Source organism: Dipodomys merriami, unplaced genomic scaffold (assembly GCF_024711535.1).
Source record: "Dipodomys merriami isolate MVZ:Mamm:240054 unplaced genomic scaffold, mDipMer1.0.p SCAF_3, whole genome shotgun sequence".
Classification (NCBI taxonomy): domain Eukaryota; kingdom Metazoa; phylum Chordata; class Mammalia; order Rodentia; family Heteromyidae; genus Dipodomys; species Dipodomys merriami.
Genome location: NW_027204492.1, coordinates 96,337,484 through 96,625,841, shown reverse-complemented (window position 1 = coordinate 96,625,841; position 288,358 = coordinate 96,337,484). Strand labels below are relative to the sequence as shown.

Below are 288,358 nucleotides of genomic sequence, written 5' to 3'. Positions count from 1 at the left end.
TGAAATGGAGCTGTGGTTCAAAGTGGCGTAGCACTAACCTGTAGCAAAATAGCTCAGATACAGTGCCGAGGCCCTGAATTCAAGTTCCAACACTAACGTGTGTGTGTGTATACACACATATATGATAAAATCTTTTGTTACATTAAACCATTCAGATTTCAAGTACCCTTTTGTATCAGCTAGATGAAACTTTATCTTAAGTATATACACAAACACACAAAGAGTTGTAATTTATGTTAATCTGATTAATATGATTTATGAATCTGCATTTCTTCATATATTTTTTTCTCTGCATTAAATAGTCGATATATCCATTCTTGTTTTTATAATAGGCAGTAAATCATACCAATAAAAGGTGCTGGGGAGGAAGAAAAACCTTGTTAACCAACAAACACAAAACAAAGCTGCAGCAAAAACACAGCAAGAAGAAAATGACCTACCTTAGTAGGGAAGAGAACTGACTGAATATGAATGGAGGAAAACTGAGGAAACACTTGAACTAAAGAATCTCTTAAGTATTCTGCTAATTCACATTTATTCTATAGAGATAATATGGATGACAGACATAGGGAGATTATTTCAGATAAAAACAATTTTTTAATTACTGTGAAACTTGATTCTTAGATTTACTTTTAAACCATTCAGAGAAAAAGAAATTAAATTTTAACTGAGAAATGTGGTCCTGCTGGGCCTTATATAGTGGCTCAGTCTATAAGTATGAAGCAAAGGATTAGTCTCGATGATGGGAAAGGAGTTCATTGAATATAAATTTAGAGTAAACAATACGCTTGAGTTTGATGGCATTAAACATCTTTTGAACTTCATTTTAATAAACTTACACTAGTAAAAGTAGCAGTGCCAAACTTTAAAAACATCTATTCAAAAATATATATTAAGATGACAATAAAATATTTGAGGAAATAGGAAAAAACAGTTAAAACAGTTATCTCAAAGGCAAAAACAGTTATTTTAGTTATTTCAAGGGCAAATATATTGAACATCTGAGAAAACGCAACAGAAAACTAGATATATTTTTGCTTTCAGTAAGTTGATCTTTAAGTCAACTGGATTGAATAAGGACATGTGTTATGATTTCATTTTATCAAGCACTTTCCCATTAGATTCCAGTACCTGTTGATATGATGTACTCCTAGGGAAGACTCTGATCATATACTTCCTAACTCCTTTCTTTTTTACTGAAAATTTTACTTTTTGGAGTTTTCAATTCCCTATTATCTGTTTTTACATCACAGAAAACACAGAATTTCCTCATCTTAAACTAATCTTGTTTATTTAAACATGGTAGCATCCTAAGTAATAATCTTCAAAATTTTGAACCACAAGGTTTTATTAACTATTAATTGGTAATTTATTATTCACAATTGGGTTTTTAGACTTCTGTATAGAAATGCAGTAGATTTATATGTAGTCATAATTTATATTTCATACTATATAATTTATATTTCATACTATGTCTTTCAATTTAGACATTAAAATGTATGAACAAAGTAATAATGCAAAAGGATAAAGTAATGAAGAAGACTCATAAAATATTTATGAAATGTGTATAATATAGGCACTAATTTGTATGTAAATGTTACATCTAATTTCACAAAGATGTGTTTTAATAATAATCAGTTGTGAAAATGCTATTTAGAATGGCTCAATTATGTGCCCATGTCTATAAAACAGAAGTCACATGTTGCACTTTTAATAATCATCTCTATTAATTTCATCTTGAACATTCACCTGATGTGTTCTTGATCAAAATTTATCTAGCATTTACTTAAAATGCAAATAGAGGGAAGGGGGTGACATTATGAGGGAAGGGGCGATATTGTCCAAAAAGAAATGAACCCATGATCTGACTTATGCAACTGAAAATAAAAATGAAAAAAGAAAATAATAATAATCATTTTTACACTTTGATTCTTACATTTGAGGTGATGCTAAAAGCTTGATCAAATGTCTTACACTTATAAATTTTGGAGACATTCTAATAGACAAAGAATGGACAAAAGTGCATTTTCTCTGTTTATATATAGGAAGAAGAGGCAATTTCATTTAACTCCCTTTCTGAAATGAGAAAAAGAAATTTTTACTCCATGGAAACTGAGATGGAAAAAAAATCCTGTGTTCGATTCTAGCATTTTGAAGTACTAATATGCCTTTCTAAAATACCCAGACAAGTCCTTTAGAAAAGGTAATATAGCATGAAAATGTGATTTGATTTATAGTCTTGTTATTATATTTATAAGTTAAATATTTATAAAATGCTATTGTATACCCAAGGTTCTTTGTTTATTGACCATATTTTAAAGTATTTTTTGACCACTTCAACAAACCACTTTTTAGGCTTTTTGTTAAGATCTTGAATGGTTTTCCTTCAGAACTAACAAAGGGTTAAAATGCATGAATCATGTACCCAGCCCTCACAGGGTTCTCACTGAATTATCACCTTCAGCCCCTTTGAGCTAGTTGTGCCCTAACTGGTCATGATTAGCTCAGTTGCTATTCCACCTGCATTCTTCAGACAACTGACCTACACGACATTAAATATGTAGTCATACAAAATGAAAAGTACGTGACAGAAACAGAGAACAAAAATATTGCTTGGAAGGGAATCATAAATCATTTTAGCCTTCTTGGTGATAATTTCTTAGAAGATGTGGGATAATCAAAATGAGGCAGATATATAATATTCTTAAGTAGAAAATATGTTGTATTTAAATCATTATAATTTGTAGTGTGATCTTTGTCAATACATTCTCTCATGATGATATAAAGGCAAAATATGGCCTTATAGACAGTTTTGGATAAATTATAAAGTAATTGTAATTTCATAGGACAGAGTTTCTACATTATAGCATTAAAATAATTAAATTTATAATACAAATTACATAAAAATAATTTATAGCAAAAATAGAAAACTATAAAGATGAAATATTCTGAGACATGAAATTACTTAAAGTATTAAAAGAGGATAAAATAAAGCAATTTCAGAAGAAACTAAGTGAGAATAAAGATATAGATGATAAATAGATGTTAGATAGGTAGGTAGGTAGGTAGATAGATAGATAGATAGATAGATAGATAGATAGATAGATAGATAGATAGATAGATAGATAGATAGATAGATAGATAGATAGATAGATAGATAGATAGATAGATAGAATATTCTGCTAGGTGCCCTGTGGCTCAGGCTTGTAATCACTGCTACTGAAGTGATTTGAGTCTGATAATTGTAATTCAAAGTCAGCTAGGGAAAAAAGTCTGAGATATTCTATCTCCAAATAACCAGGGGAAAAAAAGCTGAACAGCGGGTATAAGTCAAGTAATTGAGCTCCAGCCACAGCAGAAAAATCAAGCAAGAGCAAGAGGACTTGAATTCAAATCCCAGTATCTGCACAGAAAAAGGAAATTTAAAAGCAAAGAAAAAAAGAGGAAAGGAAAGGAAATAAAATATAAAAAGCAAATACCTAGGAATGAGAGAAGTCTTCTTCACTTGCTTTTCTAGACTATCTTAATCCTTGGTAGTCATATAAATAACTTAAAATATCCAAGTCATGAAAGAAATCAACAAGCAGTTATATAGATCTTTACCTTTTACATTCTGAGGGAGTGAAAAATGTTACGAGAAAAGAACAGGCAAAACAGCATAAGGAGTATATTCTAAAAAGCGATTTAAAAATGTTCATGCTCTGATTAAAGTGGATATTCTAAGATCCTAATACAAAGAGTGATCCAAATTTGAAATATTTTTCTTCTTGTTTCACAGGAGTAGTCTGCTACTAAGTTATTGGCATGAATCATAACATGGCAATTATCCAAGTTTCAGAAAAAAACCATTGTGCAAATAAATGTGATATGCCATTATAGTTGAGCTATCCCTTTCATACTGCCTTGCTGCTGTAGCATTTTACATTTTACAAAAACATGCAAAATAAAATACTTCACAAATGCAACATAAAATGTTGAAATTAATTAATTCACTACTTATGCTTCTGCATAAGGATATGCAAAATGAGAATGACCAATACCATAAAACAGCTGAATCAGCTAATTACATAATTAAAAATGAGAAAGAAAAAAATCTATCTTGATAGAAAACCTAATCCAAAGAACAGACAAAAATTCTCAGCAATAATTTGAGCTGCTTAACTACTTACTTAGAAGGAACATTCAAGAAAATGATAGCTAAAGTTTGAAATGTTTAAAGTGAAAACAAGAAGTTAAAAATAATGTGGAGTGAAGAAAACAACATGACTAAAATGTATCATTGAAGAGTCAATAAATTATTAAAAAATCTTGAGATGTGTGCACTATGTCATTGAAAGTGGTAGGAAAAGTGAACCCCACTACACTGAGGGTAGAATTATAAACTAGTACAGTAAGAAGACACTATGGAACATCCTTGAAAGACTAAATGTAGAACTAATCTGCAATCCAGAGATGCCACTCTTAGGCAATTATCCAATGATTAGAAGTCAAGATATGGTAAAGACACTTGCACACCATGTTCACTTCAGCAATGACTATGCCCTACAATGGATAGATCTAGAAAAATATAGATAATGTATATATAATATATACAAGATCAAGAAAATTATATGTGAAATATATGATACAATTCTACTCATCCATCAGAAAGAATAAAATTGTGTCATTTGGAGGGAAATTGATATACATGGAAATTTATTTTAAGGGAAGTAAGTCAGGCTGAGACAGACAAAGGGTACATTTTTATATATAGATGTTAGATCTAAATTATAATATTAGAAAACATACACAAGGACATAGGCATATATGCATAATCATATTGTCTAAAGAATTGGATATCCAACGAAGAATTGAAGTGGTGTAACCTTTTGAACAGAAAGCATCCAGTTTCAATTATCTCACTATATTAAAAATGATACTATTTTCAATCCCACACTCTGTCTATGGGGAGTTAATATGGAACTTGTAATTTCCATCAAATTTAATGTTGGCCACTTTATCTTAGTAAATGGTGATGAAGCTGTTTTTATAATAATCAGAAGTCTTATCTATCTTAAAAAATATTAGTAGTAATGTAGTTATTTATTATACATTATAATGATTCAAGCATAGTTCAACTAGAATCCTCCTTATAATCTAGTTCTCCTTATATTCTGCACCCATACATATATAGTATATATATATATATGTACATATATATGTACATATATATATATGAAAAAGAATAAGTCAAGAAGTTGATCTCTTTTTACGTCCTTCATTTTCTATGGCTTATGGTTATTGCCTCGTTCATCAAGGCATATTACTCTGCCTTGGGTCCACTGGAGACAGTTGGCCTTTATATTCACATTCACTTTGTCTCTTCAGCATATCTTTGAATTTAGTACTGAGATTCACACTAATCACACTATCCATCTATTGAATGACATTCACAATCCTGACATAAAACAGTATAAACATAATGTAATTGTGTTATATTACACTACTTCTATTATCCATGTGCATTCCAATCTTATACCACCAGTGACAAATATTTAATGCTGAAATTTAAAGGAACAATTTGTCAGCTTTGAAAGAAATTCAAACTTATTTGTAAATAATTGTTACTTTCTGGTTCAATGAAATAGAAAATTAGACATATTTGCAAGAACTAAATGAATATAAATTTGAAAGTTCAACATAAAATTAGTTTTAAGAACACATGAAATTACTATAAGACCATCACAGTGTCCCAAATGTTTATTGGATATTTTTATTTAACAGACAATTATAAATAAAGGTACATAAAATAATAAATTTGCCAAATATACTTAATACATTGCTCCATAAAGAAAGCAGTATTTTCTATTCATTAAATTGCAAGTATTTCATCAAAATAGTGAAATACAATAAGGTAACTGTTAAGAATTTATTGTGTAGAACAGGAATTCTTTGAATGGAAGGCTCCCAATGGTAGATTTTGCTAAGAGTACAGTCAAATTAAAGTATTCACTCTTATTAGATATTCTACTTAGCATTACAAAATGCTCACTTTTCTGCTTTCAGTATGACCAGATGATTATAGGATGATAAAATTTCCATTAGTAATCCAGTGTTACAATTGAAGCAAAGGGTGCAAAGAAATTACATAAAAGACATATTATCACATAAATTATCTACTGAAGAAGAAATCAAGATGTGAAAAGTATTAATCAGTGAGAATGTTAACTATAATATTAAAGGTAAAAGGGTTTTAAACATAGACAATGTCATGGATTGTGGGAAAAAGAAGGGTAAGTATATAAAAACAGACAGTAGAAAGCCTCATAAATTCCCTCTTATTCACATGAGCAGGTGTCCTTCAAATGAACAATCTTTTTTATCTTCACCACAGTTAGAACAAATAATCAAATAACTGTTAGAAATTTTCAAACACAGAAAACTAAAACTCCCAAATATTCCTCTGTAACCACATGCAGTTAAGAAAGGACATTTTTCCAAACTGACTCAATGCTTTGAACCTTGTTCCCTGGGGAATTTCACACAATGTCCAGGGCTAAGACAATTCATCCAGGTTAAATTTTCTGATATAGACATTTGGGGAAAGGAACATATTCACTCCTTTTTCCAGGTTTTACAGGACCTACTTTATATATAAATGTTTTATATAAAATATATATGTATTTATTTCACACACACACACATATATATGTATATATATATATATATATATATATATATATTTGTATTTATCGTGTTGAGATAGGTAAAATATACCAGAGAACAGAAGGCTTTGGAGTTGGGAAAGGTTGAAGAGGAAAATCTGAAAGCATAGGGGCATGAGGCTGGAAACCAGTAGTTGGTCCACCAAACCAGAAACTCAACTAAAACAATTACACCAGTAAGTTTAAGGCCAGTTAAGAGAAGGATGTAGCAACAGTAGGTTTGTTTAGATACAGACTTCTTAGAACATATTTGTGACCAAGAACTCCTGAGTTTTCTATCATGTTTTGAAATTTGGGACATAAGCCCAAACTTATGATTACCAGTGACTACCAGCTAAAATATGAAGAACATTTATATTTGACAGGGTAAGTATTGGATGTAGTGAGACATAATGTTGCCACAACTTTAGTGAAAGCTGTTCTCAAACATTTATGTGTACAAGGATCCAATGATAAATTTGCAAAAGAGGAAATTACCAGAAGTTCTGATTTTGTCCATCCTAGAAAAAGTGTGAGATTGCATTTCATCAAGCACCTTCCCAAGTCTCTATGCCTGAGCTCTGTTGGAATAAATTGGATTAAATTTTCACATCAGTACCAATTAACAAAGGTAGACATTTAAATGACAAAAGCAATTTTATTTCCATAAAGATACACCATAGTTTTAATTATTAAAAGTGGGTTTCAATAAACATACTGAGGTCATATGTTACATTTTTATTTGTATATTTTAAATAAGTAAATATCAGATTGTTTTGATGAAGTTTCTATGTAATTATATTGTAGAAAGAGCAAAGAGTTTAGCTGATGTTGCCCACAGACTTCACTTTGGGATTTTTAAACTTCATGTCATTGGAACATTATTTAGTTTTAGGGTCAACTGAAATGTTTATTCAGAAACAAGCTTAATGTCTTTCAATAATGTTTGAAATGTCTGCTGAATGAAAATCTAAACTAACTAATCATTTAATTTTGGAATGCAGTAGACAATTCATGGTGTCTCATAGGGGCATCTTGCCAACACAACTGGGCTCTCTAATTAGCACATAGTTAAGCTTATTTTAATGGCCTGCATATTGAAAAGGATGTTATCATATATAAATGCAGCAGTTTGGGCTATGAATAAATTTTACCTAATACATACTGACCAGCCTATGGCAAAATAAAGGATTCAATGAGAAATAAATCTCTACTCATAGATGAGAAACTAGACTACAATATGTGATTATTTTTAAAATAAATAATGAGTCAGTTTTGTTAAAATATGTCATGTTAAAAACATGAATGATGGTTCTGTCTGATGGACACTGTGATGATGGATGATGATTACTCATGTAATGATATTCATATATGTATTTAATACTTAACCTATTTTTTATAATTGATTCACTTTCACAGTACATTAACAAATTTATTTTTAGTTTTTAAATTCTTTAGTAGGTCAAAATTTTGCTGTGTATTGGTTATCTTAAATAACTTATTTTTGTTGTTAATTGAAATAGTAATGAAGTTCTATATGTGGCAGATATGGTAAACCATCAGAATATCATTAATTTTTAAGAGGTAATTTATTGGTGGCATGGAGGCAAATCCTCATCACTATAAATATGGAACTATATTTGGCATTTTTGCATTTACTGATAAAAGTGAGCTTGATTGAGCTTAGGGTATAGGTCTCCTAAGGTTTCTGGAAAAACAGGACAAATGTTGCTGTGTAGAATTAATTAGCACTTAATTAGCATTTTCATATTGTGGGGGAAAGCAATACTTGTTTTTATAAAATTACTTTCTTGAAGATGATCATATTTTGTTTCAGATACACTTGAGAGAAGGTTACTTGACAAACAAAATAAATATGAACCAGCTATAGATCAGACAAGGGCATAATTTCCAGAGTATATTCAAAGCTCAAAAAATTAAATCATCAAAAATTAAGCCCTCTGAAAATGGCAATACTTTCCAAGGCTATCTACAAATTCAATGCGATACCTATCAAAATTCCAACCTCATTCTTCAAGGAAATAGAAGAGGCAATCCAAAAATTCATATGGAACAATAAAAGACCCTGAATAGCAAAAACGTTCCTCAACAGAAAGAATAGTGCTGGAGGAATATCAATACCAAATATCAAACTCTACTATGAAGCCATAGTAATCAAAACAGCTTGATACTGGCACAAGAACAGACCTCAGGACCAATGGAATAGAATTGACAACCCAGAAATGAATCTACAGACCTATAGCCATCTAATCTTCGATAAGGAAGCTAAAAAATAGAATGGAAGAAAGGCAGCCTCTTCAGTAAATGGTGCTGGCAAAATTGGTTAAGTGCTTGTAGAAAACTTAAGCTAGATCCTTATATATCACCCTGTACCAGAATCAACTCCAAATGGATCAAAGACCACAAAGTCAAATAGCATTACAGGATGGAATAGGAGAAACCTTAGGTCTCCTTGGTGCAGGCCAAAATTTTCTTAATAGAGACCCAGAAATACAACAAATCAAAGAAAGGTTGGACAAATGGGATTGCATGAAATTACAGAGCTTCTGCATGGCAAAGGACATAGCTAGCAAGATCAGTAGAAAACCCATGGATTGGGAGAAGATCTGCACTAGCCCAACAATGGACAAGGGTCTCATATCTAAAACATATCTGAAACTCAAAGAATTAAATCCCCCAACAACAAATCTTCAAAGAAACAACTGCCCAATAAACAAGTGGGCTAGAGACTTGAAAAGAAACTTCTCTGAAGAGGAAAGAAGGATGGCCAATAGACACATGAAGAAATGCTCAACCTCCCTAGCCATAAAAGAAATGCAAATTAAAACAACATTGAGATACCACCTCACCCCAGTTAGAATGGCAAAAATCAAGATCTCTAATAACAACAGATGCTGGAGGGGATGTGGACAGAAGGGAACTTTACTGCATTGTTGGTGGGAGTGTAAACTTGTTCAACCACTTTGGAAAGCAGAATGGAGTTTCCTCAAAAGACTCCACATAGAGTTCCCCTATGACCCAGCAATCACACTTTTGGGCATTTACCCAAATGTTTATAAACAAGACCACACTAAAGCTACCAGCACTACTATGTTTTATTGCAGCATTATTTACTATAGGTAAGACATGGAACCAACCCAGATGCCCCTCAGTAGATGAATGGATCAAGAAAATGTGGTGTATATACACAATGGAATTCTATGCCTCCATCAGAAAGAATGACATTGTCCCATTTGTTAAGAAATGGAAAGGCTTGGAAAAAATTATAGTAAATGAAGTAAGCCAGGCCCAAAGAAACATAGGTCCCATGGTTTCCCTTATTTGCAATATCTAGTATATGTCTGAGTCAAGCAGAAAAGGTCAGATAAGGTGATGTTAGGGAAATGAGCCCTAAGATATGTATTCAAATTTTTATCTTTCATGTGATTGTTTCTAACACATTTATAAGATTATTTCTTTGTTGCTTTGTATGTCCCTCCCCCACAGTATAACCCCTGCTTTCACTGTATTTCATGTTGGTATAATTTGTGGAGGGGAAGGGGAAAAACAAATCGTTTAAATAGGGATACAGGTGGACCCATTGCAACAATGAGATGTACAAGTCGATATGTTGAAAACGAACTTTACAACTTTGGTGGGGGGGGCGGGGAAGATTGGTTGAGGGGGTGGAGGGGAGGATGGGAAGGGATGGGAAGGGGAAACAAAGGAGGAGGCTACAATGCTTGATAAGAAATGTACTCATTATCTTGCCCATGTAATTGTAACCCTTCTGTACAGTATTTTCATAATAAATAAATAAATAACCCCCCAAATTAAACCCTCAAGGAAACAACAACCCAATTAATAAATAGTTTAATGACTTAAAGAAAGCCTTCTCAGAAGAAGTAAAAACTGGCCAATAGATACATGAAGAAATGCTCCACACCTCTGGTCATAAAGAAAATGCAGCCAGGCACCTTACTGGTGGCTCAGACCTGTAATCCTATTTACTCAGGAGGCTGAGATCTGAGGATTGAAGTTCAAAGCCAGCTCAGACAGGAAGGTCCTTGAAATGCTTTTCTCCAATTAATCACCAGAAAACTGGGAGTGGCACTGTGGCTCAAGTGGTAGAGCCCTTGCCTTGAGCTGAAGAGCTCAGGGATGGCACTCAGTCCCAGAGTTCAAGCACCATGACCGACAAAAATTAAAAAGAAAATGCAAACAAAAACAACACTGAGATTTTACCTTACCCCAGTTTGAATGGCCATCATCATGAAAACAAAAAACAGATGCTAGCAAAAATGTGGCCAAAATAGAACTCTAATATACTATTGGCAGGAATGTAAGCTTATTCAACCATTCTAGAAAGCAGTATGGAGGGTCCTTAAAGACTGAACATAGAACTAGTCTATCACCCAGCAATTTCACTCCTAGGCATTTATCCAATGGAACACAAACAAGATCACAGTAAAGCCATTAGCACCACCATTTTCATCACAGTACTATTCACCATAGCCAAAATACAGAATCAGGCCATTTGCCACTCAGTGGATGAACAGATCAAGAAAATGTGATATATAACCACAACGGAATTTTACTCATCCATTTGAAAAATGATATTGTGCTATTTGTAAGGAAATGGAAAGACTTGTAAAATATTATATTAAGTGAAGTAAGCCAGACCCAGAGAAACAAAGATTACATGGTTTCCCTCACTTGTGGTAGCTAGAATGTGCCTATAAATCTATAAGAAAACACACTGGGTGGTATAAATGTGGTTACAAAGGAAGTATAATAGACTCTATGGAGAAATCAAATAGTATAATCTTGTGGAAAGACTAAGTCAAAACCCAACAAAATCAGTAGCAGGAAATTAGTACTTCTAAGAGGTAGAATGCAGCCAAGGGGAGAGCAGAAGATGACTGAAACAAAAAGGGAAGGATAATATAGTCAATAATTTATTGTACATACTACTAAAATGAGAAAAGTAAGGAGGGGGAGTGAGAATGTAGGTGTGACATTGACCAAGATATATTCTATTAATAAATTTCCTTGTTATAATGAGCCTCCTTTGCACAACTACTTAAAGATAATTGAAAAATAATTTAAAATAAATATGATCACAATATTCTACAGAGCATATAACACAGAAATTATACTAGTTACATTAAAATATCTATATGTGCAATTCATTTATCATTCTTTAATATTAACATATGTTAAACCAGAAAAAGACTTGTTGGTAATATTCTATATGTTTTAATAAAATATTTCTTAAAATATATTTGGTGCTTTGTTTAGAAAGCAATGGTAATATGTAGTGATCCTAATAGGAATATTTGGAGGCAGGAGCTTCACTACAAAAATGATCAGTGAATAAAAAGTCACATTGACATTATAGATGTCAATGATGATCTGGAATTTAAATGTCAAATTTTGGGCATTAGTGCTTTACAGTGATTACACTGAACATAAAACAGGATGGACATTCCTGATAACAGGAAGGATGCTTTGATGTAAAAATGTTGATGAAAACAAGTATAATAGGCATGCATTATTCATTTCAGGCCCTAAGCTGGACACTTAACATACATTATTTTATTTCTACAAATCCTCTCAACAAAGAGAGTCAATATTATTTTTGTCAGCCTTTGGTTGTGATACAGAGTTCTGACAAGTAGATTTCAGGGCTAATAACTTCTGAGTGAGGTCTTCAAACTGAGAAGCACAGGAAAGCACAGCAGCACCACATGATAAAAAAGAAGCCAGTGTCATTTGTATAACAATGAGAAAGTGACAATGTCAATTTGTTTATATATTATAAATAAAAATTTCCAGCACATTTTCATTTAAGTAAAATAATCAAGAACTATTATCACTCTTCACTTCATGCAGGCAGTTCTTTGATATACAGGAAATCAAATCCTCTACATTATTTCAAGGAATTGCTTAAGAATATGTCTTTTAGAATCACAAATTAGGGTACAATTGCTCCAATTTTTCCAAATTAATCATTCTTATGTTGACACTTACACTTTTACTATGATGAATCTCTCTTTACAAATAAACAAAATATTTATTTTCAAATGTATTACTTTTTGCTGATTAATTTTTTTTGAGGTAGTCCTGAAGCTTGAACACAGTACTTGGGCAATGTCCGTGAGCTTCTTTTGCTCAAGACTAGCATTATGCCACTTAAGCCAGAGCTCCATTTCCAGGTTGTTGTTGTTAATGTTGTTGTTGTTTTGTAGGTTATTGGAGATAAGTCTCATGGAGTTTCCTTCCCTGCTGGCTTTGAACCAGGATCCTTAGATCTCAGCCTCCTGAATAGCTAGGATTACAGGTGTGAGCCACTGGCACTGAGCTAATATGTTATAGGATTGGGGTAGTTTATTCAACCAAAGCATTTGGCTAACTTTGGCCTGGGATTTAATGACAAGAATCTATTGACTTCTGGCATAAATCAGTACCCAATAAATGTTATAAACTCCTAGATAGGAAGATAGGTCAATTACCATCATTTTAATAACATAGTTTATGAGGCATATGTTTTAAACAATAGAGGTTCTCAATTTTCTATTATACTAAGATCACTAGGATTAACAAACAGTGCCTTTAGAACTTCTGAGACAGACTATTTTGTTGCTGCTGTTATTTTTCTTTCATAAATAATGTCACAAATAAAAATATGTTAATTCAACTACACTTCAGATCATATCAGAAACATGATTTCTGAATGAAGTTCAAGAGTATATAAACTAACAACTCAATTGTTAAAAATTGTTTTGTTTGCTTTATTTGTACCTATACAATTTATTAAATCTAATGCCAGGCTGTTGTTGAATGCCTATGCTCAAGCAATCCTCTTTGTTATCTTTACATAAGTATGTGTATGGAGATATTAGTATTTTCTTTCAATGAAATATTTGAGACAAAAAAGTAACCCAAGAACCATATGAACATCCTTTTTCTCATCATTGTTCACCTGACAAGTATGAATATTTTCTATTGTGACATGCACAAATATGACAATTAATTTTGTTAACTGGAAATAAAGTACAAGAGATATTGAAGTATGTATTTGCTTGAAATTAGTCAAATATGAGTAAAATTTCCTGATAATAATATAACTCACACCACTCACTTGTATTTTAATTTAGTAGTCCGTCATAATTGCGGTTTCATGATCTACAGTTTTAGTTATCTACTGCACTATAATACATTGGAATAAGTGTTTCATTTTTTTTTTTGAGACAGAGTCTTGCAATAGTGTTCGGGCTGATCATGAACTCCTGGGCTCAAGCAATTCTCCTAAGTCTCCTGAAGAGCAGGAACCATAGGTATATATATATATATATATATAATATATATATATATATATATATATGTTCAACATACCATTCCATTATATTTTTATTCCATTATAGTGTTAGTTGTTATTGTTAATCTTATTGGGCCTTTCTAAATAATATAAACAATATAAATTTATTTTTATAATTTTATAAATAAATTATATAAATTAAACTATGATGGCTTCATATAGGAGAAAAACAGTGCATATAGGGTTGAGTTCTATATTTCAGACATTGACTGCATATCTTGGAATATACACTCTGAAGATATGAGGGGATTACCATATCATTATGATGCTGACTGAGACTTGACCCTATTTTCTAAGGATTTTTACATGTTAAACTGAACAATATGAAATTACCAAATACCAAAATGGCAATTTAATTCATAGCACATGATACACAGTCTTCTTAATGTTAATGCAGATAGACAGAGGAACATCTAATGTTGTCCCACCCTACACACCATATTCTCTTCTAGGCTCAACCATAAAATACTCTCTTAATTCTATCTTACAGAATATATTGCTAGACTATAGGGAAAGGCACTGCCTATTATAAAATGGTAAATTATACAGAAATAGTTAAATACAAGAAAATAACATAAATCAATAAAAAGCTTGAATTACACAATAGAGCATGCGGTACTGGGGTTTGAATTGTTCTCCTAGACAAGCACTCTAATATTTGAACCATGCCTTCAAGACCATTTGCTCTGGTTATTTTTTTTAAAAAATACATTCTTTATTGTTAAAATACTCTACAGAGGGGTTACAGTTACATGAGCAAAGTAATGAGTACATTTCCTATCAAGCATTGTTACCTCCTCCTTTGTTTTTCCCCTACCCTCCCTTCCCTCCAACTCCACAACTACACTTCCCTTTCCCCCCTTCCCCGTCTAAATTGTAAAGTTTGTTTTTCAACATAGTGTCTTGTATATAAATGGTTTTTTCTTTCTTGCTATTGTTCTGGTTATTTTTGAGATAGGTAATTCCATTTTGTTCAAGGGGGGCTTGGACTGTGATATTCCTGTTTTACATTTTCTGCCATAGTTGAGATGACAGACATAAACTATGACAACTGAATCTTTCTGTTGAGATGCGGTTTCATAATATCTTTTACTTAAGTTGGCCTGGAAACTTGATCCTCCCTATCTCAGCCTCTTGCTTAGCTCGGATAACAGGCATGAGCCACTAGTATCTTGCCATATGATGGTTGTTCTGTTGTTGTTGGTTTTTTTTTCCCTGTTGGTCATGGGGCTTGAACTCTGAGCCTGGGTGCTGTCCCTCAGCTCTTCAGCTCAAGGCTAGTGCTCTACCACTTGAGCTACAGTGCCACTTCCTTTTCTGGTGGTTTATTGGAGATAAGAGTCTCATGGACTTTCCTGCCTGGGCTGGCTTTGAACTGTGATCCTCAGATATCAGCCCCCTGATTAGCTAGGATTATAAGTATGAGCCAGCAGCAACCTGGCTCATATAATGGTTTTAAGGATCAATTTTACAGATAAATGATATGCTGACTATATATGAAATATTATGCAAAATATGTAGACTCCCTGTTTATCTTTTCATTACCAGAGAAATAATTACATGCTATCCTCAAATTTCTTCACCTTTTCCATCATCATTATTGAAGGTAAAAGCTTTTATCCTTGTTTTTGTAAGTTTAAAAGTAGAATTTTGAAGTTTCAATTTCTGTGGTAAACAGCTTTTCATTAGAATATTCTCTGATTTTCAATGAGTACTATGATTATGTGTTAAAAAGTGCCATGTGGCAAAAGATTGCAATGTTGTGGTATATAATTCTGATCTTAACAAAAGTTCTGATCCAATGTTTATTACTGGAAAATATATCATATCTGAAAATAAGTTCTATTGAAACAATTTTATATCCTTGTCTTGGGGTTCATTTCTTTGTTGTGTTGTTTTTAATGTACTTATAATGTACTGTGTGATTTTTTTGTTTCTTTTGTATGTTCCTCCCCCATGGTATAACCCCTGTCTTCACTGTATTTGATGCTGGTGCCCTGCCTCTTGTATATACATTTTTCTAATTTGGGGAGGGAAAGGGAAAAGATAAAACAATGAACTAAGGATACAGGTTGACCCACTGTAACAGTGAGATGTACAAGACACTATGTTGAAAACAAACTTCACAGTTTGGGGGAGGGAGGGAGAAATTGGGGAGGTGGGGATGGATGGGATGGTAGGAGAAAAACAAAAGAGGGAGTAACTATGCTTGATAGGAAGTGTACTCATTAACTTAACTCACGTAACTGTAACCTCTTTGTACAGTATCTTTACAATAAAAATATGTATTATAAAAAAGAAAACAACTTTAATTCAAAGGGAAAGAGACGGAGTAGAAGAAAAGAACAAAATATGTATGTCTATGTTTATGCATATACACATAAGTATACATATACATACAGCTATGAATGCATGCATATATATGATAGAAAGAAAAAAAACAGGGAAAGATACAAGAGAAACACAGATAGCTACACAATTTTATAAACTGTCAAATATTAAGTATGTGGAAGGCTATGTGGATTATTTTAAAAATAAATAGTACTCAGTTAAGCTCCAAAGAGTATAACTTTTATATATGGTAGATTACTCTGGTAATGTAATGCAATCAGCCTTATAATGACTAATAAAACTAAGCTAAAAATTATTTGTAAACCATGTTTCCTAAGGATGTCATTTACATCTTTGCATCTTAATACTAATTCTCAAGAATTCACAGCAGAGGCAATAGACATTAAAGGTATTATGTGCATCCATATCTGTAGCCTGCTGGTAACCAAATGCTAGAACTCCCACTGTGATGACATGAACCCATATAAACACAGCAAGCTCATTTTCATTAAGCCATTCCTTGGAATTACATAATGAACTTGTTTCAGAAGATAGCTACAAGCTAGCTAAAACACAGACTTGGTACTTTTTATGGGTTATGTTCATTCTATCTCTCAGAAAATTTCAAGATAGTTTAATATATCATTATAAAAGAAAGCAAGAAGTAGCTATGTGGTAAAATACCTAGAATTCACCAATTCTAACTAAACTTGTTTTTTTGAAAACAAAAACAGACAGTAACACAAAGGTCAGAGCTGACTTCACAAGTTATCAATGTAACCTCAACAAAATTCTCTTGATAGAATCTTTGTTTTAAATATATCTCTTCAACCCGCTATTCAAATCCCAAATATCTCATCATGAAATTTTGTCTTATTTGGTTAGACAAGATAAATAAATTCTATTTTTGTTAACTATAAATTATTATCGGAGAGGCTAACTACTGACAATTTAGCCAGAAAACAATTGGTAGAGGTCAGCTGGACTGAAGTACATCTACACAGGAACCTGGGAAGTCAGGAGCTGATCTATCATTACTTTCACAGGGAATAAGTTTGTATAAAGTGAAGATTATCTATGAACTCCTGGAAATATAAGAGTAGTTATGAAGGAAAAAAGAAATCCAGAAAACAGGATTGGTGCTATTCTAAGTATGGAAGGAGAAATTCTTATTCATTATTTCAAAGCAACATTATCTGTTTCAGGATATACTCATTGGGTGTAATTCTAATGTCAAGAAACCTTAGTTGTGCTCTTTTGTTATCATAATTAGCCAATGAAATCTATCCATTATATATCAATAAGACATTTGATTATAAAAATTCCTGACTGGGTCCCAGAATGGATGAAAGTACATCCCTGGTTCTGGGCTGTAAATTCCAAATGAGCTGTAGATTTATAAGAATTTGAGGTGAACAGTTTGGGGTTAGAAGTGCTTGCAAAAACTTGAAAACCATGCTTTCCAGACTGAGTATACCAGTATTTCACAAGATTGTGCAAGGTGAGGAACTACCTTCCTTCTATTCATTCAGAATGGAAGGAGGGCAGATATCACTTCAAGTAGAAATACGAACTAATTTTCACATTTTAATCAATAAATTAAACTTCTTCCGATTAATACTTCTTTCTATAGATTTTCTAGTAGTAACAGGAAAGCAGTCTCTCAGGAGCCTGGAAAATGTCAGATTCCATTATCTACCGACACTTATGTGCTTACTAAAACTGCTGTTAGAGAATTTTCTCAGGTACATGAGACATGCTTTTAAAATAATGGAGCTAACATTTTTCTGCTGGGCTTGGCAAATGGAAAAATAAAACCTCTAAAGCAAACTAAATATGAAACTATCAATTTAAGAAGAGGATAGTGGGGTGAAGGGAACGTTCCCTAAAGAGAAGGTATCAATTTGCTTACATTATTGTTCCTAAGCTATTGCCCAAATTAGTGATTGAACCTCTAGGTGTTTTCCTTCTGAATCTGGTTAATTCTTTGCTGATATCTTCTATGTGATACATGTTCTTACTGCTTTCAAAACCAGTACAAAGATGCACATGTAAAATACTTTAAAAATGAATAGATCTGGTTTTCTATGACCATCTACAATCTTCACCAACATGTATATGAAAAAACTAAGTTGATTTCTCATTATTTTTAGTTGTTTTATAATTGTGCAATTACTATTTAAGTGGCAATTCCTCATGATACTAATGAAATAATCACAAGGTTTATTATGCATCAAAAGTTTTTATGACTTTACTCCAGACTGACAAAATATTACTACAGTATAAGAAAATACTTAATATAGTTGTGTTTTACATAAGATTCATACATTTAAATTTTTCATCAGAATTTCAGTATTTTTATGATATAGATGTAATAATACTGCTTTGTATGATAAATACTTCTCAATGAGGAAGATATAAACTATAATTTATCATTTCAACTCTGACTCATATTCTAAATTATCTGAATATGTAAAGTCTTTTTAAAACTTTCTTTAAATTCAGAAAATATGAATGGTACCATAGCTTAAAAATGTACTATGTGATGTTTTTGCTTCTTTTGTATGGTCTTCCACCACGGTATAGCCCCTGGTTTTTACTGTATTTGATGCCAGTGCCCTGCCTTTTCTAATTTGGGGAGGGGAAGGGGAATAACAAAATGCTGAAATAAAGATAAAGGTTGACCCATTTTAACAATGACATGTACAAGACACTATGTTGAAAGAGAGAGAACTTTACAACTTGGGGGGGGGAATGGAGTTGGTAGATGGGGAGGGATGGGATGGTAGGAGAAAAACAAAGGAGGAGGTAACATTTCCATAGGAAATGTACTCATTACCTTACTCATGTAACTGTAACCCCTTTATTCAGTATTTCTACAATAAAAACATAAAAATAAAAAATTATCAATTTCTAATAAACAAATTATATTTAATTATTTTTTTAATTTAATTAATTTTTTGTGAATATACTGTACAGAGGGGTTACAATTACATGGGCAAGATAATGAGTACATTTCTTTTCAAGCATTGCAGCCTCCTCCTTTGTTTACCCTTCACATCCTTTCCCAGCCTCCCACCACCACCAAAGTTGCAAAGTTCGTTTTCTACATGACAACTTGTACTTCTCATTGTTGCAACGGTCCACCTGTATCCTTAAACGACTTGTTTTTCCCCATCTCCTCCACAAATTATACTGACATCAAATATAGTGAAAGCAGGGGTTATACTGTGGGGGAGGGACATACAAAGCAACAAAGAAATAATCTTATAAATGCGTTAGAAACAATGCATGAAAGATAAAAACATTTACATACATATCTAAGGGTTCATTTTCCTAACATCACATTATCTGACCTTTTCTGCTTGACTCACATATACTAGATATTGCAAATAAGGGAAACCATGGGACCTATGTTTCTTTGGGCTTGTCTTACTTCACTTAATATAATTTTTTCCAAGCCTTTTCATTTCCTAGCAAATGGGGCAATGTCATTCTTTCTGATGGAGGCATAGAATTCCATTGTGTATATATACCACATTTTCTTGATCCATTCATCTACTGAGGGGCATCTGGGTTGGTTCCATATCTTAGCTATGGTAAATAATGCTGCAATAAACATAGTTGTGCTGGTAGCTTTAGTGTGGTCTTGTTTGAAAACATTTGGGTAAATGCCCAACAGTGGGATTGCTGGGTCATAGGGGAACTCTATGTGGAGTCTTTTGAGGAACCTCCATTCTGCTTTCCAAAGTGGTTGAACAAGTTTACACTCCCACCAACAATGCAGTAAAGTTCCCTTCTGTCCACATCCCCTCCAGCATCTGTTGTTATTAGAGATCTTGATTTTTGCCATTCTAACTGGGGTGAGGTGGTATCTCAATGTTGTTTTGATTTGCATTTCTTTTATGGCTAGGGAGGTTGAGTTAAGTATTTTTAAGACCAATAATTCTGCTATAGTATATCTTTCCCTTGACTAACCACTGATTGATATGGTCTTGAGTTTACAATTGAATCACGTACTAATCAGTTTGGGGCTGAGAAAGTGGCTTAGTGGTAGAGTGTTTTCCTAGCATGCATGAAGCCCCAGGATCCATTCCTCATTACCGTATAAACAGAAAAAGCCAGAAGTGGTGCTGTGGCTCAAGTGGTAGAGCACAAGCCTTGAGCACAGAGAGGCTCAGGAATAGAGCCCAGGCCCTGAGTTCAAGCCCCAGGAATGGTCAAAAATAGAATTTGTGTACTAAGCAATTTATAAAGGAAAATTTTCAATGGAAACAGTTCTTTAAATTACACTGAAGCTTTTGTTCAACTATATTAACAATAACAAGTAGGCATAAGCAATGTTTCTGATGTGATTATGGCAACAGTCACTTTGGATACACAATCATGTTTCATCTAGAGACAAGGTAATAATGAGATAATAATTTCCAATGTTAATGGGTCCTACAATGTAAAAGAAAGCTATGGATAAATGGTTTAGGAGCCCGCCGCTGGGGGCTCACACCTCTATAATCTTAGCTACTCTTGAGGCTGAGATGTGAGGATCAAAGTTAAAAGCCAACTGGGGCAAGAAAGTCTGTAAGACTTCTTATCTCCAATTAACCACCAGAAAACCAGAAGTGGCACTGTGGCTTAAGTGGTAGAGTGCTCAATTTGAGCTGAAGAGCTGAGAGACAGTGCCCAGACACAGAGTTCAAACCCCACAACGGACCAAAAAACAATGGTTTAGGATCTTGAGGCTATAACCGACTAACCATTTAGGTACTAGATCTTAAGTGAATCTAACTTCCAAAAGAAATGTTTAAGGCAGCATGGGTACTAGATATGAGCACTGAGGACAGTGGCATTTCCAATCAACAAGGAAGTCTTTAAAGATTTTTTTCCACTGGTGAGACTATACCATTGTGTTGCTATGATTTTAGTGCAACTTAGTCTCTCAGATATTGCTATACTATTTTTCCAGCACATTTTAACTTTGTCAATCATTTAGAATATAATACATGCTTAATCTTTATGAAAACACCAAAGTTTTCATGCATATATAATTTTATGACACACAGAATATCATGAGTTAATGATAGTGTTATGCATTTTTATAAATAGATTATATAACAGCAATAAAATCAGAGTTAGCAAAGTTGTCTTCCATTGTGTTACAGGCTAACACTATCAAAAACACTCTACATGTATAACAAATTTAACACTTCAACAAATGACTGGTGATGATACAGACCTTCTTACTGTTAAGTTACAAGGATACAAATAGTGAAGGAGAAATTATAGACTAATATATTAATAATAGACTAGCCCATACTGGGTTAGTATTGAAGACATCATTATTAATGCACATTTAGTCAAGCATGAATGCCCATGCCTTCAGTCCCACCACTCAGAAAGTTGAGGCAGGAGGGTCATGAGTTTGAGTCCACGCAGAAGTAATAGCAAATTAAGGCCAGCCTGGATTGCATAGAAAGATCCTGCCTCAAAACAAAATAAAGTGAATTGAAACAAAACAAAACATAAGTAATGTGTGGTTAGTTTAGTAAAGATACAGATGAATGAATGCAGAAATATCTGTCAGTATATGATGATACAAGATTAGTATATGCATGTTTATTTCCTTGGTCTGACAGCCAAGAAAGTCTGAAAGTACATTGCAGAAGCAATGGGTACACGAATCATCCACATTCAAATAATCCCATTTTCTAATAAAAGAAACCATAGCTCCTTAGAGAGATGGATGACTGGGCAACAAATGTGAAAGAAGAACATGGATCATTTTCTAGTGACAGAAAGTATTCAAAAATAACTGCAAAAGAAGCGTACATAGGAACCAGTAAAAAGAGACAATTTAAGCAGTGAATTTATTAAAGTAGCATATTACCAAAACTTAGCAGATAAATATCATAGTCTACAGTGGTGTAAATAATGGAATAAATTAAAAATAAGCAAAGGAGAAGAGACAAATCTTCCTTGATGAGCAATTGGTGCTCTGCCACTTGAGCTACAGCCCTACTTCTGACTTTTTGGTAGTTAATTGAAGACAAGAGTCTTATAGATTGGTTTCAAACCGTAATCCTCAGATATCAGCCTCCAGAGTAGCTAGGATTACAGACATGAGCCAAGAGTACCTGGTACAGAACAATTCTTAATAATACATAGAGAGGACAGTCTGAATATAAAGATCCTAATGGATGTACACTTTTGCCTATGCACTGAGCACAGACAGTTGGCAATGAGCATGTGTCTGAGTTTCTCATGCATATGATGGATTTTTGTGTGTCTTTAAACCTTTTAACAAGCTGATGAAGGAAATACAGTTCCAACAAGAATAATAACATAAAAAAACAAAAAAAAAGAAAAATGACATAATTGAAATAATCGTAACTATGTGTGTAACAACATGAAAAACACTGGACAAATTTATGCAATGAAAAATCTCAGCAAGGGGCTGGGAAGATGGCTCAGTGGTAGAGCACTTGCCTTGCATGTCTGAGGCCCTGGGTTCAATTCCCCAGCACCATATAAGCAAAAAGAAAAAAAGCCGGAAGTGGCACTGTGGCTCAAGTGGTAGAATGCTAGCCTTGAGCTGAAGAGCTGAGGGACAGTGCCCAGGCCCAGAGTTCAGGCCCCACGACTGGACCCAAAAAAAAAAAATCTCAGCAAATAGAAAATTATTTTAAAATTAGATAATGTTCATTTCCAAGGAGAAACTGATGTGTTGGTGAGTCATGATCATCAGTGGATAATCACTCCATTTTTAATATGTTGCTTTTCATCTTGGAAAGCATTTTTGAAGATGCTTGAAATGTTCGTGCTTTTAAGAAGAAACACTTTTTTAATTTTTTTATTTTTATTGTGAAAATACTGTACAGAGGGGTTACAATTACATGGGCGAGGTAATGAGTACATTTCTCATCAAGCATTGTAGCCTCTTCCTTTGTTTCCCCTTCCCGTCCCTTCCCACCCTCCCCCCGCCCCCCAAGAAGAAACACTTGTATTGAGTAAAGCACTATGATGGAAGTGATGATTTATTGTCACTTCTTAGTAAAGCTGAAGACAATCTTCCAAATGAGTTGGCAAATATATTGGTAAAATAGTGTTAGCCATAGATTCTGTCCTTCAACTTCATTACATCCACAGAGACTATCAAGCCTGGTAATATTCTTTTGAATATAAAATATCATATTATTCTGGCTGACATTGGGTCATAATAGAAGGTAAATGATGAAAGAACTGTTCAATATGCTGTGGCTAGGGACACACCTTATGACATTTTACCTAAGATTCTGTAAGCAATGTAAGATGGGATGGAAAAATACCACCTAGGTATATTTCTGCATACACTTACTTTTCTAGGTGTATGGAAGTGTAAATGCTAGACGGAGGGACAGTTCTATGCAGATTTCTGCTCTTTTTTTTGTTGTTGTTGGGGGGTCTGGTCATGGGGCCTGAACTCTAGGCCTGGGCGCTGTCCCTCAGCTCTTCAGCTCAAGGCTTTTGCTCGAGCCACAGCACCCCTTCTGGCTTTTTTCTTTTTTGCTATGTGGTGCTGAGGAATCAAACCCAGGGCCTCATACATGCAAGGCAAGCGCTCTACCACTGAGCCACCTTCCCAGCCCCTCTGCTCATTTCTTAAATTGTACATGCAGTCAAAGATTCCAGGGTCATCTAGGAAGCATATATAAAACCCATTACCAGCTGGGCACTGGTGGATTACTTCTGTAATCCTCACTACTCAGAAGGCTGAGATCTAAGGATCGTGGTTTGTGGCTTGAAGCCATCCCAGGAAGAAAAGTCCATGAGACTCTTAGCTCCAATAAATCACTCAGGAAAAGCAGAAGTGGCACTATGATTCAAGTGGTAGAGTGCTAGCCTTGAGGACAAAGAGGCTCAGGGACAGTGTCCAGGCCCTGAGTTCAAGCCCCAGGATGGGCAACATAAAAATTCATTACAATGTGTGCGTGGGGGAACACAAAAGGAAAAAGAAATCATGTAGTACATTGAGAACAACAATAACAAAAATAAAACCTTCTTGTGTCCAGGTTTTGGGATTTATTTCACTTAGCATCATCTTATATGGCCATATATAGCTATTGAGCTATTCTGCTCATCTGATAGGATTATCCTAGATGTATACTAATTTTATAACAAATAAAGGAAAACAAGGGACCTATGTTTCTTTGGGTCTGGCTTACTTCACTTAATGTGATTTTTTTCTTTTGTCATTGTATTTGATTTTGGAACCCCAGGTATTGTATATACTTTTATCTGAACTAGAGAAGGGAAGGGGAACAAGAAAATGGTGAGACACAGGACAAAGTGGGAACTTACACAACAGCGAAACTCATAAGACAATATGTTGGAAATGATCTGTACAACTTGGTGGGGAGGTGGAGGGAAGAGGGAGAAAAATGAAGGAGGGAGTAGCAAGTTAGACAAGAAATGTAATCATTACCTTACTTACATAATACTAACCCCTCTGTACATCACCTTGACAATAAAATTAAAACAAAGCTGGGCACCAGTGGCTCACACATATAATCCTATCTACTCAGGAGGCTGAGATCTGAGGATCGAAGTTCAAAGCCAGCCCAGGCAGGAAAGTCTGTGAGACTCTTTATCTCCAATAAACTACTAGAAAACCAGAAGTGGTGCTATGGCTCAAGTGGTAGCGTGCTTGCCTTGAGCTGAAAAGCTCAGCAACTGCTCAGGCCCAGAGTTCAAGCCCCATTACCAACAAAAGAAAAGAAAAGAAAAGAAAAAATTCCATTACACTTTATATTTTTTTTTTATGATAGCAGTCCTCCTAATTAAAGTCCTTATGACAATGTGCAAAGAAGTACTAAAACTCCATCCCCTCATTCTCACAATATTTTACATTTACCATTTACTGTTTTTATATAGAGATAGATAGATAGATAGATAGATAGATAGATAGATAGATAGATAGATAGATAGATAGATAGATAGATAGATAGATAGATAGAGATAGAGATATATATGTAGAGATAGTGGACAACTATTTCTTCTACTTAAAACTTTTTGAAGAGTATGAGGCTGTCCAATTACTCACAGATGAGATGACCAACAGTAGTTAATAATTTGCAAATTGAAGGCTATGGAAGAAAAATAAAAACTGTGCTGAGAGAACATAAGTAGGCCTAACCATAAAGAATAACAAGTAAGTCATTGTAAGGCTCTTTTTTCCCCCCAGTCCTGGGGCTTGATCTCAGGGCATGGTTACTGTCCCTGAGCCTCTTTGTGTTCAAGACTAGCACTCTACCTCTTGAGCCACAGTGCCACTTCAGACTTTTCCTAAGTAGTTTATTGGAGATAAGAGTCTCAAGGACTTTTCTGCCAGGTCCAGCTTCAAACCATAATCCTCAGATCTTAGCCTCTGGAGTACTTAGGATTACAGGTGTAAGGTAGGATTACCTGGCATAAGGTTCTTTTGTATGGAAAGAGAATAGTCTAACAATGATCTTCAATTTATTCACCAGACATAAACAATTAAAGGCCTGAGGCATATGTTTTAAATAAAAAAAAACAAAGCCAGTATAGGCTTTTCCAAAAGAAATTTCAAAACAATTCCTTCCCGCTGTTCCCTTACTTCAGCTTTTACTTTAAAAAGATAGTTGTGAATGTTCTCACTCTCAGACATTCATTACAAGAAAAATTCTCTATTTTTATATAGCAGGGGATCTCAGCTTGAGAATTTTCTAAGCTACGTGCACCATGGGTGTCAAGCTGGCCTAACACTGAGGCTATTTTCATGAAAACTAAGAAGCTTCAGGAACAAACTATTCACAGAGGAGTGAGAATCTAGCCACACAAATTAGACTCAGGAATGGCTCTAATTTGGAAGAGGTCAGTGATATGGCTAGAACTCAGTGTGGGACTATTACCCAGCCCCAGGCTTCTGGGTCCTATGGAAGCCCAATGAAGAAACACTAAAGAAGAAGTAAAAGTAAAACCAAACCAAACCAAACACCTCAGTATATTTGGTGAAAACCCTGAGTATTAAGCAACTTTTCTTATGACTGGTAAAACAATCAGCCAAAGTGAGAAGAAAACTTATTGTTCTCTATTTGGGGTAAATACTGCAGGAGGAAAAAATAGACAAAAAGAAGGATGTTGAGTCACCAATACAAGCTAGAAGAAAACGAGAGTTGCTACTGGATAACCCAAAGAAAAAGAGTGATACTCAATTAGCTACAAGGATTCTAAGTCAATTAGAAGTTCTCATTCCTCAACTACAAGAGGATGGGAGAAAGTAGGCAGGTTACCTACCTTTGTTTTGATTTATAATCTTATGCTTTTGTGACCTGGGGTGAGGAGCGGGAGTGAAGGAAGAAGGCAAGAATATATTTATAATACTTGTAAAATCATTGTTACAGTGTAAGAGTGAAACACTGAAAAGGGTTGAAGGGTATATCAGATTTAGGAGAACCCATATAGGAAGAACAGAAAGCAAGATACAGTTTTCAAAAGCAGAATAGTATTGTTGAAGTTTGTCAAGTAGAGATTAATTTCATTCTATTAGTTTTAATTCTACTTCCAAGATAATCACTTAGAATACCTATGATTCATCTAAAATACACAGATAACATGAATATATTTCTGGTTTCCATACTTTAAAAAATCTCAAAGGAAAATTATTGGTATTGTTTGTAACCTAATGAAGATGGAATACTAAACATGTTAAAGGAGTTGCAAATATATTATAAATAATGTTTAGGATATTCATTGATAACTGTTAAACTAAGATTAGTGAGGGGAGGAGTATAGAGATCACTCTATTGTGATTTTACAATTTGTCTTTTTTTGTTATCACCACTTCTTCTGCCATCTTATTCTACAGTGACCTATTTTTCTTTTTTTATGTTCCAATAAAACTTTATTGTATAACTTAACAGTCAAATTTCCTATGATTTTCATGGATCCTAAAACATTGTTGTGTTTTCATTTTTTTCTCAAAGAGTAAAAAAGTAAACCCGACTCTTAGCTTGTAGTTGTACAGAAAGAGATGGTAGTTGAATTTGGTCCATGGGTCAGTGAATTTGTTGACTTCCATTCTATAATATTACCTTTTCTCCCATTCCAAATTTAATAATGTACTTCTCATCTTGTTCATCTTTTAGTGCTTGCTTTTCAATTTTATTAATCTTAAGTAATTTTTTAGATTCAACTTTTTTTACATTATAGTTTGAATACAGGGCCTTGCACTCACTAGGCAAATTCAGTATTGTTGAACCATGCCTCCAACCATAAGAAGAATTTTTTTGGTTGGGATATTTCTTTTATAGTTTGACCATTTCTTTTTTTTTATACTTCACTACCAGATCATTTTTCTGAAAGTATACCAGAGATCTTTTAATTCTCTTGTGCTAGAAATTGTAATGGCTTCCTGATGCCTACTAATAAATTATGAGAAACAAATGTCACAATAATTCCAAATTTTATTTATTTTCCAATCCATAGTTTTCATTACCATCAAAGCAAATGTGAATTGTTTCTATCTATTCCACTTTTAGGACAACTAAAACATTTATGCTAACTTGTTTCTCGACCTTTCATTTCATCCAAATTCTATCATTTTCAATAGATTATCTCAATAAACTGAACACTGTTGAACACTCTTGCTACTATTTTGTAAAATAGTGTGCATTAGCAATGCATATATCTGTGGTATTCTATATAATGAAACCAAACGCAAAGTGAGCTTTATTAAGTACATACAAAGATTAATCACTTTTCTGGACTTTGGGTGCTGATTGACAGACCTGACAGTTCATTTTCATTCTTCTCTTCTTTTGGTTTTGGGACTCCAAATTTGATTTCTCACAATCAAAACAAACACAGTAGCTACTCTCATCTGAAGATATAATGAGATACTATATGCCTGATAAATAGTGAGTGGTCAAAATGCACTATCATTAATCTGTAATGAGATAACTGAAAAGCACTGCTTTTGAAAACCATATCCAGCAACAGGTAGAAAGATATATTTACAGCTTTTCCATCAGGATGCTAGCAAGCCAAGCAAGTGTGAGGCCTTTGAGCTTGAGCCCCAGTACTGGCAAAACAACAACAACAAAAATAAAACCCTTATAATATAAATACACTGTATCAGGGCATGTTTGATGACAAAATCTGCTAGGGTACAAAGAATGAAGATGATTGTATGGGTATAGATTGATGACAGTCATCTTTAAACAATGAAAAATTCTCATTGTCACAAGTGGCCCAAGTTTATTTTTGGAAATTGGAAAAAAAATTAGATAGTAATTGCTCTAATTCAAGCCAAAGCTATTAAGAACTTAGATTGAAAATAGGAGATGATATTAAGAGTAGAAATAAGGGCTGGTGGCCCATGCCTGTAATCCTACTCAGGTGTCTGAGATATGCAGAATCATATTTCAAGCTAGATTAGGCAGAAAAGTTTATTAATCTTCATCTCCAAAATGACCAGAACTGGATCAAGTGGTAGAATGTCAGACTAGCAAATGTACCATGAAAAATAAAAGTAAAATAGAATAGATATAAGTGATGAAAACAAGAAAGTTAATGAAGAAAGGACATGATTAGATATTCTAAAATTATTTCATTAATATATCTAAAAGATTAGCACAAAGCTAAAGGAACTATTTCTTCCCTTGATTATAATTTCAACATATTTCCAAGAATATGGTGACATTCAAGTACTGGAGTATATTCTAGAAAACATAGGACAGCTTTTACCTAAGTCACATAACAGTTGCAAAAGAAGATATCATTGTGGAGCTATCACTGTTTCCAAGTGTGTGCAATTTTCCTTTGAGTCTTGAAACAGCCCTTCAATACAGTCACTAATATTACTCCCCATCACTAATATTACTCCCCATCATAAAGAAAAAGACTAAAAGATGTGTCTGGTAATTTTCCTAATGCCAGGTAAGCAGAATGCATTCTGGATTAGAACTATCCCAAAGGCCAGGCACTAAACAGCAGTTATTACACTTCCCAAGTCATATCAGATGATTGGTTCAAATGGAAAAGCAAAGGTTTCTAGGTTTTATCTCAGTTTCATTGGTATGTAACTTTAAATGCTTTGTCTGCATGCAAACTTTTCAAGAAATGACAACAAATTCAACCAGAAATATTTATTGAAAGCTTGTAGAATACCAGAGACTATGCTAGGTGCTTTATCTGTATTATTATTTTCTTTAATTCTTATTACTATCCTCTGCATAGGCATCATCAAACATCACCATCCTCAACACAGCTATCATCACTATCAACAACTCCACTATCAAATCATCATGATTATTTTTTAAATAAGTTTTTTATTGTGAAAATACTGTAAAGAGGGGTTACAATCACATGAGCAAGGAAATGAGTACATTTCTTATCAAGCATTGTTGCCTCCTCCTTTATTTTTCCCCTACCATCCCTTCCCTCCCATCTCCACAACTACATTCCCCATCCCCTCCCCGCCTAAATTGTAAAGTTCGTTTTTCGACACAATGTCTTGTACATATCATTGTTGCAATGGGTCAACCTGTATCCGTATTGAAACAATTTGTTTTTTCCCTTCTGCTCCCAAATTATACCAACATCAAATACAGTGAAAACAGAGGTTATACCATGGGGGAGGGACATACAAAGCAACAAAAAAAAATTAGTGGTACCTTATAAATACGTTAGAAACAATAGCAAGAAAGAAAAAAACGCTTGTGGTATATATATACACAATGAAATTCTATGCCTCCATCAGAAAGAATGACATTGCCCCATTTGTTAGGAAATGGAAAGACTTGGAAAAAATTATATTAAGTGAAGTAAGCCAGGAGCAAAGAAACATAGGTCCCATGGTTTCCCTTATTTGCAATAACTAGTATATGTCTGAGACAGGCAGAAAAGGTCAGATAAGATGATGTTAAGCAAAATGAACACCAAATCATCATCATTATTTGTCACACTTTTTTCTTACCCTGGACACTGTCCCTCAGCTTTTCAGCTCACAGCTAGCACTCTACCATTTGAGCCACAGCACCAATTCTGGCTTTTCTGCTTTTGTGGTGCTGAGGTATCGAACCCAGGGACTCATGCATGCAATGCAAGCACTGAGCCACCTTCCCAGTCCTCTGAGCCACCTTCCCAGTCCTCTGTTATTCTGTTTTAACTTTTTTGGTGCCAGTCCTGGGGCTTGAACTCAGGGCCTGGGCACTATCACTGAGCTCTTTTTGCTCAGAGCTAGTACTCTACTATTTGAGCAACGGATCCACTTCAGATTTTTTTGGTGATTAATTGGAGACAAGAATCTCATGGACTTTTCTGCTCAGGCTAGCTTCAAACTGTGATCCTCAGATCTTAGCCTCCTGAGTAGCTAGGATTATAGTCATGAGCCACCAGTGCCCAGCTATTCTTCAAGTCTTTTAACATAGCCTACTGCCATTAGGACCCAGCTATGCTGGTCTGGGTATCAATGCATTCATTTATTATTGAGTTGTAGTGGCGTAAGCCCCCTGGGGAGGCTACTCGGGAGAATAAAGCCAACAGAAAGTCTTTGTTAGCTGGCCGGCAACTACACTGGAAGTTCAGGACTCCCCATGTGCAGCATCAAGTTTATTTTCAGGACTGCTCTTAAGTAAAAGTTTATGTCCTTGTTTGCTCAGAGATCCTAATGGCTCTTTCCTGCAGGTGCAAGTCAAGTGTGAAGTTACAGAAGCTAAAGCAATGCTGTAAGCAGGCATCGAGAGAGGGCAACATGACCTATTGTTATGATTGTCTCTATGACCATTACCTTAGAGATCATAAATGCAAGAGTGGGCAATGTATACATATATCTTTAAATGTCGTAACATAAAGAACTACTCTTTGGGGAGGCAGTGTTTAAGATGGAATCACAAAAATAAAATGGAGCTACAGAAGCTAAGGGTAAACTTAAGACAGTGAGGTTTTGACAAACCCTATTACAGAGTAGTATTCCATGGTATGTGTGCATCACAACTTTTACAACTTGCTCATTGACAGACATTTGGACTATTATGGACAGTAGAAATGTTATATACACACATATTTGTGATCCAGTGTGTGTGTGTGTGTGTGTGTGTGTGTGTGTGTGTGTGTGTGTGTGTGTGTGTGTGTATGTGTGTGTGTGTAAAGACAAATTCTCTAATGTGTCATCATTTGTCATATAGTTCCAATTTGTGTTACAGAGTGACTGTACTATTTTATATTCTCACCAGCAGTATCAAGCCAATTTCTCCACATTCTTGATAGAAGTTGATGTTACCATTATTATTTATATTCATTCTTGTAGGAGCTTAGTCCAAACTGAAACTGTTTTATTTTTGTTTCCCTAATGGCCAAAGAGATTGAATAACTTGTCATATGCTATCAGCCATCTGTAAATATACTTGAGAAAAATGTATACTTGTGTCCTATTTTCCAATTCAATTTTTATTACTAGTTTCTGAATTTTTGTTACTAGTTTATTTGGGGTATATGGCTAGTTTTAAATTTATTTTGGCTTGAAATATTTCTCCCAGAATTCTGCTATTTTTAGTAGAGTGCTTTAAGTATGAATTAGACATGTGAGTTGATAATATTGTTCAAGTGTTCTATATATTTGGTGATTAACTCTCTATTAATTATCAATTCATCAAATGTATGGAAGTCTCCAACTCAAATGGAATTAAAGTTTTTTTAGCTTTCTTCTTTTGTAATACATTTAAGATTGTCATGTTTCCCAAGTGAATATACCTTTATGCCATTAAATAATGTCTTACATCCCATTTTGTAACAGACAATTTTCATAGAAATGGCAAGTACTTGATATATCTATTTTTTGTACTACTGGGGCTTGAACTCATGGTCTTATAATTTCTAGGAAGCATTCTATCATTTGTGCCATACTTTCAGCCTTTTCTTGCTTTAGCATTGATGTATTTATTTTCATATATTCCATATATGTATATTCAGATATGCATATATACAGATAGGTAAATGCCTAAAGGTGTGCATATTGAATGGATCAATTCCATAATATATAACATAATATATAATAGTCCATATATCCTATATGCACACCTACATGTACTATATCTACCATAGATACTCTATATACCTATGTATACTATATGTGACTTTCTACTGTTTACCTATGGGATACTTGCTTTTATAATATAATATAATTTGATGAATTTGCCTATTCTTTTTGGAAAAGTCTACTGGAGATGACTTCTCTTCATTTCACCAGAGAATGTCTTTATTTTACCTTATTTGCTGAATATATTTTCGTGGCAGAGAGAATTCTACATTTTTCCCTGTGTTTGAAAAAGTGTACGTGTGCTATTTTTTCTGCATTCCATGGTTTCTGGTAAAAAATGTTGTCATCCAACATACTCTTTTTATATGTAACATCCCATTTGTGTGTAGCAGGTTTGGAGTCTTTTCTTTGCCTTTGGTTCTTAGAAATTTGACTATGATATGTTTAAGATTGGACTTTTTTGAAATTTTTTAATTACCTTACAGGCTTTCACTTTTTCCCTAGATTTGTGAAAGTTTCTGTCATTATTTCATCACATATTTGTTAGGTCTATATTATTTGTACTCTCTTTCTTGGACTCCAACAGCCTAAATATTTTGCTGTTGACAAGCAGATCTCTAAGGCTCTGCTATTTCATTTAATTTTAGACTACTATTTACATTATTTTTAAATCTCTCTTCAAGATATTTCACTTGCTTTCTCAGTTCTGTTATTGAATCAATTCTGTATACTTTTATTTAGTTGTTACATTAATGTTTCAACATTAAGTAGTTGTAAAAAGAGGTTGCCATTCCATATGCCAGGTAATGATTACAATGCTGCTGCTGCTGCTGCTGCTGCTTTTATTTTGTAGTAGAGTGGGGCTTGAACTCAAGACTAGGCACTTGAGCCTTTGTGCCCAAGGCTAGCACTCGACGACTTGAGACACAGCTTCACTTCTGGCTTTTTTGTAGTTTATTGGAGATAAGAGTGTCAGCAGTGATACCCACTAGACAGTATGTTGGGGAATGGGGTTTGGGAGAGAAAAACTGGGAGAAAAATGAGAGAAGTAACATTGTTCAAAAAGAAATGTACTCTTACCAAACAAATTGTTTAAATAGGGATACAGGTGTACCGATTGCACCAATGAGATATACAAGATTTTATGTCGAAAATGAACTATACATCTTTAGCACAGGGGTGGGGTGGGGTGGTGGTGGTGGGGAGATGGGAAGGGATGGGAAGAAGAAACAAATGAGGAGGTAACAATGCTTGATAAGAAAAGCACTCATTATCTTGCCCATGTAATTGTAACCCCTCTGTATGGTATTTTCACAATAAAAAAAGAAATGTACTCTTACCTGACTTATGTAACTGTAACCCATATGTACATTACCTTTACAATGAAAATAAATACAGATAAAATAATGGGTGAAGGGAAGAGTGTCATGAACTTACCTGAACTAGCTGGCTTTGAACTTCAGTCCTCAGATCACAGCCTCCTGAGTAGCTAGGATTACAGGTGTGAGCCACAGGAGGCTGGAAATACAATGTTTCTTGATCAAAATGTCACCCTTTAGATGATTCTTCCCTGTTTTACCCTTCCCATCCCTAACCTGGTTATGTAGTTCAATTTTTACATCACATACATTAAATGTAATGACTGCACTAAAAAATTCCATTTTATAGTTATGTATTGATGGCTCATGACCATAATTCTGCTATGCAGGAGGCTGAAATCTAAGGATCAATGTTTGAATCTAGCCTGGGAAGACAAATCTAGAGACTTTTAGTTAACCAATGAAAGGCCTGAACTGGAGGCATGACTCCAGTGGTAGAGCACTAGCAGTGAACAAAAATATCCTGAGAAAGAACATAAGGCTCTGAGTTCAATTCCCAAACCTGGCATATAGACAAAATAATCTATTTTGTTCTTTATATCTTTCTTTAGGATTTTTTTTTGCTGAGGTGTCTTATTATTTTCTTTTGTTTTAAGAGAATCGAATTATTTTCTCATTATTTTTCCAAATATATTTTATTGTAATTGTAGAGGTGATGTACAGAGGGCTTACAGTTGTGTTAAGTCAGGTAATGAGTACATTTTTTTGAATCATGTCACTCCTTCCTCGTTCTCTTCTTCATTATTTTTACAGCAACTGTTTTAAAGTCTCTGTCAGGTCAGTCCAATGTCTGAATCAGTTTCACATTGATGTTAGTTGATTTTTTAAATCATTCATGTTGATTTTTTTTAACATTTTAGCATGCTGCAATTTGTCTACTGTTTCCATGCATTTTATGTATTGTAATTTTTTTTAGTATTAGAGTTTTGATTCACGTCTTACACTTGATAAGAAAGTGTTCTCCCAGACCTTTTGTTTTAGGATCTCATGCTTTTCTCCAAGCCAGCCGTGGAAAGCAATCTCCTATCTATGCCTCCCATTTAGCTCTGATTTTACCTGTGAGCTAACATGCCTAAGCTATGAGTTATGTTTTGAAACCCTTATTCTTATGTAAATATTTTAACAAACACTGAATAGTAAACTAGATGTACCTTACTTTTAGGGGCTGAGGTTCAAATTAGAGTTTAGAGTATCAAAATTAATAGTGTTGTTTTTGTCTACTTCTTTTATTTATGCTACCTGGATAGCTATCTGATTCTTGGGAAAATGCATAATATTATTTAATTCTTAATCTTTCTGATATTTTGATTTTTCGTCAGTTTCACATGGAACTTAGTCATGGGTTTTGGTGAAACATTTTATATTTGGTTTAAAGAACCCCTTCTCCACTTCCAACTTCTCCACAATTCTCCTCTACTCCTCTGAGTGTGGACAGGCAGGGGAATAAGTGGGAAGGAATGGGAGTCTATGTTCTTTACTCGGTCTTTACTGACTCCATTATTAAGCCTCTCTTGACAGCTCAACAGCAACAAAATTAGTATGTGCCATTGACATGTAACTGTTTGGTATGTATGAAATTCAAGGTTTCCCTCTCTGCTGAGTGGGAAATGGGGGAAAGGGAAAGCCATATTATTCCTAGTGAATGGGGTATGAAAATCTAATGGGGAATAAAAATCTGCTTCAGCATCTAATAACAGTGTGTGGGTACAAGGGAGGGACAGGGCTGTGATTTATTTTATCACAGTGTTCTGCAGAAGAATGTTAATTGTAAAAACACTTCTTGATTTGCTATTTGTTCCCTTTTTTGATCCTTAAGCTATAGAAAACAGCCTTTCATTATAGCTTTTTGTTTGTATTTGTTGATTCTTCTAGGTTGAAAGTTCTTCCCACATACTGTCTGAGACAAAGACAGAAACTAAAACTCAGGGAACCCACTGTGATACCGTTTCTAAAGTCCCAAGGTATCTAGTGAATTTGGCTCATTCTTTCTAAAGTTTTGAAAAGTCTTTCTACGTTTGTTTTATGTATTATACATAGGGATTTTAGCTCTACTTATTGTGAGAAGCATAGAAAAATGTGTCTACTTTAGCTTTTCCAGGACTAACATCAAAACATGCTATGAAAGTACAAATTTTGTCTGTTTTATATCTCATACTGCACACAGGAAAAGCTTTCAACAGTGACTATGCTGGGATGGTGTGTATTCTTCTATTTTACCAATATCCTACCATTGTATTCATATTACATATATGAAAAGAAATTATAGTTATAGTTCAATTACTAAATATGCTTCCAAAATATATTTTATTATTTGCAATCTATCTAAATGTTCTTTAACTAGACTTAATTTTACTTATTTTCCTTCATAATTGAAAGATCACAGCTGACCACTCTTTGAAAAGGCTTATTTATTTTTTTCAGTCATGGGGCATGAACTCAGGGTCTGGATGCTGTCCCTAAGTTTCTTTTGCTCAAGGCTACTGCTCACTTTGAGCTAGAATGTGACTTCTGGTTTTCTGGTGGTTTTAATTGGAGATAAAAATCTCAAAGACATTTTGCTTTGGCTGGCTTTGAACCGCGATCCTCAGATCTCAGCCTCTTGTGTAACTAGGATTACAGATGTGAGCCACTAGTGTCCGGTGAAAAAACAGAATTTGGGGGGAGCAGCTCTGGAATTTGAATTCAGACCCTTGCACTAGCTACAACTCCATCTCCAAAAGGTAGAGTATTCTACCTTTTACCTGTTACCAGATCAAGGTCTGACCAGAGATTCAGTACCAATAGGAGATATATACTAAAAGATACATGGCAGGAATTTGGCTTACATGGTTGTGGAATTTGTGTAGATAGATCTGAAATTTCTAGAGCTGTCCATCAGAAGGAGCAGGCTGGAACTCCTCAGGCAAACATTCCTCTGTACACAGATAGTGTCGATTATTTTATGGGGAACCCTCAATTGCTTTTAATTAATACCTTCTGTCTGGTTGCATCAAATGCACCCCAGTTATGTTATTTAAATTAACTTTATGGAACTTAACTCACATCTAAAAACTACCTTGTAGCAACATGTACATAAGTGTTTGACTAGTGGAAGACTTTAGCTTAAGTTGAACTATCTCAGATCTAAATACACTGGTTAACCTAATATGAGATTTTAAATATCTCAAATATCAAGTATAAAAATTATATCAGCACATAAATAATGATCAAGTTTAGTAGAAAATAAAAACGTTATTTAAAGATAGTAATGATACAAGGTAGGACAGAAATTGAGAGCAACAGCTGGTGTGATTTTGAAGTAAGTTAAAACTGGAAACATTCTATTGTCAAAAAATCAGTAGCTTAACTGTCTTTTCATCAAAATAATTAGTACAGTATACACTATGTAGACAATGAACCATGTAACTTATGTGCAGGGACAGGAGGAAGAAACTAGGGGAACATTGTCCAAAAAAGAAATGAACTTATTACCTTACTTATGAAATTGTAACCTCTCTGTATGACACCTTAATAATAAGGTGGAAGAAATAATTGTATTGTCAAAGCTCATAGAATTCATAAAGTTTACAGACCATGATAATGACAATTTGCCTTGTGAAGGTTAAAATGTGTTTGTGACTTTAACTAAGTATCACTATTCCACAATACTGTGAAATATGTGAAATTTATTTATTTTATTTTATTTTGTTTTTGGTCTGGTCATGGGGCCTGAACTCTGGGCCTGGGTGCTGTCCCTCAGCTCTTCTGCTCAAGGCTAGCACTCTACCACTTAAGCCACAGCACCACTTCCGGTTTTTTTTTTTTTGCTTATGTGGTGCTGAGGAATTGAACCCAGGGCCTCATGCATGCAAGGCAAGCGCTCTACCACCTTCCCAGCCCAATATGTGAAATTTATGTAATCACCTAATCTCAATTAAAAAAAAAAAGTGAGAGAAGGGATGGGTTCGGAGCAATGGATGACAATGTTGTTAGCCGTCTTGTATTCATATACTGTTTTGTAGAATGGGAACTTCTTTATACAACTACTTAAAGATAATAATAATAAAAATGTTAAAATAATAAAATTATATTTAAAGAAGATAAATGTTTGATATAAGGAATTAGTGTACCTAGGTTACTTGATTAATAAAAATAATTGTTGGATGTCCATGGCTCACACTAGTAAGTTTAGCTACTCAGGAGGCTGAGAGGATTGCAATTCAAAGCCAACCTGGGCAGAAAAGTCTGTGAGACTCTTATCTTCATTAAACTACCAAAAAACCAGAAGTGGAGCTGTGGCTCAAATAGAACGTTAGCTTTGAGCATAAAAATTCAGGGACAGAATCCAGGCCCTGAGTTCAAGCCCCAGGATGGCCACAAAAAAATAAGAAGAAAAACAAATAAAAAAGAAAAAACATTATAAAACAGTAAAATGAAACACATTCAACAAATAGCTTATAATAACGAGTGACAATTTTGAGGAAGAATAAAAGATACAAAATTATATAGACATTATAAACTGAATACTAATGTTAATAATAAAATTTACTACTTCCAAACTTAATATTCTCTACAATGTTTAAGACATTACAATAAACAGAATATTTCTAACCCTTAAGCAACTCTGTTAGGAAAATATGATTATGCTCTCCTTATTGCAAAAATGCAAACAGAAAAACCAAGAATATGAATAGTCCATTAAGATAAAATCTAAAGTCTGTGCATTATAAAAGTCATCACTATAATTAAGCTTAACTCATGTACAAAGGAATTTTGGAGAATTAGAGTATAATATTTTAGTCAGTGAAATGCTTCTTAAACACTGAAACTATTGATAAAATGTATAGAAATCTTGAACCCTGACCATCTAAAAATTTAAATATCTTTAAGGTGCAAAACCATTTAAAAGATACTTAAAAACAAACCACACTAGAAGAAATGCCTGCAGTAGCAATCCTTTCTGTTATAAATTATTGGGCTGGTGATCCATTAACTCATTAATATTCATTTCCAAATGTACAATTTTAGGCTACTCTATGAAAATTAATGTGGGCTCTTTAAATAGTTTTCTTTTACCAGTTGATCCTGAATCTTTCCTCACCAGAAGGCAGTGGAAATATATTGTAAGAGGATAGGAGTTTTACTTCCTGCTTACAGTTGCTAACTCAGTAGGTTCCTTTAGCATCATGATAAGCTTTCTATGACATTAGACTCCTGCAGCACTTGCAGTTCCTCTAGTGCCTAGCTCTCAAACTATGCAGTAGGCAACAGCAAACAGAAGTAATTAGCTTATCCTGGCACCACTCTTCCTCAAGTCATTTTAAAACAAGATGACTGTAATGAAACTCCTCTCCATGATCAACATTTTTCCTTGCTTCATAGGGACAATTTTCAAAATGTTCTGCCATTGTGTCCCCAGAATAAATTTTCTGTCATTCAGTGAGGCAGGCATAGCTGTGGACTGGATCTTAGCACTAAGGGTGGGTTTATGAAAAGGAATGTCTTCTTAGGGTGCCTTATCTTAAAAGTGGCATACTCCTGTATCTGCTATTTCTATATCCTCTAGAGTCTTTTTTTTTTTTGCCCGGTCGTGGGGCCTGAACTCTGGGCCTGGGCGCTGTCCATCAGCTCTTCAGCTCAAGGCTAGCGCTCTACCACTTTGAGCCACAGCACCACTTCCGGCTTTTTTCTTTTTTGCTTATGTGGTGCTGAGGAATCGAACCCAGGGCCTCAGGCATGCAAGGCAAGCACTCTACCACTGAGCCACCTTCCCAGCCCATCCTCTAGAGTCTAAAATATCTTCTTAGTCAGTTCCTCATAATGTCAATGACATAGGCATATTAGAGTTAGTAATTATTTACATTAAACTTTCCCTATTCAAATTACAGTATGGTGATGTATAATTGTAAATTCAAATTATAAATGATAAAACTTATAAAGAGTTTCTCCCAGTGTGGATTGTCTTTAAGCATTGTTTACATTATTTTGCACCACAAGAAGCTTAAATTGTAAACTATCCCGTTTGCTTTGCTTTTCTCAGTTCAGTCCATACTGATATATTCTTGTTAGCAGTTGTGGTCCCAGAAGATTGACTATCAAATATAGGATTTTAGTTCAGTCATGCTTTGAGGGTTGAGCACAATGCTGAGGTCTTTTCCAATGGGAAAAATCAGTGCTAGCAAAACAGGGAATAGGTGGCCTTGAAATTATTCCAGCTATCACTTGTGGTTGATTGTAACAAAGTACCAACTGAAATGTGAGCCTTTAAAGCCCACTTGATTATTATGACAGTAATGATGACTGAAAAGACCTCCAAGGGGGCTAGATTCTTTTGTGTTTACTTGAGTGCTTATAAAAGAAAATGACAAGCTGAAATTTGTTAAATCTCAGTTCAAGTTACAGTCCAATAATCAAGGTGCCCTCATGACAGAACTAAAGTGAGTTCTCGTTTCTTGTAGTCATAAGGAACACAAAATTTAAGTATGTAGGTTGCAAAATTACAATGTCAGATTCAAAAGCTCACCAAGATACTCAGTGGTGTGTGTGTGTGTGTGTGTGTGTGTGTGTGTGTGTGTGTGTGTGTGTGTGTGTGTGTGTGTGAAGTAAAACATTATTCAGGTATATATACAGGTTTAATGATGTTTGCAGTGAAATGGATGGAACTAGTAATCAACCTGATAAGCAAAATAAGCCAGATTGAGAATGACAAATATTATAAGCTATCTCTCTCATATGTACAAACTAGGCATTAAAAATGCATGTCAGGAATGGTTGTATTCTTGTTTGTTTCATTTCTGGCCAGGCTGGAATCCTAGCTACTCAGAAGGCTAGATATAATTGTGGTTCAAAGCCAGCTTAAGCAGGATAGTCCATGAGACTCTTATTTCCAATTGACCATCACAAAGGTCAGAAGTCAAAAGTGGAGGTGTAGGTCAAGTGGTAGAGTGTCAGCCTTGAGAAAAAAAGCTCAGGCGCTGTGCTCAGGCCCTGGGGATTGCCTCAGAACCAGCACCCAAGAAAGGTGTTTTATTTGTGGTTTTTGTTTTTGTTTTAAAGTACAGGTATCAGTAGGAGGGGGAAAAAGGAATGATGTAGGGTTGGTGAATACAGTGAAAGCACTCTATATACATGTATGAAGATACAACAAGAATTCTCATTGAAAATGTGGTTAAGGGCCTAGGAGGGAAAATGAGGGGTCCTAGAGTGAGTGAATTTGATTGAGATACATTGTATGCATATATAGAAATATCAGAATGAAACCTCATTGTCCAATTAAATTTATGCTAATAAAAATGGAAAAATGTTTTACATAATAGAAGACTCTAGAAAAACTTAAATATTCTTCAGATAGATTATGTAAATAGAATGTAGAATATTTATACAACAAAATAGTCTAAAATAATAAAGAACTACTCTTTTTAAAACCACGGATGAATTTCACGAATATGATATTGGAGAGAAGACAAAGAATCTTTACTATATGTTATCATTTACATGAAGTTTGAGTTCAGCAGAGTAGTTTGTTCTTAATGAATCAGTGAGAATGTAGTATAAACTAAGAAAAAACATGAGCGAGACTTATGGCATGTTGGAATTATTCAGGGCTCATTTTCCTTCTGACCTCCTTGTAGAAATATGCAGAAATCTTATCTTACCTAATTCTCAATGCAGGCACTGAGTGGTGACTTCAATATCCCTGTTTTATGCACTTTCAGGATCTGTTTTCATACTTCTAGTCACGGGATGTATATTTTACTCAATTCTCCCTTTCTCCAGCCAAGGTTCTACAAAAATAAAATATTGGTTGTTTAATGCAAAGTTAAAAAGAAACCATGTTTGTAACCTGCACTACTGTAATTTGTAATTACAGTAATTGTAATTTCCTATTGTAATTTCCATGGCCTATCTGTGGATGAAGCTTTGGCCAAGTCTTTTCTATGTCTTTTGAAAGGTGTGGAAGAAAGGAACCATTTTATGTGTTTAAAAATAACAATATGAGTAAGTGGCATTGTGGCTCAAGCGGTAGAGTGCTTGCCTTGAGCTGAAGAGCACAGGGACAGTGACCAAGCCCAGAGTTCAAGCCCCATGACCGACCAAAAAAAAAATAAATAAAAATAACAATATGATTTTGAATGCATCATCTATTCAATGTGAATAAAAACTCATACTTTTTACTATATTTAGAAGGAATTTTCCATAATACTATTGTTAGAAATGCTGAGCTGTGAAAAATCATGTCTAATGAGTTCAGTATGTATTTACACATACCATTAATTGCTGTTGCTGTAGCTTTTAGTGGATGTTTTATAAGCCCCTTAAGAATGAGCTTTATTTGTGATAATTACAGCCTGACAAAAAAGGAAATTTCATCAGTATAATAATACCCAAAACAATATATTTTTCTTGATTCCATCCCAAACTACAAGTATAACTAAATGATAACACTGAAGTCTTTATCTCTGAGTAAAATAATCTTTTGATCTAGAAACCCAAGATTTATTACTTATACCCACCTATGTTGTAGAGCTACTTCAAAATTGAAATGTTCAAACTCAGAAATTGCCTTCCAAACAATTCTTCATTTTATCTAACTAGTGGGTATTTAAAATGATTAATGAATAGGGCTGGGAAGTTGACTCAGTGGTAGAGTGCTTGCCTTGCATGCATGAGGCCCTGGGTTGGATTCCTCAGCACCACATGAGAAGAAAAAATCCAGAAGTGGAGCTGTGGCTCAAGTGGTAAGACGCTGGCCTTGAGCTAAAGAGCTCAAATGTTTAATGAATAAATGTGGAGGTAAAATAAAACAATCCAAATGTTTATATGAAAAAGGTAAATTAAAATATTTCCTTTTTTATTAATATTGGTTCACAATTTTAGCAAGATTTCCATATAACAAAGAAAATGAATCAGTACAGTATTTAATTTGGTGCATATTAATTGTCTTACTGTGAAATTGCAGTAATGAAAGTCAATTTAAAGAACACTGTCAAAAAATTTTTAAAAGAACCTAAAAGGTAAGAAAACCATGCATCTAATTTACAAGAAAATCTTTTAAACATAAACAGTTGATACAACCTAGTGACAAGCATGCAAAAATTATATTGGATGCTTCCTTAAATATTATTATTAATATTAAATAAAAATTCATTGCTTCATTCAATAAGTATTTACAGACTATTCATAAGGTATTTATTTACTTGACCAGTATCAGGGATTGAACTCATTGTAAATTTGGCTCTGCTTGTTTGCTCATAGTTGCCAGTCTTCCATTTGAGCCACACCACCAGTCTCCTATTTTGTTGGTTACATGTAAAGATGAAATGGCATATTTCTTCCCAGGCTGACCCTGTGATCTTCCCAGTCTCAGACTTTTGAGTAGCTAGGATTATAGCTGTGAGCACAGGCTCTCGGTATGTATCATCATTAAATTATTTATTATAGAAAAGTGAATAAAATAGCAACAGTAGATAGTTAAATAGTAAAAGCAAATAATTGCAATATAATATAATAAATCATATTTAGAAGCTGAAATAAAATGATGGTCTGTTGTATAAAAGGAGGGAAGGTAGCTCATAATATGACTTAAAAATTGAGTAGGGCTTTTGTATTCCATAGAATACAAAATGAGCACAAAACTCAAGAACATTGATGTTGTCAAAGATTAATTTACTGTATTTGTAACAGATAGCTACAAATGTTAGGCTCTTTCAGGTTGCAAGCTATGTGCTCAGTTTCCTTTGTGTATAAGGATGTATGTCAACCCTGGCAATCAATGTCACAGCCAGATCGCCCTCACATGACCCAGCAATCCCACTTTTGAGCATTTACCCAAATGTTTACAAACAGGACCACACTAAAGCTACCAGCACAACTATGTTTATTGCAGCATTATTTACCATAGCTAAGATATGGAACCAACCCAGATGCCCTCAGTAGATGAATGGATCAAGAAAATGTGGTATATATACACAATGGAATTCTATGCCTCCATCAGAAAGAATGACACTGCCCCATTTGTTAGGAAATGGAAAAACTTGGAAAAAATTATATTAAGTGAAGTAAGCCAGGCCCAAAGAAACATAGGTCCCATGGTTTCCCTTATTTGCAATATCTAGTATATGTATGAGTCAAGCGGAAAAGGTCAGATAATGTGATGTTAGGAAAATGAACCCTTAGATATGTATTTTAATGCTTTTTATTTCATGCATTTGTTTTTAACGCATTTATAAGATTATCTCTTTGTTGCTTTGTATGTCCCTCCCCCACAGTATAACCCCTGCTTTTACTATATTTGATGTCAGTATAACTTGTGGAGGAGATGGGGAAAAACAAGTCATTTAAGGATACAGGTGGACCTGTTGCAACAATGAGAAGTACAAGTTGTCATGTCAAAAACGAGCTTTACAACGTTGGTGCGGGGAGGGGGGAGGGAGGAAGGGAGAGGGGGGATGATTGGGTGGTGGGGAGGTAGGGGCGAGGTAGGGAAGGGATGTGAAGGGTAAACAAAGGAGGAGGCTGCAATGCTTGATAAGAAATGTATGCATTATCCTGCCCATGTAATTGTAACCCCTCTGTACAGTATGTTCACAAAAAAAATAAAATTTTAAAAAAAAGGATGTATGTCAAAGATAAAGGCAGGAATAATAGCCACATAGACTCACAAGTCAGTTGTCAATCAGAACACAACATGGACTTAATGACTGAGTTGCTGGCTTCTTCTGTAAATAATGTCAATACCGTAAATCCTGTATATACCATAAATCTTGTATATACTGAATATCGAATTTGTTCTCCCACTCTCCAACTTGATGTTCATACAGCTCATGTTTTTTTTTTTTATTCACTTACTACTCCGAATTTAGTGAGACAGTATCTGAAAAACAAAGGTAAAATGCTAAAAAGGATGCTGGGTGCTGGTGGCTTATATCTGTAATTCTAGTTACTCAGGAGGCTGAGATCTGAGGATCACAGTTCAAAGCAGTTTGAACTGCAGTCTGGGCAGTTTGTGAAATTTTTATCTCCAGTTAGCCATCAAAAAAAGCCAGAAGTGGTAAAACAGGCTCTGGTGGCAAATCTCTTTTAAATTGTCACAGTGTAGACTGTCTCTGCAGGATTCTATGTATTCTTCACAATGTTTGGCTGAACTACACTTCTATACATGAAGTAAATATCATTAGCATCCCCACCAAAAGAAAATTCCAAGTCTTGACATGGATATATGTCACATGTTACTCATATTGTCTTTTTTATGAGTTCTCGTTATGTGTGTTACATGTGTGTGTTTTAATTCTGTGTAAATTTATCATCTTTATAAATTCACATCTCCACTAGCAAAATCATAGTACACCAATAAAAGAATTCCTTAGCTTTTCCTTTTATAAACGATATTCAGATATCTTTTGCCACTCCCAATACCCAACCATTCATATTTCCTTCATTTTCAAAATGTTGTCATTTTCAACATGCTATATAAAAATCATGCATTTTGTTATCATTTACAAATATATTTTTTATTCACTACAGTTCTCTACAAATTCACTCTGGGTTTTTGCATGTAAATAATTCATTCTCATTACTAATATTTTATTCATGGATACATCACAAATTGCTGTTGAATTGTACCAGGCTGTTTCCACTTTTTGGCTATTACAATGAAAACTTAATTATGAAAGGGTTGATATAGATTAAGGTGCAGTCTACTCATAAACTGAAATGCTGAATTGTAACCCCTTCATACAACTACTTAAAGTTAATAAAAATGTAATGAAATAAAACTTAATTAGTAAGAGCCAAAGTTATATGCAAATAAATCTGTATTACTTTAGGATGAATCTCTATAACTGCAATTGGTGGGCTGTATAGTAATGGCATGTTTAGTCTAATAAAATTTTGAAGCTGTTTTCCAGAGTGTTTGCAAAATTTTACATTCTCATTACAAATTTGGGAATGTTCTTGCTGCTCTACATCTTCATCTGTACTTGATGTGGTCACTTTTTTTAACTTTAGAAGATGACAATTTTCTATTTTCTCATCAACTAGCTCACTATAGACATACTCCCTATCTCACTACTTAACAATATAATTATGACTTAATTTAATGTGGATTTATATTCTGATTTGGTAAAAGTCTGTCTCTGGAAATTATTTTCAATAATAAGCCACACTAGAGCTTATTGCTATTTCTCTTCTTATGTATAGCTTTCCATTTTCCAAGTCATTATATTCTTTGCTTCTATGTACTTACTACTAATCTATTCCCATAACTCCATTTCTAATTTCAGAATGCTCAAGTTGTCTAAATTACTTATCAACTCATTCAGATAAATAAAACATTCCATTGATTGATTCAGTCTTCCTGAAGTGATACTTCCTTGTTTTTACTACCTAATTACTAAGTTTCTATCTATCTATCTATCTATCTATCTATCTATCTATCTATCTATCTATCTATCTATCTATCTCATCTATCACGGATTTTATCTCCTCCTAAAGCTGGGGTTTTAGCTTTCGATTTTTGCCTAATGCTGATTTTTACTTCAGAGGCCAGCACTGATCTGTGAAAAGCCTAGCAGTAGCTTTCATGCTCTATTGTCCAGCATTTGGAGTCTTGCTAACTTCTCTGCTACCCAAAGTGAAAAGTTTAGCTTTCTGCATAATGTGATTCCAGGGGATTAGATTCTAGCCACAGAAACTGTCTTGGGGCAGTAGTTGTAGGTCTCTACCTTATATTGAGATTCACTATGGTAGGCCTCATATTGGGTCTCAATTTTAAGTACGTATCTCTTTCTTCCAAGTAGAAAGCATTTCTGTCATGCTGCTTGGAATTAAGGAAGAATGATATGGGCAACTTTTCCTACCAGAGTTTTCAAATGTTCCTTTTGCTCTTATACTAAAACTAGTCACCTGGTTTCCTTAGCTGTGGACATGTGTGAGAACCTGCTCTAATTGATGGGAAGATGATCACTGGAGGACCTTATCCAACTCACTCTGTTTTCTATTTGTTTTTAATTACTATTATGAAAAATGTTTTGTCATTATGTGTTATTTGCACAAGTTTAAAGTTACTATATTATCATACATGGTTGAAAAATTTAACTGAAAACAGCTGAGCCTTTAAAAAGACTGTTTATATGATGATTTCTTGACAATAGAAATTAGGGGAATTTAAGAGTAAATATACATTTCACTTAAAATGGGCATTTTTAGTTGATAAGAGTACCTAAAAATAAAGAAGGTTCTATATGAGACTGAGGGTAAGGGACTGAACTCTAGGTTTAGTGAACTTGGAGATCAAGGTGACAGTCTTCCCCAATCTTCCCTAGTTGATGAGAATATCAAGAGAACAGAGAAAAAATATTTTCCAGCTGACTTTTACTGCTGTATCTTTTAGTTGTACATATAAGTCCATACTTGAGCCAGTCATCTTCTTGAGAGAAGCCCAAGGAAAGTTTGAGACTTCTTTAGTTTTGCAATTCTTTTAGGGATTGATTAAGGTGCTGTGCAGGGACTGTGACTTGTACTCAGTTGAACCATGAACCTTTGTTGTTCACTCAAAGTTGTAAAATTTCCTTGCTCTGGGGTAGAAGGATATAGACGAGTTTTACTATATGACAGGGTTGATTCACATCTACTTATTAAACTAAGACAGAATTTTGAAACATGATACAGAAAATTCTACCACTTTCTAAGAATTGGCACATAATTATTACCATCTCAATCACTATTCTCAACTACTGACAATACTTCTAAGAAATCTACTCACTTGCTTTTATTTTTAGGGCTACTTACTAATCTCTCCTTTCTTGTTAAAAGTAAAGTAACTATTTATCAATTTTTAAGGGAAGGGTTTTTACAAAAGTATACAGGTCTTGAAGAATAATTCTTTGGCAGATGAAGAGGCCATAGGTCTCAGAGTAAATATCTCCTGCAATAGGAAGGAGGAAATAAAAGCACTTGTTATGTTTTAAAACTTTGAGAACATATTAGAATAAGGATAAGGGGACAGAAGAGGTTAGGCAATGTAAATTTGAACCTATTGAAAAAGTTCTCAGCTAGAAATGTAGACTTAAGATCACTAAATCTCAAATGACACCTTCATTTGTGAAATGAAGATTATATCCAAAATACCTGAGAACTGTCTGTACTCAGTGTTTGATCCTGGACCTTTAACAGTAGAATTAACTGGCCATTTGTTATAAATACACATTAGGCCCTACTCCAAATATACTCCCCCAGAGAGACTGCTTTTAGTGTGTGTGTGTGTGTGTGTGTGTGTGTGTGTGTGTGTGTGTGTGTGTGTGTGTGTGTGTGTGTATTTGAAAAGAAGTAGAAGCTGGACATTGTGGTAAATACTTGTATCCCAGCTACTCAGGAGATGGAGACGAGGGAAGGCATTTTCCAGGTGAGCCTAGGAAAAGTTATTGAATCAAAGTTAGACATTATCTCAGAAACAAAAATACAAACAAAAAGGCTGGGGGGGGGGGTGTCTGGCTAGCATGTGGAGGCCTTTAGCTCAGTCTCTAGGATGGAAAAAACAAACATACAACATCATCAACAAACCCAGCCTCATAATGTACCTACTATGTGGCCACTATTTTTACTTATCATTTGTTTTGTTCTTTCAGTGCTGAAACTTTCACTTTCACTTGGCTTTTACTGATAAAGGTTGACACTCTACCACATGAGCTATAAATCCACTTCCAGCTTTTTACTTGTTATTTGGACCTAAGAGTGTCATGGACTCCTATGCCAGCACAGGCTGGCGTTGAACAATGAACTTCAAATCGCAGAAGTAGTTAGGATTACAGATGTGAGCCCCCAGCATCCAGATACTTTTTAAAATTTAATAATGTATAATCAATATCTTTCTACATAAATGTACATAAAGAATTGTATTAGTAACCTTATCTCTCCATATATATTTTTCTGTAGATTCAGTCTTTTGGTATTGTATGCAACATTGACTGAGAAGACTGTTTCACCCGAAATTCTGTTTTTGACACATCTTGCTGCCTTAATGTACCGTTCGCTTAAATTTCACTGATCTTTAAAGTTACTCTGAAAAGAGTTACAGAAAAAAATGTCCCCTACTCCAAATACAGACTTAAAACACTGCAAGGCACATGAGCTGCTCTGAGTTCTGGCCTGGCATAATGGATTTTCGCTACTTTAGTGACACCTGAGACTTTTGAATTATTTCGTCAGCCCAGCACTTTCTGTCCCAGCTGTCTCCATGTGCGACTTTTGAAGCGTCAGTAGAGGCGGGGCTAGTATGCTGGTGCAGCGTCCTAATAGTCTCCTGGAGACAGTTGTTGACGTAAGTGGGAGTTGGTGAAGTTGGCAACTATTTCTGGTTAGTCCAAAATCAGACATGGACATGGAAAGGTACTCCCTAGTCCCCAGAGATCTAGATGGATCGAAGAAGGAAGTTCAGGTGCGGGTTTCCCCCATGGAACTGAAATTCCACGATGCAGTAGCTGGAAGAATTTACCGCTCACCAATTACACTACACAATCTTGGCCGCTGGAACCAGAAAATCCGCTTTCAGGAGCCTAGCAAGCCACAGGTGAGATACTAAGGTCTACTGGAAAGAGAGCCTCTGGAAGGCCTCCTCACCAGAGCACCTCTTTTTTTTTTTTCCCAAAGGTGGTAAAACTTGGGCTTCTGAGGAGATGGGGAAAGGACTGGACTTCCCAGAGTTCAGGGACTTGAGTTGTGTGAGCGCGCGCACGTGCGCGCGCTTGTTCAGGAAGACAGGGTGGGAGAGGGTCTAGAATCATTCTATTTCTTCATCCTGGGTTTGAACTTTAGTTTGACGCTATCTACTTTTAATCTGTGCATTTTAATCTTATGATTCTGTAATTGCCCTATAATACTGTGAGAACAGAATAATTCCAATTAGTTTTTTTAAGTAATTAAAAAAATAAAATTCAAATTAAAAAGGTTGTGTTTTTGTTTTTTGCTTTTCATATAGGAATAAGGCCTATGTTTTGACACAAATTACAGTCATAAATACAGTTGCTCACATTACTTCCTTATAAAAAGTTAAAATGTATAATTTGATTCTTTTTTTCCCATCTAAAGTTCAAACTGATACTAACTAACCTGGAAAAGGAGCTTGCTTCAGGCCTACACTATACGGTGATGATAGAATACCATCCAATTAAAAATGAAGAGATTTCTGACCAGTTATTAATCACAGTGGGAAACAAAGTAATAGCGATTCCTCTCATTGGGTATGTATCTTTGTATTTCATGCTGATATTTTGAAGACTCTTCAAGTATAAATAAGGGTCAAAAGAATATTCTATATTTTCTCTGATTTTTATCTAGAATTTCCTAATGAAGTTAAATGAAAAACTTTTTTAAAATTATGGTATTTGTAATAATTGCAAGCCTCTTCTGTATTTTTTTGCAAACAAATGATGATTATTGGATTTTTTTAGGCTTACAGATACATTTAACTTAATTTTAAAGTATTATAAATTTACTTCATTGAATTTAAATATAAAAGACTTTTTTCAGGGCATCATGCCTGCTTGTTTGGTACTCTTCCACTTGAACCTAAACCATAGCTTTTTGCTGATTGTTTTGTAGATGGGGTCTCATAGGTTTTTATCCTCAGGCTTGCCTGGAAACGTGATCCTCCGGATCTCAACCTCCTGAGTAGCTAAGATTATAGGCATGAGCCACCAGTACCAAGTTGAATTTTTTTTCTTTTAAAATTATTCTACTTGAGATTTGAAAGTGTAAATGTGAATGTAAAACAAGATTGAATGTCTTGGAGATTAATTTGATACAAACTATTAATTTGACCTAGATGGTTGAGAATTTAGTAGTTTCTTTTTATACACCAGAAGTATGTTTTAGATTCTTGAATTATTTGCTTTTAATTTGAGTGGCTTCTGTTCATATATGTACATGCACAATCTTCCTTTTCCTCAGAAAAATATGTTTTATTAGATATTTTGTATCTACTAACTGCAGCATTAATTTTGAAATATTTTCTACTCGAATGGATATTCCCAAAGGAAATTCCAAATTTTTAATGATATGCCTCTCTTTTCTCCTCCCTTAGGTTGATACCCTGTTGTCAGCTTGAAATTGAGCCAGTAGTTGATTTCGGCACATTAGTTGCTGACAGTACAGTATATTGTAAAGAGGTTCATATTGTTAACCATGGGAAAGCTCCTGGTAAATATTTTTTTCATAGAAATTAATTTATACTTTTAGAAGAGTTACTATTTAATACCTCGCATATTTAATAGGTTTCTGATTCATAAAAATGTTTACCATTTGAAGTAGCTCAAAAGCAAAGTTTCTTAGTTTGACTGTAAAACACAGAGAATGTAATAACTCAACAAAAATGAATTTGCCATTGTATAGTCCTTATTAACAAAGCCTGAGTCTCAGAAGAGAAGTGATCTCTCTGAGCTCAGGAGTTAGGGTGATGTCACAGTAGTAGCATTGTTCCCAGAGCCAATCAGAAGCAGAATTAAGGCACAATAACTTACTAGCTGTGTGAAGTAGGGAAAATATCTTTAAAGATATTAAACTTCAGATTGCTTATTTATGAGCTGGGACTAACAAAATTGTATGATGTTTAATTAGATACACATTTGAAATTGTGCTATATCACCTACCTCATCTTTAGCACTTAACAATTTTACCTTGATTCTCTGTCATATTTAATTTTGAATTTATATCATTGTTCCTAGAAGACTTTTACTAATGTTTTCCTGAGAGAATAATATTTCAAGTTTGTCCAGAATATTATTTCTGTAGATTCTTACTACAGCTTAGAAATTTCCATGAATGTATGTGTGTATATTCATGCACAATATATACTTCTCATTGAAGCTATCCAGTAAACAAAAATCCACTCATTCTTCCAGTCCTTTGATTACTTGGTTAGCATCTCAGATTGAATACTGGCAGTTCTCTCAATCTAATATGAGGACTAGATATAGAAAGAAGAGACTCTGACTTTCCCACTAACTGAAATTGTTCTTTGGGACTACTTGATTGACATTTCTTCCTGGAAAGGAAGAAAACTGAAAACTGTTCCTCAATGGAGGTTGCTCAGTTAACTTTTAATGCTTTGGGTTTTAAGTGAGTATATGTCCAATACCTGTAAATTTATCAAATACTTATTATAAATAATCAAGTCTAAACTGATGACAAGTGACTGAGCTGTAATGATTTAGCTATTATGATTATATTTTAGAGTAACAATAGGTACTTGAGAGTTTTTTATATTATTTTATCTTCCAAAATTTCCCTTAACTATTATTCAGTCATTATCCTTCAGAGTTTTAAGAAAAATGCTTTATCCTTTTTACTAAAATTTAATCAGATTGTTCAGTCAGTTCTACTACACATGAAGGCCCCCTGAGTAAAAAATAAATATGGCTTTAATTTTAATTAAATAATATAAATTTATTTAATGAAATGAAAGAAATCTAATTAAGTTGCAGTCTGAGGTCCATACGTTTTTGAAGAAATAATCCACATTGACTTTTAGAATTGTGTGCACATTTTGTGTTTGTTATATATACATATTAATATGGGTAAGAATATTATAAGTGAGTACTGTGAAATGTTTTACTATTACTTTAAAAACTAAAATAAATGCTTATCAAGTAAATTGATTTTTTATGACTTTAACTTTAAGCTCATCCTTGGATTTGAATCACCTTATTTTTCCATCAATTGATAATATGTATTACATAAGCTTTGTTAATTGCTTGTAAATTAAAGTTCTCATGAAGAACACACAACCAAAGATGATTTTTTTTTTTTTTTTTTTTTTTTTTTTTGCCGATCCTGGAGCTTGAACGCAGGGCCTGGGTGCTGTCCCTGAGCTATTTCGCTCAAGGCTAGTGCCCTACCATTTGCAGCCACAGCATTACTTCTAGTTTTCTTGTGGTTAATTGGAGATGATTCTCACAGCCTATCCTGTCTGGGCTTGTTTTGAACCATAATCCTCAGATTTCAGAGTCCAGTACCCAGCAATTTAAATTTTTAAGCTGTCTCAACTTTTTGTAGAGAATGGAGAACAACCCAGATTCAAAAGCCACACAAATTTGTATAAATGACTCTTCAGCTCAGTCATTGCTTTAGGTACCCTTAGATCACATGTGGTCCCCAATATCTTCTTTTAAAATATGTTTTATATTGTAAAAATAGTGTACAGAGGGGTTACAGTTACATGAGTAAGGTAATGAGAACATTTCCTATCCAGCATTGTTACCTCTTCCTTTGTTTTCCCCCTACATTCCCTCCCCACCTCCCGAACTCCTCCTGCCCCCCCACCAAAGTAATAAAGTATGTTTTCAACATAGTGACTTGTACATCTCATTGTTACAATGGGTCAACCTGTATCCCTATTTAAGCATTTTGTTATTTCCCGTCCCCTCCCCAAATTAGAAAAATGTATATACAAGATGCAGGACACTGACATCAAATACAGTGAAAACAAGGATTATACCGTGGGGGAGGAACATACCAAAGAAATAAAAAAAAAAACTTAGTACATTATAAATACATTAAAAACAATAACAAGTAATAACAAACCACTTGTGTCCCTATCTTGGGGTTCATTTCACTTAACATCATCATATATGGTCATATGTACATAGCTTTTGACAGTGAAAAGATGATTTGTTTTGCACAGCTTATTAGGGACTTTTGACATAGTACTACTATACTTTTTTTGGCTAAAATAAAACCAGTGCGTAAAATGCTCTGTCTGTTTTTACCTCTCTCCTAAATAGAAGAGCAGTTAATAGCTCAGGTCTTAATGGGACGCTGACTAAAGTCAACTTTGTACTATATAAATTTGTACTAACTATAGTACAAATTTGGTTCTACCATTTATGAATTGGAAGCCACTGACAAAAAATTTAAATTTACTCTTTTAAAACATTTATGGCCTCATTTGTATATTACAGATAGCTGGGCATTTACCCTGCCATTATGGTGACGATTAATAATTTAATATATTCCTATCTATATACTGTGTTCAATATATATTGAATATTGGTGTTACAATTCCTTCCTACCACCTTTCCACTCTTCAATTCTCTTTTGTTGTGTACTCCTATTTCTATATAATACCAAGCTCATTACCTGTCATCCAAAACATTTTCTCCTTTACACTCAATGCTACTACTTTATTTTTGGTCATGTTAGAAAATTTTGAAAAAAGTCTCAATACCCTTTTTTTCTACTACAACTTTACTGGTTCTGCAAAATCAGTAGCCTTACTTTTCTCTGTCCCATTGCCACTTTCTTACAATAGACTATCATATCTTTTGGTAAGTAAACCAAGCTAAATTATTTTTCTGAAGTTACATCTTACTTCCTTTGAATTTATTTTCTTCTACTTTAATGAGCACTGTATCTGTAAAGAAACAAAAATCTGAGCCGGGCACTGGTAGTTCATGCATATAATTCTAGCTTCTCGGAATGCTGACCGCTGAAGAGCGTGGTTCAAAGCCAGCCCAAGCAGGAAAGTCCATGAGACTCTATCTCCAATTAACCACCAGAAAGCTAGAAGTGATGCTGTGGCTTTAGCCCTGAGCAAAAAAGCTCAGGGACAGTGCCAAGGCCCTGAGTTCAAGCCCCATGACTGACAAAACCAAAATTGAGCTAAAATATCAAAATTAGCTCTTGGTTTTGTTTTTTTTTACCAATTTAAAAAAGTCATGAAAGTAGTTCGTTGTTTAAAAATTGTATAAAGATATATTAATTTTGTATAAAATAATAATGTTAACATATCTATTATTTTAAAGTATTTATAAAGATTGAGAATGTTCTTTGGGTTTTATTGCGAATAACTTTTGAACATTCACTCACATTCTTTTGTCAGATGATGATGGTGATATGATAATAATGTGATATTAATAAAAAAGAAGACTGTCTAGGGAGGGATCAGCAGGACTAGGATCAAGAAAGGAAAGAATACTGAGGGCAAAGAGGATCAAAGGATACTAGATAAACACACACAGCACAGTGAAATCCATCAAACCCTGTTTGAAGAGGAGAGGAGAGGAGGAAGAGTATTATGGAGTGGGTGAACTTGTTCAAAGAATACTGTACACTTATGAAATTATCATAATGAAATCCCTTCTTTTCATTAATGTATGCTAACTGAAAATTAAAGTAGACCAAAAATTATGCCTAGCTAATTATGCTATAGGAACTACTTCTCCAACTGAGCCTTAACTGATTCTTTTATTTGTTCTCCTAGAGAATTAAAACATTAACACTTTATTTAAAATGGATATATTTTATATGACAGTAAAAAGGAATCTTAAATATTATGTCATTAGCATTCCCATAAAAATAGTTAGCAAAATTGCTATTTTGAATTTTGGTCAGTTCATCCTTGAATAGCCAAATATCTTTTTTTATGTTTTTAGTAACTCCATTGTGCTCATATTTAGTTATCATATATTAAATTAATAATTTCAGACAATATTTTCAAAAGTGATTTAAAAGTTGTGAATTGGAGATTCTCAGTGTTTATTTACGCAGCACAATCATTTGTGTTAATATTTTATGATGACAAATAACACTGGTTCATTGTCCCAATTTGTTGCAGGTATTTTGGACAATACTTAGCACTAGGCAAGATGTAGAGTTCTGGGACCACAAAGATGAAATAGAGTGTCTGATCTCAGGGCTGGCATGTTTTAATGTAGACCCCAAACATTACATTAAATTGTAAGCTACCTTTGTTCTCAGAATGAGAAATCATTGTAACTTTTCATATGCCATTTATATTTCAGAAACATATTCTCTTTTCCATTACATTCTGTGAATGGAATAATCTTTAGGAAGTACTAGTGGCTATAAGTGTGAATATTATATTTAGAAACACTCTGAGCTCTATCAATTATTAGCTGCAGTAAATATTGCTATATAACAAGTTGTTTCAATATTCAGTATCTTTTCAAAACTTTTATAATGGTATCTGGGTTTGAACTCTGGGATCTCTCACTTGCTAAGCAGGTGCTCTACCAGTTAAATCTCACTCACAAATATTTTTTGTTTTACTTATTTTTGAAATAGGATTTCATGCTTTTTTATGAAGTCAGGCACAGACTGAGATTCTCTTACCTTTACTTCATAGGTATTAGAATTGGTATCATAACACCTGCTATCCCATTCCATATATAATTTTTTTTGTTTCTTTGTATAAAGATTGTCTTGAACTTCCTTCCTTCCTTCCTTCCTTCCTTCCTTCCTTCCTCCCTCCCTCCTTCTCCCTCCCTCCCTCCCTTTCTCTCTTTTTCTTTCTCTCTCTTTCTTCTCTCCTTTTCTATCTCTCCCTTCCTTCCTTCCTTCCTTCTGTTCTTTCTTTCTTTCTTTCTTTTTCTTTCTTTCTTTCCTTCTTTCCTTCTTTCTTTTCTTTCTTCTGGTCATGGGTTTAAATTCATTGCCTAGGTACTGTCCTTGAGCTTTTTTGCTCATGGCTAGTACCCCACCACAGCTCCACTTATGGCTTTTTTGATAGATAATTGGAGATAAGAGTTTCATAGACTTTCCTGCCCAGGCTGGTTTCAAACTGCCATCCTCAGATCTCAGCCTCCTGAGTAGCTTGGCATAAGCCACTGGTGCCCAGGCTGCTTTGTTTCTTACTTCAAGTGTATGGGTTAGTTTGGTTGATCTGCTGCACTTTTTTATACTCTGGGGCATAGGCCAATGAAGTAGCAGTTACTAAAGGAAAACATTCATCACTTTACTGTCAAGTACATTTGAATTTGAACTTGAATACTATCAATTCTGCTCAGATTTTATTGGTTAAACCCAAAATCAGGAGTTAGGAAACACCCATAGTTTACAAAAGCTTAAAGATGTGAATGCAGCTGAGTGTAAAACAGCATCTACTACATCAGCTGTTTGACTTTGCAAAGGTAAGTCAGTGTTTCTATCATGTTTTTTTATTAAGTAAAGATAAAGAGATAAAGATTAAAAATATAAAGTATGAAATGTTCTTACCATAAATGTTGACATAGTAAGTGGATATTATATTTTAGCTACTGACTAGAGACGAGTCTCTAGATTTACAATTAATTATGCTTTATCAGCAATAGACCATCTTTTATGTTGTGTGTGTGTGTGTGTGTGTGTGTGTGTGTGTGTGTGTGTGTGTGTGTGTGTGTGTGTGTGTGTCCCTTACTTGGACTATTAATGAAACATTATAAGGATCCAGATGTATACTATAACTCTTATTTTCCTTAGGTTTGTTTCGTACAGATTACCAGGGCCATTTGCCTATACTCATTGCTCCAACAACTGGTACTGTGAAACCTAAATCATTTGTAGTTATCAAAGTGGATTTCTGTGCAAACCAGCCCAGAATTGTGAATGAAGTAGCGAGGTAATATTGCTATCGTTCTAACTCTAGTAAGGATCTTAAACTTTTTTGTTTCATAATTAATATATGCCTTGGATTTATATTATTTTTCTTTTATTCAGCAATAACTTAGTTACTACAATTTGGCCCGTAATATGGTCTCAGAAATTCAAAAACAAAAAAACAAAAAAACCTAGAATGTGGCATTTGGGTACACATATTGGAGTGAAGGAGTAGAAGAAGAAAGGGCTCAGATAATAGGTGATAGTTGAACCAAACACTTATTAGTGAAGTAGAATAGTCAGCAAACAACAGTAGTATTATTGTGTGTGTGTGTGTGTGTGTGTGTGTGTGTGTGTGTATCTGTGTGTGTAGAAGGAATTGGTTTAGTGGAATCATTTCAGGAAGAAAAAAGTTACTTGCCTTAAAATCCTAGAGGTGTATATAGTGAGGGATCTGAGAGTAGTCAGAAATATAGAAGTAGGGGCTGGGAAGGTGGCTCAGTGGTACGGTACTTGCTTTGCATGCATGAAGCCCTGGGTTCGATTCCTCAGCACCACATAAGCAAAAAGAAAAAAGCCAGAAGTGGCGCTGTGGCTCAAAGTGGTAGAGAGCTAGCCTTGAGGTGAAGAGCTGAGGGGCAGCGCCCAGGCCCAGAGTTCAGGCTCCACAACCGGACCTCCCCCGAAAAAAAGAAATATAGAAGTAGAGGATATTTCAAGATGAGACCAGAAAAACAGAAACACACAGGATCTATGAAAGGGCCTTATAAACCAGAATTATTTTTTTATGAGTTATGTCTGTTCATTGGAAGTGCAATAAATACAGTGGGTCACCACTAGTGTTTTAAAGGGTGAAACAAAAGATATCAGAATAAATCTCATATAGTAAGGTAAATTCTGTTTTGTAAAATGTCTTTCAGTGCTTTTGGAGTATACAGATGTGTTGGTTACTACATTGCAATGTAAAATATATTTCTTATTAAAGGCCATAGCATAAATGTATGAGAAACAGTTATAAGCTCTTATAGGAGTTTATATTTTATTATGAAAACTGTAAAGTCACTGAGACTTTTGGAATGGGATGTTTCAATTAGTTGACATTTTAGAAAAGCCATGGTAACAGCAGTGTACAAAACAGAATGGGGGCTGTGTAGGTGGCTCAGTGGTAGAGTGCTTGCTTCGCATGCATGAGACTCTGGGTTCGATTCCTCAGCAACACATAAGCAGAAAAAGTCGGAAGTGGAGCCATGGCTCAAGTGGTAAAGAGCTAGCCTTGAGCTGAAGAGCTGATGGACAGTGCCCAGACCCAGAGTTCAGGCCCCATCACCAACAAAAGCAAGCAAACAAACAAAAAAACAGAATAGGTCGTACAAATATGGCATAGGCATAGCCTTACTAGAGATCCTAGAAATATAGCAAGAGGAAACAATAAAGGTCTAAACTAAGGTAAAAACCTGGAGGTCATTCCATTGAGTTCTTTCTGCAGTCAAATTGTGAGTTTGTTTCAAACCTTATTTTTATTAGGCAATGAATTAAGTTGCACATATGATGTTCTACTGTGAAGACTCAGACAGACTACAGGACCTGATAATCTCTATAATGTATTTGAAAGGAACTGCTCTTATGCTATTAAATTTTAATTATAATGTCATTTTACATAATTTTATCAAAATGTTTAGAAGGAAATAAATGGTACAATTATTATTAAATATTTATGCATGTGCATATTTTATTTTCTTGTAGAGTGCGTTTACAAGGTCGTCCTGATGTACTTTTAAATATCAAAGTTCATGTGGTTGAACAGATAATTGAATTATTTAACATGAATAATAACAAAAAGTTGGAATGTATAAGATTCGGTTCTGTTTTTTTTGGAACATCAAAAATTGAACATGCAATTCTACATAATAATAGCCCTCAAACCATAAATTGGGTGGCAATAATGGAAGATGATTCTGTTGGGGAAGAATTAGTAAGTAAATCATACAATGGGTATATCAGGTTTTATAATTTAAACAGCTCCTTAATATATTAATAACCAGGAGGCGATTTATTTTACATATGTTCCAAACTGGACAGATTCATCTGACAGGTGAGTATTTTCTACAGTAACCTCATAAATTTAATAAATTATTTATAGCAATATCTATCTTAAGTAAATCAAATAAGTGTTTTTATAGAGCAGTAACTAGGGATTATTGTTATTTTTAATATTTTAAATTCTTTATCATGTGCTTTACATCAATTATGTTTTGCTTTAAAATTAGATATTCTCTATTTTCTGAATATTAAAATTTCTGTAATTATTAAACTTCTATAATATTTTTGTTTTACTTTAATATGTTTTTATTTCTAATTATTTTATTACAGGGTTCAAATGTTCCAGAGAGAACAGATATTGCCTTAAATAATCTTGCTTATTTAAACAAAATAAAGGACATAGATGTTACTAATTTTATCTCATGCATGCCGAATTCGGGGACTTTATTACCATATGAAAAGATTGTGATTACATTTTGTTTCAGTCCAAAGTAAGTAAACAAAAATTACTTACATGGAAATGTTAATTATTAATGGAAATTACATTAATGCTATTATGTTCTGTTAAAATTTTTATGGCAATGGAATAGAACTCAGGACTTTGCACATGCTAAGAAAGTGTTCAATCTCTGTACTATATCCTCAGCCCTTTAACAACATAGTGTGTGTGTGTGTGTGTGTGTGTGTGTGTGTGTGTGTGTGTGTGTGTGTGTTTGTGTGTGATTCTCCAAAACTGAAGATTGAGACAGGTCCTCATCCATGCGAGGCTATACTACTAGAATTCATTTATATTTTGTTTCTGAGATGATGACTCTAGTTTTGTTCTGGTTGCTTCAAACTTGTAATCCTTCTTAGGCATGTGCTTCATGTCCAACCTTCCTTTAACCACACTTCAAACAGACTGTATACTTTTCACAGTAAAACTTACCAGAAAATTCCAATCTGATTTCATGTTAAGGTTTTATATATTCTAGTATGCTTAATATAATTGCTAGTATTTTTGATGATCATTTAACATACTTCATGTTATGGGAGAAATCATTGGAGACCCTGTATGGTAGAAATGCAAATTTATTTATTTATTTATTTGCTGGCGATATGTATTTACTCCACTAGGGAAGACATATTTGTAACAGAACTTTTCAATTCATCCCAGGAGTAAGATTGACTATTATAGAAAATTTATCAGAGCCCTTAGACATTAATAAATTCTTCCTGGAAAGAAAATCTTTTTTAGAGAAAGTAGCATGTAATCCAGGTCTTGATGACTTAGTATCATCTTTGAAATATTGACAAACTCATTTTTCTGACTTTTATATTCAGACTGAGCTTTATGTTCTTTAATTTGCTTACATAGACTTCAGGATTATGTTAGTAATTTATTTTGAGAGGTGATATCTCCTTTAAAATAATTTCTCATGATTTTTACAGGTTAGTAGCTGATCGTATAAAGGATATTGGGCCTTCCCATAGGCAAGACTATGCTCTCTATGTAAGGTTTGATTCAGTAGGTAGTAAAGATGGCTTTTTGAGAGATGATGACTATAAAACTATCCAAAGTAAGTATAAAAATATAAAAATCATCAAGTATATATCAGTTAACGCTAAAATTTGAACATAAATATTTGTAAAGAAAATATAGGATTTTTAAATTATGAAAATATAATAAAATATGTAATCATTACATTGAACAAGAATACACATATTGTCGAGTGTTCTTAATATGTCATCAGGGGTATGTTAAGAATGAAGTCAACCTTTTAAACATTTTCATTATAATCTGAACAGGTGAAATTTAGATAACCTTACAATTTAAAAATGATATTAGGTAAATGCAATGATCTAGAACTTAGAAAAATTTTAAAAACTGATTTTAGTTGCTATGTCTGTGTGTGTTCTTAGTGCTTGGTGTAAGAGCATATCCATTTTTACCAGATATTTTACCAGATCATCACTTCATTTTGACTCATATATATAGTGGTAAGGTACTGATAAGGCACATGATTTATAGGGCACATCTCATTATACATTATACTTTTGAATTCTTAGGTATTATTGGACTGGTTGTGATCAGTAAAAAAAAAATGGAATAGGACTTGGATCCTCTAAACAAAACAGTCAAGACAAGGAAATAGACAATTCAGACATAAAAAAATGACCCATGCCAGAGAAGTTTAGGTCCATCCCAAACACTTAACGAAAATTGAAAGTAAAATAGTTGCAGATAAATACAAGTGATAGTGAAAAAGATTAAACTGTGTTCCTAAGGCAGAACTTTATTGCTGTTACTATTTATGTCACAGTTTGTGATATTGAGCTATGTTTGTTGATCATATAACATTTATATGAAGCTTGCAAGTTAATCTACCTTTGAATGGCTAGAGGTAAAGATGCTAGATTTGTCTTACTGTAATTTAGAGCCTAGAATTGGCCAGTAAAACCATCAGTGAAGAAATACACTCTTTCTAGATAAATTGCTCTTTGCAAAAATGTCCTTTCACTAATTAGAGTCTACAATCCACAGTTACTATCGTATTTCTAGCATCTTCAAACTTGATATTTATATTCTTGCCCAGTTCATTTTCCATTGTCCATTATAATCATTCTTTTCCACATACTCATCTCTCTTAGTAGCTGATGGGGAAAAAAACCTAATCTCATTAAATTCAACTTTCAGACTGTTCTTGATTAACTGGTTGGAACACGAATGTGATGGAGAAAAGCAAAACTAAACAAAACCCAGAAAACTATGCTTTAAATCTGTAAATGTTACCTATGGGCTCTTTAAGAAGTTTACTATTCCCAGTATATTTTACCATTTGTTCAGACTTTCTCAATCAAAATGAATGTTATATCCCTTTTTATCTTTCTTCAACTCTCCAATCCTTTCTGCATCATCACTCTAATAAACACATTAAGGATATCTACTAGTTACCTCAAACTTAACATGTATAAATGGAATTTTGTTTTTTTCCTATAATTTACTCCTCCTTTGTTCTTTACTATCTGGGGAAGTGGCAATTCTATCATTTAGTTGCTCTGTGAAAAACCCTAGTCTCATCCTTTATAATCTGTATCCAATCTATAAACAAATCTGATTTACCCAAGAGTATATCTACAATATGACCATTTTCATCATTCTTCTATTATATTTCCCTGACTATATTTGATTCTTTAGGGGTTTTTGAACATGACAAGATATTAGATACTTAGGAGCATTTATACTTAGTGTGAATGTTCACATGATTTCTTTTCCAGATTCTCTTTATAATTTGCTCAAATGTCTCTTGGGACAAAAGAGATATTTTTTGAACATTTCTACCAATATACCTAAGACCTTGTATTCTATCCATTCCACCCCAATTTACCTTTTCTATCACCACTTAGCTTCTCAGAAATGCTATAGAGTTGTTAATTTTGGTCAGCATTGCTTCATTATAATATAAAGTCCATGAAAACAAATTCTGCTTTGTTACTTAATACCCAAGAAGAGTTTTTGGCGCAGAGAAGATAATTTTGTTGAAGAAAATATTGAGTAAGTTACCCATTTCTCATTATTATTGCCTTTCAAATGAACTATGTGGATGGACTAAGTAACTATATGTATTCGAAGTGCCCCACTCATTTTATGTTAAATGTTTGTTCTTGTTTTGCCAGGTGATAGGCATCAAAAAGTGGAATTAGCATTGACAGGCTCAGGACTTCCTGTAGTATTACAGTTTGATCCAGGAAATGTCCTTCATTTTCCACCTTGTAATATGGGAGAACATTCTGATCTTATGTGTGTTGTTCAAAATCAGTCTAAATCACTTCCTGTGATGTACCGTTTTCAAAATACTGCACATTTTACAATTGACCCTGCAAGGGGAAAGATTGATGAAGGGTGTATCCAGGTAAGACATGTTTTTTTTGTTGTTAAATTTTATTTTCTTGTAAAGATGCTGTACATAGAGGTTACAGTTACATCAGTAAGGTAATGAGTACATTTCTTGTCAGGCATTGTTACCCACTCCTTTGTTTTTCTCCCACTATCCCTTCCCTCCCCTAGCTCCCCCTCCCCCACCAAAGTTGTAAGGTTGTCTTGTTGTAAGACAGTTTTTCTTTACTTTAATTCACATATATTTTAAGATCTGCTAAAAGAAAAACCCAAAGCAAATGATATGGAGAGTTAAAAGCCACACGTTTCGGCTAGCCAGAGTCAGTCATGCATGTAATCCCAGATATTTAGGAGGTAGAGATTAAGAGGATTATGATTTGAGGCCAGCCCATGTGAAAAGCTAGGAAGCTCGTGTGTGTGTGTGTGTGTGTGTGTGTGTGTGTGTGTGTGTGTGTGTGTGTGTCTACATGTGTGCACATGTGTGCGAGGTGGAGTGGGGTTGGGGTCCTAGAGCTTGAACCCATGGCTTGAGCACTGTCCTTGAGCTTTTGTACTCAAAGCTAGTGCTCTACTATTTCAACTACAGCTTCACCTCCAGTTTTCTGTGGTTGGAGAAAAGAGTCTCATGGCCTTTCCTGCTTAGGCTGGTTTCAAACTGTGATCCTCAGATCTCAGCCTCTTGAGTAGCTAGGATTACAGGTGTAATTAGCCATTTCCTGGATTAGTTCAAAAGATCTTTGTTTCACTAAATATCAATAATATGGACATGATGGAATGCACCATTGATGCTAGCTGTGCAGCATATCAAAGGTAGGAATACTTGAAAGTATTGAAGACTTGAAAGTAAGGCCAAAATTCATGAGAACTGTGGTGCAAATGGATGAAGGCCTGCTTAGCCAAGTACAAGTCCCTGAGTTCAAACGCAGTATCACCTAAAGAAAAGAGAGAAAAGAAACCACATTTGCTCTACAAGGACTTTTGTTTCCTAGAATTATCTCTGAGTACTTTATAATTATAGTAATAGAGAATCAGGAATTATTTTCTAAATGCCTATGATGTGCCAGGAAAAGCATTTATCATTCTTAAGACCTATAAAACATAGTCATTGCTCCTAGAATATTTTAATGTAATACAGAGTTGTAAGGCATATGGTTTAAGATGTGGATTATATTAAAAGAGAACAGTAATAGAGTGACATGCATAGAAACTTAGAGAACAGAATGTATTTGCTTCCAGACAAGTAGAAAGGTCATCACAGGAGAATAACATGGGCAGTACCTTGAAGATTGAGTAAAATTGGAAATTGGAAACTAGTGATAACTATTCTGCACTAATATTGCTGATAATACCAAGGCATTCATGTTGGTACCAGGCTAGCTTCTGGATGTCATGTGCTATCTTATTTATAACTGCTGCTCAGACAACTCTTTCCTAGATGCCTTAAATCAGGGCTTTGACGGCTATGATCTGAAAGCAGAAATTGCCCCTATGTCTGTTTTGTTGGTAAATAGTGTTAGTGAAACATACCTATTCATATTTGTTTTCCAATTGTCTAAAACTGATTTTATGCTATCAAGGAAGAGTTAAGTATTGGTGAGGAAATGACATGGCACATTATTTTTTTTCCTTTGAATGGTAAGCATTGAACCCTAGGACCTTGAACATACTAGGAAAGTGCTCTACCTTTGAGCAAAATACTTAGATTGGTTATTTACAGAAAAAGTTTGCCAAATTCTGTTCTAAACATGAAAGTTTTCAATATTATATTACTTGTTTGTTATTTTATCACCTTTCCTCTACTGCATAGTAATGTGCCTCACGAAATTACTGATGGAAGATTTAATTGTAATCACAGACTATTGTACAGTGTTTATATTACAAGTAGCTTCTATTTATATCTCATACTGTTTCATTAGTATGACCCCTAATTTAGATACAATAAATGTTAGCTATAGTATATAAAATGTTTTCTATTTTTGTGCCAGTACTGGGGCTTGTACTCAGGGCCCAGGTGCAGTCCCTGAGCTTTGTGCTCAAGGCTAGTGCTCTACCACTTGAGACACAGCTCCACTCTGGCGTTTTAATAGTTTTTATTGGAGATAAGAGTCTGGGGCTGGGAAGGTGGCTCAGTGGGAGAGTGCTTGCCTTGCGTACATGAGGCCCTGGGTTTGATTCCGAGAAGAGCTGATGGACAGCGCCCAGGCCCAGAGTTCAGGCCCCCACGACCCATTAAAAAAAATAAAACAAATAAAAAAACATATCTTGAAAAAAAAAATAGCCGGGCACTGGTGGCTCACGCCTGGAATCCTAGCTACTCAGGAGGCTGAGATCTGAAGATCATGGTTCAAAGCCAGCCCGGGCAGGAGAGACCGTGAGACTCCTAGCTCCAATAAACCACCAGAAAACCGGAAGTGGCGCTGTAGCTCAAGTGGCAGAGCGCTCGCCTTGAGCTGAAGAGCTGAGGGACAGCGCCCAGGCCCAGAGTTCAAGCCCCACGACCGACAAAAAAAAAAAAAAGAGTCTCATGGACTTTCTTGCCTGGGCTGGTTTCAAACTGTGATCCTCAGATCCCAGCCCCTGAGTAGCTAGGATTTACAGGCCTGAGCCATCAGTGCCTGGATGCAGTTATTTTTATAGACCGATCTTGCAACCTTTAACCTTGTAAAGAGTTTCAAAGTCAGTCCAGTGAGAGAATAAAGTGTTCTCAGTTCTTTCTTTTGCATCCATACTGTCCTGATTATATGTATAACAATTTAGATTCCCAGGAATAAGCCAGAACTTTGCAAATGCCATATGAATATCTTAGTCTTAATTTAATAATTTACTTTCCACTTGCTGTTTTTAATCTCAGGAGATGGTTGTTGATACAAAGTGAGCTCTGAATCATGTCAAATAAAGGCATGCTCTAATATTAGGCATTCTAGCCAGCCAGCTGCCAGTTAGAACACACAGTTACAATTCTCCTAAGATTAAATTCTTGGAGTTTTGTAAACCTATTTCCTTTTATTGCATCTAGGCTAATGTTTTTCATAGTTATATACTTATAGTGCTGTTTTTTTCCAGGAGAAATCTTACTTAGGTTTAGAAGGAGAATTTAGTAAATAAAAATGACTCAAACTTTTCTATTCCTTTAGAGTTTTAGCAACATTAAAAATAGTTCAGATATTTGTTTGTAAGATAACTTTTAAATATCTGAAAAAGTATATTTTGACAAGTTTATGTCATTGTTTTCTTTTTCTTTGTGAGGAGGAATATCTGGAAGTCCTCTAACTCTCATTCTTCAAATGCTGTGGTGTACTGTATTCTTAGTTTTTCTTAAATTCCTAATAATATTTATGTTTGTCCATGCTGGATTTCCATAAAGTACTTTAATATCACCATGATGAACTAGTGTTCCTTGAAACTAAAATAAATGATTTCTTTGTATTTTTTTCATAATAATAGGTCATTGATTACTTTTTCTTTTCTTCTTCTTTTTTTTTAGAATGTGATATGTTCCTTTACTCCTCGCCAAATTGGATCCTTCAAAGTACAGCAAATAATAGATATTATTGGCCCGGTGGCAGATGAAAAATTAGAGTCTTTATCAATGAAACCATTTCATCAAATATATTTAGAGTTCCATAGTGTATGCAAAGCTGTCACTAAGAAAGTGGTGATGAAAATTAATCCTGGTACAGTATTGTGTTGTTTTCAATATACTTGTTGTTATGAATATATTTATAGAATATGTATAGAATTACCTGGATATATTAACTTTTGTTGTACACATCAGATAAGATTGAAACAACTGGTTTTCATACATTAGCATGCATCAAAATCATCCCATAGGCCTGTTCAAATATATTATCACTGGCTTGCATTTCAGCATTGGTTATTAAGCAGGTCTATGCTGGATCAAAAGAATTGTGTTTTTACTAAGTTCCTAGTAGATGGTATATTTCTATTCTGAGTGTTATGCTTTTAGTGAATGATCTATATATTTTAATGGCTGATATAGGTTCTTCTTTCTACATTTTACTCTTTTTGGGGGGGGTCAGTTGTGGGGCTTGAACTTGAGGTCTGGGCGCTGTTCCTGAAAGTATTTTGTTCAAGGATAGTGCTCTACCACTTTGAGTCAAATCTCCATTTCTTGTTTTTAGATGGTTAATTGGAGGTAAGAGTATTTCCTTCCTGGACTGGCTTCAAATTGCAATTCTCAGATCCCAGCCTCCTAATTAGCTAGGATCCCATGTGTGAGCCATCAGTGCTCAGCTACATTTCATTCTTTAAGTCTCACTATAATCTGGATTTGACCATCCCCAAATTTTCTGGTTGTTGCTTTTTCACTCAGTACTCTATCACATTTCATATATTGAAATTGGATGGTATACAACTGTTTAAACCTATCTAAATTTCAGCTTCATGTAGATCAACAGAAGTATTTCAAGTTATATTTATATTATGCATGCATTTTATAATCTATTTCTGTATTCCTTGGCTAACTTGTTCTGTATATGCCTGTGTACTAAGTGATCTGTTTTTCCTGATTATTTTTCCTTGAAAATTTAGTATTTAAATTAGAGCCAATTATAATAGTGTATTAATTCATGACTTTTTAAAAGAAAGCTAAAATTCAAACTGCCAAAGATAAACTTAATGCTCATTTCTATAAAAGGTTTATCTCCTTTCGTCAGTAATCCTATTGGAAAGTTTGTGATCAAAGATTTGGCAAAAAATAAGAATCCTGTACCTGTAGCAATGCTGCAATCAGCCACAACATGCCTGCATAATCATCACATAACTGAAAAGTCCACAGCCAATGCATTGATAGCCTATCCCAATGACCGACCTGGGAGTATAAGGCCTGGAGATCACCATAAGACTTTCAGGTAACATATCATATTAAAAATTGTAACTTTGAAAAACATAATCTCTAATGACATTCAAAAGTCTGCCAAGAACATGAGAACATGATGTTAAATAAAATGATGTCAGTAAAACTTTTTTTTGTTGGTCATGGGGCTTGAACTCTGGGCCTAGGCACTATCCCTGAGCTCTTCCAGCTCAAGTGCTCTACCACTTGAGCCATAGCACCACTTCTAGCATTTGTGTTTTTTGTTTTTATGGGGTTTTTTTGTTTCTTTTTGCTTTTTAAAAAAATTTTGTTGGTCATGGGGATTGAACTCTGGGCCTGGGTGTTGTCCCTCAGCTCTTCAGCTCAAGATTAGTTGCTCTACCACTTGAGTCACAGCACCACTTCTGGTTTTCTGGTGGATAATTGGAGATAAGAGTCTCATGGATTTTTCTGTCCAGGTTGGCTTTGAGCTGCGATCCTCAGATCTCAGCCTCCTGAATAGCTAGAATTACAGGTGTAAGCCATTGGCACCCAGTTGTTTTCTCTCTTTTTAATATGGAGCACATGGTTGTTGAATGCCCAACTGTATTTTCTTTATCTAATCTTTTCATTGCCTCTGCTGTGTACTACCTGGAAGTGACTGATATGTAAAACAACTTTTCATGAATATTATTAATAAGTATAGAAAAATGACAGAAATTACCATACTTAGAAATGTAAGTCCTCAGAATAGATATGTTTACTCAATATGATTGAGTGCTTGAGCTTATCTAAATAAAAGTATTATATTGTGGAAAACTATCATTATTATCATCATCTTTAGTTATCCCCTCAAAGATATACTTAATGTAACTATTTCTAAGCTGAGCTAAAATAACAGATATTTAAACCTCTACAAATTTACTACCTTACAAATAATTCACTAGAAATAATCAATGCATTTTGAAATGCTTTTCTATGCCCTGAGCCAAAAATATACTTTGTACACATTTGCAAGTGATACAGGTTTCTTTTTTGCCTGTATTATGCTACTAATATACTACCTAAACTTGATAGTTCAACTTGTCACTTTACTTTAGAGAACCTTTAAGTTCACTTAATTCTGTAGCAAATTTACTGTAATGTCATTTGATTTTTAGGCCATTTTTATTATAAACATTCTGTAGTGTGCTATAGAATATTCTGTTTTATTTTACAAATCCTATTTATGTTTGCCCTTGTTTTCATTTGACAAGTACCGTAACACAGAGAAAAAAAAGCATTCATATTCAAATTTAAATAATTATATATTGTAAAAAGTCAATTGTGTCTTCTTTTTCCCTGCAATGGTAGCTTCTGGAAACATTTATATATCTCATGTAAATATGTGGATGAAATGCTTTAAGTTAGTGTTAACACTTTATTTCTAACTCTGTATCAATTAGATCATTTAAATATAAGATTTAGCACTTCCTATTTATTCCATAGACATTTATTTTTCCTCAATAAATCTGCTTTACATTAATAGAGGAGAAGATTCAGTCCTGTATGAAAGAAATTTTATTGTACTATATTTACTTTTGCTCATTGAAATATTTATCTATTTTAATGGCACTATAATTTGAATTCAGTTCTTCATGCTTGCTTGGCAAGCTATACCACATGATTCATTCCTTCAGTTATTTTGAAATAGGGCCTTGCTTTTTACCTTTGTCTGGCCTAGGCTTCATCCTCCTAGTTATACTTCCCACTGCAGCTGGAATGACAGGCATGTGCTACCATGCACAACTTTTTTCATTGAGGTGGAGTTTTGTATACTTCTGCCTAGGTTATCCGAGAACCATAATCCTCATGAATTCAGCCTCCCAACGTAACTAGTATGACAAGCTTGAGACACAATACCCAGTTATTGGTTGAGATGGAGGTCTTCTGAAAATTTTCCCAGGCTGGACTAGAATCATAATCCTCCTGATCCTTCCTGTTTATGGAAAATAAATTTTTATTGTTAAAGAATATTTATTACTTAAGAATATATAAGGATTTAGATATGTTACTAATGCCTAGTCACTTAAGGTGTTTTCCCCATTGGTACTTTATATGTCCTTCCTTTTCTCCTTTTTACAGACATTAGAACTTTAGGTAAGAAATTATTTCTAAGAGTCTTAGAGCTTGACTAAGTGTGGAAGGGTATTGTTTTCCTGCTCTAGGGAAAGAGAGAAAAAGGATAATAAGTTGAGGATAGCCTGAGCAAAGAGTTAACATGAGACCCAATCTGACAAAAATCTAAAAGCAAAAGGCTTTGGGTATGGCTCAAGTGTTAGAGCACTTGACTAACATGTGTGAGGTCCTGAGTTCAATCTTTAATACCACATTAAACTTAGTGCTTGATGGAAAATTTAAATATTAACTGTCTTTTAGTAACTATGCATTTTGTGTTCTTTTTGTATCACTCTGTTAAAAGTTAAGTTAAATATATCTTTATGTGACTATCAAGGAAGTATGAAACAAGGAAAATGTGATGAATTTTCTATTTCCATTTATCATACACATGAGTTATTGAGGGTAAGAATCTTAATGACATAAAATTTACTAAAGGTTGAGGTCGACTAAGGCCAGAATGTATTCATGATATTACTTTGTAATTCATTGAAAATATGTAGCAGTTAAAAAGGAAAGAACATGAAAGCAATGAGGTCAATCTAACATATATAAAAATTACAGTTATTTTTATTGATTACTTCTTTTTTATAGATTTATTGCTCATATTTTATAACCTCTATGATTTTAGGAAAGTAACATGTTTGAAAAAAGATTTCACTATTCTATATTTTTTAATTTTATCACAATGATCTAAAAGTATTGATCTCTTAGGACAAACTGATCAGATTAAAATTTAATTTTTGAAGTCTAATTTATAATTTAGAACTCTCCAAATAGCTTATTTCACTAATTCCATAAGGGCAAGTTTATGGTAGGCACTCCTGCCTACCAATAACCTTAAGAATAAGCTTTTTTCTCTGATTAAATTTTAAAAATTGGCTTTATTCTACATACTTTTTTTTTTTTTTTGTCGGTCGTGGGGCTTGAACTCTGGGCCTAGGCACTGTCCCTCAGCTCTTCAGCTCAAGTCAAGCGCTCTACCACTTGAGCTACAGCGCCACTTCCGTCTACATACTTCTGAAAGAAGTTTTTTCATACAGAATAGAATATGAGGCAAAAGATGATTCCATTCCCCACTGTATGACCAGGTCTACCAAAGTAGTTGGCTTGAAGTTGTAACACACACTAACAGTGCAAATACATAGATATAAATTTTAACAAGACTTGTTCACATTGTAGGACAATTTTCACGAAGACTCCAAGACATAACTATATAGATCATGAATATGAATATACTAGCCTTGAACAAGAAAAAAAGAAAGCACATCAAGACTATTACACAAAATATATTAGAAACTCAAGGAACATTCGCCTACAGAAAGAAGCAGAAAGGTAAAGTACAGCCCATCAAACAATATACCAAATGAAGGTGCCCATATAGGTATTTTTTTAAGAAAATGGTTATTTTAATTATACAAATTTGTGTGTAGTTTAATAGTTTGATACATGTGTATGGTGTCTACTGACCAATTTAGGGCAGTTAGCATTCCCATCTCTTCCAATATTTGTAATACTTTTAATCAAAGAAATAATTGAACTTATTTATGAAGTATTTGGATGTTTCAGGACATGTATACAAATCAAGTGAGGATAATTTATGTTTCCATTTGTGTTTACCTCTATGAAGAAATCTAGAACTTAATTCCACCTGTGTTTCAGTACTTCTAATATTCCCTTTATTTCCTAACTGCCCCCAAATATCCAACATGTAATATCCACTTTTCTACATTCATATCAAATATTTTAGCATCTACATATAAGAGAGAACATGTGGTATTTTCTTTCTGCATTTTACTTAACATATTGTTTCAACATTTGACTAAAAATGAGAGGATTTCATTCATGTATGTATGTGTGTATGTGTGATGTGTTTGTATGTGTAGGCCCTTTGGTTTGAACTCAGGGCCTAAGCTTTGTCCATGAAATTTTTTTTTTGTTTTTTGTTTTGGTTTGTCTTTTGCTCAAAGATAACACTCCATCACTTGAGCCACAACTCTATTTCTATCTTTTTTGTAGTTAATTGGAGATAAGAGTCTCAAGGACTTTCCTCCTCAGACTAGCTTTAAACTATTATCCTCAGCCCTCAGCCTTCTGAGTAGCTAGGGTTACAGGTGCATTTCATTCTTTATAATGTCTAAATAATACTTCTTGTGTAGTTCATATACCACACTTTCTGTATCTATGACTTGGCAGTTATGAATAAATAAACATGGGTAGTCAGCCATCTCTTCATTATGCTGTTTGTAAATAATAGCCAGAAGTGGAATAAGCTGTATCATATGATACATCTAGTTTTACTTTTGTAAAGAACCTCTGTACTGTGCTCCCTGATTGTTCCACCACCGAATTTTAAAACAAATTTAAAATCTTCCTTTGAGAAGTGTCCATTTGTATCATTTGTCATACATGAATTGATTAGTTTAGGGACTTTGTTATTGAGGGGTTTTTTAAAAAATATTTTGAGAAATCTTTTGTCAAATGAATAGTTTGCAGTCTTCCTCTAAGATATAGGTATTTCTTGACTCTTACACCAAAGTTTCCTAAGTTGATAGAATTGGTATACTTTTGCTTTGGTTGCCTGTATTTTGGTGGTCTTCTCCAAAAAAATTGCTTGTGCTAGTGTCTTATTTACTCCAGGTTTTATTATAGTAATTTCATATCTTTGTTCTATTTTATGTTGATATTTGTGTATGATACACAATAAGGTTCAAATTCTAATCTTCTGCATGTGAACATCATATATTTTCTTTGCTCTTTAGGTTCTTTCTGTTTTGAATTAATTTATAGTAATATTATTACCATTTGATATGGAGATGTCTTAGGCACAATCTTAACCTTAAAACAGAGATTCCATTATATGTGATGTGTGCAGACTTATTTTTTCAGGAGGAACCTGTACAGAATGAATGATGCAGAACAGAGGCAGGAAGAGAGTTGAAGAAGGAATGTGTTTCAAATACAGTTTATACTCAGCCTAATTCTTAGAATCTTTTGAACATAAATTATGCCACATAGTTGTCCCTTCCTCTAGATAAAGAAGCTTGTCTTAACTGATATCTGCCTCTCATTGACTGTGGGCTGCTCCTGAATGTGACACAGCAGTTGAAGCGGATATAACTTCCCATAAGTGGTATTAGAAGAGAATGAGCCTTAGTGGAGGAAAATTTCCTGTCGACTAGTGTTCCAGTCTGGCTAAGTAGATATGAGTGAGCCGCAACAACATGTACTATGGGTACTATTTGCATTTATATTTATAATTTATAAATAACCTGGCCTCAATTATTCATTCTTTTTCTTATTGTTATTTTAATAGGCAACATATGTGTTCACATAATGATACAGACATAGGCTTACAACCAGGGTCAGGCCTAAAGTCACCCCCTCTCTCAGTAGCTGAAATAGAAGAGGTAATACCTTTACCTCCACCAGAGTCTCCCATCAATGACACTCAGTTATTAAGTACAAAGAAAATGGCATCGAAGGAGATAGAGGCCCAACATAATAAGGTATATGTGATACTTTACTTTTTGTTCTAATATTCGAATTCTTAAAATAGCTTTTGATAATATTGAATGATTAATTTTGGAAAAATTTGTTTTTCCTTAGGTTCTCAAAGGACTTAAATCAGAACCATCCACTAACCAGGAGAAACATGAGTGTAGCTTACATTTGACACCAAAGCAAATTCATCAAGTAATTGTTGGTAAGAACATAAAAAAACATACTGCATTATTTTTTAGCCTATTTATAAGAGATAATTTATAATCTTCAGAAATCATAATTTTTTTTTGGTCCGGTCGTGGGGCCTGAGCTCTGGGCCTGGGCGCTGTCCCTCAGCTCTTCAGCTCAAGGCTAGCGCTCCCACTTGAGCCACAGCAACACTTCCGGCTTTTTTCTTTTTGCTTATGTGGTGCTGAGGAATCAAACCCAGGGCCTCAGGCATGCAAGGCAAGCGCTCTACCACTGAGCCAACTTCACAGTCCCAGAAATCATAATTTTAAAGTATAGAAGTCAATAAATTTTTTAAAATTTAGTTATGAAACCTCCATCACAGTTCAATTTAGAATATATAATCACCACTGTATCTGTAGGCGATCACTCCCTATTTTTTACCTTCTGCCTTGAGCTATCAATAAATCCTTTAAATCCTTTCTATCTTTATGAGTTTTTCTGTTCTGAACATTCCATATAAATGGAATAATATGATATATGATAAACTACATATTACTTTTATCACAGCATATGTTTTTTGGGACTTATATATCTGGTACTCCTTATTAATTTCTATATTTAAATGGCATCCCACTGTTATTTTATTTATTTTATTTATTTTAATTTATTTTTCTACTGATTCTTGGATATTGTGCTGTTTCAAACTTGTGTCTCATGGATCATGAGGCTATACATATTGACATAAAATTTTTTGAAGGGCTGTAAGGTTTTATTTTTTATTAGATTCTTAAGATTAGAATTGCTGACTTGTATGAAAAAAGTATAACTGACTTAAAAAAAAAATAAAACCTCCTAAAAGGTTGCCAAAGTAACTCTATCAAGTTACAATGGCCAGGAATTTGAGAGATGCTATGCTCTATAGTTCCATGAACTTATCTTTCCCTATTATTTGGTAATTATTCTTGCCTTCCAAATTAGTTATTGACTGATCAGACAAGCAGATCTATACAAAAAAACAAAAGAAAGTTAGAAGACAGTGTTCATTGAATTTTCTACAGCTTCTCTGTTAATTTCCCTCTTTCTTTCCCTGATGCCATGAGCATCTTAGTACAGTCACTCTGGGAATAGGGATTCTGTATTGACAAAGCCAGCTAATCTGAGGGAATTTTAAGAGGACTGGAGGAAGTATATAGAGAGGATATATTTAATGAAATGGGTAAGGGAGTAGCTCTCATTTTTACATACTGGGGGTGCTCTTTGAGCCTCTAAATGGAGCAGGGCCTAATCCCATAAAAAGATTATAGTTTCAGAAAACTGATTCTAATTATATATTTCAAAATTAAGGTAATTATTAAACACAATAGACTTGTTTGATTAGTTTGCTCCACTTTTTTTACACTTTCTATTAACATTTTGACCAACCCAACAATACATGCTTGGATATCACCCCAGCTTGTTTCTGTTATACTGATGTTTCTCACATGCCTTATAACATGGTTATTTTCCTATTCTCATATCTGGCCAACCTGGTAGATATTCAGTCAGAAGTCTCCTTCATCAAATAGAGAGTAAAGACCCTTTCAAGCATATTGTAAGTGATAGCCATAGTAACTAGAAACACTTATTAGCATGTTCATAATATCTTATATCAGCTCAGCTTAAGGTAGGAGAAACTTCCATTTTTGTTTAAGCTGGAGTGACAAAGATCAAATTTAATCACCTGCCTGAAATGATCAAAAACAAGTGACAAAAATACATCAGATTTTCCTTAACATGGAATATCAAACAGTGAAAAATATGGTAGCAGGGGCACAGGAATGGAAGTGGGAAGTATGAACACATGCAGTCATGGTATTCAATATATACTATGTAAAAATGGACTATGCAACTTGTGGGCAGGGATGGGAGGGTGGAAATGGGGAAAAGGGAAAGAAGTGATGATATTGTTCAAGAAGGATGATATTGTACAGCTCCTTAATGATAACAATAAAAATGACTTTTAAAAAGATAGGGAGGGGGGCTGGGAAGGTGGCTCAGTGGTAGAGTGCTTTCCTTGCGTGCATGAGGCCCTGGGTTCGATTCCTCAGCACCACATAAGCAGAAAAAGCCAGAAGTGGTAGAGTGCTAGCCCCCACGACCGGCATAAATAAAAAAATAAATAAATAAATAAATAAATAAATAAATAGAGAGGGACTGGGAGAGAGTGAGGGAACAGAAGACAGTGTTTTAAAGGAAATGTACTCATTATGTGACTCATGTAATTGTGTAATCCCTCTGTAGATCACCTGTATAATAACAATAAAGAAAATTAATTTTTTAAAAAGGTACCAAAGAGATTTACTAGCATGAGAGTTTCCAGTCCACAGCACATAGAGAAGGAACTAAAAACCTGAAGTAATTCATGCAATGAAATGACAAACATAAGAGACCAGGATCACCAAGGATCAGAGTAGCTGGAAAGAAAAGAACTTCACAATAAAACTTCTGTTCTGCTGATGGCCTCTCTCAATTATTCAGAAAATGTTTAACCAGATAATGAATGTGAGAAAGCCATCCCAAATGAGCAAAATGAAAAATTACAAAGGATTATAGAATAATCAACCCTGAAAAAACCAGGAATAATTACTGTTGCCACCTAGCTGATTGAAATCAAAACCTTCATGGCTTATAGGTCAATGCAACAAATACTCAGCAAGTTCTTTTAGTAGTAGCAAATTATTGCTATTTATAACACTACTGCAGACCTATATAACTTACATAATGAAAGCTTTGAAACAAAAAATGTTTTAAAGTAACTTCTTCCCAGAATAGAAAATTCATTGGAACACAAAATATGTGTCTGTTATAATTTAATAATTGACATTTAAAAGGAAAAGACTTGAATAGTGAGTTATGGTAAAATTACTAATACCTGTATTCTGGATTCATGAGTAAAATAATTTCACTGATGATAGCTAAGAGAATTTGTTGTGAATTAGTGTGCTGAGATGAGTTACATTGTGCTTACTTTGTTATATAATTAGAATATATTCATATTAGAAGTTAGTCAAAAATGTAAATATCAATTTTTGATCATTTAAGTAAAATAGCTTGCCATTATAGTAAATATTATAGTAAATATTTTATCATTTTCTATGATTTGATTGATTTCAATTAGATAAATGAAAACATTTCAACATTAAAATTAGTAACTTACTTTTCATTGTTTTAGGACCCTCAATTCTGAACTTCGGTAATATTTGTGTGAGCTCTACAAACATTCGTCAATTGCATTTTATTAACATGCTCTCTATGCATGTTTTGGTCCAGTTAGATGTTAACATGGAAGAACTTCAGAAAACAAAACAATTATCATTTGTAATTCCACCCACAGCTAGTACTTATGTTTCAATGGTATTTGAATCCCATAAAATTGGAAATTTTTGGAAGTAAGCTTCATTTTTTAATTTCTGTGTGCTAGGATCATTTGTAGCATGTATTTACCTAAATAATTGTACTATATTATATTTGATTTCAAAGCATGAGCACTACATATGTGTCAACTCATAGATCTGTAGTTTCATATTTCTCTGATAATGTAATTCTCTTTCATAATTATTTAAAAATATTACCTACTAGTTATTAATTATGTAGATTAATCTATGACATACATTTTTCATACATAAGTGAATTCTTTTTTTAAGAGTTGTTTTATTGTGAGAATAGCGTACAGAGAAGTTACAATTACATGGGCAAGACGAGTACATTTCTTATCAAGCACTGTTGCCTCCTCTTTGTTTCCCCTTCCCATCCCTTCCCATACTCCCCCCTTCCCACCTGATCCTCCCCCCACCCCCTACCAAAGTTGTAAAGTTTGTTTTTCGACATAACAACTCGTACATCTCATTGTTGCAATGGGTACCTGTAACCCTATAGTCAAAATAGCTATGATCACTTAAACATGGATGCTTTTGGTGTGTTACAGGTCATTTACATTTACAGTGAACAGCATTTCTGGTGGGCATATCCTGGTGATGGCAGCTATTACAGCAATAAGACTTGAATTATCTTCTAAGGAGATATTATTGAAGCCCCAAGCTTTCTTAGTGAAAACGTGTTTTCGAGGGACAGTTAAATTGCATAATCGCCAGAATCTTCCTGCTCGGTTTGGATGGCACCCAATAAATACAGATAAAGGGTTTGCCTTTTCTATTCGTCCAGCTAGTGGTAATAATTTATTTTGTTTCATTCAGACATTTATTTATTAATTCACTTGTGTATCTAGACATGCATCAATTAAGCTGTATTCTGGCTAAGAGCATAGAAGTAACTAGATACTGTGATCAGGGTAATTTTTACCTAGGTAAATGTGATTTAACAATATGGGTTATTAAGGTTTTGTTTCTTTTCAAATGATTTACTTCTAATTTGGTATTTTTATAAGCATTGAATGTTTTCCTGCTTGTTTTATTTACTTTTTTGTTGACTTTACTCTTAGTAAAACCATGAGTCACTCAACCCTTTGTGATACAGTGACTTTACTCTAACCAACTCAGGCATTGTATTCCTGTATTCATCCTCATGCCAGTACTTAGAAGCCATTTGATGAAGTTTTTTCCACTTCCATGGTTCAAATTTCACCCCATCTTTTCTGCTTTTATAGGTAAAAACTATGATATTCACTCTATCCTATTCAGTATCATGTTCCCCTGAATTTCAGAAGTTTCTCTCTCCCTGAAAGAACTTCTAACTCATTTTATTCCTTCAAGTATACATTTTTCCTTATTCCAAGAAAATGATAACTTTGAGTAGGTAAAAGCCTCTCATACCAAATAGGATTCTAAACACATAAGCTCTAAAAACATCTGAATTCTAGAAATAATTTAAATACTATGAGCTACATGGGAAGTTACATCTACAGGGATGTGTACATTTACAAAAATTTGTATATACATTTTTCTAATTTGGGGAGAGGAAGGGAAATAACAAAAAGATGAAATAAGGATAGAGGTTGACCCATTGTAACAATGAGATGTACACGACACTATGTTGAAAACAAACTTTACAACTTGGAGGGGGGGAAGAGGGAGGATTTGGGGAGATGGGGAGGGAAGGGATAGTAGGGGAAAAACAAAGGAGGAAGTAACAATGCTGGATAAGAAATGTACTCATTACCTTACTCATGTAACTGTAACGCCTCTGTACAGTATTTTTTACAATAAAAATAAAATAAAAAAATTTCTCTAGTAATGATTATTCCTTTCTCTGAAAGCTGAGTGAGTGTCAAATGTTGACAAGTATTTTAGAACGTTGGAAAATATATAGAGGGGACAAGGATTTGCTTAACAATCTCAAATTATTTCCTATAAACTATATAATATATATATATATATATATATATATATATATATATATATATATATATAACCCTTTCTTATCCTGTAGTGTGTTTCTTATTGATAAATCTATTAGTATTTGAACATTGGCATATTTTGGTCATACATTTTTCTTTACAGCATAAGCTTCAGAAATAAATTGTTAATTTCAGCTTTCAAGTAAATCCCATAGCTCTATGTTAATTTGGCAATTTCTCACTCAGCATATCCACACAATTAGAATTTAATACCAATGATTTGATTGTTACATTTTTAAGAAAGCTCTAATTTGTGGTATTTGCAAAGGCCCAACTAATAAGAATGTTGTAATGGCCTTATTTTCTCTATATATTCTCTGTAGGCATCGTTGATCCATATTGCTCACTGGAATGTGAGGTATCATGGCAACCAACTTTTAATTCTCCAGAGATTGGGGAATTTATTCTTCAAGTTGTTGGTGGAAACACATTGACATTAAAATGTGTTGCACAGGTAATTATCATTTAATGTGATTTTTATTTTGAATACTATAAATTGTTTAGACATAAGCATGCATATAATTGCATATATATGTACACATATATACATTGTATACACTCAATGTTTTTACAAATTTGGAACAAGCTCAATGCCCTTTTACCAAGTTCCATCTTTATTTCCATGACATGAGGATGCTTTTACATATTTCTTCTGTGAAAGGAGTTTGTAGCTTAGAAGTAAGATACACACAAATTTTAGAGATGACATATTGAAATAAGAACACAAGTCTTCCCTATACTTCAAGCTGGGTACTATATATATCTCTATCTATCTATCTATCTATCTATCTATCTATCTATCTATCTATTTATCATCTATCTCTCTATATCTCTCTATATTCTTTCTAAGATTGTTTATCAATGGATAATACTCATTTAGAAAGGTGTGCCAACTAAAATAGGTATTATTTAATCTTTAAAAACTGTAACCTATGATGACTTTTTTAACCTACCTACAGATTGGCCAGATCAAGAAGCAGAACATGATCAGCACATAAAAAGAACCAGTCTTTTAGGTTCACATTTCCAATCACTAGGGTCATCACTAGATTTACTTGTCAAAACATAGTATATATATATGGCTTCCTTCAAACATCATGAGGTTGCAGGACTAATCTGAGCTGATGCACTCGGTTGTAAACTATGCATTCTCCTAACAGTATTAGTTGTGTGACTGTATAATCATTTACCATCCACACAAGTAATAGGAATTTGGGTGATTTCAAATACTTAGGTAACAGAATATTATTTCTACCTCTTATAAACTGCCCTTAAGTGAATCTGTGCATAGTTTTTGAACTGTTGTTTATGTAACTGTGTTTGACAATTTATTATAAATTTGCCACGTACTCATTCTGCACATTTTTTCTAACAAAGCATGAGGAAATTACTAATTTGGATTTAGCTTTAATAATAATCATTTATTGAGTAATTCTGCTATGTTAAGGGATATTAATATATTCACAAATTTAATTCTTACAATAATCATATGAGAGTGTGGACAGTGAAAACATGGAGTTCTAGAGTGTTGAATGTAAGCTCACACATGTAATCATTCCTTAGCTAGAATTTATACACAGACTTACCAACTTCTACAGCACTGCTGTTACCTCTGGTAATAAAATTTGCTTTCTGCACTCTCTCCTTTGGGATTGGAAAAGAATATAGTTGGGAGAATCCAGAAGACTCAATTAAATTATTTTAGGCAAATGTTTGAATCTTTAAAACTTTTAAAGCTTTACACTTTTGAAGCATTCCAAGGAAAGTAAATTGACAAAATCTAATGTCGTACATCTGCAAAGTTGAGGACAGAGAATCACAAGTGTAGGTCCAGCCTGGGCTACATGAACTGTCTCCAAGATGAAGGAACATGAAGTGATTAAATAAAATGTTCATTCAATGTTTGTTTTTATGAAGGACTAAGCTGTTTAACTATTTTATTTCTGTTACCTTAGTCTGAAAACTTACATCAATTACCCAAATCATGTTCTTCAAATAAGTAAATAAAATATTCTCCATTCTAACATGACTATTACAGATTTATTTTAATTAGAAAAATAATATAATACTTTGAGTACTTTTAAATCAAGCTTAAAATACAAAACCCATTGTGAGATTTTTTTATACATTAAACTATTTTTATCTATAATATAGGAAGATTATCTTTTATCTTTCACTAATCATATTTGTGATGCATTCATGTTAGCACTTCAACCATTTTATTATTGTGAAGAAAAATACTTTACTATTATTTCAATTGTATTTTCCATTTCTTCCTCCTATTATTAGCTTGGTCACACCAAGGTCATGTTTTGGGAGCCAAGGGTGCTATTCAGTAATAGTCCTCAAGGTTTAACAACTTGGAGAAAAGCTATTCTTCATAATGTAGGACAACACCATGCATATTTCAAGGTAATTTAGAATTTTCAGCCTTTCATATTTGAATCCATATGTTGGTAACATAAATACTGTGAAGTTAATACTCTTACTAAATGTACTTCTGGTAAATTTTAGGTTATTTTATACGAAGATTTTCTGAGTATATTTTCCTTGAAAATTATTTCTCTCACTACCTTTGTTATTAGTTCTTTTCATTTGTTCTCTTCTTTTTTTACCTTCTGTCATCTGGTTTTTTAAAATAAAAAAAGTTTGAAAAATTATTATTATTATTTGTCTTCTTGGTGGCACTGGGGTTGCCTTATAGTTGCTAGGCAGAGACTCTACAACTTGAGCCATGACTTTAGCCCTTTTGTGTTTTTCCCTAATTATGTTTTGAGAGTTTTTTATATATCATTTTTATTGTGAAAATACCATACAGAGGGGTTACAATTACATGGGCAAGGTAATGTGTACATTTCTTATCAAGCATTGTTGCCTCCTCCTTTGTTTCCCTTCCTATCCCTTCCTATCTCCCCGCCCATGCCAAAGTTGCAAAGTTCATTTTCAACATAACATCTTGTACATCTCATTGTTGCAATGGGTCCACCTGTATCCCTATTTAAACAATTTGTTTTTTCCCTTCCCCTCCACAAATTATACCAACATGTTTTGAGAGTTTTTATTTTTTTAGTAGTTGTACAAAAGTGTTAGCACTCAACAAAGCAGTTTATGAAAACAGTGCCTCTTGATCAATGTCACCCCTTTCAACATTCTTACCTACCCCTCCCAACACACCCCGTCTCTCACATTCCTTGATTTTTAGCTTATATATTGAGATTTTTGCCATTTAACAAAGCAGTTTATGGATGCAGTGCATCGTGATCTGCGTCATTTCTTCAACATCTTCACCCCCGTTGACCCACCCCTTCCTGTATTTGTCTCAATTTTGTTCTACATACAATTCATTCTTGCCTGCATTCTACTTAGCTCCCCCTTCATCCTTCTACCATTCCCCTCTTGACCCATCTCTTGCAAGTACCCATTTCCTGGTACTTATTTTCTTGAGCTTTGACTTAGTCTTTCTAAAGAATTATACCATTTGTACTCTCTATAGAGTCTATTATACTTTAGTTAATTAAAATTGCATCTTGTATTTTTGTCCGGGCTTGCCTGGCCCATGATTCTTCTTCCTATGTGTCCTATGCATCAGAATCATGCATCTTTATGCTTTGCGTATTTACAATCTCTTTGACTGTACTTCCCATGAACAATGATGGCTCTGGATCAGTGTCTGTAGAAGCCAGATTTATGAAAAGTAGGTGGTTGATAATGTATTAAGTATACATTTCTTAAAGTTATAGTCTGCATTTGGTAATATACTTTCTCATTTCTCCCTATTTACATTCTGTGATTTAAAAAAATCATGGAAGCAACCAATGGAGATTAGTCTGAAGATAATCTATTTATAGTTGCCATTCCTTATTTAATTTGAGGGATGAGCAAAGCAGTGCCATAGGTTTTTATTAAAAAATATACTAAATCCTTCATTAGTGGTATTAGACATTACCAGTTGTGACTATCACTTTCACTTTTACATTAACATTTTCCTTCCAAATCATCTATCTGGGTAAAATCAAGAAAATAAGAAGTCGGTTTTTACTCTGGCCTCAGATAAACCATAACATAAAGACTTTGGTAATGTTTTGAAGATCAGTGTGACAGTTTACACATTAAACCACCTCCCGACTGACATCTCTTTCAGTTTTTAGAAGCAAGTAAAGTAGTCTCTAGAATCTCAGTCCCTTCTCTAACAGCAATATAAGTCTTTTTTCAGAAAGTACTCCAGGTAATAAATAATGTTGTAGAGATTCTTTTTGCTGAATGACAGCTGCAATTCCCTGTTTCAATTCAAGTGTGTGTGTGTGTGTGTGTGTGTGTGTGTGTGTGTGTGTGTGTGTGTGTGTGTGTGTGTGTGTGTTATTCAGATAATATTACAAAATCAGCCCCTTGCTAAGGAGGGCCATCTGTCTAGGAAGTGGGATGCTTTCCTAAATATCCTTTGAAACAGTAATTTTAAGTGGTCATGTTTCACTTTAAAATTTTTTCAATTCCAGGTTTCTAAAGATAGCCTTTTGCCTACTATTAACATTACTCCACCTGAAGGTATAATTCCATTTGGTGGATTAGCAGTTCTTAATATCTCCTGCACACCAACAATGGCAGAAAAATTCGACACAAGAGCAAGGGTATGCATATACATATGTATTGTATATATGTGTGAAAATGTATATATGCATATATACATAACATAAGACTTGTTTTTTAAAAATATTAATAATCATCCATATGCTACTATAAAATGGTCATATTTATTCTTAGAAAATTTAATTATTTCTCTTATTGAGAATTGATTTTAAGGTTATGATGTTAAAGGGCAATTAAAATTTCTACCAATTGTCTAGAAATTAAACTAGGTCTGAAGATCTATTTTTTAAAAAAGCAAACTAAACTTGGTGCTAGTGGCTCTCACTTATAACCCTAGCTACTCAGGAGGCTCAAAGCCAGTTCAAAGCCAGACAGAACAGGAAAGTCCATGAGACTCTTATCTCCAATAAACCACTCAGAAAAAGCTAGAAGTGGTGATATGGCTCAAGTAATAGAGTGCTAGCCTTGAACAAAAGATGCTCATGGACAGTGCCTGAGTTCAAGCCCCAGAGCTGGAAAAAATAGGTAAACTGATATAAATAATCTAACATAAAATTAGGTGCTAGTAAAATTGGGTGTCAGAATTTAAAGATGATTTCCAGAAAATATATATTATTTTGGGTCCAGTCGTGGAGGCCTGAGCTCTGGGCTTGGGCACTGTCCCTCAGCTCTTCAGCTCAAGGCTAGCGCTCTACCACTTGAGCCACAGCATGACTTCCAGCTTTTTTTATTTTTGCTTATGTGGTGCTGAGGAATTGAACCCAGGGCCTCATGCATTCAAGGCAAGCACTCTACCACTGAGCTACCTTCCCAGTCCCAGAAAATATTTTAAATTGTGAATTTTTTTGGCAATACTGGAGTTTGAACTCAGAGCCTTATATTTCTTGGGCAGTTGATCTACAACATCTATAGCACAAATAATTGATTTACTGCTTTATGCTTTCAAGAAGTATTATTTCTACCTTTGAGATTTTACTTAGACAAGTGTATGCTAAGATAATCTATAACTCCTATTTATTAAAAACTAAATCCTTAGTTCATTATTTTTTTTGTGGTGGGCAATTCAATGTTCAGGCAAGTTGTTGGTTCAAGTTTAGCTGCTGCCATGTATTCACGTTTTATGGCCTCAAGAAAAAGAAAAAAATGTCCTCTTTAATGCATCAGTTTTCTACACTTTGAAATTTTAGAGATTAACAGTAAATATATCAGAGTACTATTTTATTATTTTTTTAAATTTTATTGTAAAGATGCTGTACAGAGGGAGTACAGTTACATGAGAAAGGTAATGAGTATGAGTACATTTCTTGTGGAACATTGTTACCTCCTCCTTTGTTTTTCTCCTACTATCCCTTCCCTCCCCCTCCCACGTCCTCTCCTACTTCTTCCCCTCCCCAAAGTTGGAAATTCATTTCCAACATAGTGTCATGTGAGTATCATTTTTTCAATGAATCATCCTGTGTCCTTGTTTCAACATTTTGTTATTTCCCTTCCCCTCCCCAAATTAGATAAATGTATGTACAAGATGCAGGGTACGAAAATCAAATACAGTGACAACAGGGCATATCCCATAGGGGGAACATTCAAAAGAAACAAATCACATAATACATTAAAAACAACAACAAAGGAGAACCTCTTGTGTCCATATCTTGGGGTTCATTTCATTTAGCATCATCTTATATGATCATATGTGCATAGTGTTTGAGCTTTTCTACTCATCTGATAAGATTATCCTAGACATATACTAATTACTGCAAATAAGGGAAATCATAGAACCTAGATTTATTGGGTCTGGCTTCACTTAATGATTTTTTTTTCCAAGTCTTTCCATTTCCTAACAAATGGGGCGGTAACATTCTTTCTGATGCAAGCATAGAAAACAAATATATATCACATTTTCTTAATCCATTCATCTACTGAGGGGCATCTGGGATGGTTCCATATCTTAGCTATGGTAAACAATGCTGCAATATGCATAGATAGTTGTGCTGGTAGCTTTAGTATGACCTTGTTTGTGATCATTTGGGTAAATGCCCAGAAGTGGGATTGCTGGATCATAGGGGAAGCTAGAGCTCCCCTATGTGGAGTCTTTTGAGGAACCTCCATACTGCTTTCCAAAGTGGTTGAACAAGTTTACACTCCCACCAACAATGCAGTAGGGTTTCCTTCTGGACACATGCCCTCCAGCATCTGTTGTTATTAGAGTTCATGATTATAGCCATTGTAACTGGGGTGAGGTGGAATCTCAATGTTGTTTTGATTTGCATTTCTTTTATGGCCAGAGAAGTTGAGTATTTCTTCATGTGACTTCATGTGTCATTCTCATTTCCTGTTCAGAGAAGTCTCTCTTTAAGTGTTGAGCCCACCTATTTTTTGGACAGTTGTTTCTTTGAGGATTTGTTTTGTGGGGATTTAATTGAGTTCTAAGTATATTTTAGATATGAGGCCCTTGTCTGTTGTATGGCCAGTGAAGATCTTCTCCCAATCTATGGGCTTTCTATTGATCTTGCTAGCTATGTCCTTTGCCAGGCAGAAGCTCTGAAGTTTCATGCAATTCTATTTGTCCAACCTTTCTTTGAGTTGTTGTGCTTCTGAGTCTTTATTATGAAAATTTCGGGCTGTCCAAGGAGTCCTAGAGTTTCTCCTATTCATTCCTGCAATGTTTTCAGGGTGTCTGCTTTGACTTCGAGGTCTTTGATCCATTTGGAGTTGATTCTGGTGCAGGGTGATATATGTGGATCTAACTTAAGTTTCCTGCAGGTGTTTAACCAATTTTACCAGCACCATTTGCTGAAGAGGCCAGACATTTTAAAAGGATATAAATAGGATATAATATAGTTCTATCCCAGATACATATAGAATTTTGTAATGGCTTTTATTATTGTTGTGATCATTGTGACTTATCATATTTCTCAATTTCATTTTACTTATTTTTATTTTTCATATTTAAGTAGTTGTACAAAGAGATTTCAAATCAAAATGTCATTTCATCTTTCTTCTTTATCTTTCCCAGCCACATCTATACCCTCAATTTGTGCATGTTTGTAAGGGAAGAATGTTTTTTAACTCACTCTCCTGTTTCTCAATTTTGAATAATGTATAGTAACTATATATAACTATAAATATATAGTTTATATGAACTATAAATGTATAGTAACTATAAATAAAAACATGTTATAGAGAATTCCAATTATTCTGCAAACAAAACCAGAAGCCATCTAGTTTGTAACATTTGAACATTTTTTCTTCCAGATGATCAGTTCTAAAAAACAAGAAATGTGATGGCAAATGCCATATAATTTTTTTTGTCAGATATATAGCGCTTGAACTCAGGACCTGGCACTATTCCTGAGCTTTTTTTTGTGTGTGACACACTTTTGTTTACCCATGTGTATGTGCTGATCTTGGGTCTTAAACCCAGGGCCTGGGACATGTTCTTGAGCCTTTTTGCTCAAGCCTAGTGCTCTTGAGCCACAGCTCCACTTCTAGTTTTTTTTTTTAATTTTAATTTTAATTTTTTGTGAACATACTGTACAGAGGGGTTACAATTACATGGGCAAGATAATGAGTACATTATCAAGCATTGCAGCCTCCTCCTTTGTTTACCCTTCACATCCCTTCCCAGCCTCCCCCCGCCCCGCCCTGCACCAAAGTTGTAAAGTTCGTTTTTGACATGACAACTTGTACTTGTCATAGTTGCATTGGATCAAGCCTAGTACTCTACCACTTTGAGCTACAGCTCTACTCTCAGTTTTCTGGTGGTTAACTGGTGATAAAGAATCTCACAGACTTTCTTACCTGGGCTGTCTTCAAACCATGATCCACATATCTCAGTCCTCTGAGTAGCTAGGATTACAGGCATAAGCCACCATTGCCTGGCCAGATTAATTTTTATATGTTTAAATTATGTGGCTTTCATTTAAATTATAAAGTCTTATATAAATCCAAGTTAACTTTTGAGCTATAGATGATGATATTTTTACCCAACTTTACAAATCTTTCTATTTCTCCTAAATAAGGTTACCATTCATCATGCAAATACTATAGACCTTAGGATTGGTGGATCTATTCAGATTGCTGATATTGCAATTGAACCAGTAAGTATGCTATATACCTTTGTGCTCAATATGAGTTTAGTGATTTTTTCTCAATATGTTCTTAGCTAATTTATATTTGAAAATATATTAATGTAATTTAACATAAAATAATATATACAATATTATTTAAGTGATAAAACAGAATATTGAATTCTTTTTTATTGTAAAAATACTGTACAGAGGGGTTACAGTTACATGAGTAAGGTAATGAGTACATTTCCTATTGAGCAGTTACCTCCTCCTTTGTTTTTCCCCTACCATCCCTTCCCTCCCCAACTTCCCAACTCTTCCCTCCTCCCCCCAAATTGTAATTCATTTTTTTAAGAATTTGCCACTAACCTCAAGTATCAGAACACTATCAATGACATTAAAATCACCCATAGATTGATTATAGTCCTGTTGTAAGAGATAATCACATGCTTATCATGAAACAACACATATTAATGCTTTAATCATTCCATAGGTTAGTTTTAACAACATTAATGTACTGTTTGTAATTCATACTTCTTATAGTTAATTGAATATTGGGTTTCTAACAGTCTATCTGATGTATAACTATATATTGTTCATTGTCATTAATCCATAATAGTTCTTTGAACAGACATACTATAATTTGTATGTTCATTCTTTTGTACTTACAATTAGGTATTTCTAGTTTTTATCAATAAATTATAGCCATGACCATTCATTTACATATCTTCTGAGTGACATATAAAATGGCCTCTCAAAGAATGGAATTCCTTATACATAGAGTATGTATATGCTTGGTTTTAAAAGAAAAGTTCTTACTTTTTTCAAGTTTCCATTGTTCCACATTCCATTGCTCCATAAGTTATATTATCAGATGTAAATAATTGCTAACATATGCAATATAAAATGATAATTCATTGTGGTTTTAATGTTAATTTTCTTAAATCAAATTTATTTTAAATAATTTTCTGTTAATAAATAAAATTTGTTCTACAGTTAATTGTCTGGGTACATACACAAACACAAAAATACTTAATGATTTTTCTGGCCAAACTTTCAAGAATTCTATTATTGTCTACCCAAAGTGACTTTCTTCCATTATGACATTGTGTTATGAGTATTAGATACATCATTAAAAAATTTTTTGAAGGGCCTGGGTGCTGTCCCCGAGCCTTTTTGTGCTCAAGGCTAGGACTCTACCACTTGAATCATAACATCACTTTCAGCTTTTCTGAGTAGTTTATTGGAGATAAGAGTCTCATGAACTTTTCTGCCCTGGCTGGCTTCGAACCGTGATCCTCAGATCTCAGCCTCCTGAGTTGCTAGGATTACAGGCTTTAGCCACCAGTGCCCGGCTTTTATTTTTATTGTAAAGGTGATGTACAGGAAGTTATGATTACATAAGTCAGATATGAGTACATTTCTTTTTGTTTTTTGTCGGTTGTGGAGCCTGAACTCTGGGCCTGGGCACTGTCCCTCAGTTCTTCAGCTCAAGGCTAACACTCTACCACTTGAGCCAGAGCACCACTTAGGCTTTTTTTGCTTATATGGTGCTGAGGACTCGAACCCAGGGTCTCATGCATGCGAGGCAAGCACTCTATCACTGAGCCACCTTCCCAGCCCTGAGTACATTTTAATAAGTTTTTTTATTGTGAAAATACTGTACAGAGGAGTTACAGTTACTTGAGCAAGGTAATGAGTACGTTTCTTATCAAGCATTGTCCTCCATCGTTTTTCCCCTACCATTCCCTTCCCTCCCAGCTTTTGAACAGTGTCATTTCTTCCCTCATTTTCTACCAGTTTTTTTCCCTTCCGATCCTCCTCCTCAAATTGACCAGTTTGTTTTCATCATTTATAAATAATAATTTTACACCAACATGTTTTTCAATAGTCTGTTAATAACTATAGTAAGATTTGTGACATTGGCATTGTATCTTAAAAGTATTAGGAACATATTCAAATAAGCATGAAAACTGAGAAAGGAATAAGAATGATGATCTTTTTAACATATATAAAATGTCAAATTTTCATGACCCATTTTGGATTTTCAGGACTTTCATAAACAGATAGGTTATACTTTAAATAAAACAAAAAGGCATTTGTACTTAAAATACTGTTTTCCTTGGTAAGACTATTGTTGCCTCAATCTCCTTTTAATATTCCATATAATTCTTTAGCTAAAGAATTGTAAGCTATCTTTAGTAACTCTCCATCAGGTGAAACCTTACAGAATTTTGTGGTATAGACTCATGTTTGGTATATGAGCTAGACTTAAGATATTTTTTGTAAACATTCTTTATATACTTAAGTAGGTATCAGACAATTGACAAGCTACAAAACACAAAAATGCATTAAAATCTTCATTGGAGGAATCAGTATGTAAACAATTATGTGATGTTTCAATATAAATATAAGTGATATTGTCCTGAGTGATTAATCATGCATTATCTAGTTTTGTTTGGTGGATGAGTAATGTTTATCAGACAATTACTAATTAGGGAGGTGTCTTCTTGACAGAAGAAATACTTCTATCATTAAGATGAAGAAATGTGAAACATCAGGTATTGGTTGGAAATATCAATTCATGGTGATTGTTGAAATAATAAGTTCTTAGGTAAGAGTGGAGCAAGTTAAGTATACAATATGATGGATATATAAGGAAGGCAATGGAGATTTTTTATGTGCTTTAGTAACGAGCATGGATATTGTCCTTTAGACATTGGTGTGTAATCAAATTTTAAAAGTGGAATTGGTGTGGTCAGATTCCCGATGAGTTTAACGGTGACTTAGTTATGAATTTGATTCCACTTTTTCTCAAAGTGGAGAACATGCAACTCAAGAAACTAAATAAAAAGGGACTAGATTCTAATTGCCTACAGTTAGAATAATTGAAGGAGGTAAAGAAGAGTCAGACGCTAGTGGTTTACACCTATAATCCTAGATACCCAGGAAGATGAGATATGAGGATTGTGATTTGAAGCCAGCCCAGGCAGGAAAGTCCATCAGAATCTTATGTCCAATTTAGCACCAAAAGGCCACAAGGGGAGTTCAGCTCAAGTGGTAGAGTGATAGCCTTGAGTGATCTCCTAGGACCTGAGTTCAGGCCCCATGACTGGTACACACACACACACACACACACACACACACACACACACACACACACACACACACACATTCACACATACAACTGAGCTAAAATATAATTTTAAGTATTCACATTATAATTTATTATTGTACTTTCTAATTTTTTTAATTTAGAATGAATTTAAATTCTGTGGCGCATATATTGGAACCACACAGATTATGCCATTTGTAATAAAAAACATTGGTATAACACTTGCTAAAGTGGAGTTTAATCTACAAGAATTTCCATGTTTTTCAATTATTGCTACGGACAACATAGGTATGTATTTTACATATATATGTATGTAATATATATTACAAATGATATATAATAGCATTACAAATTACAATATAATGGCATTACTGTAAAGCAAAGCAATTTTAAATTGCTTTAAGTTATAATCTTGAGGACAGTGTTATTATTAAATACTTCAAAGATTCAAAGCATGTTTTTTCTTATACCTTATAACTCATAGTTTTATGTCTGGAATTAAATGAATTACAATGTCAGAGTACTTTGGTAATGTATGACATATAATTGTACTTAATAGTTGAGTCCATGTACTAAGTTGCGTATGTTACATACAATATCTGCTAAAAATGGAAATAAAATTATTAGTCAATGACTTTAAAAGCTTCTTCTACATGCTTATTAATGTATTAGGAATCTTTATGTTATATTAGACTTAAGCAAAACATGTACATGCATGAGTACATTTTATCTGTAGTTGACAAACTAAGGTCCATGGTTTAATTTGAATGGAAACTTTCTTTTATAAACCAAGTTCAATTAAAATGTAGATGCCTTTGTATATTGCTTATGGCCACGTTTGTGCTATAACAACAAAATTGAACAGTTGTGGTAGAAAACATGTTTCACAAAGTCCACAATGTCTACCACTTGGACCATTGTAGAACGTTTTCTGATCATTGGCTTAGTCAAATCTTCAGTTAATATTTAGAGCTCTAATTATGTTCTAAATATTTATAAGCTAGACTTTTCCTCTATGAAGATAAAAGACCATATATTTCCTTAAAAAGTGAATAGACAGTTCACCAGTCAGTATCTCACTCATAAGGATTAACTGAGTTGTTTAGTGAAGGAATCATCTAAGCCAGGTGTGGTCGTATACACTGTTCTCCCAGCTACTTAGTCAGGAGATTCTCAAGTTTGAGGCTTGCCTGGGCAAAGTTAGTGAGACCTAATTTCAAAAACCAAATAAAAACAACAAATAAAAGAAAAGAAAAGAAAGGAAGGAAGGAAGGAAAAAAGGAAAAAAAGGAGGAAGAAGGAAGGAGAAAGAAAAGAAATAAATTATGGGGATTAGGACAGAATTAAAAGAATCTAGAAAATATTCAAAAGATCAAGAGGAAAGAGTTATTGGAGCCTATTGGGAGGTACAACTATGGAAGAAGAGGCAATTGGTAAGTACTACAACTATTAAGAAATACAGCCATTGTTAGAACTACAACCAAGGGTAGGAATGACCATATAAATATCTGACCTTTCTCTCATCTACTAATTTGTGATGTTTTGCTGGTGTTTCACATAATGTAACCCAACCACAGAGGCTGAGGAATTGAACCAAGGGCCTCATGCATGCAAGGCAAGTGCTCTACCGCTGAGCCACCTTCCCAGGCCCTTATGCATTGAATTTTATGTGGTATTTCCTGCTTCCTCTCTTCATTCATTTGCCACCAACCCCAATTAACCCTCAATGTTCTATTACTTCTGAAAAGTTGTCTGTATTTTTAACTAATGTCTTTGTTCTTGCAGTGATTTCATTTTGCCAAGAATTTTTCATGTAAAAGTTTTTATATTTTTATTCATGTTATCATTAAATAATGTGTTCCTGAGGTCCATTGCAAAGTAGGTTATTCATAGTTAAGAATAATGTATTAAATATGACAACATTTCTAAGTATAATTTTTAAATGTCACACAACAAAAAATGATGGGTAAGTAAAATTATTGGTATATGTTTGTCATGTTTATAAATTTTCATTTGTCGGGCTACTGGAACTGGAACTCAGTGACTTAGCTTTTTTGCTGAAGGCTGGCACTCTACCATTTGAGCCATAGCTCAACTTCAAGCTTTCTACCAGTTAATTGGAGATAAGAGTCTCATAAACTTTCTTGCATGTGCTGGCTTTGGCCCATGCTTCTCAGATCTCAACCTCTTGAGTAGCTAGGCATCATGGGGATCTTTTCAGTTGTTCTTGGATCTATGATTCACTGAGCTACTTGATCTTTTCCTTTTATTCCTTTCCACATTCATGTGAATGAGAATTGAATTTTGAATGGTTTTTAAAAATGAATGTATTTTCTTTGATGGGCTGACTAAATGTATGTTATATATTTCTATATTAGTTTTGCTGATTAGAATCTTTGTATTAAGAATGCGTGCTTGTTCCTGCCTGTAATCCAAACTACTAAGGAGGCTGAGATCTGGGGAATGGGATTTGAAGCCAACTCTGGCAGGAAAGTTCCTCCAATTAACCACAAAAAAGCCAGATGTAGAGCTGTGGCTCAAGTGGCAGACAGCCTTGAGCACAAGGTCTGAGACACTGCCAAGGCCCTGTGTTCAAGCCCAAAGTGATCACAAAAAAAGGAAAGAAAAGAAAAAAAGAAAAGCTGGGCGCTGGTGGCTCACACCTGTAATCCTAGCTATTCAGGAGGCTGAGATCTGAGGATCATGGCTCAAAGCCAGCCCGGGCAGGAAAGTCTGTGAGACTCTTGTCTCCAATAAACCACCAGAAAACCGGAAGTGGCGCTGTCGCTCAAGTGGTAGAGCGTTCACCTTGAGCTGAAAAGCTGAGGGACAGTGCTCAAGCCCAGAGTTCAAGCCCCATGACCGACAAAAAAAAAAAAAAAATGGAAAGAAAAGAAATAGAAAAAATTCTTGTTTACTTGCAACATTATGGAAACTTCATCAGTTATTTCAATAGTTGCTTTACTCCCCCTAGCAATTTTGGGGATTAAAATAGGACTTTGTTGCTGGGGGCCAGTGGCTCATACCTATTATCTTGGCTACTCAAGAATTGTGATCTGAGAATCACAATTCAAATCCATCCATCCATATATATATATATATATATATATATATATATATATATATATATGGCTTCTCTATGTGGGCACTCTTACCACTGAGCACCCTGTAGTTCTGTGCTTTGCTCATTATTTTTTAGATGAGCTCTCAATTCCTACCCAGACCCAGTCCACCTTTGTTAGGCTCCTGTTAGCTAGGATAGCTACTAACTATCAGGGATGCACCACTGTATCCAGATGTCATTGAAATGGAGTCAGGTGGGCTTTTTTTGTCCAACTGTGATCCCAACAATCTCAGCTTTCCAAGTAGCTAGAATTATAGGCATGAGCCTCTGGCATCTGACTAATAATTGCTCTTGATTACTATAAATAAGTTAATGATATTTCCCAATGTTCATAGTTGCACATTAAAAATGCTGGTATACATTTTAAATGTAGGTTTCCTGTTTTATAGGAGAAATTATATACCCGGATACTTCTTGTATATATACTTTTGAAGTAGAGGAAATGTCATCTTTAGAATGTGGCATAGTGTTTTCTCCCACAGAAGTAAGTTCCATTTTCTATTATTCATATTACAGGAAAGTAGTAGAATTGCAAACAATTCAAAGATCACCTATATTGTAGTGTAGTGGGTTGTTCAATTTAGCAACCATGGCTGGGTAGACTTTTAATTTAGCAAACAATTAGTTATATATGGTTCATGTATGCAGAATGTCTCAGGAGATGCTATATACTCTAGAAAAAAATTCAATTCTCTAGAAAATTGAAGAACTGATATGTTACAAAGTAGAGGAAAAATTAAGTGAAATGAAAAATCACTTATCGTCTTGCAAACACTTGTTTTGCACTTAAATTGGTATTGTGCATGCTTAATACTCTTATAATTACTGTCTGAAATTGCTGAGGACTGCCTGAGAGCATTCAAGAGGTGTTGCTGTAATAGTGATTTCTTTTATAGTGTCCTTTTGTTGTTTAATGATGTTCTAAGCAACCCTTGCTTTTTTATTGATTTTGTAAATGGCAAAAACAAGCAAACAAAAGGAAAACCTTCTTCCAGAATGTGCTCAGAAGGAAAAGATACCACATGCTACAATTCAGAAATGAACTCTGCAATGCTTTTGCTCCAGAATTTTTAAATAGAAATGCCAGAGAAAGTTCTTCTTTCTATCAAACTTCTATATAACAGAGTACAAGATTTATATCTTAACACACAAACACACACACATGTTCAATATAGCTAAAATGATGTTTTGTACTTAACTAGCATTGATTAAATGAAAGCAATAAATACAATAGTATTGTATCATCTTTGCTAGTGAATTTTTAGTAACAAGATTAGTCAAGATTCAACATTGCATATTTGTCATAACTTATCCTATCATGACTCAGATTGTTGATTTCAGTCTTCTTCATAGAAACATACTTATGAATTATTATCATCCCTATCAGTTCCTACTCCTCTCACATCTTGCTTTTCTCCCCTTCCTTCCTCTCTACTGTATATGTTCTTATATTTCCATAATTCCTCTATGGATTCTGGGGTTCCTTTCCCTCCAAGGACTTATCAGGAACATGCTTATCTCAAGATGATTTTTTTCCCTTTCCTTAGACTTTTCTATGGCTTATGGTCTGGGTCTTGAATCCTTCAAACTGGATTGATTTTGCTTGAATTTATTGCAAATTCTTGTTACTTTAATTTAATATTATATAAGTGTACCACATCCATTAGGAAGAACAATCCCCTCAAAATATGCTCTTTGTCATCACAAGCCAAGCTCATACTTTCACCCTTGTATTCTCATTTCTTGAGTGACTTCAGTATCCACTTAGAATTCCATCCACAACCTTAGCCTTTAAGGCTTTTCTCCCTATCTTTTATATTAACATAAATTAATTGTGCAAAAGGGTTGCATTGTGATATTTATAACACGGTTATAATGTACTTTGATCAAATTCATCCTATCTATATTACTCTGTTTTTTAGTGCTGGACCTGGGCTTGAACTCAAGGCTTGGGTGCTGTCCCTCAGCTTTTGTACTCAAGGCTAGTGCTCTACCACTTGAGCCAGAGAGCCACTTCTTTTTTTGTTATTGTTAATTGGAGATAAGAGTCTCACAGACCTTCCTGCTAGTGCTGTCTTTGAATTGCAATCCTCAAATTTCAACCTCCAGAGAAGCAAGGATTATAGGCATGAGCCACTGGTGCCTAGCTAAATAACTTTTTCCATTGCTCTTTTTGGAAACTCTTTTTAAAAATAGTTTTTGGTGAGCTTCATTGTGCTTATTTCATATACACATAATGGAATTATACAATATTCACTCTCTATTGTCCTTTCCTTTCCCCTCCTCCTGCTGCTTATTTTTCCCACCCCAAGAATCACCAGTTTCCATTAATCTCGCTTCCATTTCCCTTCTTCTATTAAGAAGCCATTTCCAACAGTCATTGAAGAATTAAAGTTTGGGCTTCTGAATAGTATTTGGCATTAAAATATGGATATAAATCCACAGTGTGTATGAAAAACTTTAAATATAAAATTGTATTCTGAAAGTAATATACAGTCAGCCTAATATGTCCAAAGATTCCATATTAGCATTGAAACGGCCACAGATTGAAAGACTTTGGAAAAAAAAGTGTGCACACTTTATTACTTATTCTTCTCTAAAAAGAACAACTACTTAAATAGTTTGCATTTTGTTAGGTGTTATGAGTGGTCTAGATATACCATATATAGGAAATTTAAAACTATACCACTTTTATATAAGGCATTTGAGGATTCTCTGATTTTGGTATCTATAGCAAGATATTATTGGAGCACAATGTATGCACTGTAACAAGTGTATTTGTATTTTTCTTTATGAATATGTTATCAAGACAAGTTGTATTTGTACAAAAAGACAACATCTTTAAGCCATTTATTCCTTGATATCTACTTGCTTGTGATGCTGTAGAAATAGATCATCATGAGTTGCTTACTCTGTTTTGTCAAAGAAATGAAATGGCCATTAAAAACACACATGCTTCAGTATTTTATGTTTCTGTAATTCTGTTGTGGGAACAAACTTGTTTACATAAGATTCCATGACAGGAGATGGGATTGGCAGCAGCATGGACAGCTAAAGTTAAACAAAAACAAAATGAAAACCCAGCGTTTGCAGAGCAGAACAATACAAATCACTAGAGCAGAGCAGAAAATGTATTCTTTATATCATGTAGTTCTCCACTTCACTTAAAACTTTTCTTATTTTCAACAGGTCTTATTACTAGATCTATGTATCTCTGAAGCTATCATTGATATGATCTTGAAATCTTTTATTATGTTTGAGTGCTATTATTCTTCCTTCTGCTCACCTCTATAAATACACCAAAGATGCATAAGAAAATAGTCTGTGTGGGTGTGGGTGTGTGTGTGCATGTGTGTGCGTGCATGCGTGTGTGTACTATTTAGGGTTCTCTATGTATGGGATCATGTATCTGAAAGAGGCACAGTTGCTCCCTTTCTAAATAAGATTTCATTAATTATTTTTCTTGTCTAATCATTCTGTACAATGTTCAAACGTGACAAAAACACCAATGAGGATCTCTACCAAAACTATGAGATATTAAATACATTCAGAAAAATTGTAAGATTCAAAAGTCAACATTTTATATGTCTTTGGGAGTGTAAGGTTAGGCCCAGAAATGGAGGGATAGAAGGTGAAAAAAGCCAACATTTAATAATCATTTATGTTTCTATTCATTAACAATGAAACATTTAAAATAAAATGTAAAAATAATTTCTTTGTTGTGAGAAAACAATGTCTGCTACTTGAACACATTTAAAATTTTCCATATATTAAATGATAATAAATTCCCAAGCTATATCAAAGTTTTGCTGTTAAGTCACTAGGTATTCTTTCTTCCTTAGCAAATTAATACAAAATAATAAGCTTCATTGTGGAATTTTCATACATACGCACTTAATACTTCTGCCATTGGCAAACACAGATCCTTTTATTTCATTATAATCTTAATTACGGCCAGGCACCAGTGGCTCACACCTGTAATCCTAGCTGGGATCTGAGGATGGTGGTTCAAAGCCAGCCCAGGCAGGAAACTCCGTGAGACTCTTATTTCCAATTAGCCACAAGAAAATCAGGAGTGGCACAGTGGTTCAAATAGTAGCACTTGCCTTGAGCTACAGAGCTCAGGGACAGCACCTGGGCCCAGAGTTCAAGTCCCATCATTGAAAAAAAAATCTTGATTGCGAATACTGACAATCATATATGCCACTTCACACAATGGTATATAGGCAAGAAAATGGCCAAGAGAAGGTAAAACCGCCATAATGTTCAAATAGGTTTTACTGAAGGCAAAGGCAAAAGACAGAGAGCTGATACAGATGCAGAAACTGTCATTGTAAGTGATTAAATAAAGTATTAGCCCAGAGATGTGCTGATTAATAAAGGGTGTAAAAGCTCATAGCTGGTTCAAGGTGGAGAATTGGCTCAAGGCTCACTAGATATGGATAAATGATGAGCCACATGAAGTAGGAGGAATCTTGCTGAGCTGAAGCTTTGGGAACAAAGTTGGGAGTTTATTTCCTGACAAATGTTCTCATGACAAGTGGTCTAAAAATAGGTCTATCGGTGCTACTGTAATCCAGAGCCCCTTTTTTATATCATTCAGGAGAGGGAATTGTAACATTCCTTAGCATAGTGTGTTTAATAAACTCATGGGTCTGGTTTTTCTGGTAGGGTGTGATACACTCATGGGTACAAGTGTTTCTGATTTAATTTTATAAGTTCAAAATAGATGGTAATATTTTATTTGTGTAAGTTACTTATCAATCAATACTTCATGTTGTGGGCAAGTAAGATGGGGTCATTTGCTTGCACAAACAAGATGGAGTCATTTACCTAAGCATTTACACTCAAAATGGATAAAAACTAGTTTTATAAAATGGAGTCACTCAAAGCAAAGCTCAGCCTGGAAGTTATTGTTCCATAGCGTACAACAATAGTACCTTCTAGTAGTAGGGACTTATCTCCACAACAGTGTCCAATAATATAAAGAATAATTTCTTATAATAAACTTAACCAAAGAGTGAAGTACTCATACACCAAAGCAACTACATTTGTACATAATACTTGGTAATGACAATAAATAGCTATGTTAATGATTTTTTAAAACACTACAAAATATTGATGAAATGCATTAGAAGAGATTTAAATAAAATAAAAGATATCGTGTATCCATGGAAATTCTAGAATTTATATAAAGTATATATTTAACTTCTAAGAAATGGGAAAGTTTCTGGCATTACTGTAAAATATTTGTTTCCTATCAAGAATACACAAAAGTACTAGATACTCATAACTTTATCAGCCCTTACTGTTGTTACTCTGTTTAAGAAATTCTTGTAATTATTAAATAATTATTAAATAAATATAGTTTTTATTTTTATTGCTTGTCAATTTTTAATAATATCAAATATAATGTAATTTTACTGTCAAATGCTAATTTTATTTTGAAAATTTCTTATACTTATTTCACCCAAGTAGTATTTTTGGAAGCAAACAGTCACAAGTAATATGTGTATTTGTCAGGTTGCAACATATGACTTCACTATTCAAGTTGTTGTGAATTCCTTCAAAGCTTCAGAACTTTATACTGAACATATTTTGAAGAATATTCCTCTGGTGCCAAAAACAAAACCTCTAATCCCACCTTGTCATGTTCAAGCTACTGGTATGTATGTAATAGGAAGCAGTAATTGAAGGGGGTAAGCTGAAAATTTACATTTAAGCATCTATAAAGTTAGATGTGAATATGACAATTATAGATAAGAGATAAATTAGAGATAAATATTAGTAAAAGTATATGATTCCTTTTATCTCACTTAAATTGTTATTCTATGTTATTCTATGAGATGGAGTCTTGATTCATAGCACATATATTCACAGGTGACTTACTAATAAAATTAGGAAAGAATTGAAAACAGGTCCATGTAGTGTTTTAGTATATGGAAAGTTTTAAAATTAAGGCAAAATATCTTACTGAAATAAAATGAATTAAAAATAAAATTAAAGCAATGACAATTTTATCTCAAAAAGTACATTTACTATAAAGCCATGCATATTAATGGGTTAAGTACACCTAAAGATTTAGAATGTTAAGATTTTGAATTACTTGTTGAATATTTATCTGCTTAGTTTCTCCAAATATTCAAGAATAAGATCTCTATCCTCTGCAAACTATACTGTTGACAAGCTTTATCTTTGTTATTATATATGCATAAATATTTTAATGAAAAGTCAGTCTAAATTTTGTATTTGTACTTCTGATATTGAGTTATATTTTCATTACATATAAATGATGTGCATCATATTAGTTAATGAACGTGAATGGCAGTAAGTGAGTTGGGTCAGACTAAATTAACATGTTATGGTAGAAATTTATTTAATTTTTGTTTACGATCTAGATTAATAATGATGTAGCTGGAATGGGGGTTCTTCGAAGTTCAACTTAATTTTAAGAAACCTTGTTTTTCAAAAATAAAAAAATATTGTCTAATTGTAGTTTGTCAATTAGATCATTTTCATGCTTACCTATGTTAATTTTTATATTTAAAAATATTTGTTTCTTTCAGGTTTATTAATCTTTAATAATCCTGTTCATTAATTTTATAATAAAGTCTCTCTTTTCCTCAGTGCTTCCTAGTGTTACTTAAAAATTATAATATTTGGGCTGGGAAGGTGGCTCAGTGGTAGAGCGCTTGCTATGCATACATGAGGCCTTGGGTTCGATTCCTCAGAACCACATAAACAAAAAGAAAAAATGCCGGAAGTGGCGCTGTGGCTCAAGTTGGTAGAGCGCTAGCCTTGAGCTGAAGAGCTGAGGGACAGTGCCCAGGCCCAGAGTTCAGGCCCCACGACCGGACCAAAAAAAATTATAATATTTTCCTCTTTCAGAGGTCTTAGAAACAAAAATTTAAGGAGTGGTTACCAATATTTACACTTTTGGCAATTTTTTTTGTACTAGTCTTAGGGTTTGAACTCTGGGCCTGAGCGCTATTCCCTGAGCTTTTTTGCTCAAGTCTAGTGTTCTACCATGTGAGCCACAGCTACACTTCCAGACTTTTTGGCAGTTTAGTGGAGATAAGAGTCTCACATCTTTTCCTACCAGGCTGGCTTCGCACTGTGGTCATTAAATCTCAGCCTCCTGAGTATCTAGAATTACACGAGTGCCTGGCACTTTTGGCAATCTTAAACTAGAAAGAGTTCTTAATACTTTTGGATGATGATGATGATGATGATGATGATGATGATGATGATGATGATGATGATGATGATGATGATGATTTGTAAGTCCTGGGACTAGCACACTACCACCTGAGCCACAGCACCACTTCCGGATTTCTCTGAGTAGTTTTTGTAAATAAGATTCTCACCAACTTTTACTACCCCGGTTGGCTTTGAATTGTGATCTTCAAATCTCAGTGTCTTGAGTACCTAAGAATACAGGCATGAGCCACCAGGGCCCACTGGATTATTTCTTTAGTTACAAACAGTGTTTTTGTGGAAAGAAACCATTTTCTCTTTATCTTGTGATTTCTTACATTTTCTTATATTAACTATTTTATCTCTCTTTGGAGAGATTTTCTCTTAAGATTCTTGTTTTGTAGTAGTTCTTTTGATTTCTATTGACCTTTGTCCTTTCATTTTATAATAATCTCCAAATATCGTATTTTTGTGTGGAAGTTAGCATACCAATGAATGGGAATAATGATAATTTGAAATTTTAGGCTGTAAGTCTTTAAAAAAAAATTTAAAAAGCAATTCAGTTTCTTAAGAGAATAAATAGCTCTCTAATAATAATAATCAGTGTTAAAGAGAAGATTACTACTTTGCTTAATGGCATAAGGTTGTGTGCATGACAAATTAAAATGCCAAAATATTTTTTTTACAATATTGAAGTAAACCTATTATTTTTCTGGTTATCTTCTATGTAACCAAATATATTCAAATTGCAAATATAAAATAGATATTACTGTACTACTTTCTGCACATCTGCCAGCCTTTCTCAGGATTTCTCATGACAATATTGCATGTAACATAATGTTGAACATCATTTACAAGTTTCTTCTTTCCTACAAGTCTTAACCTAAACATCTACTAATGTTAGTCATGCAATAAAAGCATACTTAAGATACCTATGATTTTAGGACTGGATATTTTGTTCACATATACTTGTTTTCCCAAAAGCTAAATAGATCCTACAGTTTCCATTAAAAATTCAAATATCTCAGGAAAATTTCAAAACCTATAGGTTTTCCAAAAAGGAACAGTGGCCTTTGTAATGCATTAAGTGATTTATTTCTAAAGTCTCACAAAATTGCATTTACTCCTAGAAAAGTGTTAGTTTGTCTAGGCAATGTTATTTAATATGCCATCTATCCATTTCAACAAATTCCAATGAATTGTTCTTCATTTCTGTTTGTTTCTTCATTAGTAAAATTTTAGTATAGACATAATTTTAGTTTGATTTGCTTTTGCTTATCTTAATATTCAGCATATTTTATATTTATATGTCAATAGTTATTTTATTTTACTTGTCATTTATTACCATTAAAATTATTGCAAAATTTACTTTCATAATATAAAAAGTCAATATATATAAAATATTTTAGATTGTAATTTTATTTTCTGGCTGAGAATATAAAAGAGAAATATATCTCATTTTCTTATTTCATGAGTAAAAGTATCTATGAGCTTATATCATGTTTTTCTTTATTTCTCTTTTGAAGTATTATATGCACCAATATACTTATCAAATACTGCATTTATATTTAATATTCCTTTATATGAGATGGAATCTAATGTAAACATCACAAGAACAAAGGTATGTATGGAGAATTGCTATATTTTACCACGGGTTTTATAAGTATGGTTTTCATATAGCTATAGATTTTAGTTTACTTAGTTGGTTATTCTAAAGCATTAGTGGCTTGATTTATTCCCTATGAATAATTTCTCCTTAACTAAATATGTGAAAATCCACATATATAACAGAAAATTTTATATTAGTTGATTTTATTTGACTTTCTCTGTATCTCTTTTTTCTTGTAATTAAGAGAGGCATATGAGGTATACACATTAAAGGAATTCGAATTTGTACTGTCCCTTTTATGCCTAAGAGCATTGTTATACTTACAACCAATTATGAACCTCTGTGTTGCTAAAAAGAAATTACATGGATAAAATACTTATTGTTATTATAGTTAGAGATAGACAAATAAACTTTTGAAATTAAAATATAGAGTATAGTTGGGCACTAGTGGCTTATGCCTTGTAATCATCACTATATGTATATATATATATATATATATGTATATTTTGCAAATATATATCAATTCACCTTATTCTAATAAAAGTTCAAAAAATAAAAAATTACTTTGTATGTGGCACTGAAGATGAAACATTAGTGAACTGAATTGAACTGAATTCCAGAATTGGAAAATTTTCTTCTTAAATATGAGATTTTACATCATTCAAAATTCATTTAGTTCATATAAGTAGAAAGAATCTAAACTCTAATACATGTGTTTTTCTGAATGACAAATGAGCTCCCTGGAGAAGGAAATCTCATTTTACTACACTATTTGCATCTCCCATGAATTATATTTATGTAATTATAAGAAATTATAAGGTAACTGTGTTTTAGAAATAAAAGTCAAGTCGTTAAATGTCCATTTTATCACATGAAATAAATACATGACACCAAAATCACTCATCATTGGTGATACATCCTACGTATTTTTACTTCAAAATTGTTTTTCCTTGTTCATCCTCTGCATTTTGACATTAACTTCAGCCCATTCTCAAGGAACAAGGAGCTTTTAAGTGAGACATTTACATACATTTTATTTGAAATTTTCAGTGACAAAAGTATTCCCTCCTCCTATTTATTAATTTTATTATTTACTAAGAGCTCAGCTGTAAACTTAATTTTGTATATTTTTTTTTGTGACTGTGGTGTGGCTTGCACTCAGGGCATGGGTGGTGTCCCTTAGGTGTATTTCTCAAGGCTGGCACTCTACCACTTGAATCACAGCTCTAGTCTTCTGAGATTTTTTGTTGGCTAATTGCAGGTAAGAGTCTCATGAACTTAACTGCCTGGGCTGGGTTCAAACAGAAATCCTTAGATTTCAGCCTTCGGAGTAGTGATGATTACAGGCATGAACCACTAGTACCCAACTATACTTTTTGTTAAAATTTAATATTACTTTATTAATAAGCTCTTTAAATTGCCCTTTGACCATTCTCACATTATTATAATTTATTCTTATTTACTAGCAAGATCAAATGTTCTGTGCTTACCTATTATTTGATTTGCCCCAGTTCAAAAGATAGAGCTTCAAGAAATTCCAATACCTGATGTTTAAGAACCAAAAATCTAAGTGTTGGAAATACTAGCTGTTATTGAGTATCATGGGTAGGCCAACAGTAAATAGTGCAAGGAAAACAGATGTATGCTAACCCATGCACACACACACACACACACACACACACACACCTATAATCCATCACAAAATGTTTTATTTCACACTTCTTCCTTTACCCATTTTTTAAACTTCTTTCCTTGACAATGATAAATCTGCCCATGACTAATTATAATTTATTTACTTACTTTGTGTCCCAGTATCGCATTAAAGAAATTGCAGAACTGCTGTTAGTAACAGTAACACATGTATTAGTTAATGTTCAGTGTATGTACTTACCTCTAATTTGAATGAGGCTACTTTATACATATTGTGGAATGGAGTGTGTCACAGTCTGCAGTCTGTACTACCTTTATTTATTGTTTCTAATTCACAGAGATGATGTAAGTTTACATGTAGTTTATTTATTTTGGGGTTTTCAAAAATACAGGGATTGGTATATCTATTTTCTTAGTACAATGAAAAACAGTGTCAGCATCTAAACACTCCACAGGCCTCTTGGTGGCCAAAACTGGTCCTTCTTTGAAGTTACATTTGGCAATGATATTTTCTTTCACTTCCACAATGATAGATAAATTTTATTATAATTATCTGGATCTGAGAACTCTAAATATATATTCAATGTCCATCTATGTTTTACATTACTTAGTATTTCATCTATTTTATTGTTGCCCTTCATTCAATTGTGTGGATGCACTATAGTTTATCTATATATTGGCTGAAGGAAATATTGTTCATTTTTAAAATGCCATTGTTTGGTGAATATGAATTTAACTATTATAACAATTCACATAAAAGTTATCATGTAAACATAAATGATGAACTCACTCAAGTAAATAAGTATGATTAGAATTATAGGATTAAATGGTAGGTACATAATTAGTCCTCTAAAGAACTGTTTTCCAAACTGAAGGATTTTTCATTATCACCATTGAAAATGATGTCTATTGTTACTCTTCATTCTTATGATTGGCAAAGGTATATATATATATTACCTCAGTTAATGTGTTTTATATACTTTTCACAATTGCTTACATTACTGAGAACGTATTTTCATACCCCTATGTTTGCCTGGTAAGACTTTGAAAGCTTTTAATCTAAGCATACCATTTTTAATCATTTAACTGTGTGCATAAGTCCATCAACTTGATATGATAATACAACTAAATTTTATATTGCACTTGCTATTTTTAAAATATTTCTTTTTTGTGTATACATGTACAGACTCTTGTCTTACAAAATATTTCCAAAAATATTGTATATTGGTCTATGGATCCTACTAATAGTGCCAGTCTTTTTAAAGAAGGCACATTTCACCTTAGTAGACTGATTGGGAATCTGCAGCCAGGCGAAAAGTGTAGTATAACAGTACAGTTCTGTCCAAGTAAGTACTTTTCTATTTAATTTTGCATATAATTTGATTTATTATTCCTATATTAAATCATTTTATTGTGTTTTTAAAATTCTGCATGTTTTAAAGTCATTTCATCAGCTGAAGGTACAGATAAGATTTCTCATTTTTCATATAGTCTTCTCAAACATAATTTGTAATTGTTAATTATGAAGCCCATTATTTCCCCCATTCATTTTCTCTTTGCTTGTTCAAACATCCCTCTTTTCCCAATGATCACAGACTGATCATCTAATAAGTTCATTTTGTTAAGTAAAGCTTCCGGTACAGAGAGAAACAGTTGGTTTAATACGTCTATTGCTTTTCTATCTGGCTCAAGCTTTCACTTAGGAGCATGATCATGCATAATCCATAACCCATAATACTGTAATCCTTTTTTCTGATGATACCATAGATAGCCCCAATTCCTACAAGGCCACACTGGTATAGATTTTGTAGATTCTAAGATAGAAACTTGAATTTACACTAACCAAGTAACCATATTTCTCTCTATGAGACATTTGCATTGGAGATTCAGGTTTGAAAGGGCCTTGGCCAGTGTCTCTTATGCTCTGTTTTCAGGAATTATGTTGCAGGTTCCTATATTGAACTTTAGTCCATAACACATAGTAAATGGCCACATGGGAACTTCTTGTCTTTCCGTAACAGATGAAATTGGCCAGTCAATCAATCCTGGCAATCTTACCTAATCTAAAAATTTTGGGAGAAGATAGCCCTTTTCTTTAATCTTAGCATATTCTTTTCTCAGTAATCCCTTTGGAGCCTCATGGCAGTTGCCTGACCTCATTTTCATTCTGCCCATACTAAAATTAATATAGTCAAAAAACAACTTTAAAGAAGAAGTCCTCTGTGTGCATTTGATTTTATAAATTATTATTGAAATGAACTCCAAGAAATGGGAGCAAGAGGTTTTTTCCTTTGTTGCTTTTTTGTTTGTTTTCATTTCTCTTTATCTTGTTTATCTGTCCTTGGGAAGGGTATAGGGGGGCATAAAATGGTGGGACAAAGGGCGAACAAATGCAGCAGTGATTCTCAATAGACACCATGTTGAAAATGAATCATACAATTTGTGGGTGGGAACAAAAGGAAAAATTGGGAGAGAGATGGAAGGGGTGACATGGTCCAAAAAGACATGTACTCTTTACCTGACTTATGTAACTGTAACCCCTCTAAACATCACCTTTTACAATAACAATATATTTTTTAAAGAAGTCCTGTTTTTCCAAGTCTTTCCATTTCCTAACAAATGGGGCAATGTCATTCTTTCTGATGGAGGCATAGAAATCCATTGTATATATATACCACATTTTCTTCATCCATTCATCTACTGAGGGGCATCTGGATTGGTCCCATATCTTAGCTATAGTAAATAGTGCTGCAATAAACATAGTAGTGCTGGTAGCTTTAGTGTGGTCTTGTTTATAAACATTTGGGTAAATGCCCAAAAGTGTGATTGCTGGGTCATAGGGGAACTCTATGTGGAGTCTTTTGAGGAACCTCCATTCTGCTTTCCAAAGTGGTTGAACAAGTTTACACTCCCACCAACAATGTAGTAAGATTCCCTTCTGTCCACATCCCCTCCAGCATCTGTTGTTATTAGAGTTCTTGATTTTAGCCATTCTAACTGGGGTGCGGTGTTACCTCAATGTTGTTTTGATTTGCATTTCTTTTATGGCTAGGGAGGTTGAGCATTTCTTCATGTGTCTATTGGCCATCCTTCTTTCCTCTTCAGAGAAGTTTCTCTTTAAGTCTTTAGCCCACTTATTTATGTAAGCCAGGCCCAAAGAAACATAGGCCCCATGGTTTCCATTATTTGCAATATCTAGTATATGTCTGAGTCAAGCAGAAAAGGTCAGATAAGGTGATATTAGGGAAATGAACCCTAAGAGATGTATTCAAATGTTTTTTTTCTTTCATGTGATTGTTTCTAACACATTTATAAGATTATTTCTTTGTTGCTTTGTATGTCCCTCCCCCACAGTATAACCCTGCTTTCACTGTATTTGATGTCGGTATAATTTGTGGAAGGGAAGGGGAGGGATACAGGTGGGCCCATTGCAACAATGAGATGTACAAGTCGTTATGTCGAAAACAAACTTTACAACTTTGGTGCGGGGGTGGGGAGTGGGGGTGGGGGTGGGAAGGGGGAGCAGGGAGGATTGGGTGGGGGGGCGGGGGGAGTATGGGAAGGGATGGGAAAGGGAAACAAAGGAGGAAGGCTACAATGCTTGATAAGAAATGTACTCATTATCTTGCCATGTAATTGTAACCCCTCTGTACAGTATTTTCACAATAAAAAAATAAATAAATAATAAAATAAATCAACTCTAAAAAGAAGAAGTCCTGTTGTACTGCTTCCTCAAGGATATTTATTTCACACAACTAGTGAAAGTCTTTCACAAAAGTTACTCCATTTGTAATAAAATACACTTTGCAGGGTGCTCTTTCAAAAATACTTTATTGGGTCTTAAATTCTTTCATTTTAAATTTAATTTTATTGTAAAGGTGATGTATAGAGGGTTACAGTTACATACATAAGGTAATGAGTACATTTCTTGTCAAACATTGTTAACCCCCTCTTTGTTTTTCGCCTACTTTCTCTTTCCCTGATTCTCCCCACCCCTCCAAGTTGTAAAGTTCATTTCCAACATAGTGTCTTGTGAGAATTGCTTTTGCATTGGTTCACTCTTTGTCCTTTGTCTCACCATTTTGTTTTTCCCCTTCCTTTGTATATACAAGACACAGGGTACCAAAATCAAAAACAGTGTCTTAAATTCTTAAGTAGATTCAATCTTTTTTCTGGTTCAATCATTCTGCTCTTTTGAGTTGGAAACATTATAAAACATTTGAATATTTATCAATGTTAAGACTATATATTTTTGTGTACTAACCAATCTAACACACTTTTTCTTATTAGAGAAGCCTGGAATATACAGAGCCGACATTCCTATGTGTTTAAATGATTGCTTGTTTTACTATCGTTTAATATGTCTGCATGGAGAGATAAAATCACCTAAGCTATGTTTTGAACCACCATTTATATTTTTTACTCCTGTTCCATTGGATGTACCAAGTGGAATAGATATCAACATTTTACCTCAAAACTATTTTAGGTAAATACTTCATTTGATTTTAGTCTATCATATGCACAATTTTCTTGGTGTGAGTGTATATGAGAGTTATATGTAAATTTTTATTTGTTTCTATAGTTAGGGAGAGCTATTCATATATTTAATGGTGTATTAAGGGTTTGAAATAACAAAAAAACTATTTCAGTTGTATCATAATGTGTTTTCTTGTGTGTCTCTGTGGAATAATAAGCAAGCATTAAATTTGAGTCACATTACCACATATTGGTCTTAAAGCATACATTTGATATTTCATACAACATGAAAATTTATCTTCCAATTGTTGAACAAATTACAAAATAGAAAAACACAAAATACTTTAAACTGCTAGAAGGGTGGATTTCATAAATTGGTAACAATAAAATTGATTGTTATAAATTTGAAACTTATTTGTACTTGAGAACAGTGTTGCATGCCTGTAATCCTAATTACTCAGGAAGATCCTAAGTTTGGGGTTGCATAGAAAGACCTAATCTGCAAACAAATCACTGACAACAGGATAAATTAATAGAAATGTTCATTAAAAGAATACTTATCTCACAAGAAATGATTTGTGAATGGAAATTAAACATGGTAAGACATGTAAAACTATTTTGTAAAATTTTCAGTGTACAAGGGTGTTTCACCACACTATGTCACATATGCACAATATTACACAATGACTATATTAGCCCTTTCTGTTACTCTGTCCTTTCCCTGTTTCCCTTAAACCCCTTTTGTTCAACAATTTAGATTAGGTTGCCTGTACCATTTCCACACATAAAAACAATGGATTTTGGTTTTGTTTAACCCACTATTCTCTTTCCCTTTCTTTCCCACCACTTAGATAGTTCCTTAATTACAGTCATATAGATAGACAGACAGACAGACAGATGGCTAGATAGATATGTGTATATCTATATGTATTTTAGGCCTAGAGCCTGCATATGAGAGAACATTTGCAATCTTTGTCCTTTAGGACTTGGCTTAACTTCATCTAAAATGAACTCCAATCCTATCCATTTACCTGAAAATGTCATAATATTTTAAAAATTCTTTATGGATGAATAATCCTCTATTGGTTTATATACCACATTTTCTTTATCCATTCATCAGTTGAAGTGTACTGAGGCTGATTCCATAGCTTGGTTATTGCAAGTATGCTGTAATAAACATGAATGTGCAAATGTTTTTATTATATCCTGACTTAAATTCCTTCAGATATATGCCCAACAGTTGTGCTGTTATGTTGTATGGCAATTTTACTTTTAGCATTTGAGGAATCTTCATACTACATTCTATAGTAGCTGCACTAATTACATTCTCACCAATTGTGTATAAGAGTTGCTTCTTTCTTCTCATTCTTACCAGCATTTATTGTTGTGTTTTTAATGACTGCTGTTCTGATTGGGATGAGAGCAAATCAAAATGTCATTCTGATTTGCATTTCTTTTATGGCTAGAAATGCTGATCATTTCTTCATGTGTTTATTGGCCATTAAGACTTCTTTTGGGAGTCGTACATTCGTTTACTTATTTGATAAGTGGGTAATTTGTTCTTTGGAGTTTAGTTTTTGAGCTCCTTATATATTCTAGTTTTTAATCCCTTGTCAGATGTATATCTAACCAATATTTTCTTGCGTTCTGTAAGCTATCTCTACATTCTAGTAACTGTTTCCATTGTTGTGGAGAAGCATTTTAGTTTAATACAATCCCATATGTCAATCATCCTTATTTCAGACATTGTAGTTCTATTCATAGGCTATTGTGTATGCCAATATGTTCTAGAAGTTTTCCCTATTCTTTCCTGTAGTAGTTTCAAAGTTTCAGATCTTACATTAAGATTCTTGACAGTAGTACAGGATCAGAGAAAGGTGTCTAGTTTCAGTCTTCTGCATGTAGATATCCAATTTTCCTACAACCATTTGTTAAAGAAGCTATCTTTTCTCTAATGAATGCTTTTGAAAAGCATGAAATGTGGATATTAATCAGATATTTGAGAATTATGTAAAATTATTTATTGTTTAAGCATCCAAATACTTAATATATAAACCATTACAATTCTAAATATATGTGCATCTATTAATATTTAGTATACAAACACTAAATTTGTAGATATTAAAGTCATGAGTTTTTGATAAATTCTTGTCAGAATATTTCAGAATACTATGGCTATAATTAAAAACAAGTTGTAAGTGATTGGGGCATGGCTCAAGTATTAGAGGACTTACCTACCAAGCACAAGATCTTGGATTCAAAGCCCAGTACTATGATTTTTTTAAGTGTGTTTAATCATATTTTTATCCCCCCTCATCAGCCATGGGTCTTGAACTGAGGTCTTGGAACTGCCACTGAGCTTTTTGTTGTTGTTGTTCTCAAGGCTAGCACTCTACCACTTTGAGCCACAGCTCCATTTCCAGTTTTCAGGTGGTTAATTGGAGGTAAGAGTCTCATACCTTTTCCCCCTGGCTGGCTTCGAACTGCAATCCACAAGCAATTACAAGCAATCACCACCAACACCCAGCTTTTATTTTTTCTTTTTGACTCTTACAGAACAAAAAAAAAGATTAGATCATCTCAACTGGTTCTTGACGTAGTTAAATTAACATGTTACCAAAAATTTATGATTAAGACATTACTGCAAATATTTATTGTTCTGACTTTTCTAGATGATTCATCTAATTTCAATTACTTGCTGGTATTTTGGGCTAACATTTTTTTCATTTTAAATAGAAATTCAACAGTACATTTCCAGGTTCCTACAGCCAAGCTTCTTGATGATGATGAAATTCAACCATTTTCTGTGACATTTCCAAAAGGCAGTACCATAACGGGGTCTAATACTGGAATTAATGGGAAAATACCTTGCCACCTCAGTTTCAAATCGTCTAAAGCTGTGTCATTTTTCACTCATCTTGTATTTTCTGATGAGAGAAATAACTGGTAAGATATTTAAGTGTAGATTCTCTTGTATTTGACAATGAAAAATAATATCTATATATTTTATACCAGTGCAAAAAGTTAAAAGGAGAAGAGTCTTCTATCATGAATTTGGACATAAAGTTTTATTTTAATGTTCAAAGTACAAATTTGGCCGGGCACTGGTGGCTCATGCCTGTAATCCTAGCTATTCAGGAGGCTGAGATCTGAGGATCACGGTTCAAAACCAGCCCGGGGAAGGAAACTCCGTGAGACTCTTGTCTCCCAATAAACCACCAGAAACCGGAAGAGCCGCTGTGGCTCAAGCCGTAGAGCGCTTGCCTTGAACTGAAGAGCTAAGGGACAGCACCCAGGCCCAGAGTTCAAGCCCCATGACTGACAAAAAAAAAAAAAATTCGCTCTCAAGAGAAACAGCAAAATAATGGTTTACAGGAATTATTCTGTCATGGGTTTGTTAGCTTAATTTCTGAGATAATCAGTTTTTTGGTCTGTAAAATTGAATGATATGGGCAAGGGTATCAAGCATTAAAATAGAGCATGAAGTATGAAGGTTCAAGAGGCTTCTTGTTCTGGTGTGTGTGGGCGGGGAAGAGGGTGTGTGTGTGCAGACATGTGCTGGTACTGTGGCTTGATCTCAGGGCCTCATTCTCTTACTTGCTTTTTCTCTTAAGGCTGGTGTTCTTTCACTTGAAGCATACCTTGGCTTCTGGCATGTCCCCTTCCCCCTACCCTCATCCCCCCAGCATGGTTCTGGAGCTTAAACTCAGGCCTGGGTGCTGTCCCTAGCTTCTTTGTGCTCAAGGATAGTACTCTATCACTTGAGTCACAGAACACTTCTGGCTCTTTCTGAGTAGTTTATTGGAGATGGGTCTCATGGACCTCTTAAGTAGGGAGGATTACAGTCGTGAGCCACTGGCATCTGGCTGACTTCTGACTTTTTGTTGGTTAATTTGATAAAGAAGGGAGCAGGGAAGGTGGCTCAGTGGTAGAGTGCTTGCCTTGCATGCATGTAGGCCCTGGGTTTGATTCCCCAGCACCACATAAGCAAAAGAAAAAAAGCTGGAAGTGGCACTGTGGCTCAATTGGTAGAGTGCTAGCCTTGAGCTGAAGAGCTGAGGGACAGCGCCCAGGCCCAGAGTTCAGGCCCCACGACCGGATCCAAAAAAATTTTTTTTTGATAAAGGAGTCATATACACTTTTCAGCACAGGCTGACATTGAACTGTTTTCCTCAAATCTCAGTCGCTTGAATTGCTAGGATTATAGGCTTATATAAGCCACAGGCACTCAAATTAATTACAATTTGATTTGATGCATACTGATAAACAGAGGTATGAGATGATGCAGAAGGGCAAGAGTAGAATCTTAACGCAATTTTTATGATATGCATACTTTTTAATATTAGTACTATCATGTACCATACATGAACTTTTCAAAGAATAAAAGCAATCTGTTCTTTTCCTTTTTTGTCCCCTCTATTATTTCTTTCTCACAGGAATATCATTCATTTTAATTGATATATTAATGAGGCAAAAATGCATGAATTTTCTACCTTAAATCAATTGAATGCATATGAATTTATTGCAAAAGGTTGCATTACCAGCAACTATAGGATATTTTTATAGTAAATTTATGATATATTGATACTTATAAAATATATTAAGTCAAATATTTCAAATTAATATTTGTAGACAACAGCAACATCTTTTAAGTTAAGAAATGTATTGCATTGATATTCAATATTAATGCAGCTGTTAAAGAGCTTCATTGAAATTGTGTATTATACATCAATGAAATTTCAAAATAAAAACCTAATTTAAACATTATTTAAAATATAAAGTTAAATGTTTAATTTTTTCTACAAAATTCAGAGACATTCTACTAGAACAAAGCATATATTTTGGTAGAGTTTGTATAAAATAATTTAAGTTCTATTAGAAATGGTTTTTGCATGAGCCAAATGATGAAAATAGCAATGAAATAACTCTCACTGCTGCTTTACAAATAAGCTCCCATTCTAGTTTATATTATTATTTTCCTATTTTCTCATCAACTCGTATTTTTCAATCTGGTTGATTTTTTACTTTTGGCATATGAAGTCACATATTGGGATGAGGGAAGAGGGAGGAAGAACAAGAGAAAGAAAAATGTATATATGAGTCCTTTATTCGTCAGAGTTATTTTACTTATGAGTATCTGAAATATGTTTCTTTTATTTTTTCCTGGGTTTGAAAATTTTCTGTTTGGATTTTATTTGCTGTGAAATTTACTTTAAGGATATTTACCTTAAGGTTATTTATAGCCATGAATCTTAAACAAATAATATGGCAGAATTAGGGGAATGGATTGAGAAATATACATTTGAATAGGGCGTGAGAAATTCCCACAAATAAGTAATATTTGTTGAAACCTTTCTAAGAAATATTAAAGAGAAGATATTAATTGATTGTTGGCAAAATAATTGAAGTTTCTAATAACTATTGGTGATTCCTAATGTCTCTTTAAAATCTAAGTCATCATTATAAAACAAGGATAGGGTATAGTTTTTGAAATTATGCCTGATATTACAGTTGCTTTGGGTATATTAATAAATATTTAAATTGCAGCTGGATAATAAGCACATACTAGTACTCAATTCAGCCCAACACATAGTAACATTTCCTACTAAGTTATCCAAATCTTTCTAATACTATTCTCAATTAGCAATTTGTTATCCTGGATAAATTTTTAAACATTAATTCCTCAAATATATCCTGCATACCTACCATGTGCTATACATTGTTCTAAGCACTAGTGATTATATCAGAAGTCAAAATATGATCACTGCTTATATAACTGAGAGTCTATTGGGGGAAACAGATGACAAACAGTAAATCCTAAGAGGCAAATTTTCTAACATAAGTTATAGAAGCCATAGGGAAAAGGAAGACAGTAGAGTAAGATCAGGAGGACTGTCAAGAACAGTAGCAAACAGGGAGTAGTTGACATGTGGTGATAAAGAGAGATTTCTTTATGAGCATTGGATGTGGTAAAAAGATGTGAAAAGGAGGTAAGGTCGGAAAGACAGCTGGGTAAGTCCTTAGGGTTTGGAATAGCTGATATGATGTCATCAAGCTTCCCATAAAAGGGATAAGGAAAGAATGAGAAATATAAGAGAAAGCTTTAGTAATGTGATGTAATAAATGCATAGTGTAGAGGATTTGATGCTAAATCATAACAGAATATAATAGTCATCACCTTTGAAAAATGACAAGGTCAGCTAGTTTTCTCCCACACAGAAAGCACTCACAAAAACAAAACAAAGCAAAACAAAAATCAGTTCTTCCAGAGTAGCTTTTTCCCTTTAATCATGCAACAGCTTCTTTACTGTCAGGTAGACATTTTTCTCATCCATTTAAGCCATTTAGTCTTTACTGAACAATAATTGTATGCCTGATTTTCTTTTGATATTGATGTAACCCCAAAGCTTGTGCCCTCATGGAATTACCGCTATAGTTGAGAAAGAAATTAACAAGTTATATAATGTATAATCTTACTAGGAAATAAATTAAATACTTCCATGTGTTAGACAGATAAAGCATTTCAGAGGATGTGATATTTGAGCAGATTGTCATTGTAGAATTAGATGAGAAAATGCTCATAAAAGGCTTAGAATAATTTCTGGCATGTAGCAGTAACTGAATCATATTTTAGAATTTACCTTAAGTTTAGATTCGTATTCTAGCTTTCCAAAATGATCACAATAGATAGTTTAAAGACATAGACATTCTACAATTAAAAGAGGTATCAAGTATTTCTTGGGCAAATGGGTGTTTTTCATAGAGACAGAGTTTGTAATGGGAAGGGAACAGTGGCAGGGATTGGAATTCACTTGTTGTGGGGGTGAAAATTGCTTTGGATAATGTCCAAATTATTTACATTGAATTTTAGAATTGATGTTTCTTCTTATGTTTAAATGTCTCTGTTAAAAGAATTCACACAGAGATCAGAAAATTTAAGCTGTGCCAGAATATTGAAATTCCTTATTTTGCACCACAGTTTCTACTCCAAGCTGAGAGAAAACATTACATCTAGTAGAATCTTGTAATTATAATGAAATAGGGCTATTTGCTCTTATTTTATAAGATACAGCCTGCCTGGTACTTTAGATAAACCTGAACAAGAATAAAAGTTGTAGCTTTGTTGTTTACTTTCACAGGAATTTTAATACCAAATCACATTTTGCTTTAACATCCAACTTAAGATGTTTCTTAGAATAAGTTGCATATACATGATCTGAGTAAACAAGGAGTTAACATGGGTTAGCAGTTTCTCATTAAGCAAATAACAAACATAATTTGAAATTTCACAATTAGGGTTGAAATCTGTTAGAACTCTGAGTCTTCATACATTCTAATCTCACACTTTTTCTATCTATTTTTTCTATTATTTTCAAAATTAACTATATCTTTACTTGGTTTTAGTACCAAGATTGAGACTGAATAACATTGAGTAACTTTAGAGTGAAAGAACATCAGCTATTCTATAAGAGAACTGACATTGGTAATTGAAAATTAAAATTTAATTTAATGGACATAAACAGAAATTACATCTGCTAAGTAAACTTTGGTTACTGATTAGATATTGGCATTTTCCTCATTCTCATGCAGTGATTTTCAACATTGACTGTGTATTAAATCACTTGGAAGGTTTTAGACTTAGATGCCTTCTTATCACTGAGATCTGAGATAGTTTATCTGGTAGTTGACCTGGGCATGGTGAGTTTAAATCCTTCAAAGACTATATATGACTAACTTTGGGGGCTCAATAAAACAGCCTGAGCTCTACTCTCAGTGGTCACAGTTGGTTAAGGCTAGAGTGGAACTTGCAAACATACACATCTAACAAGTTCGGATTTATATGGAACTTGATAGTCTGGAGACAGATTTGTTTAAAAAGTAGCATTTCAGCTCTCATTTCACATCTAAGAAATCAGCATCTATATTTTTCAAACCTTCCTGTGTAACCTTGGTACATAGTAAAATTTATAGAACACATGAAAAAATGCCATCAAGAGGGATTAAGGGTTGAAACATAAATATTTGGCAGGAGATAACATTGTTATAGGAATATTCAAACTAGATACTCTTTTCTTTTAGGTAAGTTACACTAATGTGTAACTTACTTTATTCAAACATAGATTCTTTACAATTATACTTTACTGCAATCCCAGATTTATACCAGATGAAATTGTCTTTTGTATTTTGAAACTTTACTCATCATAAAGTGAGAGATCTGACATTTATTCACGTTCTTTTTCCCTTCCTTGCTTCTTCTCTCCCTCTCTCCCTCCCTTCCTTCCTTCCTTCTCTTCCTTCTCTTCCTTCTTCCTTCCCCTCTCCCTTCTCTTTCTTTTTTTTTCAGTTGTGGGGCTTGAATTTAGGGCCTAGGCTCTGTCCTTGATAATTTTTGCTCCAGATTATTCATTTTCTACCACTTCAATCCATAGCTCAACTTCTATTTTTCTGGTGGTTAATTAGAATTAAGAGTCAAAGTTTTGGCTAAAGCTGACTTCAAACCACAGTCCTCAGACCTCAGCCTCCTGAATAGCTAGAATTACAGGTGTGAGCCACCAACGCCTACTCCCATTTTTCTATTCCACAATTTTCTGTTTAAATTTTCAACTTCTAGGTTTTATTGCTATGTCATGATTTATTTACCAAAATAGGTGAGTAAATTATTTTTCAGCTTTTGATGTGACCGATAATATATCACTCATTACTTGAAAAGGAAGATTTTAATAGTTCATTAGGACAAATATTATGCTAAAATTAAAATAAAATTGTATATTAAGAATAGTACAGGGATGTGTAATATATGAAATTGATCTAAAAGCAAGTTTAATGACCATCTGGCACATGATAGTGAGTCTTCTTCAGTAGATAGTTTTAAACTATTTCTTTGTCAGACAGCGAATGGTGTGGTCTTCAGGGTCCACATTTAGTGCTTGAGGTGCTTCACATATTTTCTCTAGACATTAGATTTTCTCTAAAGTAGTATTTCTCATTTTGTTCATCCCTGTAAATAGAAATATGTTAATTAATCCAAATAGTGTTAGCAATAAATTATTTTATTGCTTCATAGCTAGTGCCAATTTTGACAACATGCATTTTTCCTAGCTGTTTTATATAGAACTATTTTAACTAAAACCCATACTAAGACTAGATAAATACATTTTCCCCAGACTTGGAAGCTTCCCTTTTATCCCTTTAGCCCTTTTCTCTGTGAATTAAAAGCATGTTTTAGGACTACATTTAGAATGCAAGATCTGCCTTGAAACAATATAGACATGAGTAGAAACTTGTAAAGATGATAAATATAAAATTATATCATAATATTTCTCATGGTGCTTGATATATTTTTGACAGGCCATCACAGTATTTCATATGATACCAAAATGGGTAAAATGTTATAATTACCAGGCCATTTTTCACAGATTTAGCATAATGTTTCTTTTTTGTGTATCTATGGTTTATTCTTAGATTTCATTACTGTGGAGTTTTCTTTTTTTAAATTTAATTTTCTTGTCAAGGTGAGGTCTAGAAGGTAGTGAACAAATTTCTTGTCAAACTTGTTACCATTCCCTCTCATTTTCCCGCACCTCCCTCCCAAATCCCCTCCCAAGTTGTACAGTTCATTTCCAATATATTGTCTGGTGAGTATCACTGTTGCATTGGTTCATCCTTTGCCCTTTGTTCTCACCATTTTGTTGTTCCCCTTCCCTTCCCTAATTCAGATAAATGTATATACAATACCTAGGGTACCAAAATCAAATACAGTGACAATAGGGAATAAATCATAGGGGAAAAACGAAAGAAAAAATAGATCACATAAAACATTAAAACAACAATAACAAAGAAAACCTCTTGTTTCCATATCTTGGAGTTCATTTTCCTTTGAATCATCTTATATGGTCATATATACCTAGCTATTGAACTATTGTGATCCTCTGCTAAGTCTATCCTAGACATATACTAAAGATTACAAATGAGGGAAACCATGGAATCCATGTTTCTTTGTGTCTGGCTTACTTAATATGATTTTTCCAAGTCTTTCCATTTCCTTATGAATGGGGTAATATCATTCTTTCTCATGGAAGCATAGAATTCCATTGAGTATATATACCACATTTTCATGATTCATTCATTTACTGAGGGGCATCGAGGTTTGTTCCATATCTCAGCTATGGTAAATAATGCTGCAATGAACATGATTGTGCTGGAAACTTTACTATATACTCAGAACTCAAAAAATTAAATACCCCAATCACAAATTCTCAAAGAAGCAACCAACCCATTAATAAGAGGGCTAAAAACTTAAAGAAAAGCTTCTCTGAAGAGGAAATAAGGATGGATAATAGACACATGAAGAAATGTTCATCATCTCTGGCCATAAAGGAAATGCAAATCAAAACAACATTGAGATTCCACTTTTCCCCAGTTAGGATGGCCTTTATCAAGAAATCTAATAACAATAGATGCTTGATGGGATGTGGCAAAAAAAAGAATACTATACTGTTGGTGGGAGTGTAAACTTGTTCAGCCACTCTGAAAAGCAGTATGGAAGTTCCTAAAGAGTCTAAATATTAGAGCTCCCCTTTAACCCAGCAATCCCACTTCTGCATTTACTGAAATGACCACAAACAAGGCCATACTAAAGCTACTATTACATTTTATTCCTGAAAAATTGGGACAGACAAGCATAAAAGTTTCTTATCTTCAGTAATGATAGAGAAGTAGTTAAAGACATGTGTTTAAGGTACTAATTATTCAACTACTAATGACCAGAGAGATGAATGATGAGATTTTCACCTACCTTTTGTAATGAATTATATATGTGATCATGATCATCATGCCATTTCATATGAAAAAATGGAAGGTTATTCTGGAAAGAGATGTTCATATAGTTTTAAACATTTGTCCACAAATTTCTTATGCCCAAAGGAATATTTAGGAATAGACAATTTAATAGAGATGGAATCAGATTAGTACATTCCAGTGCCTAAGGAGAGGGGTAAATGGAAAGTGTCTGCTAATTGGTAAAGAATTTGATTTAAGGGGGATGAAAATATTCTAAAATTAGACAGTGGTAATTGTTGCGCAATTGTGTGAATGTACCTAAAACAACTTATAGGATGAATTTTACAATCCACAAGTTACATTTTAAAATGTTGCTATAAAAAGAAATTAAGACCTTTTTAGCCACCTCAATATCATCGATAATGGGGTATTTTGTCACAAACGGTAAAAGTCTATGTCACTTTCATCAATACCTAAATTACATCTTCAGCTATTCTTACCAGAATGTCAATCTTGCCTGTGTGTGCAAATTCTGATGATGGGTACCTGTTAACTATGTTATGAATGTTATTTAAATCCCAGAACAGAATTTAAATTTGTGATATCAGAATACCTTTGAACTTCACTGTTACTATAATGAGTACTTTTAGGATAAATATTCTCCCACTAATGATTCCTATATGTATGCCATGATGTAGGAAAAATATAAATATTGCCATTATTCCACAATGGGGTATTATAAGCTTCTCTATTGTCCTAGAAACGTTTGCTAACTAGTATCAGTATTATCAGCTGAAGGACCATTTTATATTCTAATATATTTTAATAATGTCAGAAATGAAGTTAATGAAATCAATAAATTAACGATCTATAGTCCTATATTGTATGCCTTGTAGAATTTCTGTATAATATACTACTTAAAAATGTATTTAAATGAATTATATATGTGTTGTTTATTCTTTTTTAAATTTTTGCACATGTGGGCTATTCTTTATTCTGAGTAACATCTAAAATCAAATGTTAAGCTGGACCCAGTGGCTCATGCCTGTAATCCTAGCTACTCAGAAGTGTGAGATCTGAGGAGGATGACAGTTCAAAGCCAGCCAGGGCAGAAAAGTCTGTGAGACTCATCTCCAATAAACTACTCAGCAAAAGCTGGAAGTAGGTCTGTGATTCAAGTGGTAGAGGTGCTAGCCTTGACTACAAAGAAGCTCAGGGACAGCACTTACCCCCTGAGTTCAAGTCCTAGGACCACCAAAAAAATCAAATGTTATACTCTTTAGTAAAATAATTGTATAAGACAAAAAAGCGCAGTATATGCTACTTCAATCATTCTTCCTTAATTTCCTATCATTTTATAAATATTCCAAGTGGTAATGCTTCATTGGTTGCTTATGCGGTAGTTTTCTTTGATAGCATTGTTAATAAACTAGCTTTTAAACAAAACAATTGTTTCTTAATATATTAATTGATTTTTGATATATTAAAGAAATGTCCCCAAAGAACACAAAAGCAGCACACAATATCTCAGTGAAAACTGCATAAAGGGGATACATCTACACTAGAATTGTCTTTTATTTCCTTTATTTCTTTCTTTTCTGTAATTATAATTATTGAGACAAAAACTAACAATTTCATTTTCATGATGGCAGTGATGATAGTGTCTTTAGATAAAATAAATAATTTCAAAGATTATTAATGCAAGTAAATTAATTGAGGTCACTTCACCTTTAACAATTCCCTAATCCGTTGTTTTTTTTTTTTTAACCATTGTGGGGCTTGAACTCTGGGCCTAGGTGCTGTCTCTCTCAGCTCTTCAGCCCAAGGAGAGTACTCTACCACTTGAGCCACGGCACCACTTCCGGTTTTCTGTTGGTTAATTGGAGTTTCATGGACTTTCCTGTCCAGGCTGGCTTTGAACCTTGATCCTCAGATCTCAGCCTCCTGAGTAGCTGGGATTACAGGCGTGAGTCACCAGTGCCCAGCTCAATCTGTTTTTTTGCTTTTGCTTTTGCTTTTTGTTTTTTAACTTGCTTTTATGATCTATGTTCTGGAACACGCTTGATAATGACATTTATAGTATGCATTAAAATAGGTGGAGAGAAAATAAATGTGTTTCCATCATCAAAGGTATCTTAGAAACTTAGAAATAGTTTTTGTATTTGCTGAATCTGAAAATTTATACTGAAATACAATATTTTACTTTTAGGTTTTCACTTCCAGTCGCTGCAACAGCTGAAAATTGCATTCTAACTATCTATCCCTATCTGGCTGCTCATATCGATAAGCAGCAAGTTATTTTAAAAGATGGTAAGTCACTTTCTTTTACTATCATTGTGTAGGTTCTTCTTATAAGGCTAATGTATAAATATAAAGTGAATTAAAAATTAACATCAGTAGATACAACTTAGTGATAGCGAATTCAGCTAACATGTGGAACACCCTGGGATTGTCTCCTAGCTCAGTCATTCAATCAATCAATCAACCAGTTTAATAGCTTTTTCTCTAACATCTGTCATTGACAGAAGTTATGCTTATCAAAGTCTCCTAATCTCAAAAGTTGGCAATTAACTTGAAGTTACACAAAAATAAATTATTACAGAAAAAATAAAGAACTCTACATAGAAGTCAAATGAGGTGTCGAGTATAACAAATGATATACTCATTTGTTTAGAGTTTGATAACTCTCTGTAGGCTTCCACACACCATAGTTTTCTTGGGCTCCTCAAACTACTCTTGAATGCTTCTTAGCATCTTTCATAATTTTTTTTCCTTCAGTATGTACTTTTTAATCTTTCCATTTATTGGAGGTCTGACCCCTTGTCCATTGTCCCTTCTATGGCTTCAATTATAATTTATGTTCTATATGTCCAACACAAATCCACTCAGTGTTTAACTGCCTTCTTGTTTCTGAGGTACTTCTCCTGCACCAGCATGTGCCAAATTAACTCCCCTTATATACAATCCCTATAGATGTATATAAAATATTGAATACTCTTCTTTCTCTCTTCAAAAAGCTATCCTTCACACTCTGGCCACAGGGATACTTATAAACTGAAAGTTGTATCTGGTCATTTTCATATATAAAATGCATGGTAGCACACCATTGCAATTCCAGCACTCAGGAAGCTGAGTCAGAAGAATCATGAGTTTGAGGTCAACCAATGCCATATAGGAAGTCTTTCTGCAAACAAACAAACAAAACAACTCAAAAACTTAGCACAGAATATGGTAGAAAATAAGATGAATCCAGTAAGACCCAATGTCATGGACATGGCCAAAGGCTTTATTCTCATTTCTGGAAATCTATCTCTCTGTGTTTACCACAGTAAGTTTCTGTGAGTTCTTATGAGATGTACATTTAGCTGATGATCTTTCCTGTGATTAGAACATTTTTTTTCATATAGGATCCTTCATATCTGCACACAGAAGAAGATGTAAGAGATTTGTATTTTCGTTGTGCAATTGTAGTTCTGTGCAGTTCTGGCCATGGTCCTTCCCAGTTTTTGAATTATCATGCTTATTATCTATATCCCTTTCCAGATATTTACATCTAAAAAGCCTAGGCGAGAATGAAATTGTTTATCTTATTTTCTTTATGTTCATGCTTCACCAGTGTTTGGAGGATAAAAATATGTATTCATTCAATATTATATATTTCTAAATTATGAACCATTAAGAAACTAATAAACATTTTCACAAATGGATTATATTTTGTGTAGTCTATTTTGAGCATCGAAAATATTTTAAAGATGGCTATGTAGCAAGCATGCTGGCATATTCCTGTAATCCTAGCTTATTAAGACTCTGAGATAGGAGATCATGAGTGAAAGTCAGCCTAGGCCCATGATCTTCCTAATTTTGCCTCCTGGGTAGCTGGGATTGCAGATGTAAGCCTCTGCTCCTATTTGTTGGTATTTCAGAAAGTCAACTAGGAATGCTTTTCTTAGTAACCTTTATCAAATATCCCATTTTGAAGACTATATATAAATAATTTCAGTTGTTTGGTAAAATGTCTTAAACACATCTGTTTATACTAAAGATAAATACTGTTCTTTCTTCAATAATTTTTATATACGATAATAAATTTTATTCAATTTAGGGAACCATTATACCTATTATGATAGTTTTCATATTTGTTAGCATATTTGATGTGTAATGGATGTTTATATTTTCACTTTATCTTAGATAAGTATAAAATACAGGTTAATTAATTGGAATATGAATTCCACAAATGATTGATTGCTTTACTTTGGCCCAATATGTCATTTCTAGAAAAGGATGTAAGTCACCAAAGGGCAAGAAGCAGCTTTATGATTCCCTACCGAGACTATAAACTATACTCTTCGGGTTCAATAAGGACGTCCATTGCTCCTAAATATAGTGAGGCTGAAATAACGAGGGGAAATCTTTTTGTTGGTATGTGACAAATGTATATAGTATTTCTCAAATTGAGTCCATGATGTTATCTGCATATTTTAATCTAAAATTTGTTTTTGTAAGGAAGAAATTCATGAAACAAACTAACATGAATTCATCTTAGTCTTAAATGTATTATCTGCTTTGGTAGTTCTCTTCAATGCAATGATCACTACCAAAAGTTCTCTTGGATCACAGAGGTCTTAGGGTCACAACACTCTTTCCTAAACTGTAATATGTACTACATAGTTCTATTTCTTAAGTGAATTAGTACAAAAATGGAAAAATAGTGATTGATGAGCTGTAGAATAAGTACTGCAGTAATATTTAGCTAAAATGTTAATTAACGTATGGTCCCCTATCGATTTGATTTGACATTCCTGGTACACTCTGTGCAGTTTGAGAGCTACAAAACTAGAAATGAATCTAAGGCTGTTTCTCTGAAAAGAAGTGAGCAAAGATCTGAGATGAATATCATCTTCAGTGCACTGTACAAATATTCATCTCATAATATTACAACTTGCATGAATGGGCAGGAACTTTTATTAATATATTTTTATTGTAAAGATAGTGTTACAGTTACATGAGCAAGGTAATAAGGGCGTTTCCTATGGAGCATTGTTACACCCTTCTTAGTTTTTCCCCTATCATCCCTTCCCGCCCTCCCTTCTCCCTCCCCCACCTCGCCCACGCAAAGTTGTAAAGTTTGTTTTCAACTATGTCTTGTACATCTCATTGTTATAATGGGCCAACCTGTATCCTTGTTTCAGCATTTTTCGATTTCCCTTCCCATCCCCCAAAATGTATATACAAGATGCAGAGCACCAGAATCAAATACAGTGACAACGGGTTATACCATGGGGTAGAACATATAAAAGAAACAACGAAATCACATGGTACATTAAAAACAACAGCAACAAAGATAAAACCTCTTGTGTCCCTATCTTGGGGTTCATTTCACTTAGCATCATGTTATATGGTCATATGTACATAGCTTCTGACCTTTTCTGCTTGTCTGGTAAGACTGTCCTAGATGTATACTAGCTTTTTGAAAAGTTCCAGGGGTATTGCAAATAGGAGAGAGAGTTGACTAATGGGATTACATCAAACTAAAAACTTTCTGCCCAACAAAGTTCATAGTTACTAAACGAGAAAGAAGGCTAGCAGACAGGGAGAAGAGGTTTACCAGCAGTATATCTGACAAAGGCCTAATATCCAAAATATACAAGGAGTTTAAGAAATTAACCCCACAACAAAACTAATAAACCGATCAATAAATGGTCAAAGGAGCTTAAGAGAGACATCTCAGGAGAAGAATGTCATATACTCACATGAGGAAATGCTCAACATCCCTGATCATAAAGAAAATGCAACTCAAAACAAAATTGAGATTCCATCTCACCGCAGTTAGACTGACCACATCAAGAATTTGAGCAATAACAAATTCTGTCAGGGAAGTGGAGAGAAGGGAACCTTATTGTACTGTTGGTGAAAATGTAAAACTAGTATAACCACTTTGGATGACAGCTTTGAGATTCTTCAAAAAACTAAACATAGAACTTCCCTATGTTCCAGCCATAGCACTCTTGGACATCTACTCAGAGCATTACAAGTCAGGATATGATAAAGACACTTGCACATCCATTTTCATTGCTGAACTATTCACAATAGCTAAGTTACAGAAACAGTCCAGATGCCCTACAATAGATGAGTGGATTGAAAAATGTGCTACCGGGATGGGAAGGTGGCTCAGTGGTAGAGTGCTTGCCTTGCATGCCTGAGGCCCTGGGTTCGAGCAAAAAGAAAAAAGCCGGAAGTGGCACTGTGGCTCAAGTGGTAGAGCGCTAGCCTTGAGCTGAAGAGCTGAGGGACAGTGTCCAGGCCCAGAGTTCAGGCCCCACGACAGGACCCCCCCCCAAAAAAAAATGTGCTACCTATACACAATGGTATTTTGCTCATCCATTAGAAAGAATAATTTTATGTCATTTTCAGGGAAGTGGATGGACCTAGAACAAATCATGTTAAGCGACCTAAGCCAAGCTCTGAGATACAAAAAGGCACATTTTCTCTCATATGTAGAAGCTAAATCTAAAACATAAATGGACTCACAACTTATTCACAGCTTATGCATTTACAAACAAATAGAATAAAGGAGGATACACTTAGGGGAGGAACCAAAAGGCATAAGTGCTCTCAATGTCTAAAATGGTACTCACCAAAACAAATTTCAGGAAATGGAAACATGTTTTTGTTGTTGTTGTTACTGTTGGTGGTGGTATTTGTTTTTGTTTTTGTTGGTTTTTTTTCCCTTTTTTTGTCCTTTTTTGGGGGAGGAGGGGGCAAATGGGAGCACAGGAATGGAGGGAGGCAAGGTGAACAAATGTAGTCATGATATTCAATATATATTATCAAATAATGAACTATGCACCTTATGGGCTAGGACAGGAGGGGGAAAAGGGGAAAGTGAAGGAAAGAGTGACATTGTCCAGGAAGTATTGTACTTATTACTTGATTTATGGAATTGTAACCACTTTGTACAACTACTTAATAATAATAAAACCCCATCTCCCTAGATATGAATATTGAAAAATTCCATTTCATTGAAAGCCAACTGAAATAATATGACTTTTTAGTAAGCCTGGACATTTTCATTATTATGTACATAAATATTCTAGAAAAAATATAAAACCATTTTCTATTTTGAGACTCCTTATAACCCCAAAATACTCTGTTATAACAAAATATTTGGTTTAGACACAATTTTGAATATTTTTTTCTATAATTCTCAAATATGAAGCTTAAATTTTGTATAGTAAAAATAGCTAAAAAAAACTTTCCTGGCATTTTCTATGAAAAGAGTTGTAATTAAAATTGAAATGCTATATTTGGGATAATATTTTACTTACCACTATGACAAGAATATAATGTAATTCTTTACTGAAATATCTTAATAAGGATTTTGATTATTTGAAATAAGAGTGTTTTCATTATTTAACCTGAAGAAATCCATTCAGAAGTCTTTCAAAATCATAGAATATTTTATATAATGTACTTCACTTGTGTAAATATAAATAGCAATTGCTTTCAGACTACTTTTCTCTATCATTAAGTAATTATTTTTATACATAAATGTGAATTCTAGGTATGGAGATAACACATGAACATATGAGACCGAATGTAGGTGATCGAATGAGGAAAACACATGAAAGATCAATGGCAGCCGAAGAGAAAAATGAACAATTCTTTCTACCTGAGGAAGGATCAAAGGCGCATGCATTTTTCCAGAAGATTGTGCATGCAGCCCAAAATTGGTTCAGTCTCTTCGGCTGGCCAGGAGGACCTCATTTGATAAAGATTCCAGAGACTGTTAGAAGGTGACATTTATGTGCTTTTCTAAACTGTGTTTTTCACCAAGCTATAAAGTATAATCAATTCATTGGCATAATTTTACATGAAACATAATATTAAGCACTTGAACTGAGAAGTATGATGGGATTATTAAGAAGAGTAAAAATACAAACATAAATCCTTTATCCCACACTTTTTACATAAAATATTTCCATTTTATTTTAGTTCATAAAAATTAACTTTATTAACATGTATAAAATTAATATATGAACAAACATCAAAGTTGGTTCTGTGACTGAGACTGCTATTAGTAATGCTACAATATACATGGATGTGCAGGTATCTCTCTGGTATGCTGACTTTGATTGCTTTGTACCCAGAAGTTGTATGCTCTATGTATCAGCTTGCCCCTTTACACTACAGTTTAATAGATTTTGTCTGTTCATTGTATTCTAGAGGTCTTGGATATTGTAGCCATGATTATTTGCCATTTTGTCTTAATTGCTCTCTGAATATAAAAATTCTTCAATATTGTTTCAGTCGCTGATTTTTTTCACTTTCCTGGTGTACGTTATTGGTGATGTTTTCATTGGCTTATTGACCTCTACATTTTCATGATTTCCATATCTATGAGGTGTTTTGTGGGATTATTTTTTTTGCAGAATCTCTTGAGTTTTACTAAATTTCTCATATGAATCTTGAATTGACTTCTTCAGTTCATTTGATTACTTCAATACTCTTTGAGGTCATGGGTCATTTTAAAATTAGACTTTTGGTATATTTTTATTAAGCCATTCAAAATATTGAAACTTGAAAACAAGTTTTGTTGCTTTTTCATATTTACTTTTCTATGTTGTAATTGGTACATTTGCTGAGACAAAAATCTTTTTTGGTTGTATATGGGGCTCTTATTGAGTGATCTTCTCTTGAGGGCTCCATCCCGGGTAGCACTCCGAGAAGAGAAAACAAACTGCTGTAAGGGCAATCATACCAAAACAAATTTAATTGGAAAGTATAATATGAAGGAAGGAAGGGAGGGAGGGAGTGAAGGAGGAAAGGGATGTAGGATTGTAATGAAGCAGGGAGAGAGGCAGAGAAATGGAACTTCACTTTGTAGTTATCTTATGTAATTATACTCTATTAAAACCAGTTCATAGCAGCCAGGGCAACAGGGTGCAGACCATTTGTTGAGTTGCAAGATATGCAGATAGAATTAAAATCAAATTAAGAAATTTTCTATTATTGATGAATCTTTAGTGTGGTAGTGTGTATTCAGTACTGCAGCCCTTTAGGTATTATTTTTAAAGTCTTTTCCAAAATATCAAGATGGAAATAGCTATTGAAAAATATAATATTTTTTTGCTTGAGAAATTTTTAGGAAAAGCATCATTAACATTATATTCCACTTTTAAATTCTGGGAATGAAGATTTTCTCCAGATACAACCTCTAAGCAACTGATTATAAAATCATCTTATTATGCTGGAAATACCACTTAATTTGAGAAGAGTGATTATAATACATATGGGTGTTATTCTGGTATTCCACTCTAACACATACCTCTCAGCAGCTGCAACACACCAATACGGAATCTCTTTAGGAAGCTTACAAAGAAGGCTTCCAGGTGTTTTAAAGCTATTTTCCCAAAGGGCTTCTGGTTTACTTAAAGTACATAAAATCTGATAAAATGTCACATTTTCAGTAAAATAATTTATCATTCACTATGAGATTTCCAAAAAGTATAAAATATATTCTTTCTATTTTTTCCATTTCCTCTTCAGCATAATGGACATGATAATACTTACCCTATAGGGATGCTGTAATATCGCAACATGTAAGAGATCCCTTTAAATTGTATTAGAACAGAGCTTAGGTTGTAAGTGCTTGGCAAATGTTAATTATTATTCATAAATTTCCTAAGGATTATGTTGTTTATTGCTTTTTTACCTTTTTAAGAAAGCTTTTACTTATATATAAGAAGTTGCAAAAACAACATGGATGATATGTATTCTCTCCACCACAAAAGGTTACAGCTTACATGACTATAGTATAATAACAAAATCAGGACTTTGACTTTACTACAATTTTGCATACATCCTTTCATCTTTTGTGTAGATTTGTGTATCCAACCCCCAATCATGATACAGAACTATTTCATCTCCACAGTTATCTTCCCTGTTCTTTATCTAGGTTCCTCTTCAATATCTAGGTTCCTCTTCAAAAGACTAAAGTATCCCTTTAGTCTTTCTTTAGTGCCTTCTGAAAGTCTCACCTATTATTAGCTAACACAACTCATGATATATTTCTGAATTTATAAATATTTGTCACTAGTCCTTCTATTTGTTAGTTGAGAGCTTAACATTTATATTGCATGCCTGTACAGATTTTATTTCATTAATCGTATTTTAACTTCTTATGGAGGATTTTCCCTCACCTAAGTTTTATTTACTTCAGGATTCTTACTTTCTATTTTCTAAAGTTTACCTTTGTGTGAACATATTTGAGTGTGAAAGTGGCGGGGGGGGGAGGAGAAGAGTGAACACTTTGAGCTACTACCAAGTTCATTGATAAATTTAATAATTTTAAAATAATATCATCTTCATTTCTAAATGTTCCACCCATTTGTATTGTCAATAGGGACCAAGAAAATAGAAATTTGTCTTTAGATTCAAACTATGTGTTAAAAAGAAAGTGATTGTAATAACTTATTAGCACTGAGGTTCTGAATTCTTTTTACCATGAATAAAGCATTTTATAATTTTTCTTTTCAAAATAGTTTCATATTTTACTATGGTTTGCTTTGTGATAGTGGTAAGTGGTAATTTTTTCTCTACCTAGAATGGTGGATAATAAGTACATTGAACTTTTGCCATGAGTACATTTTCTATCTTCAACATACATCAATTTTCATCATTTGAAAAATAAATATAATTTAATATCATAATATTATAAAAGAGAAAGAATAAGGTGAAATTATCAAGCTTTTACTTATAATATGTAGATATTATAAGTGGAATATGCGTTGGTGGAATATGCATACAGGTAGACATTTAAAAAGATTGCATAGTTTTTACATCTTAATTTGTTTTTCAATGTGTAGTTAAGTGATATCATTAGCAATATTACCTTTTCTTCTAGAAACCATCAGAAGACTGAGCTATGAAATTCCATTAATTTTTATTTGCTAGAGGTACTTTGAAGATCCAGCCTATTTCTTCTGGACGTTTTAAATCATGAATAAAGGACATGTGAATAGAAACCTGCTAACCTTCCAGTGTAGGCATCACATTCTCAATATGTCACAGGCCTATCATGACCCTAGCTATGCTACCAAAGCTACTGCACAAAAAAAAACGACTATCTTGAATTTAGGCTTGATTTCATTTTTAATAATTTTTGTCAGATATCCTAAAGCCAGTATTACCCCTGTGGTACAAATACACCTATGAAACTAGCATTTAAATCAAGACATAGGAGAAAAAAAATAGCATCGCCTAATTCTTCTTACCCTATTGCTAACTTCCTTTCTCTCTTCGAAGAAGATATCTGTTTGTATGAATTATAACATCACAAGTTACTTTTACCTATTTTTTAGCCTCATATAAGGAATCACAGTTTGCATTTCTAAGTGTCTGAACCCTTTGATCAATATTATATTCATGTGATTTATACACATACTTACATGTAGAGGTAGTTTACATTTAATGGAGTACTCTAGGCCATTGAATGCGTTTACTACAGTCTCCTCTAGAAAGATAGTTGTACTGTCCTAAGACTTTTCTATTATGAACAGTTATGCTTTGAAATATTTAGTACATATTTTGATGTATATTTCTGAAAGGCATATGAAATAAAACTGCTATATCATAAGGTAGAAATATGATCATCGTTAGGAGATATTTATAATCCATTTTTCAAAAGATTTCTTCTAATTCTCACTCACAAAGCAGTCTCACAAAAGCAGTACATACACTTCCTTGTTCTGTTCATTCTAAGAAATATAAATTGTCAGCCTTCAGCATTGACTATTAGATTGATGGTCTTTGAACTGAAATTTTGCTGTTACTGATGTTGAGAGGTTTCACCTGCTCTGGCCTATTTGAATATACTGTCATCAAGTATATTGATGACATTTCCCACTGTAAAAATGTGGATCCTCTTTATTCCTCATTTGCAGGAATTTTGTGTGTTTTGCATCTGTTGTTTACTAGTTGTGTGCATTGTAAGCATTCTCTCTAGTGTATTCTACTTTATGAAAGATTATTAGTTTTGTCTTTTTCTTAGGCATGAAGAAATTTCTTTTGTCCCCCCCCCTAGGAGCTTTGCTGTTTTTTTCTCTTATGACTAATATTTGATCCTTTCCAAATTTATTCTCTGTAACATGATATGAAATAAAGATCAACATATATTTGATTATTCCTTGTTTCTAGTGGCAGGAGATTCAATACCATTTATGGTATTTATTCAAATGATTTGATACTATTGTGGGGTTTGTCTAGTGAATTGAACATTATTCTTCATATTCCCTATTCATTCTACAATGCTTCTGTTCTCATAAATCAAGCATTCATGTATTTGTGAACATTTGTGATTCATTTTTTGTAGTACTAGGGCTTGAACCTGGAACTTCATACTTGCTAGACAGGCACTTGACCACTTGAAAATATTTCTCTTTGTGTTTTTCCTATTTTTTATTTTTTTCTGTGCTCAGTGAGTTTTAGTAACTTGGATCACTCACATAATTAGTAAGTAACAAGTACAGAAGTCAAACACCCTTTTTATTCTCAAGCTAGTTTATTCACAATTCAACCCTATGTGTTTAAATGAGATATTAGATATTTCTGTCAACCCTAACAGAGTGAGGGGAATTTTTAGAAATTTTGCTTAGTTGGTTTTAATAGTATTTCATTTAGTTATTGAACATTGAGCATTTGTTTTCACAATATATCATTTCAAGAAATTTCAATTTATAACCTTTTTTCTATAGGGACGTTCAAAAAATGCGAAGCTATTCAATGAAGACCCCTAAGAAATACAACAAACAGGATGATTTCTTTAAATATAATAAGACTGTTTATGATATGATCTACCACCTGAGTGGAAGAATGCCACCTGGAATTAATATAAGCCAATCTTTACCATCAGATGATACTGAAAGAGTGATCCAGCTTCATAAGCAACACTCTTCACTCCTGAGCTTCATAACGTAAGAAATGTGTTCATTTAAGTATGTAATTATGCCCAATTAGATGGATAGATTGATGGATAGATTAGTGGATGGATGGATGTATAATATAATCTTTGAAATTTTTTGATTATTTTTAAACAATTTATTATTATATGCCCTATAATACACACAATAGAAAAATATGTTCTTGTAACAGAAAATAAGCATTTTATGATCTTTTTTATACTTACATTTTATTTTTGTAATTCAAGGAAGTTATTTTCACGCTTTACCATACATCTGAATCACCAGGAGGTCTTGTTAAAATGATTTTCTGGCCCTTATCATAGAGTTTTATGACAGCTATTTGCATTTATTACAATTTCCTAAGTCCTGAACCATAATGTTATTTTGAAAATTCTTATGTAAGACACATAATCTCATAAATCAACTTAACAAAAAAGGGAAAGAATCTGATTAACTTTGTTCCTCTGTTTACTGTTAGTATCATCATATATTGTAGAATCTGTGAAATTTTAGTTAATATAGTTAAAGTCTATAATGCCAGGTAAAATGTTTCACACATGATTGATAATAACCTATTGTAAAAATAATTATGATCATAATTCTGTGTTACTCTAAGAGATGAATTGACAAATGGCCAAGAAATGGGAAAGCAATGTTAACTGAAGTCTGAGGAATTGGATTGTTATTGTTGCTCAGATGGCAGAGTGCCTCCCTAGCAAGCACAAGATCCTGAGTTCAAATACCAATACAAAAAAAAAAACAAGTCAGAGCATAGGGTTTCTGAATTTATATTGCTTCTTTGTCCTGCATGTCAGTATTATTGTTACTGAAATTCCCACCTTCATAGGCCCTATTCGTATTTGCCCTTCATCTTCCTTCTTCACTAAAGTAGCATTAGTTACTTACAATTTTTATATTAGTGCACTTTCTCTTTTGCTTTTTCTGTTTGATATTCTCTGTTTTAGCAAAAAGTTAGATGAAAGAGTAAGCTAAGGACTCTTAAATCAAAAATAAATTATTTAGCATTCAGTTTTAAAAGTTACAAATAATGATTTTTGAACCCCTAACAGGGGTACTATTAAAAGTTAGACATAGATTAAGCAAAATATTTCTTTCATTTGCTAAGTTCTTACTACCATATAGTCAAAACTGCATTAATTTCTTTATGGCTTGGTATCGAGCTAGAACTTTGAATTATGACCCAGGTAGCCAATGAAGGTTGCTATGATCAGATACTAAAGATATTCCATATGAATGAAAAATATTTGATTGCAACAGTTATAGGGAACATCTTGATCCTTGGTGAGACTTAGAGAAAAGTCCAAGTCTGCATCTTAGAATCAACAGCATATGTTCACTTGACAAGTAGGTTCCAATCACAGAGACAACGTTGACAGAAAAATCAATGATCCAGAAAAGTCATGCTCTGCATATATAGGTATCCTTGTCTGATATAAGCCTTGTCTCATGCATGGACAATTCAGATGCTAGAGGCCATATGCAATTTTCAACCCTCTTTTATCAAACAATAACAAACCAAAAATATATAAAAGTAGAACACAGTTTTAGAAGGTATCATGCATATAAGGAAGCTTATCATTAAAGATTTATTTACTTGAGAATGAATCTTCTCTTTCCAGATATCTCCTCACATTAGAAGTTGAGGAAGAGGAGCTGAATTTTTTTTTTTAGCATTTATACCAAGATCAGAATTACATCAAACTGTTTGGCTTGTAAGACACAAAGAAAGAAACAAAGACATATCCCTAGCTCTCTACATTCAATGTTAGTGGACAACATTGCATTGATTATACAAAATGGTATAAACATCATTTTCCATTCCTCTGTCTCAAAATTGAGTTGTTCAATTTCACTAACATGTGAGTTTCATGAGGTAAAAATCACATGTTATTTATCTCTTGTCATTGAAACTGAGGATTATTGATAGCACAGAATAAGGTCAATTATTTATTTTCCTTCACAGATATTTGCCTTTTGAGTTTGTGTCTCATAGGGAATAAAACTTTGAAATTAGGTCTCAGAATAGTCACATAAATTTTATGAGAAAAAACTGTAATACAAAAATTTAACAGAAAAGTAGTACAAGTAAAGGACGTATATTTCAAGAGAATGTAAGCAATGAAAGGATCATATTAGAAAAGGTAGACTATATATTATGCATTTTAAACATAAAAACCTTATTAAACTGTGAATCTGCAAATAGATTTGTATTTCATTATACCTGTATTCATTTTCTAAGATGGACTGGGTTGCTTAAAGGCCAGAAATGTATTTTCTCACATTTTTAGAGGCTGGCGTTCTAAAGTCTTCAACTGAGGCGACATTCCTTGGCTTGCAGATGGCTTTCACTATATCTTAAAGGATTTTTATCCTCTCTGTATAATGTCCTTGGTGCCTTTCAGTGGGTTCAGACTTCTTCTTCTTAAAAGACAGCATCAAACTGGACTTGGGCCCACTATAATAATCTTATTGTTCACTTGACACATCTCTACAGAGCCACATCAGGACTTACTGGGAGTTTGGGTTTCCACTCGAGAATAAGATCTCATTCAGACCACTACAATAGCATCTGGGATTGTATTATAAACATATAATCAGATGTGATAATAAATTTGATAAGGTTGTGTTTGCAGTAATCTGCATAATATTTCTTGTCTTTTTGCCATTAATTGTACTTTTGTCTAAATGCATATGTTGAAGGCCTTAATTCTGGGAATTAAGGAGAGAAGTTTTTTGTCATTTTTGTTTTTGTTTTTTGTCTTTCTTGGGGCGTGAAATTAGGGCCTGGGCATTGTCCCTGAGCCTCTTTGTGCTCAAGGTTAGCACTTTACTACTTGAGCAACAGCACTTCCGGCTTTATCTGAGTAGTTTATTGAAGATCAGGCTCTCATAGACTTTCTTGTCCAGGCTGGCTTTGAACCACCACCCTCAAATCTCTGCCTCCTAAGTAGCTAGGATTACAGGCTTGAGCCACCAGTTGCTGGCTTGGAGATAAGATCTTGCAGGAGGTAATTGAGGTTTTAAGGCTAAAGAGGTAATAAATCCTTTTAAGAAGATGAAGAGATTACCTCTCCACCCCTTTCTTTTCCTCTCCATCTTCCTGCTTCCCTTTCTCCTCCCTTCTCCACTTAAGAGAAAAGAAAAGAAAAAAAACACAGTGAGATGATAGCTATGTGCTAGAAAATAAAATTGTATTGTTTAAGCCAAGCTGCTTGCCCAAAGAATTTCATTATGGAAAACAAACACAGTGAATAATACCCTTTTATTTAATTTCACTTGTTTTTGACTTTTACACATATATGATATGATTAGTTTTATTTGAAAAAATATTTTCACTTATTTGAATATTCAGAAACTTAATCTAGTAGAATATAAACATCAAATACCCTATATTGTAGCTGAAAACTAAGACGTAAAAATATAAGCTATAATTATTCTGATTTTTATTTCATTTAGTTTAAAGTAATTTACTCATTCCTCAAAAATAAATATATCTATATAAAGCAACATACAATCCCTTATGGCTAAATTTAATTTAATGTTTTTTTTTAGGTATTTTTTATTGTCAAGGTTATATACAGAGGGGTTACAGTTACATAAGTAAGGTAATAAGTACATTTCTTGTCAAACTTGTTACCACTTCCCTCATTTTTCTCCTACTCTCCCTTCCCCCACCCCCAAGTTTTTATATATTATCTTTGTATAACTTTATATTCTTCTTCTTTATTTAGGTCTGTTTTAGAACTTATTTAATGAAATTTCATCTAAGAATGTACTATTTCAAAGTAGCCAAGTGATCCTGAAACAGTGCACTGAACTAGAATAAAAGAATCAAATTAGATTCAGGCTTCAATTCCAGCTCATTTGTATTTCTATAACCTTGCATACTTACTTCACCTGCTTTGATCTCCAAGTTCAACATTTATAAAGCTGAGGATGAGAATTCCCAAACTTATTTGGTTGATAAAATGTACATCATTATAAGTCATTATTGTTGTTACTTTAAATTCGGTGCAGTATGGGCTAAGGCTTTTGTATGTTAAGGTGCTTTCATAAAATTATTTCAATATGATATACATTACTGTAGTAATACACTGAAATGACTTATGATATCATGGTTACTAGAGTATTTTAATAAATTTCTATTAGAAAATAATATTTGGGTTTTATAAGAAATGTCAGAAAGTCGTTGTGTGCCAGGTATATCCTCAGTTTATTAGATAGACTAGGAAATTTGTTGAAATGTATGTTTTTTTTTGTTTTTTGTTTTTGTTTTTGTTTTTGTTTTACTGGTCATGGGGCCTGAACTCTGGGCCTGGGCACTGTCTCTCAGCTTTCAGCTCAAGGCTAGCCCTCTACCACTTGAGCCACAGCACCACTTCTGGCTTTTTCTGCTTATGTGGTGCTGAGGAATTGAACCCAAGGCCTCGTGCATGCAAGACAAGCACTCTACCACTGAGCCACCTTCCCAGCCCTGAAATGTATGTTTGAAATAGAAAATATACAGCTTTTCTTTTAGTTTGTCATTTCTACTTTTGATACTAGAAGACTGTTTCAATAAGGAAAAGCCAGTAATTAAATATGGCAAAATTTCTGATACTTATTTCAAAATATTATCTGTACTTTGATGGAATATTAACTGAGAGCAAAAGAAGTTCTGAATACAAATTCTGAACCTATAGTTGCTATAGAAATTAAACTATTCTGTGATAGCATTATTAAACTCTATGGTACTTGTATTTTTGTGTTAATTCTTGTAGCATATTTATTGTCTTAGCTCCCAATAGTGTTGACATTTGCATGGGTCGTTTCTGTTTTGACATGTTATGTAAGGATGAGTACGGAAAAATGATTTTGGCATTAAAGCCAAGCCATTCAGATTTATTTGCTCTTTATCAGCAAATACTTGCCCATCAGGATATGTTGACTGTGATAAAAATTACTTAACATTTAGAAAGTGGCAGTGTGGTTAATAAAATTGGGTCATTAATCCAAGATATGTGTACATGTTTCATCATGGAAATAAATCTACTAAAATTCAAAAGTCATAAAAGCTATTAGCTTCCCCAGTTAAATTTGATGACACAGTGGAATGACTTTTGTGCAAGTAATATCTACTTTGTACAATAAAGAAATAAATTTTTAGAGATTAAGTTAAAATTAAAAATTTAGAAATCAGTTTGGAATTGAATAGCTATTTCATCACATTTTACCTTTAACTAGTCACTGAAGGCACAGAAAAATACTCTAGTAGAAAACTTAGTATGTAAAAGTATAACCAAATAAGTTATTAAATATCATAGCACTACAAACAAATCGTAATATCTACTGATAAGACATAAATGGGGCGAGGAATGTAGCTTAATGGTAGAGTGATTGGTTAGCATGCATGAGGCCCTGGGATCGATTCCTTGGTACCACATAAACAAAAAATAAATAAAATGAATTTACAAGAAGATATAAATGTAATTATTGTCTTAAGGAGTGATGAAAATAGACTTTGAAATAGATTGAGAAAGGAAAACAACAAACATTGATGACAGACAGCATCAACCTTTAAAATGTAAAAGTATATTCTTCATCTTTAACTTTTATCCTGTTCTGCTCTCCCGTGTGCTATATAGAATGCTCAAATACATAACAGATGATGTCCTTCCTGAGAATCTCCCATTTTATTGGCTCTCTTTTATTTAAGCTATCAGTAGCATTTAATTGGACTGATCACTTATTCCTGAAATCCTTTCTCAGTTTTGGTTATAAGAAATGATTCTAATTTCTAAATTTCTTCATATACCTCTCCTCTCAGTTGTCTTGTTTTACTCTACAAGATTCCAACAGAATAGGGACATAGCTTAATTACTTTCTTACAAAGGCTTTAGTTTGCTCCTTTCTGCTCAAAAACAGTGTTACATTAAAATAAAACTTTGTACAAGACTACAAAAATTGAAATATGATGACAATTTATGCAAGTAATATACATTAGGGTAAGAACTGCCTGAGAATCAAAGAAATGTTGCTCAATTTCCAAACAAAGAAGGCAGCAGTTTTTTTCACTTGCTTAGAGTGGTCCAGGATTACAACAAAATGAACAGCTCTAGAACTGTGCTCACTGCCTCTACATCCACAAATTTCCTTCCTCATGTATCTTTAAATTCCTTGGTTCTATCTTCAAGGCTTGAATTTCCATCATCATCTTGAGCTTTCTTTTTTCCCCCTTGTTTCTCAGTAATTACAGGACTATATACTCTGAAAGATGCCTCTCCAATGGAACAGTAGATGCAATATTTTTCTCTGTTTTATTACTGAGGAGTGGTCTGTGTTCATTTAATGAATTAGACTAACGGACTCAAACCTCTTTTGTCAATAACAGACAAACGCATGAGACTTATCTCCAATTATCTAGCAAAATACTTGACTAGAATTGTGGCTTAAGTGATAATGCACCAGCCATGAGTGAAAAAGTCGAACGTGAAGCTCTGTATTAAAGCCCTTGTACCAGAAAGAAAATAGAAGAGAGAAAAGAAAAGGAATTCTTTTGCAGTGAAAAAGTAGTAGATAGGTAGATAGAAAAATTGTAGGTTTTAAAATGGATTACATAATACAAGCAGATATTTACCACTTCATATATACTATCACAAACATACATAATAACAATTCTTTAATATTGCATGTCTCTGGAAGTGGTGCTGTAGCTCAAGTGGTAGAGTGCTTGCCTTGAGCTGAAGAGCTGAGGGGCAGCACTTAGGCCCAGAGTTCAAGCCCCACAACCGACCAAACAAACAAACAAACAAACAAATATTGCATGTCTCTTTGGAAAAATTAGATATGGACTTCCTGATATTTAGAGTTTTCTATTTTTAGCCATATATGATAATAATTCTTCAGTAAGCATTAGAGTAGTTAGAGAACTAATGAGCTACTAGATACTTCTGTTGTGTTCAAAAGTTTCCAGATTTTCAAAATTTTAATGCTATAACAACAAGAAAATTGTTATTATATTGGCAACAGAGACTAAGTAATAATTATTGGTATAAGGATATATAAGTGTGCGGTTTTAGTTACTTACAAAATACTTTTCAATCAATTAAATTCTTTAAAGGTCACATCATATGCAATTTTATTTCTTAGGAAATTTGTTTTATAATTGTGAAAATACTGTACAGAGGGGTTACAATTACATGAGCAAGGTAATAAGTACATTTCTTATCATGGTTGCCTCCTCCTTTGTTTTTCCCCTACCATGCCTTCCACCTCCCCTCCTTCCCCTACCTCCCCCACCCACCTCCCGTTACCCCCTCTTCATCCCTACACCAAACTTGTAAAGTTCGTTTTTCAACATAACATCTTATACATCTCATTGTTGCAATGGGTCAACCTGTATCCCTATTTAAACAATTTGTTTTTTTTTCCTTCTGCTCCACAAATTATACCAACATCAAATATAATGAAAACAGGAATTATACCGTGGAGGAGGGACATCCAAAGCAACAAAAAAAATCATCTTATAAATAAGTTAGAAAATTTTTAATTATACGAATTTTAAATTTGAAAATTAGGATTCAATCCATATAAAAAAGCTTATTATTGAATATATTTTTTGTTGATTTTGGAGTTTGAAGTTAGGGCTGGCACAAACCATTTAAGCCACATCTCCATCTCTTTTTCTGTTTGTTGTTTTGGAGAGGTAGTCCAGAGGTCATTTCTGCCCAGGCTGTTCTTGAATCACAATCCTCTACATTTCAGCCTCCTGAAAAGTAAAAATTATTAGACATTAGCCATTGGTTCCTTGTTATTATTGAAGTAATTTAGTTGAAGATTACTGCCAATAATCAAGTTTTTCTTTTTTTTAAATTTTAGTGCTCAGGGAGGATGTATATCTCACATACTTCCAGAATTTTTGTTTGAGCCGGATGATTATAGGAGGTGGCGCAAAATAATGGTAAGAAAACAATGTCTAGGAAGCATCAACAAAATTTGTTAATATTGTAGTCTTTATTAAAAGGTTCTATTTGGGAGTTGTTGATGTTTATATATGGAACATTCCAATGTTTAATTCTCTTTGAGTAGCTCATGTTATTTTGTGTGTGCATTCATCTAAAAATCTATTGTTCTATGGAAAAATATGATTATGTGACTTTCCTAAACATAGTTGCTGTTAGAGGAGGCTTTGTAAATAGAGTGGTATGAGTTTATATAAATTTCAAGAATGTATATCTTCAATTTCACCACCACGTACTGCTTCCTTACTTCAGTTTTAGGGAAGAATAGGGACAAATTAAGTAAGACATATGTAGTTACTCAAAGTATATAGTTTATTTTATGATAATCTATTGAGGAAGAATATAGCTTTTAAGGGGGTCAAAGGCCTAAGTGAGTGGGCTTTAGTAATGGTGCTGTCACTACACTTACCACATGACTTGAGAGAGCCATGGAGCTATTTTTCAGCCCTAATTTTTCTTTTTCTCATTTTTTTTTGCTGGTCCTGGGGCTTGAATTCTGGGCCTTGGCAGTGTCCCTGACCTTCTTTGGCTCAAGGCTAGTGCTCTATCCCTTGAGATACAGGACCACTTCTGGCTTTGTCTGAGTAGTTTATTGGAGATAAGAGTCTCATGGACTTTCCTGCCTGTGCTGGCTTCAAACCAAGATCCTCATATCCCAACCTCCTGAGTAGCTAGGATTATAGGAGTGAGCCACCAGTGCCTGGCCTAACTACATTTTTATGGGTCAGTCCAAAGGTCTGGTTCTTTTTGGCCTCAAGGCTCAATGGAAGTTTGCATCTTGTTCTACCTTGTCTAATACAGAATGAGTAGTAGACAGGGAAGAAGTGTGGAGTGATAATCAATGGCCTAAAGGAGTGACTTCATGCTATGGAATATTAATTCTGTTGATAATGTATATTTTTGGCATATGATAGCTAGAGCTGTTGATGCATATATGAAAAGGGCATGAAATTTTTTGTAAATGAATTCTTCTTCTATGTAGCTAAATTTACATTTACATTTTCCTCAAATGTTAATTTGTGTTATAATATTTTATTTCTTTTCTAAATATAATATTTTATTTCTTGAAGTCTTCCCCTGATTCCAAGGTTCTGCGTTCCTCTACACCCATGGAGAAATATTCTGTAACTATAGATATGAAAAAGTTTGAAGGCTGGAGTAAATGGGCATGGACAGATGTTTTCCTGCAGACATACAAGGTAACTCTCCCATTCTTGTTTGATGTAATTTGCTTTATTCACATGAAAAGTATTTTGGCTCAACAATAAGCAATGCTTACTCTGTGTGTAAATACTGAAAAATGAATGGTTTAGCTTTTCTATGTATCTATGTTCTCCGGAAAATAAAAGAGCAGGTAAAAGAGTAATGGGGGATGAGGAAATATATTTAAGGATGTCACTTGAAAGGTGCATCATTTCCATTTCATATTCCATTGGTCAGAATTTAGTCATTTCACTAAATTTTATTATTCCTCACAAAGTACCATGTTCTTTGCTGAATGACTACATCTTTGGAGTTGATGGAGAGAGAGGTCAAGGATAAGTAGAGTTTGATTCCAGTCAAGACTAGGGGAAAACAGGACTTGTGGGAAAGGTTGCAGAAAGTATGGCATGCCAAGACACCATGATAAATTAATTTCACTCCTGCTGTACTGAGAGTGTATGCATTAGTCTGTAGAAAGACTTAAGGTTGCAGCACAAATTTGAGGTTTTTCTTCATTGCTTTGGTGGTAAAAGTCATAGGAAAAATAAAGATTGCCTTAGGTCATCTATGTGTTGTGTTGTTCCACGTATTCTATTTATAGCATGGGTTGCTCCAGCCATATATTAAGCAGAAATGGATTGACAGTTTCATATGAAAAATAAAATAATATTGCTTAAGTATATTTCAAAGAATAAGTGGAAGTTTGTGATTTTTCCAAAAATCATTTTAGATTCTGCCACATATTGAGAGCCCGTGCATACATCAGAGGATTCCATTTATTAGTTCTTCCTAGTTACTGGAGTAACAGGATATAGCTTATTTCACCCAATTTCCTTATGCATTGATTACTTCTGCTTCTTAAATCTGTATATTTAATTGTAGTTGTTCTGCATTACATTTTCAAATGACAAAAATGAATTTGTAATTAAAAAATGATAGATAATGAAAGCATAAAATGTGGAAAACCATTTGTTGGGCACTGATGACTCATGCCTATAGATCTAAGGATAATGGTCCAAAGTCAGCGAGGGAGAGAAGTCCTTGAGATTATGAACTTCAATTAATCACCAAAAGCTGGAAGTGGAACCGTGGCTCAAGTGGTAGAACCCTAGGCATGTGCAACAATAGGTCAGAGGGACAGTGCCCAGGCCTTGAGTTCAAGCCCTAAGATAGGCAAAATAAGTGGAAAACTCTAACAGAACCCTCAAAGACAAAATATCATTCTAAATGTAAGTACAGTAAGGAGGAATCTATGTACTAAAAGATCTAAATATGATGGTAGTTTATACAAAACTTGGGAACAAATATGATCAGAGATAAATAGCTGAAGAAGTTTTACCATTTGCTTTCTCATTTGTTTCCAGTGTACTGTCACAAGTCTTTTCTACAATAAGATATTTTCAAATAAAAAGTCTTTCTTAGTAAACATTTTCTCCAAATTAGTTTAAAATCTATGTAATAAAATCAAATTATTTGTTGCTGTGGGTAGGTTAGACCACGAAATCTTCAGTCATTATCTACAGTTGTATTTGCATGACTGAGGTAACCAGAAAAGTATTGAACAGGTACTCATTAACTGACTTACATAACTGTAACCCCTCTGTATATCAACTTTACAATAAAACTTAAAAAAAGGGAAAAAATAGCATGGGACTCATTGTTTCCCCTGTAGTTGGTGCTCAGACATTTTGATTCTTATTTTTGGTTTTTAATTGTTTTTTCTTTATTCTCTTGGCATATGGCTATCATGTCACTTGCTTGTTGCTGTTATCAGTGTGCCTACTTAGAGTATTAGGTTTTCCTATTATACCTTTTCTAGTCTAAGATAGGTATCCATTCTTACTGAAATTGTCTCTAAAACAAAACAAATACATTCTAACCAAAAGTGCCACATGGATTTTTATGAATTAAGAGGGAGAAAGCCAACTTGTAATTTTCGAGATACCAAATATTGTAGCTCAGAGTATTTATACATCCAAAAACTATGTGTTTGAACTATGCATTGTGGTCCTGAAATACGTATTTCTGTCTTCTCTATGACATTTTGTCCACACAGGTAAGATTTGGATAGATGAGTTGTTCCTATATGTGCTTTGGGTTTTTTCCCCATTATTTCAGGACAAGAGTCCATATTATGCATCATCATCTTAAATCCACCCATCCATAATTGAGGATATCACCACTCTTTAAATCCTTCCTGAATACTTTCCTCTGTTGGACACTTCAGAACTGTAGGAAAAATGAACTCATTGCTGACTGGATGCTAGTTCCGAATTTACCGTTCCCCATAGGCAAATACATGTTGGGAATGTTGTCCTTGCATCCTCAGTAAACTTTGAATTTCAGCTTGCTGACATAGCTTAAGTAATAGCAAAAAAGGCTTAGGGACAGAAAGCATTGTGGCTCAAAGAGGAGATTCTAATGGGATGACTCTGCTGAGGGCCAGGCCCCCCACGGGGCACAGGGCTGACCTGGGCACCCCCACACTAGGGCTGTCTGCCAAATGCAGGAGCTCCATTCCACATCATAATGCAGCATGGCAGACAACAGGTGGAGGGAGGAGGGACACACACACACACACACACACACACACACACAAGAGTGGATTCCATTGTCCTACTCACTGTTCATACAATCCAGAAGCATTCACAAAAGTTAAAGCCTCAAGCCAGTTGCATATGACTGGCACCTGTAATTCTGGCTACTCAGGAAGCTGAGATCTGAGGATCACCGTTCAAAGCCAGGGAAATCTAGACTCTTACCTCCAATTAACCACCAGAAAACCGGAAGTGACACTGTGACTCAAGGGGTAGAGCACTTGCCTTGAGCTGAAGAGCTCAGGAACGGTACTCAGACCCAGAGTTCAAGCCCCATGACTGACAAAAAAAAAAGTTAAAGCCACAGAGCATGTGCATTTGTACATTTCAGTAAAGGAGAAACTTCCAAGTCTTAGGATATTGTGGTTTTGTGGTTACATGGCATCCTCAGGGTAATGAATAATCACTCATTACTTAATCCAGTATTTTAACAATGATATATGGCTTATTTGTTTGATTTCTCAATTAATTTGGATGTCCTACAAATTTACTTTTGCAAAGTCCTTGAGTTAATTATATAAAGATACATCAATTAAATGTTAAATGATCAGACATCCGTAAATCTAAAAGTAAGAAACTAGCTATCTTCCTTCTAGGCAACGTAGGTCTATTTGAAATGATTCTTCAGAAGAAGTATGTAAATAGATATTTTTTAGAGATTTATTGAAAATTTAATGATGAAAATTATTATCTTCTTTCTGTGCCAATGCACTGAAATAATATATAATTAAAAATTATCAGTGACATATTTCATTGAAACCCCTTTGTACAACTACTTAAAGATAATCCAGAATTGTCATTGAGCAGCAATAAGATAAATATAATGCCAAAGTTCATAGGGAAAAGATGTCATTGATGGATAGTATACAATACCTATAAATATGTATCATTAGTAAGAGTTTTTAAAAATTATCTTTAAATAGTTGTACAAAGGAGGTTCAAATCAGCATGTGAGTTTATGAGTACAATGCCTCTTGCTCACTGTCCCCCCTTTCATGGTTCTCTCTTATCTCCCCCAATCACATCCATTCCCTCAATTTTCCTAGTTTGTGATTTTCATTTTATTTCTAATATATGCTCAATTGTGATATAGCATAAATTTTGTTCTATTATATGGGTAATCTATTACAAATCATTCACATTTCTTCAATCAGATCTTTTAAAAATGGAAATGTGAACCAAGTTTTATGAAGGCAGGAAAGTATAGACCACTAAAATTGATTTATCTAAGTTTGATTGATTACCCAGCACAGCTAATCCTCCTGTAATCCTCATTCTATTCATTTAACTCATACTTTATGTAGTTTTGATGTTGAGGAACATAATACATGCTCCAAAGATATATTTAATTTTTATATGAATAAGTCTTGTTCTTTCTGTTTTTATTCTTTAGTTCTTTTTCTAACAATTCATTTTTAGCATATTTGATGGAGCCTACTAGTCTGTAGCTTAGTGAAAACCAACAGGTCTTTCATCTTTGATAATAAAAAAAAGTACTTCTATAGAATTAGGCTCTAAGAATGGTGGTTCTTTCTGTACCAGAAGCTACATTCATGCCCCTTGTGTGTCTAGCATTAAATCTGAGTTTTGAGTCAAGGTTCACTTGCAGACCTTGTTTCCTTTGCAGAGGAGATTTGACAGATAATAGATGATTCCTTAGTCAGATAAGATCATTAGACCAAAACATTTATCTCATCAGATATGCTCAGACATTTTTATCATTTAATGTTCCCTAGAAAAGGGTAAGAGTTCAAATGATTTATACTATAAAATGGATCTAAAAGCCCTCTTGAAATGTAAGACATTCTAGATGACAAAACTGCCAGAATGAAAGAAGGCGGTTCTTTACACTTCTTCCAAAAATGCAGTTCACATTTTGTGGATGATGATTCTCACTAGACATCTGCCAGAAAAAAATTCAATGGGTAATGGGTTCTTGATGAAATTAAAAATAGTTCCCATGGTAAGAAGTGAAATAAAAACAGTTTAGGGACCCTGATATGTATCTTAATGATTTTTAAATTATCAGCATTTGGGACGGTAATTAGCAATTAGCATAGATATGTATACTGCTTAGAGAAGTGATTATTTTCCAAAGCAGTAATTTATATTCTTGACTATTAAAGTCCATTGGGATTCTCCTGGAAGCAGACTCTGAGACAAATATTTTAGCCCAAGTAGTTTTTTTTTTTCCCCAGAAGTGATCCCAACATGCAAGAACAGTAGGGAATTGAAACAGAGAATATAAAGAAGGTAATAATAGATGTGGCTTCAAGCAAGTTTCTTATGGCAACCAGAGCTCAATCTCCTAGAGTTCTATGGGAGACATTACAATACATATCTAAGATTAATCCCTACTGAGTGCTGAGGAAATTAGAGTATTTAAACACCAATTTCATCATCATTTTCTGTGAAGAGTTGCTTCTGAGATCATTATCCCCTGGTGCTTCTGACTTGCTTTCTGCTTCCTTCATGTACTTCCACATACCAGAAAAACATACCTTTCTATGGGGAATTTGAAAGTCTTCACTATGTGCAGCTTTTAGAATGTTGAGGTGAATGTGGGATGGTTATGGATACTGACCATATTACTGTAATGATATTCATTTAAATTGTGCTCCTCACACCTATTTCAATGGGAACTATCTATTAAAGCTTTCAATTGTATTTTATTGTTTTGTTTTTCTTTTTGAGACAAGATTTCACAGTGCAAGCCAGGCTGGCCTTGAACTCATCATCTTCCTGCCTTGGTCTGCCAAGTGCTGGGATTATAACTGTGTGTCACCATGGCCAGCTTTTTACATTTTGACTTTTTAGTTGTATTAGCTGGTTAAGAAATGAGAAAAGCATCTAAAATTTGTGTGGCTGAAATGAACAGTTCTGTTCCCACATGTAGTTTCTTTTTAACCTAAATAATAGTGTGACATTCTATGGACCAAAAGTTATAGAAGTAAAATTCAGATATTCCTAATGCATATTTTACCTGTTCATTTACCTCTGAATTGATATATTTAAATAGCAAATATTGTCACCTTCCTTTATGTATCTACCTGTAATATTCTTTTTACTCAAATTCTAATTTGTTAGTTTTTTATTTGAGTCTAATATACATCATCTTTTTCTCAATTTCAGGTGCTTGTGCTATCACGTATTGAACCTCATTATACCAGTTCTGCACCTCACATACATAAACAAAACTCACCCAAAATAAATCCTTGTTTTGGATCCAGCAACATGTATTCTAATTCTGAGAGGATTTTGCTCAGTTGGTTGAATACCAATTATGAGAATGTCCGACATATTATATGGAAAAAATCTCAGAAAGGTAAGAACTACTTGTTTCTTTGAAAAAAATTAATTAAAAAGATAATATGACAGTGTTAAAGGACATGAGATACCACCACACTGAACCTACATGGTCTCTAGATCTCACTCTAGCATTTATTTTGTGTGCTTAAAGAATGGATGCCCTTTCAACATCTTCACCACTCAGTAGTAAAATGTACCTCTTTATTTTGAAGAATAAATGACAAAAGTATGTAAAGATGATATGGAAATGAAAGATGCCCTAATGGTGTTGATAGCAATTTCAATTGTATGTTAGGCTTTTAGATATTGCCACTAAAGTTTTGTGCATACTTAGTTAGATCAGGTGAAATTAAATGATAAATCTTCTTAATATGTTTATGAGGGTCATGTTAGACATCACTCAGCCCAATAATACTTCATGGATTTTTGGAGGATAAGTTATTTTAGGTTCATATACTGAGACATGTTATTATTCACAGATAGACCAACCTAAGTTCAGGTGAGTGTGACTGAATTTGGCCCTTCCTGGGTGAGGCCCTATCAATTTATATTCAGAGAACCTTAAACTTTGCTGGAAATGTTCTATGTGTTAATGTAGCTTCACAATTGTTTTTAGTCATAAGCATGGGTTGTAATTACAAGGAGTACATGGACATAGTTTCAATTCAGTTCTTTGCTCCTATTTATATGCACACTTGTCTTCAATATTATCTTCATTTTGAGATGTAAATATGTAAATAATCTATCTTCATACTCAATTCTTAGAAGTTAATCCAAATGTTAGAAGTAAAGAATGTTTGAGTTTGGTTTCAAGCCACATGCTGGTGGCTCATGCTTGTAATCCTAGCTACTCAAGAGGTTGACATCTGAGAATTGGGTTCAAAGCCAGCCCAGTTAATCACCAAAAAGTCAGAAGTGGAGCTGTAGCACAAATAGTAGAGTGCTAGCCTTGAGAAAAAAAAGTCTCAGGGATAGTGGTCAGACCCTGAGTACAAGCCCCAGGACCATCACACACACACACACACACACACACACACACACACACACACACACACACACACACACAGGTGTGGTTTCAAGGGAGACTTAATGATTAATTGTTCTTAAGGTTACTTACTTTAGAAGTAATAATGTCATCAAGACTAAAAAGGATAAGCTCCGTATGGTTACACACAACTGTAATTCCAACATTCAGGAGGCTGAGACAGGGTGATCATAAGTTCAAGCCTAGCTGGAGCTACATAGTAAGACCTTATCTCAAACAAAACAAAACAAAATTGATAGACATATATTTTATATATATATATATATATATGTATGAGAAAAGTAAAAACTGATGATCCATGCCTTATAAAATGCATTTACCTTCTTAAAATTACAAAAACTGAGGGTCAAACAAAGTTTGTAGATTTGATTCACTGGTTCAACACTTGGCTGGCATGTACAAGGCTTTGGGTTTGATCCCTCAGCATCACAAAAAATAGAGTTAAAACAGACAGCAATAAGGTAACCTATGTAAGTAAACACACATTAACAGATCTCAGCCTTCTGAGTAGGTAGGATTACAGGTATGAACCACCAGTGCCTGGCTTTTACACTTCTATTGTTAATCACAGAAATATCCATGCATGTTAATCTTGAAAGGTTTGCTGAATTTTTGCAAATAATGCTTATAGACATATGCCTGGCTCATTTCCCATTTTTTGAGTACATCGAGTCCTATGACTTTGCCAAGCTTTTGGATTTCCTATTTCCTCATTTTGAAGTACAACTTATGCTTTATTTCCTATATTTATTAGCATCTTCTGCTTCAATATATTAAAGCTTTCTATACATGAGAGGCTCCTTCAGTATACAAAAATAAATCAATTGGATGTGGGAACATTGGAAATAGTTATCTAGCAGGCCCAGCCATACGGAGCCTTTTGAATGTCAAGCTAAAGTTCCAGGAATCCTTTTCTGTTCATCTTGGAGAATCATGGGAAATGACTAAGTTGATATTTGTTCTGGATTAAAGAGAATAGAGACTGAGCAACTCCAGCCAACACAATTGTTTCAGTACTGAAAATAGACTAAGGTGATTTAACCCTGGGCTAGGCAGTCAAACATAGTTTGGAAAGTTTCCTTTTCTAACTAATGACAATTGGAAGCTTTAAAAAATAAACAGAAATAAGAGTCATGTGTTTGCAACTATGGCATGTAGTGATTTGTTCTTTATTGTGAGGGTCAAACTATTTTCCCTGTAATAAATAGACATCATTTTTATGAAAGTATGCTTGGTAATATTGATCTGGGTTTTTTTTCTTTTTTTTTCTTTTTCTTTTTTTTTTTTTGCCGGTTGTGGTGCTTCAACTCTGGGCCTGGGCACTGTCCCTCAGCTCTTCAGCTCAAGGCAAGTGCTCTACTTGAGACACAGCTTGAGACACAGTGCCACTTCCCGTTTTTTGGTAGTTTATTGGAGATAAGAGTTTCATGGGCTTTCCTACTTGGACTGGCTTTGAACCATGATCCTCAGATCTCAGCCTCCTGAGTAGCTAGGATTATAGGCATGAGCCACCCACACCAGGCTTGATCTGTTATTTTATATACTATTTACACGTGCTTCTGATTTGAGTAAAATTTAAAATTATTGTGTTATACTAATTTGTTGAACAATGTTAAGTATGTGGTTTTAGAAAGTTTGATGAATTTTTATTAATATTATTTCTTTAAATTAATTTGGTGTTAAGAACTTAAATTGATAGTTGTAAGGTCTTTTAAATGTATCTAATTTTCAATGTCATTAAACCAGAAAATAGTAATCACTTATTTAAATCTTTACTTTTCAGAAACTCCAAATTATTCCATTAATACTTTGTACCAAGTATCTATTATTGGCACTATATTATTGAAATGGATATAAAAATAGAAATGTAATATGTTAATATGATAATATTTTAATATTGTGTTTAGTCTTTTATTTTGGGAATGTGATATCAGTCAATACACAGAACTCATGATTAGTGTGAAGGTCTAAGTTCAGAGATGCTAAGTAAGGAAAACAATGTAACAGCAACTTTGTTCAATAAATCCAAGGTAAAAATTATGTCTTAGAAAATGGAAGATATAAGTATTCATCAACAACTATCTTCCCTCCCTCTATTCCTCCCTTCCTCCCTCTATCCTTCCCTACCTTCTTAACTTCTTCCCTCTTAGCCTCCCTACCTCCTTCCCTTCCTTTCTCCTTTTGTCCCTTTCTCTTTCTTTATTCTTTTTTATTATTTGTGTCAATTCCCTCCAGACCAAAAAACAAAACAAACAAACAAACAAAAATGGAATTTAGGACTAGATGAATTGTAGAAAGAAAGTTTCCAGGAAGTAGAATTTTGATGATTGGACACTCTTAGGTACAGTTGTACTTTTGTTTTTTTTTTTTTAATTTTTATTTATTTTTTTTATTGTGAAAATACTGTACAGAGGGGTTACAAATACATGGGCAAGATAATGTGTACATTTCTTATCAAGCATTGTAGCCTCCTCCTTTGTTTCCCCTTCCCATCCCTTCCTCTCCTCCCCTTGCCCCCGCACCTAATCCTCCCCGCCCCCCCACCAAAGTTGTAAAGTTCGTTTTCGACATAATGACTTGGTTTATTGCAGCATTATTTACTATAGCTAAGATATGGAACCAGTTGTACTTTTGTAGTTGAGTAACCTAACAAATCTTATCTAAGGAGAAGACTAGGTGTGGCAAATTCTATACTTGATAAAGAAGCCACAGCTACTGCTTAAATTATCAAGAGATGGAGATAAGCCCTCAGAGAAGCACAGGTGGTATTCAATAGTTTCACAATGAGTGTGTTTGTGTCTGTGCTTAAGAAAGTTTATCAAATGTTCTTGTTTTGTGACAGTAAGATTGTGTAATGTTGAAGTTTACTTAGACTGTTCATATCCAATGAGAAAATAAACTGGCTCAGCTCCAAAAATCAGATCAGTTTCTACCAATACCAATGACTAGCTGATAGAATCAAGCAAATTCCCAGATGTCAGGGGCTGTTTTTCTTTTATCTCATCAAAATTACTAAATAAAATATCTTAAGAATCATGCTTACAATATAACTTCATTTGAATGAAACATTAGGGCCTGTAAAATATGAAAAAATTCATTTATTACTACTAATATTTATAAACAAATATAAATTAAAATTATACTTATGTATAATTAAATTTTTCTATATAAATTTATAAATAAATGAACCATATAATTTCAAGGCAAGCACTTTACCACTGAGCCATTGAGCCACCTTTGAACCCTATAATTTCAAAAGGCAGCAGTAGCCAACTATAATTTTCTAATACTTACTAAAGTACAAATTTCAGTATTAGAATCTATCTGCCAATAGTTTACATATATTATCAATTTTTCCATTGCACAATATAGAGAATGTGACCTGTTCATTATATTTTGCATGACCTGACCCAGGATTGAGTCAGTATTGAATTACTTAGTATTGACTGAGGTTTTAAAGATCAAGAACGAAAAAACTCAGTGCAAAAGTCCTTAAAAATACAGAAGTGTCTTCTGTAACTACTGGTCTGCAGCTGTTCTTTTTTTTTTTTTTTTTTCTTTTTTCTTTTTGTCGATCATGGGGCTTGAACAGTGGGCTTGGGTGCTGTCCCTGAGCTCTTCAGCTCAAGGCTAGCGCTCCACCGCTAGAGCCTCAGCGCCACTTCCGGTTTTCTAGTGGTTTATTGGAGATAAGAGTCTCACGGACTTTCCTGCCCAGGCTGGCTTTGAACCATGATCCTCAGATCTCAGCCTACTGAGTAGCGAGGATTACAGGTGTGAACCATTGGTGCCCGGCTTTAATTTAATTCTTTTTAATTTCAAGTACTGAGGCTTGAACTCAAGGCCTCAAAATCACTTGACTTGCTTCCTCATGACTAGTGTTCTTGCAGTGAGCCACACATCCAGTCCAGTATTTTGCTGATTAATTGGTGATGGGGAGTCTCTTCGGTTTGTCTACCAGGGCTGGTTTTGAATGAAGATCCTCAGATCTCACCATCTTCAGTAGCTAGGATTACAAGGTTGAACTACCACTGTCCAGCCCATTCTTTTATATGAGCAAATAATATTCTCTTGAGTATCTGTATCACCCTTTAACCAATAATCTTTACAAGAACAATTTTACATGCTTTTACATGTATAAATATATTGCTACAGTATTTGTATAATTTTTTGTGGAAAAATTTTCAGTTTACTTCATTATTATTATAGAAAAGTAAAATAAGTGAGTCATCTAATATGTGAATGTTTAACATTTTGAAAAGCATTCACTTTACCTTAAAAATGATCACACAATTTTACATACTTATTACCAATTTATGAAGAATATCAAGTTCCATATATCCTCATGAACATTTAATAATGGCTTGTCTTCTTCATATTATAGTCAATAGATGGCATGAAGTGGTATCTCATTTATGTGCATATTGTGTTACTTTAATGACTGAAAATGTGTTCAGCATTCAGTAAAGTATCTTTTTAAAACTATTTTATTTCAATATGGGATAATTTAAGATTGTCTCTGCCTTCTATATCACTGATTTCTTTTCTAAAATTGGGTCGCTTCTTTAGTCACTTGCTAGCCTTTCAAGATTGATAATGTTTTATTTTATTGGCATATATTAATTGTATAAAGTATTGAGCTTCATTGGTACATTTTTATATATCAATATGTTGTATGTCGGCCATACAACCCCTCTATTATCCTTTCTTCTCCCCTTTCCCTTCCCTCTTATCTCTTTCTATATCCATAAGAGCCTCCTTTTAACTTTCACATCTCATTTTTTGAGTCCCAAATAAGCACAAATATATATATATATATGTATATATATGATATTTGTCATTTTGACTAGTCTTTACTTTTCCATAGATGACATTATTTATGATTTAATAATAAATATATATTTATGCATTTCTTTTATTCATTCATCTATTGATAAGTACCTAAGTTGATTCTATAACTTAGATATTATAAATAGTAGTGCAGCAAACCTGAGTATGCAGTTAATTTGTAGTAAATGGAATTTGAATCTTTTTAGTGAATACTGGGATTGTCATTGTACATCATTTGGTAGTTCTAAATTCTTATTTTACAAAGAATCTCCATACTGATTTCTATGGTGGTTATCTTAAGTTACATTCTCACCAGCAGTGTATAACAGCTTTTTGCCCATATCTTCTTTCCAGTATTTGTTTTCTTTTCTTGATGAGATCCATTCTGATTCAGGTGACATGGAATCTTAGCAAAATTTTAATTTTAATTTCCCTGATGAATAAAGATGATGAATAATTTTTCAGAATTTTTGAATATTTCTAGTTCACTTGAAAAATGTATATTCAAGTCATTTGTGCATTTATTTTAGTGGTCCCAGAGCTTGAACTCAAAGCCAATCACTATTTGGCTTGTTTTAGAACTTGAACCACACCTCCAGCATGGCTTTTTACTACTTAGAGATGGAGTTACTTGGACTTTTATGTGTAGGCCAGCTCTGAATTGTGAACCAGATCTCAGCCTTTTTAGCAGCTAGGATTACAGGTGTGAAACATTGTGTCAAGCTTTATTTGCCTATTTTTATTGGATAATTTGCTCCTTAGATATTTATTTAAAAATACTTGGAAGAGAGGATTTGAATGTTCTCAACACAAGAAATTATAAATTTTTGATGCTATAGATATGCTAATTATCTAAATTTGATAATCACACATTATTTTCATGTACTGAAATGTTACACTCTACCCCATAAAATAGGGAATTACGTGCCAACTAAATATTAAAATATTCTGAATGTAGATAGTAATAACAATTGTACAATTCCAAATATCCTAGATAACAGTGAATTGAACAATTAAATTGGATGAAATTATGTTATGTAAATTATTTCTCAATAAAGCTATTATAAAATGTGTTGCTATAATCAACTAAAATAGAATTTATATGCCAATTATGATATTTATGATAGTTATAAAAATAGGTGCTTATACATCCTTACTTTTTCAGAGCATTAAATAATTAAATTTTATACTTACTAGCTATGTCCCCAATCCACAATACTCTTTAAGATTAGCACTATCATTACTACTTTAATATACCTGGGGATCTGAAATAATGTGGTGTAGAACTAAAAGATCTAACTTCCAAGTTAAAAATTTAAAAATATGTTGAGAATCACTTCAATTATGTGTTTCCTGACCAATAGTGGCTCTGTCAGATTACTTATTCCCTTTCCAAAGCCTTAGATTTCCACTTCTCAAATGGAAATGTGAACATAAATCGCCTGAGTATTTTATTAAGTTGGTTTTGTATTTCAGTGAGTACTGGATGAGGCCTAAATTCTACATTTTTGGTAAGCATCATTTGATGCCAGTGCTGCCAATTTACTCACTTCAGATAAAAAAAACTTTTAGAAGGAGTGTAATTACAAACAATAGCCTTTATCAAGAGAGCCATCATACAGAGAAAATCAACAGCAAAGGGAAGAGAGTGACTGGCAGCACCCTTGGATATAAATGACAAGACACAGCACGGGGATGAGAGAGTAGAGAAGAGCTTTCAGGTGTTATTTTTACTTTTCTCCAACATCATTGCTTTTCTATGCTCACTGAAAGTGATGTTTGGCAACAGCAGTCCATACCTACTGGTGTTTGACATGTAATATAAAAATAGTTCCAATGTTGTGATGGGTTGAATAAAAGTATATGCCACTGGTTTCTATGTGGAGAAATAAAATCTAGAAACAAACAAACAAAAAAAAAACCAAAATAAAACCTTTGTTCCACTTTACAATGACAAATTCACACAGACAGCGAATCTCTGATTTTTCTTGAATTTTTTAGAAAGCTGTGCTTTCAGGGAAACAAAGTGCTTTTGTTTAAACAAAAACCAAGGAAGAGCAAGTGCTTGAGACAAAAGGAGATAACTGTAATAATGCTCAGGTGTGGTAGACATCAAATATGGAGATAGGATTATTAGTGAATTGGTAGAGGCCAAGTACACACTGAGTACCAGAACATAAAGCCTCAAGGTGCAATAGTTTCAGACACACAGAGTTTTCCTGCAAGTCTGTAGTAACAAAGAAGTGAAATTGTAGAACATGTTCCCCATAGTTCAGACTTGAGGTAGGATCGTGGCTTTTACTCAGACTTTATACATACTCTTTCATGATTGGATTGTAATGCAAACCTTTCCATGATTGGATTGAATTGCAAACCTTCGAGGACATTTGAAACTAGCCTTAGACTCTGAAGGCTAAATGCCTTTAAGGGAATGTATGCTTTCTCTAGTGTCTGTAATAGATGATGATAAAATGTGTGTTTCACACACTCAATGTAAATTATGTGAAGTTATTAGCATGCAAACTAGCATGATCATGTGAAGAATTACACAATGTGTAATTATATAAAAAATCTCACAATACAATTTTACTTGTCAGTTATACCTCGAGAGATATACTTACATTATCATTCTGAGAATTAACAATTTGGAATTAGAATTATTACTGTGATATTATTACATCTTATATCAAAGTTATTTATAAGTTTATGTCAGGAAATATATAAAGGTGTTATTTTGTTCTGTATTACTTGAAAAATTATTGTGATCTGTGTTTACTAAAATTTTTAGTAGGATAATGTGCTATAGAGATCCAATATAAGTGTTTCATGTCAAAGAATTACAGGTGAAAAAGTAGCCAGTGGTTTTGTGTGAAGGGTCTAGGACATCTGTGGTTCAAACCAACCTTAAATTTGAGGATGAGGGTATAGCTCAAGTGGTAGAGTATTTGCCTAGTATGCCCAAAGCCCTGAGTTCTATTCATAGCAACACACCCCCAAAGTTTAGCACTTCCTGTTGTAATGCAATCTTAATTTGTGAAGTTCACATAAATGCGATGAACGAGTCCTATTTTCCTATCTTGGTTGCTTCATCCCAGAAAACAGAAGTAAAGAATTTGATGGCACTATGGATACTCCCCCCCCTTTTATATCAGGTAATTTATCTAAAACTGAAGAATCTTGGACTTTTTTATTTTGTGCTGGTCCTGGGGCTTGAACTCAGTGCTTTGGATACTGTCTCTGAGCAATTTGAGCCCGGCTTCACTTGTACCTTTTTTGTTTTTCATTTTGGTAAGTAATTGGTGATAAGAATTTCATGGACTTCCCTTTCTGGGCTCGCTTCAAACTATGATCCTCTGATCTCAGCCTCCTGAGTAGCTAGGATTACAAGTGTGAGCCCCTGGAATTTCAATAGAATCAATTATCTCTTGTTTAAAATCATCTGTCTACTTGTTTTAGGACAGTTTTCCTAATATTTACTCATATCCACATACTTTCACTTTTTGTTCCAATGTCAACATAGTAACGATTTCTATTATTAGTAATCTTTTTATAACTTCCATCTTATACACACACACACATACACACACACACACACACACACACAAACACACACACACACACATATATATAGCTTTTTTGTCTATGTAAGCCAATACTGGAACTTGAACTCAGGTGCTATCTCTTAGCCATTGCATTCAAGGCTAGACTCTACCACTTGAGCCACAACTTTATTTCCAACTTCTTCCTGGTTAATTGGAGATTAGGTTCATGGACTTTTCTGGGATATCTTACAGGCATAAGCCACCATTGCACGGCTATATCTTGTGTCTTTTATAGATTAGTTCAGATTCCTTTAAGCCATAAATCTACATTCTTTTCAGTACTCTGTATAGGTAGATATATTTCTCCATCCAATAAAGATTGCTACTGAAACTGTAAGAAAGCAATGGCATGTTTTTGAGCCTTCTTATTCATGCCTGTTGATGAACATTGGACAAAGATTTGAATGTAAAATAATTCAACAGAATGAGTTAATTTTCAAATATTAGACTTTTCTCTCAATAAAGCATGGTAGGGTACTTTTCAAAATGCTTCATGTTGTAATTAGGCTTGTAGCAACTATTTAAATTTTACAGATATATTTTATAGTATTAATGTTCTGATGTTTTTATATTATTTTTCTTTCCAAAATTATGTTTTTTGTTTTCTAAGAAATGGTAAAGTATTCTTTGACCATTGCTCAAATTTCTATATCTTATCATCAAGTAAAATACTGTAATATCTGTTCTGTTTCATTTTCAAAACAGGATTTGTTCCTAGTGAGAGATGGATAATAAATTTTGATGTAGACCTTACAGATGGGCTTGTTTTTGCAACTTTGTTGGGATCTTATTGCCCATTTTTGGTAAGTATTATTTCAATGCATAGGAGTCTTGTAGTATTTTAGAGAATTTGATGGTTAAAATTTGAAGTACTTTTATTTAGAGCACATCTTTTAAGTGTGTTAAGTAAAAACATGAACTTGGGTAGCGCTGACATTTTTTTATTCTTGCCTTTGGATTGCTATAATCTAGTACAAATGTTAGGATTTCAATAATTCCTTGTTGAACTACAGATGACATTTTAAAAGCAGCAGTTTTTACTCTGTCAATAATAGGTTTGATTACTTTCTTTTTCAGATTGAACCTTATTTTGTACATATGTATACACAACCAGTACGTGCTGAACATTATCTACACAATTGCCTAATTATTGTGAACAGTCTTCGGGAAATTAACTTCGACTTGAACATACAGGTGGGTACCTTTCATATACACATTTTATGAGTTTCTTTTGTTCACTTATTCATTATTATTTTGTTCATTTATTAGTTCAAAGATTCTAAATCTGAATTGAAAGAGGGATGTTGCTGAAGTATGGAAATGGAAATATGTCTCCTGAGAAATCTACTCCATATTTAAAAAGTCATGTTTAATTATTCCAAGTTGTATATAATTATACAACTGATAGTATAATTTTAGTAGATATACACACTTGTCTATACATATTAAAGAAATACTTCTAGTCCAGATATCAGAAACCATAAGAATCACGCTTGAGAACATTATTAATATACCTACAATCAAAACTGAAATAATAGGAAAAGAATTATTAGAATGTAGATGTTGAATTATCTCCTGATTGAATGTCACAACGTGAAAAATTTTGGTTTTGCCTTTGTTTTTAGCTACTCCTGGGGCTTAAACTCAGGACCTGAGCACTGTCACTGGGTTCTTTTGCTCAAGGATAGTACTCTACCACTTGAGCCACAGTTCTACTTCTGGCTTTTTGGTGGTTAGAAATTAAATAGTCTCACAGGCTTTCCTTCCCAGGCTGGCTTTGAACCTTGATCCTCAGATCTCAGCCTTCAGTGTAGCTAAGATTATGAGTTCCCAATGCCTGGCACTTTTGCTTTGTTTTTGCAATAAATATGTTTTTGTAGGGATTATAGTACCTATATACATTTTTTATTATATGTTAACCTGTAAATAGTAATTTCATTTAGCCTTTCACACCAAGTTTTCAATAATAATAATCAAAATATATGCTGTTTTATTAAGTTTTTTTCTTGTTACATAAGGGTAGATACTCAGGACACTGAGATCTGAGGATCACAGTTCAAAGTCAGCCCTGGGCAGGAAAGTCTGTGAGATTATTATCTCCAATAAATCACCAGAAAACCAGAAGTGGTACTGTGGCTCAAGTAGTTAGAGCGCTTGCCTTGAGCTGAAGAGCTCAGGCCCAGAGTTCAAGCCCCACAACCAACCCCTCCCCCCAAAAATGATAGCTGTTTGATTCACTTGATTAAATATTAATGGAAATGTAGGCCAAAATAAAGGTAGAATTGAGGGTGTATTGGATTTAATCAGTACTACTCTGAGAGAAGTTGTTTGCTTAGTGGAAATAGTGTGAACAGACTAGAGAATGTGGAAAAATAGCATATATTGAGGATATTGCATGACTGATTTTCCTTAGTTTTATGGAAAAACTATCCTTTCTTAAAGTTATCGCCTTCCTGTAGTGCCATGCTGGGAATCAAGCCTTTAACACATGGGCATCTGAGGGGCATTCAGCATCCAAACTACTGAAGTTTATTTCTCTTTTGTTAATCCAATAGATAAGCACTATTTTCATAAAGGGAAAAGGGCCAATTGATGTTCCTTAGATCAGATCTGTATCTTGTGTTTTGTTTTTATTTTTGTTCTTATCACAAATAATTATCGAAGCATGAGAGACCATAAAATACTGGTGAGAAACTTGGGGATTCAGTATAAAGTTATGTGTTCCTCAAATCATACTTTTAAGCAGAACTACCCTGCAAAGACATAGTTGTTTGCTCCACATTTTGTTTTTTTTTACTATTAATGTCTTCCCCAGGCACTTCACACCTTCACTGAAAAGACATGCTCCTAGTTGACAAAGCCTTTCCTTCTTCCAAAGGACAAGTGTGCATGAGGAAATGTAAACTAACAGATGGCCAAAGGGGCTATCGTCATTCTCTGGAAACTGCTGCCAAATTTCACAATCGATTGTATAAAACATTAGATCTTGGCTAACTCTATTTTCATTCCCAGGCTGGGTCCAGGTCATTTTCAGTTGCTGACTTGAGTATATGCCACTAAGTCATAGGAAATTTTCATATCCATTTTGCAGAAATGCAGAGAGTTACATTTACAATGGCAATCACAGAGTTCCTTACTTACTTGTGATGGTTTTTTGTTTGTTTTTGTTTCGTTTTTTGTTTTGTCTTTAGGTACCTGCCTCACACCATTTCCAATACTTCTTTGCTATAAACATGCTATAAATAATCTTTCCACTTCCTCTACCTTTACTAAGAGCTCAGAGGCACTCCATAAATGGCTGGAAGCCTACCTTCTTTTGCTCTTGATTGTGCTTTTGGCTTCACTTTCCATTTTGGTATGCTTATTCTCTGTGCTATTATTCCTCTGTACCTTCCAATTTTATTTCCAATCAATTTTAAACACTATCACTAATTTATCTCATGTATTACTGTAGTTACATTTTCCACTAGTTTTGGCTGTTCTAACAAAGTATTTCCCTAACTACCATGTACCCTGCCTGAATGGAATCCCTTATTCTGGCCTCCAGAACCTCCACAGTATGACCCCAGAACTTATCTGTACTTTATGAAATTGCTTATCCCTTACCTTAGACATGGTCCAATTTCTACTTCTTTCCTAACAAAGATGGTATTTCTCTATATCCTTGCTTTGGGATGCTAACCTTTCTGATACAATACAACCTCTCCCTCATACTAGACATTTATTGAAAGGCCAAACATTCTTTGAGATCTACTTCGACATTGTGACATTGTCTCCCATGAGCTTTTGCCTAAAAATCTCATCATCTGCTACTTCAGTAGTTTGTGTACTTGTCATTTTTCTTTTCATGAATTAGATACTCAAACATGACACGTTACTTACTTCAGTCATATTATTGCAAGTTCTGGCTCACTTTTATGGAGTCTTTTCAGTTTTATGAGGCCAATGTTCTAATTACAATATGTCTAATTCATCTTTTAACCCTTAGGTCAACGACTATCCTTCAAAATAATAGTTTGTTTTCTATATATTTTTCAATATACTCATCTTTTGACATAACTTAAATATCTTAAATCTAATAATTGCATACTATGTTTTCCTCTATCTAACATACTTCTTTCATTTGAAACTAGGCCACCGATATTTGTGATCCAAATCCCATTTTGATGCTAATGCTTTGTGTTTACATGTATGAAAGGCTCCCTGCATTCCTCCCCAAGAGGGTGGTACCCTTTCTTTGTACTCTATATGACACTGCAGTAGGCCAGGTAAGAGGTCTTTGGGCCAAAAGACATAAGGAATTAAAGACTTACAAGAGATTTTTAAATGTTTCATTCTTAGCTCAAAAGTAACAAGAAGTAAAAAGAAGGGTCTAAGTGTTTGGGTTTTATTAAAAACTGAATGCTCCTTGTCGAACTTAATTGTAAAAGGAAAGTAAAGGTCAGAAAAATGGAAAAGATTTCATAATAATCACCAAGAATCAATGCTTATAAGAAAAGAATGACTCCTCCTTTCCTTTTTCTATTTTATGAAAATTAAGATTCTTCTGGCTTAAACAAAATTTATACTTTCCTAAGACTATTTTAAATATTCATCTGAAAGTTTCATCAGCAAGGGAGCTAACTAACTTCTGATGCAAAACTTACCCATATTTGATCTTCAGTAATTCACATTGATGGTCTTCAATGACTGATGTTTGGATTTAGTTAAAAATCAGGAATATTCAGATTTTTTTTCCCTCAAAGTATAGATGGCTTAATTTAGGGAAGGGTAAGTCTCCTATTCTAATTTATTTTCTTAGAAAAAAAATTGAGATCTGATTTTCTCTGTTAATTTTATTTATTTTTACTTTTATCAGAAAAAAAAACCTCCAGAGAATTTGCTTGGCAATATTTATGGTGACAATTTCCTAACTGCTATGATATTCAAGGACTTTTGATACTAAATGCACTTGAGCTGTAATTATAATGGAACAGACTTTTGACTTCAAAATAAAATTTTAGAAGAATTATAAATATTCTATTTAAGCTATACGGAGACAGGAGTATCAATTACATTAAATAGTAATTCATTATAGTTAACTCTTAAACATTCAATGCTTAACTAAACTGTCACATTTAGCCTGGAGCTAAGTCTTTAACTCTACAGTTCTTTCTACACTGGGCAGACAGACTAATCTTTTTCTGAATTGGATTATGGAAGTTCTCTGTTAAAAATCCATCTATTGCAACTGTAAGTTCCAAGTTAAAAATCCCCCATTGCAAGAAAAATGAAATGTAATTCATTAATTTTAGTCTTCAAGTCTGTGATAATCAGGTTATTTTCATCTTTCACTTCCTTTGTTGAAAACTCCTTCTTCCTCCAGACTTCAGATAAACTAGATAGACAAGCTATATAGAAGACAGCTATATAAGAAAAGATAGAGTTGCTGATTAGATTGTATAACTATTTTAAAAATATGCAATTATATAGTTTTTAAATTCAACAACTTATTTGTACCCTTTCTACTTCTGCATAGATACTATTGAAAAATCCAAGCACGAAAACTTTAATATATACTGCTACATTTGTTGGGAGAGATGCTACTGACTTCTCTCTCACCCAGGAAGGGAACACTATTACAATTCTTCCGAAGTGAGTTTTTATTTAAGATTTTACTTCACTGAGTATATTCACTCTAGACATTTAATATTTTTATAATTGTAAAAGAGTGACATATTTTAAAATGGATAAAATATAATGAAAGACAATCACACAGAGATAGTTATATTTCTGAAATTCTTACTAATTTTATTTTTAAAAATCCAAATAGCATAAGCAGAGGTTTTTATGTATATGTTTAATTTTAATTGATTAACATGTGTGTAGGCCACAGAGATAACATTATATTCTACAATTCTTTTTCCTGCAGCAATCAGAACTATTACACACTAAATTATACATTTTTAATAACATGTATCATTTTGTATAGTTGTTCTGCCTATAAATGTCATTATAGAAATTTTAGAAACTAGGAGAGAATAAAGAACAATTGAGCAAAAGTTTAAAAATATCTCTTCAAAGAAGCTCTAATTTTCCTTTATCGCCTCATTGTCATTGTGCATGGATGTGTACATAGTTAAAAAGAAATATATTGATCTAAGATATACAATGTATATGAATGCTTGTACCTCCCAATAGTGGTAATAGTATAGCAATTTCATTTCTTATGGTACTTGTTTAAGGTTTCTACAACTATCCCAATCCCAAAAAAATCACAAAAGAAAAACACAGGAATAATTTGATAAATTCAGTATGATTTCAATATGAGTCTTCATAGATCAAAAATAAGATTTGCTATGTTGATTTGTTCCAATGATGGAAAATACTCCTATTTAATAATACAAAAATGATTTGAAAACAGCTGTGTCAGTTTAACAAGAGTTGACCAATTTGATAACCACTACAGAACTTTACCTGGATTTTATTTACTAAATTTGGTAAATTATAACTACCTGACCTATTTTGGTTCTACTTGAACATTAATTTTAGTTACTTTGTGAACTGTAGCCTTTAGTATGTCAAACTCAAATTAGGAATAGAGGCCATTTTAAATTTCATTTAAAACATATGGATATCCAGTTTCAACAGTATTCTTTATTTCTGTCATTAGCCTGTGTTAATTTTCTTCAGTTACTACTCCATGCTAACGTGGTATATGTGGTATATAATTTGCAAAAGCAGATTATTCATTGTGGGGCTACGTCTAAGCTAAATTAAATCCAAATGAAAACAATATCCATTCACTCATTTATTATAAATAAAATACCAGAAGAAAACTCATGAAAAATAAACTTGCCCACTATATGAAGTTATAAGTTTTATTTTCATTTTGGGGGAAGGAGGGAACTGGGATTTTAACTCAGAGACTTCATGGCTGCTAGAACACAGTCATTTTCATTTCATAAGTGCTGAATAGAACCTCCTCCAAATTCTTTGATTTGTTTTTTGCAAGTGTGTTCTATAAAGCTGAAAATTAAGAGAAATGAATAGTGTTTCCTTATTTCTTCTTTTAATTGAAGACTTCTCTCAACAAACATTCCTACTTAGCTACTTTTATTTGAATTTGACCTTCAATTTATTTTTAACTGCTGTTTAGGTATTTGTTAAGTTCTAGATTTTCTAATACATTTTCATACACAGTTTCTATGTAACCAAAACCAATAATAATAAAAAAAGAGTTTTTCCAATGATACTCACAAAACACTATGTTGGAAATGAACTTTACAACTTCTTGGGAGAGGAGTGTGGGAGGTGGGGAAGGAAACAATAGTAGGAGAAAAAAACAAAGAGGGGGTAACAATGCTTGACAGGAAATGTACTCTTTACCTTACCCATGTAACTGTAACCCCTCTGTATAGGATCTTTACAATAAAATAAAATTTAATAAAAGATTTTTCTAAACAGTAGCAAAACATGCTATGAATATATATAATTCAAATATAAATACATATATGATATATGTATCTATTAATTTTAAAACCTAAAAATGGAATAAGAGACCCTATGCTCACTTTTGGTCTAAAAAATATTGTCAATTTTAAGGCATATATATGATACATAAGATCTATCTATCTATCTATCATCTATCTATCTATCCATCCATAGGACATATGTATCATATATCATGTATGTGTGTGTGTATATATAATATATATATATATATATATGATTTCCTGTGGTTCACTATTAGAAAATTCAAATGTGTGTATATTTGAAAGTTAAATTTAGATTTTACAGACTTTAAATTTTTGTACAAGTGAGTGCATTTCAGAGTGTAGGTACCAGGTACATAGTGTACATTGAATAAAAGCTTATCAGTTGACCTTTTCTAATAAATTGTTTCCTCTTTTATCTTCATTAAATAGAAATGAATTTATCCTCATTATGAAATTTACTAGTCGCTTCATCCATCAAGCTGAAGCTTCACTGCTATTAATTTCAAAACCTAGGGATGGACTAGGAGGTACTACACTGGCTTTTGGTCTAAAGGGAGAAGTCAAAAATTTTAAAGCAATTGTAAGTAATTTTTACTTATTTATATGCGATTGTTTCTATTCTTAGACTTTTGAGTCTCATAAGCATGGCTATTATTTCCTCTCTTTTTTGCCTTTAGAAGACTCCAAATCTTTGAAATTTCTTCCCATGGGAACTTGTGATTTAAGTTAAAGGAACTATGTTTATGTTTTGTTTAGAATGAAGGTTAATAGAGCAAATTCATTCTAAAGTTCATGGTAATACTGCCATTTATTGAAAGGTGATGGTGTTCACATCTAAAATATGAGGAAGAAGGACATTTAGATTCCTATGAAAATGATTGTGATGTTAAGATTCACTCGTCTCCAAATGCAATTTTCTGCCATGGATATATAGTTAACAATGTAAAAATTTTTGTAATTTTTATATCTAAATTTCTATATGGATTATAAAACATTTGCAGTATGGAAGGCAATAGTAAGTAGAAGACAGGCTCAAGGAGGCCAGTAGTATAAGAGCAGTGAGAAGCTCATATGGAGATGCCCACATGGAGACACTGGTTTATTAGACAGTGATACCTAAAACAGGAACTTAGCATTTGCCACTGAGATGTATGTTGTCCATTTTTTGTTTTCTTCTTGAATAATGAAAATGTGTTACTTTTCTTTTTATTTAATTTTTTTTAATTTTATTGTGAAAATACCATACAGAGGGGTTACAATTACATGAGCCAAGGTAAAGAGTATATTTCTTTTCAAGCATTGTTGCCTCCTCCTTTGTTTCCCCTTCCCAACCCTTCCCATCTTCCCCCCATACTCCCAGTCCCCCTTCCCTCCCTGCACCAAAGTTGTAAAGTTCCTTTTTTGACCTAAAGTTTGTACATCTCATTGTTGCAATGGGTCCACCTGTATCCCTATTTAAACAATTTGTTTTTTCCCTTCCGCCTCCCCAAATTATACCAACATCAAATACAGTGAAAACAGGTGTTATATCGTGGAGGAGGGACATAAAAAGCAATAAAGAAATCATATTATAAATATGTTAGAAACAATAGCAAGAAAGAAAAACCATTTGAGTCCTCAACTCACTAAATTCTCTAGAGCAACATATAGCTACCATACACAGTTTTAAGGATATTTTTGTATATTACCAATGTGACTGCAAGGCAGAAAAACAGACACTTGTAACTCATGCAACTTTGTTTACTTGTCCATTTGAACATTATGGTCTTAGATCACTGAATAGTAGATTAGATAATAATGGAGAAATAAAATAAAGCAAGATATTACCTTCTTATAAATACAGAATTTCTAGGAACACTTTCCCCATAGAATTCCTCTGGATAAACTGGTTGCCAGTGGTTCAGATCTATAATCCTTGCTACTGAAAAAGCTTAGATCCAGTGAATTATTCTTCATAGCCAACTCAGGTAGAAAAGTCTGCAAGATTCTATCTTGAATTAACCAGCTAACTGTAATACTGGAAGCCTGGCTCAAATAGTAGAGCATCAGCTGAGAACAAGATCCAAATCTAGTATTTGCATTTTACACACACACACACACACACACACACACACACACACACACACACACACACACACACACACACACACACACACACGAGTTCTGGATAATTTTTAAGTCTCATTTTTTTTCTATGTATTTATTATGATACTTATGTCAGGTATAGCTTCCACAATATAATTATCATGACACAGTCAAGCACAAGTTTTATATACAGAAACACACATACTCAAAGATATACACATACACACCTACTATGCCTTGAGTTAGATGTATCATGTATACATAAAACTTATTATTTCCAAAATATTATGTCTCCCATGAAAATTAAAAAATTTTAAGATGGTCAATTAAAAAATGTAAGATGGTCAATTTGAGACACACTATTTTGAAAAATAGTTTTATAATATTAATAAATTTAATATGTTTAGCATAGTTCACAGAGGATAATGTTCATGCCTAGAGGGAGAAGTAGGACAATTAAGGCTAGACAAGGCAAAGTTAATGTGAAATACAAGTTAAAAAGAAAAGAGAAAAGTGAGGACGAGGATGCAATAGCATGGTTGCCTAGCAAATGTGAGGTCCTGAGTTCAGTTATAGTGCCTCAAAATAACTAAAACAAAAACCATTCAGACATTATAATGTGTAAGTGATGAATATACATACATTTGTGTATATAGTTATAATATTTATATGGATTTTTTCAGCAGGCATTTTAAATTCTTTCATTTAAGTTTTTAAATTTTATTGTAAAGGTGATGTACAGAGGGGTTACAGTTACATAAGTCAGGTAATTAGTACATTTATTTTTGAACAGTGCCACCCCCCTCCCTCATTCTCTCTGTTTTTCTCCTCCCTACTTCTCTCCCTCAAAAATTGTATGTAGTTCATTTCCAACATGGTGTCTAGTTGGTTTCACTGTTGTAATTATTTGCTGTTTAATTAATCATGTCCAAAGGTAATTATCTGTATTTTACTATCTTTATGGAATTTATTTTTAAAAACAATTTCTTGCTATATAGCTGGCTAAAATTCAAGATCCTCCTGCTATATTGTCCCAAGTGCTATAATTACAAATGTGGGTAACCACATACTGATAAAGTTTTATCCATTCCCTCACAGATTTTAGTATTGTGGGACTTGGGAGGGGGAAGAATTACATAAATTGTGAGTGTAATATTTAACTGGACATCTTGTAAATATTTTTAAGCTTGCATTATAATTAAGGTTTATAAATAAGGATAATTAATAGTTAATATTGTAATTAGGGTGTTTAAATAATTATTTAGTAAGATTTGTTTTCGTTGTTTTATTTTAGGAACTTCAATGTTGTAAAACTCCCTGTTATGAATGGAAAGAGATCATCCTGAATGTGAAAAATCACTTCCCCATTGGTGGAGACTTTAGGTAATTTCTATTGTAATATAAATTTACTGTAATTGTCTCCACTCTCAAGAGAAATCTATAATTTTATCACTTCAGGATGAATCATTTCAGAAAAGTTACATCTGTTTATATTCCTGAAAAATTATTAGCATCATCAGATAAATTAAGAGAAATAATGAAAGTAAATAAATGCTTCTAGAATTTCCACTTGATCATATCAATTAAAAATATCTATAAGCTTCCTTCTGAGATGTACTTTTTTATTCTTTAAAGTTTATAATTAATATAGGGAAATGAACCCCGAGATATGTATTCAAATGTTTTTTTTCTTTCATGTGATTCTTTCTAATGCATTTATAAGATTATTTCTTTGTTGCTTTGTATGTCCCTCCCCCACAGTATAACCCCTGCTTTCACTGTATTTGATGTCGGTATAATTTGTGGAGGGGAAGGGGAAAAAAAAGTCATTTAAATAGGGATACAGGTGGACCCATTGCAACAATGAGAAGTACAAGTCATTATGTTGATAACGGACTTTACAACTTTGGTGTGGGGGGGAGGAGGATTGGGTGTGGGGGGAGGATGGGAAGGGATGGGAAGGGGAAACAAAGGAGGAGGCTACAATGCTTGATAAGAAATGTACTCATTATCTTGCCCATGTAATTGTAACCCCTCTGTACAGTATTTTCACAATAAAAAAAATAAAAATTAACAAAATAAATAAAATTACGGTACCTGATGAAAAAAAGTTTATAATTAATAGATTCTTCTACTTTTACTATTTTCTAATATTTAAAACTGGAATATTGAATTAATCAGAAAATGCCTTTTTATAGAGAACACTGCATTTAATTTATACTGCACATTATTAGAGTATATGTCCATCTTGAGAATCAGCAGCAAAACCATTTGCAATGTATTGGAAATTATATATATATATATATATATATATATATATATATATATATATATTATTGTGAGAACATTGTACAGAGAGTTACAATTACATGGGCAACATAACGAGTACATTTCTTATCAATCATTGTTGCCTCCTCTTTGTTTCCACTTCTCATCCCTTCCCATACTCCTCCTTCTCCCCACCTGGTCTCCCCCCCCCCCCAACAAAGTTGTAAAGTTCATTTTTCGACATAACGACTTGTACATCTCATTGTTGCAATGGGTCCACCTGTATCCCTAGTTAAACGATTTGTTTTTTTTCCCTTCCCCTCTACAAATTATACCACCGTTAAATACAGTGAAAGCATGGGTTATACCATGGGGGAGGGACATACAATGCAACATAGAAATCATCTTATAAATATGTTAGAAACAATTTCATGAAAGGAAAAAAATAACAAAAAACATTTGGATACTAATCTTGGGGTTCATTCCCCTAACATCAAAAGACTCTATATAGAGCTCCCTTATGACCCAGCAATCCCACTTTTGGGCATTTACTCAAATGACCACAAACAAGACCATACTAAAGCTACCAGCACAACTATGTTAATTGTAGTATTATTTACCTTAGCTAAGATATGGAAGCAACCCAGATGCTCCTCAGTAGATGAATGGATCAAGAAAATGTGGTGTATATATAATGGAATTCTATGCCTCCATCAGAAAGATTGACATTGCCCCATTTGTTAGGAAATGGAAAAACTTGGAAAAAATTATATTAAGTGAAGTAAGCCAGGCCCAAAGAAACATAGGTTCAATGGTTTCCCCTATTTGCAATACCTAGTATATGTCTGAGTCAAGCAGAAAAGGTCAGATAAGTTGATGGAAATAATTTTTTAATCAAAGGCACTATAAAATTTCTTAGAAGTTTTTCATGATGAGGAGGAAGATATCTCATATACTGCTTAAAAATTAGGAACTCTAATTTTTCCAGTTTAAGGACTCAGATACTCACTATAATTATTTTGAGACTAGAAGTCTCAATATGATATAATATGCCTATTATTTAATAATTTATGTTTTATTTACTATTTGACCATTTTCAATGTCTTTCATCACTATGAAGGATTTTGGTAGTTTATGATAATATCAATTCATTGAGAATAGAAGAAAATGCTTGAAACAACTATTTATAATTTTTTTATTTTCTCATACACGTAAGCAAGAATACTGTAGCTTATAATTTGTTCCATTTTGTTATTTTGAAGTGTAAGCAATAAAATGGGAGCACATGTGTTAACCCACTATTAAAAAGCATCTTTGAGTAAACCAAATGACTGGCTGCAGTTTTCAGAGAAAAGCACAACTTTAAAAAGTTGGTCCTCTGCTTCTGCTTTCTAGTGAAGTTGAAAGAAAATCTGAATATCGCAGCACTTGGAAAAATGTTATACATTTGTTTCCCCTCAACTTGTAATACTTTAATATGTTTTGATCATTGATTTCAGAGGCTAATTCTTAGGAGAGATATATGTTTTTGGCAGTAGGAAAATGGCTAACAGAGGGATTTTTTTTGATGCATGGTCTCCCTATGAAGCCAAGGCTGGCCTAATACTATTTGTCTTGTTCACAGTGGTATGGAACTTGCAATCCTTCTGCTTTAGACTCCCAAGTACTAGAATTATAGACATGTACCACCACACCTGACTAGTTTAGGGGATTTGAATCTATTCTTACATAAATATAGCACTCAAAAATTGTAAATAAACAAAGAATTAATATTCAAATTATGTTTGAAATAGATTATACAATATAATAAAGGCAAGTAAATTTAATGTATTATATAGATTATTTTTAAAAATTATAACCAGTATGACATGAGTTATTTAGTTTTTAATATAATATCTCCAATGAAGTTAATCATATTCTTCTTTGAACCTCAATATATAATCCTATATATCCTGTATAGAGTGGCAATTCTGGGGCCTGTGTGGTGTCCCTGAACTTCTTCCTCAAAGCTGGCATTCCACCACTTGAGGCACTGCTTTTTTGGTGGTTACTTGGAGATAAGAGATGCATGAACTTTCCTGCCTGGGCTGTCCTTGAATTATGCTCCTCAGATCTCAGCCTCCTGAGTAGCTAGGATTACAGACATGAGCCACCACACTAACAGCCATGATTTTTTTAATTTTTAATAAGTTTTTTATTGTGAAAATACTGTACAGAGAGGTTACAATTACATGAGCAAGGTAATGCATACTTTTTTTTAAATCAAGCATTGTTGCCTCCTCCTTTGTTTTTCCCCTACCATCCCTGTCCTCCCATCTCCACGACTACACTCTCCCCCCAAATTGTAAAGTTCGTTTTTCAGCATAGCATTTTGTACCTCTCATTGTTGCAACGGGTCCACCTGTATCCCTATCTAAGCAATTTGTTTTTTTCCCCTCTCCTCCCCAAATTATACCAACATCAAATGCAGTGAAAACAGGGGTTATAACAGCCAGGATTTTAATGGTATCTTTCATCTACTATTACAGCAGGATTTTTTTGTTTATTCTATTTTATCTGTGATAAAGTAAGCAATCTAATTCAAGGGGGATTGTACATTCATGTTTGCATTTATTTAATAACTTCACTCACATTCACTCACAAAGGAATATGTATCTTTCTTGAATGAATGTACATTATCATACAAGAAGAACTGTACTACTATGAGATTCCAGAAGACAGCATATTTAGTAATATGCTCATTTTCTAGATATTTACTTTTGCAATGCTAAATATGGAACTGAAGATTCTGTGTATGCTAGACAAGAGCTTAACCACTACTAACCAAATCTCTACCAGGAAATTATTGGGTTAATTACCTTCCCACATTTCATACTACCTGTGAAAGATATGTTTTCTGTTTCCTGGAAGTATAATTTGAAATTATACTTTATGCATAAAGCTCTGGCTATGTATTAGTACCACTATATGATTTCTTTTTTATTTCAGTACTATAATTTGGGCAGTCAGTAGATGTTTTGAATGTTATTACTATTAAAATTAGTTGTTGCCTTTTCATATAAAAGAAAATCTTATTTGTGTTTTAATATCAAGTAATATTATTTCAAATATTTATATTAAATGTCTTCCCATTTTATAATATGTATACTTTGAGCTGCAGGACAAAGATAAATGAATGTTTTAAATTGTTTTTTTTCTGATTTTAATTAACATTTTATAATATGATTTCATAATTTTATAATTGATCCAGGAAACTATAAAACAATAATATTTTGTGGATATCCAAATTTTGTTGCAGTATAATTGACACCAATTATTTTTCTATTTCAGTATAACTCTGGTAGAATCCACAACTCTTATCCATTTGCCGTCACAATTAACTGATCCTGGACGAATAATTAAGCATAGGTAAATGCCTAAATATTTTGTACACATAGTATATGAGAAAAGGTTGTAAGAATTAGTGCTTCTGGAAACTTGTTTTATATATATATATATATATATATATATATATATATATATATATATATATAAAGAGAGAGAGTGAGAGGGATAGATAGATGATAGATAGGTAGAATTACACAATAGTTTTCATTTATTTGAAATGCTTAATTTATATTATTTACATGCTTAGAGAAATATGTGCTTAAGTGTTAGTAGGTTCATGCACATGATTTTTTTATTATTGTAAGGGGATAAAATTCTACAAATCAGGTTATGAGTTCATTGCTTCTTGGTCAATGCCACGCCTTCCTTCATTCTTTCCCATTTTTCTCCTTCCATCTCTACCCTCAAGTTATATAGTTCATTTTTTATATCATGATAGTTCATTTTTTATATCATGTACATTGAATATAATAACTACATTTGCTCATCTTTCCATTCTGGTGTCCTCTCCCACTTTTATCATCCCCCACATGTTTCCACTTCCCGTTATTTGTTTTGATGAACAATAACATAGTTGTTCAGAAAAGTTGTGCCTTTGGATTCCTCCCCTAAATATACCCACCTTTTATCAGTTTGTGTATAAATGCGTCGAGCCCTTGTATGTTAGCATGCATAGTTGTATTTTATCTAGACTCTATACATGAGTGAAACATGAGCCTGGCTTACTTCACTTTACATAAGTTCTTTGTCTATCCATTTTCCTGCAAATGACAAAGTATTATTCTTTTTAATGGTTGAGTAAAATTCCATTGCGTATGTACTGCACATGAAGTTTCTATAAATATATCCTTGATGAAAATGTAAATTTTCTTTATTCATAGTAGTTATGATCAGTAAAAATGTCACAAGGTCTTGGTTTGAATAGTGAATCCCTTATCCTAAAAGCATTATGTTGGTGTGGACCTGAGTAGACAGCCAGACAGATAGATGTGTGTATGAACAGATTATTAACATCAGTCCTAAAACAAATCATTCTGTTAGAATGTATTATTTTATGAAAAGATAATGGGGTGAAAAAATGTCAAGTGATTGATGTGAGTCTTGGCCCATAAAACAGATACCAAAGACAGAGATCAAACCCGATCCACTTGACCTGAGGGGTTTACATCAGCAGGGAACTAGACAAATCAGTGACTAGAACTTTCCATTCATCTGTTTAGTCCCTTGAATATTGACAAATTACCCTAAGTATTTACACTGGAGATACAAATAGACCTTATCAAGTTGGTAAATTTGGAAACAAAGATTATGGATGAAGCTCAACTATTTCTCTTATTCCATGAGTTGTGTATTTAGATTAAAAATAACTTTTACTTTATCAAGTCTATATTTAGCTTAAAAATAAACTGACTTCTGATCAAACAAGAAGTTTTAAAAGATTTGTTTATAATTCTTACTCATTTAAAACTATGAAATAGCCATTTAAAAAATTATAATTTGAAACAATATTTCAAAGTTCAAAGAAAGGAAGGAAAAAGATGATGTCAGTCTCTACTAGTGAAACACATGAATATTTTTTATTATTACTATTATATTTTTGTACTTTATTAATTTATTCATTTTCGTATGATACTCAGTAGTGTCAATGTCATATTTTAAATGCAAAAAACAAAATCAGGAGAAAATTTAGTAATTTTGATTGCATACAAATCCCAATGTCAAAGTCATCAGAAACCATCATTACTCTTGTGCTGATCCTGCTGTGATTAAAATGAATATGATTCATTTTCTGAAAGAGTATTACATTTATGTTAATGTTTGGGAAATTTTAAGTATTTTATCTATTATAAAATGTTTGATTTCTTCAGTGATTGCTCTGTGAAAGAATTGGTGGGTTCTGAAAGAACTGGAACCTGTCAGTGAAACAATTGCTTGAGGCTTTAATTTGCTACAGTACACCACCAAAACTCCACTCCAAGATATTAAAACTGTTAGTGTCCCCTTTACTTTTTAAAACAGAAGAAAATGTGAAAATAATAAGCATAAAAGAGAATTTTGTCAAGGAAAAGGTTCTAGAAACTCTTTTGATGAGAGTGTTTGTTTAGTCCTAAACTGAGAGCTCTTAATTTTTGAGTTTCTACTTTACTGTCAAAATGTACAAATATCATAATAATAATTTTGACAGTATTTCAAGGTAAAAATTGAATTTATTATCTCTATTTTATAAAAATAGTGTTGGAAATTTGAAATATTTTTGTAGTTTTCTAATTTTGAATTTTTAAAATAACATAAATATCATCATATTTGAAGGTCAGGTGCTGGTAGCTCACACTCACAATCTTAGCTACATAGAAAGCTGAGATCTGAGGATCAAGATTTGAAGCCAGCCCAGGCAGAAAAGTCCATGAGTCTGTTCACAATTAGCCAGTCAAAAAAGCTAGACTAGAGGCTTAACTCAAGTGGTGGAATGGTCAGTCATGTGCAAAACTCTGAGTAACAGCACAAAGCCCTCAACTCAAGAACTGGTACTTGCTTGCAAACATATGCGTACACAGACACAGACACAGATGCACAACACACATGAACTTGAAACATTTATTTTTAACATGCCAAATTGTAGACAGACATCTTTTTCATGATTCTGTAAGATTTAATTCAGTCAGTTGTTTTGAGTTTTTTGGTGAGTACTGTTGATATCACTTTCTTCTTTTCTGTGACAGTGGTTGTATGAGTGGCAATGAATATGATATCCATAGGGGCTATTCTCATTCTGGAAATGGCTTCAAAACCTGTGAGTACTCCAAGTTAAACTTTGTACTTGGTCCTGACATACTTTAATGAGAAAAACATAATATAAAATGGTAAGTCTTGGGGATGGTTGGCTGGACAGGAGGCTGCAGTATTGCCCTCCTTCAGAAGACTCTGATGATACCTTCCTCTTCACCCCACTGAAAGTGTCCTCCAACCTACAGGGGATGTGATTTCTCTATTCTAATCCTACTTAAATCTATTTAAATCCCAACTATCAATAGTTTTCAATTTTAAAGGAAGACATGTTTACTTTTTTATGAAATAACTGTAGGTCTAGACAAGATGGTAGAATGTCAGATAGGAAAATAAATAAAAGCTAAAAGACAAACAACCTAGAATGTCCTGGTATCAAAGAAATGAATTCAGTTATAGTTATTTTCTCTTGTATTGCTGGGAAAACTGAGGTCAGGTAGATCGCTACCTCAAGGTCTCTCCTAAAGTTGCTGTCAGCTTGAGTCATGTCACATGGTCTGATAGTTAATTCTACCTCTTCCTTGGGATTTCAGCTGGGAACCTTTTCATGTGGCTAGGATTCTTATAGCACAGCTGTGTTCTAAAGCATCTGGAGAGAATTGATACTTTAATTCAGTTACATTTTCAGATTTGGTATCAGAAATCACATCCCTGCTGTTCTGCTGCATTCCACAACACTAGCTGTTAGGATGAAGTCACTCAGCTGGCCTGCCCTACTACTATACTCAAGGCCATATCAAAAATATATTCATGTGTTCCACGTGTATATATATATATATATATATATATATAATTTTATATGTGTAATTGATCAATTTGTATATAAATGGATAAATACATATAAATGTATCGATTTGTGTATACTAAACAGTAGTAATGAATATGAAAAGCAGTCATTTTCAGTTCAAATTATCTGTTATATTTTGTAATTAGACAATTACAGAGTCCACAAAATTTTGGAGATTTATGGGCAAGTTTTCTAATAAGTATACATAAGTTAAACAATAGTGACATTCTCTTTCTAACAAAATGCTTTGTTAAGGAATCTTTAATAGAAGGTCATATTGCACATTTTTGTTATACAAAGCTTGGAGGGGCATACTTTTGTTTTACACTTTTATGTTTCTATGCTTTCAACATTTTTATAGATCCCCAAATGTTAATCACTAGTGGAAATAGCCCCTTTGAATAGTATTTATTACATACCAAATATCTGTGTCTTATTTTGATAGCTATTAACTCCACTTATATACGAGAATTCTTCTGCTCATATAATAGCATACATTTGGAAGGGAAAGGATCTTCAACATTTGAGCTATACTACGTTCCCTTTAACATGCACATACGTTACTGCGCTATCATCTTAAGTAATAAAGAGGTAAGACAGAATCAGGATCTGCACTTCCATACTGGGGTACTTCCTAAAAGAATTACAGGCCACTTGAAAAGAGCTGGAAACTATAAAATGTATGTAATTTTAGTCCTCAAATTGGATGGCAAAGACTTTACCATCAGGAATATCAAGAGTACCACTGATAATGTGTAAATTTTGTTACGGCTGAATAGTTATTATTAGTTGTCAGTAGTTTGATTAAATGTTTCAAAATCTCTTTTTAAAATTAACTATAGTATAACTTTAGAAAAAAATGGAATAAATGGTCAATAATACAGTGGATAGGTTGATTTTATTCTTTGAAATAGGCTAGTAGAATAAATAAAAATAAAATTACACATATTGATGTATCTTTATTTAGTTGTGTCCTTATCAGAAAAAAACATTAAGATAAATAACAAATTTGGAATTATCTTCCTGTTGGGAAATAATTCCCTAGTTTAAGAGTGCATTAAGTTACAATTGCTCATTGGAGAAACATCTATTAATTTACATAGTTCATCAAAATGCAATTACATGCTTAACTAGAAATCAAATATCCAGCCCACCTAGTTAGCTCCTGCTCTTAGTAAATATGTGAAGATTTCTTTGTAAGTAAGACCTACCTGTTGAGAACTGTCAAGTAGTAAGGCCACTTCCGTGTATAAACAAAAACATTTTTATTTGTTTTTGTGAATTTAACCTTTACATTGCAGGCATAGAATTTTTTGTAGGTTTTAATCTCTCTTCATTGTTGCCATTAGCTCGTTTATCTGACTTAATTTATTTCTTATATTATTCTGTAAAAACATCATTTTCAAATGACAATGATTGTTCTTACAGGTCAAGTTAACATTAGAATTATGGCAAAGCCATATAGTCACTTACAATGATTGATTATCATTCTTTAGTATATGTAATTTAAAATTCTAACATTTTAGACATTTTGCTTATCTCCTATTTGCCTGTGTAACCATAAAAGTAATGTATCACTCAACTATTTGAAACAAATTAGTTATAAAAACTAGTAATACTTGAAACCAAGATAATATAATAAACAGAGGTTAAGGCTTATGAAAACAATGAAGATATTTCTGCCTAGGTCAGTGCTTTTATTTCTCTTTTACTTTTATTAAAATTGAATTTATTTGTATTTGGAAGATATCCATAACTTAGCCAAGATTACCCAGCTAATTAATAAAAGAGCCAAGATCCAAACTTTCTTGAAAGTCAGTGTTGTGTCCCCCTTTCCCAGTAATTAACAGCTGGTCTTCTGTAAAGTTGCATGTAACTGCTATTTTGAAGACTACATGTAACAGAATACAGAAGAGAAATAAATATCTTCTATGAGGATTTCTTAGAATTGCAAGTGGAATTTGGCATTTTTCTAAAAAATACAGTAGAATTTCAGCTAAGTATGCCAACTGAAGATATGTAATCAAGAGCAGAGGTAACTTGCACATGTAACTATTAGAACAAGGGACAACTTTCTGTTAAGTGTCAGATAATTTTCTTTTTCTTAACACAGTATCTAGATTTGGGATTTCTATGCCTAAGTCTTTTTTGGAGTATTAATGTTCTTTGCCTGGACTAATTTTATTCCAAGAGACATGGAAGGAAGTAATGACACTACATTGTATTACAATTTTCTGAACTCCAATACATTTTCCGACTCCAATACATAATATTTTCAGTTATAGTGTGTGTTTTCAAATAGAAATTTTACTTAAATACTAAATTTAATTTAAAATTATTTAAATAATTTAAATTATTACAATTATTTTAATATCAAAATTAAATATTAAAATTATCAAAACATTTGAAATTAATTTAAATATTGAAAATGAACAAATTCAACAAAATATTTTTTTGGGGGGGGTCCAGTCGTGGGGCCTGAACTCTGGGCTTGGGTGCTGTCCCTCAGCTCTTCAGCTCAAGGCTAGTAGCTCTACCACTTGAGCCATAGTGCCACTTCCGACGTTTTTCTTTTTGCTTATGTGGTGCTGAGGAATCGAACCCAGGGCCTCAGGCATGCAAGACAAGCACTCTACCACTGAACCACCTTCCCAGCCCAACAAAATAATTTTTGAAAGATAATATAAATAATTTTTAAAGATAATATATGTGTATAAAATACAGGATTAAGCTGGTGGCTCATGCTTATAATATTTGCTGTTCAGAAGGCTAAGTTCTGAGGGTTGCAGTCCAAAGACAGCCAGCACAGAAAAGTCTGGAGACTCTTATCTCCAAGTAACCACCAAAAAACTGGAGGTAGAGCTATGACTTAAGAGGTAGAGTGCTAGCTTTGGGCAAAATCTCAAGAACAAGCCAGGTACCTGTGGCTCATTCCTATAATCCTAGGTACTCAGGAGGCTGAGATCTAAGGATTGCAGTTCAAAGCGAGTCCAGGCAGGAAAGTTGGTGAGATTCTTATCTCCAATAAACTACTCAGAAAAAGCTGGAAGTGGTGCTGTGGTTTAAGTGGTAGAGCAGTAGCCTTAATCAAAATATTAAGGAGCAGAACCTGGGCCAGAGTTCAGCACCATGATGGGTAAAACCAAAACAACCACCACAAAAAAAAAACCCTCAAGAACAGTGCTCACTGAGGCCCTGAGTTCAAACCCCAGAACTGGCACACTCACACACACACAAACACACACATACACACACACACAAATATATGTGTGTGTGTGTATATATATATATATATATATATATGTATAACTATACACAGTGTGTGTGTATATATATACACAGACACACTGTGTATATATATATGTGTGTGTATATATACATATATATATGTATATACACACACACACACACATATATGGAGAGAGAATTAAATTTTCCTCATATTTTTTGTCTAGTGACTGGAACGCTGTTCATAATTTATCCTTGAGGGAAATATTCTGGCAAATAGCAGTTTACTGGTCTTACATAACCTCTCGAGTCATTTTTGTTTTTATAGGGTAGTCAAATTATAGTTCTGGTTCCATTCAGGCACACTAGTTTCAGTGTGTAATTATAGTTACTCTATACTCATTGATATTAATTTTTATATGTACTATTATTTGAGTAAATCAATATATTTAGGTAAATAGGATGGGAAAATTACAAATTAAAAGTGAACACATAGTCTCTGTGTTAAAATAGTGAATTTGTTCTTCGTTTCACTTACCACTGAAAACTTAATTTTAGACTTGATCTCAGATTTCATGATTGTGTGTGTGTGTGTGTGTGTGTGTGTGTGTGTGTGTGTGTGTGTCTGTGTGTCTGTGTGTCTGTGTGTACGCCAGTGCTGGGGCTTCAATTCAATCAGGCAGGTAATATTTGTTAACATTATATTATACTGTAATTCCAGCTTCAAAGCTAGGTTTGTTTCATTTTTATTTTCTAGTTGAATGTCTATCGAAATCCATTCTGATATACACTGTGGTAGAAGTATGATATACACTGTGGTAGAGGTATATTGAAGCTTTAATATCATACACCTATTTAGAGGCTATGTTTCTCAGAAAAGAAAGCATGAAAAGGACTTACAGAATAAATATTTCCCTTACAACATGTAGCATATATTATGGCCTCTTAAATTTCTGTATTATTGTATGCTTATATTTTAGATTGGAGAATTAATATACCTTGTAGAAGGAAAAGGTTTGATCCCCTTGCCATCCAGTTTTCTTCCAATGAAACCACCTGGTCCTATTGATTACAGTAGTTCTCCAGATGAAGGTATTGACACATGTTTTATTTAATTTGCAATTTTAAAACAGATGATATTCCTTAAAGAATGGCATGAATTCTCAAAGAAAGTTTCTCCACTATATAACTAGATTTGGAAGCCCCCTTTAACTGTATTATACTCTTATCTATAAAATGTAACACCATTTTACCAACTGAAAATATTAATGGCCATTTCGTTTTAAAATTTCCTTTTAAGACTAGATAAGGTTTGGAAATTGGCCTACAAAATATTGCTCAGCACAATATCCATTTCTCATGCAGTTAGGATATTACTATGTTCTGAATAATCCATATTGTTATATAACCTAGAATTCTGCCTTGCTGTCTTAATTCTTGGTTATTATTCCTGAAACAAGTAAGCATTTAGACATAAGGTTGCTATTAAAAGCAAATGGCGTTTCTTGCCACCCATTGGTAGTTATCTTTTTGTGTTTATTTCTGTTTCTCCAACATTTTCTTGAATACTTTTATTATCTTTAAGTAGTTGTACAAAGGAGTTGCCGTTCACCAAAGTACTTATGAATACAGTGAATCGTGATCAATGTTACCCCTTTCAACATTCTCACCCAACTCTCCCAACTCATCCCTTCACTTACTTTTCTTAATTTTAGGTTGTGTATACATAATCCCCTTTAAAAATTGTTACTGTAAAGGAGATATACAGATGGGCTACAGTTACATAAGCCAGATAAATAGTATATTTCTTTTGGAACAGTGCCACCCCTTCTCTTGCTTCTCTCCGAGGTTTTCTCTTCTGTCCCTTCTCCTCCACAAGTTGTAGAGTATATTTTTCAACATAGTATCTAGTGATTATCACTACTGCATTCATTCATCCTGTATACCTCCATTTCTATGCCCCCCTTTCCATCTCCAAAACAGATAAACTTATAAACAAGACAAAAGTTATAGAAAATAAAAACAAAGAAAAAAAACTCATTTCCATTTCCTGGAGTTCATTTTGATAAATATCGTTTTATATGATCATATGTACATAGCTATTGAGACTTTGTGATCCTCTCCTTTGATCTCACTATGTGATATTTTATTGAAGAATTCACCACCACATGAGTTATGATCCTCTCCTAAGAATATCTTCCTTTGGTCTCACTGTGTGATATTTTATTGAAGAATTCACCACACCCTTCTACTATGTTCTAAATACTGACAAAAGCACACAGAATACTTTTTATAATAATGTTGATTAATTTTTTTAATGGAAGAGCCACTTGACCACCTCTGGTTGAATATCAATAAAATATCTTTAATTACAGAAGATTTACTCTTGAGACATTGAATAGGTAATAATAGAAATTTATCATCTGCTTATATTTATTCTGTTTAATAAATACAATAGCTGCATCTATATATTTCAGACCTCTTAGTCCTTCTTGGATAACAATGTCAATTATATTGTTTATGACTATTTTGCTTTCCCTAGAATATGCTGAGAGTAATATTCTGTATTTGAAATGTAAATCCAATGAAGTCCTAGATGTGAACCTTAAATTACCACTGACAAATGAAGCCAAGGAAAGGGCTTTGGCTTTTGCAGCAAGACAGCAGATGTCTACTCTTGAATATGAACGAAGAGTGATCACAGGCACTCTACAAAGCAGTAGTGTCCGTGTAGCCATCGCCCTCTTAGGACTGACCAAAGTTGAGGTAGGAATAATCACAGATGTTGTACTTCAATTAGTCATAAACATACAGTGCTATTATTACTGAATGATAACATTTTAACATAGAAGAATGAAATTCTTTTTCCCAGAAAGTCACCTCATTAGTCTTTGTGAAACCTCATTAAATAATAACTTCTGAAACAATTAATAATTTTGCATAATTTTACACAGTAGAAATCAGCATTTAAGTCACAGAAATCACAATTTTGGTTGGATATTACAATACTCTGAAGAACTTAAAAGTAACACCAGTACCTAGGCACCATTCCAGAACAATTAAATTTATATTTATACAAGAGAGATTTCTACAAGTTTTCCAGGATATTTTTGCTATACAATCCAAACAGAATCAAGTCTGCTGTCAGATTGACAGACTGAGAATCCAGACTCTAACACTGTCCAACAATATTGTTCTGGTTTAGTTACTTAAATTTCTTCATCTCCCATTTATCTTTTAATATAACAGTATAAATTTTGAAAGTGAAATAATTATATAAAATGCTTAGCATCTATAACTGCTATGTATAATTGTCCCATTTATGACTACTATTATGACTATTTTTACTACTACTACTACCAGTACTACTACTACTACTACTACTACTACTATAAACTCTATTATTATAGCTTGAAATAGGTACAATCTATTCTCACTGAGCAGGGAAAGCATTTCCTTAAAAGGGAAAACTGCTCATGTTGGTGTACTGACTTTCCAGTTTCTGTCACATATAATCTTCAGGATGATCTACATGACTTTCATGGCTAGTTCATCTATTTTACTAGTGTCAAGCCTTTGACTGGAAGCCAGTTTCATATAGAACCCCACCTCAGGCAGCACAGGCCTCCTTTTCTCCAAATATCTGAGGCATATTCTCCATGCCTTTTGGACTTATTCTGCTATATTTATTTGAGAAACAAAATGATGCTTCCTTTAATTACTACAGATCTCTGTTAAAATGTTCTTGAAGGATGTTTTGCACTCTAATTTATGTACATTTTATATGAAGTTTTATCCTTGTTCTTTAAGGTTTATCGTCATATATATATATCACAAAAATATTTGATTTATCACAAATTTTTCTTTTGTTAGGATACTACAATTAACGCAGACTAATCACAGACTCCCACCAATTTATTTCAAAGATAAGCTAAATTTTTAAGGTCCAATTCATTTAAAATATTAAAGCCAGAAACTTTCATGTGCTCTTTTTAAATTTAATTTCACTGTCATTTTTGAATTTAATTTCATTTAATTCAAGGGGTTACAGCTATATATGTAAGGTAGTAAATTTCATGTCAAACATTAGGGTGAGGTTTGTGTTCTGCACCTGAAAAGGTTCTACCCTATGCTTCTACCCAGATCCATCTTAGATCTGTCCTCTCATCCATCCCTTTCTAAAGCCAAAACACATTTTTAGCACGTAACTATTAGAAGCAAAAGTAAGTGCTAGGACTGGTGTTTTTTCTTAGCCTGGGTTTGTAGCTTCTAGGCGGTTCAGTAGAGGGACAACAATGTGGAGGGACAACAATGTTTGATATGCTCTTAATTAAGATCTCTACTACATTTCCATGAAGCTGATGATTCCCTTCAAAGAATCACAACCTACTTCTATTATAGAAAAGTATATTTGAGAAGGTTTATATTTAACTGTTCAATAAACAATAAAAATTTTCAATGAGCAGACATTTTAAACTTTCAGTACATCACCATGCTTTCTTTATCCTTTTTATATTTATGTTTTTATATTTTTCCTCCTCCCCCCAAATTTTACTTAAATACAGAATCATTGAGGAAGGTGGGTTTTGTCCATGACATTCTCTTTCTCTTTTTAGATTTCTTCCTAGAATACAGCATACTTGCATTTATCATTGCATTTAATATGGGTTTTATAGGAGATTTACTTTTGCACTAACCTATTTCTCTTGTCAGATTGTGAATACCTAGAATGGAAAAAAAATTTCTTATGGTATTTTGTCTTTTCCTTTGACACCTTATGTATGTTATGTATCCTGTAACTTTATAAACTAGATTTAAAATATCACTTGTAACCTGCTTCATTTGTATTGTAAGAGTAGGATTTATCTTCACTGTAATATTTTTAGAAGGACTGTTTTGTGTCTAGAGGAGTATATGCATGTAAAAGTTGTTATAGTCTACATTTAGTGAATAATGATTGAAAGAATAAAAAATATCAAACCTAAGCATAATACATCTGTCAAGTGGGAGGATTTAATTCTTCTATATTTATAAATTCAACATTGGTGAACAGGGAATGCTCAGTTTTTATCTGTAATAAGAACAATATATGATCTGAGTGTGGTGTGTGGTGACTCATTCCTGTCATCCCAACAATTGGAAATTTGTAGCAGGGGGATTGGGTGAAAACTTTTCTCAAAAAATAAGTAAATAAAAACAAAAAGATACAAGAAGGAAAAGAATTTTCAGTGCTATTCAATAGTAGAATGGTTCCTTCCGAGGTAATTAGTTAATTATACTGAAAATATTAGAATAGTTGATTGTTGACTATCTCTCAATAAAAGTCTGTTATTTCTGTGAAATGTGTTAATACTGCCCAGTACTAGTTACCTAACTGTCCAGTACTAATTATCTATGTTTATAAACAGGTAAACTAATCTTTTAATGTATTTTGCCTCAACTTATTAAGTACATAATGTTTAGCTCTGATTTGAAGGTAAAAGTACAGAAGACTATATTCAACTTTAACAATTCTTTGCAGTGTCTTATGCTCTTCAATTTGTCAAAGCTGAAAAAGCCCAAGGCTATTCCGTATTTAGCACAACTAAGTCTTCCAGAATATTTTCATGTTCCTAGGATTATCTTCATACCACAGATCCCAGAAATACAAACTAGTAAACCAACTGAATCTCAGGAAACCAAGGCTCTTACCATAAAAGGTAACCAGCAACAAGTTGGAATATCTGTCATTATTTATGTTAAGAAAGCAACCATGTGTATTTATGTGTTGTTTATCTTCTATATGAACCAGGTTCTTTATCACTTATATATTTTGCTCTTGGTCTCCTGTACCTCTCTATTCTCTTGCCATGAGCAAGAAAACATTAGCTAGGGTTAATGCAAATATTGATACACTGATATTATCAAATACAAGTTATCAGATATAAAAAGATACTAAATATTATTTATTTAAAATTGTCTTTTTCATTTGAGTTCCTTTAAGCACTAGACAACAACAAGAATGTATTTTTTTCAGCAGAACTATTCAAAGAATGTACCATAATTCCAGTTGTATGAATTACAAATGATATTTTGCATACATTTACTTTTATTGAAATTTTGCTTGTTCTGTGAATTTATAGTCATTGTGCAATGTTTCTAAGTCAGAAAGAGTGGTCACAACTTCTAAATTGAAGGAAAATCTGTTCTCTTTATCTTTCTAGGAAATGAGGATGCCCAGAAGAAAATAACACATCTCCATGCAGGTAACAAGAGTTTAAAAATTAGGTCTTATCTACGGCAATAACAGACTATGTGGAAATATAGATGTCCTTTTAAAATATTCAAATATAAAAAACAAAAAACCATGAAATCTGTATCTAAAAATAATACATCATTGTGAAAAGAGTATTATTGGCAGAGGGAAGTCAGTAGGTGGGAGGAGAAGGAAGAAGATAGTGGTAGGAATGAATATTATAGAAGTTCAATGGGCTATTTTCATGCATATGGGCTATTTTCATACACAGATTTCAGCCTCCTGAATTAGGTAGAATTATAAGAGTGAAGGGTCAGTCCCAAGCTACCAGTATTATTTTCTAAGAGGTAAATTACTTATGATATTTCTGAAAGGCAGAATTTTCCATTATTTTTGTAGGATGATATAGAGCACATAAATGGCTCTGTTTAGTCAGTTATCTAAAGATGAAGATCACAAGAATCATTTTAAGAACATAAAAGGTATATCAATGATATACATGCTTTTGAAATTTAACTATTAACTTACAACTGAAGATAGCATTGCATAATTTTACATAAAATTCTAAGTTTACCAACCTTTTGCAATTCTATTTATACCCATTCATACTTACCGTGAATTATTTATATAGTTGAAATATAGAAATCCTAAATTATAGAGGCTATGAGGTCATTAACGGAACCTCAGCTGTACTGTAAACATATGTGAATGTATAACTGTGCCCAAATGTGATTGATATTTTGGGAGGCAAATTCAAATACTGTAAACAACCAATATATAAATTAGGTACATATAAAGATTTTTTTAAACTGGAAAAATATTACTGTTGGACTCCATCTTAAGAAACGTGTATTTCTTTTGCAATCTGCTCTCAATGTAGATAAACAAAATTCCAGATAGCTTTTTCTTTGCCTCGGGGTAGAAGAAACAATGTTTATAACGCTACAAGTTCTCATATTTTTGAAATATAATTCTCTAAATTTCAATATCTCTCCCCTTACACAGTCTATGCCTTGTACTAAGATTTGCATTTTCTGTTCACTTCAGTGTCTTTCCTTCTACTTCTCATTTAACAATGAGACACAATTGTGCTCCATATCACTGAAAAGAAATACTATAAGTCAAATAACTAAATATAACCAAATCAACATAATTATAAGACTACATATATTCTATTGTTATATTTTTAGTATGTTTTCAGTTTGGCGATAACTCTTTTATTTTATTAGGGTCCATAAGTTAAAAAACTATGAACTTTATAAAAAGTTTCTCATTCTATTAGGTCTCCAATGGTGAACCATACATTCTGCAGTTCTATATTTAGAGAGGCATTTAATGAGGAATTTTGTAGCCATTTATCCTAGTTTAAGTCCTGGAGAACATGCTGTGCATTGGCTTGCTAGTTGCTCATTCAAATTAATTTGCACAGTTAGTAAATCAATCTGGAAAGAAAACCTTAAAATTAGCTATGGCCAAAACGTTTTTTTTTAACATGACAATTAGAGAAAATATATGGTATCTTGAAATGAAAATACAAAACACAAAATTAATTGACTGTCAACAATATCTTCCTTCCTTCCCCATGGAGGGGTTAATTAAAAAGTGAAATTTTATTTTCAATTGTTTTCTTTGGGAAATTTTGTCTTCTTAAGCAAATTATATATGAAAAAGACAACTTTCTAGTTAAAATGTTGGCAAGCTAAGACTTCTTGATTAGCCTTCTCTTAATTTTCCATTAAATGATCCATGAAGACATACAGAAATTCAAAAATTAAACAGCAATGGAAAAGTAAGATAACAGCTAGCCATTTACATGAATCCTATGAGAAACTTTCACTAATTACTGAGCTGATGTGGCCAGATTGAAAAGCACATTTAATGGCCTCTTCAGGTTCCAGCCCAATTAAAACATACTTTGGTTGTAAAGAGAACTCTGCTTACATGATCTGCCTTTTCCTCAGGAACTTGTTATTTATACCTACTAGAAAGCCTCCTTGTTGCATATATCCTGTCATGCAGTAGGAGTTCAAAATTATTTTTCTAATGAGTGAATGTATGTGAACCACGTGAGCTAATCCGTCTTGTTTTGCATATTGTTCTGGTTTTCTGATAGTCCTATTCTATTGCATATTTTCTGGAAAAAAAAAAAAACAAGCTTCTGGAGTTTAAACAACGGCAACTACAGAAGAAAATGTAGAGGACCATTATCCTTTCAAGAATGTATAGAATCTTGGGGCTGGGACAGTGGCTCAGTAGTTGAGCGCTTGCCTTGCATGCCTGAGGCCCTGGATTCGATTCCTCAGCACCACATAAGCAAAAAGAAAAAAGCCGGAAGTGGCGCTGTGGCTCAAGTGGTAGAGTGCTAGCCTTGAGTTGAAGAGCTGAGGGACAGCGCCCAGGCCCAGAGTTCAGGCCCCCACCACCGGACCCCCACCCCAAAAAAAAGAATGTATAGAATCTTGAACATCGATGTGTTGTGCTGGTGATGGTGGCAGTGGTGGAAACCACTCAAGGTGTATGCTTTTGATGAGAGTAGAGTTGGTTAATTAACGAGAATGAAGGCAGAATTACCAATAATAACTTTAGAGGTTAAAAAAGTGTAGAATTTGGGCATCAATGCAAAATTACAGATTAAGCTGTAATTTTACATGTAGCAATAATTTTACATGTAGCAATAATTTTACATGTAGTATGAATGTTGAAAACTTCAGGCAACCAAAAACTCTGTAGAATGCATAATTTCTAAATAGGTGTAGGCATAAAAGGAACTTAAAGAAATGTTGAATCCGATAAAATATGGGGACAAAGAACTAAAGATGTAGTAAATAATGGAGGAAATGTAGTAAATGATGTATGTGATAAAGAAAGGCACAAAATGAAATATTAAAAATAAACATCAATATATTGCTACCATGTAAAAAGCTGTCAGATTTTTCTGAGTGACAAAAGTCAATTAACTGAGAGTCAAAAAGTGGTAGTGAAATCATTTTTATTCTGACAAGGTAGCTGATGTGCAATTGTCATATTCATTTCTCTTCCATTACTCTCCCTTCTCCTCTTTTTATCTCCCACCAATCTCAACAAGCTTCATTGTTCTCATTTTGCCAAGTATAGTATTTTAATGATATTCACTTTCCTTCACTGTCTCCATTAGTCCACTCCAATCTCACTAGTACCCCATTCCTCTCAGGACCTGTTTTACATTCCTGTCATTCATTTTTTATTGTATGCTAATTTTTCAAAGAGATTCCCTCTGGTATTTCACACATTTATATACAGTATTTTAATCTGACTGACCCCTTCATTTACTCTCACTACTACTCCCTACTACTCCATCCCTACTACTCCCTACTATTCAGGAGCTTTCTGTGAGTTCCACGTTGTTATCTTCATTTACAGTTTAAGGAAGTGTATTTTGAGCCACTGGGAATGCAGTGAAGATAATAGAGTAATCATTAATCCTGCAGTGGTCCATTTCTTTGATATATATTCTGATATTAATCTGAAGGTCACCAGATGTTTTGGGCCCTGTAAATCTAAAGAAAAATTACTGATTAAGAAGTCTTTACCACTGATGTCTCTCTGCATTTCTTTTTCCTGGAGTAGCTGACTCCAGGACTTAATACCTTAATCATATGGGTGCAGCTTTTCTTTAAAGTTCAGAATACTTGACAAGGGTAAAGGAAACCAAAGGCAAGTTTGAAAGAACAATTTGAAAAGGAACAAAGTATCTTATTATCAGCTTTATCACTAATCACAATAATTACAGATGAATTAAACTGTAACAACTGAATTTTTTCATTGCCAAGTAAAGTGGTGCTTTATAGTATTTTTGATTGAATTTTAAAATATCCAAAAACTTATTCAGATATTTTCTAATCAAAAATATGTGGAATAAGTTTCATTATTAGAATTTATAGATGTTTAAAGCAAATAACTAAAAAGGAAAAGCTTTAAAATTTTTCAACTTGGTTTCATCTGGTCACATATTCTGAAAATATATAAAAGGAGAAATAAATTTCATTTATACTGGAAGATCTATATGACTCTCTCAATATTTGATGAATATCAAAGATAGGCAATTAATAAGGCCATACTATATTTGAACAGCACATATAATAAGATTATACTTTTCTATACCTAGTAAACTGAACTTGGCTTTTAGAGAAATAATTGATAATCCTTGCAGTTTATTTATTATAGCACTTAGATATCTCCTTGTAGTCTTTTTTGTCTCCATACTTTAAGACATCAGGAAGACTAAATAGTGAGTACTTCTCAGTAAAATTAGGAAACTGCATATCTGTTTTCCTTGCAGATATTTACATACTTCATAGGAAGGGAATTCCATGCTCTCAATCATTTGGAGTATGTCAGTTTGAAAAGGTTGTCTACACTGTATTCTATTTGGATTTCAAATACTTTGTTTCCATTCACGCATTCCTAATTCCCTCCTTATTTTTATTGCCTTTCCTTCTTCCATTCTTCTTTTTGCCTTTTAACTTTCTTCCCTTCCTCTTTCCCATCAGTCTTCCTTTTCACCCTTAAATATTATAATACTTTAGACATTTCTGGAGATAATCTCTTCCATGTTTGATAAGTTTACAAATAATCATGGAAAATTAAGCAGAAAAATGGATTTGTTAGTCAAGTTGTATGCTATAATTAATTTAGATTTTTAGCGATCCTTTTATTCTCAGTATCTTTAATTTGTCTGTAGAGAGACCACAGGAGTCAATGTCAGCTTGGAATTTCCTCTTACTTCAACCAGATCAGTTCTAGCTTCTTCTGTTTTGCGTGTTAAGATTCTCTCTTAGATATTGTTTGTAGTGTTACCAAAAGAAAAATTAAATCTATTAGTTCAATTTAAACAGCTAAGAACTTGATTTCAGAAAAAAAAAAGACTTTCTGTTGTTTAAACTAGCAACATGCTTTTTAATTACTAGTTGATTTTGTCATTTTTACAGCAGCAAATATTTTACAGATAAACTTTCCTTTGCTAAGGCATGGCAAGTTGTTATAGTAAAAGTTCAAATGGATTACCTCTGCCTGTATATATTTTTCTGTAATCTCCCCTCCTTCACTGACTCTACGTTTGGCTATGTGACTTGCTTTGGTCATTGGGCAACTTAAGAATGCGAAGGAAGCACATATTTGATAATAATTTTACATTAAAGTATTTCTTATTTTGTTACTTGTATATTTTGATACTAATATGAAAAAGAATGAGTGCATCTCAGAAGATTAGGGATCCTATGGGGCAGAATTCCAAGCCAAAATTTCAAACCACAGCCTTTGGTAAGGTTCCCAAATGAGTCCAGGTTATGGAATCATTAAAAAATAAGTGATTATTGCTACAAACCACTAACAATTGGGGGTGATTATGCAATAATAGCTGGCCAATATACCGGTATAAACTTATTGTCTCAACCAGACTCACTCTAAGATCTGTACATCATTTTTTTAATTATTTGAGGAATTATGAATCACACAGATTCTTTCAATGACCAAAGTTATTTTATTTTACTTTGATTCAGTAACTATAATCTGGTGGATTTATTTGTATTTGGTTGTCTTTAGTTACAATAGAATACTAACATCTTCTACAGTTGTGAAAACTACCTGAAAAGAAAATGCAGCAAGGTGTGGACATGTCGCTCAGTGGTAGAGCTTCTGCACTGGTTTCAATCCCCAGCACTGACGAAGGAAAAACTTCCTTGTTTCTTTAGGCCATTTTACAAGCCTGGCTTTAACTATACATTATAGTCCATCCAAATTATACGACCTAGAGTAATTTACTTAACCTGTTTGAACAGGTTACTTGTAAATGTTTAACCTTTCAAGGTGGATGTGGGCATAAAATTGGAATATTGGAAAGTGCTCATCTAGTTAGGTGCTCAATCAGTGTTGATTGCTCCTATTAATTCCCATCTGTACCCATCTGGCTCTCTCATTGACAAAAAGGAAAATAAAATGGAAAAGAGAAGCAAAGACACCAGGAGAATTATATCTAAGTAGGATAGGAATGAAAGGGCAGGTCAAAATTGTCCCCAACTTTAGTAATTTTTCAGAGCTCAGAAGTACCAACAGAAGCCCACATCTAAATTTTATAAGCTTCAAATAAACTCACCCACTTTAAAATAAAATACATTTTATTATTACCTCTTGACAAGTAGAATTTATGCTAACCTGGAAGATCATAATTTAATTTAGATTTCTTGGACTTCCCAGAGTTACAAAATTACAACACAGGGTAGATGGATTTCTTCCCTTCTTCAACTCTAACATGAACTGTAATCATTTTCATTTTAAGAATGTGTACTATTCAGCTTGTACACAAATCTTACTTCACACTTTTTTTCCAATGGACACCAATTAGTTACCCCATAATTCGAATCATTTTCTAGTTATGTCGACCTGGGATGTAATGGGTCTAGGAGTTACATGAGCTTATACCATCGAGCCTATGTCCTCCTTTTACAGGCAGGTGTAATGCCCACAGAGATTTAGAGTAAGAAGCTGGAAATCATGTAGCCCAAAGGAAACTCTCTTTTCTACACTTACCAGTATTTATAAACAATAACAGACCCTGAGAGCAGGTCATAAGAGCAAATAGTTTAAAAGGTAATCTTGGGGAGACGTATGTAGGAGAATGAGACACTAAAAAGAGAAACTATCTGGGGTAGCGTATGGATTATATTGAAGAATTGGAAAAGACTGTGTGATCTCCCTATAAGAAAATGATAGCCTGATAACACAATATAGCCAGTAAATCTTCCAATTTCTAAGGTTGGAAATGGTTAATATCTAAGAGGATATAGATATTTGCAAGTAAATGTTATAATCTGGAAGTAATTTGTAGTACTTGCCATACATACATATCTTACATGCTTCAATTGCATTATGTTGTATATTTAAGACAAATAGGTATCATCTCTCTATATATCAATATCTATATAGCTATATAGCTATATCTATCTATCTATCTATCTATCTATCTATCTATCTATCTATCTATCTATCTATCTATCTATATGTCAGTGCTAGGTCTTGAACTCAGGACCTCACATTCTCAATTGGACTTTTTTGCCTATGATTGACACTCTGACACTGGAACCAGATTTCTACTCCCAGGTTTCTGTTCTTTAATTAGGGATCAGAGTCTCATACTTTTTTTGCCCAGACTGGCCTGGAACCACAATCCTTAGATCTCAGGCTTTTGGGAAGGTAGGATTACAGGCATGTGAGCCAAGAGTGCTACAAGATAGATATCATTTTATCAATAAGTTTTCAAAAGGAAAACCGTCATTTTCTTGAATTCCAATTTTATGATGGCTTTCCTTTTGGATTTATAAAGGAGAAGGGCTCACCCTGTATTCCTTAGGAATTTTACCCATTAAAACTTCATCAGTTGGGAAATATATAATTAAGAATATCCTTGGCATTCACTTTCAGACTCAGTGATCACTAGGAAATGAACATCTCTGTATTCCAGCCAAGTTGAAAATTATATTGATTGCTATGTGAATAGAGCACTCCTTTGTCGTAGACATGTGGCAGAACATAATGCTTACTAAATCCTCTGTATAACCACTTAATTTATTAGCCTTTTTTAGTTAGATAAAGCCATGTACTTGGGTTTGGCAAATTAAGTGAAATACATGTTAATTTTAGACTGGACACTGAAAAATCCTTGAACAATCTTCCAAACATTCCTTTTTCCCTGACTTTTCTGACAACATAGAGTGATTTCCCAGATAATATAGCAGCAACAAGCTAGTAGTATCATTCAAAGAATGAGGTCCTTAATGACTTTAGGAAATACACATTCCTCCAATCCATGTAAGATAGGTACTCTTAATTTAAACTCTGGGCCTGGGCACTGTCCCTCAGCTCTTCAGCTCAAGGCTAATGCTCTACCACTTGAGCCACAGTGCCACTCCTGGGTTTTTCTGTTTATGTGTTGCTGAGGAATCGAACCCAGGGTCTCATGCATGCGATGCAAGCACTCTACCACTGGGCCACCTTCCCAGCCCTGTACTCTTAATTTTTAAATAAATTTGAATGATACACCCTGGAGATTTAACTTAATATATTACCTCAGTTGAATGTTGATTTATCTAAATTATACAATAAAATGTAATGCTGTAATACTAAATATTGTTTGACAAAATGAATTTTTAAGAATTATGGCATTGACTTACTTCACTTAATATAATTTTTTCTAAGTCTTTCCATTTCCTAACAAATGGGGCAATGTCATTCTTTCTGATGGAGGCATAGAATCCCATTGTGTATGTATACCACATTTTCTTGATCCATTCGAAGTAAGCCAAGCCCAAAGAAACATAGGCCCCATGGTTTCCCTTATTTGCAATATCTAGTATATGTATGAGTCAAGCAGAAAAGGTCAGATAAGTTGATGTTAGGAAAATGAACCCTAAGATATGTATAAATGTTTTTTTTCTTTCATGCATTTATTTCTAACACATTTATAAGATTATTTCTTTGTTTCATTGTATGTCCCTCCCCCACAGTATAACCCCTGCTTTCACTGTATTTGATGTCGATATAATTTGTTTAAATAAGGATACAGGTGGACCCATTGCAACAATGAGAAGTACAAGTTGTCATGTGGAAAACGAACTTTACAACTTTGGTGGGGAGGGGGGAGGATTGGGAGGGGGGCGGGGGAAGGCTGGGAAGGGATGGGAAGGAGAAACAAAGGAGGAGGCTGCAATGCTTGATAAGAAATGTACTCATTTTCTTGCCCATGTAATTGTAACCCCTCTGTACAATATTTTCATAATAAAATATAAATAAAAATATATACAGAAAAAAAGAATTATGACATTAAAAATGACTAAATTGTTTTTAAATTATTTTGATTGTTGCAGATGGATCTGTTTTAATACCCCTAAGATTTGCACCTCTTTCTTTTGGACGCTACCCTTGTAAAATGTTGTTGACCTCCAAGTACGATATACGCCTCTATAACTTTGAAGGTGTGGTAAATAAAGAAGAAGCAGAGAATGAATTTGTGTTTGAGACACCAGCATTTCAAGCACTTACTCAAGATATTCCAATAGTAAGTAAAACTAGGCTGGGTGCCAATGGATCATGCCTGTAATCCTACCTATTCAGAAGGCTGAGATCTGATGATCATGGTTCGAAGCCAGACTGAGCAGAAAAGTCCATGAGACTTTTATCTGCAATAAAATACTCAGAAAAAGCTGGAAGTGGCACTGTGGCTCAAGTAGTAGAGTGCTAGCCTTGAGTACAAAGAGGCTCAAGGACAAGTCCCAGGACCAGAAAAAAAACTGACTGGTTCTGGGACTGAACACTCAAAAGCATTAAAAGAAAATGACATAAATTTACTTACAGCTTTGGCTAAAACTAAAAACTAAGCCATTCTAAATCTGTGCCAACCTTGTCCTTAAAAAGATAAGGACAAAAACTGGAAAATGTTCGCAAGGAAAATTAGCTGTGGAGTCTTTCACTAAACTGTTAGATTAAATTTTCACCTGGTTAATGGAGGGGAGGGCATCTGGACGGAGGGTTATTTGCACTTCCCCTCATGATATTTCCTGTAAAATTCTAGAACTGAAAAAAAGTTTAATGTCAGCTTCTATAGTCCTATTAAATATGTAAAGTTTGGTGAGCTTGAACTCTGGGCTTGGGTGCTGTCCCTGAGATCTTTAGCTTAAGGCTAGTGCTCTACCACTTGAACCACAGTGCCACATTTGGTTTTCTAGTGGTTAATTGGAGATAAAAGTCTCATGGACTTTCCTGCCTGTGCTGGCTTTGAACCGCAGTCCTCAGTTCTGAGCTCCTGAGTAGCTAGGATTATAGGCATGAGCCACTGGTCCCTATCTTAAATATGTAAAGTTCTAAATCTGCTCTTTTTCTCATTTTAGTCTACGCAATAATCTGGCAGTACACATATTAGAAGGAAAATACATAAAAATTTATTAACATACAAACCTTGGGAGCCATACACAAAGTATAAGACTCAAAGAAGATTCAAAGTTGTTGAAAATTATATAGAAATTAAACAAAAAATATTGCAACATAGGCTTCTGGGAAGAGTTGAAGTATTTGCATAGGAGAAAAGACTTATTTTCTATTGTAGATAGCTTTTCAGATGTATCAGACCTCCTCTTCTTCCTGTGAGAAGTACTTTCCTATATAGAAAGAGGAATCTTAGATACAAAAGCCTCTGCCTACATCCATTGTTTACTAATAAAAGTATAAATTTATTTTACAAAAAATCAGCTATGCTAGGGACTGGTGGCAACACCTGTAATCCTCACTATTCTGGAGCCTGAGATATAAGGGTTGTGGTTTGAAGCCAGCTCAGGCAGTGAAGTCTGACAGACTCTAATCTCCAATTTATTAGGAAGAAAAAAAACAGGAGTGAAGCTGTGGCTCACGTGATAGAGAAGTAGCCTTGAGCAAAAACCCTTAGGGACAACACCCAGGCCCTGAGTTCAAATGCCAATTCTGGTGCACACACACACACACACACACACACACACACACACAATCAGTTATTCAAAAAATTATTTTTGTCTACAATTTTTCAGAATAGCCATCATGAAATATTACAAAGAAACAAATTTCAAGAAAGCTATTTAAGACTCCTGAACTCACTTCAGCTGTCTTAAAGTCCTCCAAACCTCTCATCCCAAATTACTACAGATTTCTAAATGCATTCTGTTGCTGGTTATTTTTAATTGATATCAGATTTTCTTCTTGAAGGTGCTATTACTCAGTAATCAATTCTGAAGTATGGCTTTGCTTAAAAAGTTAAATTAAGTATCCATAGTTAATGACAAATTCCTAATTAAAAATTATTATGGCCTCGTTCCGATGTCTCATGCCTGTAATTCTAGCTACTCAGGAGGCTGAGATCTGAGGATTGCAGTTCAGTGCCAGGTAGGCAGAAAAGTTCATGAAACTCTTATTTCCAATTATCACCAGAAAACTGAAAGTGGTGTTTTAGCTCAAAGTGGTAGAGCACTAGCCTTGAGCGTAAAATCTCAGGGACAGTGCCCAGACCCTGAGTTCAAGCCCCAAGACCAACCAAAAAAAAAAAAAGAAGAAGAAAGAAAGGAAGGAAGGAAGGAAGGAAGGAAGGAAGGAAGGAAGGAAGGAAGGAAGGAAGGAAGGAAGGAAGGAAAGAAGGAATGAAAGAAAGAAAGAAAGAAAGAAAAGAAAGAAAGAGAAAGAAAGAAAGAGAAAGAAAGGAAAAGAAAAGAAAAGAAAGTAAAAAGGCTTCCTCCTGATTTTACCACACAGAATTGTGGGAGCTCAAAATTTTGTTGTGATGTTAACATTTGACTAAGACAGTTAATAGGCACTGAGAGTACTGACAACTGTAGCTTGCCTACTTATTAGACAATGTAAGCAAGAAGTTAATGTAATTGTAAAGTTATCTTTGGTGTTTTAGAGTAATGAATTGATTTTTGATTAATTATTGCAGATATAGTGAAAGTCATAATGACACACAAAATTCTTTCTATAGCATATGTAATGTTTGTTTTCTAAGAAATCTATGCATTAGAACACCTTTTTATTTCCCTTAGGCATAAATTATATTCTACAAGAACATTTGCCATTTTAACAATAGTCAAACAGGTGAACATCTAGATACTGATTCTTGGCTAAAACCATCAGGCAATGTTTCTGCATAACTTAGAAATATGTGTGCATTCATCTTTGGGCCTTTAGTTCACAGTGATGTAACCATTCTTAACAAACAGGATTTTCAGGAAGTGGTGCTGTGGCTCAAGTGCTAGAGCACTAGGCTAGAGCTGAGAGATAGCACCCAGGCCCAGAATTCAAGCCCCACAACTAAACAAACAAACAAACAACAAAATAAAACTAGGCTTCAAACAGGATTTTCATGTTGTGATGTTTGTATTTTTCATTTTTGGTGCAGTGAATTGAACCCAGGAATTGGACAGATTAGGCAAGTGCTGTACCATTTTGGTACATCCTACTCCTTGGATTTTTGTGACAGTCTTGCTATGGAGCCTCATACTGGCCTGGATCCTTTGATCGTGCTACATTGGCCACCCAATGTAAATGTTTGCTACCACACCCACTGTCGTCTTAAGAAATAAAGAATTCAGATGTAATTTAACTCTGCCCTCACTCTTCTGATATTCTGTATGTTTTTGTTATTTCTAGCATAATACAACAAACAATGAATGGAGATTTCAAGCTATGATAGAGGGCAAATGGTTTTGTGGACCTGCTATTTTACATGTGAACCCAGGTGAAACTGTGCCATATCCTCTCACATTCAAACCTATTATGGAATGTGATGTGATGGTATGATCTCTAAGATTCGTTCCTATAGTATGACTATGTAAATATATCTATATATGGTATTATTCTACTCAAATGATAAAAAGTTTGTGGAAAATGTGTATTTTTTAATTTGATATTTTTTTACTTGAAACCTTAATGCAGTTTGAAATTTGAGAGCTAAATATTCTGAAAGTCACCAAGTCATTTTCTCTGAATAGTTATATTGAGATTATTTATACAATATGCTGAATTATGTAAAATCATTGATGTTTTGTTCTTCATTAAGAAATTAGTTCCATCAGAAAATACTTTCTTACAACAAAATTTCTTTGGCATGGAAGAAAGCACATATATAAATGCTACATATTAGAATACCTATATATACTCTCTCTGCTCTTTTCTAGCTCTTTCTCAGCTCTTTCCTTCTCTTCTCTTTCCCAGCTCCCTACTCTTTCTTAGCTCTCTTTTCTAGCTCTCACCTTTCCCAGACACTCTCTTTTCTAGCTCTTTTCTCTCTTTTCTAGCTCTTTTCTCTCTCTTTCCCAGCTCTCCCAGCTCTTTTTCCCAGGCCTTTCCCCACTGCGTGGAGGACCAAGATGGCCTGGTGCCAGCCAGAACGATGAAAAAACCTACCCTTTACTTGAATACCACGAGCGTGGTGCTGTTCTTACTCGGCTACCTCTTTTTTAAAACCTAACATAAATGGTGTAAAATTAAAGAAAGAATACCTATAAAAACTGGAATTTAGAGAGAACTCTATAATTTAAAGCTTTGACACATGAAGAGCTTTATATCAACAGTGTATTCAGCATATGAATTATACAGAAATTGGAAAAGTCAATGAATGGCTAATGTGTTACAAGCATGTTTCTTTTTTAATTTAATTTTATTGTCAAGGTGATTTACAGAGGGAAGCATGTTTCTTTTACACTCACAATGAATACTATGTTGGTGAATGTTTGACATTGAACTGTAACTCCATTAGACCTGAATTTTGGCTGTTTTGCTACAGGGTAAACTCACTCTACAAAATGAAATTGATGGTTTGGCATACACATTTGATGTAAATGGAATTGGTAGAAGACCCCTGGCCTTAGAACACATTACTATTGAATGCCAAGTAGGGACAATAACAAGTAGAACCATACTAGTGCCCAATTCTACAAGAAGTCTCCTAACATTTAAGGTAAGATATTTTAAAGTATGGAAATACTTCTGAATATATGTTGAATTATATGAAAGTTTCACAACAGTTATATTTAATCATATGGAGAAATGTTCACAATTCTACCTTTAATTAATACAATAGTTGCTAAATATAAATTCCATTACTAACTTGAATTGTCTTCAAATGAGGGGATTTTTTTTCAGATATTCTTTCCTGTTTCATTTTGTTTGAAGTCAATGTATTACTATGTCCTCAACCTGTATAAGTGTAGGTGTACTACAAGTTTTTGCTACCACATAAATCATGATTTTACATTTTGCTATTAGCAAATAATCATAACATATTTAAGTCTATATATTTATGGCATTTGTATTTTATCTTGAAAAAAATTGTATATACCAATAAAAGATGTTTTAAAAGTGTTAGAAACAACTTTTTTAGAGATGGAGTCTCACTAAGTGGTTACAACTGGCATCAAACTTACAATCCTCCTTTCTCCACCTTCAAAGTAGAGATTACAAAAATGTACCACCATAGCGTTCTTGAAACATAGCTCATTGGTAAAAGTTCATGGTTAGCATGCAGAAGGCCATGCTATTAATCCTCAGCACAAAAAATGGGGCACATCCTACTCCCATGTTTATCTAAAAATTTCTATGTACCTAATATCATTATCAAAACAAGCTTCAAGTATCTACTGGTATTTTAAAGAAGATTCTAATACTTTGGAAACTCTCTGAGCTTGTCCTCTGCATTTGCTTATAATCTCAAAAATTATGCTTTGGAAGCTGGGCACCAGTGGCTCTCAGCCTGTAATCCTAGCTGCTCAAGAGGCAGGAAAGTCTGTGAGCTGTGGCTCAAGTGGTAGAGCACTAACCTTGAAAACAAAGCTCAGGGACAACTCACAGGCCCATTAGTTCAAGCTCCAGGACACACACACACACACACACACACACACACACACACACACACACACACACACACACACACACACACACACACACACACACACACACACACACAGAGCACCTTAGTTTTCTTCTTTCTCTACTAGATTGCAAAGGAATATTCTATGGAGTGAATTTTTTAGATTAAACTTTCCTCTTAAGCAGTTATACTGTTCAACATGCATCTTGTAACCCATTTGTACATCTGCTTAAAGATAATACAAACAATTTAAAATATCTCTTCTTACCGCTCCCAGCTAAATTTTTTCATACTCCATACTCCACTAATAGTTTTCATTGTCCTTCAATAGCTTGTCATCGCTTATCTCTTCAGCTTTATCTTTGCTTCAGCCTCATACATGCGGCTTTATAGACTGCATTTTGTTTTACTGCTACATGACACACTATGTTCAAGTCCTTATATTCTGCTAATATTTGTCTAACACATTTTAATTCTGTAGGGAAAAAGTTTGAGGCCATTTTTCCCATGAATCTTTACTTTCTTAACCTGATTAGATATTCGTGTTCTGCTTCTACATAACTTTTGCACCTGAGTACCTTCTATACCTTCTACTTCATGTTAGAATTATCTGTTTATTATTCCTCATCAGATGATAATATGAGTAATCCATGGGCTTGTAAATTCTAGGCAAGTGTTCTACCACTAAATCATATATCCACCTCAGAGGCAATTCTCTCTTTTTCAAATTTTAATTCTGAGCATAAAGTATAATATTGAGAACATAATAGTATCTAAAGTATGATTTATTTAATTAAATAGGTAAAAATAGAATGGTTAGAATTGAATAAAAACAAGCAAGAAACAAAAACAGAAATTGTTATCATCTCTTTTCAGAATTTATCAGTGAATATGAAATCCTCTCAAAAGTTGGATGAAAACAAATTAAAGAACAAGATGTAATTTTCTAATATCAGTTATTTTGTTTTCTTGCATTAGACAAAAATGTCTATGTTTTTATTTTTAACTTTATTTTAAACTTTGCTCTTCATGAAGAATATACATTTTAAACTGTAGGTCATAATTCAATCATTATTCTATATTAACTATATTTGTCCAATTACATATGGAAGTTAATTTCTATTTATAAAATTCTTCTCAATAATAATTGACAGCTATACTTCTATCATTTTAATAAATAAAGAGTATTGGAAAACTATTGAGTACATACCCAGATATGTGGTTGTTGAATCACATGGTAGTGCTATTTTATCTTTGGTTTTAGGAACTTTCATGTGGTTTTCCATAATGGTTGAACTAATTTACATAATTACCAACAGCAAAGAAATGTTTCTTTATTCCACATCCTCACAAACTTTGTTATCACTTGTCTTTTTTTAGTAGCTATCTTAAAAGTTGTGAGAAGACACTTAATTGTAGTTTAATTTTCATTTCCTTGATGATTATTGATCTTGAGCACCTTTTTATGGTAGGAAAGAAAGATATTTAGATTTCACCAGCTGGAATCACGTTAGATGATTCCGATTTATTTGGCAATATCCAAAGCAACATAAGCTGAACAAGCTAGATTATGTTGGTTGTTTCACAGTAATTATTTTTTTTAATTTATCTATTTTAAAATAGGCAGTTTTAAACAAATGTAAACAATATGCTAAATGAAAAAAAAACAGTGACTAAAGGTCACACACTATAGGATTTTATATCTAGGAACTGTCCATAATAGCCCAATTGATAGAAAAACAAATGCAATAGTGTTTGGATCATGGAAAGTGGCATGGTAGAAGCACCCAGGAACCTGGAAGTTGTGTTTATCCAGGGTTGTTGTCAAATTCTTCTTATTCTTTATATGCTATGTTAATATTAATGTATAATATCATTGAAATAGTTTTCTTTTACATAAAATTGCTTAAATTAAACTTAGCTCATAAAAGAAATTGATATTTTCAAAGCATGAGATATCTTGATACAATTAGCAACCAAGAATAAAACATTGTTTATGTGTAAGAATTATTTTCCTGTTCTAATTGTTAATGTCTTTTAAAATATTTTCTTCTATTGAATGTCTCACTTTTCTGAGTTTTCATTTTAAAGTGTGGTTTTTTTTTTCCATGTTCATCTTTTTTATTTTTTTATTTATTCTCAAGGTGATGTACAAAGGGGTTACAATTACATAATTAAGGTAATAAGTACATTTCTTGTCAAACTTGTTACCCCTTTCCTCAGTTTTCTCCCACTTTCCCTCCTCCCAACCCCCCACCTCCAAGTTGTCTTCCAACAATTTATTTATTTTTTATTGTGAGAATACCATACAGAAGAGTTACAATTACATGGGCAAGGTAATGAGTACATTTCGTATCAAGCATTGTTGCCTCCTCTTTGTTTCCCCTTCCCATCCCTTCCCATACTCCCCCACCTCCCCCCCACTCGGTCCTCCCCCCCACCCCCCACCAAAGTTGTGAAGTTCGTTTTTTGACATAACGATTTTACATTTCATTGTTGCAATGGGTCTACCTGTATCCCTAGTTAAACGATTTGTTTTTGCCCGTCCCCTTCACACAAATTATACCAACATCAAATACAGTGAAAGCAGGGATTATACCATGGGGGAGGGACATACAAAGCAACATAGAAATTATCTTATAAATATGTTAGAAATAATTGCATGAAAGAAAAAAACACTTGAATACTTATCTTGGGGTTCATTCCCCTAACACCAACTTATCTGACCTTTTCTGCTTGACTCAGACATATACTAGTTATTGCAAATAAGGGAAACCATGGGACCTATGTTTCTTTGGGCCTGGCTTACTTCACTTAATATAATTTTTCCAAGTCTTTCCATTTCCTAACAAATGGGGCAATGTCATTCTTTCTGATGGAGGCATAGAATTCCATTGTGTATATATACCATTTTTTTGATCCATTCATCTACTGAGGGGCATCTAGGTTGGTTCCATATCTTAGCTATGATAAATAATGGTGCAATAAATGCACTAAATTTTCAGCTTTTTCTGTGCTTTAGTTTATTATATTAAATTTAATATAGTGTAACAGAGAACATATTTCCATTCCACCTTGTATAATTCTTACTTTCCATACTTTTCTAGGTATTTTCAGATCTGCAAATGGTGTGTGGAAAATCACACATCTCTGTAGAACCTGATAATTCATTTCCATACCTTTTAAAAGTGAGTCCTCAAAAACGTGGAGAATTCAAAGGTATCAAATCCATTTTATTAATGAATACACTAGGATAGAAATATAATAAAAAGAAGTAAAATTTAATTTGTATTTCTATTTTCTAATGAATTTCCCAGAGATATACTTAGTTTTTCATTTTGTCCATTAGCTTATTAGCTTTCTGAATGGCCAGAAATTTAACACACACACACACACACACACACACACACACACACACACACACACATAATTTCTAGTGTAAAATTGACCATTTATTAGAATTTATTTTGGTGGTAATAGGGTTTTACCTTAGGGTCTTAAGCTTGTCAAGCAGCTGCTCTTCCTTCCTTCCTTCCTTCCTTCCTTCCTTCCTTTCTTTCTTTTTGCAAATTCTTTATTGTGATTAAGTGCTTACATAATTTCACAAATTTCACAGTATTGTGGGTTAGTAATACTTAGTTATAGTCACAAACACATTCTAACCTTCATGGAGCAAATTGTCTATAGTGGTCTATAAAGTTTATAAGTTCTATGAGCTTTCACTATACAGTTATTTCTTCCACATTGTGTGATATATACATTCCTTTCCTTTTGCTTAGTGTCAGCTGTTCCCTCTTCCCTGCTCATTCCCTCCCACCCACCACTGCCATTGTGTTGCTTAGTTTGTTTTGATCAATGTCTAATGTAGCTGATGGGTCCCACTGTTGTATGATTTCCCCTGTTTCCCTCTAGTTCTGTGTCTTCTAGTTTCCCTCTGATGTGCGCATATATACCATATATGTGATCAGCAGCATGGGGTTATTTAGTAATGATTCAACCAGATGAGAGGAGGTCCTTTGTTTCTTGAGTCTTGTTTACTTTGTCTTATCACCTTGCATTTTGGAGTTAACATCCCCAAAGTTCTCGGCTTTCTACTTTTTTCTCTATAATATGATTTATTGGCTTAAAATACTTATTTCACCAATGCAAATGTGATCAAAGGAAACATTAGTTTACAAAAGGGTCCTAAAAAATTGAGACATGGGGCTAATTCATTATGTAAAACTTTGGGGTTTTTAAAAAAAATTTATTGAAAAGGTGATATACAGAAGGATTACAATTATGTAAGTCAGTTATTGAGCATATTTTTTGAACAGTGTCCTCATTAGTTGATTTTTTTCAGAAAGGTGTTATTCATTTGGTATTTCAAACATATTAGAAGGAAACATCAGAGTTCAACAATTTACTTATTCTTCATTTTTCTTTAGTGAAAATTAAATATGGAAAGAAAAGAGGAAAGAGTTAAATATTCTGATATAAGTAAATTTAAGAAAGAAGAAACAACTGTCAGAGTGAATTAGTCAAAAAGATAAGCTAGGGAATAGCCTAGCTCTTTATTGACTTCAAAATAATTTATTATGTCAGTAAATTCCACAGAAATGGGAAATGTTGAATCATTCAAACTAAATATGAAAATATAGAACTTGAAAAAAAGCAAGCAAATAAAACGATGAAAAAGTCATCGTTTGAAGTAGTCATAGAAATAATGTGCTGATGAGTGAATACCACAAAATACTTTGACAATTTTTCTCTTTAATAGTCATAATATTTATATGGTTAGGATAAATATTAGAATGCAATAGAATTTTGCTGTTAATTATTACAAGACATGAGTAAGTACAGATATCTATCCAGTCCTTTACTAACAATACTCCTTAAATTTATCTTGAATGCATTAACATTTCACTAATGTGACTGAGATGGTTATAAACAAGCATACTTACAACATAAAGCAACTCATTCCTTCTACAGTACGGAGTAAACCTAGATGTGTAAGAATTGGGCTTATATAATTTTAATTTACATAGAAGTGTTTTAGTGCTTGTCCTGAGGCTTGACCTCAGGACCTCTGGGCACTGGCTCCAAGCTTTTGTGCTCGACCATAGTGCTCTGCTACTTTGACCCACAGCTTTACTTCCAGCTTTTTAGTAGTTAGAGAAAAGTCTCACAGACTTTCCTGCCCAAGCTGGCTTTGAACCATGATTCTCAGAAGTTAGCCTCCTGAGTAGCGAGGATTAGAGATGTAAGCCACCTACACCCAGCATCTTTTTCAAAAATAATTTATACATAGCCTGCTGGTAGCTCACTGATGTAATCCTATCTACTCAGGAGGCTAAGATCTTAGGATAAAAGTTGGGAGCCATAGCCAGGCACCAGTAGCTCCGGCCTGTAATCCTAGCTACTCAGGAGGTTGAGATCTGAGGATCATGGTTCAAAGCCAGCCAGGGAAGGAAAGTCCATGAGACGCTTATCTCCAATAAACCACCAGAAAACCAGAAATGGTGCTGTGGCTCAAGTAGTAGAGCACTAGCCTTGAGCTGAAGAACTGAGGGACAACATCCAGGCCTAGAGTTCAAGCGCCACAACTGACAAAAAATTAATAATTTATGCCAGTTACTCTGACAGTTTAACCTTGGAGAGGCTAAAGTGAAATACATATCAGGACTTTGTATGGGTTTCAGTCTCTATTTTTAAAATAATAAGGGAACCAGTGATTCTCACGAACTCTGTTTTGACTCTGCTTGTAATATTGGTATAGAAACTTTCTTCTTTTTCTTCTTTTTTTTTTGCATGTATCCATAGTAAACTTCCATGTGTGAACTCAAATAAATGTGCTTGCTTGTGGGAACTCCAGGCCCAAGTACCAGTGAGCCTTGGGACCCTGGGACCCTGTTTTCCCCACAATCTCTCTGTCATCTATGCTTGTGTTTTCTAATTTTTTGGCTCCAGCATTCCATAGCAGTGTCTCTGGTTGCAATTAGAAACATAAAACCCTTAATGCCAAGCCTTCAGACCACCACAGAGAGTAAATAACTCTTATGATGTATTGCTACCATGTATTCTTAGTTTCTGCATGTGCTTAAGATTTTCCGTTGTAATAGAATTCTTAGAACATCTTTTCTACTGCCTTACACAAATGTTTTGTTTCATATTTTTAAGATAAGGTCTCACTATATAGCCCAGCTTGTCTAGCAAGTATAAGGCCCTCAGTTCAAACCCTAGTACTGGCAAAAAAAAGATGACAAGTATTTTAATGGCTTAATAGTTATATGTGGCTAGTGACACCCATATTGGACATACTTCACTATCTTTGACAATCTACCTAATAGAATCTTTCAATTGCCTATAAATACAACAAAGCATTTATACTACTTACCCAAGCAAGTGAAAATATGTTTTCATCTCAGTTTTTTTTCTCTTAGGCATTTATGGTTTTGTGTGAAAAGCTTCACATGTGTTAACCTGATATGAAGAAACCAAGGGCCATTTCTGGAATACTTCCATAAATATATTAAAATATATTTAAAAAATTAATAGTAATTTTGTATAGGTTAATTCTAGTGTACCAAATTGTCTAGGTAGTGATAACTTTTGACACTATTTTTATATAAAGTATTCTCAGAACATTCATAATGGGGAATATTATAATACTATTATGCTATGTAAAAACTTTGTGTGTGTGTGTGTGTGTGTGTGTGTGTGTGAGAGAGAGAGAGAGAGAGAGAGAGAGAGAGAGAGAGAGAGAGAGAGAGAGAGAGAGAGAGAGTGTACATGTGCATGCACTAGTCCTGGGGTTTTAGTTTAGGGACTGGCATTGTCCCCAAGCTTTTAGCTTAAGGCTAATACTTTAACATTTCGCCCACAGCTGCACTTCTAGATTTTGTTGGTTAGAGAAAAGAGTGTCATGAATTTTTCTTGCATGGGCTGCCTTTGAACTGTGATTCTCGTATCTCAGCCTCTCAAATAGCTAGAATTACAGGCATGAACCACTGGCGCCCAGCATAAATGTTTTTTTTCAGTGAGATAATTAATAATGTAGTAATAATACTAAAGAAGAAAATACATAACAACAGTCACCCATTATCAATGTTATCTGAAAGATGAGACAGATTTATTAATTGACACAACTACTTTATTATTTTCAGAAAAGTTACTGACATTAGTATTTGAGAGAGATTTTGATATTTATTTGAACTTTTATTGAACTGTTCTGTAACTTCAACAAGCTTAATTATCATACTATCATGTAGAACTAATGTTTAGATTTATGTTTGTAAGTTTTTAGATAGAGTAACCAATACTTGGGACTACTGTTTTTGAAAATTCCTTCCTGGTTAATTTGGCATCTTATACCTATGTCTTGCAGGTGCAATTACATTTTGTGTTCAGAGCAGAGATGAAATTAGTTCTCAGGATGACACTAGTGATGAACTAACCCCATCAGAGGACTCTCACATTATTTTTGAAGAAGAAACAGGTAAATTATTTATGATAGTTTCTTGAAGAAGAATCAGATACATTTATTATGATAGTTTCTGATCAGTCTGTACAAATTCTCATTATCATTCACTTTTTTTTCTTTTTTATTGAGACATTGGTTAAGCAGGAGATAATCCATTGTAATTTTCCATAAATTCAAATAAGACGCTTTAATCATATGCATCCCCATCAATGCTCTTTCTTACACCATTCTAACCTCATACTCCCACACCCCTTTTTCATCATTCTTGAAATTTTAAAATGGATTTCATGTTGACTCTTTCACACATTCTACCTAACTGTTTCTTTCTTTCACCTTCCAAGTAATTTCTACATATGTTCTTGTCCTGTTTTGCTTTAGGTTTAGCTTTTGCTTATTATAAAAAATGTATACTCTTTGTTTTTATGAGCATGACTTTTCACTTAACATGATAGCCTGTAGTTCCAACCATTTTTCTACAAACAACATAATTTTATCCTTCTCTATGACTGAATAATACTCCATTGCAAATATTTATATACTGCATTTTCTTTTTATACTTTTATTGTTATAAAGGTGATCACAGAGGGGTTATAGTTACATAAGTCATGTAGACAGTACTTTTGTTTCTGGAAAATGTCACCCCTTCCTTCACTATCTCCCAGTTTTCCCCTCCCATCCCCAATCACAAAATCACAAGTTGCATAGTTCATTTTCCACATAGTGTCCAGTGAGTACCATTGCTGCATTTGTTCACTCTCTTTTCATCTGTCATTAAGCACTCAAGCTGATTCCACAGCCTCGTTATTCTGAATAGTGTTACTATAAACATAGGTATGCAGGTATTTCTATTTTATGGTGGCTTACACTCTTTCAGATATATGACCGAAAGAGGGATAGCAGGGTTATTTAAAAGTACTACTGTTATATATTTTTTAGGAATCTTCATACTAATTTAAATAGTAGCTACACTAAATTTCATTTCACTAACTGTATAAAAGTTCATTTTTCTTGTATCCTTGAAAGTGTTTGTTGTTTATGTTCTTGATGAGACAAAATATTTTCTTAAGATAAATAAATCTCACTGTGATTTTGATTTCATTTCTTGTAGGTCTAAAGATATTGAATATTTCTTCATGGATTTATGGGTCATTTCTTAGGAGAACTGCCTTTTGTATTTCTTTTTTCTGTTTAATAATTGGCTTACTTATTCTCTTTATTTTTAATATGTATATACATACATACATGCACTTACACAATGACAGACACATATAAATCAATATTTATCACATATATACATGTATATATACATATATGTGCTTTTCCTCCTCATGCTATGAAGCTTTCCTTGAACATTGTTAAACAGGTTATATTCTTAATAGAATCCAAGTGAAAAATGTGTTAGTGATGAATTGCAATAAGCAAGGCAAGTTTCTTGGAAAATGTCTTATTCTTTATTTTTTACATTTTTACAATTATTCTTACATAATTGTACAACAGAGTTGCCATTTAACAAAGCAGTTTATGAATACTGTTTATATGATTGATGTCATCCCTTTCAACATTCTCATCCATCCCTTCCCTGCCCAACCTTTCCCTCACTCTTCTTAATTTTGTAGGATATACGTTGGATTCTTGACTGAATTCTTCTGCTCTTCACCTCTTCATTCATTTATCCTTCTTCCCTTGACCCCATAACTTTTGAGTACCTCCTGCTTTCTGATGTTTTATTTTGCTGAACTTTGACTTTGCCTTCCTACATATTCTTTTATGTATAAGCAACAGAGACATAAACAGTTAAAAGAAATAATTGAACTGGTGAAAAAGTTCAGTGACAAGGAAGTAAACAAAAGGAGATATTTTTATTTAATGATTTGTAATAGAGTTCTTAAGTGAAATAGGAACACTAGCACACACACACACTCTTTTTACTTCTATTGCTCTAGTTAACCTTGACTAATATTGTTCAAAGATGAATGGAGTTTTTTGAGTTTGCCAAACATCTAAAATAATGATAGTCATTTCAAGGTTTAGTGGTCTTCTGATTTGAAGGAATTTTTTTGTACTAGCTCAGAGCTATAAAGAAATCTCAACAGTTATACTCTTTCTTATCTGTATTATTGTTGTATGAGATTAAAGCATTGAAACAATCAAAAAATACATTTGAGATATACAGAAAGTGAAATATTTTCTATTTAGAGAACTTTGGTTTATTTGGAGAGTTGTATTTAAATATAAACACATTCAAACTGCTTTAAAAGAATTAAAGGTCAACTCATACAAATGTGAGAAAATTCCTCAGTAAGATCACACAAGTATACATTTGGTAACTGCATGTTCTGTACATTAATAGTTTGTAAGGGCATCTACAAAATAAGCACAGGAGACAATACAAAGTAAGAAGGTAACATTGAGATTAAGAACTTTTCACAGTGCCTGTGGATACAGCTTAGTGTTGGAAACCTTGTCTAGAATATGCCAAATCCTGGGTTCCATTACTAACACCACAAAAAGAGATTAAATAAGAGAAAAATGAGGGAAGAGGTAACATGTTTGACAAGAAATGTACTTATTATTTTACTTAAGTAACTGTAACCCCTCTGTACATCACCTTGACAATAAAAAAGAGATAAAATAGAACTCTCTTCACAAATATTTGGAATAAAATACCTAGACCACCTCTAATTCTATTTCTCAAATTGTTTGGCATGTCTTTCAGGCTTACCAGTTTATGTTTTATGTGTTATAATAAGATGGAATGTAAGACAGCATAGTGCAACACATAATAGTAGAGTACATTCAGTGAAAATACAATGTAATTCAATATTACACAATATTCCATTCAATATCATTCAATTTTACACAATTCCATACAATGCAGCACAAAACAATAAACTCATAAATAACTCACAGCCCAACAAAATAAACACCAGGAAATGGGTACTTGAAACAGCAGGTGCGGTCAAGGGGCTGGAGGGGGTAGATGAAGGATGAGAAGGAGGAGGGGAAGTATGCGATCATAAAATTCAATGAATTTCCTACAAAATTAAGAAAATTGAGGGAAGGGTGAGGATTGGGAAGGATGGAGAGAATGATGAAAAGGGTGACATAGATCAAGTTGCATTGAATTCATAACTGCTTTGTTGAATGGCAACACCTTTGTACAACTACTTAAAGATAATTTAAAAATTTTTAAAAAAGCTTTCCAGCTGGGCACTGGTGGCTCACGACTGTAATCCTAGCTACTCAGGAGGCTGAGATCTGAGGATTACGGTTCAAAGCCAGCCTGGGCAGGAAAGTCTGTGAGACTCTAATCTCCAATTAACCACCAGAAAACCAGAAGTAATGTTGTGGCTCAAGTGGTAGCGCGCTCTCCTTGAGCTGAAGAGCTGAGGGACAGCACAAGGCCCAGAGTTCAAGCCCCACAATAGACCAAAAAAGAAAAAAAGAAAAAAACTTTCTAGAAGAAAGAGACACTGAGAAAGACAATATTGTGGGCCCCTTATTTTCTGGAACAAGGAACTAAGGCCCAAAGTTTAGTTACTTACCTAAGTAGCTTAAAAGGTTTTGAATTTTTAACTTGCAAATATTAATATGAACATGCATATTATTTACTAAAAGAAGAGAATATCTAAGGCCACAAACTGTTTAGACACTGGATGAGAAGCCTAACAGGTGAGAAAAATAGAAACTATATTTGTTACTACAAATAAGAGAGGTTTTAGACACTTACAAAATGTTGTGATTGTTCAGAGCTCCAGTTTCAGAGGGGAGGATATGGCTTGGGACATTTGCCGTTGCACTGCTGTCTGCTTTATAGGCATTATTGCCTCACTACTTAGCCCAAAATCCTTTCTAGACTTCCTTGGGTTAAATTACTAGCATCTTTTATATACTCTCAGGAAAACTGCTATCTGATATGCCTTACTTTGTCCTCAATCTAAATTCTTATGTACTGAAAATGTACCATTGTGAAATGTGATGTGTCCATTAGACATTTATATAGACCTATATATAAATATATGCCAATTAGAGGAAAGATGGATTGTTTCTTTACATTATGAACCTTTGATTTAAAGGTAAATCCATAGTTTATTTTAGTAGAGAATTTGAGTTCCTGGGACAGGCACATAACTGGCAGCTTTAACAGGATTTTCTAATGCAGGATGAGGCTTCTCTTATTACAAACTGTGGTGCATAACCTCTATTCAGCTCTCTTGCCCAATGAGCTAATTAAAAATGCTTTTTTTTGTTTTTTTAAATAAGTTTTTATTGTGAAAATACTGTACAGGGGTTCCAATTACAGGAGCAAGGTAATGAGTATATTTCTTATCAAGCATTGTTGCCTCCTCCTTTGTTTTTCCCCTACCATCCCTTCCCTCCCATCTCCACAACTACATTCCCTGTCCCCCGCATAAAAATGATTTTGTATATGATTCTCAAATTTGTGTGTGAAGAACTATATTCTGAAGCCCAAGTTAAGAATGCTGTGAATTTTTCCTGTTTATTTAGAAGGTTTTGATATTGTTTGTTTTCAGATGAAAATTATGCAAACTTTAAAATCTGGTATGATATTGTGATCCATTGCTCTCCTGGACCACCAAGAGATATTATTGAAGTGCATTGCTCTGCTTTGGTAAGTGCCATTCAATGCTCAGAGACTCAGTGATTTGGGAAACAGAACTTTTGTGGTACACTAACTTTCTATCCTCAAAAAACCTTCATATCAAATAAATACCTTGACATAAAGCAGTCATAGCAATTTTAGACTTTCAGTGCATTGAGAAAACATCTTTTTGTGATATGATATCTTATATTCACTGCACTAATTAGCATTCTTCCTCCATACTTCAACTAGAGCAGTCACTTTGAAACATATTTGGAGCAACAAGCATACGTTTGCTAGCAATGATAAAGAATTGAATTTTCTTACTTGAGTTAATGAAGTGACATGAAATATGTGCTCAAATTATTTATTAAATCCTATTATCAAGAGTCAAGATTTAAATGAAACAAGATGATGGCATTAATTGAAATTAATAATGTTTCAATTACTTGTAATTGACTTTTGGTTACAACTGAAATATTTAAATTGAGAATGATCAAATGTTTTCATTTTAAAGTATATAGAGATTTCTCCATAGATTTGATAGAATCTTAAATTTGGCTCCAATAAATAGAAAATAAGTGAAGAATCATTTAAAACATTTAAGTCTAAAAATTGATTATTTGTCCACCTAATTTCTGGGTAAATTTCCCTGGAAGCATAGAAAATAGATGGTGAAAATATTGAAAGGCACTCACGTATAGGTTTTAAAAGTTGTCTTATAATTGTTTTGCTCAAGGTCATAGACTATGTATGGATGCAAATAAATAAATCTATAGGTTTTTTGTGGAGTTTCTGGCATTAGCACAATTCTCAGGCACATAGTAATGCATTTTGAACCCATGTTTCCCCCAGCTAAGCATTAGCAACCAACCTTGACAGTACTGTGCATTCTGTGTGGTTCAGATTGAATGTTAGGTTTTAAGTAAAGGATAAAATTGGAGCATGACTTTCTTAGATTCAGTGGTTGTATATGAGAATGAGAGATGAATGACAATAACATTTCTAATTTACAATTCCCACCCTGATTCTTCCAGGTTCTGAACTACTTGAACTTACAATTCAATTTAGGAAAATTACCTACACTGATTAAAGTTATCACTTACTCTGAATTACATAATACTTCTAAAATGCCCTTTACTTCAGTTTTCTTGTTGACGTGGCTGTGATTTCAATATGAATAAAGTTAAAATTGGAAGTTTCCTCAATATGTTTAATATTATTTGGTGTTTATACCTCAGGAACAGTCATTTGGTATTGAACTCATGATAATCTTCTGTGAGAGGATATGGTGAGAAATATTCCCTGATAGTGAATATTGAGTTATCATTGAGTCAATTAAGCATTTATAGATACAAATATATCTTTATTTATTTAAGCCCAGTGTTTTTCATGCTAATACTCAGTGAATTCAATTTTTATTCTCTTTGTGGAAGTGTGTACCAGCAACCAAGTGACAACATTACCCAAGAGATAGAATGATAATTCGATAGTTTCAGTTCCATCTGAAGTAGCTGCCTTCATTCAATAAGTTTCAAATATACAACATGCACAAGGTCTTGGGTTTGATTCTTAACACTGCAGGTTGAAAAAAGAAAGAAGAGTAATCTTTAGAAATCCAGCTATGGTAGCTTTCTAAAGCCATCCAGCATTCACGAAGTGGAGGAAGGAGGATCCTGAGTTTAAAATCAGCTGGTCAATATGGAAAGTTCCAGGCCAGATGGCTATATAGCAAGTCCCTGTCTCAAGAAAGTGGTGACTATTCAGAATATCAGACATATCAATACTTAGATTTATATACAAACACAAAATCCTCTTATAAATTACATATTTATTCTATAATGAATATATATTGTCTCATCGATCTGTGGCATTACTTTAGGAAGCCTTCAAGGAATAACAACCAACAATAGGAGAAGTATTCTAATTTACATGATGTTAAAGAAATCAAAATAACTGAAATTAGGAAGGGTTTTTTTGTTGTTATTTTGGAGAATTTTTCAGATAAAATTAGAAACCTGAGAAGCATTTATCATTTTATTTGTATATTAGAAAAAGTGTTGTTACACTATTTTGGAGAAAAATTAGTCACGCAATTTCTATCTCATACAATAGTTTACCCAATTTTCAATAGCTTAATACAATAAAAGATAATAATTGTCATCTGTTGTATGTGATTCTGGATGGTAAGTGGCATCCTTCATATGTAATTTAGGGATCCAAGCTCTTTGTATATATGATTTTTTTTTGTCATTAGAGAGTCAGAAAAGGATAGGAGAAACAGAAAAGAAGTTGTTAAGGCTAAAGTTTGGGGAAAAAAAGTGGAAGGAGGAATTTTGATCAGAGACTACTCAGGGGCAGATTTCAGAGAGACTCAAATGGCAAGGTGCAAGAATTTAGACCATGTGCACTTAAGTTACTAAAGGGTATGAAGAGGTGATGAATGATTATGTTTTTAAGCTTCTCAAAATGTGTTTTCCTTTGTAAGAAAATGATAAACATGGAAATGAAATTTAAATGCTGAAAATATCTTTTATTTGTTAAAAAAATACATATGCATTCTAATTTGCTCTGGAAGAGTTTATAACAAAATTAAATATACCTGTTCATACATATTTAAAATGGTATTACATTCTTTTATGAATATTTGAATTTTCATTATTCTAAATTTTAGCAACTTGTAAATGCTCTTCCTGTTTAAAATCTTTACTTCACAAGATTGAATATGCATATGTTAATGCTTTTACAAAGGAATCTGACAAATGGAAGCAATTTTTTGAACAGTCATCATGTTCACTAAAATATCCCTTAAGTAAAAGGAAGTAAAAATTGCTGGATGCCTTCTAAAGGAATGTTCTCTATGGTTGAACCTAAAAAAACCTATATGAAGATGAAAGATTGTTTAAGACAACCACATATATAGTCAATACTATTTTATCCGAGTTTCAAAAACCATCAGTCCAGGGGCTAGGAAGTTGGCTCAGTGGTAGAGCGCATGCATGAGGCCCTGGGTTCAATTCCTCAGCTCCACATAAGCAGAAAAAGCCAGAAAGTGGTGCTATGATTCAAGTGGTAGAGCTGAATAGGTGAGCAACAGTGCCCAGACCCAGAGTTCAGGCCCTATGACCAACAAAAAAGAAAAAGAAAAAAAAATCAGTCCAATTTATGTTCAATAAATTAACCGTAAAGGCCTATTCATCATAGGAGAAGAATATGCCACTGGCAAGGTAGTTAACACACAAATATTGAAAACTTTATCATGAAGTAGTCACATAAATTCAACTCCTCATGAAGTTTGAATTATTTAGCATGAAATTGTATGGGAATGAGGTAGGACATCTTAAACAAGAAAACTATGTCATTTTTTTCTATATTCTGTTTATTTGTTGCCCAAGCTAGCCTTGAACACTCCATCCTGTCTTAAACTCTCAGAGAATTAGGATTAAAAGCATGTACCACCATGCCTATCTACACAATACCTGCTTTACATTATTTGATTATAATGACTAGGCATTTATGGAATTTTATCAATAACATAAAGAGTGGTATTTTAAAGAACAGAATAAATTTGATCATCTCATAAAGTGATAAATGAAAAAAAGTTCTTAACATACAGAATATGACAAATATTTTTAAAATACTTGATTAATATATCCATATATATATGGATATACATATATATACTTAAAAACTGCTTATAGTTAGAAATTTATATTATTTTGAGAATGTTTGGTGTGTGGGCATTTAAAATATAAATCTATGTAATAGTGTATTTTATGAGTTTTTTTTCTATTTAGGCTTAGAAAAAAATAATATCAAAGTATTGATGAAATTTAAATTTTTATTTTTCTATTTTAAGTTTAAAATATTTTAATTAAATACAATATATTAATAAAAACAATATTTTTACAATAATATATATACATAAAATAAAAAAAAACAATTATTATCTGAAGGCTGTTCTGTGACGGAGATTTAGAATCAGATACAGACCTACTTGGCGATTCTCCAGTGGTCAGCTAGTAATACTTGGCATAGCTGACAAAGTGTAATGGTTGCAATTAAATGCTTTAATAGTTTCCTTCCCCATTTCCTGTGCTCAAGATGCAACATGAAAGTTTGGTTCTGTTGAATGAATTGTAGTTTTCAGGGAAAAGAGCAGGTTTAAAAATATGATTTTATTCTGGATTCAAAGTTTTATCTAAGGGCTAAAATAGTTCCAGGAGCTAGTACTTTTCCTATGTGTGTATGTGTGTAGGTATGTACATAGATATGTATGTATTTATATACATATTTATTTTTGTGCTACTACTGGAGTTTGAACTCAAGGTATTGCACTGCTGATCAGCTTTTTTGTTCATGGATGGTGTCTCCCATTCTGGCATTTTGCTTTTTGCTGGTTAAAATAGAATCTCATATACATATACATATACATATATATATATATATATATATGTATGTATAGCCAGAGGTGGCTTGGATATAGGCATGAAGCTCCTGGTGTCTGACTTTTTCTTCTTTAGATCAGGATCTAAATATCTCATGTACAGGTCTCATGATGTGAGTGGATTAAAATCAACATTATTTTTAAGTTAAATGGAATTAAATATAATATGAAGTATTGTGGAAAGTTCAGGGATTGGTTTGTAAAATCTTTCTGATTTGTGTATTTGGATGGGAATATACAGAAAATTGAATTATTTTGTATTGTGGTTAAAATGTGGAAAATCACATTATTTTTGCTTCTGTGAAGAATATGTGACATTTTCTTGAACTGACAGTGATTATCTTTGAAAAATATCTAAGTGATAGGTAAAGACAAATGTCTATAGCAAAATGCTTCATTTCAATTTTCTATCTTAAGTTTTAGGTAAATTTTCTAGGCCAATGTATAGATAATAATACTTGATATTCTTTACTATAGGGTGTGTGTGTGTGTGTGTGTGTGTGTGTGTTTGTGTGTGTGTGTATGTATGTGTGTGCACAAGTGTGTTCGTGTGACCCTTGGGAATGTCTTAGGAAGCTAAGCCCTATGATAGTTTTATAAATGCATCAGTAAACTGACATATGATCACATCAAGTTACTGGTGGTGGAAACATTGAAAAACAGATTTAATAGAAATAACGTTACAGGCAAAAATATTTTAAATGTAATTTCACAAATAGCTTTCTTATTATTATATTGGTTCCATTGTAGTAGTTGCTATTAAGAAATTGTTACAATTTGTATACATATGTATATGCAAACATGCATATGCATATATACATATGCATGAACACATATTTATATACATATAAATACATGTATTTTCTTTTTAACTGACAAATGTACACATATATATGATTTAGTGTGGCATTTCAATACCTCTATATAACATGTAGTGGTCAGTGTATGTGGAATATTCATCACTTTTTTTGTATGTGTTTGTCTGTTAGTCATAGGGTTTAAACTTAGGGGTCTGGACTTTGTCCCTAAGGTTTTTGCTCAAGGCTAGCACTCTACCATGTGAGCCACAGCTCCATTTCCAGCTTTTTCATAGTTAATTAGAGATGAGTCTAACAGACTTTTAATCTCTAGATTGGCTTAGAACTGTGATCCTTACATCTCAGGCTCCTGTGTAGCTAAGATTACAAGAACTACCACTGGTGCCTGGTTTTACCCATCACTTTTAACATTTATTCTTTCGATTAGCTATTTTGAAATAAACATTTATTATCATCAAGAATATCAATGTAAGTCAGAAGGGATGAAGGCAAAAGATAAAAGAGGTGACATTAATGAAGATATATAGTACTTATAAACTGATTTGTTGAATGATAAACCTTTGGTTGAACTATTTGAAGATAATAAAATTATGAGAAAGGGGCTGGGAAGGTGGCTCAGTGGTAGAGTGCTTGCCTTGCATGCCTGAGGCCCTGGGTTCGATTCCTCAGCACCACATAAGCAAAAAGAAAAAAGGCAGAAGTGGCGCTGTGGCTGAAGAGCTGAGGGACAGAGCCCAGGCCCAGAGTTCAGGCCCCACGACCGGACCCAAAAAGAGAGAAAAAATGAGCATTTGTGAATAAATAAGACATCATCAAAATATTAATGTTTACAGTTTACTAAGCCTAATCAAGGAAGGCCTATGAGGAAAGACATGTTCACTAGTTGATCAGGAGAAAATAAATAAATATATGTAAATAAATAAATATATATATATATAATAGTTGTTCTTATATTTGACATAGAACAAGGACTGTACTGACACTAAAAGCTATGTATTTGTTTTGTAATTCTAGGAAACAGCTTGTATTGAAATACCTCTTTCTAATTCTACAACCAAGTTTATTCGACTGAATGTGCAGTTAACAGATCCTGCTCTTAATGGTTACTCAGAATTTACAATTAAGCCATTAGAATGTATTAACTATATTGTGCGATATTCTCCAGCAACCATAGGTTACAAGGAAGAGAGGTACACTTTATATTTTTAAATTAAAATTAAAAATTGAATTTAAAAGCTTTGAAAATTATCTCCTTATATGTGCTCATACTATTCTGTGACACAGTGTATTATAGTTACATTTTTTGCTTCAATGAAAAATGATTATTTATTGGAATATAAGTTGTTAAATTTCTGTTTTACTAACCAAATCTTTTTTAGTTCAACTTCTCAACCAAATTCAATGATTACATAGGACTTAGATTAAACTCTCAACTTCCTTGATAAAAATTATTCTTTATTGTTTCTAAGTTAGTACAAATAATTCCCTTAAGTGACAAAGATAAAATTAAGGGTATTATATGAGAACATATACATGCATACATATATATAAACATATATTAGCAGTATGTCAAATGTTCTCATAGTATGATAATTGCATCAAATAATTAATAAATTTATTCAATGGATAAATAAAATTATATATTTTATGGTGTACAACATTATTTTGAAAAATGTTAACATATGTATTGATTCACGTACTCTTCAATGATTTGCTAGGAAAACACATTCTATTTTGTCAGCAATTTTCAAGTATAAAACATTTTATTAACGATCATCAATTTTCATATAATAGATCTTCTGAACTTAATTCTATCCAACTGAAATTTCATAACCTTTGACTAACTTCACCATCTTAAACCCTCACTCAAACCTCTGCCAACCATCATTGTCTTCTCTGTTTCTGAGTTTATTAGTTTTAATTCCGTTTTTAAATTTTATTTTATTTTAGTAGCATATATTAATTATACAAAGGAATTTCTTTGCTTCATCTATAAATGCCTGTATAATATGTGATCATATTCACTCCTTCTATTACTTTTTATTCTTCTTTTACAATTTTAATAGTTTCATTATATTTTCATACATTTATACAATATATTTTGATCATATTCACCCCAATCACACTCTCTTCTTCCTACCTCCTTCTACTGGTTTACCTCCAAATTGTCTCCTTGTTAAGGTCATGTTCTTTAAAAAGTTAAGATTTGGGGGTGGGGTGGGGGTGGGGAGGTGGGAGATGGGAAAGGATGAGAAGGGGAAACAAAGGAGGAGGCAACAATGCTTGATAAGAAACGCACTCATTATCTTGCCCATGTAATTGTAACCCCTCTATACAGTATTCTCACAATAAACATAAAGTTAAGATTCCCTAAATGAGAGAAAACGTGTTTTCTTGAGTTTGGCTTGTTTCATTTAGCATTATATCCTCAAAGATAAATTTATTGCTGCTTCAAGCACAGTATCTCATAGGAATATTTAAATAACTTTTATTTTAATGAACAGATTACTGTGTGTGTATTTTTGAAAATGTAAATAATAAGATTAAGTATAATGTGAAGAAAAGAAACATATCACAGAAAATATTTCATACCATTAGAAATGTGTGGGATATGTCATTTCCCAGTTGTTTCTGTATAGTATTTTGTTAGTTTTACTTGATCTAATTTTTTTTTTGCTGGCATGCATTAAAAGATAATTTTGGCTTAGTTTTGGGCTACTTGCTCCATTGTCATTGTGACTTGAATTTTACCTAATAGACACATACAATTCTCAAAGAATCAAGAAGCAATAGGATGAATCCTACAATTTATAAATAATGAAAGTGATCTCCAAAAGTTAATGTGATTTGTTTGAAGCTATATGATAAAAGATGACAAAATGTAGATACAGGCCCAATTATGAATTATGCTTTTAGCCTAAGACAAAACTCTGTTCTTCCCAAAGATGACCACATGCTGCTTATAAAGCTTTCCACAACCATGTGCTACTTGATGGACTTCAGATGAAAGTAGACATGCATTCAACAAACCGAACTTGAATTTAATGAATTAGAGAGGAAGCTGCTTGTTATTGATCTTGAAAGACATTTAAATATTCTCATTTAGGCATTTTCCATCAATTAAACTGGCATTTATTTACATATTGACAATGTTGTTTTTCTTGAGTTACAAAGTAAAAATTTTTAACGTATTGCAAAGTAGTAATCAAATATTGTATTTGAAACCAATTATTTCTACTAATTTGAAATTTTCTTGGAGGTGGGGAAGAAGAGGATGGTAGGGGAAAGACAAAGGAGGGGATAACAATGCTTAATAGGAAATTCACTTATTAACTTACTCATGTAACTGTAACCCCTCTGTACAGTATCTTTACAATAAAAATATATATTTAAAAAGAAAAACAGAAGAAAGGGATAATACCTGAGTTCAAATCTCAACCAAAAAAGTATAATAGCAATACATTTTTCAAAAGAAAAAATATACTAACAACATTTTCAATATTTCTCTCCACCAGCATTATATTTCAACCTAAAAAGAATGATGAAGAGTTCTGGTTTTTGCTAAAATTACATACTTTGCTGCCTAAAGTAAATAAAATACCAGAATTAAAATGTGACCTTGGAAAGTAAGTCTATTAAATTGATAATATTATTTTATGTAAGCATGGAGATATAGTGGATGGGAGCAGAGAACTGATTTTTTAAAAATGCTTCAGAAGAACAAGTGATTTAAAAATGTATTACCTTTTACATATGGTTTTCTTGTGTTACAATATATTAATACATGAAAACTATTAGTTTTTAGTAAACATGAGTTGTGACATTGTTGCCTCATTCAGTTTTATGATTGCAATTTATTTCATTCCAATGAAAGTCGTGCTAACCTTTCCTTATTAAACTTTGAAAATTAATATTTTGGCAATGATTATGCAATTTTACTATATCAAATCTATAGTATTTTGGAATATAAGTGAGAAAAGAACTGAATAAGAAAAACTGTACATAGATGAGTTTAATGTAGTATATTATCATGCACCATTACATGAAGATTCTGAACGATGACAATTTCTATTTTGTACATCAAAATCATTAAAACTATACTTGATTGAAAATTATGAACTCCCTTGATTATTGTTTGCTCTGAGCATAAATATAAGCCATCATTTGTGGCATTTGCTCATCATTATTTCAGGTCTTTCTAATATTATGGATGAACACTGTGAATTTGTTATTTTGTTAACTGCTTTAAGACTCAGTCTGTAGCTTCTTTGGCTGGATGTAGTAGATATAAAATAATGGGCAAATATTGCTCCTAAAACTGAAATATATTCAAAAGAGATGGAAATAAAGGGAAAAGGATAATATCGTGTCTCTAAAATAGAATGTGGATTTACTTAATTTAGCAAAATGTTCTTTCTTAAGTAATTATTCTTAACTTGAGACTTATACAAGTAATTATAGTAGCTTCCTATGACTGTTCTAACAGATCTCATGAACTGAGTAGCTTAGGACAGCATACATTTATTGTTTTATAATCTAATCCTAGATGTTGGAAGTCCAATTCCAAGGTGCCAGTGGGGTCATATTCCTTCTGAAACTTGTAAGAGGGCTCTTCTTTGCCTGTTTTAGTTTCTGATGTTGAACATAAACCTTGTCTTTATTTCATCTTATTATTTATTTATTTATTTGTTGGTACTGGGGCTTGAACTCGGGCTGGGCACTGTCCCTGAACTTCTTTGGCTTAAGGCAAGTGCTCAACTATTTGAGCCACAATGCCACTTCCGGCTTTTTCTCAGTAGTTTATTGGATAAGAATCTCATGGACTTTCCTGCCTGGGCTGGCTTGAAACCATGATTCTCAGATCTCAGCTTCCTGAGTAAGTAGGATTATAGCCCTGAGCCACCAGTGTTCAGCAATCTTGCCTTTCTTGACTTCATCTTTACTCCCAGTGTTATTTGGCCATCAGCTTGTGTGTCTTCAGGTGGTCTTTCGATAAAGACACAAATAATGATTTTTTCATTCATTGCTTGTTCTTGTAAAGGTAATGTACAGAAGGGTTACTGTTACTTAAGCCAAACAAAGAGTGCATTTCTTTTTGAGCAATGTCACCCCTTCCCTCACCCTCTCCCATTTTTCCCTCCTCTGCACCAGCAAGTTGTTAATTTTCAACATAGTATCTACTGAGTATCACTGTTGCATTTGTTCACCCTTTGTCCTCCATTTCTGTGCCCCCCACTTACCCTCGCAAGGATAGATAAATGAATAATCAAGACAAAGGAAATGAAAACAAAAACAGCAATGAAGAAGAAAAAAGAACCTCTTCTTCCCATTTCTTGGAGTTCATTTCCATAAATATTGTTTTATATGATCATGTGCATATAGCTATTGCACCTGTGTGACCTTCTCCAAAGAATATCATAGTTTTATCTCACTGTGCAAATGACTAGAGACCTGATTAATTTATGGAGTCCCAGTGTATTTTTTTCTTTTACCATCCAGTCTGTTTACTTGTTGATTTATGGGCATATTCTAGATATAATGTATTTGTTTGTTTTTGCCAGTCTTGGGGCTTGGACTGAGGGCCTGAGCACTGTCCCTGATCTTCTTTTGCTCAAGGCTATCACTCTACAACTTGAGCCACAGGCCACTTCAGGCTTTTTCTGTTTATGTGGTACAGAGGAATATAACCCAGGGCTTCACGCATGCTGGTCAAGTACTCTACCTCTAAACCACATCCCCAGCCCGAAATAATGTTTTTAATTATGTTTAAGTAGTTGAACAAAGGAGTTTCAATCCAATACTTCAGTTTATGATTAAATTAATTAATTAAATTAATAATTAATTAAGGCTCCAATCCTTGTCAGTATGACTTCACTTTATCTTAACTATGTGTATACCAGATAGCATCACATTTCTAGGTAATGGATACACTGGAAGAAAGGACTCCAACATATTTTTAGTGTTAAATCATTTTATTACATGTTTTCATGTGTTGAGATTGAACAGTTGAATATCATTTTATTTTTATCTTATTTCAGTCATATCTGTATTTTGAATTGAAACCTGTTTCTTATATAGACTCCACTATTATAATTTATATTCATATTTCAGATACAAACTCCATTATACTTTTTAAGTATGTATAATTATTATGTGCTACTATATCTTTTGGGAAAGGGACTGTTTGACTTGTAGTGGTCACGTTTATGGAATTTTTGTTTAACAAGTTTATAAATGCAAGAAAATTTACTACTTTTGTCTTCTTTTTTCCTAGGGAATTTCTATATACCCTTTCTTTATCTAATCCTACCCATGAAACTTTAGAATTACACATAGACAATAGTAATCCTACAAATTTTATCCTGGATAATGACATAGAACAACCAGTAAGTACATTAAAAAAGTCATGAAAGCCCATTCTCCTAGAGCATTTTCTCATTCTTATTTTAGGATACTAATGAATTATTATCATTTGAGTTAGTAATAAAGTTTCACATTCTTAAGATTATATTATAATTTTCTATATGTTTACTAATTTTCTGTTTTCCTCAATTGGAATCTATCACTCAAACAGTATGTTTATATATTTTTGAAATTGTGTGCTAAAATTATATTTGCTGTAACATAGCTCTAATGGCTGTGTTTTCTGACCACTTTACTAACTGATTTTTAAAATCGTTTCTTAGTAATATGATTTTAAGTCAATAGTTATATTTCCAGAGTCCCCAAAAACACTCCTTCTCTAGCCCTTTCGCAATTGCTGCTCTGGCCTGGCATATACTTCCAGATGCTCCTAATAGCTCTGATTTTTATCTATGCTCCAGTTCCTCATTCCAGGGTTACTGGCAAAAAATGGGCCAAAATCAACAAGCTTAAATAACTCTCTTTCCATCCAGGCACTGGTGGCTCATGCCTACTATCCTAGCTACTCAGAAGGCTAAGATCTGAGTACTGAGGTTCAAAGCCAGCTGGGACAGAAAAGGCCCTGTGAGACTCTTATCAACAATTAACCATTCAGAAAACAGAAGTGGAGCTGTAGCTCAAAGTGGTAGAACACTAGCCTTGAGAAAAAGAAATCAGGCCCTCAGTTCAAGCCCCATGATGGACTAAAATTTTTTTAAAAAAACAAACAATAAGTTACAAAACAATTTGTTAATGAGTATCTATGTTTCCAAAGTATAAGACACCAATTGTTTGCAGTGAATGTGAAACCACATTCATTCATTCAAATAAAATTTCAAAATGACTCTGCAAACTGAGATCAGTGACATGCACCTGTAATTACAACTATTTGGAAGACAAAGCTGAAAAAACTGAGTACTACAGTTTAAGCCCAGCGATAGCAAAACAACCACACCTTGCCTTAGAGAAGAGATATCTGTAATAGTTTATTTTCATCACTGAATCTCACAGTAAATCATGGAGCTATACTAACAGATTTATTTAATAAAGACATTCTATGTGCTGTTTGATTACTGTTTAACAAATGTACACTTTGAAATAATTAAATCTTACATCTGTCTCTTAGAACTCACTGGTTGTTGAGTAATAATATATCAAATTGTTTTTAAACTAGTGTGTCAAATTAGAAATCATTACTCATCAAATTGCCAGAATTGGTGTATATACTTTCATCTAAGAGTAAGTATATCAAATGCATGTATATGCTTGTATCAATACCATATATTCCATAAATAATACAGAGCATGAACATCATGCTTACTTATAGATGAAATTCTTATAGCTATAGAAGCTGAAATAATAACAAACTGGAGGACTTGTAGCTCATTAGAAAATGACATATAGTTCAGGTGCTGGTGACTCATGCCTGTAATCATAGCTACTCAGGAAGCTCAGATCTGAGAATCGTGGTTCAAATTCAGCCCAGGCAGGATTGTATGACACTATTATCTCCAATAAAAACTACCCAAAAAACAAAAACAAAAAAGTGGTGCTGTGTCTCAAACGGTGGAGTGTTAGCTAGCCTTGCGCAAGGAAGACTGTCCAGGCCCTGTGTTTGTGCCCCAAGACTGCCACAAATAAATAAATGAATGAAGAAGATAAATGAATAAATAAATAAATAAATAAATAAATAAATAAATAAATAAATAAGACAGAGATGTACTTTTATATAATTACACTTAGAGCAGAGTTTATGCTCTAGTCCACAGGAAAAAAAATGCAAAATACTTCATGCCTCCTTATATTACATAACAAAGAATATGGACTGTATTCTTGACTGTATTCTATGAACTTTCTATCCATAAAAAGTTTATTAAGTCTTTTCAAATATTATTTAGAATTGAATGTAAAATTAAATCTAATGTAAGGATAAAACACAAAAAGTTACATATCAGAAAATTTTTATATAACGTAAAATACAAGTACCCACAGACAAATGGATAACAATTCGAAAATAACATAATACATTTCAAAAATATATAAATGATATATATGTATGTAATTATGTGTGTAAACAAATAAATATATATAAATAATATATGTATGTAATTATGTATGTAAACATGTGTATATGAAACTTTTATATAAACTTTCATTGCATAGTATGTGTGTCCACATGTGTAAGCATTTAAAAATATTTTTTATGAATGCTTATTAAATATACACTGACTGATGATTATGAAGACAATGAGTTATGCAAAAACATACTTCATATGAACTACATCCTGTCACCATCTTCAAACAAGATACAGAATTGAAAAATAATTTAATGAGCAACATTTCATCTTGGCTCACAAATTATTTGTTACATCCTTATTGTGCAATTTAAAACTAAATTATATCCCTTGTTTGATTTCCACCCGGATACTTCATATTGTATATTAAAGACAATATATTATCTTGTGTCCATGAGAATTCAAGTTTACTCAGTGATCTCAAGATTACTCTCCCATTTTAATCAGGATTCAACACATGCTTAAATGTGGGAAGACTCATAATTTGGATTGTTTTAAGTTTGAAAATTAACTTACACTTAGCATATTAAACATATCTCACAACACTAAACTAATAGGTTAACTGATATCTAAAGAGATAAACAAAACTGCTATACCAACCACCAGGCCATATCTTGGAGATTGTATAAAAGAACAAAGGAAAATTTCTCAAATGGACATTTCTATGATTAGGGGAACTAACTCATCCATTAAAAATAGTCTTGATCCATTTACATATTGAATAATTCCACACAGTCCTTCAGGCAGTACATAGGGAGAGCCATTAAATGTGTTTACTGTAAACCCTTTTGTCACTGCTTGCAAAAAGACATGCTGAGACAGATGTATTCAAGGATACATATATATACTTATATATATGTATATATTTCCATCATTAAAACATCATCCCTATATAGAACTAGTACACAAACACATCACCTTAAATAATGTATTGATTTTTGTTTCTTTTGTTTTCTGAATTTGCGCAGCTGATTATATGTCCACATTCCACCTTAGAATTACCTGTAATTTTTCGTCCAACTGCACTTGGGAGAAATGGTCATGAAACGCTTATAAACTTTCACTGTACACAGGTATGATAGAATATTCTTGAATGAAATTGAATTAATGAAATTTCAAGATAATTATATGAGTACATCCAGTACATACAACTAACATTTTTACAAGTATAATTAGTTCACTGTAAATCATTAACTGAGCTTTTGAGAAAACAGTATATTATCCATTTGTAAGCACATAAATAAGGTATTTTAAAATTTGTGAGTGCAGATATTGAACATTAAATTTTTTATCAAGTGCACAAAAGAGCTCAAGTACATACTCTTTTAAAGACGTTTTAAAAATAAGTTAAAATAGTAGGTTTGGTTTCAGTAATTGAGTATTTCCTACCTAGCAAATTTTGAAGGATTCATCTATTGTTAGAACTGAATTAATAATTCATTTTCTTCAGCTACTGAGTTCAGACCACTTTGACCTTTGCACTGTATCTCTCTAACTTTTATGATTTTTCTTGCCTTTTTTATTCCTAATTGATTTAATTCTTCCTTTTTTATTTAATTCATCCAGTTAACATCTTTGCAAGCAAAACCAGTTCATCATAAAGTATTAATTGAAATTTTTAAAAAAATTCACTGTTAGGAATAGTATAGAAGATCCTTTTAAATGAAGCTTCAGAGTTTATTTTCCTAAGTCTAAGAGTTTGGAATACCTTCTACCATTGGAAAGAAAAAAACGTAAAGATTTCGGTCCTTGGAGGACCCATTGCAACAATGAGATGTACAAGACGTTATGTCAAAAAACGAACCTCACAATTTGGCCCAGCGGGGTGGGAGGAGGGAAGGAAATGTGGGGGGAAGATGAGAAGGATGGTAAGGGGAAACAAAGGAGGAGGCTACAATGCTTGATAAGAAATGTACTCATCACCTTGCCCATGTAATTGTAACCCCTCTATACAGTATTTTCACAATAAAAAAAAAGATTTCTGTCCTCTGCTTTACCTGATTAATTCTGTTTGAACTGACAAATATAACCTAATAGCAGATTAACGAATGACAGTACAAATATGAAAAACTTAATTTTTTTCTTTTATTCTATTGTAAAGATGATGTACAGAGGGGTTACAGTTACATAAGTAAGGTAAGGAGTATACATCTTGTCCAATATTGTTACCTCCTCCTTCATTTTTCTCCCACTTTCACTCCTCCTGACTCCCCCTCCCCACCAAGTTATAAAGTTCATCCCCAACATAGTGTCTTGTGATTACCGCTGTGGCAATGGTTCACCCTTTGGCCTTTGTCTCACCATTTATCCTTCTGCCTCCCTTCCCAAATCAGATAAATGTATATACAAAACACAGGGTAACAAAATAAAAAAAAAACAATGACAACAGGATAAACCAAAGGAAAAAGGAAAACAAAAGTAAAAAGAAGCAACTTCACACAGTACATTTAAAAAATGAAACAAAACAAAAACCTTCTTATTTTCATATTTTAGAACTCATCTTGATATACATCATTTTATATGGTCATATGTATATAGCTACTGAGCTATTGTGATCCGCTGCTAGGACTATACCAGACACACAATAATAATTACAAATGAGGGATATCATAGGTCCTATGTTTCTTTGGGTTTGGCTTACTCCACTTAATATGATTTTTCATGTGATAATAGAAAATGTGCTGTATGAGATGATATACATAAATAATACGCATGCAGTTGTACACACTTCAATCTGTGTTTTACCTTCTTTGTTGTCATAAAGCAGGTAACTTAATTTCATTTGAAATTCACTTTAAGATTTTGGAAACTTCATGCAGTGCCAGTTTGTTAGACAATCCATTTTAAAAGTCTTTGAACAGAAATATAAGGTTTTACTTAAAAACTCACTTTTATATTGTTATAAATTACTTTGTTTCATTTAAACAGGTGCATACTTGAATACTAGTTTTTTCCCTTTCTCTTTCAGTATGGAGATATTGATATTGATTTTCCACAAAAGTGAAAGAGATGTAAGAAAGGAAAGAAAATATATTTGCTTACATTAACAATTCTTTGCTTACCTGACAAAATTGTTGTTTAATAGCTTTTAAGTCTTACAACAAAATATATGAAATTAGAGCAATTATGAATGTTTATTTCCAGTTTACAGAATGGAAGTTCTACTTTGTTGGAACAGGACTCTTTCCAAAGCCTATAGACATACAAAAAGTAATCGCAACTCTTGATCATCAAGTACCTTTGGTTGTACATTTCATAAATCCTACCAAGGAAGACATTTTAATTGACCTCCTATTAACAAGTAGGTTGTTTTTATTACATTTTGCATGTAATTTTGTAGGTATTAGCTAGATTAACTTTTTCATAGAATGAAAACATTATTTGATAAAATAGAAAATATACTGCAGATGAGAGATGAAATATACTTAATGAAATCACAGATCATAATTGAAGATCCAAAATCAAAATTAGATATTCATATACAAGCCAAATTCTTCCTACTTTACTTTTAAACACAAATACATGTCGGTTGATCTATAAGATTCTTATGATAATAATCAAATTTGTCAATGCTTATTTTCAAAAGTTTATAGAAATAATAATATGATTGCTTCCTTCTGCATTTCCTTTATAAATGGACAGCATATCAAGATTGACCTTTGATTTAAAAAATCCATTGTAACAGTAATATTAAAATGTGTGCTTTTAAGTTAGAGTTTAAAAAGTGCTTAATCACTTTAAGTGATTAAATATTGTAAGTCTAAAATGAAAATCATGAATTGTCTACAATATATGTCTAATATTGGAATTACCAGTTTAAAATTTTAGCTATTAGGGGGTGGGAAGGTGGCTCAGTGGTAGAGCGCTTGGCTTGCATGCATGAGGCCCTGGGTTCAATTCCCCAGCACCATATAAGCAAAAAGAAAAAAGCCAGAAGTGGTGCTGTGGCTTAAGTGGTAGAGCGCTAGCCTTGAGCTGAAGAGCTGAGGGACAGCACCCAGGCCCAGAGTTCAGGCCCCATGACTAGACCCCCCCAAAAAAAAATTTTTTTAGCTAGTAATGTACTACTATTTCTATGAAAACTACTAGTAATGGTTTTACTAAAGATATACATAGGTTCAGACTTTTGATTTAAATATCCAACTTAATACTTCAAAATGGTTATTGTGTTTCAATTCATATTGCCATTATGAGTTCATTAATGATATATTACCTGTTTTCCTAAACTTTTGTAAACTCCAAGTAGTAACAGGCTCTTTAATCTCTATCAATTTGACTGCAGTAAATTTGTATCATAAAATCATTGCATTTTTAATCAGTGTTGACACTGAATATCATTATCTGTTAGTACTTCATGACCTTGGCAAGAAAAAAAGTTAAGTTTAAAGGTAATATCATTTCGTGTAAAAGTCCTTTTTAAGTACTTCTGTGAGTAAGAGAGTTAGATAGTCTTAAGTAAACAACATTGCACGCTCAAGTAAGTTAGCATTTTAAGATGGAAGAGACTTGGGCATGTGTACAAACAGAAGGAAGAATTCCGAGTTGTGAAGGAGTTTAAGGGTATAAACGAAGTAAGGTTACCTTAGAATCTGAAGCTCTGCATTGACAGAGTTGTCAAGGTAGAAGGAATAGTAACTATGAAGAAGAGAAACCTTTCCTCCTTTATACCAGTGGAGGTAAAATAAAGGAAACATGAATATAGGTACAGTATTCCACAGTAAAGATGAAGAAAGTCATGATATGACTATATCCCTTGCTATCTTTCAAAGAAAGATGTAAATATTCCTGGAGATGTTGCAGGATTTCCTTAGGGAAACTGATAGTAAAATTTCTAATGGATCATAAAAGTTACTTGATGATATCACAACATTCCAGTACTGAATCTGTGTGTGTGTATGTGTGTGTGTGTGTGTGTGTGTGTGTGTGTGTGTGTGTGTGTGTGTGTGTGTGTGTGTGTGTGTGCCTTGCACTCAGGAATAAATCCTTGTTATTTTACACATGAAGATGTAACCCTGACATTAGTTGAAGTGTTTGGTTCATTTACTTGTAATTGAATGGGTGATACACACTTGTGATTTAGTCAAGTAACACTTAATAGTTACTAATTAATGCTTTATGACTACTCCATTACTTATTTCATTCATAATTTCTTTAAATTATCTCAGGACATGTTATTCCCTTGGTCTTTATCTGGACCTACTTCCTATTGTCAATAACTGTGAGCCTTTCTAGGTATTTTTTTCTGGATGTCAGAGCCTGTTCTACCAAGCCAGGCAAGTTGTCAGTGTGCCTGTGTGGTATAGTTCTGAGATGTGTATTCTGCATTGATTTTTCAGTTTCGCATCTGTCTTAGGCTTCGTTTACCCATAATAGTAACTTGTGTCATAATATACCATTCCTTGAAGTCTTTCCATTTTTAAAAATCTCACTTCTGCATTCCACTACTGGTATTTCCTGAGATCACTTCTGAAATATTAGTTTCTCAGGCAGCCCCAAGACAGGAACCCTCTGAAATGGGTATTATATCTGTTTTAACTATGAAACACTTGAGGAATAGGGAAAATTAGCAACTTATGATCACGGAGTTACTTTTGCACTACTATTATGGAGCTGGGATAAAAACCCGACCACAAAGCCAGATTTCTGGGTTGCTTTTTACAGTAGCTTCTCAGAAATCAGAGTAATTTACCAACTACTCACTTAAACATACAAAATAAAAATTCAAGTGATGAAATGATCGAAACGATACTAGTAATGGATAATAGAGACAAATCTTTTTTTTTCCACAAGATCCCTAAAATCTACCTATGGATTAAATTGAAAAGAACCAAAATTGTAACTAAAATTTATATCTGCCTTGAAACACAGAATTCCATTCTGTGGAATTTCATTGTATATTGATGCCACATACTCACAACATCTGATGATACATAAATATTTTAAGGAATATCTCATGATATGTTGGAGACCTTATCCAAGGCTTTCTTGGCACATTGCACACATTGCACTGTCTGGGAGAACATTCTGATATTAGTTGTCAGGAACAACTATTGCCTTTCTGAATCTAGGCTGCTTTTGTTGGTGGAGCATAATTTTTTTTCTTCATACACTTACTGCTGGAAAAACACTTTGGCTTACCCAGAGCAAATGCCATGCATCATGCCCATGCTATACTGCATTCCAAAGCGCAGGTTATATCTCTAATCTTCTTTCAATTTTCTAAATGCTTCCAATTCTTCTTTTCTTGGGATATATATATATATATATATATATATATATATATATATATATATATGTACATGTGGGTGTGTGTATCTGTGTGTGTGATATCTTTTAAAGTTTTGGGATGGAGACATAATTACTGGTGAGAGGAAACTGTGAGAATTGAGTCCATAGACACTAGTCATTGAGCAAGGCTACGTGTTCTCTCAAATTGCTTAGTTAGTAATAAAGTTAGAGAAATGGAAAGTACCCATGAGTGGGAAACAGTGATTTGAATTGACATGAGAAATAAAATCCTAATGCACACATATTATGAATTTCAAGATGTGCCTTTACTATATGTTCTTTTCCTTGCTTCTAAAACCATATTCCAAATCTGCTAATTTTGACTATGCCATGGATTACTTAAATTCATATATTTGTTCCTTCCTAACTGAATATTTTCATTTCAGCATACATGTTGATAAAATAGGAGCTAAGTGTTCAGTTGCCATATATTTTGATCTGAAAACAATCTCACATTTGATGAATATATACACAAATACATTATTTCTGATTTTGTATGGCATTTTGCATGTAAAATTTCAGTACAGATTATATGGCTAAAGCATTGCATGAATGAATGAATCAGTAATTAATGCAGACGTACTAATTATTTGAAAAGTAAAAGAAAATAGCCCTTAGGATAGAGATGTACATATTAATTAACATAATGCATTAGTTTTACAAATATCTACTTCTACTTTGATGGTCAATCAATGTGAACGAAGTACTATGATAAGTTCTTGTTGACATAGGGTTAATTGTTTGTATGGTATTCACTAGCAGTAAAGTAATAATGCACATAATTATGATACATTAATCATCCTCAGGAGACATAGGGAATACTTAGAGCATTTTATTTCACATGGTAGAATTACTTTATAAAAATTCTGTCCCTGGAGGTCCTCAAAATTTTATGTAAAGCACATTCAGAGTTGAATAAATATTTATGTTAAATATGTAGTAATCACTGTAAATTGCCAATCACGGTGAGTATGGCTTTATACACAGAGAGATAAATAGGTATAAGAAAAACTCCCACAAACTCAAAAAATCTCTGCCAAACTCAGACATTCAAGTTTTTATGTATTTGTAGTAATAAGTAGTATTGTGAAATTTGAGATTTATGAACAAGTTGCATTAAAATATATTAACAGATTCTAAATACCTCAGATTAATTGAATTGTCTTAGTATATTTTACTCATACTCAAAAGCTAATGTTGGAGCCAAACACTGATTGCTTACACCTACAATTTCACCTGCTGCCCAAATAGAGATCAAAAAGTTTTTCCAAGCCAACCCTGTCCAAAGTTATAGAGACTCCCAGAGCTGGCATGGTGGTAAGTACCTGTCAACCCAGCTCCATGGAAAGCATAAATAGAAGGACCACCGTCTAGGCTAGCCTTAATATAAAGATAACTGGAGTAATAAAAGGGCTGGAATCATGCCTTAAAAGGTATGGCATCTATATAGTAGACACGAGGCTCTGAGTTCAGCCAATACCACCACTATACTATGGGTATAGAATATTTTAAAACAAGATACAGAATAATTATTATGGCCAAGTTCAAATGAGTAGTTCAAGATAATTCTTGATTATTTTATGTTTAAAAAGCATTAGAAACCTTAATATTTATAACTCTTTTTACCCAAATGACTGCTAGGACTAAAAATTCAGTGAGCAATAACTGGAAACAATGAAATTTAGAGTCACAGGTACACAGTTATACTGATTCATTATGTAAGATTCTACCATCACAAGCTATTCCAATGTAAGTTGTCTGAAAGCTACACTTTCTGAACTGCTGATCTTTATCCAGGGACTACAAAGTATCTTTCAAAATTGCACACCTCTATTAGTAAATATTTTTAACATTCTCTTCAAAGTATATATTAACATTTGAAACAGATACAAGTAGAACTTCCAATTTATGTATTTAATGTCATCTGAACCTATCTCATTTCAAGAAAATTTATTAAATACATGTTTTAGTATATTGCTTAATCTTATCAATGGTACATCGTGTTGATATATAATATATTCAATTTAATTAATTATTAAATTATATTTTAATTATTTTGCTATATGAATTAATTATTGTTGTATATTTAAGCCTATGTATGTATTAAGCATTCCAGTCCATTATTAGATGGTATATTCAAATAGATTCCTAATTCTATGTCATTTCAATAGCTAAAATTCAACTTCCAAGAATTTATTACCAGGATTTATGTTTTTAATATTGTAAAGAAAAATCACATAATGCTAGTTATGTTCTTCAAAAATGTCACTTCAATTGCATGTCAAAATATACTTATTTATTCACCTAAGAAGTTTTCCATAAGAGAAAAGTATTTATTCAATTTCTATTTCCACTGTTTCTCTTGATGTGATATTGAGTATAATGTTTCCTTATTTTTATTTAGATGTGAAGGAGCCCAAGAACATTGTGTTTGATGACCGTTTGGATAGCTTCATCTATGAGAATTATGGTTTTGAGATTAGCCCTTTGTGTGATAAACATGGTATGTCATATCTACCTTATAATCTATGTATGGCTTCATGTAAAAAAGGATGTACATGCATAGTGTATTTAATATTTTATACCAATATAAAATCTAATTTGAAATAAGCTTTAGTAAGTTGATAGAGAAATGTAGGTAGTATAACTGTATTTATTATATTTTTATTTTTTATTTCATAGAACATAAGATTTCTCTCTGTTGCCCTTTTGCTTATATATTTAATTTTATTTTTTAAATTTTCATTATTTTAACTAGTTGTAAATTAAGAAAAAAAAGGAGTGGGTTGAAAGGGGGTGAGAATGGTGAAGGAAGTGACACTGATCAAGATGCATGGTATTCATGAAATGCTTTGTTAAATTGTACCTCCTCAGAGACTGACTCTTGTATTGTTCAAATTGGTCCTAAACTTATGGGGTCAAATCTGAGCCATCCTGCTTTTGAAATTTTGAATGCTTGAATAAATATACCACTTAATCAATGGGTGTAAGAGAAAATCACAAAGAATGAGAGTAATAAACTGTTAGGATAAGGAAACATATATGATAGTCTATGAAACAATTCTTGCATACATGTATATGTATACATATATATTTATCCATGTGCATAGCCAATAATCTATGCAATAATAAAAGTACTTTAAAGCTCCTATAAAGTTATTTAAAATAATGATTGTTTTAAATCATGAAACAATTTTATCATTAATATAACATATTAATGACTTTAATATGTATTTAAATGCCAGGTGAAATACGTAATAACTACTTCCATCCACCCCAAATTGATTGAATATTTTGTTATATTTGTTATAGTCATATTGTATAATATTGTGTTTAAATCTTATTAATTCACTCAAAGCTGTTGATGTTGGTATTTTCATTGAACTCAAAAATTACAATTTCGGGCTGGGAAGGTGGCTCACTGGTAAAGCATGCATGAAGCCCTGGGTCCGATTCCTCAGCACCACATAAGCAGGAAAAAAAAGCCAGAAGTGGCTTGTGGCTCAAGTGGTAGAGCTAGAGCGATAGCCTTGAGCTGAAGAGCTGAGGGACAGCGCCCAGGCCCAGAGTTCAGGCCTACGACCAGACGCCCCCCCCCCCAAAAAAATTACAATTTCAAAAAATAACTTTGCATAGAATCTAAGCAATACCTAATGGTAAACTGAACTTTTAAAGTCTTTAATGTCTACTTGTTTACAAAGCAACAAAATGTTTATAAAAGTGAAAGTAGCCAAAATTCTGTTATCAACATTTTTGATGAATATATTTGTTTCTCAGTATTTTTACTTTTCAAAATACAGAACTAAAATCCAATACATTTATGTATTTGAGTAACATACCATTGTAGTGTAATTTATAATAACAAGCATGAACCCTCAGTCCTTTATATTAAAAATTAACAAAATATTGCAGGGTATGCACACTGAATACTACAAACCATTAATAAAAGAAATGCAACAAGTGTAATGAATAAGAGATGCAGTATGTTCATTGATTGCAACATACAATATTGTTAAAATATTAATATTCTCCAGTATTTTTGATAGATATCAAATATATTTAGTCTTGTTAGATTTTTATGGATATTGCAAAATGATTCTAAAATGAATGAAAAGACAAAGGAGCTAGAATAATAAAATAATTCCGTAGAAAAAAAAAAAGCAAAATTATAAGACTCACACTAAAGAGGTTACTAGCCACACTGATTTGTGCTCGATAAAACTTGCTGTGTGGAATAAAGATACACACAAAGATCAAATGAACACAGGAGATACACCAGATTTAAACACACAGAAATATAACTCTTGCTGAGTTCTCAAAAATTACAACATACATAATTGAGAGATGTAAGTATACTAATACATGATCAAAATTAGATGGTTGAGAAGTAAAATGTTTCCATCAATTCTACCTACAAAATAAATGAAAAAGAAAAATACTAACTTCATCAGGTTTCTGTAGAAGAGCCTCAAGAAATGGAAACTGTACAAAACTTTTTAGAGTGATAGTAAAGATAGTGGCAGTTTAAATTAAATGTGATCTTATAGACAGTATTTTCATTTTAATTCTTAGAGCTTAACAAGTTAAAACATGTGCTAAGCCATTTGTTATTATGTGTCTGTTACAGTCTTAACAAAATTCCTATTTTGTGCTATACAAACATTAGACTACTCAGAATGTTTGCTTTATACTGATTTATAAAATGCATTATCAGATTCTAATTCCAGGGTAGAAATGGTATTCAGGCAGTGAGGTTAATTAAAATATTCAATCACTCCAAACCTTTATTTAATGTAAAGTGAAAAATTCTACCACACAAAAATATGGTACATAAGAAGTTTAAAATGAAAATGAATATGAATCTGTCAAATGTAATTGGAGCTCTACCTAAAGTGTCAAAAATTCAATTACACCTGAACTGAAACTGTTATCTTTTTATTTTGCTGACATCCCATATATATGTATATATATGTGTATATATATGTGTGTGCATATATATATATATGTTTAAAATTAAGATCAAAAAGATAAAAGTTGTCATGCTACCACGAATAGGTAGGAAATAAGCACACAAATGAAATTTTCTAGCTTTATCAGCTTTGTGGGCAAATCAAAATATAATCTTACAGACAAGATTAGATTTATATTTTTTCAGTTATCTCTTAGAATTGATAATACATTTTATAAAAATGTTTTTTCCAGATTTCCCTATTTTGACCAGACACAAACCCCACTCATTGCTTTTTTCCACCTTTATTCTCTTTCAACTGTGGAAACTATATTGGATATCCTATCCTGCTTAACTGAGCCTGTACTGGACTCCCTGACCCTTATCAGGAAGTAGAAGGAGCCATCACTAAATGTTGCTCATAGCCAGGCACTGATGACTCACGCTTCTAATCCTAGCTACTCAGGAGGCTGAAATCTGAGGACTGCAGTTCAAAGCCAGCCCTGGCAGGAAAGTCTATGAGATTCTTATCTCCAATTATCCACCAGAAAACTGGAAGTGGTGCTGTGACTCAAGTAGTAGAACACTAGCCTTCAGCTGAAGAGCTCAGGGACAGTGTCCAGGCCCAGAGGTCAAGCCCCACAGCCAACAAAAATTTTAAAAAGAAAAAAAAAAAAGAAAAGAAAGAAAGAAAGAAAGAAAGAAAGAAAGAAAGAAAAGAAAGAAAGAAAAAGAAAGGAAAGAAAGGAAAGAAAAGAAAAGAAAAGAAAAGAAAGAAAGAGGAAAGAAAGAAATGTTGCTTAAGTTAAGATCACATATAAATGTTGCTACAAATTTATCACAAATTCTATCAGAAAGAAAACTAATAGACGTCTATCAGAAAGAAAACTAATAGATGTACTGGGCAAATGGTAGTTAAGCCCTCAAGTCCTGGATATATTAGCAAATTCTATGCATAGGATATATGCTTTGATGAGGAATGATTTTGAAATTACTAGGCTTGTATGCAGCAGAGCATATACATTCTTTAGGTCTATAACTACTTAAGTGTTGAATAGTGAGTTGTTTTCAAGCCCTAAGCAAATTTACAAAATTAGTCATTCTGTCTTACTTGCAAAGTTTCATTAGCATGGACATTTATGGTATGAAATTTATTGTTACTATTAGATTTTTCTTTCATTTAGAGCATCTCATAGATTAGTCCCTTCCTTAATCTGCTACCATATGAATGCCAGTTCTTCTGGGTCATCCCTCATCTTGCGAAATTATATCCTCCAGCATGTTTAACCTGAATTTTTATCCCTTGCTTAAACCTAAACTGTCACATTATCTGCTGAACTTGTGATCTTTCATCAGGAATATGCTCTTATCTCTTATATCAACATTTCAGGTGTTTCCTGTGCCTTCATGGAGCTTCACTTCCCTAAGAGAACATTGCTGTATATACAAGCAATTTAAGTAATGGTTTCTCTCATATTTTAACCTCCTTAGACTCCAGAGTAAGAGCAGGTGCCTCTACCTCCTCCTCTTCTTTTTCCTCCATCTCATACTTCTTATTTCTCTTCTTCCTCTTGCCTCCCTAATTCTCCCAAATCATTGGGTTTAATTGATTTTTGTTTCTATACTGACACTGGGCATTGAACTCAGAGTCTCCAGTATCCCTTAGGTCTTTCACTTAAGGGTAGTGCTCTACCACTTGAGCCACAGCTCTGCTTCCAGCATTTTTAGTGGTATTTGGTAGACTTTCCTGCCTGGGATGATTTCAAACTGTGATTCTCTGATCTCAGCCCTTCGGGGTAACTAGGATTATAGGTGTGAGCCACCTTTGCCCAGCATTGATTCAAGTACAAGTGGAATAAAGAACTAAATGCAAATTGTAGAATTTATTAAATAAAATAAGTTAAATAAGTGTCTCATTGGATGGATCCAAGGGTGGAAAAAGATGACTGCAAATTGAATTATTGAAGGTGAAGAAAGCTTGATAGATAAAACATAATCTGAACAGCAGAAAACTTAGACTGAAAAAAAGTGTCAACAGAGGTCCAAGGATCTGTAGAAGATAACAAAAAAGTTAACATTTGTACAGTTTTAGAGAAAGAAGAGAAAGGCTGAAAATGCACTCAAAGAAATAGTCTGAGCACTTGCTGAACTTGATTAAATGCATGCCATACAGATTCAATAAGCTGAGTAAACTCCAATCAGTTTGGGGGAAAAAAGACTCATAGCAAGACATAAACTTCTGAAAACTAATGACAAGCCTTGAAAGGAGCTAGAAAGAAGAAGTAACATTAGTTATAGGAAAACACAAATTCAAGTGACAGAAAATTTCTCATCTGAAATCATACAGGCCACAAAAAGTAATACATATTTTTCAAGTACTGTTCTGAAATAACTGTCAACTGGGAGTTCCATATTCTGATAATATATCCATTATGAACAAAGGGAACATGCAGACATTCTCAGACAAATGAAAAGGAAACAAAATTGAACTGTCCCTTAAAAAGAATGGCTAAAATGCCCTCTAAACATATAAGGAATAATAAATTAAGATTAGAAATACAAGGAGAAGAACATTAGAAAGGGTAAAAATAAGAGTTACTGTAATAGACTACCCTACTGTAGTAGTCAACACAAGAATCATATAAATAACTAGCTCCCTTTGTGAATATTTTCTTTAAAATTGCCACTTGCTTCAGGCAAACCTATGGGATAATGTCCATTGACTGAAATAAAGGCACAGTCCCATAGTCAGTCTGAATCTCTCCCTCTCCTTCTCTTTCTCCCTCTCCCTATCCTCCTCCTCCTCCCTCTTCTCCTTCTCCTCCTCCTCCTTCTCCTCCTTCTCCTTCTCCTTCTCCTCCTTCTCCTTCTCCCTCTCCCTCTCCCTCTTATTCTGCCTCTCCCTATCTCTATTCCACATATCTAAATCTATTGCCTATCATGACTCTTCAAGAGAGTCACTTCTTGTTTCTTAGTCACTCAACAAAGAAATCTCCAGATCAAATTAGAAAGAAATAGCTAGGTACCTGTGGCCCACATCTGTAATCCTAGATATTCAAGATCTCAGGATCCTGGATTAAAGCCAGCCTGGGAGGCAAAATCTGTGAGACTTTAGTTCTAAGTAAGCACCAAAAAGCCAGAAATGGAGCTGCGCTTCAAGTGATACCAGAATAGCCATCCTAGCAGAGGATCAAAGTAGATCAATAGCTTTGTCCCTATGACCATATAAAATGATGATAATCAAAATGAACTGCCAAGATATGGAAACAAGAGGTTTGAGGTTTTTTTATATTGTTCAGTGTGAGGTTATTGCTTTTCACTTTCATTTTTTTCTTTGGTTTATCCCCTGTTGTCACTGTTTTTTATTTTGGTATTACACAATACCAAAATCAATGGTATATATGGTTATCTGATTTGGGGAAGGGAAAGGGAACAACAAAATGGTGAGACAAAGGACAAAGGGTGAACCAATGCCATAGTGATACTCACAAGATACTATGTTGGAAATAAACTTTACAATTTGGGAGAAAGGGGAGTCGAGGAGGAGGGAAAGCAGGAGAAAACACTGTTTGACAAGAAATGTGCCCACCTTACTTATGTAACTGTAACCCCTCTGTACATCACCTTTACAATAAAATAAAATTTAAAAAAAGAAATAGGGGGAAAAGAGAAGAGCAGCCATGAGCAAAATTGCTTAAAGACAGTGTACAGGCCCTGAGTTCAAGCCCCAGGACCGGCATACTAACACACACACACACACACACACACACACACACACACACACACACACACACACACACACACACACACACACACACACACACACACAACTATAACAATAAAAACCATATTCTAATTTTTAAAAATAATATTTGCAACATTTATATGATTGTTAATCACTAGACATAAATCAACAGAGTTCTAGCATTAGCACTTACAAAACATTATATGTTTCATTCCTTATGATACCATTGCTAGTGACTCATAATATGTGTGTGTATTGAAAACTGCTGGCTGCCAGGACTCACTTCTCCCTTGATTATTATCCTTACTCTTCTACTAAGCCTATTTATTCTCCTTTGCTTTTCTTATCCTTCTAACTTTTTAGATGTCCAGGGCTCAGCCTTCTTTCCTCATTCATATCCACTTCCATGCCGATGGATTCTCAGTTATTCACACTTCTATACTGATAAGGACAACCTTAACCTCTTCTCTAATTCTACAGTCCTGTGTCCACCTGCTATCTCAGTATCAATACAGAGGTCTATGAGTTTCTTTTTCCATTAGACACTTTGCTTAAGAGACACCTTATCAAAAAAGCCTTCTGGAACACCTTGCATCAATAGCTATCCCATTTTCAAATACATTATTTTTCTACTTTATACTATACCTATTACCTATTTCATAACTCCTACTCGTGTCCCTCACCTCCCAACAAAATCTGGATTGCATAACTCAGGAAAAGCATATTTGTGTTCTTTACTATTTTATTCCCAGTGCTTGCTAGAATACATAGAACATAAGTCTTTATGAAGAAGTAAGTGAAATACTAAGTTCTATGACAGAATATAACAATACTGTACAAAAATGGAATTTTCTGACTATAACTGTATTAATACTTTTGCCATAGGAAAACCTTGAGATAGATCCATTTTTGTGTGTGTAAGTCCCATTTACAAGTTTAAATAACTTTCTCTGTTTCTCAGAAGTAGTGAATATTAGAACATATCTTAATATAATGTAAAGGAAAAGCAATGTGATGGTTGATCAATAAGTTACTATGGTGTAGAAATAGTAGGTAGTACACCTTATTTTATCTTAAAATTTTTGTGGGTAATTTTAATGAAAGTGAGCCACATTCTGAGAAATTCAAGTCTATAACATAATTTTTTAAACAGCTTAAGGTATCTTTTCAATGCATAAGGAAAATGTTCTACAGAATAGTAGGGATAATAGGGCTGGGAAGGTGGCTCAGTGGTGGAGTGCTTGCCTTGCATGCATGAGGCCCTGGGTTCGATTCCTCAGCACCACATAAGCAGAAAAAGCCAGAAGTGGTGCTATGGCTCAAATGGTAGGGTGCTAGCCTTGAGCTGAAGAGCTAAGGGTCAAATGCCCAGGCCCAGAGTTCAGGCCCCACGACTGACAAAAGAGAAAAAAAAAGAATAGTAGGGATCAGATAAATATATATAAGATAAGGGGTACAGAAAACTGAAAGAAAAATAGAAATAACTGCAAACAGTACATGGTAAAAAACTTGTTTCCAATTCTTGCAGTTCAGTTTGATAGGCTTCATTATATATGGTCATATGCACCTAGTGATTGGGTTATTGTGATTCTCTGCTAAGACATATTCTAGTTATTGCAAATAAAGAAAACCATGCAATCTACATTTCTTTGGATCTGGCTTGCTTCGCTTGCATGAATTATCAAATACAAATACATCTCAACAAATGTGTATTGTTTAATATACAAAAAGAGTAGTAAGAATGAAAGGATTATTAAAATACTCTATTCAAAAACTCATGTAAAACTGGAGTCTTTTCTCTCCTGTCAGTGGTTGCATAGCATGTGCTCCACTGTCTTCAATGACAGAAATCTTGCTTTCATCAGCATTCTCAGTGGATTTTTTTTTACCCATTTGAGCAAGTACTTTGAATGTTTACATTCAAAGCGTTATTTATTTAAGCATAATTTGTTTTTATCTTTGCTAATGTATTGTTAAGAAAACATAATACTTAAGTTTCCAAGTGTTTTGTTCATGGCATAAAATTTATCTTAGTAAATCTCTCCTGAGACTCCATAACATTATGATTCCTGTCATTCACTTCCTGCATTATAGCGTTTGTGTTTCTCTCCATCATTTGCCATGAAATGAAGTCTTTCCTTGTTTGCTCTGACTCTTTTCTGTGATGGAAGTGAGGATAGAGACCCTTATTCAGCCATTTTGGAAATACTCTCTTTTGAGATTTTCTTCATAAAGACAGGAAACCTCATAGCCATTAAAACACTACAATCTCTGCATTGCAAAGAAGATATAATGTGTAAAATTTTCTCACAAGTTTGGTCAAAAGAGATCTCAAAAGAGTAACTTTAAATATGTACTGATTACAATTTGAATTTTAATTGCAGTTTGGCTGTAGAGTACAAGATTCTCTCTCTCTCTCTCTCATTTCTCTTTCCTCTCTATCTTTCCTTCCTTTCTCTTTCTTTCTTTCTTCCCTTCTATTTTCTCCAACATTCTCTCTTTTCCCTCCCTCCCTCTCTCCTCCTTTCTTTCTCTGTCTCTGTCTCTCTGTCTGTCTCTGTCTCTCTGTCTGTCTCTGTCTGTCTGTCTCTGTCTCTGTCTCTGTCTGTCTCTGTCTGTCTGTCTGTCTGTCTGTCTGTCTGTCTGTCTGTCTGTCTGTCTGTCTGTCTCTCTCTCTCTCTCTCTCTCTCTCTCTCTCTCTCTCTCTCTCTCTCTCTCTCTCTTTTCTGCCAGTCCTGGACCTTGGACTCAGGGCCTAGGTGCTGTTCCTAAGCTTCTGTGGATTCAAGGATAACACTCTACCACTTGAGCCACAATGCCACTTTTGGCTTTTTCTGAATCATTTATTGGAGATAAAACTTTCCTGCCCAGGCTGGCTTAGAACTGCAATCCTCAGATCTCAGCTTCCTGAGTAGCTAGGATTATATGCAAGAACCACTGGCTCCCAGATCTTTCTTTCTTTCTTTTCTTTTTTCCTTTTACTTTTTTCTTATTGTTAAGGTGATGTACAGAGGGGTTACAGTTACATAAGTAAGGTAATACCTACATTTCTTGTCAAATTTGTTACCTCTTCCCTCATTTTTCTCCTACCTTCCCTCCCCCACCCCCACCCCCAAGTTAAACAGATCATTTCCAACATTTTGTCTTGTGTATATTGCTGTTGCATTGGTCATTCTTTCTTTTGAAACAAGATGTTGTTATGTAGCTCAGGGACCTTGAACTCACTATCCTCCTACCTTAGTCACTCAGATATTGGGATTACCCCCATGAGCTACCACATCCAGCCTCTCTTTCTATTCTCTTATTCATGGTACTTTAACTCAGGGCCTGGGTACTGTCCCTGAGCTTTTGCAGTCAAGGCTAGTGGTCTAAAACTTTGTGCCACAGCGCCACGTTTGGTTTTCTGGTGGTTATTTGGAGGTATGAGTTTCATGTACTTTCCTGCCTGGTCTGGCTTTGAACCACAATCCTCAGATCTCAGCCTCCTGAGTAGCTAAGATTATAGGCAAGAGCCACCAATACCTGCTTTCTTTCTATTCTTACTGCCTTAATAATTTAGTTTGTGTGTGTGTGTGAATATTGATGCATGTTCTGATACCAGGGTTTGAACTGAAGGCCTCACACACAGTTGGCTAGCTTGCTCACAGCTGGTACTCTACCACTTGAACCATGCTTCCAATCCAACATTTTGCTGGTTAATGAGAGATTGAGTCTTGTGGCCTTTTTTTTTTTTGCTCTGGTTTATCCTCTGATATTAGCCTCTTGAATAGTTAATACAAAAAGCATGAGAAACTGGTGTCAGGTTAATTTAGTATTTTCATCTGAGATAAAATGGATATGATTATCATCAGTTTTATAACAAAGGATTTTTAAAGTATGGGCAATAATCCCTTATTATGGCTCTGAATAGTTTTAATCTTCAAATTTTAGGTACATACCCATAACATGCAAAGTCATTGTTAAAAATGGCTTAACGTACATCATCTTCTAAGAATTTGCTTCTGAATCTTATAAGTAGTTATGAAAGCACCTTTTTGAACCATAACTCAGATTGAATAAATGAGTAGTAGAGATACTGAATTGAGGTCCAACTGGGTCCACATGTAACAAGTTTCTTGGTTCTTAGAAATAGTGAAAGTTGAAAAATTCAAATCTACCAGAACACAGAAAATATTTTCAAGTATTTTTACCTTCCATTTTTCATAACTAAGACATGATTCTGCCCCACTCCACTTCCTTAACAAATAACCTTTGACTCAATAAGTAAATGACAGGTTTAATGGTAAACACCAGCAATCTGAGGGCCCCAAGCAGAGACTTGCATATGTACCTCTAGAAAAATTATATGGGAAATGGCGCTGTGGCTCAAGTGGTAGAGTGCTTGCATTGAGCTGAAGAGCGCAGGGACAGCACCCAAGCCCAGAGTTCAAGCCCCATGATGGACAAAAGAAAAAGAAAAAGAAAAAGAAAAATTATATAAAAGAAACCAAAGGGCCAAAAGTTGTTTCCTTTCTATACAACTACTATGCTAGCTGGGCGCTGGTGGCTCACACCTGTAATCTTAGCTACTCAGGAGGCTGAGATCTGAGGATCACAGCTCAAAGCCAGCCTGGGAAGGAAAGTCCTCAAAACTCTGATCTCCAAAAAGCCACCAGAAAACTGCAAGTGGCGCTGTGGCTCAAGTGCTTAGAGCGCTAGCCTGGAGCTGAAGAGTTGAGGGACAACACCCAGGCCCAGAGTTCAAGCCCCATGACTGACAAAAATGAACAACAACAACAAAAAAACTGCTATAGCAAAACCTCTTATTTAAAAAACAAACTGCTATGCTTTTTTCCTCCCTAAGATGTGGTGAGAATAAAATACTTGAGGTTTTATGTTTTATTACTCTGGGAAACTTCAGCTTTTTTTTTTTTTAAATCTTTTCAACATTTCCTCAGATTGTCTACCCAGCATCCTCAGGAGAAAAATTTCTTGTCTCCAATAAAATGTGGTTTTTAAAAATAATATATTCTTCTTATTATTTTATTATGTTTAAGTAGTTGTACAAATAAGTTCCCATTCACCGAATCAGTTATGAATACCATATGTCAAGACCAATGTCACAGCTGTCAATATTCTCACCTGTCTAGGGTTAATGACATTGAGTAAAAGTAGTGAAGAAAAATGACAATTGGTATGATGTATTTTGTTTTTGTTCAGAAGCAATTTTGGCAAAATGAGTGCTTACTTGTGCTGATAAAATTACATTCTGTATATACTAACCATGTTTAAAATCATTTTCCTCTATTAAGCGGATATTCGCTTGTGTCCTAAGGGACATATAGATTTTCCAGTGGTATTCGAACCAACACGTATGAGACTATACAAAACAATACTCGTGGTTCAAGCTAGAAGAGCAAATGGAGAAAATTGGCCTGTTGACAATTTTGATGACTTGGATAAACACCTGCAAAGGTAACATTGAAATAAAAAACATTAAGAGACAAAGATTTCTGTTTTAACTGCCACTGATAACATAGTTTTGTTTTGCATGTGATACATATATAACATAAAGCTCATGATTTCCCAGTCTCCAAAATGCTGAAATTTCAGGTAGTCAGAGAAAGAAAATTTCAACCTTAAATATTGCCATCAATTAATTGGTCAAAGGCACACAGAGGGACTCATTTCTATCTGGAAAAATAGTAATTGCTAGGACAATAATAATCAATATCCTGAGTATAACTGCAGCAGTTTGTCTGGACAAAGCATAGGACGTTTGGTACTGGCATTCGCCAATGATGACATTGTACTACGTGGATATGACATCCTGACAAAAGACTGCTATGATCAAGGGATACTGTGTGATTGCCAGAATGCAGGTAACTTGAACATTTTGCTTAGCTGAAAGTTTATCAAAGTCCAATAATAATGAAAAGTTTAAATATTTTTCTGCTTTTATAATTTAATTAAATGATGCTCCAGAAGTTGTAATCTAAAAGAACTTGGTCCTATCAGTATCCATTCTGCCAGACTTATTACCATATTTCCTCTTCAGAGTCACATCAGCTACATAAATTGTAGAGTCATGAGAAAAATGAGAATAAGAAGCCCATAAAATCTTGATATTATGGATAATTTGAAGGCGGTTATGTTAGCTGCCTTATGTTATGTTAGTGCAACAGAAAACCATTGAGCCCTTCTTTGGATAGGATCAAGTGACATGACATGGTCCTGCTTTCAGTGTCTTATACTTCACTTAAACTCTACCTTCGAAATGATCAGTAACACTTGATTTGTGTCCTAATAATGTAGGATGGAGCCAGGCACTGATGGCTCACACCTGTAATTCTAGCTACTCAGGAGACTGAGATCTCAGGATTGTGGTTCAAAGCCAGCCTGGGTAGGAAAGACTATTAGATTCTTTATCTCCAGATACCACCAGAAAACTAGAAGGTGAGCTGTGGCTCAAAGTGTTTGAGCACTAGCTTTGAGCAAAATGAGCTCAATGACAGTGCCGCCAGGTCCCGAGTTCAAGCCCTATCAACAAAAAAAATGTAAGATGAACTTAGAAATATGTCCTGTCTTTTAACTGATTCCCCCTTACAGTAAATGCCTCATTGATTGCTGAAATACTCTTCTTTTGTTATTTTTATTTTGTGGTACTAGGGTTTGATCCTGGTGCCTCAAGCTCACTTGCTCAGCTTGCTTGCTCACAGCTGGCACTGTGCCACTTGAACCATACCTCCAGCCCACTTTCTGTCTGTTGGTTAATTGGAAATGGAGTCTTTCATTCATTTCTGCACAGGCTATCTTTGAACCTCTATTCTCTGGACCTCAGCTTCCTAAATAGCTAAGTTTACGGGTGTGCCCTGCTTGAAATCATGTTCTTAAGGGGATTGTGTGTGTCTGTGTGTCTGTGTGTGTGTATATTTGTGTATGCGTGTGTACTTTACCTGTCTAAATTAAAATAAAATTGATGAGTTCTGTATTACCTCTCATTAATCAGAATTTAGTTCCATCATTACATCTAATTTCCCTCTTTAAAAGAAGCAATTAAAAGCTCCCTGATGGGTTTTTTGTGATCATTTTCTAAGGTTTGCTCAAAAGTGTGTATAGCTGGGCGCTGGTGGCTCATACCTGTAATCCTAGCTACTCAGGAGGCTGAGATCTGAGAATTGTGGTTCAGAGCCAGCCAGGGCAAGAAAGTCTGTGAGACTCTTATCTCCAATAAACCACCAGAAAACTGGAAGTGGAGCTGTGGCTCAAGTGGTAGAGCACTAGCCTTGAGCCAAAGAGCTGAGGGACAGTGTCCAGGCCCAGAGTTCAAGCCTCACAACTGACAAAAATCAACACTTACAAAAAATGTTTACTATTGTTTAAATCTGTCATTGTCTAAATCTGTAAACTTTATTAAAATGCCATTAGGTTAATAAAGAATAACTGTTTATTGGATATTTAAAGTGGTTTTCTTTACTTTTAACATTTTCATGTTTAACTAGACTTATGGCAACAGATACTGGAGAAGTCTCAAAAATAAACTGGATGTACCCTATTATTGGACTTCCACAAGCGCCACTTCCCAAAGATCCTCCAGGTAACTATACTGTAGTCAAAATAATAGGGAATTTTATCCATCATCCAATTCCATCTCTTCTCCACAGATTAGAAAATTGCGTTTTAAAAACAAATATAGCTGGAACATCAACCTCTTTTCTACTAATCAGTCTAATACTGGGGAGACCCAGAGGAAGTTGAAATGAAATTAACTTCAGACCCTTTCATCTCAAAGAGTGCTTTACTATATCTGTAAAATTCTTGGATACTTTTGTTCTTGAGTCATTTTAAATAATTTTCTATCAAATTATGTCTCATCTAAGAACTGCCCTGTAAGGTAGCTGACTCATTTCTTAAGTTATCCTGGATATAAAAAAGAAGCTTTACAATATTCTACAAAACCAGTTCAAATACACTAAAGTTTTCAGAGAAGTTTATTTTGCCTACATGAACATAAAGTAAAAACCCATTCCCTGCATGCTTTTATTTTCCTCTGATCTCTTTTTTTGCTTCCCATTTCCTATGTTTCTCTCTAGTTTTTGTTTGTTGTTTCCTGAATATTTTCTTTACTTCTTCCATATTTCTTGATTTTCATGTTTTCTTCCCAAAATTGGCCTAAGAAATGAAAGTCCACCTAACCATATAAAGAAATTTAATATAACGCAGTCTTTAAGCATTAGTTTTTCATAACTATCAAGTACTGAAACACTCTAGAAAGCAAAGGACCATGGGCTTTGGATCTTTGGACCTCTGACTTAGCAAGCGCATAAGGTGTTTGTTTTGTTGTTCGTGGTGGTTGCTTTCTTCAAACAAAGGGCTCTGTTGTGTTTTGTTTTGTTTTGTTCAGTTTTGTTGGACTGGCAACTGAACCTAGAATCTTTGGCATGCTAGGGAAGCACACATATACCACTTGAGCTATGACTCAGTCCTTTTTCGTTTGTATTGTGTGTTTGAGATAAGGTCTTAATAACTTTGCCAAGGATGGTTTATAATTCATACTTCTGTTCCTCAACATCCAGCATAGCTAGAATTACAGGCATGTTCTACCATATGCAACCTGGAGTTTATAAAAGTTTTGAATTTTCATTGAATTACCTCTGTGAATACCACATTCAGTGACAATTTAAATGATGTCAAAGGAAGTTTTATTTTTAATGACATAATAATTAGCTTCAATCATGGTATTTGCCATAAAACCTAATAGTTAAATTAACCAAAAACATTTCATTTTTTTTCCTGTAGTTATCATAAAATGTCAGACGAAAAAGAGATTAGATGAGAAAATAGTTGTTAATCTAACTGGTGAGTTTTTCGGTCAGGATCCCGATCCAGAAAAGACCGAATTTGTAGTACGTCCAAAGAAATATTCATTTCAAGGTGATGATGAAGATTTCACTGGTAAGAAAACCATAATTATGGACATAAAAATGTTAATAAATTAAAACCTAATTGCTTTGACTTTTCAGTTGTTGATTTGTAACATAAAGATTCATGTCCATTTACTTTTCATACTCAATATAGTGTTCAAGTTAAAGAATGCTATTGTATTTGTTATCTTCACATATCAGTTAGCTCAGAAATTTCAGTATTTTTATTACTGGATTTATAAGACATCAGTTATCAACAATCAGAAGAGAAAAAAATGTAGTGTCTGTAATATCTTTCTCTATTCTATGTAATTTGTTTTATTTAAGGCTCTGAGGATTGAACCAGACCCTTTCAAATGTAAATGTGTTCTGCCATTGAACTAAACTGTCAGTCTTTTCTAATTTAAGGATTAATTCAATTGTTTGAAGCAGTGCAGCTACTGTGAATTTTTTTTGGAGGCTCCTCAACATTTAAAAACAGAATTACCATATACTCTAGTAATTGTACTTCTGGGTTAAAAAAAAGAATTAAAAGCAGAATCTCAAAGAACTATCTTTATTTCCATTGTTCATTGAAACATTATTTATATTTGGCAATATGTAGAAACCAACTAAATGGTAATCAATTGGTGAATAAAAATATGAGGTAGAAACATATAGTGGGACAATATTTAGCTTTATGAATAAGGAAGTGATTGTATAATAAAAGTCATTATTGTAAGTGAAATAAACCAGTCACTAAAAATCAAATACTTATGATACTACTTTTATATGATAAATTATAAATACTCAAACTCACAGATACAGGGATTATAATAGAATTAGAAGGGTCTACACAGAAAAGTAATGGACAAATTGTAAAATGAATAATCACTAGAAATCTGTTGTAAATAAAGTACCTATAGTTAAAAAATATTGTAGCTTAAAAATGTATGAAGAAGGTAGATCATGAGCTGCATAAATGTAACAGAAGCTAAAGAAATATTTACGCATAGAAAACTTTTCTGTAAGTTTCACTATTTTAAGTCTCTTAACGTGTACTCCAATCAGGATTCAAGCTAAGGAAATTATAACTCAAATAATACAGATGATTCAACCTTATTACTTGAAAAATTCTAATTTTTCCTAGATAACCAAGGTAAGAAAGCAGCCAACATCATGTCAAATGTAATATTAATAAAACAATCTATTTCAAATAGTTATGGAGAATATAGTTTTTAATATGGTCATTCTTGTGCTGCTTAATTACTTTTCAGATGAAAAAGATTACTTAAGTCTAAAAATAACTGTATGGAAGGTTTGAAGACCAACCTCAAACAAGTGTTCTCTATAAAACACATATATTTTCTTCTGTTCAATATCACCAATGTCACCAAGCATATTCATTTTTTTATGTTTGTAAATCTTCTGTTTTGTTCTCCTAAAGTAGATCCCACTGTCTAGAAATAGAATGATAAATCATCTCTCAAATTTAATATTTTTCTGTGTCAATGCTATCTAAATATTTGATAAAATAAATTGATCACATTTTTCTTTACTGGCTATGTTAACAACCTTGTTGGTTTTCCTGCCCTTTTTCCAAGAGTATAAGGAAATCACCTTCATTCTCTATAAATCTTTCTTTAGCTTCCTTTTCCACCTATATCTATATGAAGAAATGTGTCTGGAAAGTCTGAATATTGTCAGTATTATAAGTACATACAACAGAAAATCAGGTCCTTTCTCTTTCATATAAAATGAATTGCAATTTACAGAGCATATTAAACATTGTCCAAAGGAGTATAAATGGTATTTTATACTGCCAATTTTCTCTTAAATTCCTTATGATGCAAATTAAAGCACTATATTCTGTGACTTGGGCTCTGATTAGGTTTTAGGAGTCAAAATTAATCATAGTTTTATCTTTCCTCACCTGAATTTAAAAGTGAAAAACAAATATCTTATTTGTGTGAGACACATGAGATGAAAATGTGAGCTTTATTACTTATAAAGTTGAACTGGAAAATAACTTGACTTTCTGGGGTCATTGGGGTTTATTCGTTCCTTATTATATTTGAGTACATGCATAGATTTAAGCATGTAAGAATTATTTCTATATATTAATTTATTAATTTACCTTTGAAAGGAAAGATGCACAATGTTATATAGCTGGAAATACAGTGGACATTATAAACATAATAATAGATAATATTTACTTTTTCCCTTCCATTAAATACACACACACACACACACACACACACACACACACACACACACACGAAATTAATGCTGACTCATAAATTTATATTCAAGCTATGCATACTTGATTAAATATAAATATATTTTATTTTTTCCCAGAAATGCCTAAAGTACGTGAATTTGAATATGACCTAGAATATGAAAATGAATCTCTGAAGAATGATTTCGATGCCTGTATAACTCTATATGTGTTACAACAAGATTGTAATGTAGAAGAGGAAACATTAACATTGATCTTCAATCTCATATTTATACCAATGAAACCCTTAAAGTAAACTTGCTTTCCTTATTTTTTCTTGAACAGTATTGTGATTCTTTTTAACAATGTTATCTTACTTTGCATCTTTCAATATTTGAATTTCCAGCATTCCATATTTCTGTATAACTATGAGAAAAGTGTTTTGGACTATATTATTGCTAATTATGAAGCTATAAATGTAACTTTTCCTACTAAGAAAAAAATGGTCTAAGTGGAAGGAAATATAAGATATCTATGAAGAACTGTGGCATCCTTAAGTCATATTAACCAATGAAACAATGAATTTGGTAAAATCTAGTTTTGATGTGAGCATGTGGAAGGGATGGGGTAGAATGGTGTAAACGATGATATGTATAAAAGTGCATTGTACTTATAAGCTGATTTGTTGAACCATAACCCCTTTGAACAGCTATTTAAAGATAATAAAATATAAAATAAAATAAAAATCTGACCAAGTGCAGTACACTAGCAACAATATTAGCTCTTAATATTCCTTCTTAGAGTATAGGCAGTTCAAATGATGAAACTTTTACACTATATTATTTAGATTCCACTCATATCCCTTGTAAATGGGATCTGAAAGAATAGTGAAACTTTGGATGTTTATACTCTGTACACTCCCTGTATATCATGTAGTGTTTTGATGTTTGCATTAGGAAACTAATTCTTAGTAGCTGCAAATACTATGCTATGCTACATATAGAATAGGAATTTCTTTGTATTTGGATGCAGACACAATGGTTAGAGCCACAATATATACAAAGTATAATGTGCAGAATGGCAAAGAGAAAAATTGAAATTAATACTGGGCTTTTACTCATTCCTAATGTGTGCAACTGCGTATTCAATGCCATCATGAATGTATTTCAAGTGGCTTGAATGTTCGGGATGGAGCTCAGTGGTGAAATGCTTGCCACATATGTGTGCAGCCCTGTTTTCAATGCTCAGGGGAAAAGGAAGAGGAGGAAGAAGAGGAGGAGAAAGAGGATTACTAATGCCATGGTATAAGAAAATATGAAAATATGAGACAGATAAAGGTTTTAGGTTTGCATTTGGTATGTGTTAACTTTAGGGTCATATATGGTTAGTGGCTTACTTACATAGATTTCCATTGTTTCTTTGTGGCACATTTTTATCAGTATGCTATTGAAATATCATTTTGAAATTTTTGTTTCCACTTTTTTGTTTTTAATTTTATTATCTTTAAGTGTCTGTACAAAGGAGTTGCCATTTCACAAGGCAGTTTATGAATGCAATATATATCTTGATCAATGTCACCCCTTTCAGTATTCTTACCCATCCCTCTTCTCTATTTTGCAGCATATACACTGGATTCTTGACTACATTCTCCCCTTCTTCTCTTCATTCATCCATCCTTTTCCCTTGTCCCTACCCCACCCTTTTCAAGTACTCACTTCTTGGCCTTTTATTTTGTTGTACTTCAATTTGCCTTTCTAAGGAATTACACTATTTGAGTTCTCCCTTAAATCTACCATATTACAGTTAATACACTTGCATACCACCCAATGTATCTATAAGTTCATAAGCTAAATCTGGCTTCCACATACAAGGAAAAACATGTATCCTTTGTCTCTCTCGGCCTGACTTACTTCACTTAATATAATATAAACAATGCAATAATGAACATCCTCATACAATTTTGAGATGTGTATATCCAGGAAAAATTACTAAAAGTGAAATTTTTTCTTATGTGGTGCTTTAAATTTGGAAAGTTGTCTATTCACTCCTCAAATGGTTGCGTGGTTTTATAGAACTACCTAAAGAAGAACGGACTGGCCAGAGCAATTCTTTGTGGTTTTTGTTTGTTTTTCTAAGAGCTGTTCTCTTTTACACTTTAGGTAAGAATTTTGTAATTTCATTTTCCAATCCAGAATTATGATATTGCAACTAACTTGTTAACATAGTTGAGTCATAGACACCCCAAGCAGGCAAACAAACAGAAAACCCTTCTACTCCATATGCTATCTTCCCCCTCCCCTCTTCATCATAACCAAGTGCTTTGAAAGTCTGCTTTTTACATTAACTCAACTGCCACTTTATCCTTCAACATACATGTGATCTTCACTAATTACTATTTGATTTTTTAAACTTTGCATTACATGGGATTTCATAGCAGTAGACAAATAGTTCTCTGTGTGAGGAAAGTGTTGATAAGGTCTAACAGCAATACTTCATTTTGGGAAAAAATCCACAAATGGACTATCTATTATCATAAAATTGTCCATAAATTCTTAAGTATTGAGAAATTCTATGCTGGTTACATGGTATTTGTAGATTCCATTTTTCATAAATGAGTGGATTTTAGAAAATAACTACATAATAGAGAATGTAACCCACAAAATAATTATCTCAAACAGAAAATGACATAAACTATTGCCTACAAAATATTCCCAAGTAAAAGTAGTATTCATCTACATTTTAGAAGAACTAAGTGTCTCAATTTTTATTGCAATCTCAAAATTTGTTTGCATTTTAGCCTTTAAGAGAGCTTTGAGGTGCCAGGCATTGGTGGCTCATGTTTATAATCCCAGATGTTCAAGAGGCTGAGATCTAAGTGCCACAGTATAATGTCAATCTGGGCAGGAAAGTCCATGAGACTCTTACCTCCAGTTAACTGCCAAAAAGCCAGAAATAGAGCTATGAATGAAGTGGTAAAGCACTAGCTCTGGGGAAAAAAATCAACTTAGGGACAGCACTCAGGCATTATGTTCAAGCCCCAGAACCAGCATACATAAACAAAAATTACTTGAATGTATGTATTCTCTTTTCATGTTTGTACTATCTTTAAGTTTTTTCTTTTATGTTGTAGGGCTCTTGTTACAATCAAATTAGAGTGCATATCTGAAGGAATCTGGAGGTTTCCATTAATATTGATTGCTACTGAGCCAGAAGTGGAAGATGTCATTGATATCCCAGGAATTGGTTTATTTAAAGAATCTGTTATAGACTTCAGATTGACAAGTCAGACAAGGTAATGTATAAAATAGAAATATATAATTGGTTTTATGAGTCTTATTTGCTGGACCCTGGGGCTAAATTTACAATGAAAAAGCCTATGGGTCATCTTTTATGTACTTTTGAGAGAGAAAAAAACTCAAATTATGTGCCTTATCATATTTATTACAGCGTACCAACTTTGGAAACCCTCTTTTTATTAAGATCACTTTTTATTCATTCAATCAACACATTTTTTTAATTTTCAGTTTATACTTGCTTATTATGCATGTTGTAGTACATTCATACCTAGATATTTCCATTTTAAATATTATTTTATTAGATTCTATTAGTTGCAGGAGGGTTTCTTGTCACACTTCTAAACATGAATGCAATGTATCCTGATCAAATTCACCCACTCCATCTTTCTCTCCCCCTCCCCAACTTCCCTTCTTAAAACAAAAGGATTAGAGGTATAGATCAAGTAATAGGATGTTTACCTATAAAATACCAGGCCCTAGGTTCAAACCTCAGTACTGAGGAAGTATCATCTGGGTCTGGAAATTTCATTTGCAAAAGCTTTTAACTGTATATCTACTTTAATACTTACATGAAAGATTGGCATGGTGGCCACATTTGTTTTTTGTTTTTGTTTTTGTCGGTTGTGGGGCCTGCACTCTGGGCCTGGGCACTGTCTCTCAGCTCTTCAGCTCAAGGCTAGTGCTCTACCACTTGAGCCACAGCGCCACTTCTGGTTTTTTCTGCTTATGTGATGCTGAGGAATCGAACCCAGGGCCTCATGCATGCAAGACAAGCACTCTACCACTGAGCCACCTTCCTAGCCCCCACATTTGTAATCCTGGCACTCAGTAGGCAGACAGAAGGATCAAGAGTTTACCCTGTTTCATAAACTAAAAATATCCCCTGTTGTCACTGTATTTGATTTTGGTATCCTGGGTATTTAGTACCCTGAGTTAGGGAAGGGAAGGGGAACAACAAAGTGGTGAGTTAAGGACCAAGAGGGAACCAACAATAGCCATGCTCACAAAACAGTATGTTGGAAATGAACTGTACAACTGGGGAGGGATGGATGGGAGGAGAGTGGGACAAAAATGAGGGAGGGGTTATCAAGTTTGACAAGAAATGTACTCACTACCTTACTTGTGTAACTGTAATCCCTCTGTACATCATCTTAACAATAAAATTTTAAAAAAAATTAACACGAAATACCAATCTGAGGACACTCCAAAATGTAGATCCATAAAACTTGAAACAAATAAATAGCCACGTTAAAAAAACTAAAACAAAAAGTCAGTTATAAAGAAAAATAAAAACTGGCTTACACAGATTATTTATTAAAAATTATGTGAGTTGGGGCAGTTTGTGCTTTTCAAGTAATCAATTAATTTCTTCTGAATTTTTAAAACATATGTGTAGGGTTGTATATGATATTGTGTTATTTTTCCATTGATATTTACAGAGAATCCTCTTTTTGTAAAAATCAGTCACTGGCAGCTGCTTTTGTCACCACTTGTGTTAGAGGTTTGTCAATTTGGGGGCTTTTTTTTTTAAAAGAACTAGTTCTGTATTTTTACTGTTTTAGTTTTAATTCTACTTTCATTCTTTTCTTTCTTTACCTGCTATGAATTTATTTTGATCTTTATTTTCTAGTTTCTTAAAGCAAGAGTTAAATTATTGATTTGGGTCTTTCCCTTTTGTCCTATTGTATTTACTACTGTAGCATACCCTGCAAGTTCTGATTTAGCTGCATTGTATGGCTTTAATATTTATGTTACTATGTAAATATTATCTACTATACTTTTATTCATTCTGTTCTATATTTTCATATTCATTGCATTTTAAATGCATTTTTAAATTTTCTTTTGAGACTTCCTCTTGAAGGCATGACTTATTTACAACAGAGTCATTTAACTTAAAAATATTTGAAGATTTGGTGTCTCCCTCTTACTGATTTTTAATATTAATTCACTGTGTCAGCAAACATACTCTATATAAATTCAATTATTCAGGGCTGGGAATGTGGCTTAGTGGTGGAGTGCTTGCCTAGTATCCATGAAGCCCTGCGTTTGATTCCTCAGTACCACCTACACAGAAAAAAACCAGAAGTGGTGCTGTGGCTCAATCGTAGAGTGCTAGCTCAGGGACAGTGCCCAGGCCCTGAGTTCAAGCCCCAGGACTGTCAAAAAAGCAAAAAAAGAAAACAAGAATTATTCATGCTTATAAGTATCTTGTTTCTGCAGAGGAATCCATGGATAGATACATAAATGAACAATATACAATAATGTTCAGTGTTCTGTAGTATCTATTATAGCCTGCTAATTGATTATATTGATCAATTCTTTTGCTTTCTTTACTGAATTTCTGTTCAAATAATACTATCAATTAGCAATGGAAAGTTTACCTTAAAGCATACTTAAAGATAAAACAGGACCTTGATATATTTCCTAGGTTTCTGGAGAACAATGGTTTATATACATAGTTATTATTTTTATTCAAAGATCTCATAAAACTTTAAAAACCTTGTTAAAGATTAGCCATTAAAAAAAATGATGTGTATCCTTGTTTGTTGCATGAAGCCATGACAAAAATATATTTGGAATTTGTTCAAAATAAATTGTGTACTGGAATATTCAGAAATATTTAAGGGATTAACACATAGTTATGGACATTATTAAATCTATATTCTTCTAGTAATTTAAACAGTTTTGCTCGTTGATCTAGGTATACTTTCCCAGTTTGGTCAGGTTTCTTTTGCTCCTTATATAATCAGAAGCATAAAAATGAGTTCCTCTTTTACTGTCATTCCTGTTTACTCTTAGAAAAGTAATTCACTGTGTCTTTTACTTCCATTCATTTCTTCTTGGAATGCTACCCCTTAAGCCAGAAGTCAATTTTCCTTCATTATCTACACACATCTTTCTGCCAAACACTTAAACTTTGAACATTAGTCATTAGTACTAGGAGTCTGTTTTAAATAGTCTACATCACAAATTTTACACATAAGTGAAAACTAAATATAGATTCCATCTAAAGCATGAGAATGTGAATTTATTTTATAACTTGAATTAATGAGTTAAAATATCTTCATTCTTGATTGTAGAAAATAAATAATTCATAGAGTTCACAGTAATCTAGTTATATTGTGCTATTGTTAATCATTCTATAATATTATTCTGCCTTTATTTTAATGAAAACATAGGAATTTAATCATTTGAAATGAAAATAACACAAGTTCAGTCCTTCATCACTTCACTTGTGATTGTTCTTGACAGATGCAATTAAGTAATTCAAACTTCAGTTATAAGATATTACAATCAAAAAGAAAAGTCCCAAAATTTTATATGACACAAGGAAAACTCAATAAGATCTCATCATGATTACTTCTTTCTACATTGAAAAATAAATTAGTTTCATTAGTCTACTTTGTCTTTACTTCTAATTGGAAAGTGTCTGCAAATTAACTGGAGACATAGACTTAGGACCATGTTTACCATCAGAAAAAGGGAATAGGTTTATCCTGTTCTAAATATCCATTTTTAATTCAGATGCCATTGTGATACATTATCTCAGTGTATTGAGTAGCTATCTTAAGTTGAATAGACTCATCATAATAGTTATTATTTTAAAGAAATAATTAACATATGATTATCTATATCATATAATAAAAAGTCAAGCTTGAATCTATTATCTTAATCTTCCTGCAGCTCAGTTCTTGCTTTCCTGATTCGCTTTAAAGTATAACTTTATATTTTCATGCAATGGTTTTGAGAAAATGAGGCAATTACAAAGTCAATTTCTTCAAATTCCTATGTCATTTTTTTGTATTTTCACTTAGTACTTGATTTTTTAATGTCTTTGAGGTTTTCTCTTAATTGTGACTGAGTCTTTGATACAGTAAAGTCTGCTTCCTTAAACATTGGTATTTTTTAGTTATAAAAGAAAATCATTTTGCTTCTTTGCAATCTAGAAATTTAAAGATCATTTTAGTTCATATTGCTAACATTTACTTAAGTAGTTCACTTAGAATTTTTTATTTTGATGTATTTTTGTGAGTATCAAAATCAAGGAAAATCTCAGGGGCAATTTAAAATAAATTTACTTAATTGAATCCCAATAAACACTTCCTAAATAATGAATACATCTACCAGAAATTCTAGGATATAAAGACATATATGGCAGATGTATTCAAAATGTGATAAAGAAATAGATATATTGGTTTGAACTCTGTTCTATTGAACTTCCATATATAGTGTTAAGAATTACAAAGAAATCAAAAAACCCAGCAAAATGTTATTCTAAAGTATGGATTTTGATTCACCCCAGCTTGGCTTCTGAGTTGGTAATAATATGTCCCTTTATTTTTAAGATTGAACAGAAAACATAGTTATGCTCAATAAGAGCATTGAGTGTGTAGATTCAAGGAACTTTAGTATATGTTAAAGACTTAGGGTTCCTCATTCAGTAACAATCATGTTGGTCATGCCTGCAGTTGTGTGAATTCTTAATAGAATTGGATGATAAAAATGGCTTCTTCTCATCCCTGACAGTTTATGCTGGTTGTTGGCTAGAAGCTCAGGTAGGAATGTTGATGGTAGTATACCTGAGTATAGTCTCTTATGTATAATCAAGGTACTTATATTATGTATATAGTAGTTGATTTCACATGGTGTGCATTCCCCAAGAGACCCAGGTGGAAGTTGCATGTCATTTTGACATTGAAAATCCTGCAAATTCCATAATGTCACTTAAGTTGCATTGTGTTGGATACAAGGCAGCCATTAGGTTTGTCTGGATATAAAAAAGGCAGCCTAGGTAGCAGTTTTCAATTGGAAAATGTGCAGTTATCTCTCTACAATCTTCTTAAGTATTGTCACTAGCAGGTAACATAACCAAAGATACAGAAAGGAATGAATTTACTTTCTTTGTATAGGTTAATTTTCTAGGACACTTTGAAACTACTTACTTCCATATGCCAAGTCCTTTTAAGTTTTATTTTAAATGACTCAGTGATATAAATTAACTAACTGAATATATTCAGCTTTTTATCCAGCTGTGGACAAACTATGAATACAGACACTGGAAATCTCAACTATTCTGAAGATCTAGAAAACTCTAGGGGGAATTATAGGAGTAAGAAAAAAATAAGATGGAACAAGAAAACAGATAGCAAGTCATCTTTTAAAAATCAAGGACTTCCCCATGAATGAATTCAATTTTAATCTTTTCTTTAGGGATTAAGAGTAAAAATAAATTGTGAAGAGAAATAAGTCTCCAAACCTCGTGTCTATACAACTTTCTTGTTTTCTGGGGGTGTAGGAAGAGACAAGGAAGAGAGAAAATGCATACACGCCACATGGTGGTAATTTTCATTAAATATGTAAAACACCATGTCCTTAAGTAAAGAAGAGACTAGCACAAGGGAGGCACTTTGAATATTACATTTCACTTTATATGCTTTTATTATTTAAGAGGACCAGTGTTTGTCAAAGGAATGATTTTCAGTATAATGATTCAGAGCTGCAAATTGTTCTGAAGAATTAAGATTAAAAACATTACAGAGATCAAAGTATGTAAACAGCTTGCTTATTCTTTTCATATTATAATGTATTTTGTTTGCATATAATTGATTAGTAATAAATACTTGTATGTTTTGATTTTTAATGTCTTACTTTTTACTCATATCTGACATTTACAGTAGCATTAAAATATGCCTCTTTAAAATGAATGAACAAGCTAACTAATCCTAACACTTGAGTCTAAAACAGGTAAATCCCAAACAGTTTGTGCTACATAGCAAGATCCTGTCAACAAAAACAACAGCAACAAAGAAAAAAACCTCTTGTGACCCTATCTTGGGGTTCATTTCGCTTAGCATCATCTTTTATGTTCATATATACATCGCTTTTGACCTTTTCTGCTTGTCTAGTAAGATTATCCTAGATGTGTCCTAGTTATTGCCAATAAGGGAAAACACGAGACCTTTGTTTCTTTGGGTCTGGCTTACTTCACTTAATACAATTTTTTTTCCAAGTTTTTCCATTTCTTAACAAATGGGGCAGTGTCATTCTTTCTGATGGAGGCATAGAATTCTATTACACACAAACACACACACACACACACACACACACACAAACACACACACATACATATATATATGACATTTTATTGATCCATTCAGCTACTGAGGGGCATCTGGGTTGTTTCCATATCTTACCTATGGTTAAATAATGCTGCAATAAACATAGTTGTGATGGTAGCTTTAGTATGGCTTTGTTTGTGATCATTTGGGTAAATGCCCAAAAGTGGGATTGCTGGGTCATAGGGGAGCTCTATGTGGAGTCTTTTGAGGAACCCCCATACTGCTTTCCAAAGTGGTTGAACAAGTTTACACTCCTACCAACAATGCAGTAGTTCCCTTCTGGCCACATCCCCTCCAGCATCTGTTGTTACTAGAGTTCTTGATTATAGACATTCTAACTGGAGTGAGGTGGAATCTCAATACTTTGATTTGCATTTCTCTTATGGCTAGAGAAGTTGAGCATTTCTTCATGGTTCTATTGGCCATTCTTATTTCCTCCTAAGAGAAGTCTCCTTTTAAGTCTTTAGTCCACTTATTAATCTGGCACTTGTTTCTTTGAGGATTTGTTGTATGTGTGCTGGCTAAAACACCCACAATAATACTTATATGTAATTTAAGAAATATTTAGGGAATTATACTTCATATGTTGTTTAAACAATCTGATTCATGACCTATCTTAAACTATAGCTAAATCTCCATTTATTCCTAACAATAACAATGAAATTACCATCTTTAAAAAATGATGACATGTTAAAAAAGCCTGATGAAATTGTATTGTAAGCAGTTTTCTCAAGGACTTTCTACTGACTGAGACAAATAGCTTTCAAATGCTCCAGATGGGAGAGTAAAAAGTACTTTTTAACTCTCTAAAAGACCTTTAAAATTTAATGACAATTTTCCTTCTTTGGAAATCATATAACTCTTCTCTCTGCATTAGCACTAACTTTCTAGTCAATATTTATCTGAGTAGCTATTTCAATTTTGTGAATACAAATACTTTTACCTTTGAGAATTGCTGCAACATCCCTGTTATTAACATATGGAAAGGGATATTTTCCCATATACAGAGTTATCTATTTTGCTTAATGATAAAAAAAATTGTTACCTAGAGAAAGAACAGAAAATGATTTGTTTCCAGCGAAGTTCAAAGTTGTGTCAAATATAGGACAATTTGAGCTCCAGTTTCATCCAATTTTTTACAAATGACATGATTTCATGGTTCCATTATTCTTTATGAGTGAATAATATTGCATTGTGCATGTGTGTGTATATAATGGTGTTTTCTTTTTGACATATTTGTTGTTCAGAAGTGTGTTCAGTTTCCACATAATCATGAATTTTCCTAAATTCTTCCTGTTATTTTCGTTTTCATATTGGTCTGGTTGGAAAGAATACTTGAGACAATTTCAATGTTTTTAAATTTGTTATCTTATTTTATGGTCATCATAGTGTTTATCCCAAAGAACAGTCCTATGTGTCCTTGAGAAGGATGCATATTCTGCTGCAGTTAGATGAAGTGTTCTGTATCTATATTAAGTCCATTGGATGAAAAGTGTAGTTCAAGTTCAGTGATTCCCTTTCCAGTCTGGATGATGAATATCTTGTTGAAAGCAGAGTTTCAAAGTCTCCTACTATTACTATATTGTTATTTTCCCTTCAGATATTTTTAATATTTCCATTAAATATTCCAAGTTCCTAATGTTTGCCTCATTTACATATTTACAATGGTTTGATCCATTTTTAATTGACCCTTTTATCATTATGTAATGATGGGACAGTTTGCCCCTTATGACATTTTTTGTATTAAAATTTATTTTTTCTCATCTCTGAAGGACAACTCTGGTAATTGAAGTGTCTATGATTGACAAAATTGGTATTTTTTTTCTTTAGCATTTCAAACATATCTCAGTGTCTCCTGGTCTGTCTGGTTGCAACAAAGAAGTGCACAGATAACCTTATTGGAATTTAGTTTGGGAAGATAAGGTTTTTTCCTATTACTTTAAAAAATATGCATTTTTCTGTATTTTTGATAATTGACTATAAACTGTGTCTTGGTGAAGTATTTTGAGTTGGCACTGTAGATCTTTGAGCTTCAGCTATCAACCCAAAGATTTGGAAGGTATTCAGCTATTTCTTTTTCTTATTGGACTTCTGGATTTTTTTTCTCTTTCTCTTTTGCATCAAAACTAATATACAGGCCGGGCACCAGTGGCTCAAGCCTGTAATCCTAGCTAATCAGGAGGCTGAGATCTGAGGATCGTGGTTCAAAGCCAAGCCCGGGCAGGAAAGTCTGTGAGACTCTTATCTCCAATAAACCACTAGGTAACCAGAAGTGGCACTGCGGCTCAAGTGGTAGAGCGCTCGCCTTGAGCTGAAGAGCACAGGGACAGCACCCAGGCCCAGAGTTCAAGCCCCACAACTGACAGAAAAAAAAAAAAACTAATATACAAAATTTAGGTTCCTTTGTGCTTTTGTTTGGCTTTTCAGTATTTTTATGTTTTTTTCTCCTCTCACTAGATCATTTCCAACTTCATTTGTAATACTTACTCTGTTTGATCTAGTCTTCCACTGACATTGTCAATTATATTCTTACATTTAATAATTATGTCCCTTGTCTCTAATATTTCTGCTTGGTTCTTTTATATATTTCTCTTCTTGCTTGGTTCTTGTAGTATTCTCAGTTCCCTGGACTTGGTTATGAATGTTCTATTTTAGTTCACTAATTATTCAATTATTTTGAATTATTTATAAAACAATTCTCAAATCTCCAATTTTGGAGGGAATCATTCCTTGTTACTATTGTGTTTCCCTGAGTCTCCATAACACTTATAGTCTTAACAAAAATGTCCATTCAAGTAGCAGTTACCTCCTCCCAAACTTTATGAATTGGCTCTGGTTTAAAATAATACATTCAATTTGGTGACAGTGTGCAAGCATGCTACAGCATGAATGTAGCAGTTTAGGATGTTAAATAGGGGACAAATGGTTACTTCAGGCCTGAAGGAAATAATGTTTCAAACAAAGGAGGAGGCAACAGTGCTCAATAGGAAATGTACTCATTACCTTGCTCATGTAACTATAACCCTTCTGTACAGCATCTTTACAATAAAAAACATACAAAAAAGAGGTGAAAGGGTTAAAATCTATATCAGTAACTATATGATGCCTGCAAACAAGAGATGTAAAGGACCTAGATATCTCTCATGGTTCTTGGAGTCAGGACAGTCATCAGTGGAAGCTAGATCTGGCAGTATTGCCACTGTTGGGTGAAGAAAATAGCTACATGTGGCAGAGTTGAGTCTCTTGGCTTGTGTATAGTGGTAAAGTCTGGAGTTAGAGACTGAGGTAGGGCTACCTATAGGGACCCATGTGGAAATTAAGCTTGCATTGTGTTCTTTATATATATATATATATATATATATATATATATATATATATATATATATTATTTTATTTTATTTGAGAACATACTGTACAGAAGGGTTACAATTACATGGGCGGGATAATGCATACATTTCTTACCAAGCATTGCAGCATCCTCCTTTGTTTACCCTTCACCTCCCTTCCCAGCCTCCTCCCTCCCCCACACCCAATAATACCCCCCTCCCCCCCCACACCGACATTGTAAAGCTGGTTTTGACATGACATTTTGTACTTCTCATTGTTGCAACAGGTCCACCTGAATCCTTAAACGACTTGTTTGTCCCCATCTCCTCCACATGTTATACTGACATCAAATATAGTGAAAGCGGGGGTTACACTGTGGGGGAGGGACATACAAAGCAACAAAGAGATAATCTTATAAATGCGTTAGAAACACATTCATTAAAGAAACAAAAACATTAAAATACACATCTAAGGGTTCGTTTTCCTAACATCACATTATCTGACCTTTTCTGCTTGACTCACACATATACTAGATATTACAAATAAGGGAAACCATGGGACCTATGTTTCTTTGGGCCTGGCTTACTTCACTTAATATAATTTTTTCCAAGCCTTTCCATTTCCTAACAAATGGGGAAATGTAATTCTTTCTGATGGAGGCATAGAATTCCATTGTGTATATATATGCAGTGTGTTCTTGAACAATTTCAGGTGTCAGCTGTGGAATGAAGTCCAGCCAATTATATAGGTATGGCTAGCAATAGGCCTAAGCTGGAGGTTTGCAGCTGAAGGTGTAAAGGTCAAGCTGTGTATTCAAGTACAGTGGTAGAGAAAGCCATCAGGAGCCTGAGCCAGCTACTCAGGCATATGTAACTGCAGCATTTGTGGCCAGCAGTATGCACCAGCCTTACTTCAATGGTCATCTCCTCATGCGCTGTTGTGGAAGCTGGCATCTACAGCAGGGAGCTTGGGGACACTGGAAAGCAAATCTGAGGTGGTTGTGTTTGGTTCTGGGGTCGAATATCCCCAGCAGCAGAGCAGCCACAGACAGAGGCAGATAGTGTCTCAGGCCCCTGGCAACCATGAAGACAAAAGTTTGAATCAACTTCAGTGGTGAAAGCCATATGGAGCTGTGGCAGTTGTGTTTGTTTTACGCTTCTTCAACAGGAAAAGCTGTCAGAGTCCTTTGGAAAGCAATTAACAGTATCATCAGTGGCAAACACTGTAGGTTCTATGAGCATGATAGTTGTGAGGGATGTGTAGCAACTAAAAGGATCTTTTAAAGTCAGATGGAGTCTTCTTCAAAATAGAATACAAGACCATGGTCATACCTTGTTACATGACTGTTTTGATAGTTCCCATCTTTATATTTAGGACTATCTTTAGTTATAACTACGATGCTTGTCTCTCCACTGTCCAAGGAAGACTAAATTTGAACCTACTATCCAAGACAGTGACCCTATAATCAAAGGGGCTGCTTAGTCAGCCTATTCTCTTTGTTCCTGTTAGTAGATTTGCAAGCTAGGGAGTTCCCTCTCTTTACTGAAGGGTGTGTGCCTAGAGAATGGGGTGATGCTGACCAAAATTAAACTATGCATATCCACAGACCATGTTCTCACTATGTACTTATACTTCTAAATAGATCAATGAATTTCAAGCTGAAACGTTCTTGTATCATCTTCTACATACCACTGTTTAATCTGTTTCAGAAGCTGCACTTGACCTTGTAGAAACATCCTGTGAGTCACTTTGGATTTCAAACTCCTCACAATATCTTATTGTATTGTCTCTTTTATTCTACATCTCTGCTTTCTTCTACTAAGGAATTCCTTAAATTCTCCATGCAAAATGTAAGCCTAGACATGGAGATGATCACTGGAATTTTAAATGTCACTTCAGTACAATTCAGATCATAGACAGATGATAGATACAGATTGATTGATTGATTGATTTGACACACTGAGGTTTGGACTCAAGACAGGAACCATGCATCTAGCAACTTCTTCTCAATAATCTTTAATATAAAGTGTTTTCATCTTATTAAATAAGTAGATAGCTAAAAGAGCACAAGCATATATTACATTGAAATAGCAGTAGAAACAGGTGGTTTTGTGATAGCTTTAGTGGCCAGATATTTTATATCTGAAATTATTTACAAATGGGAATTTTTCATTTGGGACATTGACTTTTGACAGTTTTTATAAGGGCATTATTTCATATTGGAACACTGTGACATGAGATGATTTTTAAAAAACTCTTTCGGATTTAATTTGCTGTTGTAAGAACAGTGACATTTTAGTCATTTTAAAAATGCCTCCTCAATCTTATTATGTAAGTAGTCAAAAAATTTTTAACTGTGGGTGTATTGAAGCAGGATGCATATTCTATTCATGAAATTCTCTCAAATAAGATGACATAATAAATTTGACAGGTTGATATTCATGCTTTTTTCCCCAGATTCTTTGAACCATTTACCGCACACTTCCTGCCTGGCAGTGATCCGGAATTTTTCGTTAGACCTCAGACTGGAAAACTTCCTCCATTTTTTACCAATGGACTTCTCATGGTTGTAGGATTTAAACCGCGAATGTACAGTAAGAAATACAAAGCAACACTGGTAATACAGGTGAGTTCTAGAGGGATGTAACTTTTACTGTAGCATTAAGTGAACTAAAGAAAAAGGTTTCTCCCAATGAACACAGCTAAATAACAATATTGCCTCACCTTATTTTCTTTGTTTGTCTAGCAAAAGAATTTAAATATAAACTACAAGAACAGCATTAAGGAGTATTGAGTTTTTTCAATTCTACATTACGGACATGTAAAATAGATAAATGATCTCTATAGATTATCTGAATAGTCACATGTAATTTTTAATAACGTACCGATTTCAAGGACAGAATATTTAGATCATTCTAAATTTATGTAGACGTTAAGAATGCCTATATTGGAACAGACTTTGGTTTGGCCAAGTACTGGAGTTCCTGAACTCAGGCTTGCTAGGTGGCAAATGCTGACCCACACGAGCCACCACCCCCCAAGCCCTAAGCAGGAATTTTTTTTCTCTTTCTCCTATTTCTTATTTTTGCTATTCAAAATAAAATCTACCTTCTATTTCATTTAGACAAATTTCAAAGTTTTTGTTTCAAAGGATTTATTTTGGTGTAGCACAGCAAAAATATGGTACCTGCAATTTTGAAAATTTGTCCCGTTAAGGACATTGCATAAAATTTCACACATATTTCATAATAAGAAGGCTTAGGCTAAAGACAGTGTTCTATTTAATTTTGGAAAGATAACTATTGTTGCAGTTGCCTTTCAGTAGCATGGGCACAAACAGCATATTGTCAACCTATGATTATTGGTGTGAAAGTGATTTCTAGACTTTTAACTCAAACAATAATTAAGTGGTGCCATAAGCACAAAACTTCATTATTATTTTAGTAAGTAGAGAAAAAGTGTCTTGAATATTGTTTGGCAAAATGATTTCTATTTTCTATATCGAAGAGTCCATTCAATCTGGGCAATGTGATGATTAAACTTCTTTGGCCTTGCTGTACATTCCCCACTGCCTGCACTGATATTTGTCTACCCTAAAGTGATTAAATGACATCTTTGAAATCATTTCCAGTTAAAATGATGCGCATTTTGTCCAACACACAGAGGCTATCTCAGCAGTTATACATTTAGCCAGCTTTACCAACAAAATGTATGCCTAGATCCCTGTGTTGTTTCAAAAGCTAAATTACTAGTGGCAAAATTGACCCTTCTGTGTGAAGTTTTATGGGATCAATTTATATTATTTTCACTTGGTTGGAAATGGCTTGATTTGATAATACATATACAAGGACAAAATTGACACTGGTACATGTTTAGCTGTTTAGCAAGTTATTTTTGACTAGGCAGAGGCAGAACAATGTCGAGTTTGAGAAGATAGAAGCATAGAGATCTCAAGTGTGAGGACACCATGGCCTATATAGTGAGACCATGTCACCAACAACACAGAGAAAGTAAAAGAAAAATAAATCACAATTTACATGCAGAACTTTTCCATCAGAACAGTGAAACTACTTTTAAGGAAATGTCTCTAGTCCCAGCACACAAATATATGAGTGTTATAATTAAATCAATATTTTCAAAAACATTATTTCTATTGTATTTCATTTAGAATTAAAAATGATTTGTACAATTTAATGACTAAATGTTATACAAACTAGTCATGTTAGCAAATTTGTAGTTACTCATTCAATTAAATTATATTTAGAGTGAATAAAAACTCTCCTTTCAAATCAGTTAACTTGTCCAGACTATTTTACAACAGTGCTGCCAAAACACCATATAATATCTGCTAAAATTTTCAAGGTGAGCATGATAAATCTTGGTTTATTAAAATATGAGATCAGGATTATCCAGCATCAAGCATAAGGTACTTTCTTTGTATTCATATAAAATTATATTTTTCTATAGAGTAACATGATATATATCATATATATAATTTCATTTATATATAAATCCCCCAATATAACTAGAGACATAACCATACATAGGCATTATATGTACATTGATTTTATATATTTTTTATTGTAAAGATACTGGACAGAGGGATTACAGTTACATGAGCAAGGTAATGAGTCTATTTCCTATCGAGCATTGTTACTGTACATTGATTTTAAAGAAATGTTTTTGTTACATCAAACTATGGGAAATGGTATTGTAAATATTTTGGTTTGCATTTTCTTAGAAGCTGATCTTCAAATAATAATTCAAATGTAAGTAGTAGTCTAGTAGATATCAGATGATGTGAGGAAATAAATATAGGAAGGCCAGTGTATAAGATACAGAGGGGAAGGAAATCAATAGAATGCTTTATCAAGGCATCTGTCACAGTGAGCAACTGGTCATTAATCCCATGAGAGATCACTGGGAAAGTGTGCAGAATGCACATCTCAGAATTTCACATCCAAGACAGCTGGGAAGCTGGGGGTTTTATATACCACTTGTCACAATTCTAATCATTGCCTGAAGAATGCACTCAATGACTGTTCATCCTCTGGCACCAGCAGAGGAGCCTGCTGGGATTTTTGAGTCAAAGAGGTACAAACATTTACAATAGATTGAAAGTTGAAGCACATATTGAAATGGAAACACTTTAGGGATATGGATAGCCATATCTCCTAGTGAATAATTATCATTTCTTTCCATTAGTAGAAACACATATTTGACAATATAACTTCGGTCTTTTCTGGGACCTGAACTCAGGGCCTGGGCACTGTCCCAGAGCCTTTGTGGTCAAGGCTACCACTCTACCACTTGAGCCACATTGCCACTTCTGGCTTTGTCTAAATAGCTTATTGGAGATAAGACTCTCATGGACTTTTCTACCTGGGCTGGTTTTGAAACATGATCCTCATGTCTCAGCCTCCCTAGTAGTTAGGATTACAATGTGAGCCACCAGGGCCAGGCAGCCTGTCTCATTTGTTTTCCAAGCAGAGATACTACTTAAATATAGGTATTTCATCTTTATGAAAAATAAAAGTTTTTCTTTTTACTTTTTGAATAAATGTTCAGAGAGTATAGTGATCAATTTGACATTCTTTAGCAATAATCTATATAGTCTATGAAACCCTGTGACATGGGGCTATTAATTCTCAATTTCTATTTACAAAAGTTGATTGGGGGTAGAAAACAGAACTATATCTTTAAAATGCTTTTGTTACTACTTAAGTAATTTTTTATATTCACAGTTAGATTAAATTTTATCCATAGGTAAAATCTGTTCTATTTAATATTTATTTTATAAAATAAGCTTCTTTTATTATATTGCTTATTAGAAACAAGAGTGTGAATATGGTTCCTAAATTGTGTTTCTATATTCATACAGTCCACATCACTTATTATATATATATATATATATATATATTATTGTAAAGAAGGTTACAGTTATATGAGTAAGGTAATGAGTACATTTCCTATAGAACACTGTTACTCCTTCCTTTGTTTTTCCCCTACCATCCCATCCCTCCCCACCTCCTTTTCCCCCAAGTTGTAAAGTTGTTTTCAACATAGTGTCTTGTACAACTCATTGTTACAATGGGTCAACCTGTATCCTGATTTCAGCATTTTATTTCCCTTCCCCTCCCCAAATTAGAAAAATGTATGTACAAGATGCAGGGCACAGGAATCAAATACAGTAAAAACAGGAGTTATACTGTGGGGAAAGAACATACAAAAGAAACACAAAAAAATCACATAGTACATCAATAATAAAATTATTCAAATATTCAGTAAAATTTATGAAATGTAAGTGGGACCTTAAGAATAATGTCTTGATGGGTGCTGGTGGTTCATGCCTATATTCCTAGCTACTCAGGATGCTGAGATCTGAGGATCATAGTTCAAAGCCAGCCCAGGCAGGAAATCTTATCTCCAATAAATCACCAGAAAACCAGAAGAAGTGCTGTGACTCAAGTGGTAGAACACTAGCCTTGAGCTGAAGAGCTAAGGGACAGCTCCCAGGCCCACAGTTCAAGCACGATGACTGAATAAAAAAAGTAATAATAGTATCTTCATAGCTAATCATTTCCAATGATATAGGTTCCTTCTTGTAGCTCCTATTTCTAGTGACTAATTACTGGATGCCAGTGTGGAATCCTTCATGGATGTAGTTCACTCGAATGAACTCACTAGATGAAAAGCATGAGTATGGACCATATAGCTAACATAGCAGTAGTAAGTGTTAAGCATAATTCATGTCTTTTCATTTACTCATTTGTTCCCATAAAGTGGGTCGTTTGTTCTGGAAAAAAACTATATATGACATATGCACAATCTCCAGAGTCTTTCTTTTTCATGCTTCAATTTAAATGTTTTTTAATTCAATTGTATCATGCTCCGTGATTTGGTCCATTTTGAATTACTGATTCTGAGTACATGATTCCTGCAAACAATAAAAGGATCAGATATAAGACCATGCCAGATGTGAGGGAAATTCTTATATTTCATCAATATCAACTGATGGATATTGAATTATACATCAAGCCTTGATGTACTGCAATATTCACTTGGCCTGCTACTTCCTCTGAATAATATTCTGAGCATACAGGATACACAAGTCTTAATGTGAGGAGAAAGTTTATATAAAAATGGGTAGCTTCAGGAAATTCTGCAGAAGCAATACTACTTAAGATATGAACATAAACATTCAGAAAATGCTAGACAGGATGCCTAGTTAAATATGATTTAGAAACTATGTCTATGTCTAAGTCTTGTGCATACAAGCACAAGAAATGAAGAATTTTATAATAAATCCTGATAAGTATTACTGACTGAGATTGATTGTTATCAATGATCTTATGTCTCTCATAGTCCAAAGGTTAGATACTTGAATAATCTATAAATCAGATCAACATATTTTACCAGTAATTTTTATGGCTGCACTTAAATTTGCATGTATAAATTTATCTTGAATTACATTGTTCCCATCCATTATAGCTCATTCTGGGCAATAGTCTCATGTCTACCAAATACTGTACCATTATATCAGATGGATGCTTTATTCATCTACAAGGCAGTGATATTTCAGTGAATAATGATTCTTAGTTCATAAAACCAATCCAAACACTTTCCTTACTTTACTTTCACATAAAGTGTAATAAATTCAGTTTTCATTTTATAATTTTCCCATACCCTGTGTGACAAAAGGGTGCTACTTGTAATAATAATATTTGTTTACATTTTTGTAAGTATCTGAATGTTTCATATAAAATTCTTCCATTTTATTTCCAGACTGAAGATTCATACTGGCTATATGAAATAAATGGATTACCTCCAGAGCCCACACCACTGATTAACGTGAAACCCAAAATTGATACAACTAATGAGAAATACAACAACATGCCAGTTGTTCGGCGTAATTTTATCAGTGAAAATATGAAACTTTTAAGGACAGGGCCATCTTCTACCATCAAAGGAGCGCCTTTGGTCACAAAGCATAAATAAAAAGTGTGTTCCAAATATGTTTTCATCTTTTGAAATATTTGTGAGAAATAATGGTTTAATTACAGTAAGCCTTACATATTTTCTTGTCTTTTAAAAATGTTGACAATATTCTCTCAGTATGTCATAGCTCATATTTGAGACACACATGTTTTTAAAATGGATTTTGGTTATTAATACTAGAATCACTTTATTTTTAAAATACAGATTATACACTTGTAGGGAAACACAGACATGATTTTAATAACAACAGTATTTCAAACACTAGTGTTAACATTTCAGTTCTTACAGTTCTTATGTAGGTGTTGCTTAATAGTCCCTATTTTTAATTGACCACTAAAATTATATGTAATTATGTTATGATTATATGAAATAAATGGATTACCTCCAAGCCCACAACAGTGATACACTGACATGTTTTTAAATATGTATGCATTGTAGAATGACTAACTTGAGCTAGTAAATATATGCATGCTTTCTTAGTGATTTTACTACCATATATTAATTGAACAAATTAAGGAATTTAATTATGGCATATATGCATATAATGTACTATGACCACATTCACCTCCTCTAGTCCCCTTTCATATATCCCTCTCCCCTTTCCCTCTCCAAATACCTAATAATCCCGTCCTTACTCCTATGACCTTCCCTCCACCCCTAGATTCTGCATATAAGAGAAAATGTAATATGTTTCCTTCTGAGTCTGGCTCATTTCACATAACATGATGATCTCCAGTTCTACCCATTTACCTGCAAATATGATTATTTCTCTCCTCTTTTGGCTAGGTAGTACTCCATTGCACATATATAGCATTTTTCTTTATCCATTCATGGCTCAGTAGGTATTTAGGCTGATTGTATCACTTGATTATTGTGAACAGTACTTTAATAAACATGGGTTTGTAGACATCTCTATTGTATGCTATCTTTGAGTTGTTAAGATATATACATAGGAGTACTATAGCTAGATCATAGGGTAGTTTTATAAGGAACAACCATACTGAATTACATAGTAACTGGAATAATTTACAGTGCTATAACTAGTGTATAAGGAATTTTGATTTTGTTGTAGCCCCACAAAAAATAAAATACCTAGGAATTAACTTAACCAAAGAAGTGAAGGACCTCTATGATGTTCTTTTTATCTTGATAGCCATTTTGGCTGTGTTGAGAAGTTTCAATGTAGCTTTTTTATTGTGGCAGTCCTAGGGACTTGAATTCAGAGTTGTGCATCTGCTTAGCAAGTACCCCACCACGTGAGCAATGCCCTCAGGCCCTCTTGGTTTTAGCTTGTTTTTAGATAGGATCTCACACTTTTGCCCAATGCTACCACTAACTGAAATCTTCCTTGGGTTCACCTCCCAAATTGCTTTAGTTTGGGGTATATTTCCTGTTGGCTAAGGACAATGAACATGTATCATTTGTGTATTAACTATTTATGCTACTTCTTTTAAGAGCTGTATGTTCAACTCAATTGCCCATTATTGACTGACCTTTATTTTTCTATACTGGTACCAGGATTTGAACTTCAAGCATTGTGTTTGCTCAGCTTGTTTGCTAGGTTGACACTCTTCCCTTTGAGCAAGGCTCGAGCCTGGATTTTTGCTAGTTATTTTTGGAGATACAGTTAGTATCTTAGCCTTTTTTTACTTGTGCTGGCTTAAAAGTGTGATCCTCCAGATTTCATTCTCCTTAGTAGCTTAAATTACAAGCATGAGAACCCATGCTCAGCTAAACTATTTTTGGAGGAACCATATTTTTTTTATAATATTGAGATCTGACATTATGTTCTCAAATCTACTAGGTCTGATTTGTATTATCTGTTCCTCAGCACTTATATTTTTTCTCTGCTATTATCTGGTTCTCTATATTATGGAACAGAGATTCCAATAGGTAAGTGTATAAAGCTTAAGGGATCTTAACAGACCTTGAAAGAAACTTAATTGCTTCCATGCGTATTTTCCATCCTTTATTTGTTGTGAAGCAGGATTTCAGTGCTAGCTTCTAAGTCAGTAATAATGTATTCAGCAGTTTTCTGTTTAAATTTTAATTGGTCATTGATTTTATTTTTTATTTTGATATATTTATTTCTCATATTTAAATTTGATTAATTTTATATTAATTTTATATACATTTCTTATTTAACATTTTTGCTCATTTTTGATTGTTAGGCATTTATCACTTTAAATAGCCCAAGCACAATTATTATGTAATCTTGGTCAAACTATGCCACAAAAATTTTTTAATAAGTTTTTGATTGTGAAAATACTGTACAGAGGGGTTACAATTACAAGAGCAAGATAATGAGTACATATCTTATCAAGCATTGTTGGCTCCTCCTTTGATTTTCCCCTATCATCCCTTCCCTCCCATCTCCACAACTACACTCCCTCCCTCCCTCCCCACCCACCCCCGCCTAAATTGTACAGTTCGTTTTTCAACATAGCATCTTGTACATCTCATTGTTTCCCTATTCAAACAATTTGTTTTTTTACCTTCTACTTCCCAAATTATACCAACATCACATACAGTGAAAACAGGGGTTATACTGTGGGGGAGGGACATGCAAAGCAACAAAAAAAATCACGTGGTACCTTATAAATACGTTAGAAACAATAGCAAGCAAGAAAAAAAAACAACTATGTCCTTATCTTGGGGTTCATTTCGCTTAACATCATATTATCTGACCTTTTCTGCTTGTCCTAGACATATACTAGTTATTGCAAATAAGGGAAACCATGGGACCTATGTTTCTTTGGTGTGCCACAAAATTTATAGCAAGTGATTCTTGTTCTGATATTTTCTTTATGAGTTCTGTTTCTTTTATTTTAAAATAAAAATTATTTAATTGGAAACACTGTATATTGTACACAACCTGTTTTGCAATATGTGTAAAGTATGGAGTGTCTAATTCTAGCTAATTAACATATGTAATTTTTCACATAATTTTTTTGTGGTGAAGCACTTGTAGTGCTGATTATATTACTTAGCTTTGGATTTCTTTATGCTTTTCAGAATTATAGATAAGAGGACTATTTATGGAGGACATAATATTTGTTTTGCATTGTTTTGTCTTAATTCTTTTGGCTCTTTCCTGTTAGATAGGGACAAGCAGTCATGAGGCTTCTACATAATCAAAGCTTTGGCCTCCTTTCTGGTAAGATGTGAAGGATTTATCAGACTGGTTAGTGAGCTCTGGGCAGCCCTGTCCCGAGGCTATGTCAGTATCCTCAGGCTTACATTGCCAGTCAACTCCATATACTTTGCAGCCTGAGGCAATAGTTGTCAGTATTTTTCCCCTTCTAAGAATTCTGGCGCCTGAGATTTAGTAGTGAGGCCAACTCCACTAACCCATTTCACAAAGAAGACCTGTAGTTATTTTTACCCCTTAGAGGAGAAGCTCCACTTTCCATTACCAGCTTTTGATTAGCCAGGCTTAACTACTAGAGATCAGGTTTTGGTTTGTATCTAATAAAGCAAAATGTTTATCTTGTCAAAGTTTCTAATATTCTTTATTTTTAATATTGTTTCCATCTTTTGTTTGTTCTTTTTTTTTAATTTAATTTTATTTTATTTGTGAACATACTGTACAGAGGAGTTACAATTACATGGGCAGGATAATGCGTACATTTCTTACCAAGCACTGCAGCCTCCTCCTTTGTTTACCCTTCACATCCCTTCCCATCCTCCCCCCTCCCCCCCAATCCCAATCCTTCTCCTTCCCCCCCCTTCCCCTCCCCCCCCCCCCCCCCCCCGCACCGACGTTGTAAAGCTCGTTTTGGACATGACAACTTGTACTTCTCATTGTTGCAACAGGTCCACCTGTATCCTTAAACAACTGGTTTTTCCCCATCTCCTCCACAAGTTATACTGACATCAAATATAGTGAAAGCAGGGGTTATACTGTGGGGGAGGGACATACAAAGCAACAAAGAGATAATCTTATAAATGCGTTAGAAACACATGCATGAAAGAAAAAAAAACATTAAAATACACATCTAAGGGTTCATTTTCCTGACATCACATTATCTGACCTTTCCATCTTTGATAAATTTGGAGAGCAGAAGATAGATCCATTAAATTCGAAACATATTATGCTGTCTCTGAGTGAAGTCAACTATAAACGTTCTATTAGAGATTTGACATGGAATTTCATAAATGAAATGCTATCACTTTCAAGTGGAAATGCTTATGAAATTTCCAGAGACTTAAATATATAGGTTATACTAATTAACTAAATTCATTTTAGGTCTGTTTTAGGAGATACTTAAAAATTTAAAGAGGTAAAACTCTACAATTAAATAGCTAAAGACATTGAAACAGGTTCATCCTTATCAGTTATAACCCAAAAGAGCCTTATTCTCTGTATATTAGGTTTGGTTAAGTAATTTTTATGTCCTTTCTGCCAGAATAAACAAATTCTCACTAAAAACCTGATTGTTGGATCTCTTATCTTTGCTTATAAATTAACATGTACATGAGTGGAAGTCTAAAATACTGTTTATAAGCCTGAAAATGCTTTTATAGAGCTTTAAGCTGAAGGTATTTATATAAGAACCTATACAATCTCTTCAAATATTGAAGACAAGTTATTTATCCATCTATCCATTCATCCATGCATCTGTCCATCTATATATCTGCAAGGCACCATTTTTTTCCTTTATGAGAAGCATTTAATCTAAGTCCCTTTGGTCTCCAGTTCATTGGTATTAAGTACATTCACATTGTTATACAACCACCACAATTATCTCTCTCCAAAACAAGTTTTTTCAAGCTGAAACTGAACCCAGCAAGCAATAACTCTTCCATTTTCCTTTGACATATGCACAACCCCTGGAAAATACCATTCTAATTTCTTTTGTTTTTGTAGAATCATGACATATTGTTTTGGCATACTCATCTTACTTGTATTCTACTTTATATGTTTGCAAGTGTGAGTATTCTAAATATATTAGTAGAAACATAAACTACTTGTTATTTTGTGACTAGCTCATTTGACTTAGTATGTTTTCAAGGTTCAACCATATTGAAACATGTATCACTGTATCTTTCCTCATTTTGCTTCCATTCATCCATCCATAAACACTTTTTATGAAAAATGGTTTATGAATACCTGTTTGATATTTTTCTTTCAGTAATTTTGGGTGAAACTAAATATGATATAATAATTCTATTTATAACTTTTTGAGGAAATATCATACTGATTTTCATGGTTCCTAACCATTTTACTTTAGTGATAGCAATGCATTAGATGACATATCTAAGTAATCTTTAGTGGAGATTAATGGTATTTTCCACAAGGAATTTAGGATTGCATTCTCATTTTTTTAATAAACTTTTTATGTTTATATGCCATTTCAAAACTTAAAGATTCCATATTCCCTTTACCCAGTTCACACATCTTCAAAATTATAGTATGGTATTACAAGAAATATATTAATATTTATGTAGTCAATATTATATATTGTATACAAGCCAGGGCTGGGAAGGTGGCTCAGTGGTAGAGTGCTTGCCTCGCATGCATGAAGCCCTGGGTTCGATTCCTCAGTGCCACATAAGTGGTAGATTACTAGCCTTGAACTGAAGAGCTGAAGGACAGCGCCCAAGCCCTGATTTCAGTCCCTACCACCACCACCAAAAAAAAAGAACTTATACAAACCAAGCACCTATGGCTCATGCATACAATCCTAGCTACTCAGGAGTCTGAGATCTGAGGATCATCATTTGAAGCTAGCCAGAGCAGGAAAGTCTGTGGGACTCTTCTTTCCAATTAACCACCAAAAATGCCAAAAGTGGATCTGTGGCTCCAGTGGTAGAGCACTTGAGCAAAAAAATCTCAGAGACAGCTCCCAGGACCTGAGATCAAGCCCCAGAACCAGCACAAAAAAAAAAAAAAAGAAGAAAAAAGATACACAAAAATTCCGTGACAAAGATCCCTTAATATTTTCCTCTTATAGCTACTTTCACTTCTATCCCATCTCAATCCTCCCTTTTATTCCTGGTTACCAGTAATATAGTCACTATTTCTATCATTTTATCATTTCAAAAATGTCATATTAATGCAATCATACAGTATGCATAATTTAGGGATCAGGTTTTTTTTCAGTCAGCATAATTCTTAGAGGACTTACTCATGCATTTAGCATAGATCTACTAAAATATAAAACAACTCAAGGGCTGGGATGTAGCTCAGTGGCAAAGTGCTTGCCTAGCAAGTGCAACATCCTGGGTTCGATCCATAGTACCAAAAAAGAAAAGACAAAAAAAAAAAAACCCAAAGATTGAACGCTGTCTAGATTATTTATACTTTTAGGCTTTTATAAATACATGTGCCATGAACTTTCCTATACATACTTTTATGTATATGTTTAGTTTTTCAGGGATGAATAAATGTTAGTAAGTCAGCGAATCATATGGTCTTAAGTCATGATAGTTTCATGTTATCCAAATACTTGCAAATTGTTCCCAGAGTAGATGTACCCTTTTCTGTTCCCACCAGCAAGAAATGTGTATGTAATCCAGTTCCTTCACATCCTTACCAGTATTTAGTGCTGTCACTGCTTTTTAATTAAATTCATTTGTAACTGACGTAAAAAAAACAAAAATTATACACAGTGATGTGATAATTATCACTATTTTTAAATCCAACCCACCTGGTGGGTGCATAGTGATATTTCATTGTGGCTCATTTACATGTCTAACAGGACTGATCGTGCTGAACAGCTTTTCACAGGTTTACCAACCCCCTCTATTTTATTACCTCTTCCATGAAATGTATCTCCGTGTTTGTTTGTTTTTTCTATTAACCTCTATGTTCCATTCTGTGGAAATCAATTTTCTGCATGGTTCACAGACAGCTTTGTGTTTTACTGTTAACTATCTTCATCTTTCAATATAAGAGAAATTCTGAAGTGTAGGGATTAGAAGTTTAATCGCAATCCAGAAAAGGTAAGAGGACTCTTAATGTGATAAGCTTCTGGGTGTTGGTCTGTTATTGGTTCCTCTGCATTTGAAGCCAGGTTGCTCTTTGAGTCTTGTATTTTCTCTCCCACACACAGGGTTGGGAACCTCCAACAAAAGTCTGTTGGCCTCTGTACAACAGCCCTAAGAAATTGTAAGATAAATCATTATAAACTTGGTAAAAATATGCAGTCTTTAAGTGTTAGTTGTTTTTTTTAAAAAAAAGTGATTTCATCTTTCCTGATTCCGTAGACTAAAATAGTCAAATTCTTTCATTAAATGAAGTGAAAAAAATCAAGCATAATGTCCATCATTGTATAAGAAAATATTCCCCTTTGTCCTAGATACCAAGTAATTGCATTTTTTTGCCATGACTTCTTGAACCAAAATAGATGACTGAAGAGTGCCTCATACTGCTGACACAGATCACAGTTTGTCGCTAATGGAATGTTAACTGCTTTTTAAGTAACTCAGAATAAATCTGCTGACCCATAAAAGATTCATCTGAAAGAAATTCAATTCATTCTGTGACTCTACCACTTCTACTGGCATGAACAATCCTCTTCTTCCTTCCATACCTTGTTTCAGTCATGGTAATGCTGACAGTACCACTTGGCCCCTAACAGGAACTTTTAATTGGAAAAAGATGGATATATTTAATAATATGTCAAGGCCATCAATTAAAGTACAGATAGTCCTGAAAATAAAAATGATATTCAAGACTGTGTCTAGTACAAACATAATCCCCAGGGAATAAAAATTGACTCCCATTTCAAAGATCAGACAGACAATGCTGAGGAAGCATTGTATGGTTTCCAAAGATAAACAAACAAAAACAAACGACTTCTGCTTCATCCTTGAGAATCAATTCCCTTTGTGATTTTCTATCTGGGACAATCACTCACAGAGGACTGGGAAAACTTTAGCAAAAGCAAAACTCAACACCTCAGCAGATGTCTTAGCAACCTGAATGTTTTTAGCTGAGTCTACTTTCCTGTCTGTGGACCTACAGTCCCATTTGGAATATGGTTTTGAAATTGAGGCTATATTTTTCTTCCAGGTGTGGGCATGATTTGTTATAGTATGGCATATTTGAAAATAAGCCATGTAAGAAAATAGTAACTAATATGAATTTTATAAGTCATTTATTTTCAATAAGAAAATATAAAAAGTTTCCTAAGTAACTTTTTTAAAAATTCATACCAGTAATCCAAAATAATGGATCCATGTAGTATTTAAACAATAGCTGACAATTCATTGCACCAATTGTGCTGACTACATGTATATATGTAGCTGTGAATTAATTTTTCTTAATTTTTTTGAGTCCTGGGACTTGAACTCAGGGCCTACACTCTATCCCTGAGCTTCTTCTGAAGGCTAGCACTCTACCACTTGAACCACAGAACCATTTCTGGTTCTTTTTGGTTATGTGGTACTGAGGAATCAAACTCAGGGCTTCATGCATGCTAGGTAAGCACTGTACCACTAAGCCACATTCCCAACCCTTGTAAATTATACTTGAAGTTAGCTTTTATGTTTAACAATAATAAATTAGGAAATGGAGGTGTGGCTCAATTGGTAGAGCTTCAGTGTTGAGCAAAAATCCTAGCTAGAACACAAGAGCATGAGTTTAAGCTCCAGTACTGGCACAAAAATAAAAGAAATTTATGCTGGATACCAGTAGCTCATACTCATATTCCTTGCTATTCAGGAGGCTGAGAATTGAAGATTGCAGTTCAAAGCCAGCCTGGCAGGCAAATTTGAGAGACTCTTATCTGTAAATAACTCTTGAAATGTTGGATAAAATCATGACTCAAGTAGTAGAATGCTAGCTCTAACAAAACATGTTGAGCAAGAGCAGAGACAATAGAAAATTATGATTTATATGATTGGCATTCTAGAAGATTATAACAAGCCTACTTTTAAGCAGCATTTGCTCAGGAGCACAGTCCAGAAATATGACTCAGTGACTCAGGCCAGTCAAATAGCAACAAGTCAAGAAATGTCAACTCAGCAATACATTTTACAAGAATAGGCACAAAAATCATATCTATTTAAAATATTTTAGTAAAAACATCCCAAGTATAAAACTCAACAAATTTTCAAATATGTAAACTTGGATCAACACAGAATATATTCAGATTTCCAGAAAGATGTCCTTTGCCCTCTCCTAGTTAGTACACTCTGGGAGATAACTTCAACTTTAAATTTTACTGTTATAGAACCTTTTTCATTGGTTTTTAACATCCTAGAAAAGAAATTCCCTCAGAGCTCTCCCATCTTGTCAATTTGGCTGTCTATCAACCCTCTACCTATATCCACAATAGATTGACTCTAAGACCCTGTGAAGATACTACAATGCTCATCTGCTTATAGAATCAATATATTCAGAATTAAGTGTTCAATCTCATATTTATTTTAGAATTATACAAAAAAAGATTTAAAATCAAGCTAAATGATCCTCAATGGAAAATGGGTGAGTAATATATGGTAGATATATACAATGGAATATGATACAGTCTTTAAAAATATGGAAATCCAACCACTTATAACAATATAGATACATCTGGTAGGCATTATGCTAAAATATGCTAAGCAAAAACACATACTGTATGATGTCATTTACATATGGAATCTAATAAAATTGTATTCATAGAAGTAGAAAGTAGAATGATGCTTGCAAGAATCTGAGGAATATGAAGAGGGACAGAATAGAGAAGCATTTGTCAAAGGGGACAATGTTCCATATAAATGAGGGGATGTTTATCTCTGTGTGTGTGCACACGCATTCACGCACGTGCACTGTAATAGAAACTCAGCAGTTCAATCACAATACTTTATCCCTGAGCCACACTTTCACAGCTATATTGTACAGTAAGATGACTGTATATTTCAAATAACTAAGACAGTACATTTCAAATATTTCACCATTAAGATGGTTGGTAAGCTGAGGATGTATATACTAGTTTGATTTAATCATTCCACATTATACAGATACATAAAAACATCCCATCACACCCCAAAAATGTATCAAATTAGTATTGGTCAATGAAAAACATTAATACTAAAGGTAGGTTTGGGTATTTTTGGTTTTGGTTTTGGGTTTTGTTTTTGTTTGTTCGTTTTTGTTTGTTTTGCTGGTAACAAGACTTGAACTTAGGCCCTGAAGCTCTTGCTTCATTTTCTTGTTCATAGCAACTTGAGCCACTTCATTTATGACAATGAAGATGTGTGGGGTGTGGGGGTGGGTGCAAGCACACACATACGTAAGTGCTGGTCCTGGGGCTTGAACTCAGAGTCTAAGCACTGTTCTGAGCTTTTCTGCTCAAGGCTAGTGCTCTACCACTTGAGCCACAGCTCTACTTTCTGAGTTTTTTCTTTTGGTAGTTACTTGGAAATGAGAGTCTCACAGGCTTTCCTGCCTAGGAGCCACATTCCTCAGATGTCAGCCTCCTGAGTAGATAGGATTACAGGCATGAGGCACCAGCGCCCAGTTAATGATGAATTTTTAAAAACTTGACAGAAATAAAAAAAAACAGACTAATATAACAGTGTCACAAGTAGGTGTTAGGAAAGTACTGTACCTTTGAAACATTATCTCAGAACATTTCTAACCTGTTACTTTTTCTTTGAGGCTAATCTTGAAGTTCAGAGCCTGATGTCCTTTACAAGCAGAGATGCACATGGTAATACTGACTAATTCAGCTACATCTCAAAAGTGTCAAATGTTAGAATACTTCAAGGATTAATAGTTTAAGATAAAATTTCATAAGGCAAATCCAGTGGCCTTTGACACATAATTGTATCATAATTTTCATCTGAATATGCATGCATAATTGTATATGGATTCTTTATGCTTATGAAGATGAATGTAAATATTATAGAACTGTTTAGTGATGTGCTACAATAAGTAAATATCTAAAAGCCCTTGATAGTTCATTAAGCCTCACAATCATTGGTGGCATGTAAATGACGACTCTACATTTCTGAAAGCAAGAGACATAGTTTAAGGTCAACTTGAGACCTAAGAGTAAGAGGGACTTGTGCTTTGCCTACCGATCAGCTGGTTGGGGTCTTTCTGCTCTACTTGGATAGGCGTTTTACTAGGTGAGGAATAAAGCACTTTCTGGGCTCTTCAGTGCCCAAGGTCTAAGGACTGTACTGGCAGATCCAGAGGCTTATAGCTCCAAACTCTGGGAGCCAAGGGCGTATTGATCCATACTTCAGAAGCTTGGACTTACAGCTTTAGGCACTCATGTTGGCGGCTTATTGCTTTGGGCTTTAACCATCTTGGCTCACACACTTGGCAGCTTTTTATAATCCTCATCTTTTTTGGCAGCAGTAAGTAGTGGCAGCAGATACCAATAAGCAGCAGTTGGTGATGCCTTCTGGAGTTACAACTCTTGTATAGGCCTTAGGTAGGGAAACTCTTTGCCCTATAGCAATAAGTGGCCTTAGGTACAGAGACTCTTAGCCCTACAGCAATAAGTGTTACAGCACTCAGGATGAAGGTGTCAAAATCCTCTTCCCTTGATAACAGCTAGTGTTATAGTTCTTGATCCTAGGGTATCTAGGGTATCTTACAAACCTTGACCCTTAAATCTCAGTAGCTCTCTGGAAATCTTCCAGTGACCAGACCAATTATGGCCCTTCATAGCCTTCTCTCTTTCTTTAGCTCCAGTTCTCTTCCTTTCTCTCTTTCTCTCTCTCTTTCTCTCTCTTTCTCTCTCTCTCTGTCTGTCTCTGTCTCTCTGTCTCTCTGTCTCTCTGTCTTTCTCTCTCTCTCTCTCTCTCTCTCTCTCTCTCTCTCTCTCTCTCTCTCTCTCTCTCTCTCTCTCTCTCTCTCTCTCTCTCTCTCTCTCCTTCTTTGTCCTTATCACCTTGGCAACCTGTAGTTCTGTCCTAGCTGGCCTCTGGAACTCTTCATCTATCTCATTGCTACTGCAACTCCACCATTGATGTCACTGCTGTCACTTTGGACCTTCACTACTATTGCTTTGCTGCTGCTCCTGTTTTCCTCTTCTCATGTTACCAACACAGCCTACTCTACTAATGGCAAAAAATAGACAAAAAAGATCTTGCAACAAAAGGCTTAATGCTACCATGCCAAGCAGCAGAGGATGCTCCCTGATCAGGTAAGCCTGTGAGTCAAAGAACCTGCTTACAAGATCAGATAGAAGGGTGTGGCAAGGCTGTTTGTACCAATCTTGGCAGATGCTCACGCAAACGAAAGATTATATTTGCACCAATTACAGGCCTTCTACCAGGACACGTGGTAATCCCCCTTTAGCCTAGATGGAAATGGCTGCCGTTAGAGGTCAGCAAGATTGTTGAATGCAATATAAAACACACAAAAAATTCAATTAATTTTTTTTTTGTGGCACTAGGGTTCCCCAAGCCTAACATTTTCTCGGCAGGTACTCTATCATTTAAGCCATGCCTCTACCACTTTTTGCTCTGGTGCTTTTTGTGATAAGATCTTATATGTATGTCCAGAATAACCTGGGCCAAGATTCTCCTATGCACACTCCTACTGTAGCTGGGATAACAGTAACGCCTCTGAACCCAGCCTTTTCATGACTTGTCAATGTTTGCCCAGCTGGTGTTGAACTCGAATCCTCTCCATTGAAGTTTCTTGAGTGGTTAGGAACATAAACATCAGACATCACCACACCTGGCTCCTTAATCAAATTCTTGCACAATAATAGAAGACATGAAGAAAGTGATACTAAAATTAAATTATATACTATTATTCCATAGTTGAAAACTATAAATTTAATGAATTTACAGATATGCACAATGCTTATATGCCAACATTTCAAAATACTTATGAAATTAACTAAAATATATAAATGCTGATAAATATCATGCTCATAAATTAGATGGCTTAATTTTTTAATTCGCAATTTGATGTGTAGTTTTAGTATATTGCTTCAAAAATCTTACAAACATTTATATAATAAATTCACTCTAAAATTTATCTGGGAAAATTTGTTCCTCAAATAACTTCAAAAAATCTTAAAGGGATATATTAATATTGGGTGAATCACTATTGATATTAAATCGTAATATATAGCTACCAGAATCAAGAAATTGTAGTAAAGTTCAGAGACTCAGTAGAGGAAAACTAGGAATTAATATGTGTATATTTCCTTGGCGATTTTTCTCTTTTAATGGAAAATAAATGATAAGTATATTGATAATAATGGGCTTGAACCTATACTTAACAAGCAAGCTACCTAAGGGCACCATGGTTAAGACTATCATCTGCTTTTTCAAGCCATCATTTTATAATTTATTAAGTAAACAGGAGTCAAATGTCTCTTATCCACTTGATGTAATATTTTTATACACACACGACTAGTAAGTCCCACTTAGAACAGCTGAAAATCTTTCAGCAAAAGTGTTAAAGATGAGCTCATAAATTCAGTTTAGATTTCCTTAGTTAAATTAGGTCAAATGGAAGGACCACCAGTGAGAGAGTGCTTCATCAGAGCCCATTATTTTTAAGTCATCTGAGCATTCCAACCATCCCCCAACTATAAAACTCTACTTTCACTCTATTATTGAAATCTTACATATAACAAAGTTGATGGGCTAATTTAAATTCCTCAAATCTCTCTATCACATTCTCAATGAAAAGTCTATGGAGAGAATTCTTACCAAAACCAGTCTGGAAAATTAAGCCCATAGAATTATCAGCACTTACATCAATAGGTTTTGTATATATTCTAGAATAGAGCAGGACAAAATTTAGAATATAAAATACTTAAGAAACATATTCCTTACTAGAGAATTTGCAAAGAGTATGAGAAAAAATTAAATTCAAGTCTTCCATCACTATTATGAAATAAAACTCTATATATATATAATTTTTTTTAAATTGTGGATATTCTGCATTAGTAACCTGTGAACTTCAAGTCTTTTTGGCCATTATTAAGCTAATAAACTACAAATCATTCAAACCATGTTAAAGCAGAACAAATAATAAAAGTCCCTAACACTTGGGCTTTGTCTTCAAGATATAAACCTGGGAAAGCTAATTGAGGAGACAAAAAGCTTCCCTTTACACACTGTTGTATAATACTGAGGCTTTTAGTTATGGTTTGATGACTTGTAGTTTAAGTCCATTTTACACAGCTCACTGGCATTGTTGATACTTTGCTTTTAATACTATAGGAAAGTAAGGAATTCTGCTGGCATATTTACTGAATTCTGGCTAGCCTGGTTCCTGGCCATTTTTCTGGTTCTAGACAAGATGGATCTTTCCATCTGTCATCTTCACTGAGTTCAAGTCTTCCTCCACAGCCTCCCAATCAAAGTTTGCTTATTGATGAGAGTGAATTTCGCTTCTTTCAGAATTGATACTTCAAGGGGGACTACTTTTACCCCATATTATTCTGTCAGCCATAATCCTCTTGCTACTTTCTTTCTGACTACTTTGTTAGCATGGAACTCTTGGAGGTAACAGCTTAGGCAGTTTGAAGTCCAAGCTGGTCAATACATTTGATTTCACAGATGTATGCAGTTTGGGTGACTGAGTTGGTTAAGAGTCAGCTATTGCACCATTAAGGCTATTTTATGAGATATGCCAAACCAACTCCTACTCGAACACCAAAAGCTGCACCAACAGCAAAAGCCAGCAGCATATTTTTGATGCTACCTTCTAGGTCCTCTACATGGTAGAATTTCACAAGCCCACCCCAGCTTCTTTGTTTGACTAACCAGTACCATTTTGTCCTTACAAGAACATCTGTGATACCATAATGGTTCAATGCAACTTTTTTGGTCTCTACACTTCAAATGTTTGGCCACAAAGGCACCAAAAGAAATGAGAGTTACAATCCCACCCCAGGCTGTTACATGGTCACTGAAAACATGGATCATCACTTGAGGTAAGGATTTGACATGGTCTTCGTGTGTGTGTGTGTGTGTGTGTGTGTGTGTGTGTGTGTGTGTGTGTGTGTGTGTGTGTGTGTGTGTGTGTGTGTGTGTGTGTGTGTGTGTGTGTGTGTGTGTGTGTGTGTGTGTGTGTGTGTGTGTGTGTGTGTGTGTGTGTTGGTCATAGGGCTTGAATGCAGGGCCTGGGAGTTGTCCCTGAGATTTTGTGCTCAAGGCTCATGCTCTACTGCTTCAACCATAGATCCACGTCTGGCTTTTTGTTGGTTAATTGGCGATAGAGTCTCATAGATTCTCCTGCACAGGCTGGCTTCAAACTGCCATCCTCAGATCTCAACATCCGAAGTAGCTAGGATTACAGGCATGAGCCACAAATGCCCAGGTTGTCTTCCTTTTCTGATGTCTAGTTAATGAAGCATGTCTTGGAAATCTGTCACATGGTTGCTCTGCACCCAGTCTAAGACCCACAGCGCGTCTCCAAGGTCTTCCTTGCTAGCCATCTGGGCCCTGCCCAGTGGCTTTGCGGCCTAAGCACCTGTAGCCTTTTTCTGAAGGTAGTCACGGTTAAGAGGGAGGGGGAGGAGGAGGGGACGCCAGCTAGGTGATTAGCAGAAGCACAAGCCCTTAGGCCACCCTGACGCTGGATGCCTGGAGGGTTGTCTGTCCCATGCCCATTGGCGCTGGTGTTCTGGACATCACTGTGATTCCTACAAACCTGTTATTCTTCTCACCCACCCAGCGTATGCTGGCGCCTAAGGAGATGGAGGCCAGGGCCTTTGACACCATAAGAGAAGCTCCATGGGCATGAATGCGCCTGAGCCCCTGAGGAAGTGGCGGACCAGACGTGCAGTCCTTCCCTGCTGGAGTTGGTCCACAGAAGCCAGAATCGCCCCTGCCCTGAAGGATCATTCCCTTCAAAGCTACCCTCA

At 33.7% G+C, this 288,358-nt stretch overlaps 1 protein-coding gene across 1 annotated transcript; it reads left to right on the top strand.

Moving 5' to 3' along the window:
- Window positions 1-49,159: 49,159 nt before the first annotated feature.
- Window positions 49,160-272,570, top strand: Cfap47 (cilia and flagella associated protein 47). Its single transcript, XM_070039243.1, has 65 exons — window positions 49,160-49,354; window positions 49,873-50,024; window positions 50,867-50,982; window positions 57,040-57,178; window positions 58,900-59,128; window positions 59,527-59,687; window positions 60,628-60,755; window positions 62,854-63,089; window positions 66,558-66,747; window positions 67,731-67,944; window positions 71,229-71,381; window positions 73,363-73,555; window positions 73,656-73,752; window positions 76,933-77,149; window positions 77,686-77,927; window positions 79,437-79,567; window positions 81,403-81,525; window positions 83,607-83,738; window positions 87,714-87,791; window positions 91,020-91,164; window positions 94,390-94,484; window positions 99,524-99,665; window positions 102,724-102,818; window positions 105,643-105,802; window positions 108,747-108,942; window positions 111,669-111,878; window positions 121,921-122,021; window positions 123,987-124,130; window positions 127,273-127,504; window positions 132,464-132,682; window positions 140,549-140,630; window positions 141,762-141,890; window positions 147,624-147,816; window positions 157,983-158,080; window positions 158,355-158,471; window positions 161,411-161,545; window positions 162,796-162,911; window positions 165,185-165,335; window positions 168,135-168,223; window positions 172,439-172,516; window positions 175,216-175,286; window positions 176,512-176,657; window positions 180,275-180,386; window positions 181,837-182,060; window positions 184,816-184,993; window positions 185,498-185,539; window positions 194,427-194,617; window positions 197,725-197,868; window positions 198,860-199,033; window positions 203,050-203,161; window positions 207,309-207,419; window positions 211,940-212,037; window positions 218,287-218,462; window positions 220,788-220,898; window positions 223,547-223,658; window positions 226,718-226,822; window positions 228,894-229,050; window positions 234,442-234,540; window positions 246,022-246,184; window positions 248,212-248,306; window positions 249,509-249,664; window positions 251,971-252,142; window positions 254,961-255,122; window positions 267,030-267,198; window positions 272,358-272,570. The coding sequence occupies exons 1-65, from the start codon at window positions 49,160-49,162 to the stop codon at window positions 272,568-272,570; spliced, it is 9,546 nt and encodes a 3,181-aa protein (XP_069895344.1).
- Window positions 272,571-288,358: the final 15,788 nt, after the last annotated feature.

Coding starts and splice junctions, on each gene's coding strand:
- Cfap47 (XM_070039243.1), top strand. CDS start 49,160: ATGGACATGGAAAGGTACTCCCTAGTCCCCAGAGATCTAGATGGATCG. Junction 66,748..67,730: donor GGTGATGAAAATTAATCCTG/GTACAGTATTGT, acceptor TTTCTATAAAAG/GTTTATCTCCTTTCGTCAGT. Junction 220,899..223,546: donor TTAAAATGTGACCTTGGAAA/GTAAGTCTATTA, acceptor CTTTTTTCCTAG/GGAATTTCTATATACCCTTT.